Here is a 264,143-nt window from a genome sequence, read left to right as displayed (position 1 = left end):
GCTGTTTCCTGAACATCCAGCCTACTAAGTTCCCCTGTGTAGCTTTGACTACGTAAGTGCCTGTGTTTTTGCTAGGTCTTGTAGTTATTTCTGTGCTTGCAGCTAGCATGATGGGTGACTTTACAGCTTCCTCTTTTAACACAAATGGTAGAGTGTGTAATACAGGTCATCGTATATGGGAAGGAAGAGTCAGGAAGATGGGATTAATGTAGCATTTTAACAAAACTGGCTGCAAAGTTGTTTACGTGAGAGATCACGTTTTAATATATGATTTTTCAGTAACATCTAATGAATCTATAGCAGTGGTATAAACAAATACTTCTGCTTGGTATTGAGACTAGAAGGAGAATTTGGTGAGCCAAAGGCAAGGGCATAAGGGTCTATGGTGTGAACACATTGCTGTTTACTGAGGAGGTAGCATGCAATGTGCTGGCACAACTGAAAGTGAAGAAGACGATGGGACCTGATGGGTACATCCCAGAATACTGAAGGATCAAAAGGAGGTGCTGACTGTACTCCTCACAGCTCTGCTAAAGTAACCATTTGAAAGAGGAGAGGTTCCAAGAGATTGGAGAAGGGTACAGGATACAAGTGGGAACAAGAAGGAGACGGGAAAACTATATATAGAAACATAGAAACATAGAAATGACGGCAGAAGAAGACCAAATGGCCCATCCAGTCTGCCCAGCAAGCTTCCCTCATTTCTTCTCCCATACTTATCTGTTTCTCTTAGCTCTTGGTTCTAATTCCCTTCCACCCCCCGCCATTAATGTAGAGAGCGGTGGAGGAGCTGCATCCAAGTGAAATATCTAGCTTGATTAGTTAGAGGTAGTAGGAGTAGTAACCGCCGCAATAAGCAAGCTACACCCATGCTTATTTGTTTTTACCCAGATTATGTTATACAGCCCTTATTGGTTGTTTATCTTCTCCCCTGCCGTTGAAGCAGGGAGCTATGCTGGATATGCGTGAGGTATCAGTTTTTTTCTTCTCCCCTGCCGTTGAAGCAGAGAGCTATGCTGGATATGCATCGAAAGTGAAGTATCAGGCACATTTGGTTTGGGGTAGTAACCGCCGTGACAAGCCAGCTACTCCCCGCTTTGTGAGTGTGAATCCTTTTTTCTTCTCCCCTGCCGTTGAAGTTATGCTGGATATGCGTGAAGTATCAGTTTTTCTTTTCCCCTGCCGTTGAAGCAGAGAGCTATGCTGGAAATTCGTGATGTATCAGTCTTTCTCCGATGCCGTTGAAGTAGAGAGCCATGCTGGATATGCGTCGAGAGTGAAGTATCAGGTACATTTGGTTTGGGGTAGTAACCGCCGTAACAAGCCAGCTACTCCCCGCTTTGTGAGTGCGAACCCTTTTTTCTTCTCCCCTGCCGTTTAAGCAGAGAGCTCTGCTGGATGTGTGAAGTAACAGTTTTTCTTTTCCCCTGCTGTTGAAGCAGAGAACTATGCTGGATATGCATTGAAAGTGAAGTATAAGAATGGAGTGATCAAGCTAGTTGAAAGGCATCAGGAATAGAGGAAGGTGGAGGTAGTAATTTGGATATTTGGTTTGGGGTAGTAACCGCCGTAACAAGCCAGCTACTCCCGTCTTTGTGAGTGCAAATCCTTTTTTCCACATTTCCTCTTGCTGTTGAATCTTAGAGTGATGTTGGAGTCACAGTAACCATGTGTATGTTTATTGACTAAGGGTATTGTCTCCAGGCAGTAGCCATCATTCTGGCGAGTCACCCACTCTTCATTGGCGGCCTCTTGACTTTATGGATCCACAGTGTTTATCCCACGCCCCTTTGAAGTCCTTCACAGTTCTGGTCTTCACCACTTCCTCCGGAAGGGCATTCCAGGCATCCACCACCCTCTCCGTGAAGAAATACTTCCTGACATTGGTTCTGAATCTTCCTCCCTGGAGCTTCAAATCGTGACCCCTGGTTCTGCTGATTTTTTTCTTATGGTAAAGGTTTGTCGTTGCCTTTGGATCATTAAAACCTTTCAAGTATCTGAAAGTCTGTATCATATCACCTCTGCTCCTCCTTTCCTCCAGGGTGTACATATTTAGATTCTTCAATCTCTCCTCGTACGTCATGCGATGAAGATCCTCCACCTTCCTGGTCGCCCTTCTCTGTACCGCTTCCATCTTGTCTTTGTCTTTTTGTAGATACGGTCTCCAGAACTGAACACAGTACTCCAGGTGAGGCCTCACCAAGGACCTGTACAAGGGAATAATCACTTCCCTTTTCTTACTCGATATTCCTCTCTCTATGCAGCCCAGCATTCTTCTGGCTTTTGCTATCGCCTTGTCGCATTGTTTCGCAGACTTCATATCATTAGACACTATCACCCCAAGGTCCCTCTCCTGCTCCGTGCACGTCAGCCTTTCCCCCCCCATCGAATACAGTTCATTCGGATTTCCGCTCCCCATATGCATGACTTTGCACTTCTTGGCATTGAATCTCAGCTGCCATATCTTCGACCACTCTTCCAGTTTCCTTAGATCCCGTCTCATTCTCTCCACTCCTTCCGGCGTGTCCACTCTGTTGCAGATCTTAGTGTCATCCGCAAAAAGACAAACCTTACCTTCTATCCCGTCCGCAATGTCGCTCACAAAGATATTGAACAGGACCGGTCCCAACACCGATCCTTGCGGTACACCACTTAAAACCGCTCTCTCTTCAGAGAAGGTTCCGTTTACCATCACACATTGTCTTCTGTCCGTCAACCAATTTGCAATCCAGGTCACCACCTTGTCACTCACTCCCAAGCTTCTCGTTTTATTCACCAGTCTCCTGTGCGGAACCGTATCAAAAGCTTTGCTGAAATCCAAGTATATGACATTGAGCGCTCTTCCTTGGTCCAATTCCTTGGTTACCCAGTCAAAAAAGTCAATCAGATTTGTCTGACAGGATCTTCCCCTGGTGAATCCATGTTGCCTCTGGTCCATCAATTCTCCGGACTGTAGATAGTTCACTATTCTCTCTTTCAGCAGAGACTCCATTACTTTTCCCACCACCGAAGTGAGGCTAACCGGCCTGTAGTTGCCAGCCTCCTCCCTGTTCCCACTCTTGTGAAGCGGGACCACCACCGCTCTTCTCCAGTCTCTCGGCACCACTCCCGTTTCTAGGGATCTATTGAACAGGTCACACAGCGGACCCGCCAGAACATCTCTGAGCTCCCTCAATATCCTTGGATGAATCCCATCAGGCCCCATGGCTTTGTCCACTTTCAGGTTCTTTAGCTCTTCCCACACATTTTCTACTGTAAAAGGATTTTCATCTATTCCACTTCCCTCCAGTTTCTTGTTGTGTAGAGATGGTCCTTCTCCAGGGTCTTCTTTACTGAACACAGAGCTGAAGTATTCGTTTAATATTTCTGCCATTTCTTCGTTTGTCTCCACACATTGATCATTACCACCTTTCAATTTCACTATACCACTTTGGACCTTTCTCTTTTCGCTGATGTATCTGAAAAATGTTTTGTCACCATTTTTTATCTCCTTGGCAATCCTCTCTTCTGCTTGATTTTTTGCCAACTTGATTGTTTTCTTCGTCTCCCTCAGTTGATACAAATATTCTTCTTTGTGCTCCTCCCTTTGGGATCCTTTATATTTCTTGAATGCTGTTCTTTTAGCTTTAATTTTGTCAGCCACCTCCTTTGAGAACCAGATAGGTTTCAATTTTCTTTTGCTTTTCTTTATGTTTCTAACATATAGAGCAGTTGCCTTGGTGATTGCTCCTTTTAGATTGGTCCACTGCTGATCCACATCTCTCTCGCCAACGGTGGGTAATGTAGTAAAAGTTCTAGAAGAACTACTCTAAGACAGAATAGTGCAGCACCATGAAGTAGTGTCACAGGGTCATGGGCAATATGGTTTCAGAAGGGGAGAATCTTGCCAAAAAAACTGATTGACATCTTTGAGGAATTGACCAGAGTAGTAGGTCGGGGATGCAGAAGATGTGGCTATCTGCAATTCCAAGAATGGCACTGGAGTACCTGCCCTGAATGGCAGTTATGACCCTTGCAGCCTATAATTCCAGGAAGGCTGCGGGGTAACCTGCACAGAGAGGTGGTTATCACCCTGACATCATTAGGCTTCAGAGAAGACAATGGGAAAACCTTGATGGAGTGATCTTGATTAAGACTGAAAATTAAATGAGAATGTGGAGGCTGGATGTTTTGGACAAGGACTTTTGCTTGTTTTGGTGGCTGGGTGGATTATTAGAAAACTTAGTAATAAGACATGAATGGGACTTGGCAGCTGGATTTAGTTTTGGTCTTGCAAGAATCACAGAGGAAGAAGACAAGGCCTGAAATCGCCTACCAGTGGAGGCACTAGGTGTCAGATCTCTAAAGATTCTGGGCACGTTTGGGACTGATATGGAGGGCAATGGTAGAAAAGGGGTTGAAAATTGAGGTAAAAGAGGGGGCAGGGTGGAGTTTGTGGAAATGTATCTGCTTATCTGCCCAACATGAAGACTCACAAGCTTGGAAGATTGGATGGGCCAGTTTGATTCTTCTCTGCCATTATTTCCTTTTACTGTATCTGGATTTCAGTAAAGCCTTTGATACTGTTCTGTACAGAAGACAGTGAAGCAAGCTAGCCAGTGGGAGAATTGCAACAAAAATCATAAACTGGATGAGAAATTGCTAGAGAATTGGCACTCAGAGCTCGGTAGTCAGTGGGGTCCACTCTAGCAGAGGAGAAGTGACCAGCGGGGTCCACAAGCATTAGTGCTCTGTCCATTTCCTCTTCAGCATCTTTATAAGTGACATTGGGAAAGGATTAGAAAGCAAAGTGAGTTAGAAACATCTGCAACAGAGTAGACATGCCGGGTGGGTGGGGGTGTGGGTGGTAAATAAGATGGAAGCTGATTTTTAAAAATAGGGGGGGAAATGATCTAAAGGTATAGCCACTGCACTTTAATTTAAAAAAAAATTGTGAAATTATGCATTTGGAGGTACAAAAAAGCAAGAGCAAGTACCTTATTGGGAAGAGCTAGCAGTCAGCAAACAGGAAAGAGACCTGGGGGGTGGTTATCAATTCTGCTGATGTCAATATAGCTTTTGTAACGCCCCCTTGACCGCTTACATTGCAGAGCATTCCTGGGTCCAGGACCGATCTGGCGGGAGCCCCCCTAGGGCAGACTCCATCGGTCCTCATGTTCTTAGCTCCTGGTGCCTCCATCTGGGGAAGAAGGTGTTAGTGGGTGGGATTTCCCTCCCTTCACCCCAGGAAAACAAATGGGACTGTGAACAAGACTGGCAGTATGTACAAATATATACAGGATTTATTAGACTATACAAGTATACACATTTCTGCATGACTATGTACATTGCTAATAGGATGTCAAGTCTAATAGTCTCAGTCTACACAACCTTATACATTTCTACAAGGTAACAAGAACATTTAATATTTGGCAATTTGGGGTTGTTGGCCCCCACAATATACCACCCTATAGAGTAGAAGGGACCTCTTGTGTTCCCGCTTACTCAAGATTAGTTATTATCCTCGCTCCTTTATCCCAAGTCTCACCCATGTGAAAAGATGCAACTGGGCTGGTGGGCAATGTTGGCCTGGGGGTATCTGCTGTTTGTAAACCGTTTCCTCAGCTGAAAGGTCCATGCCAATGCTGGGGTCCATGCCCTCCTGGGGGACCTGACTCCACCTCCTGGGGGACCTAACTCTGCCTCCCAGTCTGCCGCTGGGGTCCACACCCTCCTGTGAGACCTGATTCCACCTCCTGGGGGACCTGACCCTGCCTCCCAGTCTACTGCTGGGATCCACACCCTCCTGGGGGATCCTACTCTGACTCCTGGTTTGCTGCTGGGGTCCATGCCCTCCCGGGAGACCTGATTCTGCCTCTGGATATGCCACTGGAGTCCTCTTTCTCAAGGGGGAACCACTTGATCTCCAGATCTATCGCTGGGGTCCCCTCACTCAAGGGGGGATCACTCTACTTCCCAGCCTGCTGCTGTCCTTCAATTCTCCTTCCTCAGTAGGAAGGATTTCCCTGGCTTGGGTTTACAGCTCCACTAGGCTCATGGCTGTTTTAGTATTCAGTGGTTCTTGCCCTTTGCAGTCTCAGCTTTCAGTGATTTAGCATAAAAAGAGGCATCACCAGTAGAAAGAGGGAAGTGAAATTACTTCTGCAACAGATTTCTGATGAAACCCCACTATGAGAACTGTGTTATGTTCTCGAGTCTACATTCACAAGCTTTGATGAGATGGACGTAATTCAAAGGATGACCATCAAAATAGTGCATGGTTTGCACTATAAGCCATAGACAGAGAGACTGAGGGTGCTAAAGATGCATGTTCCTGGGTGTGGGCCGACAATGCACGCCCATGTGTCAGTTTGAAAGTTACCGTCATATTGTACACATACTCTCTCTCTCTCTCCTGCATGCTTAATCACACACATACACACACACTCTCTCCCACATGCTCACACACTCACACTCTCTCCTACATGCTCATTCACACACACACACACATGCTGTCTCTTTCACACATGATGACCCACACTTCCTCTCACCCATGCTCAATCACACATTAACATAAGAACATAAGATATGCCATACTAGGTCAGACCAAGGGTCCATCAAATCCAGCATCCTGTTTCCAGTAGTGGCCAATTCAAGTCACAAGTACCTGGCAAGTACCTAAACATTAAATAGATCTCAACCTACTATTCTTTATTGATTAATAGTAGTTTATAGATTTTTCCTCTAGGAACTTATCCAAACCTTTTTTTAAACCCAGTTACACTAACTGCTGTAACCACATCCTCTAGCAATGAATTCCAGAGCTTAACTATGCGCTCAGTGAAAAATAATTTTCTTCGATTTGTTTTAAATGAGTAACTTGCTAACTTCATGGAGTGCCCCCTGATCCTTCTATTGTCTGAGACAGTAAATAACTAATTTACATTGACCTGTTCAAGTCCTTTCATGATTTGAAGACATCTGTCATACCCCCCCTCAGTCGTCTCTTCTCCAAGCTGAACAGCCCTAACCTCTTTAGCCTTTCCTCATAGGGCAGCCTTTCCATGCCCTTTATCATTTTGGTTGCCCTTCTTTGAGATGCAGCAACCAGAACTGCCCACAGTATTCAAGGTGAGGACTCACCATGGAGGTGATATGGCCCTGTATAGGTCCCTGATGAGACCTCACATGGAATACTATGTACAATCCTGGAGACTGCACCTTCAAAAGGATATAAACAGGATGGAGTAAGGTCAGAGGGAGGCTACTAAAATGGTCAGTGGTCTTTGTTCTAAAGCATATGGGGATAGACTTAAAGATCTAAACATGTACACCCTAGAGGAAAGGCGAGATAGGGGAGATATGATAGAGACATTTAAAATCTCAAAGATTTCCATGCACAGGAGATGAGCCTCTTTCAACGGAAAGGAGGCTCTAGAATAAGAGGTCATGGGATGAAGGTGAAAGTGGGTAGACTCAGGAGTAATCTTAGGACATATTTCTTTCTAGAGAGGGTGGTGGATGCATGGAACGACCTCCCAGTGGAGGTGGTGGAATCAAAAACAGTATCTGAATTCAAGAAAGCATGGGATAAATGCAGGGGATCTCTGAGGGATTGATGGGTATTATAAAGCTAAATTAACTGGGTGGATGGGCAAACTGGATGTGCGTCCGCGGTACTGAAACGACAGTGAGTAGATCGGGGGTGAAGACTTGATATATTAGAAGCCAAAGTAGAAGATATGGAGAATCGTGCATGCTGTAACTATTTTCGTTTTGTAGGGCTTCCTGAGACTCTATTAGATAACAAGCTGCGCGAATTCCTGAAGAAAAATGGTTGCCAGCAATGCTTCAACTTCCAGACTGAGCGTGCGCACAGAATCAGCCCCAGAACAGAAAACCAGGGCAGGCCGTGAGTGTTAATCGCACGCTTTTTGAACTTCAGGCATAAAACTGCTGTGCTGCAGGCGATGCGCAAGGGAATTCAGCTGATCACGGGAGAACGGAAGATTCTAACCTTTGAGGATTACTCTGTTAAACTGATAGGTCTGCACAGAGCTTTCTCCCTGATTTGCAGCATCTTTTTGCGAAAAAGGTTTGCTTCTCCCGGCAAAACTGAGGGTAACACTACTGCATACCCTACACCAGAAGAGGCACTTCGATTTTTGCAATAGTTGGGAGAGGAGTGATTCTCTCTGAATGACTTCCATCAAGCATGTGGCAGATACCCAAGGGATTTGTTTAGTAGCTACTGTTTGATGTCTGGAATGAGGAGTAGGCTTCAGTTGATTGTTTTCTTTCAATATCAGATTTGCTGCAATCTTCCCAGTGGCCCTCAGTGTATTTCCAGAAACAAGGTTGGATGTGGAGCCAATATATTTGCTGATAAGATTGCACCCTACAATTTAATCTGTTCCACTTGAGACGCTGCTCCTTAGTTTTTTTTTATCTGCTGTTTTCTTGGCAGCAGTGTATGGATTAATGTTTAGTCCTGGAATGAGCCAGACACTATTTTTTTAACTTTTTTTTTTACTAAGGGCAGTTTAGAGCTGAGGACCCTGATTTATATATTGACATTCTGAGTTTATTCTGTTTCCTTTAAGGAGAGTCTTTGACTTGTTTGGTAGAATCACAATTGCAGATTGCAAATTTTAATTGGAAGAAGGATCCAACAGAAGAAAATAGGATAATGCATAAACGTTGGCAAGTTAAATGTAAGTCATTGATGAGAAAGGCTAAGAGAGAATTTGAAAAGAAGTTGGCTGTAGAGGCAAAAACTCACAGTAAAAACTTTAAAAAATATATCCGAAGCAGAAAGCCTGTGAGGGAGTCAGTTGGATCGTTAGATGATCGAGCGGTTAAAGGGACAATTAGAGAAGATAAGGGCATCGCGGAAAGATTAAATTATTTTTTTGCTTCGGGGTTTACTGAAGAGAATGTTGGGGAGATTCCCATTTCAGAGAAGGTTTTCAGGGTAATGATTCAGATGGACTGAACCAAATCACGGTGAACCTAGAAGATGTGGTAGGCCTGATCGAAAACTGAAGAGTAGTAAATCACCTGAACCGGATGGTATACACCCCAAGGTTCTGCAGGAAATAAAAAATGAAATTTCAGACCTATTAGTAAAAATTTGTAACCTATCATTAAAATCATCCATTGTACTTGAAGACTGGAGGGTGGCTAATGTAACTCCAATATTTAAAAAGGGCTCCAGGGGCGATCCGGGAAACTACAGACCAGTTAGCCTGACTTCAGTGCCAGGAAAAATAGTGGAAAGTGTTCTAAATATCCAAATCACAGAACATATAGAAAGACATGGTTTAATGGAACAATGTCAGCCTGGCTTTACCCAAGGCAAGTCTTGCCTCACAAATCTGCTTCACTTTTTTGAAGGAGTTAATAAACATGTAGATAAAGGTGAACCCTTAGGTGTAGTGTATTTGGATTTTCAGAAGGCGTTTGATAAAGTTCCTCATGAGAGGCTTCTAGGAAAAGTAAAAAGTCATGGGATAGGTGGCGATGTCCTTTCATGGATTACAAACTGCCTAAAATACAGGAAACAGAATAGGATTAAATGGACAATTATTTCAGTGGAAGGGAGTGGGCAGTAGAGTGCCTCAGGGATCTGTATTGGGACCCGTACGTTTCAATTTATTTATAAATGATCTGGAAAGAGATATGACAAGTGAGGTAATCAAATTTGCAGATGATACAAAATTGTTCAGAGTAGTTAAATCATAAGCGGATTGTGATACATTTCAGGAAGACCTTCAGAGACTGGAAAATTGAGCATCCAAATGGCAGATGAAATTTAATGTGGATAAGTGCAAGGTGATGCACATAGGGAAAAATAACCCATGCTATAGTTACACAATGTTAGGTACCATATTAGGAGCTACCACCCAAGAAAGAGATCTAGGCATCATAGTGGATAACACATTGAAATCATCGGTTCAGTGTGCTGCGACAATCAAAAAAACAAACAGAATATTGGGAATTATTAGAAAGGGAATGGTGAATAAAATGGAAAATGTCATAATGCCTCTGTATCGCTCCATGGTGAGACCGTACCTTGAATACTGTGTACAATTCTGGTCACCGCATCTCAAAAAAGATATAGTTGCGATGGAGAATGTACAGAGAAGGGCAACCAAAATGATAAAGGGAATGGAACAGCTCCCCTACGAGGAAAGACTAAAGAGGTTAGGACTTTTCATTTGGAGAAGATAGAGGTGTTTAAAATCACTAGAGGTCTAGAACGGGTTAATGTGAATCAGTTATTTACTCTTTCAGATAATAGAAAGACTAGGAGCACTCCATGAAGTTAGCATGTGGCACATTTAAAACTGTTACGGGTGGGGTATGGGGGTCCCTTAGCATCATACACGTGATCTGTTTCAAAGAAGGGCTGGGTGCAGAGGGAGTGGGATAATGGATGAGAGGGGGAAGGGGGAATGGTGGTTGGGCAGATGAATGAGTGGCTGGAAAGACTCCGGATTGTGACTAAAATTAGTAAGGGAGAAATATTCACAGTAACTTATCACACTTTTGTTTTATACATCATAACAGAGATGAAGATTTTTGATCAAGATTCGAAGGGTCACCCAAGGCTGCGGGAGGAGTGCCCCTTTACTAATGGCACTAAAACTGACTATTTCATTCTATGTAGTAAGCAGTATTGTCGAATAAACAAGGTACAAGAAAGATTTCCTGGAATGTGTCAGGACTAGGTCCCCATTTAAACGACAAAAGGTGCTGAAATTTTTAAAAAGATACCAAGCGGATATAGCAACACTTCAGGAAATGCATCGTAACGGCATAGAGCATAGTAAGTTACCTGGATGGTGGGTGGGAGAGGCCTACTGGGCCTCTTCTGGTACACACAAAGCTGGATAAAAACATTTCATTTCAGACTACATCCATTGTTAAAGACCCAGGATGTAGATATATTATTCTCAAAGGTTCTTTGATGGGAAAACATTTAACTTTGTGTAATGTCTATGCTCCAAACACTTACGACCATCAATTTCTTATGAGCTTACTAGACAAGTTATGTACTACACAGCCTAGTCCCGTCCTCCTTGGGAGAGATTTCAATATGGGGCCTAATCCGATGCCAGATAAATCTCACCCCAAACCAAATGAATGCTCAGTCAGCCAAAAAGGTATACCATTTTTTATGTAAGTGTAACCCCATTTGGTTGGAGGACCTCTTTGGGATTGCAAGAGGGGTGGCGGTTCCCTTCTGCCACCCCGGAATTTGATCAGGATTCCCAAGGGGAAAAGACTTACTTGGTAGTGACAAAGTCCACTGTCCGCACAAGAAGTTGTTATCCAATAGCAACAGGCAAACAAAAGGATTTTGGTATTTCTTACAGGACTCTGTCCACTTGAAATCCACTCTTTCCTTTTCTTTTCCAACTCAAACCTTCAGCCTTTACCCTTCAAGGCCTAGTATGCCATGCCCAGTTCACTGTGCTACTGGAGCTTGCCCAGAAATAGGCTTTTCCCTTTCCCTTGAGGGATTTCCTATCCTGACCACCCACTTTCTCTTAACTGTAGCCAGGAAACTCCAGTGTTCCTTGCAGTATCTGACCTGGAGGCCTCAGGAGCCCTTCTTTCTTGCAGACCCCTGAGAACAACCTCCTTCTGTGCCTGAGGGGAACCGTATACAGACTCTTACTCTATCCTCCCCATGTGGAGGGGTTGAATATTCTACCTTATCTCACTATTCTCAAACCCCCCCCCCCAACTGTCCCTTCCTTAGCCAGGAAGGAACATTGTAAAACCCCAGCCCCTGCAGCTTGCATGAGCTCAGTACTACAGCTCATGCAGTTTGCACGAGTTCTACCAGCATGATCTCATCCCCCCTCAACACCCATTCTTAACAGGGATGTTTGCAGAAGGCAAGGCTTCTGCACTTAACACAGAACTCCCTACCCTTTGAGTGAACCCTGGGCAGCAGGAACCTTCCAGAAAGCTTTAGAACCTAGTGAAAAACATTAATAACCCCGGGTAGGGGTACATAAGCAAATGGATCTTTTAGATGCATGGTGTGTCCTCCATCCCACAGAACGTAATTACATGTATGTCTCACGGGCACATGCTTCCCAATCCTGTATGGATTATCTTTTAATATCTGCCACTCTTTTTTTCCAAAGTAACCAATACTGTGATTGGACCATTAGAGGTCTCTGATCATGCTCTCATTTGGGTAGATCTTTGTTGGTTGGGGATCCAAAAGGGGATCAGACAATGGCAGTTTCTGGCATACCTAGCTCGGGAGGTTGGTTTCCAAATTTTTTTAGTACAAAGATGGCTCGAATTTCAAGAGAATAATAAGAATCATAAAGCAGAGCCAGCACTGTTTTGGGAGATGGTGAAGGTAGTCCTACGGGGAGGGGAATACTTGCCTAGTTAAGACATAGGCGTAAGGTTGTGGACTCAAAAATCTTAAGGCTGGAATATCAAGTGCGTAAAGATAGGTTATATTTGGCAAGATGGCATACGGAGGAGTCAAAGACAAATTATATCTTTGTTGATAGCCCTCAATTCGCTGCTTTATCAAAGAGTGCAGAAGTCTATGTTTTATTATAACTACCAATTATATCAATATGGTAACAAGACAGGGAAGTTACTCGCCTCCTTGGTTAAACGTAAGCCTAGGGGATAAATATATTGCTGCAGTACGAGACAAGAGGAATAAGATTTTTAACTCTACTGAAGAGTTGCAAGATGTGTTTCTCGATATTTTCAGCAGCTATATTTGCGGCAGGTAGATGACGCTGAAGCCAGAGAGAGGTTTTTTTTTTTTTTGTTTAGAAACTTGCGCAACTTAAAGATTCACAGCTTACCATGCTGAATGCACCAATTAGCGTACAAGAGATCCAATTGGGAATTCGAAGGCACCCTACTATAAGGCCCTGAGACCAGATGGATTTGGCAGGGAATTTTACAAAATATTGATAGATAAGGTAACATTACAATTATATGCTATGTTTGAATATGTTATTGAGACTCAGAGTTTTCCTTACCAAACTAATAAAGCTCTTATCTCTATATTGCCTAAAAAGGTAAAGACCCACTCTTACCAGAATCGTACCGGCCTATATCCCTGCTAAACTTTGATCTTAAGCTTTTGGCAAAGATTTTTGTGGATCACCTAGCACTTTTTATGCCAGATTTAATAGCAGAACATCAGGTTGGATTTTTCCAGGAAAGGCATTCCGTTATGAATGTTAGGAAAGTTCTAACTTCTTTATATTGGAGTAAGGGTCATGGCATTCCCTCAATGCTAATTAGTTTTGATGCTGAAAAGGCCTTTGACTGGGTGGTGTGGGATTACCTTTTTCATGTACTTGAGCGATTTGGCTTTACAGGCTTGTGGCTGAAAGTAGTTCGGCTCTTATACACACAATCTAAGGCACAGATCTTGGTGAATAGCCTTCCCACAAAAGAGTTTACTCTACAGAGGGGCACATGGCAGGGTTGCCCCCTTTCACCACTTCTCTTTATTTTATCTCTGGAACCTTTGCTAAGAACAAATCACCAGAATATTAATATTGAAGGGATTAAGATGGGTACTAGAGTATTTAAAGTAGTGGCCTTTGGAGATGACCATCTTGTTGATATGGGTCAGTCTCACATATTATTACCAGCATTGATGGAGGAGTTCTCCCTTTTTGGGTCTTTCAATGAATTTAATTTAAATTTGCACAAGTTGGAAGCAATGTGTCAAAAGCTTCTATTAAATCATACTGGGGAGAACAGTTTCTGTTGCTTTGGGCGGGAGACTATTTTGGATAACCTTCAGATGTTCAAGGCCTTTGCTCAAATACCACAGTTGTCAGAGGATATGAATCTTAGGAAACTGCAATACAAATTCTTAAGTAGGGCTTACTTAACACCTGCATGGCTTCATAGGGTGGGGTGCCTTGACTCAGCTTTGCATTAAGTGTCAACAGAACAGGGGCATGCTGGGTCATTACTTTTGGCTCTGACCCATTATTCAATGTTCTGGGACAAAATCTGCAAATATTTTTCATCTCTCCTGGGTCAAAGTTTGATCTTCACATCAGACGGCATCCTTTTTGATGTGGCTACATCTCTTTCAGAAAGAGGGAAGGGGCCTGCTCTTTTGCCAAGAAAAGCCTGCCTGATAGGGAAGAAGTCAATTCTTGCCATTTGGAGTGATCAATCTCCGCCCTCTTTTTGGTATTGGACAATAAAATGCATAGTTTAATGCAAATGGAAAATCAAACTACATTCAGATCGTATAAGAGTAAACTTAAATTTATTGCAACATGGGACCCATATATCAAACAACTTTCTCCCAGTGCTAGAAGCGAGGTTATAAACTATCCTTGAAACATAATATTATGATATGACCCTTTTACTTAGGACCATTGTCTTCTCTCTGAGTAAGCTTTGCATTAACATAAGGGAGGGGGTGGTGGGGTGAACTAGGTAAGAACCTGATCACAGTGGAGTCTGAGAGATTGTTATTATTGTACTGAAGTTGTGTGTCTTATTCTCAAATGTAATTCTCTGTTCTGTACTTGTACCATTGAAAGTCATGATGATGTGGACCAAGAGGTGGGAGGGTGAAAGCCATATCAAAAGTATTATCTTATACAACTGTTTTTGACTGTAGCTTGATGTGTATCAGTGTTCAATGTATATCAAGCATCTTTCTATTTTACTTTTTGATAATAAACAGTTTTAAATATAAAAATTTGGGGGAGAAGTGAAATAGTGCAGTATATTCCTTAGTTTGTGTGTGTGTTTATAATAATAACCAAGCCTAAAGTAGGTAATTCTAGTCTCTCTTTCCCTCCCTCCCACCCCTAGATCATCCTTTGATTTATTGGCAAGAGACATTTTCAGATTAAAACTCAGTTAGGCTTTTATCTAAAAACAGGATTGCCCTATCCTTTATCAATAGTAATTATCCCCTCAGACATCACTACGAGATTAATAGGGAATACATCAATAAATTTAAAGAACTCTAAATTACACATTTCTACTTCTTTAGCAATCTAAACTTAACTAAGAACTCAACACAATTAAGATGAAGGCAGCAGTCCAGCACAAGAAGGAGCCTTCCTGTCTTTTGCATTGAGTGCCACGTGTATGATTTTTTTTGCCCGTTGGTGAGAAGTTGAATGTGTGCACCGGTGCAAAGAGTTTTTGTCTGTCAGAGAACGAGTCTGATTTCTGGAGACTAGAGTGGCAGACCTGGAGGAGATGAGGCACACAGAGAGGTTTATAGATGAGATCTTCAGGGACATAGTAGCCAAATCCCAACTCCAATCTAGCAGCCCTGGTGCTGCCTTGGAGGAGGAAAGCCCCCTGGTTGGAGACCATCATTCTGATGTAGCAGGAAGTGATCCTATAGCAAGAACCTGCTCTCCAGGTGACGCATTGCCCTCTTGCACTGAGGACAAATTTCCCAGGTCTACTGCCCAGGAGTAAAGGGTTAGGTTGGCCATCATAGTTAGTGATTTAATTTTTAGGAATGTAGACAGCTGGGTGGCTGGTGGACATGAGGATCGCATAGTAACTTGCCTGCCTGATGCAAAGATGGCAGACCTCACATGTCACCTAGATAGGATTTTAGACAGTGCTGGGGAGGAGCCGGCTGTTGTGGTATATGTGGGCACCAACAACATAGGTGTGGGAGGTAGGGTCTGGAAGCCAAATTTAGACTTTTAAGTAGCTGAAATCCAGAACCTCCAGGTTAGCATTCTCTGAAATGCTCCCTGTTCCACGCACAGGTCACCAGAGGCAGGCAGAGCTCTGAAGTCTCAATGCACGAATGAGACAATGGTGCAAGGAAGAGGGATTCAGTTTTGAAAGGAACTAGCCAACCTTTTGGGGAAGGTGGAGTCTTTTCCAAAAGGACAGACTCTGCCTTAACCAGGGTGGAAACAGTCTGCTGGCACTAACATTTACAAAGGACATAGAGCAGCTTTTAAACTAGAACAAAGGGGAAAGCTGACAGTCACTCAGCAGTGAATGGTTTGGAGGAATGTATCTTCGAAGGATACTAATGAAGCAATAGCGTTAGGATATTCCAACAGAGAGGTTCCAATAAAAGCAAAAGTAGTCCATGTGCCTATATGTAAAGAATCACCTGAACTAAAGAATTCCAAAATATCCCTGTCAACTGATAAGCAGGTTGTTAATACCAACAAAAAACATGCTTTGAAATGTCTGTATGCCAATGCCAGAAGTCTAAGAAGTACAATGGGAGAGTTAGCGTATAGCAGTGAATGATGAGATAGACATAATTGGCATCTCAGAGACCTGGTGGAAGGAGGATAACCAATGGGACAGTGCTATACTGGGGTACAAATTATACCGCAATGATAGGGAGCAGGGGCGGTTCTATAATGAGGCAGGGTGAGGCAGTTGCTTCAGGTGGCAAGATTTTAAGGCAGCAAAATTACCCCCTGAAACCTTCCTGCCACAGCTGCCTCATCCTTCATTCAGGCAAACAGGCCCAGTGCCACTGGGTGTGCAAACCGTGCAATTGCACAGGGCGGCATACCCGGTGAGGTAGCATTGGGAACACTAAGAGGCCCATGCTGCCACACCGGTGGACCCGATCCCACTGGCGGCAGAAGAAGAGGAGGCCTGTGTTGCTGCTGATGGACCTGATCCCACCAGTGGTGGAAGAAGGAGGCCGCTGGTGCCACCAGTGGACCCGATCCCACTGGCGGCAGAAGTAGGAGGCCTCAGCAGAGGAAGCTCCTCCTCTGGTTTTGGCCCTGCGATATTGAAAACTCATGATGCTAGAACTTTCTGTATTCTCAAAAGATGAAAATACAGAAAGTGCTAGCACAAGTATTGAATTACTGTGGTGCTAGCACAGGAAGAGGAGCTGCAGAACAGCTTTTCTCCTCAAAGGAACAGGCTGGCGGCAGCAGCGAAAGAGGAATGACCCATGGACCCTGACTGCCTGGTCTGTATTTGTGTGTGTGTGAATGGGAGGCTGCCTGGAATGAATAGGTGTGTGAATGGGAGATTGCCTGTGATGGGTGTGTGTGTGTGTATGGGAGGCTGCCTGGGATGGGTGTGCATGTGTGTGTCTGTCTGTCTGTGTATTGGAGTCTGCCTGGGATGGATGGGTGTGTATGGGAATGAGAGGCTGTCTGTGATGGGTGTGTGTGTGTGAATTGGAGCCTGCCTGGGATGGGTGTGTGAATGGGATCCTGTCTGGGTTGCGTATGTGTATGTGTGAATGGGAACCTACCTGGGATGGGGAATGAGTATGTGTGTGCACATGAATGCATAGGAGCCTTCCTGGGATGAGCATGGGGTGTATGTGTGAGAATGGGAGCCTGCCTGGGATTTGGATGGATGTGAATGGGAGTCTGCCTGGGGTGTGTGCGTGTAAATGAGTGCTTGTCTGGGTGTGTGTGTGTGTGAGAGAGAGAGAAAGAAGGGGAGCTGCCTGGGTTTTGTGTGTGTGAGAGAGAGAGAGAGAAAGAAGAAAGAAAATGGGGGTGCAGGTGGATTCCAACCTGCCAGCAGCTGAAATGAAGATGAGGGCCTGAAGCTGTTGGTAGATCCCAACCAAAGGAAGAGTTGGAGAATCCTGCGGATTTGTCTGAGAGGGAGCCTATGTGTGTTTGAGTTCTATGTGTGTATTTATATAAGAAAGAGAGGAGAAAGTTTGTGCATCCCTCATCCACTAATCCACGATAATCTCAGGGTGACTGGAAATCAAAGTTCCCAGGTATGGAGCGTGTGAATTTTTAAATCCTTTTTAGTTTTATTTTTCAGTATTATTTGCTGTGTCTGCTGTTTTGAAATATTTTATTGGTGTTTGGGACATTTAAAAAAAACTTGTATATGAGTTTTGAATTAATTGATCTTTTATTCATCAGATTTTATTGAAATATTATATTAGTTTGTATTTAGTATTATGATTACGTATTTATTTTATTTCTTGATTTTATTGTTTGATGTTTGAGGAATGATGATGGTTCTGTGTTTTCATTGTTGCACTGCATAAAGAGTTTGGCTTTTTGTGGTTTCCAGTTCAGTTTTTGTCTGCATGTTTGTATTTCTACTTTACAGTTGCTCTATTCCGTATTTGGTGAGGGTCTGTTTATGTTCTGCTTGTGTGACTGAGGCTTTAGGTATTATTTCAGCATGTAGTTTATATGTAGAGATTTACAACAACCTGGCTTTAATCTGTTTTCCTAATAGGAGGTGTATTGGGGTTTCGGACCTGATGTAATATTTGCAGTATGGCTTTTTCATAGGTTGAGTGCTGGCAGTTATTATATGGAAGGCTTACTATATTGGAATTGTAGTTCAGTTTATTCCTGGCTTTCTGTGGGCCAAGTCCAAACCCAGTGCACTTTAACCACAGGCCTAATACCATATGGGATCCAGGAAACCGCCTTGATTACTATGAGAAAGGTTGTTTATTAAGTCTATTAAAGCAGTGATTTTCAACCAGTGTGCCGCGGTACACTAGTGTGCCGCGACACATGGTCGGGTGTGCCGCGGGGAAAGTTCCCCAAACTATAGTGCCCCCTGTGTTTTGTTCCCCTACGATGCGCAGTCACGCTTCCTACAGTGTAGGAGCTGTGTACAATAACACATGCGCGAGCTTTGAATGCTCGCGCGACTTAATGACATCACCGAGCTGGTACTTGTACTCTGGCCTCATGACCATAGTATTTCTCATTGTACCCCTTTATATTGCAGTATATGCTTGGCAGAGGTCCTTTAAGTGTGGCAGATAATGTAATACTCTTCTATTTTAGTGTGTGGCTGCGCACACTATCTCAGCAGTGATGGAGAAGTATTTGAGAATGGAAAAGGCAAATGCCGAACAGGACCCTGGACACAATTCTGACCTAGATGAAGGCCCTAGTATGAGAGGTCGACAAAAGAAAAAAGACAAGACGGTGAGCTCAAGGCAATACAGTGAAAGCTATCTTTCATTTGGATTTACTTTCACTGGGGATGCGACAGCACCAACACCACTGTGCTTGGTGTGTGGTGAGAAGCTATCCAATAGCGCCATGGTGCCAAGCAAGCTTAAACGCCATCTCCAAACGAAACACTCTTCCGTTCAAAACAAGCCGATGGAGTATTTTGTACGCTTACGTACAAACAATGAGAAAGAAGCAACTTTTTTGAGAAAAAGCACACAGGTAAATGAGAGAGCCCTCAAAGCTAGCTACCTTGTTGCTGAACTCATAGCTAAATCAAAAAAGTCTCACACTGTGGCAGAAACATTAATACTACCAGCTTGTAAAGCTATTGTAAATGAGATGCTTGGCCCTGACGCAGCCAAAGAGATAGCTAAAGTGCCTCTCTCTGATAACACAATTTCCAGACGGATTGATGACATGTCTGCTGACATTGAAACAGTTGTTTTGGAAAAGGTGCGCATCAGTAAGAAATTTGCCTTGCAACTTGATGAGTCGACGGATATCAGTGGACATTGTCAGCTGTTGGCCAATGTGCGTTTTGTGGATGGAGAAGCCATTAGAGAAAACTTCCTATTTTGCAAGGCACTGCCAGAAAAATCAACAGGAGAGGTAATATTCCAGGTCACATCGGAATATCTTGATAAAAGTGGGCTTACATGGGAAAACTGCACAGGTGTCTGCACTGATGGAGCCGCAGCCATGGTCGGGCGCATCAAAGGCTTTGTAAGTAGGGTTAAAGAAAGAAACCCAGATGTTCTTGTTACCCACTGTTTCTTGCACCGTGAGGCCCTCGTTGCAAAGACCTTACCAGCAGATCTAGTTCCTGTGTTGGATGATGTTGTGCGCATAGTGAACTTTGTGAAGATGCGACCTTTGCGATGTCGCTTATTTGCGTCTTTGTGTACAGAAATGGAAGCGGAACATAAAATCTTATTGCTCCACACGGAGGTCCGGTGGCTGTCACGCGGCAAAGTGCTGGCCCGTGTGTATGAGTTGCGAGAGGAACTTAAAATATTTCTGACAAACGAGAGGTCCGATTTTTCAAAGCTGCTTGCAAGTGATGAGTGGTGTACAAAGCTGGCATACCTGGCTGATATATTTCAATATCTGAATGAACTGAACACACGGATGCAAGGCCGAAATGAAAACCTGCTTACAAGCACTGATAAAATGAACGGATTCCGTTTAAAGGTGCAGCTCTGGCAACAACATGTTCAGGGTGGCAACCTTCAGATGTTCCCGCTCACCGAGAAACTGCATGATGGCAACACTGCTGCAATGTGCGAGGTGATTGGCAGACATTTGAAAACTCTTGAGGAGAAATTGTCGTTTTATTTCTCTTCAGCCTTCACAGAATGCCTTGACTGGGTTAGGGACCCATACAGTTCATTATCCGTTGCTGGAAAGGACATGACTTTAAAGGAGCAAGAGGAACTCATTGAACTGAAGCAAGATCGCGGTTTAAAGCTAAAGTTTGCTGATCTTCCTTTAGACAGTTTTTGGTTATCTGTTGCCAAGGAGTTCCCCATTCTGGCCAACAAAGCTATTTTGACATTGCTCCCATTTTCAACCACATATCTATGTGAGCTGGGCTTCTCAAGCTTGACTGCCATAAAAACTAAAAACAGGGAGAGACTGAGAACTGTTGAGGAAGAGCTTCGTGTGTGTCTTTCCACCATTCCTGCCAGGATATCCCTTTTGTGTTCATCGAAACAGGCCCAGGTTTCACACTGAATGAGTATAGATACATTTAGAATCTATATTTTTAAACATATGTATAATATGTACTGTTTTAGTGTCATTTTGTGCTATTTTGGTTGGTGGTGTGCCCTGGGATTTTTTAAGTGTAAAAAGTGTGCCGCGGCTCAAAAAAGGTTGAAAATCACTGTATTAAAGTATTATTATTGAAAGTGTGATTTTATACAGTGTATCCCTATATAATATTGCAAGTGATATTTTACTTCAGAACATTGTACTTCGAATGTCTATTTTCCATATGAAATCTGCCTTTTTAGGTTGGGGAAGTTAATACATTTAAAAATGGAAAAGAATACATAAGTTTTAATTTCATGGGGAGGGAAGGGGGAATGAAAGGCTGTAAAGTTTGGAGAATAAAATGGAAAATGTCATAATGCCTCTGTATCGCTTCATGGTGAGACCGCATCTTGAGTACTGTATACAATTCTGGTCACCGCATCTCAAAAAAGATATAGTTGCAATGGAGAAGGTACAGAGAAGGGCGACCAAAATGATAAACGGGATGGAACAGCTCCCCTATGAGGAAAGGCTGAAGAGGTTAGGGCTGTTCAGCTTGGAGAAGAGACGGCTGAGGGGGGATATGATAGAGGTCTTTAAAATCATGAGAGGTCTAGAACGAGTAAATGTGAATCGGTTATTTACTCTTTCACATAATAGAAAGACTAGGGGGCACTCCATGAAGATAGCAAGTAGCACAATTAAAACTAATCGGAGAAAGTTCTTTTTCACCCAATGCACAATTAGACTCTGGAATTTGTTGCCAGGAGAGTGCAGTTTGTGTAGCTGGGTTTAAAAAAGGATTGGATAAGTTCTTGGAGGAGAAATGCATTAGTGTTTGGGTACTTGTCAGGTACTTGTGCCTTGGACACAGGATGCTGGGCTTAATGGACCCTCGGTCTGACCCAGTATGGCATGTTCTTATATTTCTCACTTTGCTGCTTTACCACTGTCTTCAACATCTGTTCTGAGCATACTTACACTTTGACATGGTGCTGGCTGGTACCACCTGTGCTGGGAGATGATTGAAGGTATTCACCACCTTCTCAGCAAAAGAAAATTTCCTCATGTTTGCTCTGAGCCTCTCTCCCTTTTCATTTGCGGGATCTGTCGCTGCTTTAACCAATGGCAGGGATGGGTGGTGGTGGTGGTGGTGGTGGAGGTGGACGTGCATAAAAGTGGAAGCTGTAGGTGATGGGGGCTGCATGTGATGACTCTGACTTGTTACAGTCCCCTCCTGCTTTCTCTTGATGTGTCTGAGATCAGGTTTCCAAAGTGGAGAAAGTAATGGAGACTCTGAAGGAGCATGCTGCGGCCGTGCTGGATCCAGCCCCGGTGCACTCGCTCTCAGGTCAGGAGAGCATCCATGTCTGGAGAAGGATTTACCACCAGAGTGTGGAGCTGCAGCAGGTAGAGCCACTAAGAACATGCATGTGACCCGGCCTTGTCCTCGGGAAGCCCCTTTCATCATTACACCCACATCACATCTGACCCCTCTTCTCCTTGCGTCCACAGGATGTCTGGCACATTACCCCTCACGAACAATCCCTTAAAGATGCTCTCGGGAAGGGGGGGGGGGGGGAATCTGAAGAGGGGACAGGCCCCCAGGAAAGGGGCTTGAAGCTCTATTTGTTTTAATTCTGAGCTGGCAGATGCAAGAGAAGACTGCACAGAGGCAGATCCAGCTGTGACTTTCCCAGAAATATCCAACATTTTGCTAATGTTATGGGTTGCTAAAGCAACTAACCCACACACATTCATATACACAGTCATGCCCATGCACCCACCCATATACCTACTCTCTCATAAATCCCCACAATCACACACATACACACACACCCATCTAAATACACAATCACATATCCATACATACACAGTCATGCCCATGCACCCACCATATACCTACTCTCTCATAAATCCCCACAATCACACGTACACACACACACCCATCTAAATACACAATCACATATCCATACATAGTCATGCCCATTCACCCACCCATATACCTACTCTCTCATAAATCCCCATTCTCACACACATACACACTCACCCATCTAAATACACAATCACATATCCATACATACACAATCATGCCCATTCACCCACCCATATACCTACTCCCACATAAATCCCTACAATCACAAACACACACACACACACCTATCTAAATACACAATCACGTATCCATACATAGTCATGCCCATTCACCCACCCATATACCTACTCTCTCATAAATCCCCATTCTCACACACATACACACACACCCATCTAAATACACAATCACATATCCATACATACACAGTCATGCCCATGCACCCACCATATACCTACTCTCTCATAAATCCCCACAATCACACGTACACACACACCCATCTAAATACACAATCACATATCCATACATAGTCATGCCCATTCACCCACCCATATACCTACTCTCTCATAAATCCCCATTCTCACACACATACACACTCACCCATCTAAATACACAATCGCATATCCATACATACAGTCATGCCCATTCACCCACCATATACCTCTCTCATAAATCTCCATTCTCACACACATACACACTCACCCATCTAAATACACAATCGCATATCCATACATACACAGTCATGCCCATTCACCCACCATATACCTACTCTCTCATAAATCTCCATTCTCACACACATACACACTCACCCATCTAAATACACAATCGCATATCCATACATACAGTCATGCCCATTCACCCACCATATACCTACTCTCTCATAAATCTCCATTCTCACACACATACACACTCACCCATCCAAATACTCAATCGCATATCCATATGTACACAGTCATACCCATGCACCCACCCATATACTTACACACACATATATCCCCATAACTGCAAATATATACACCCTATACTCTCTCACACACACACACACACACACACACACACACAGATGATATACACAATCGCAAATCCATAGTTACATAGTCAGATAACTTTATTGCCATGACAATTTTTTCATCTTGCTAAAGTAATATATCTATAAAGTGATTGCAATTATAGACACAATTTGCAAAATAGTAGAAATAACAAGTACACCCCCTCCCCTCAAATGTAGACAGATACACTGACATACAGCATTAGCACAACAGAACTTTGTACTATGTTACATGATAAGTGCTAACATCTCCCTCTCCCTCTGACTGTCTCTCATTCTCTGCCTCCATTGGTCAGGGTCAGCCCCTCGGTGACAGCGCAGTTACTCTGCAGCAGAGTCAGATGGACGCAGACACCGGGGGTGTCAGGAAGCAGCCCTCATCCCCAAGGAAGAAGCAGGAGGCAGGGTACGGGTCTGGACTGTTAATGCGTCTCCCAGAAACGTTTTGGTAAAACACTGAACCCACCTGGACCTCTGTGGCCCTGCAGTGGTATATTCTCAGGGGGCGGAAAGTGGGGGGGGGGGGGGGGAGGAGGGTTCATTTTAGAACAGGCTGCCTAAAGTAGACGGCAAAACCACAACTCCAGATTCATCAAGAATGTGGCAGAAACCTGCCTCCACAGTGCCTGGCCCTTTAGAACTACATCACCCATCAACACTTGGGCTATAGTGATATCACTTTGCCTCTCCTTTTCATTCCTCTGCTTGCGGCGCCCTCCGCTGCCTTGGCAAGCTAATTGCACCTTCTCACTGCAATAAAGGAATATTTTGTACCCGCAGATGTCAGTCAGAGTTTTCAATTTATGTGCATAAATCTGCTCTGAGAATTTGCAGGCGTGTGTGTGTGACCCGTGCTGACATGCACGAGCAGAGTTCCACCTTTCTGCGTGCAGACTTTAGAAAACGGAAAGTTCTGTTCCCCCAGCACTCTGCTTTGTAACCACTTTTGTGTACACTTTTATGTGTACAAACGCCCCCTGCCCCCCCCCCCCCCCCACTAGACATGTTCAGATGACCATTTGCAGGCCTAAAACTGGGGATTTGGTGTTCCAAAATAAAATTTGCGCTGTGAAACTTGATCAAAAGACACAGTTTGGCAAATGACACATTTTCTCCCTGTTGCATCCACAATACCAAGTTGAAATATGCAAACAGGGGTTTCTGATCCATTGCTGCTCACCCTCCTGGGAACCCCCTCACTTCCTTCCTGCAGTTCGGGTTCCCTTGAACCCTCGTAGACCCTCTGTCTCTTTACTCCAAAGGTCTGAATCACCTCTCCTCTCACTTTTTACTCTCTTCTCCTCTTCCCACAGCTTGGCGCCGGGTCGGTGCCCGGATGTACCTGCTGGGTTGGCAACGCTTCTGGTTGCGAAAGTCTTTGGAACTCAGACCCGAGGACAGACCCCCAGTGAGGGATTTACTCCCTCCACGCCACAGCTGGATCCCTCAGGAACAGCTGCTTCTGCGCAATGCCGGGGGCACCACTGCAGGGACAGACTGCGTGGGGCCCTCTCTGCACCCGCTGCAGGAAACTCAGGGGCCCGAAGGCAAAGCTCTCCCAGCTCCATATTCTTTCCTTCTCTTAGCAGCGTCTAGGACAGAGCTTTCCAAACTGTGTGTCGGGACACGTTAGTGTGTCGCCTGCAGTGTGCAGGTATGTTGCGCAAGCCCGGTCAACTCTGATGCGAGTTTGGGCTTTTTTTTTTTCTAGAGATTCACTTTTTTTTTTTCAGTTTATGGGTTGCTTATTATTGGGTGATTTTTGCTGTCAATCGCGTTTTTTGGGGGGGCTTGGTGGGTGGAATGAGCCCAGCCATCCTTGCATTGGCTGCTGCTGCCGATGAGGCCTGGCCATGAGGAGTACTGACTGCAAGCAGCAGTGTCTGGTGATCATGGAAGGGAGTGAAGCACTTAACTGGCAACAATCAAAAAGACGAGGTACATGAGTGTGGGGGCCAGACATGTGCTGGGGAGAGAGAGATGAGTGAGTGAGGGGCAAACGTGCTGGGGGGACAGACATGTGCTTGAGGGGGAGAGATATGAGTGTGTGGGGGCCAGACATGTGCTGGGGGGAGGAGAGAGATGAGTGTGTGGGGGACAGACAATTTGTTTTATTATTGTTTCTCATAAATTATAACAATAACATGAATCTTGGAATATATATTTTTAATATAAATTTAAGGTTTTCATGAGAGAGGTTGTGTCGTGAAACATTTTATTTATGTATATATTTAAGGAAACATACATAAATTGTCGAAATATGTTTCGTTCGTTTAACCTTTAACCTCTGGTTTACTAGTAGACTGAATTACCGTGTCGTGAAATTATGTTTGTCTAAAAAATGTGTCACCAACATGAAAAGTTTGGAAAGCTCTGGTCTAGGACTATACCACACGGGCCACGCTTAGAGAGAGGGCCATAGCAAAACGATTCAGTCCACTCACTGCTCTTTCCAGCTCCAATATGTCCTTCTGCGGGAGAAGCGTAAATCTTAGTGAAGGGTCCGTTGGCCTTTTTACACCTCACTAGGAAGTCGTTGCACTATCCTCCGGTTTATTCTTGGCATGGGGCTTGGGCTTTGATGGAAGAGTTTGGATTTTGTAAACGCCTGAATAAACTTTCACAAGATCTGGTAATGCGTCTTTCCCTCCTCAGCTGGAACCAGTTCTGGGTTCCCGGCTCCATGAGCTTACACTGGCAGCTGCCCCGGGGAGGTTTCCCTCTATTTTAATAGACCCTCCCTCCCACTTTTCCTAGCATGGCCATTGCCAGCAACGATGCTGAAGCCAGGAGCCACGCCCCAGCAGTCCTTCCGGGAACCTTGCAGTCGTGGGCCCTGAATCCAGCCACCGAAAGTGGCCCGTACCAATAGCTGGGACTCCCTCCCCCCCCGACCCTCTGCAGCACCCTCCAACCCCAGCCGAGCTAGGCTGCAGAACCGCCAATCTGGGAAGCCAATCACTTGGATTTTGGAGCCGAGATTGTGGGCAGCGTGGGGTTCCTACGCGGGCCCTTTGCACTGATTTTCAGAGTGGGAGGGGGAGGTTAGTGCCTTGTGGAACCTCCTGCTCGCAGGGAGGGCGGATCTCAGGCAGGCGAGGCAGGCGGGAGTCTCTTACAGAGAGCAGGGCAGCGTCCGTTCCCACGAGGGACTGCAGAAATGCAGGAAAACTTGTTTCACTCATGCCTGGTGCTTTGGATGTGGGGTCCATATTTCTCAAAGCCTTTTCTCCATATGCAGAGAACAGGAGAAACCGCTTGATAAAGTGTGTGCGGGTGGATGTGTGGGTGTGTATTGGGGGGAGGGGTGTCCCCAGGTGTAAAGAACTCAGCAGGCATCCAGAGATTTTTAGGATCTGTGTTTTTCTGTTTCTGGAAAAGGTACAGCTACCAGAGCACCCTGCAGCTGCTGGGATTAGATGAGGAGACCCATGACAGCACTAAGGACCCGGTTACGATGCAGGGGGCCTACCTGTCCTTCCTCTACCTGCGTCACCTGAGAATCCGGGAGCTTCAGGTAAAGCAACCCCTCTCGCAGAGCATGGATTATACAGAAAAGAGCCTATAAGCACTCTGGAGCAGGGACGGTCTCTTATATCTGTTTATACAGCGTAATGACTATAAGCGTAGCATTATCAGGAGTGACTCGTGTGATTAGCGCAGTGATTTCAGAGCCAGGAAGACATCACAGCGGGATGAGAAAAATCTTTCTCCTACTGACTTTCTGTGATATTAGATAAGTCTTTGTATCCCCATAGACCTCAGTTCTAATCCTCTGTTTGCCACTGTCTGCATGTAACCTTAGGAGAGCCAGTTTTGTTTCTCTGTGCCTCAGTTCTAATCCTGGCTTTGAAGTATTCATTCATACCATGCTGGGGACACTGGGTCAGTGCTGGCTCAGAGGGGAGAGTGCCCCCTAACACCATTCTGGGACGCTGGGTCAGTACTGGGTCAGAGGGGAGTGAGTCCCCTAACACCATGCTGGGGCACTGGGTCAGAGGGGAGAGTGTCCCCTAACACCATGCTGGGACACTGGGTCAGTACTGGGTCAGAGGGGAGCGAGTCCCCTAACACCATGCTGGGACACTGGGTCAGTGCTGGGTCAGAGGGGAGAATGCCCCCTAACACCATGCTGGGGACACTGGGTCAGTGCTGGCTCAGAGGGGAGAGTGTCCCCTAACACCATGCTGGGACACTGGGTCAGTGCTGGGTCAGAGGGGAGAATGCCCCCTAACACCATGCTGGGACACTGGGTCAGTGCTGGGTCAGAGGGGAGAATGCCCCCTAACACCATGCTGGGGACACTGGGTCAGTGCTGGCTCAGAGGGGAGAGTGCCCCCTAACACCATGCTGGGACCCTGGGTTAGTACTGGGTCAGAGGGGAGAGTGTCCCCTAACACCATGCTGGGACACTGGGTCAGAGGGGAGAGTGTCCCCTAACACCATGCTGGGACACTGGGTCAGTACTGGGTCAGAGGGGAGCGAGTCCCCTAACACCATGCTGGGACACTGGGTCAGTGCTGGGTCAGAGGGGAGAATGCCCCCTAACACCATGCTGGGGACACTGGGTCAGTGCTGGCTCAGAGGGGAGAGTGTCCCCTAACACCATGCTGGGACACTGGGTCAGTGCTGGGTCAGAGGGGAGAATGCCCCCTAACACCATGCTGGGACACTGGGTCAGTGCTGGGTCAGAGGGGAGAATGCCCCCTAACACCATGCTGGGGACACTGGGTCAGTGCTGGCTCAGAGGGGAGAGTGCCCCCTAACACCATGCTGGGACCCTGGGTTAGTACTGGCTCAGGGGGAGAGTGCCCCCTAACACCATGCTGGGACCCTGGGTCAGTGCTGGGTCAGAGGGGAGAGTGTCCCCTAACACCATGCTGGGACACTGGGTCAGTGCTGAGTCAGAGGGGAGCGAGTCCCCTAACACCATGCTGGGACACTGGGTCAGTACTGAGTCAGAGGGGAGCGAGTCCCCTAACACCATGCTGGGACACTGGGTCAGTGCTGGGTCAGAGGGGAGCGAGTCCCCTAACACCATGCTGGGACACTGGGTCAGAGGGGAGAGTGTCCCCTAACACCATGCTGGGACACTGGGTCAGAGGGGAGAGTGCCCCCTAACACCATGCTGGGACACTGGGTCAGAGGGGAGAGTGCCCCCTAACACCATGCTGGGACACTGGGTCAGAGGGGAGAGTGCCCCCTAACACCATGCTGGGACACTGGGTCAGAGGGGAGAGTGCCCCCTAACACCATGCTGGGACACTGGGTCAGAGGGGAGAGTGCCCCCTAACACCATGCTGGGACACTGGGTCAGAGGGGAGAGTGCCCCCTAACACCATGCTGGGACACTGGGTCAGAGGGGAGAGTGCCCCCTAACACCATGCTGGGACACTGGGTCAGAGGGGAGAGTGCCCCCTAACACCATGCTGGGACACTGGGTCAGAGGGGAGCGAGTCCCCTAACACCATGCTGGGACACTGGGTCAGAGGGGAGAGTGTCCCCCAACACCTTGCTGGGACACTGGGTCAGAGGGGAGAGTGCCCCCTAACACCATGCTGGGACACTGGGTCAGAGGGGAGAGTGCCCCCTAACACCATGCTGGGACACTGGGTCAGAGGGGAGCGAGTCCCCTAACACCATGCTGGGACACTGGGTCAGAGGGGAGAGTGCCCCCTAACACCATGCTGGGACACTGGGTCAGAGGGGAGCGAGTCCCCTAACACCATGCTGGGACACTGGGTCAGAGGGGAGAGTGCCTCCTAACACCATGCTGGGACACTGGGTCAGAGGGGAGAGTGCCCCCTAACACCATGCTGGGACACTGGGTCAGTGCTGGGTCAGAGGGGAGAGTGTCCCCTAACACCATGCTGGGACACTGGGTCAGAGGGGAGAGTGCCCCCTAACACCATGCTGGGACACTGGGTCAGAGGGGAGAGTGCCCCCTAACACCATGCTGGGACACTGGGTCAGTACTGGGTCAGAGGGGAGAGTGTCCCCCAACACCATGCAGGAATACTCGGTCAGTCCTGGCTTGTTTTTTTTAAGATTCCTAATCTATGGTCTGCTAAATTGTTTTTGTTTCAGCGCTTTTGCCTGGGTATCCTAAACTATTTCCGATCCATTGAGCGAAGCTTAACCATCAGCACTTGTAACCTTCGACTGAGTGCTGGGAAGCTGGTGTCTACCCTTGGGGACCACTCCTGCTGGGTGGATGCTGCCCGAGGAGGCTCCGGCGTTCCCGGAGGACTCGGATCTCATCACTATGTGCATTACACACCCGCCGACTTCCAGGTACAGCCTGTCCTAGAAACGGATCAGCTACTACCCTGCCTGTTTCTAGCCCGTTAATAGTTTGTTTAATTTAGTATTTAGCAGTAACGAGGTGGATGATAATTCTTTTCACCGTCAGGTCTGTTATGTGCCCAGCGACCCGATAGCAGGATTATGATCCTTGATCTCCTCTGCAGGTGCAGAGCATGCAGTTTATGGAGTTCTCAGAGGTCGATAATCATGACGACTTTTACAGTGTGGACGGTGATGGCTGCATGCACACGCAGGACCAGCGGGGAGCTTACATCGTGTACAGCGCGGCCATGAGCGACCTGAAGGAGCTGGAAAAGCAGCTGCTGCTGGTGGCCAGTCAGTACATGGAGAGGGAGACAAGTAAGCCGATCAAGCGCCAGGACGCACCCATCTGCTCGGCCCCTACCAATATCCTTCACTGCAGACCCTGTGGCATTTTACTGAGCCAAGAATATGTTTTGGGACCAAAATTCCCCACAGATTTTCCATTTGAATGAGAAAAATCCAAGTTAGCCTGAGATTTATCTTTCTACTTTTGCTGCCAGCTTTGCTAAATATTTCCAGTAAGACTGATATCACCAGGCATTGTTAAAGCTGCCTCGCTGTTGGTGGCATTAGAGTGATGTCACCAGGCATTGTTAAAGCTGCCTCGCTGTTGGTGGCATTAGAGTGATGTCACCAGGCATTGTTAAAGCTGCCTCGCTGTTGGTTGCATTAGAGTGATGTCACCAGCTATGCAGACAGCTTAGGCATCTTCAATATTTCACCTTGTATAAAAGGCAACCGACCCAGCATTCCAGAATGTGTAAGAAATAAAATATTTGTTATTTTTAGGGAAACCAATTGGAAAACTAGCACTGCAACTGAATGCATGCAGCAAAACCAAGACTGAATCAACCTGTTTGGCAAAACATAATATAACAAAATGATAAAATAAAACCAAACATCTGGTGAATATACATAAATAAGATAAAAAATAAAATGAGGAAAACAATACAAAAGAATAAAATATAACAAAAAAAGCAGGAAACCAGACCAGGTATAAACAAAATTTGGGAAGTGATGTACAGCAAGTTCAGGTATTACACAGATATGGAAAAGCTTGCACAGACAGGTAAGATTTAAGTGCTTTCCTCTTCCTTATGTGTATTGTTCTAGGCCTCCGATTGAGCAAGTGGGAGTCTGGGAAAGAGGCCCAGGCAGGCTGGGCTCTTGCCACTGTGGATCGGTTTGCTGTGCTGCTGGACATGTGGTGCTGGGAAACTACTCTGCTGAGAGAGAAGCAGCAGGTACAGGGAGTGGGTCCTGGGAGGAGGACAGCGTAAGAGCTGAGGTGATACTGTGTCACCCTGCACCAGTGGTCCCCAGACCTGTCCTGGAGGGCCACCAGCCAGTCGGGTTTTTGGGATATCCACAATGAATATGCATGAGAGAAAATTTGCATGTTATGGAGGCAGTGCATGCAAAACTTCTCTCATGCATATTCATTGAGGATATCCCAAAAACCCGACTGGCTGGTGGCCCTCCAGGACAGGTTTGGGGACCACTGCAGGCCTGCACCAATGGGCTGCGCACAAGCAGCAGGTACAGGGAGTGTGTCCTGGGAGGAGGACAGTGTAAGAACTGAAGTGATACTGTGTCACCCTGCACCAATGGGCTGTGCACAAGCAGCAGGTACAGGGAGTGTGTCCTCAGAGGAGGACAGCGTAAGAGCTGAGGTGCAACATTAAATTTCATCTGCCATTTGGATGCCCAATCTTCCAGTCTCACAAGGTCCTCCTGCAATTTATTACAATCTGCTTGTGATTTAACTACTCTGAATAATTTTGTATCATCTGCAAATTTGATTACTTCACTCATCGTATTCCATTCCAGATCATTTATAAATGTATTGAAAAGCACCGGTCCAAGTACAGATCCCTGGGGCACTCCACTGTTTACCTTTTTCCACTGAGGAAGGGTTATAAAATAAGAGGCCAAAAAAGCACAATCAGTTTGCTAGACAAAGCCAAATGGTCTGTAGACCAAGAGGACAGCCAGTGTATTGTAGAGCAGGAATGATAAAAATGGATAATAGCCATATGCATGAAAGATATTGTGATGCCAAGTGGTGAGGACTAGCCGGAGAACGGACCCCAGGCTGGCCTCTGGCAAAAATCTTTATAAGCTTCTCAAGATCCCCGCCTATGTCTCCCCGATGTCCCACACGCAGGGCTTTTAAAATGAGCCCTGAAGTGAGAGAAGCGGATGGTGAGATAGTGGCTGTCTCTGAGACGGCGGCGGGGCCCACTCTTTCCAGCCGAGTTATGGCTGACGACCACAGCGGCAGGAGCAGCCTTGACAGAAAAGCTGAGTGCGACATCAGAGCAAATCGCGGAAGTTAAAAATTCAGTTACTAGGTTAGGTCCGCGGATTGAGCGAGGGGAGGGCCCAAGCTCTCGGCGGTGAAAGACGATGCGGTGGCGCCAACAAGGAAGGCTCTGACGCTGGAAATACAAATAAAAAAGCCGAGGAGATAAAAAGAAGGGTTTAGAAAAGGATTGTGGGCTTACCTGAATCCGGAGAGGATCTCAGTCTCGCCAGATTTTTGGAAAAATGGATCCCTGAAGTGCTGACCTTGATGGAATTACAAGAAAGCCTGGTGATGGAGAGGGCACCCTGGCCAGGAAGTCGAAGAGAAGGTCGGGCCTCGTCGTAGCAAAAGCCTGAAACTTCGCGCATAAGTAAATCATTGTGCGATACGTATTGTATGTGTCGCAAACTGAAATACCAGGAGAAGAGTGTGCAAAGTTTTTCAAGATTATTCCTTCCAAGTATCAGGAAAGTGCAAGGAATTTACACTATGTGCAGAGCTCGTGGTGGAGAAACCAGTCAGATTCGCTGTGCGGCACCGGATCAGGTTGCGTATCTGGCACGATGGATCCATGCACATTTTTGAGCAGCTGGAAGAGGCCCGAAAACTTGGTTCACTTAAGAAAAGCTCGTTCTTGGTAGGAAGGATGCTGTGCCTGGAATTTCTCCCACTATCTATCTGTTTAAGGTCTTGGAAGGTTAACACGGGTGTGATGGGTTTGTTCAAACTGCTTATACATTATCCAAGCTTTATGCCGCAAGTTTGAGCGGGAAATGTTTTGATAAAAAGAACTGCATGCGGAGAAATTCTGTGTAGCAACTACTGTTGCTTGGTTGTTGGTCGGAGCGAATGCGTTTTCATCCAGGTAACGATGTGTACCTGGTGCTTTTGTGCAATCAGCACTCAAGTCAGCAGGGGTTATACAAGCGTTTGCACCGGACGCGTTCGCCTTGATGAGTTAATGCGGGATGTGAGCAGAACTCAGCTGCGTACCACATTGCATGGAGCTCTCTGAAGGACACGAGTGTTCCCTGGGAACTTTGTGTCTGAGGCATGTCGCATTTTTGATAGATGAAGGGATATGATATGGGCCTGTGGAGGTCCTAGCAGCTTTTAACCTGAAGGTGTCTGAAGCTCACAGTTGCAGTGACTCAGTTCCGCCAGATGGGGGCTGAGCTATAACTTTATTGCAACTGAACCTATGCTAAATGATGGTGGAGGGAAGGAAGGGGGACAGTGCTTAATTACATCACACAACCTCTTACTCTCCAGAGGAGAGTTTTTGGATGTACGGTATGTAATAGGAGTGGGGTTGGGAAGGGAGGAGGGAGGGAGTAAAAAGGAGGGTTGTGTGAGGAACAGGGAACATGGGAAGAGAGGGAAGTGGGTGTGAAGGGAGCACGGGGCAGATAGATAAAAAGTGGAGATAAAATTTTGGGCGAACTCTAGTGGGGGCTGGCATCTAAGCTGGGGAGCATGAGGTCACATGGAACTTGGTATTATATATAGATATATGAGATGCCTACCACTGATATAAGGTGCATGCAACTAGGATACTCACATGGAATGAACGTCTGTGGAATAGGGTCCGTGGTTATAAGGTACAAATAGCTTTTTTTAACAGGAAACTAAACTAATGAAAGAGGAACATGACAAACTATGCAAGCAATGGGTGGGTCAGGTATTTTCTGCCTCCTGTGAGCAACGTACAGTGGGGGTTGCAATTTTGATTAGCCGCTCTCTTCCATTTCAGATGAAGAAAATAGTTAGGGATCCCATGAGATGTTTTCTTATTGTTGAAGGCTTATTATTTGGGTCACCTATAGTGTTGGGAAATGAATATGCTCCAAACACATACATACTCAATTTTTTTTGTAAATTTTATTAATCTCCTTGCACAATATTCTCAAGTACCTATTGTACTGGGAAGAGATTTCAATGTCACATATGATCCAGTTATGGATAGATTCCCCATGAATACTTTGGTACCTATTCTCAAACGAAGGGACTACCTTATTTGTGAAGATCTCTGAATCTGGTACATGTGTGGTGTAGTCTTCATCCAATGGAAGGAGACAATATGCATATCTCAAGGGCTCATGATTCTTGTGGTAGACTGGACTATATTTTTCTGTCTGTCTCTAGTTTTTTCGCAAGTCAGGGGATGCAGAGGTGAGTCCCATAGAAATCTCCGATCAAGCGCCGGCCTGGGTGGATTTGGAAGGGTTCAGACTGCAGGCCACCTTTCACTCTTGGAGATTTCCTAGGTATTTATAAAAGGATTTACAGTTCCATGAATATTTAAAAAGGGAATGGAAAGATTTTGATTCATTTAATCAACATCAGGCAGAACCTATGCTGTATTGAGAAACAGCATGAACTGTATTAAGAGGGGACATCACTGCATATGAGGCACATAAAAACCAAACTATGGCTTGGGAAATTTTGAGGCTTGAACATCAATTGCACAAGGACAAACTCCTATTGGATAGGAACCCCACAGTGGAAACTAAGACACAAAACTTTGCCACACAAGTTAAACTGAATACACTTATACACCAGCGAACTAAAAATATGGCCTTTTCTTCTATAAACATTATTTTTTTCATTATGGTATAAACCTGGTCATATGATGGGGAATTTAGTGAAGAGCAGAAGGGGGATGCAATATATTAGGCAATGAGAAATGCCGAGGGGAGGCTAATACATTCAACTAAAGAGATTAGTGATATCTTTTATAAATATTACAAAGGCCTGTATCTGGCTGAGAGTAGTGATGCTACTACCATTCATAAATATCTGGAAGCGTCTTCTCTACCAAATTGACCATCGGAGCAATTGCATGTTTTAAATAATCCTGTAACTGCTCAGGAAGTCTGGATAGCTATTCATCAGTCTAAGGGGGTCATTTATCAAAATGCGATAAGGCATTTTCGCCTGCGTTAAGGGCTTATCGCATGCAAAAAGCCCCATTAATGCATGCGAAAATGTGTTTAATGCATGCGATCGCACCATATTGTATGGTGCGATGCAAATTCAGAAAATAGGAGGAGTTAGGGGTGGAGAGTGGGCTGGGTTAGCCTATCTGTGAAGAGCTATTGCACAGCTGTAACACCAATTTTAACTACACCTCTTTGAATTGTGTTAGGCTGTGTGGTAAGGTTTCATTGCCCTTTGTGATGTCTCCTGTAAGGCCTATTTCAGGTGAATTTAAGGGTCCAGAGCCCTGGGAGGGAGGGAGGGAGAGAGAGAGAGAGAGAGCAAGCAAGCCTGGCCATAATGTCATGGCCCATAGGTAGGTATTTGTATCCCTATGGTAGGCCCACCTAGTAACTCGAGGTGGGGATTAGGTAAGAGTGTAGGGGGTTAGGGGCCACTTTGACATTCTACGTGACACCTACGAACAGAACAGTGGTCTCTTGTGAAGATTTGATGGCCTGGAGTGAGTTTCCTCACTCCGAAGGCCATCAAATCTACACTCTTACCTAATCCCCACCTCGAGTTACTAGGTGGGCCTACCATAGGGATACAAATACCTACCTATGGGCCATGACATTATGGCCACTCTCTCTCTCTCTCTCTCTCAGACCATTAACAATGGTCCCCCAGTGGTTGAATGCAGGAAATACAACAGGTCAGCACTTATCACAGAATCTGAAAAGGGTATCACAAATTGCTATATTAGCATAAAACACACCCCTTTTGCTATCGCATGCGGTACTTACCGCATTTTGATAAATCCAGGCCTAAGCTCTTTAAATCACCAGGGCCAGATGGGCGGCCAGGAGAGTTGTATAAAATTTTGATAGATAAAGTAAGTGACCCATTGGGAGAGAGTTTTTTGGGCCCTCCCAGATGTTGAAGAAACGCCTTAAACCTGGTAGGGATTCCACGACCCCTGGGGCATATCACCCAATATCTCTGCTCAATTATGAATTATGAAACTTTTAACAAAAGGAATGGCAGAGTGCCTGGTGCCATTTTTGGATGGGTTGGTAATCGCTGAACAAGTGGGATTTGTTAAAGGTAACGTCTCAGTAATATGAATATGAGGAAGGTTTTGATGACCATCAACTGTGTAGTGCGGCAAAAATTACATTCGTTACTTATCAGTTTCGATGCTGAGAAAGCATTTGTTCAGGTGGATTGGAACTTTTTGTTTGACTCTTTGCAAAAGTGTGGGTTTAGTGGGCCGTTTTATTGTTATTATTTGTTCTTTATAAGAATCAAAGGGCTAGAACAATGATGAATGGAGACATGTCTCAGGAGTTTATTTTACATTGGGGAACAAGACAGAGATGTCCATTGTCCCCGCTATTTATTTGTGCTCTCCTTGGACCCTTTATTGAGAAAAATAATAGCGAACACACATATACATGGAGTATTAGAGGGTCAACAGTCCTTTTACATTGTCTGCATTTGCAGATGATCTTTTGTTATATGTGACAGAGCCAGAGATTTCTGTGAAAGAATTATAAGGGAATTTCAACATTATTTGAAGTTAGTGGAGTTTAAACTGAATTTGGACAAGTCTAAATCTCTCAAAATAGGGGATTGGCAGTCAGGTGCTTGGGTGGGGGATTTTCCTCTTAAATGGGAAGATAGACAAAAAAAATATTTAGGAGTTATACTGTCCTAGGAGTTGAGATCATTGCACCAACTTCATGTACGGTATTTGGATGCTACTAAATGTGTATTATGAGCTTGGGTACCATTAAATCTTTCTTTTATGAGCAAGGTATATTTATTTAAGATGGTGGTATTACCCAAATGGCTATAGGTACTTATTATTCTCCCTTTGTATCTTGCCAAGGAAGTTCAGGTCTGTTTGTGGAGAGGGAAGAACCCCGCATTTCGATGTAGCAACTTATGAAACCATGGGGCAAAGGAGGTTTAGCACTATCTAATTTGAGATTATACAATATAGCGGTAAATTTACATCATATAGGGGATTGGTTGTTGAGGACTAATTATTACACTGATGTTGAATCAAGCCTAGTATCTCCATTGTCTCTAGCATTTACACGCCACATCACTAACAGTGGCCAATCATTGTCTAATTACCCCTCTTCAGAAGTCATGGCAGTGGCTCAGCCGAAGATTGCAACTACATTTCAAGGTTTCCCCTTTCCTACCTCTGATGGGTAACACTGATTTTTTTTTTTTTTTTTTACCAGGATTGCAATCTGAGAGCCTAAATGAGGAGGAGAAGCCAGGGCTTACAAATAATAGGGCAGCTATTGAACGACAATGAGGAATTTCTCAAATTTAAGGAACTACAGGAAGCATTTGGATTTCAGCGACAGGATTATTTCGCTTTTCTTCGGGCAGGTCTTTATATAAGATCCTTAGACCAGGTGGAATTAATTAAGGAGAACTGAGAAATGCTGCAAGAATGATTTGACATTGAGAATCCGGGCAATCGCTCTTCCTTCTATAAATCTCTACTTCGTGTTGAGGGGCCATGGGATTTTATTCTATTGTAGTCTAGATGGGTAACAGATTTACAAATGCAGGCTCCTACAAAAGTACTTACTGCAAATTTCGCTTTTGTTGTTAAGATTTCAAGTAATGTACAATTTTGCGAAAACACAATTTAATTTTTGAACAGGGCGTTTTTTTCCCCGCGTCAAGCTTTTTTTGGCACAAATTACAGAGTCGGAGTTATGCATAAAGTGCTCTGCCACTGTTGGGACTCTGGGTCATTCCAAGATTCAGGTATTCTGGAAGAAAGTGTTCTTTTATATGGAAGGGGTTAGTTCCTTAATGTTGGTATTTGATGTATTATCTGCTTTATTATTATATTTCTACAATATGCTGCCTGTCCTTTTTTACACATTCCACCTAGTTTTGTCTTATAAAATCCTGCATCAGTGTTTTCATAACATATGTATAAGTGTTTGGGTTTTTTTAACGGACACAGAATCAATATTTTTTTAAACTGTTGGGCTCCAGGGAGGGAGAGTGTCAGCAGTTAACTCATGCTTTTGGGCCTGTTGGCAGCTGCAGATTTTTCAGCCCTGCATGAGCTGGATCAGGAGGGGCTGCTTGTGGCAGAGCATTATTTTTTTTTGTATGTACGGGCTGCATCAGAGCAAGGGGCAAGACGGTGCCTTGATAATTTACCTAGAGGTGCGACACCCAGGGCAGATGGTCCTCTCTTCTCCCCTACCTTCCCCTCACCTCAACAATTCCCAAGCCTTCTAGGTGGTAGGGTGTTACGATGCCCTTAGGCAGTGTTACCTGTGGCCATGGCCATAGTCTATCTACGGTTCTGGGAGCCAAATGTCCCTACAAGCCCTGGAGTCTGTTTGGCAGCCCTACTGTGATACACTCATGGAAACATGTCTTTGATCTGTCCTCTCAGCTTCTTGACAGTTATTATGAAGCTTACCAGCATTCCTTGGATCCGGAAGAGAGATTTGGCTTGGCACAAGCAATAACCAACATCATGCACCGCCGGCCTCGGTTTGACTTTGGCAGACGCTATTTTGTGAGTGCTTACCAGGATGAATGCCGCTGTCTCCAGCTCCACCGGCAGCTCGTCAGAGATGTGCTAAACAAACAGGTACGAAGCACGCATACCCACGCAAACATGGTGGTATGCAGTAGTCGTCCCATAGGACGGAAATGCGATACAGTCCCTGTCAGAGCTGCCATGTCACCCATGTCATGGGGGCAGATTTTGGACATACATCCCAATGCATTGTGCTTTAAAATAAATATATCTTTGAGTTGTAATTACTTACTGCTTATGGCCCATCACAGCATAAATCTATAGATAGAAATGAGAGAAAGCAACTGTCTGTGTGCACAGCAAGGAAAGGCCCTGGGGTGCCTGTGCAGACTACAAGGTGGAATCCAGGGCCCATGTGTATAATAGGAGTGGACACTGGAGAAGGGAGATTTTTCCAGTCTGAAGGCCTCCATCATTGGACCTGAAGTGCCAAGGACAGAGCAGCATCCTGTCAACCAGGATCCTGCTGTATCTGCCCTAGCCTGTCCAAATACCAGACACAATCCTGGCAATGTGACAGGAAGAGGGACCTTAGCAATCATGGATATGGGGTTCTTAACCATGTTTTAGTTTTAATGCCAGCAGTATGCATCATTTTCACAGATCGATGCTCAGCGGGAGTATGTTTTGATTGTTACTGAGCAGGATAATATTCACAGATTGATGCTCAGTGGGAGTATGTTTTGATTGATGGTCAGTGGGAGTATGTTTAGATTATTACTGAGCAGGATAATGTTCACACATCAATGGTCAGCGGGAGTATGTTTACATTGTTACTGAGCGGGATAATATTCACAGATCAATGCTCTGCAGGAATATGCTTAGACTGTAACTCAGCGGGAGTATGCTTAGATTGTAACTCAGCGGGATAATGTTCACAGATCGATGCTCAGCGGGAGTATGCTTAGATTGTTACTCAGCGGGATAATGTTCACAGATCGATGCTCAGCGGGAGAATGCTTAGATTATTACTCAGCGGGATAATGTTCACAGATCGATGCTCAGCGGGAGTATGCTTAGATTGTTACTCAGCGGGATAATGTTCACAGATTGATGCTCAGCGAGAGTATGTTGAGATTGTTACTCAGCGGGATAATGTTCACAGATCGATGCTCAGCGAGAGTATGTTGAGATTGTTACTCAGCGGGATAATGTTCACAGACCGATGCTCAGCGGGACTATGCTTAGAGTGTTACTCAGTGGGATAATGTTCACAGACCGATGCTCAGCGGGAGTATGTTTAGATTGGTGTTCAGCGGGAGTATGTTTAGATTGATGCTCAGCGGGATAATGTTCACAGACCGATGCTCAGTGGGAGTATGCTTAGATTGTTACTCAATGGGATAATGTTCACAGACCGATGCTCAGCGGGAGTATGTTTAGATTGGTGTTCAGCGGGAGTATGTTTAGATTGGTGTTCAGCGGGAGTATGTTTAGATTGATGCTCAGCGGGATAATGTTCACAGACCGATGCTCAGTGGGAGTATGCTTAGATTGTTACTCAGCGGGATAATGTTCACAGATCGATGCTCAGTGGGAGTATGTTTAGATTGTTACTCAGCGGGAGTATGTTTAGATTGATGCTCAGTGGGAATATATTTAGATTGTTACTGAGTGGGATAATGTTCACAGATCGATGCTCAGCGGGAGTATGTCCAGAAGGTTTGGCGAGAAGGACAGAAAGGCGGTGTTGCAGAATTCGGTCTTCCACTGAATGTAATTTCTAAGCAACTTATCTCCGTTAACAACAGCTGGTAAGTACATTCATCTACAAATCCCCCCCGCCACGGAGAGTTTGATCCTGAGTGACTTGGAAGCCTCAGATATTTTAGATGGATGCAGCAGAAGCCCTGATGTCGGTATAAACCATGATGGTGATCTCTTAAAGCTTCCACAAAAGATGTGATGCCATCTATACTTATCCCAGGAGACCCTGCCTGCATTTCTACCCCCTCGGTTGTCTGTTATTTTTTTCAGTGTTTGCTTATTTTCCTGTTTAGTCTTGTTTGGCTCCAGACTTCTCAGTTCTTATTGCTCTGTTTTTTTATAAGTAAGCAGCATCCTCCTCAAGTCCCTGTCTCCTCCTTAGTCACTGGGGACTCACGTTCCAGATTGCCGAAGGAAGGAGCAGTGACTTCACCTTGGAAAGATATGCATGGATACTGGCATCCATAGGATGGTTTTCTGAGCTTTTTTTTTTTTTTTTTGTTGTCGTTTGATGTTCCACTTTTTCTTACGATTAGGCACAAGATGGATTACAAGAAGAAATGTTGCAAAACAGACAGTCGTCAATATTCAAGGGGGTTTGTCCAGCTGAGTTTGCACTGAGCCGGCATATCCAAGGTGGCTAAGTTTGAGCTGGGTAAGATAAGTTATAGTGGAGAGCACATCTAAAGGGATCCGGGTGAACTTTCAAGCCACTCGGGTATGTTCAGCGGCACTTGTTTCCTGCCAAATATCGGCTAAAATTACCTGAGTAACTTGAAAATTCACCTGTCGATGCATAAGTGTTGACCTCGTGCCATAATGTCCTAGACCACCCCTTTTTTATGTGTGTATAGGTGCAAGCGAAAGTGAAAATACATGCATATTTTGTACTTTTGTAAAATACGGAATATGCAAGTAGATGCGCCTTATGCACGCATTTGCTAATTTTCATATGCATAACTGTTGGAAAATTCATCCCATTGTGTACTATGAGGTCTATATTTGGTGGGAAGTTACTCGGGTAATTTTAGCCGGATATTCGGCAGGAAACAAGTGCCGCTGAACATACCCGATTAGCTTGAAAGTTCACCCGGATCCCTTTAGATGTGCTCTCCACTACGACCTGTCTTACCCAGCTCAAACTTATCCACACCTTGGGTGTGCCGGCTCAGTGCAAACTCAGCTGGACAAAGCCCCTTGAATATTGACGACTGTCTGTTTTGCAACATTTCTTCTTGTAATCCATCTTGTGCCTAATCGTAAGAAAAAGTGGAACATCAAAGGAGTTACGTGCGTAAATGAAACATACTATCATTTTTCAAAAGCCATTCGCCAGTGTTAAGTGCACTTATGCGGGTAAATCCTATGGGCAATTCAATGGCTTATATTCTAGCAATTTTCAAAAGTTCACTTACATGGATAAAGTGCATTTATGTGTCAAAACCAGTTTTAAACGTGTAAATTGCGAGTAAGCCCCTGTGCTGTGGTGCGACCGACCCAACCCCGGGGCTGGCTGTGGTCCACTCTGCTGGCAGGTGAGTGCATCCAGGCACGGGCTAGGCTGAAGCTGGAGACCGGAGCCTTGGGATAAACTGAAGGCTAAAGCTGAGGTGAGGACTCGGAACAGGAACAGACGAACCAGGAGCTAGGTCATCTCTGATGAGAACCAGCAACCCATGCTGGTCTCTGGGGTAGCCCTCCGGCCACTCCGTAAGCCCTTTTGGACTAACCACTTAGGAATGGCTTGAGCATAGGACTGATGAAGGCTGAGGGCCCAGGCCACTGATGACAAAACAAGACGAAGACTCAGGACTTGGAACAGGATGAAGGCTCTGAACAGTTGGGACAGGCAGATGGTTGGAACAAGAACTCTGGAGACCAGGAACAGAATTCAGGAACTCGGAACTCAGACCCAGGAATTCAGACTCAGGAACTCAGACTCTAAAACCAAGGAGTCGGACTCAGAAGACTTGATCCAGCTGAGGACTCGGACTGAAGACTGAAGAACTCCCGAGACAAAGACAGGAACACCAGAGCTGGACCTCAGGCAATGTAGACGGGAACCAGGAGACCAGGAACACGGAGGACCACAAAAAACAGGAGACCTCGAAAAACCCGGAAACCACAGGAAACCCTTGTGAAGTCCTGGCGCAACAGGAGAAGTGGCCTTTTAAAGGCTCGAAGCAATGACGTCGTCAGGAGGGGCTGTGGAGCTTTTCCAGCCTCGGTCCCTTTAAATCTTGAGCAGGGGCACGCACACGCGCCTAGGGAGAACAGGAGCAGCAGCTGTGTTCAGCAACGTTCCAGGCCGCGAAGACCAAAGGCAGTGGCGGCGTCTCTCTGCCGCGTGGCTCACAGGCGGCAGCGGTGGTCAGGCGGTGTCAGGTGAGTGAAGTCACGCAGGAAGGCCCATACGTTGGCCCACGCACAGGGCCACAGCCATTTTATAACATATGCACTCGTGTGTGCAAATCCCATTTCTACCATGTAAGTCAGGGGATTTTAAAGGAGGCATGCACCAGCACCATTGCAGGTAGCTCATCCCCACTTTGCTTAGTTAAGGGGTAGGTCCTCTAAATGCCCTAGTTTAATAGCCTTCACTCCCCCCAGTAAGACGCGACCCCCGATTAAAACCCTGCAGATCTTATTTATTTATTTATTTATTTATTTATTTATTTATTATTTTTGTTATACCGAATTTCATGACAAGAATCACATCAACCCAGTTTACAATTAACAATGTGTGTAAAGCAGAGGGTAACATAGTAATCAATATTCCAAAAACAAACTTCAAAAAAATCTTCCTATTCTTTATTTTATAACTTACACAGCAGGGGACCTTGGCGGGTCCAGGCACGTAAGAATTTATACGCATGTCTCTAGTTCACACCCCGAAACACCTATGCCCCAGACCACGCCTACATCCCTTTTTGAAGACTTTGGAGATGTGCGCACCACAAGAAATACGCACGTGTCCGGGCACCTTTTAAAATCCATTTGGCGTGCGCAAGCCCAGTTTATTTGCGTAATCCCCAATTAATGCGCATGCCAGGCTTTTAAAATTTACCTTTTAAGTGTGTAAGTCGGGACTTACATAAGTAAGTCCTACTTAACTCACATGTAAAATATACACACATACGTTTCCCACCAGTTAAAAAATATGTGTGTTCAATGCATTGATATATGTCATTTCAGTGCTTTGCATATATTCACATGTAAGCATACACATGCGCGTATGTTGCAGGGTAGAGATACGCGTATTTTATAAAACACGTGTATAGAAGTATCACACCAAGAGATAGGATTAGATATAATCCTGATACAACTGAGTAAAAAGAAAATTTGTAAGAGATTTTCTGAGTTTACTATCATCTTTCTCCAAAAGCACACTGAGAGGAAGTGAATTCCAGACAAAACAGTTGTCTCTAATGGATTCTAGCCTAATTTATTTGTGTGATGGGATAATAAGTAATTCTTGATGGGCTGAACATAGCGTGAGATTAGGGCAGAAGGACTTAAGCTTTCATAAGCAAAGAAATGTCATGATAACCCACAGCCAGGGGCATCCCTAGCTAGGGGCACACGGGATTCATGCTCTGAATCTACTGGCCAGTACCCTGAATCTCAAAACAGCTGTTTTGTTTACTACTCCAGCCCCTCACCTCCCAGCAGCCTACAGGAAGGGAGAGGCTAGTAAAGAGAGCAGAGCAATTGTTTTCTTCTTAGCAGTGTCTGCTCCAGACTCACCCCCTCCTTCACCTGTCTCCACAGGAGGGAAAGGGTGAAACTGTATCAGAGCCTGCAGGCAACATTATCATCATCATTGTTTATTTATTACATGCTCTTCCAACCAGTGAGCTCAGCCAGTTACAAAACAATAAGGCCAAGGAGGTCAAATTTAACAACTTGTATATATTAGGACCATTTTACAAAAGTGGAAGAGAATGCAAAAAGCCCAACATTAGTTAAAAAGCAAAACACACACACTTCCCAGACAGACTCATTTACATGCACTTACACATCTTAGGCAGGTTCCCATTCACACACTCACACACACAACCCAGACAGACTCCCATTCACACACACACACACACAATCAGGCAGGCTCCCATTTACTCACACACACACACACAGACACACCCAACCCAGGCAGGCTCCCATTCACACACACACACACACACACACACACACACATACACACACAACCCAGGCAGGCTCCCATTCACACACTCACATACACAACCCAGGCAGGCTCCCATTCTCATACATACATACACACACACATACATCCCAAGCAGGATCCCATTCACCACATGCACACACATGCACACACACGCACACACGCGCGCACACACACACACATGATCCAGGCAGAATCCTAACAAATTAAGAGAAATAGGAGGGGAAGAACTGGACAATGGCCATGACCAAGTCCAGATCTCAATCCAGTCGAGAATCTGTGGCACTGTCTGAAAATTGCAGTCCATGAGCATCATCCAACCAACCTGAATAACTTGGAGCAAATCTGCCAGGAAGAATGGGAAAAAAAATCACTTCCAAACAGTGTGCAAAGCTGGTAGACACTTACCCCGACAGACTTAAAGCTGTTATTGCAGCAAAAGGTGGTTCTACAAAGTTGAAGGGGTTGAATACTTATGCAAGCAGCATTTTTTTTCAGTTTTTAATTTTATTTTACAAAAAAATGCAGAGAAATAATGAATTGTGACATGGAAAATTTAATTTAAGAGCATACTGGTTGCAATAAACATACTCTCTGGAACAATCTCTGTAAGTGTCATTTGTAATCCACACAAATCAGCTGACTTTTTAGGGGGTCGAATACTTTTGCCAGCCTCTGTAATTTCTAGCATCCAAACAGGAGCTCAATGTGCAATGTACAGGATGTCTGGGCAGCATATTACTGTGTGAGAACTTTGAAAGGAAGGTCAAGCTAAAGGGGGTCACGATACAAGGCTGAGAAGTCTCCTCAGAAAGTCAGGTGAATGCTTGCTTTGTCCATGTCATGTCTTTCAGAAGCAAGTTTATTTCTCTGTGCTTGTTTTGAAAGCCCTGCCTTAAAGAATATTTACCTGCTGGAGTTTCACCCTTCGCTTGGCTTCGCATCGCTGATCCCCAGGGCTCTGGAGCACACTTTCCAGGAGTTCCACCACATCTGCCGGCCCCAGACAGCCAGCCAGGCTGCCGGCCTGGAGAAGGAGGTCCTTCAGCTGGTGCTGGATGAGTGGCTGACCATGAAGCTGCCCCAGACCAACTACGGGCCACAGCTTCAAAGAGACGTAGGTTTGGTCACTCATATCTCTGATGCTTGATCATTTCCAGACCTGCAATCACTGGCCGATTGCAGGTCTGGAAATTACTTTTTAGGGGGTCGAATACTTTTGCCAGCCTGTTTGGACCTGGCGTCCAGCCCTTATGTCTGAGCGGTGATGATGAAGGCCTGGGTGCAAGACTCCTGACCAGGCGGTTCTGGAGGGAATGTGCTTAATGTTGCCGCGTGCATCCATATGTTTTCCCCAAAAAAGCTGATCCGGTCCTGGGTTTTATCCCATTGCCTCTGCGGACTTGTCGTTCTGTCTTCCCTACGTAAAGCAGCATTGAGATAAAACCAGGACCGGATCAGCATGTCAGGGGGAAAAAAATGGAGGCAGCAGGCAGACCTAGATGGGCTTGGGCTCCTGGGGATGGCTGGTGAGGGGGAGGGGAAGGAAATGAGAGTCACTGTAGAGGCGACTTCTGAGGACACTTGGTGTTTTTATATTCAAAATATAAAATAATGCGATAAATAAGTACCACGAGGCTCAGTTTTCTTCCTGGTGTAATGCCAGAGGCTTCAGTTCATCCCTGACTTTCCCAAAGTAACAAGACTTGCTTTTAGATATGTTAGTGATAGAAGGAAGTGCAAAAGTGGCATTGTGGGACTTAAAAGATGAAGGGGACGGATATGTAGAGGCTGATGAGGATAAAGCAAAATTGCTTAACAAATATTTCTGTTCGGTGTTCATTCACTGTGGAAGTGCCTGGAGCAGGGCCACATAAAGCAAACACAAATAAGATTGGCAGTGAGGTAAATCTCAATCGATTTTCATAATAGTGTGTTTATGAGCAGCTAACTAAACTTAAAGTAGATAAAGCAATGGGGCCGGATGGAATGCATCCGAGGGTACTAAGGGAACTTAGAGATGTCCTGAAAGCTCCACTGGTGACCTTTTCAATGCTTCCTTAGAGTCTGGGGTAGTCCCAGAGGACTGGAAAAGGACAGATGTGGTTCCTATTCATAACAGTGGAAGTAAGGAGGAGGCTGGGAACTACAGGCCAGTTAGTCTGATCTCTGTGGTGGGCAAACTAATGGAGTCACTGCTGAAACAGAGGATGATGCAGTTTCTGGAATCCAATGGATTGCAAGATTCGAGGCAACATGGTTTTAACAGAGATAATTCTTGTCAGATGAATCTGATCACTTTCTTTGATTGTGTGTCCGGAGAATTGGATTGGGGAGAATGCTAGATGTAATGTACTTGGATTTCAGTAAGGTCTTTGATTCATTTCTACATAGGAAACTTATGAATGAACTGAATGACCATGGTATAGGACCTAGAGTGACTGACTTTATTAGAAATTGGTTGAGTGAGAGGCAGCAAAGGATAATGGTAGATAGAGTTCACTCCAAGGATAGGGGCATGACTAGCGGCATGCTGCAGGGATCTTTTCAACATTTTCATAAGCAGTATTGTGGAAGGACTATTGGGAAAAATGTGTCCTTTTGCAGATAATACCAAAATCTGCAACAGGATATACAGCTAGGTTGGTGTGGAAAACATGAGGAGGAATGCAAGTAAAACTTAAGGAATGATATAGAATCTGGCAGTTAAGATTTAAGAAATAAGAACATAAGATTTGCCATACTGGATCAGATCAAAGGTCCAGCCTGCCCAGCATCCTGTTTTCAACAGAGGCCAAACCAGGTCACAAGTACCTGGCAGGATCCTAAGGGGTAAATAGATTACAAGCTGCTTATCCCAATAATAAGCAGTGGATTTCTGCAACTCTACTTTAATAATGGTTAATAAACGTTTCCTCCAGGAACTTGTCCAAACCATTTTTTTAATGCAGCTACACTAAATAGCTTTCACCACATCCTCTGGCAACGAATTCCAGAGCTCAATTATGATTTGAGTAAAAAAATATTTTCTCATATTAGTTTTAAATGTATTATCCAGTAACTTAATTGTGTGTCCCCTGGTCTTTGTACTTTTTGAAAGAGTAAACAACTGATTAACATTTACCCATTCCACTCCACTCATCATTTTATAGACCTCTATCATATCTCCCCTCAGCCGTCTCTTCTCCAAGCTGAAGAGTCCTAAGCTCTTTAGCCTTTCTTAAAGGGGATGGAACGATCCCCCTATGATCATTTTGGTTGCCCTTCTCTGTACCTTTTCTAATTCTGCTATATCTTTCTTGAGATGTGGTGACCATGGTGACCAGAACTGCACAAAATACTCAAGATGAGGTTACACCAATGAGCGATACAGAAGCATTATGATATTCTCTGTTTTATTCTCCATTCCTTTCCTAATAATTCCTAGCATTCTATTTGCTTTCTTGGCTGCTGCTGCACGCTGAACAGAAGATTTCAACTTATTATCCATGATAACACCTAGATCCTTTTCCTGGGTGGTGACTCCCAATGTAGAACCTTGCATTGTGTAGCTATAATTTATTAATTTGGGTTTCTCTTCCCTAAGTGTATCACTTTTCAATTATCCACATTAAATATCAACTGCCATTTGGATGCCCAGCCTCCCAGTTTTGCAAGGTCCTCTTGCAATTTCTCACAATCCTGCTGTGATGTAACAACTTTGAATAATTTTGTATCATCAACAAATTTGATCACCTCTTGTTGTTCCCTTCTCTAGGTCATTTAAAAATATGTTAAAAAGCAGTGATCCCAGAACAGATCCCTGGGGCACTCACTATTCACCTTTCTCCACTGGGAAAATTTACCATTTAGCCCTATGCTCTGTTTTCAATCTTTTAACCAGTTCACAATCCAGAATAGGACACTGCCCCCATCCCATGACTTTTTAATTTTGTGAAGAATCTCTCATGAGGTATTTTGTTCAACACTTTCTAAAAATCCAGATACACTATATCAACTGGCTCATCTTTATCCACATGTTTATTCACCCCTTCAAAAAAATGTAGCAGATTGGTGAGGCAAGATTTCCTCTGGCTAAATCCATATTGGCTTTGTCCCATTAAACAATGACTATCTATATGTTCAATAATTTTTTTTTTTTTATAATAATTTCAACCTTTTTTCACAGCACTGACATCAGATTCACAAGTCTGTAGTTAGTTACCTGCTTCACTCCTAGAACCTCTTTAAAAACTAGGGTTACATCTGTTGTGTGTGCCGGCTGCGGCAGGCCTGTGGCCAGTAGGGATGTGAATCGTTTTCCATATCGTCTTAACGATAGAAATCGTGTGGCAGGGCAAGAAAATTGTCTTAGGCACGATTTTTTAGTTAAAAAATCGTTAAAAATCGTTTTTTCCGATTAGTGCGCACTAACTCGAGTTAGTGCGCACTAACTGGGAGTTAGTGCGCACTAACTGAAAATGATACAATTTGACACTTTTCAGGTCAGTTAAGGTCAGTTTAGGAATGAATATGTATTCCTATTGGCTGCCCTCTTATTTATTCATGTTACCAAGTTTCCTACTGACAGTATATGGGGGATGGGAAATGGAAACAGTTGGTAGCTTGACAAAACAAGTAATGTGATCAGTCAATGTGACTAGAACTTGTGCCCTAACCCTGATACCAGGGGTATTGTGATCTTCCTGCACACAGTGCCCTATCCCTATTAATACCAGGAGTGTTGTGATCTTCCTGCACACAGTGCCCTATCCCTAATACCAGGGGTGTTGTGATCTTCCTGCACACAGTGCCCTATTCCTGATACTGGGGGTGTTGTGATCTTCCTGCACACAGTGCCCTATTCCTGATACCGGGGGTGTTGTGATCTTCTTGCACACATCCCGGTATCAGGGATAGGGCACTGCATGCAGGAAGATCACAACACTCCTGGTATTAATAGGGATAGGGCACTGCATGCAGGAAGATCACAACACTCCTGGTATTAATAGGGATAGGGCACTGCATGCAGGAAGATCACAACACCCCTGGTATCAGGGATAGGGCACTGTGTGCAGGAAGATCACAATACCCCGGAGGAGTGAGGGTCAGGCAGCTCCCCCCTGTCTGTGAAGCCAGCCTCTCACTAGTAATGCAGGGAGGGAGCTGTCTCAGACTTCACCATCCTCCCCCCCCCTCACCCACACACCATTCACTAGCTGGGACATGGGGGAAGTCAGGAGTGAGGGTCAGGCAGCTCCCCCCTGTCTGTGAAGCCAGCCTCTCACTAGTAATGCAGGGAGGGAGCTGTCTCAGACTGGTATCAGGGTTAGGGCACTGTGTGCAGGAAGATCACAACACTCCTGGTATTAATAGGGATAGGGCACTGTAAGAGATGACTGTAGTAGATTGAATAAAGATCTGATGTTTCTGCTCTCCTCACACCAAACAAAAACAACACACAAGCAGAGAAGCCCTTCTTACAAAGCTGAGCTAGTGAGTTAAGTAGGAGGAAAAGTAAACATACTTGTGCCAGTGTGGCTACTTAAAAAATACACTTACCAACAATCAATTACATATATTTGAACTGTGTACAGTTCCAGCCAGGACCACCTTTCTAAAATGCACAGTGATTGGCAAATTCAACATGCACTAGCATTTCAGGTGCCTGCTAACAAAAATAATAAACAAACAAGTTCTAGTCACGTGAGTGCTGATCATTACATTACTTTTTTTGTCAAGTTTCCAACTGTTTCCATTTCACATCCCCCCAACCATTACCTCAGTATTAGCCTTGGTAACATCAATAGATAAGAGCACAGCCAGCCAATAGGAATACATACATACATATTCATTCCTAAGTGACCTTTACTGACCTGGGAAGTGTGAACACTTTGTTTCATTTTCTGTTGGTGTTCGTTAGTTTCCAGTTCCATTTCCCATCCCCCCAACCATCACCTCAGTGGTAACCTTGGTAACATCAATAGATAAGAGGGCAGCCAGCCAATAGGAACACATATTCATTCCTAACTGACCTTCAGTGACCTGGAAAGTGTTTATTTGTATCATTTTCAGTTAGTGCGCACTAAATCGAGTTAGTGCGCACTAACGGGGAGTTAGTGCGCACTAACTCGAGTTAGTGCGCACTAACACGATTTAACGATTTTTAACGATAAATCGTTAGAATTTCTATTGTATCGTGTTCTATAACGATTTAAGACGATATAAACATTATCGGACGATAATTTTAATCGTTGAAAAACGATTCACATCCCTAGTGGCCAGGCCCTCTTACCTTCTTTTGCCTACTCCAGCGTCTGGCTCCACTTCCCTTGCGGCTGTGGGCTGCCTTCTCCATCCTCGGGCCGTCCCCGGCGCTCCTGTCTCCATGGCAGACTCCTGTGCTCCGCAGCGGGCCTCTCTGCGGGGCCTGCAGAGAGACGCCGCCATCCCGCGCCGTGCTCCTCCCTAGGCGTGCGCGCATCTCTGTTTCTTTTAAAGGGGCCGTGGCGGGAATCCAACCTGTGGCCCTGGATGATGATGTCACTGGGCTCCGGTATATAAGGCTGGGATCAGCTCCTGTTAGTCACCTTTGCAACAGGTCTCCACACTGGATGTGTACTTCGTTGCCTCCTTGGTGATTTCCTTGTGTTCCTGGTTCCTGTTCCTTCCTTGTTCCTGATCCTAGTTTCGTCTTCTCCTGTTTCCTGTGCTTCGTTCTTCTCAGCTATTCTTACGGACTGCTCTTCTCCTGGACCTGACCACTGCTTTGCCTGACTACGCCATTGATCTTCTCCTGGACCTGACCACTGCTTTGCCTGACTACGCCATTGATCTTCTCCTAGACCCGACCACTGCTTTGCCTGACTATGCCACTGATCTTCTCCTAGTCCAGACCTCTGCTTCGCCTGACCACTCTACTGATCATCTCCTAATCCTGACCTCTGCTTCACCTGACCACGCTACTGATCATTTCCTAGTCCTGACCTCTGCTTTGTCTGACCATGCTATTGTTCATCTCCTGGACCTGACTTCTGCCTTGCCTTGCCACTGCTCCTTGATTGCCGCCTGCCCTGTCTTCAGCCTGTTCCACGACGCCTCTACAGTCTTAGTCCTGGGCTTGGCCTTTCAGGCTTCGACCTGCTTTTGCTTGGGCGCCCCCTGTCTGACTCTTGTTCCTTTTGGCACCAGGGTCTCCAGGACTCCGCCTCATCCAGTACAGACTTTCCTGTTCTACCATTGCTGGTCCATGGCTGACCTCCACATCATCTTCTTGAAGACCTCGGACGGAGGCCCACCTAACTCCAGCCGGCCCCGGCACCCAAGGGCTCAACCCGAGGGCTGGTATTGGCGAAGCTCCAGCCGGCCTCCATCAGTCGGCCAGCTCCACCTGCCGACGGTGGGGACCCATAGGGCCTCCCCTACGGGTAGCGTCAACCTCTCCTCGGTCCAAGGCTCCACCTCCTGCGCAACACATCAGCAATCTTCAGATACTGTACCTGATTTTAATGATAGTTTACAGATGACTAATAGTAGGTCTGCAACTTAATTTTTCAATTCTTTCAGTTTGCTGGAATGTATACCAACAGGTCCAAGTGATCTATTACTCTTTAGTTTGTCAGTTTGCCCTAGTACATCTTCCAGGTTCACTGAGATTTGTTCCATTCCTCTGAATCATCACCATTAAATATCACTTCTGGTGAGCGGGGGGGGGGGGAGGTTGTCACTGGATGCACTGCAACTGAGCAGATGAAGGTGCGAACTGCTTCTTGGATTCCAAACAATTTATCTTTAATTTCTTGGATTTCTCTCACTTAACCCAGAGCCAAAAATGGGCAAGGACCATCCTAAACAATCTTTGTCTGCTATATGGGAGATCTTTGTGGAAAATTGCAATGATCACCTAAAAAGTCTAGCTCAGGGAGATCTGGTGCAGTAGGTGAACAGGCCTCAGATGATTCCTGTCAACCCCCCCAGAATCAACTAAAACTCTTCATCTGATGTTTGAAAAATTCCCAGAAAAACCTACTGTGAGTATCCACACTAAGCTGCAAATGGCTGTGGATAAGGTGGCTCTTAGTTGAATCTGTACAGGAGAATTCAACTCACATAGAGGAGACAGTTGCACATGTTGAGGACCTGGAGATCTCCCTTGCAGGAAAGTGGCAAGAAGTGGATGCGTTGGAGCAGAATGAGAAGCTGGATAATATTGAGAACCGTGGTAAGCAAAATAATCTGTGGCTGGTGGGTTTCTGGAGGCGGGTGAGGGGGCTCACCTGAAGGCATTTTTTTGCTGGATGGATCCCAGAGGCCCTTGGCCTAGCAGACATAGATGGGACATTCAGATCGAGCTTGCCCTTCGGGCACTCGCCCCCTCCAGGTCCGAGTGGATGACAGAGTACTGTGATCCTTCAGCTACATTGATACCCTGCCAGAGTGCTGGGAGAGGTGAAATTCCCGGAGCACTGAGTTTCTTTTTATCCAGTCTTTTCTCAGCGGCATTGCAAAAAAAAAAAAAAATAGCGGGCTCATTTTGCCACGATTAAGAAATCTCTCAGGTAGCACAGCAACAGTATGCCTTGATCTACCAGGCTAAACTAAAGGTGGCTCTCAATAATAAGTCGAGGCTTTTTGAGTCTCCGGTGGACGTGCAGCGATTCCTTGATCAGCTTAGCGAAGCCCAACCTCGCAAGGACAACGCTGGTAGCAGTGGCAGCGATCATTCTCTGGGACAAAAGGAACATGCAAAACTGCACTGTCAGGGCCTCCATGGTAGTGACAGCAATTGAGGTTGCCTCGGTGTTATTCCAGCATTTATCTTTATGCCCAGTCTAGTAGACTGACTGGTGTCTGGGGGCCAACGGGAGCTCTATTGAAACACGTTTTCTTGGATTACTCGTGGCTTATCCAGGATTTTGTTTTATTTGTATTTTTGCTTTGTTTTTTTCTTGCAAGTTTCATTGAATCTTGTTTGGGGGTGGTGAGGGTGGTTGGGGATTTGCATTATAGAGAACCCCTGGTGGTTCTTGCAAAACTTAAATTGAATTTACCAGTAGGACAATTTTTCAGGATCCGGAGAATCTGCTCCAACATCGAATTTAAGAAGCAAACACCGATTCTCATGTCTATGTTTTTGGAACGAGGTTATCCATACTCGGCAGTTAGAAAGGCTTATGAGAGAGCTTTATTGTAATGTTAATGAGACCTTGTGCTGTGGCATGGTTGACACAGCCTAGAAGTGAACCTACTATGCCCACGCCAAGAGCTGGCAGATACACCCTATGCCAGGACTAAGCTGGACCTTCACCTGTATCACCCCCATTCCCCACAGGTTGAGACCTTGAGTTCCAGGGGCTAGCAGGGCTTAGATGAGTTGCCTGTGTGTGGTCAGAGAAGGAATGTCTAAAGGCAAGCTGAGATCAGGGCAGACGGTGAGCAGAGGGTTACCAAGTTCAGGCTGAGGGTCTGGGCAGGTGGAAAGCAAGGCGTACTCGGGGTTTGTGGTAGAGGACAGTACTAGACAGCGGGCAAAAGAGTAGTCCAGGTCAGTAGCAGAGGACAATACCAGGCAGCCATGAATAGGACTGGAACAGGCAGGAAGTAGTGACGAGTCAGGCTGGGACAAGGTAGGCAGGAAAAGACAGACTGGGTAAGGCAGGCTAGGGTAAGACAAGATGGAAAAATTTAGAAACTGAAATATTTGTATGGTATATCTGATGTCTCAATATATTGAAAGGACCACACACTTTGGAAACTTCCTAAATGTATCTAAAAAGTGGAACGTCTCATATATATAGGTGCTATTTTTTATGCCGTTTGGAAAACCAGACCGCATTCACTTATTTAAAGGGATGCCATGTATGCACCACCAAAGTGATTTATCACCTTTAAATATAATCATAGGGTTCCACTTTTTTTTTAAATTTATAATGCCATCATCACTTTAATACTCTAAATTAGAGAAACAGGAAAAAACGCTCTTATCTCAAAAGTGGGCATAATAGGTTCACTTCTAGGCTGTGTCAACCATGCCACAGCACAAGGGCTCATTAACATTACAATAAAGCTCTCTCATAAGCCTTTCTAACTGCGGAGTATGGATAACCTCGTTCCAAAAACATAGACATGAGAATCGGTGTTTTGAGATTCACAGTCTCATTTGTGTCTGTGGAAGCACTGCAACTTTTGAGATAAGAGCGTTTTTTCCTGTTTCGAGCATTAAAGTGATGATAGCATTATAAATTTTAAAAAAAAGTGGAACCCTATGATTATATTTAAAGGTGATAAATACACCTATATATATGAGATGTTTCACTTTTTAGATACAGTTAGAAAGTTTCCAAAGTGTGTGGTCCTTTTAATATGGTAAGACAAGATGGAGCAAGGCAGGCTGGATGGGGCAGGCTGGAACAAGATAGGTTGGACGAGGCAGGCTGGAATGAGACGGGCTGGACGACGCAGCCTGGAACGAAGTTTCCGCATGTAGTAAAAAGCACTGCTCAAGGCAGAAGAACCTGCTGCTGAGATAAAGCTAGGGAGCATGGCTGGGGGTTATATACCTAGTCGTGTGATGCCATCTGTGAGTGCTGGCAGCCCTGAGGGGCTGGCAATGGCTGTAACAGCCCCCAGGGTCAAGCATGGGAGCTCTCATGACTTGCACAGGTTGGGCAGGATCCTATGCAGCATTGCACATCTTGCTTTTCTTGAGGCCACCAATAATGGTGGAGAATTAGTTTCAGTGTTCTTGTGACACCAGGATGTCCTGCTAGGCAGGAGTTGTGGGCCCATTTGAGTACCTTTTCCCTCAAATGTTTTGGAACTACTGTCTTCCAAGGTGGAACTGGTACTGTGGCAGCGACCACAATTCTTGCTTGATCTATGATGTGGTGAGGAGGTTCCAAGGAGTCTTCAGTTTCAAAAGACCACAAAAGGGCATCAGCCTGTTGGTTTCAAAGTTCAAAGTCAAAGTGATTAAAGAACAAGTGCCATCTGGCCTTTGAGAGAGATTCCAATTTCTTGTGGTCCATATAGATCATGACTGGGTGTCTAGTTCCCTCCAAAAGATGGCACCACTTCTGTAGTGCTAACTTCACCACCAAAATCTCCCTGTCCCCAGTTGTGTAGCTCTTCTCTGCTGGAGTGACTGTCTTGGTGAAGTACGAACATGGCATGTGTATTCCTTGATCACTGTGTTGAGAAAGGACAGCCCTGACCCCCAATGGCCGAGGCATCTACCTCCACATTGAACGGTTTGGATGGATCGGGGTGGCAGAATCAGGGGTCTCTTAAGAACTCCTTCTTAAGGCAGTTGAAAGCCTGCACAACCTCATCAGTCCAATGTCTTGACTTATGTGTCAAGTTCTGCAAAGACGAGAGAGCGAGAGAAGACAAGGATGTCATCCAGGTAAACCACTACTTGGGAATACAGGAGATCTCCTTAATTTTGTGTTGGAAAATGATGAGGGTGTTGCAAAGGCCGAATGGCATGATCAGATATTCATAATAGCCATCCCTAGTGTTGAAGGCCGTTTTCCATTCATCATCTTCTCAGATACTTATAAAGTTATATGCCCTACGGAGATCCAGCTTTGAGAAAATATATGCTCCTTGGAGGCAGTCTAATAACTCGGGAATGAGAGGCAGTGAATGACAGTTCTTCCGAGTAATTGCATTCAGACCCCAGTAATCTATGCAAGGTCTCAACGAGACATCCTTCTTCCCTCTGAAGAAGAAGCCTTCTCCCGCGGCAGGCCAAACATTACATTTATATTCTGACTGAGCCTCACTGCTATTATATAAATTAAAATGCACTGAAGACAGATTGGTATATGGTTTGAAATATACGGACAAAACTTTGATGGTAACCAATTAGATCCAGAGACATTGGCATGTATTAGCTCTATATAAGATTTTCCAAGAACCACCACTCATAGCTTTTACCAGGGGTTTGAATATACATGATAGGGTTGTGCATGCTTCTATGCCACTTCATTCAGAATCACAAAATTCAGAGACAGCAATTCCTTCTTCTTGTCAACAATTTGACTTCTCTGCAATGATAACAGGAACAACTTAGATTGAGCCAACCTCAAAATATAAAATTTCTCAGAAATACTCCACTATCTGTAATTCAAACTTTGTAACATATGCGATCATTTGTCCATGTCCTAAAACTTATATGAAGGTGCATTAGAAGACTAGTATGGATCAGACTTTTTGAAAATTGTAGTTGTGTCAAGACTGGAAAATTGAGTGCCTCTGTATTACAACATTGCATTGACAACTGACATAGTTTTGAAAATTGAATAACTTTTATGGACTTGAATGTGTTCCTCAAAATACAGATGGGGGTGATAGAGAATCACTTCAGAACTTTTGTGAAGAACAATGGATTTTTAAACTGAAGACGGTGTTACCTAATGGTCTTAATAAAGAACTTGACTGGCGTTCGCTTATATAAGGATCCATAATTTTTTGACGGTCTGGGAAACTAAGTATGGGGGAGACCTGTATGGCACAACAGATGCTACCATAAGCCATGCTGGGCAGACTGGATGTATCATTTGGTTCTTTTCTACTGTCATTTCTGTTTCTATGTTTGTTTGTTTGTTTTGTTGTTAGCTGATTCTACTATCACAGCCTGACAGACATCCCGGCCTGTTGGAGGCCTGTGTCATGCATTCTGTTATACTTACTCAGGCAAGTATGACACTATAAATGCTTAAGTCCACGTTGCTTGGTCATACTTTCTGCTCCCTCGACTTTTAGCAACTAAGGATCCTCTATGCTTATCCCATGCCCTCTTAAACTTTGTGTTACTGTTTTAGTCATCACCTCCCACCCTGGGAGAGCATTCCATTCTTCTACCACCCTTCCTTTGAAAAAATAGTTCCTATCTTGTCTCCTCAGTCTTCTACTTTGGAGCCTCATAACATGACCCCTTATTCTAGAACTTTCTTTCCCTTGAAACAGATTTTCTTCTTGTGTTTTATTAATACTTTTTGGGTATTTGAATGTCTCTATTGTATCTCCCTTCTCTCTCTCCCCTAGGGTACACATTTAGATTTCTAACTCTCATTTCATAGGGCTTCTGATGCAGAATCCTGTGCTATTTTGGCAGCCATTTTGAATAAGTTTAAAGAGTTTGAGTTAAGGAAGCTGTATTGACCCCTGAGGAAGGTGGTTTTACCACCGAAACATGGGCCTATGTCGGGAGGTTTGAAGTCGGTGTTTTGAAGTAAAGTTTTTTGGGCCAGTTTTTGAGCGGCAGCAGAGGTGACAAAAAAGATAAGTAAAGGGTTTCTGTAAATGATATTTAAGAATTTTGAGCTTCATGTGCACTGTTATAAATTAACATATATACAATTGGACTGGTATATGATATGAAATAAAGTGCTAAGTCTGAATATGCTTGCAGCCCATTGCAAGGCAAGAAGCGTCAGATTATTTTCATAGCACATTAAGACCTTGATACCAGATTTGTCAAAAAAAATCATTTTTGGGAGTTTCTCTTGGTGTGTTTTTTGATCCATAGGATTGATAGAGGTGTCTGCTTTTATTTTTTGATTACAAATATCCAGCCATGTTATTTTATCACATTTGATGGAGGGGTATTAGTTATTTCATCCCGGGGACATTGGGACACTAACGCACAGCCTGAAGTTCCCGAGATGCTTGCTAATGGGTCCCAAGGCCTAAAAATCCACCACCCCACAACATTACAAAATCCCCCAGAGGTCTTGTGAGACCTCCGCTCACCTCCTGCTTTCTGTCGAAGTGGCCCATAAGTAAAAAAAATGTAAAAAAACCCAAACAAAAACAATTTAGAGTCACACAACAACACTCCACCCCCCTTCCTAAACCCCTCCCCTTTGTTTATACTTGCCCCCGCACCAACCAAGGACCTCCCTGTAACTAATGCCTCCCCCCCCAGTAGCAGCTCCACCTCTGTTTCTCCCGGCCACCAAAACATACCCCGTAATGCCTTGTGTCTAGTGGTGCCTTCCTTCCCCTCAATAAGCAATATACCCCCCAAAGCGAAACCCTCCTAAAATCCTCTCAGCAGCCAGAACTGGGGGTCTGCCTTGGTTAAAGGGCATCAGTATGTGCCTTGCCTCTTTGCTGCATGTAGAAGTAAAGCCCGCCTTTCTTTCTCGCCTTCCCCTCTGCAGCTATTTGCAGATGTGCTGATAGAAGACCCACTGCTGGTTAAGGAGTTGGCCCTGTCTGTGGTGGAGTCCGTGGCAGAGGAAGGGGACAAGCGGGGCAGAGAGAAGCAAGCTTTAGCGCTGGATACCTTCTCCCGGATGCTGGAGGTTATCACCCTGCGCCATCGTCTCGTGGAGGCTGCGCTGGAGTCTGCACTCTTAGCCAGGTGGGTGGACTGCATCGTGCCCAGCGAGCATATGGCTGTCACCTGCTCCCATGTGGCCTGCATTTCACGTGGCTATAGTGGAGAACAGACCTCTTGAGAGTTATTTAGGGTTGGAATAGGATGGTAAGTGAGACACATTTCCCCCCTGGATCATGGCGGTGACTGGAAGGAACCTTGTGAGCCATCAATGTATTTTATTATAAATGTAACCCCATGCTGCACCGAGGAGGCTGTAAGGAGTGAGGGGATAGAGGGAGGAACCTTTTGGGATGGAGAGAGGCTGTGAAGAGTGAGAGGATGGAGGGAAGAGAGAGAGGCTGTGAGGTATGAGGGGGTGAAGGATGCTCAGATCACCCAGGACCATTTTCATTTTCAGCATCTGGAATGTACCACAGGTGTGTAAGGTGTGGGGATAATTGATAGACCTCTGCAAGGGTTGCGCGCTTCTGATTGGCATATACCCGCGTAAGTAGCGGGAGTACGCGTGTACAAAGAGGTGGGATTTGGAAATACACACACATTTACGTATTTTACAAATGAGTATATGCATCCCTTATCAAACCTGCGCCCGTGTTTTTAAACCTGCTAATCAAGTCACAGACATTAAATCTGGCTTCTCTTTTGTCTGCAGTTTTTGGGTGGGGGCTCTGGAGCAAGTGAGGGAGGGTGTGGAAGAACTGGTGAAGGTCTGAGTCAATTGGTGGAGGTCTCTGTGAACTGTGCCTGGAAGTAGGAACACAAATATTTTCATCAGCAAGAGACATGCATTCTGTACTTCAGCCAGCTTTATAAAATACCTGCCTCTGTGTTAAAATGATTGCACAAATTATTTCCCATGCAAAATATATGCTTATAATTTTATAACATGGGCATATAAACTGCAGATCCCTGCATTAGAAAAGAGTACGTATTGAAGAGTGTGCATACTTTTGGGGCAGTGATACGCAGTATATTAATGCTGCGGCTCCAGCTGCACAGATTATAAAACAGGCATAACTTTGGGAGCCCCTGCTCATGCGCGTGTGTGCGGAGTCATGCTATAAAACACAGGCGTAACTTTGGGAGCCTCTGCTCATGCGTGTGTGTGCGGAGTCATGCTATAAAACACAGGCGTAACTTTGGGAGCCTCTGCTCATGCGTGTGTGTGCGGAGTCATGCTATAAAACACAGGCGTAACTTTGGGAGCCTCTGCTCATGCGTGTGTGTGCGGAGTCATGCTATAAAACACAGGCGTAACTTTGGGAGCCCCTTCTCATGCGTGAGTGTGCGGAGTCATGCTATAAAATACAGGCGTAACTTTGGGAGCCTCTGCTCATGCACGTGTGTGCGGAGTCATGCTATAAAACACAGGCGTAACTTTGGGAGCCTCTGCTCATGCACGTGTGTGCGGAGTCATGCTATAAAACACAGGCATAACTTTGGGAGCCTCTGCTCATGCACGTGTGTGCGGAGTCATGCTATAAAACACAGGCGTAACTTTGGGAGCCTCTGCTCATGCGTGTGTGTGCGGAGTCATGCTATAAAACACAGGCGTAACTTTGGGAGCCTCTGCTCATGCGTGTGTGTGCGGAGTCATGCTATAAAACACAGGCGTAACTTTGGGAGCCCCTACTCATGCGTGAGTGTGCGGAGTCATGCTATAAAACACAGGCGTAACTTTGGGAGCCTCTGCTCATGCGTGTGTGTGCGGAGTCATGCTATAAAACACAGGCGTAACTTTGGGAGCCTCTGCTCATGCACGTGTTTGCGGAGTCATGCTATAAAACACAGGCGTAACTTTGGGAGCCCCTACTCATGTGTGTGTGTGTGCGGAGTCATGCTATAAAACACAGGCGTAACTTTGGGAGCCTCTGCTCATGCGTGAGTGTGCGGAGTCATGCTATAAAACACAGGCGTAACTTTGGGAGCCCCTACTCATGCGTGAGTGTGCGGAGTCATGCTATAAAACACAGGCGTAACTTTGGGAGCCTCTGCTCATGCACGTGTGTGTGGAGTCATGCTATAAAACACAGGCATAACTTTGGGAGCCTCTGCTCATGCACGTGTGTGCGGAGTCATGCTATAAAACACAGGCGTAACTTTGGGAGCCCCTACTCATGTGTGAGTGTGTGGAGTCATGCTATAAAAAACAGGCGTAACTTTGGGAGCCTCTGCTCATGCACGTGTGTGTGGAGTCATGCTATAAAACACAGGCGTAACTTTGGGAGCCTCTGCTCATGCACGTGTGTGCGGAGTCATGCTATAAAACACAGGCGTAACTTTGGGAGCCTCTGCTCATGCACGTGTGTGTGGAGTCATGCTATAAAACACAGGCGTAACTTTGGGAGCCTCTGCTCATGCACGTGTGTGTGGAGTCATGCTATAAAACACAGGCGTAACTTTGGGAGCCCCTACTCATGCGTGAGTGTGCGGAGTCATGCTATAAAACACAGGCGTAACTTTGGGAGCCTCTGCTCATGCGTGTGTGTGCGGAGTCATGCTATAAAACACAGGCGTAACTTTGGGAGCCTCTGCTCATGCGTGTGTGTGCGGAGTCATGCTATAAAACACAGGCGTAACTTTGGGAGCCCCTACTCATGCGTGAGTGTGCGGAGTCATGCTATAAAACACAGGCGTAACTTTGGGAGCCTCTGCTCATGCGCGTGTGTGCGGAGTCATGCTATAAAACACAGGCGTAACTTTGGGAGCCCCTACTCATGCGTGAGTGTGCGGAGTCATGCTATAAAACACAGGCATAACTTTGGGAGCCTCTGCTCATGCACGTGTGTGCGGAGTCATGCTATAAAACACAGGCGTAACTTTGGGAGCCCCTGCTCATGCACGTGTGTGCGGAGTCATGCTATAAAACACAGGCGTAACTTTGGGAGCCTCTGCTCATGCACGTGTGTGCGGAGTCATGCTATAAAACACAGGCGTAACTTTGGGAGCCCCTGCTCATGCGTGTGTGTGCGGAGTCATGCTATAAAACACAGGCGTAACTTTGGGAGCCCCTACTCATGTGTGTGTGTGCGGAGTCATGCTATAAAACACAGGCGTAACTTTGGGAGCCTCTGCTCATGCACGTGTGTGCGGAGTCATGCTATAAAACACAGGCGTAACTTTGGGAGCCCCTGCTCATGCGTGTGTGTGCGGAGTCATGCTATAAAACACAGGCGTAACTTTGGGAGCCCCTGCTCATGCGTGTGTGTGCGGAGTCATGCTATAAAACACAGGCGTAACTTTGGGAGCCCCTGCTCATGTGTGTGTGTGCGGAGTCATGCTATAAAACACAGGCGTAACTTTGGGAGCCTCTGCTCATGCGCGTGTGTGCGGAGTCATGCTATAAAACACAGGCGTAACTTTGGGAGCCTCTGCTCATGCGCGTGTGTGCGGAGTCATGCTATAAAACACAGGCGTAACTTTGGGAGCCCCTGCTCATGCGTGTGTGTGCGGAGTCATGCTATAAAACACAGGCGTAACTTTGGGAGCCCCTGCTCATGCGTGTGTGTGCGGAGTCATGCTATAAAACACAGGCGTAACTTTGGGAGCCCCTGCTCATGCGTGTGTGTGCGGAGTCATGCTATAAAACACAGGCGTAACTTTGGGAGCCCCTGCTCATGCGTGTGTGTGCGGAGTCATGCTATAAAACACAGGCGTAACTTTGGGAGCCCCTGCTCATGCGTGTGTGTGCGGAGTCATGCTATAAAACACAGGCGTAACTTTGGGAGCCCCTGCTCATGCGTGTGTGTGCGGAGTCATGCTATAAAACACAGGCGTAACTTTGGGAGCCCCTTCTCATGCGTGAGTGTGCGGAGTCATGCTATAAAACACAGGCATAACTTTGGGAGCCTCTGCTCATGCGTGTGTGTGCGGAGTCATGCTATAAAACACAGGCGTAACTTTGGGAGCCCCTGCTCATGCACGTGTGTGCGGAGTCATGCTATAAAACACAGGCGTAACTTTGGGAGCCTCTGCTCATGCACGTGTGTGTGGAGTCATGCTATAAAACACAGGCGTAACTTTGGGAGCCCCTGCTCATGTGTGTGTGTGCAGAGTTATGCGCACGAATGAAAATTACCCTCTGAGTAGTGGAGTTAAGCTTCACACTGCTTCCCAAGACTGTGAATGTTCCTCTGTACTTTAACCTTCCAGGTGATGCACTAACTTCCTTGCTCTGCTTTCAGGCTGTACAAGGTCTTTGCTGCAGAGATGGGGTTCGACGAGTTCCACCTGTACCTCAGGCCGGTACAGTTTGAGTTTGCTCCTGGCAAGGTGCAGGAATATCAGCTCCCACCCACCTTCATTACCGCCCTCCTGGAGGATGACAGCAGCGTGGACAGGTGAAGACGGAGATGTGCTGGAGTGTCCTAGGATGATAAGGCTGGGATTCCGAGTCCCAGAGAAATTTCGAATTCTCTGTTCTAAGTCAGGCTGATCTTCTCTTCTTTTATGACGCGGTTGGTCTGTAATGTGTACAGAACAGAAAATCTGACTGGAGTATTGGAAGTAGAGGTGACGTGAATGCGGTAGGAATGAGGGGTGTGAGTGAAGTATGACTGTATTACAGAATGAAAGCTCATTCCTTGTCCTTTGTTATACAGGGGGCCTGGCATAATTTAGGCCCCTTTGACAGCCTGAGCAGGAAATCCAGTGGGTGTTCGTTCTCTTTCTCCCCTTACGTGATAGTGTGGGGATGCCAGCAGTGCTTCCAGGCGACAATCATTCTGGAAAGAGTGAGACCTTGGTGCTGTCTGTTTTGTAGCTAACCTATGATTTATAGATGAGACTGGCTCAGGTTGCTGGTTAGAAATCTTTTGGGTTTTTTTAGCACACAAAGTTATTGCACAGTGAATATGAATTGATACGGACTTCTCGATTATCTGCCGAAGTCACAGTTCCTGAAAGGATCGACCTGAGCTCTGCAATTCCTTGTTTCAGTGGAGGGCCACAGTGAAATTTCTAGAAAACACGAAAAGGGAACTAGGATGTTATGACGTAGGCTCTAGAATTTTATGTGGAAGGTACTAGAACAGCTTCACACTTGAGGCAATGGAGACAAAAATAAAAGAATTCAGGAAAGCTTGGGAGATGCACAGAGGAATCCCTAGATAGCAGAATACAAGTGTAAAGTCTGAGATAGGGCAGGCTCTGCAGTATTGCATCAAGAACAGGCAAACCAGATTTATTTATTTAATCTTTTTTTGTTTTTATAATTAAGGTTTTTTTTTATTAGCCAAGACTGTAGAACAATTGTATAACAACTTGCATCAGTTTCAGCATTTACTTACAACCTTGGTTATATTTCTCCATTATCCCCCCTCTTCCCCCTTAGCTCATGACCAGCTCTTTGCTGCTAGTATTAGTAGACATGAAACTGAAGTTATTCAGGTCTCTTTCAATCAGTTTTGTTGGTTCTGCGCTTTCTCCTTGCGAGCCGCGGTTAAACAACACATGGACCAGGCTCTTCGCAAGACAGTCCTTGGCGCTGGCTCCCTCGCTTTCCACCAGTGAACCGTCACTTCACATCTAGCTGGCCAGCTTTTTTTTTTTTGTTTGTTTCCAAGGGATCTGCTTTCCAGGAAGCGTGATTACAAAAGGTCCCATGGGATTTGTACTGATAGGATATCACCGAACGTTCCTTTAAACTCTTCCCACGCCACCAAATCTGATAAAACGTACCCTCTTGGTCGCACTGTCTCCAGCCTGCCACCGGGTAAATAGGGTACATAATATGAAGTTTGTGTGGCGTGAGATACCATCTATATAAAAAAAAAGATTATTCGTCTCTAATGTTGTTGCAGATAGAACTTGTAGATACCGCCAAAAAGCTTTTCTCCCACATCTTTTCATTCATGGCCTCCCCACCCAGCCTTTCTCCTACTCACTCATATGTTTAGCTTTCTCCCAGCTCTGAATATTCAACATTATACGTAGATTCGAAAGCAAACCTTTATGTAATCTTTGCTTAAAACATTTCTTTAAGCTTGGAGAAATCACATACTCCTTGGCTCCGTTATAGGCTCTCCAAATAAGCAATTATGCAATTGCATATATCGAAGAAACTCATGCTCTTTCAACTCCCCGAATCCCTCCGCATTAAGTTGCTGGCCCACAGCACCATATTCCCAGCCAGTTCCATCTTTTAAAGTAGGAATTTGAATCACTGGGTCCTTTCCTTTCCAGCAGCATTAAAGGGGAATAAGTGCTATGCCTTGAGAAATGTGCCTTATATTTTACCCCTAATTTTAATGTTAACACTGTTACCCACCCCCTCCACATACTGCCCCCACAGCCTCCCGTACAAAACTCCCTGTAACCTCCCCCCCCCCCCCCCCCCATCAATATAAACCCATTGTTTCAACCTACTCTTGGGAAACCAGTGGTATGTAGTGCTCTTTGATTTTTGACAGCCGCTGTTTTAGAGATCCATTGCCCCCTTAAGATCGCCTTGAAGCCATCCCAAAGAGTCTGCACTGACACCTCACCAGTGTCATTTAAATGGAAATATTCTTGAGTAGCTTCTCTCACCTATTTACAAAATCTTGAATCCTGTAATAATGAATCATTCAGTTTCCAGTATTTTTGCTGTGCCTCTCTCTGAAGCATTATAAGTTCACACTCTATAGGTGTGTGTGTAGACCAGGTTATAGGTCCTGTGTCTGCCTTCTTGCATGCTGCCGTCACTATTTTATTTTAAAAGAAAAAAAAAATCAATGCGTGAATAAGATTTATGAATCGCGAGACAAAAAGTAAAATCCTCACGAGAAAGATGCTGTATCCACCATATATCATATAATCCCAGGAATTAACCAGAATTTTCAATTTGCTTCCAAAGCAGTAGGTAAGGGATGATTATCCACAGCTACATTACTGGTCAAATTAAAATCTCCACCTTCCACCACATATCCTCCCAAAAAGTCCCATAATTGCTCCCCTAGTTTCATGTAAAATGCCCCCTGCCCTTTGTTGGGAGCAAATACATTTATCAATGTGACTACCACCATGCCCAGTCGCACCTTCAAGGCCAAAAATTCCTCTCTTTGTCTTTCTTAATATCTATTTCTTCAAATCGTACTGCCCGTGAAAACATAATCCCCACCCCTCCGTGTTTGGTCTTACTATATCTGATGTATAATATATGGACAGAAAAGGTTTGCCCCTGAGAAAATGTTCATCTCTTTTCCAAAAATGTGACTCCTGAATGAAAAAAAAATCAAGTCTCTCGTAGCACCGGCTTCCTCTATCAATAGTTGCCTCTTTGAAGGCAAGTTGAGTCCTTTCACATTAAGGAAAACAATGTTAATGTCAGATGTTCCACCAATCAAGAGACATTCTCTTATCCTACCTCCTATTTCTCCCCTATTCCCCCCTCTGGTCATATATTCTTCTCCTCCCCCCTCCCCCCTCCTCCCTCCTCCCCTCTCCCTTAACCCCTCATATACTATATGTGCACCTCCATGTGCACCACCTCAGAGGAACAATATCATCCTGTGATGGGCCGCCACCACCACCTCTTATCATTAATATGTGAAAAATACCATTTAACCTGTAACCCTGTACAGTTATAACCTGCAGCAGCTAACAGAGAAACCATGAAAAACATCCTCCTACCAATAAGGGCTATGAAATGCTCAAGATGCCTTAACTGACCCTCCAACTTATAGTATTTTATACCACAGCAGGGTTGTAACCATGAAAATATCAGGGCTTTGTAGCACTCATCACTCCCTCTTTTCAAGAAGCCAGATCCCTGAAAGGTACATCACTGTCTGACTTCCTTCTTAGTCTCTTTCCACCCTTGCCTGTTCTTTGCCATCCAAAGGTTTCCTGCCATGACATTGGTTTCACCTCGGATGTTTGATCCTTCACAGCAATGCCAGCCTTCAACAAAACGGCCACCGCCTCCATTGAACGTGCTTGCAAGGTACGGCCACTTATCGTGAAGGAAGTTCCGAATGGGTAAAACCAACGATATTGAATACTCTCTGCTCGAAGTGTGCTCGTGACTGGCATCACGTTTTTCTGGCGTTGCAGAGTGATAGCCGAAATATCATTGTTGAGTTGTATCAGATTATTTTTCCAACGAATAGCTCCCATCTTTCTGGCTCTTTGCATTATCTGATCTTTGATTGCATCATGGTGCGGGAAAGCGATTATATCTTTAAGCTGATTGCGTGGGGATTTCCCCAAGGCCCTAGGTGCTAGGGATGTGAATCGTTTTAGGACGATTAAAATTATCGTCCGATAATTTTAATATCGTCTTAAAACGTTATGGAACACAATACAATAGAGATTCTAACGATTTATCGTTATAAATCGTTAGAATCGTGAGCCGGCACCCTAAAACCCCCTAAAACCCACCCCCGACCCTTTAAATTAAATCCCCCACCCTCCCGAACCCCCCCCAAATGAGTTAAATAACCTGCGGGTCCAGCGGCGGTCCGGAACGGGCTCCTGCTCCTCAATCTTGTTGTCTTCAGCCGGCGCCATTTTCCAAAATGGCGGCGAAAAATGGCGGCGGCCATAGACGAACACGATTGGACGGCAGGAGGTCCTTCCGGACCCCCGCTGGACTTTTGGCAAGTCTCGTGGGGGTCAGGAGGCCCCCCACAAGCTGGCCAAAAGTTCCTGGAGGTCCAGCGGGGGTCAGGGAGCGATTTCCCGCCGCGAATCGTTTTCGTACGGAAAATGGCGCCGGCAGGAGATCGACTGCAGGAGGTCGTTCAGCGAGGGTTCCGGCGCCTCGCTGAACGACCTCCTGCAGTCGATCTCCTGCCGGCGCCATTTTCCGTACGAAAACGATTCGCGGCGGGAAATCGCTCCCTGACCCCCGCTGGACCTCCAGGAACTTTTGGCCAGCTTGTGGGGGGCCTCCTGACCCCCACGAGACTTGCCAAAAGTCCAGCGGGGGTCCGGAAGGACCTCCTGCCGTCCAATCGTGTTCGTCTATGGCCGCCGCCATTTTTCGCCGCCATTTTGGAAAATGGCGCCGGCTGAAGACAACAAGATTGAGGAGCAGGAGCCCGTTCCGGACCGCCGCTGGACCCGCAGGTTATTTAAGTCATTTGGGGGGGGTTCGGGAGGGTGGGGGATTTAATTTAAAGGGTCGGGGGTGGGTTTTAGGGGGTTTTAATGTGCCGGTTTTGCGATTTTTCGATTTTTCACGATTTTTCACGATATTTTACCCCCCCAAACGGCAACAATACGATTCCCTCCCCCTCCCAGCCGAAATCGATCGTTAAGACGATCGAGGACACGATTCACATCCCTACTAGGTGCCCTGTCTATCACCACCTCCGGAGGTTCTGAATCTGGGGAGTCACTGACCAGGACTATTCTACAGATTTCTTTCCCGATCTGACTGCAGTCTCCATAATCATCCCCTTCAGGTACCCCTCGAAATAGTAGGTTTCCTCTCCTAGAGCGATTCTCTAGGTCCTCAAACTTGTAAAATAGGTCTCGCTGTCCATGATTTAACTGCTCTAGATCTCTTCTTTGCTGCTGTGCATCCTCAGCATGCTCCTCCATTTTCTGTTCAACATTGAGCACATGCTACAGCAAATCATCCACTTCCTGTCCTTTTTCCCTCACGATCGTCTGGATCTCCTATCTCACAGCCACAATGTCTTTATTTTAAATCACTAAACCAAGCCATGAAGTCGGTTCATGTCAGCCTGCCTTTCTCTGATTCAGCTGCGCCGTTGTGCTCACTAGGACCCTGACCTGCCGCATGCTCGTCCCCTCCAGCTGGGTCTTCCTCGTTCATAAGCGCTGCTGTTCCTGTGAAGGAGAACGCCCGGAGATCCACTGCTTTTTTTTGCGATGTGCCATTGCTCTGGATCTTTGGTGGCCACAAATCGCAACTCCAACAGGGCTATTATTTAAGGTATCGCTTCTTTTCAGGAGCGCCGCACAGAGCAATTGGTTTAGGCGGCCATCACTGATGGTGATGTCGCTTCCTGCTCCCTATTTATTCAATTTTATAATTTGTCTTACTTAAACTCAGTACAGAGTACAATAGAAAATACAGTTATGGAGGCTAATAGTCAATCCCTATCTGGCTGAGCAAGTGGGCCGGATAAACTTATCCTGTTAACTTGGCAGAGATATTCAGTAGCACTGAGTGTATTCAGTTATCTTACAATTTGCTGGAGAAGTTTGTCTATAGAGCAGTCAAACAGCTGTTCTAGACTTATCAGGCTAACTAAGCTGGATAAGACTGAATATTGGCATTGATCTGGCTAAGTTAACCGGATGAGTAGCTCTGCCCTGGATGTCCCTGTCCTGCCTCTCACTTAGCCGGCTGTTTACCCAGATAAATAGTTAGCCAGCTAAGTGGCAGCCACTGGCTGTTCTAGCACCTTCCAAATATTGGAACAGTACCACTTGACTGGTTAAGTCCAAACTTAAATGGTTAAGTGGCACTGAATATTGACCTCATTATCATAAACATACAACAAAAATAAAACAGAAAAAGCCTAAAATGTCTATCATGTCACAGAGAAAACCCAGCAGCATTTTAATAGAAAACTCACACAGCATATCCCTGACCAAAATCCTGAAACACCCTTTTTATAATGGATGACACACTCCCTCTGCTGGACCTTGTTCCACAACCTTCTTAAAGGAGACAGCTCCATATACACATTTCCCACTCTTCCACACTGACACAGTACAAACCCGCTGTGTAAATTTTCCACAATAAATGCCATCCAGGGGACATTCAGCAATGCAACACCTTTCTATACCCTCAGCCGAAAAAGATAGTTTCCAGTCTCCTATAGTGTAGCCATCAGTCCTTCTCAAAGTTGTCCCTTCTAAACAGAGTCACCCGGAATCTCTCCAGAGTCCCATGGCAAAAAGGCCAGATGGTGGTCCTCACAATACTCTTCCCCACCCAAAAAGGTTTGGTCCCTCAAACCGTTAGTGGATAACCCCTTTAATCATACTACGTCGGTAGCACAATAATGAATAACTCAAACATGTACAACAAGTAGTTCCCCTAAGATAATCATAGTCATATACCATCATTTTCTCATTAACTAATTACAACTTTCTTCTCCAAGCAGCTCCGATTCTCCTATAGAGGATAAAAAAGATGGTTCCACTATCTTTTCCCATCCACAGCCAACAGGATGCAGAACTCAGGACCTACAAGACAAAAAATAGATAAAAACCCTTACCCTTAACCAATATCTGTGTGAAAACAATTCTGCATTGTTATTCATCTGTGCTAAATGAACGACTTCTCCTTTAGGTTGTCCATCATGTCACATACTCTTCACACATCTCCCCAATCTGCATTCCTAGTTGGGCTGCGTTACCAGACAATTTGAGGTGGCCAAATTCCCATCTTCCCCAAGTTCCTGTTCTTTTAGGGAATGATACACAAATTAACCACTCACAATATCTCCAAGTAGAGTCTTCTGTTAAGTATTTTCATGTTAATTATAACCACTTAACCCATATTAGGGATGTGAATCGTTTTCCATATCGTCTTAACGATAGAAATCGTGTGGCAGGGCAAGAAAATCGTCTTAGGCACGATTTTTTAGTTAAAAAATCGTTAAAAATCGTTTTTTACGATTAGTGCGCACTAACTCGAGTTAGTGCGCACTAACTGGGAGTTAGTGCGCACTAACTGAAAATGATACAATTTGACACTTTTCAGGTCAGTTAAGGTCAGTTTAGGAATGAATATGTATTCCTATTGGCTGCCCTCTTATTTATTCATGTTACCAAGTTTCCTACTGACAGTATATGGGGGATGGGAAATGGAAACAGTTGGTAGCTTGACAAAACAAGTAATGTGATCAGTCAATGTGACTAGAACTTGTGCCCTAACCCTGATACCAGGGGTATTGTGATCTTCCTGCACACAGTGCCCTATCCCTATTAATACCAGGAGTGTTGTGATCTTCCTGCACACAGTACCCTATCCCTAATACCAGGGGTGTTGTGATCTTCCTGCACACAGTGCCCTATTCCTGATACTGGGGGTGTTGTGATCTTCCTGCACACAGTGCCCTATTCCTGATACCGGGGGTGTTGTGATCTTCTTGCACACATCCCGATATCAGGGATAGGGCACTGCATGCAGGAAGATCACAACACTCCTGGTATTAATAGGGATAGGGCACTGCATGCAGGAAGATCACAACACTCCTGGTATTAATAGGGATAGGGCACTGCATGCAGGAAGATCACAACACTCCTGGTATTAATAGGGATAGGGCACTGCATGCAGGAAGATCACAACACCCCTGGTATCAGGGATAGGGCACTGTGTGCAGGAAGATCACAATACCCCGGAGGAGTGAGGGTCAGGCAGCTCCCCCCTGTCTGTGAAGCCAGCCTCTCACTAGTAATGCAGGGAGGGAGCTGTCTCAGACTTCACCATCCACCCCCCCCCCTCACCCACACACCATTCACTAGCTGGGACATGGGGGAAGTCAGGAGTGAGGGACAGGCAGCTCCCCCCTGTCTGTGAAGCCAGCCTCTCACTAGTAATGCAGGGAGGGAGCTGTCTCAGACTTCACCATCCTCCCCCCCCCCTCACCCACACACCATTCACTAGCTGGGACATGGGGGAAGTCAGGAGTGAGGGTCAGGCAGCTCCCCCCTGTCTGTGAAGCCAGCCTCTCACTAGTAATGCAGGGAGGGAGCTGTCTCAGACTTCACCATCCTCCCCCCCCCCCCCTCACCCACACACCATTCACTAGCTGGGACATGGGGGAAGTCAGGAGTGAGGGTCAGGCAGCTCCCCCCTGTCTGTGAAGCCAGCCTCTCACTAGTAATGCAGGGAGGGAGCTGTCTCAGACTTCACCATCCTCCCCCCCCCCCCCCTCACCCACACACCATTCACTAGCTGGGACATGGGGGAAGTCAGGAGTGAGGGTCAGGCAGCTCCCCCCTGTCTGTGAAGCCAGCCTCTCACTAGTAATGCAGGGAGGGAGCTGTCTCAGACTTCACCATCCTCCCCCCCCCCCCCTCACCCACACACCATTCACTAGCTGGGACATGGGGGAAGTCAGGAGTGAGGGTCAGGCAGCTCCCCCCTGTCTGTGAAGCCAGCCTCTCACTAGTAATGCAGAGAGGGAGCTGTCTCAGACTTCACCATCCTCCCCCCCCCTCACCCACACACCATTCACTAGCTGGGACATGGGGGAAGTCAGGAGTGAGGGTCAGGCAGCTCCCCCCTGTCTGCGAAGCCAGCCTCTCACTAGTAATGCAGGGAGGGAGCTGTCTCAGACTTCACCATCCTCCCCCCCCCCCCCTCACCCACACACCATTCACTAGCTGGGACATGGGGGAAGTCAGGAGTGAGGGTCAGGCAGCTCCCCCCTGTCTGTGAAGCCAGCCTCTCACTAGTAATGCAGGGAGGGAGCTGTCTCAGACTTCACCATCCTCCCCCCCCCTCACCCACACACCATTCACTAGCTGGGACATGGGGGAAGTCAGGAGTGAGGGTCAGGCAGCTCCCCCCTGTCTGTGAAGCCAGCCTCTCACTAGTAATGCAGGGAGGGAGCTGTCTCAGACTGGTATCAGGGTTAGGGCACTGTGTGCAGGAAGATCACAACACTCCTGGTATTAATAGGGATAGGGCACTGTAAGAGATGACTGTAGTAGATTGAATAAAGATCTGATGTTTCTGCTCTCCTCACACCAAACAAAAACAACACACAAGCAGAGAAGCCCTTCTTACAAAGCTGAGCTAGTGAGTTAAGTAGGAGGAAAAGTAAACATACTGGTGCCAGTGTGGCTACTTAAAAAATACACTTACCAACAATCAATTACATATATTTGAACTGTGTACAGTTCCAGCCAGGACCACCTTTCTAAAATGCACAGTGATTGGCAAATTCAACATGCACTAGCATTTCAGGTGCCTGCTAACAAAAATAATAAACAAACAAGTTCTAGTCACGTGAGTGCTGATCATTACATTACTTTTTTTGTCAAGCTTCCAACTGTTTCCATTTCACATCCCCCCAACCATATTGGTAACATCAATAGATAAGAGCACAGCCAGCCAATAGGAATACATACATACATATTCATTCCTAAGTGACCTTTACTGACCTGGGAAGTGTGAACACTTTGTTTCATTTTCTGTTGGTGTTCGTTAGTTTCCAGTTCCATTTCCCATCCCCCCAACCATCACCTCAGTGGTAACCTTGGTAATATCAATAGATAAGAGGGCAGCCAGCCAATAGGAACACATATTCATTCCTAACTGACCTTCAGTGACCTGGAAAGTGTTTATTTGTATCATTTTCAGTTAGTGCGCACTAAATCGAGTTAGTGCGCACTAACGGGGAGTTAGTGCGCACTAACGGGGAGTTAGTGCGCACTAACTCGAGTTAGTGCGCACTAACACGATTTAACGATTTTTAACGATAAATCGTTAGAATTTCTATTGTATCGTGTTCTATAACGATTTAAGACGATATAAACATTATCGGACGATAATATTAATCGTTGAAAAACGATTCACATCCCTAACCCATATACTTCCACAGTAGGAAAGGAATGATAAACTCATGGCAACTCTTCTACTCTTGTGAGTCATTGTCTCTGAAGGCTGTTTAAAGAAGCAGAAAGTCTCTGGAAACTAAGTCAGTTCAGATCCAAGGCCTGCAGCAGACTCATTCCTAAAGAAACCTCAAAAAGGTTTGAGCAAACCTGGAAAGGAAACATAAACCAAAGTTCTCAGGATCTTCAAACATGAGAAAAATATTAGGCAGGATTGGCTTTCATCAGGCAGACCATTTACTTTTCCACCAGCAGATTCACAGATACTTGCAATAATAGTCAGGATATGGCTTCTTGACTCAGGGATGGCTTTTGGGGTGTACGAGCTGTGTAGCCGCACAAGGAGCCATGCCCGGCCAAACCCCAGCAGTAAAACCTTTCAGAAAGATTTTAAACCCTTTCTTTTGCAGCAGGTTACACTACTTTGATATTGCTACTGGTTAACGATCTCCTTATATGCAGGTCAAATGTTGTTTTTGTTTTGTATTGTGGTGATGATGGTGTCCCTGGTGGCAGGTCTGCAGCGGTGACTTCGGGCTCGGGGCTAATTATCAAGGACTGCTTCCACAAAGTCCTTTATAGCAGATCCCTTCCTGAAGTTTCTCCCGTGAGACAGGAGTAGGAGGATAACCATAAGGCAAGGAGGCTATGGGTCAGCATCACTTGTAAGGGAAGGCTCTCTTACCACTAGGCCCCTGAGACCAAACTTCCCTCATTCTCCACTAGAGTAAGGGTCACCTCCCTGGCAGCCCTTTAACATAACATATTACATTCAGGCAGAAGCTTCTTATGTATTGAAGTTTATTAATTAAACCAAACTCCACAGAAAGGAAAAACACTCAACATAAACAGTATTACCAGACCGGCATTACCAAGCAATAACTGGGAGCTTGTGGGTTTTGACTCCCTTTAAGCCCGGCTTCACTAATCCCCCAAAACATTAAGCTTCTCACTCTGAGTTTCTAGTATACGTTCCCCTGCACAACATGTGGGCAAAGTAGGTTTTTCCCCCAGTACATTCTACTTCCCCCAAGCATAACATAGTACTGAAACCTCCCCCACTGCAGGAACGTCTCCTTAGGCCAGCTGCCAGGTCCTAATTACCTCTTGTCCTCCAGCTGCCTTCATTAAAGTAAAACAACTCTTTTCCCTGCTACAAGCTCCCCGGGCTTGTGCAGTCCTAAAACCATTTTATATTCTTCCTTTTTAACTTATATTTCGTTCCAAACCGCACAATAAGCATTCCCCACATTTGCATAAGCCTTCCTACCTCAGCTTCTTCAACGCCACCGGAGCTAATCCCTCTAATTAACCCTCAAGGCACTGCTGAAGACCCTTATGCATACCCACTGTTACACAGCCCTTAAAAGTGAAGGAATCCTGTTAGAGCTGACTTAGCTTTTAGTGGGAAAAGGTCTGCCTGGGCACCATCCCCCTGCCTCAGGCTTTGGATCTTACTTGCCTTCCCTCCAGCTCTCCTCCCTCTTCTCTTTGGAGGGCTACTCTCTTTATGTCAGATAGAGTGCCCCTCCCTAGGAAGAAACCGCCCTTGTGTTTCCCTGCCCCCAACCCTTCCTGAGGCTGACTACCAGGGCATCTGGGAAATGTAGTTTCCTTCCTGCAAAGTAACAGTCCCTTTGAGGAAAACACCTCAAAGTTTTACAGCACAGAAGCTCCGCTCTGGCTCAACTCATCACAGTATATAATATTGTTTTATTAATTTAATGATTTTATGTATTGTTTTTATTTTGTTATATTTTTTTTACACTTATTTTTTATGAATGTTTTATTGTACATCGCTTCGGCCATTATTGTGTTGAGCGATTAATAATCTTATTAAATGAAAAAAGAATGAAAATTAGTGCAACTGGGTTTAAAAAAAGTTTTGGACAAGTTCCTGAAGGAAAAATCCATAAACCATTATTAACCAGTTAGACTTGGGGAAAGCCACTGCGTTAGCAACAAGGGATCTATTTACTATTTGGGATCCTGCTAGGTGGTTGTGACTTGGTTTGACCACTGCTGGAAATAGGATATTGGGCTTGATGGATCCTTGGTCTGATCCAGTATGGCAGTTCTTGTGTTGTTAACGTGCTGTAATCCAGAGTCCCAGGCTTCCACCCTGATATAATGATCTTGGGTTATTTTGTAGGTACATTCCTTCCACATTCCCACTGGGCATTCAGGAAGTCGATGAGAATCACATTGGGAAGTTTAGTTTCCATTCGAGAGAAGGTGTGCTTCAGGTAAGCATTTTGTCCCCAGGACAGGGAGAAATTCCATATGTGCAACATACAATTTGCCATTCAAATACTTTGTAATGGCATGTTATTATTCTTATTTCTCGCATACACTGCTCGTATACACCGCTAATACTGATTAACAGGCTGTTCTTAGTCCTCCGGTCAGTGCCAGGCACCAGTGTGCGAAAGCTGAGGAAGCCACGCAGATCCGCATTTCCAAGAGTTTAGTGGGGACTCACGACATGTAACATCGTGACCTACGTTCAGGGAGGGTTCACGCAGATCCACATTTCCAAGAGTTTAGTGGGGACTCACGACATGTAACATCGTGACCTACGTTCAGGGAGGGTTATTTATAAAGGGACTTCTGGGGGCAATACAATGTGTAACACACAAACAGATTCCCCGCCCGATATCATGGTCACATGTAAGCTTATCGGACTTAGTGAAGGTGTTCCTGGATGGGGGGTAGAGGGGGTGATGAGATTTGGACTGATGTGCACACTTTTTTGGATTTTCAAAAGCGCGTGTGTGCATTTTCAGGGTAAATTGGTGGATACATTTTAGGAGGTGGAACTTGTGCCGGGTAGTTTTAGAGGAATCATTTTTAAAGTGGATATAAGCGCATCCGTCTGCTTGCACGCAAGTTTTTGCTGACTTTCTTGTGCAGAGTTACCCGTTAAGTCCCATGGTTATGTACATAGACTTTCTAAATTGTATGCCCCGAAGCTACATAGACGAAGAAGGTCAGCTGCCTGGCAGCGTAGGCTTGGAGAACGTCTGTTTTCAAGATAGACGCATTGATGAAATTTTCAAAACATTTGGCTTTTAAACTTCCTGATAGACACACGTGCAAGCCTGCACCGGGTATGAAAGCGTTTCGGCAGGTACAGGTTTTACTTGCTCTCTTTGACTCTCTTGATGCTAAAAGATGATTCTGAATTTCTTGTTAATTCCCACACTCCCTCTTCATGACCATTTGAGAGTTCTACCATGCTGAGTGTGACCAAGATCCATCCAGCCCCGCATCCTGTCTCCAACACTGGCCAGCCTGGATCACAAATACCTGGCAGATCTCAAAAACAGATCTAGTTCTTATTACTCCCTCCCAGAGATAAGCGCTGGCTTTCCCAAAACTCCCTGGTCAATATTGTGTTATGGACTTTTCCTCCAGGAACTTGTCCAAACCTCTTTTAAACCCTGCTATGCTAACTGCCTTCATCACATCCCCAGGCAACAGATTCCACAGCTTGAAAGTGCACCGAGTGAAAAAGTGCTTCCTATGATTTGTTCTGAATCTGCTGGTTGTTAGTTTCATGGTGTGTCTCCTTGTTTTATTGTTATTCGAAAGGGTAAATAACTGTTCCCTATTTACCTGTTCCACCCCACTCCTGATTTTTATAAACTCCTGTCCCCTCTCAGGCGTCTCTTTTCCAAGCTGAAGAGCCCGAGCCTGCGTAGCCTCTCATCACAGGAGATGTTCCTTCCCCTTTACCATTTTTGTCCCCCTCCTATGCACCTTTCCTAGTTCCGCTGTGGCTTTCTAGAGATGGGGCGACCAGAACTGCACACAGTATTCTAAGTGAGGTCGCACCAGGGCTCGATTCAGAGGCTATAAATTATTTTCCATTTTATTCTTCATTCTATTTGCTTTTTTGACCTCTGTCACGCACTGAGCTGAGGATTTGATCGCATTGTCCACAAAGACTCCAAGGTCCGTTCCCTGGGTGGTGACTCCCAATGCAGAACCCAGCAGTGTGTATTTGTAGTTGGGATTATTTTTCCCTCCGTGCCTCACTTTGCACTTTTCCACATTAAATTTCAATTGCCCGGTTTCCTAGTCTCACAAGATCCTTCTGCAGTTCCTTTCAATCCGCTGCTGTTTTTAATACATTTGAATAATTGCCATATTTGATCACCTCACTTAGAAAATATCCACTGCTATTACTAGCAACAGTAACATGGAATAGACTTAGATTTTGGGTACTTGCCAGGTTCTTATGGCCTGGATTGGCCACTGTTGGAAACAGGATGCCGGGCTTGATGGACCCTTGGTCTGACCCAGTATGGCATGTTCTTATGTTCTTATTTATCAATGAGTCGAACAGCACAGGTCCCAGTACCGTTCCCTGTGGTGCTCCACTAATGACCTTTCTCCAGTTGGAAAGCTGACAGTTTAGTCCTACCCTCTCTTTATGGCCTGCTAACCAGTTCCCAGTCCCCAGTCCACAACAGGGCCCTGCCTCCTACCCCCATGACTCTGTAATCTCCTGAGCAGCCTCTCATGGAGGGACTTTACGAATGCCATCCAAACACTGGACTTTTGCTTCCTGTACAGTAAGCCTCTGCACGATTTATTGGAGATGTGACTTGTTTACCGTTTTAAACAAATCATGCCAAAAAATATTTGCATCTGACACTTTGGTACAAGTGGAACCTTCAGCAGCCAATCATCCAACACAGGGATTGCTCCTGCCATTTTGTAATTATTATAATAATAGGTAATAATAAAGGAGGCTTTTCATGCTAGCCGAATAAAGAATCCTGGCTTCCATCCCGCTGAGTTTTCCTGAACGCATGGAAAGGAGTTTTCCCAACAGGGGTACCATCAGTGAAAGTGACGAGCGTCCCACAGCTGCATCTTTCTGCTCCCAAGCAAGTCCTCAGCAGTGTTTGACTTTGATGGAGAAGTCGCAATGGAAGGAATCTTAAATTTAGAATAAACCAAGCAGAAGGAGCAGTTGTGGGGTGCTTGCGCTTTTATTGATGGCAGCTCTGACGCAGATCATCAATGGGGATACAGTTGATGGAATAAATGGGTTTGTTCGGGGTCGTTGACGAGACCCTCGGGTATCAGGTGTGTGGGAAAGTTATTCCATTCTTTCTTTATTTTGCATTTCTAATCTGCTTTTCCCTGGGAAGCTCAAAGACAAAACCTCCAGCCTGCCGACCCGCTTAGGCACCTGGTGCAGGCTTACACCTCTGACCATCCGGAAGTTTAAAATTGATTTATTTACAATGATTTACATTCTGCCAAATTACCAGGACACCTGTTCATGGTGGACAAATGTTTAGAAAATTTCACCTATGCGTGAATATCGAAAGCATGCGTGCTCCACACCTTCCAGTTGAGTTTTATTGGACATTCGAGAGAACTGGGAATGAACCTGCTGTGTGCAGGAGCTCTGGCATTTTTCTAAATTTGCAGTTATAAAATCTTGAAAAAATGATGTAGGACCTCACTGGACTCTTACCAGAGCACTGCATCACTGGTAGACAACACATGTCGAGGCAGCAATAGGTAGGCTGACTGGACCATAGGAGCTGGCTAGAATGGTTCACTCCTGAAAAGAAACTGACTCCCCTAGAATTTTCTAGAATGAAAAAGGCAGCAGTGGTGAGAAAGGAGAGAGATGGCATTAGACACTGGAGAGGGAACATTTTTTTTCCCTTCTCCTGTGAAGGTGTTGGCAGGACAAGCCTCACTAGTGTGGGATTTGTTGTGTGCCTGTGGAGTAAAGCTGCTGACTCAGAGCTTAGGGTTCTAGTGAGCTGTTTTTCCCCCAGGTGTCTAGACCTGGGGTTGCCCAGCTAGTGTGACCCTGTGCCAGCCTGGAGAAATGTTATCTCCATCCACCACAGCCACAGAGAGTGTGCCCATGCAGTACAACTATTATGGTTAAGCGGTGTTTGGGTGGATTCTTGATACTGAGGCAGATGACCACCATGCCCATGGGGAGGAGCCCCGTGAGGCACCGCAGTACTGGGCTAAACGCAGACGCACATACACAGAGTTAGTTCTTTTATTAAACAGCTTGAAGTGTATCACCAGAGGTGGCAGTAGTGAGGTAATCTGGAAGTAGCAGTCTCAGGACCCTCGGCAGAAGGGACCCTTCTCACCCCATTGGTATAGGGGAATTCCGGTGTAGGTTTCCCAGTAAGGTAGTACTGTGGATGAGATAGACTGATAGTTAGATTACTCATTAGATGGTTGCTGTTGATATGCGATTCCATCAGTTTGAAGAAGTTGGTAGCGGCACCGAGGAAGGGAGAGCAGGCCCTCGAGGAGCGAGTACCTGTAAGGCACCTGAAATAAAGCAGAGGGCCCCCGAGGAGCGGGTACCCAAGTTAGCAATACCCCGAAGGGTAGAGAGAGAGATTCCAGCGGCAGCAAGGAAGCGGCAGAGTAGCTTAGACTGGCCGAGACCAATCCTTTGCTAACTCAACGAGCTAGCAACATAGTACAGGCTATATACCCGGATGGCGTGACGTCAGTAGAGGGGAATGCCCCCGAGGTTTGCACCAATGCTGGAATAAAGACGTGGGTGGCGTGCATGCGCGCACCCTAGTAGGCCCTTGGGATAAGCGTGGTGGGAGGCAGCACCATAGCCGTTCTGGGGACACCGGAGAGGTAGATGTGGCGGCAGCCATTTTCCCAAGGGAAGCGGGAGGAGCCGTGAACAAGGTGAGGCAAACGGGGCGAAGCCGTCTAGCACCGGACGCAACAACAACCAAGGAGGGGCTGGAAATCAGTGCGACAGGGGCGTATCCCAAGAATTAAGGAACCCATAAAGAACCTGAGTAAAAGCAAAAAGCCAAAGGGACTCGTGAATGTGCAGCCTGAGAGCATGGATTCAACCCCCAGAAAATGCATCATGCGTGTTGCCAAAATGGACTTTTAGGTAAAGATTTAGTTGTGTCCGTCGGTGCTAGACGGCTTCGCCCCGTTTGCCTCACCTTGTTCACGGCTCCTCCCTCTTCCCTTGGGAAAATGGCTTCCGCCGCATCTACGAGCCGACGTCTCCGGTGTCCCCAGAACGGCTATGGTGCTGCCTCCCGCCGTGCTTAACCCAAGGGCCTACTAGAGTGCATACAGAGTGATCATTTATAAACGGCATCTGTCCCATTGCCTAAGGGCTCTGAAGTCAAGCATTCCCCCCTCTTTGGAACAGGGGATGTAGTGAGTGTGTCAGGGCTCAGCAAACCCCAGAGGTGTACTCCTTCTCGACCCCCCCCCCCCCCCCCACACACACACACATACACACACACAGTGAGGATGCAGGGGGAGGGTTACTGTTATTTCAGGACATTTGGTGCCTCTGATTAAAAGTTTGGAGTGGCAACACTTTCAGCAGTTCTCCCCTCATTTCAGTGATTGCTGATGGATGGGACTGTTTGGGTTACTTCATGGCTCAGTTTGCATGACGCGTGTTCTTGAACCAGTGGCGCCACTTTCAGTGACTCTGTGAATCGTTCCCTACTCTTATTTCCCTGCAGGTTCTGTCCAGGCCTGGACTGTCAAACCTGCAAGTGGCGCTGGCCTGCCAGGTCACCCAGAGGAACGCTCTGCTTGTTGCGGTTCAGCAGGCCGCCTACTGCTCCAAGACACGGCTTCCTGCCACAGTCGTAGATGCCAAGGTCAGCCTTCCGTCCGGACCATTTGCATCCGAGTTAAAATCCATTATTTCAACACGAGCATGCACTGATTGTCAGTTGGTGGATATGAATCTGTCCTTATGTTGTTGTGTTTTGTTTTGTTTTTTCTCAAAGCTCTTTTGAAAAGCACTTTTAATGACTTTCTTGGCTTCTAAAATTCTCCAGCTTAAGCCTGAAAGCAGAGCAGGTGCTGGGGGCCAGGCATCACCCCGCTGCCCTGCCAGTGCCCCTGACCCTTGCTCTGGAAGGGCCCCTTCTAGGGATCCGACACCATTCAGTCCTAGGCGCTTCTGTTCAGACTGTAAATAAGGGCATCATTCACTGTCAGTTATCAGGTTTGCTTCCTTACGGCCCTGGATATCTGTCCACTTGATTCTGGGCTAAAACCAGCACAAGACACAAAATAGCTTCCCGACAGTGACAGATTTTGGTCAGTGCTCATGTGAACTGGATGGGATCCTGAGAGCAAAAGGCGACAGCTCTGTATCGCCCCTCTCCTGGCAGTCTGCATTGTGGGAACAAGGGGAGGAGGAATAGCCTAGTGGTTAGAGCAGTTGGCTACAAACCAGGAGACCAGGGTTCAAGTCCCGCTGTCGCTCCTTGTGACCTTGGGCAAGTCACTTTACCCTCCATTGCCTCAGGTACAAACTTAGATTGTAAGGCCTCTGGGGATAGGGAAATACCTACAGTACCTGAATGTAAACCGATGTGATATCTCAGATCAAATGTCAGTATATAAAAATAATAAATAAAATAAGTACAGAGAGCCTTGGGTAGTGTATTAAGACAGAGTGGTGAGACCGTATGGTGGCAGATCCAGCAGTGTTGTATTGTCTTATGCTGCTTTCGGAGCAGTAAGGCTTAAAGATGTGACAAGTGCTCTTCTTGGTGTTTCAGGAACGAAGGCAAAGTCTAAGGCGTCAGAGCAGTACATTGAGAGGCAAGAATTCTAGATCTGGGAAGGAGACAGAAAACCAAACTGCAGCCTCTTACCCTGCTGGGCATCCATTGCAAGCACACTGGAGCAAGAAGAGGTGACAAACGTGACACATGTAATCCCCTTTTCCACGGGGGGGGGGGGGGGGGGGTGTGAGTTACACTGCCGCAGCCTCGAGAACAGCAAAGGTCCAGCAAGGATCGTCAAGTGGGGAGCAGACTGTCTCTGGGAGGTGCAAGGGGAAGGATTACCGTACATCAAAGTCCAAGATCCACACCATTAGTTAGTTCCAAGAAGAAACTGGATTTTATTTGTAAATCCAAATCCACGTGAGAAGACAGCAGGACACACAATGGCAGAATCTTGTATGGAATAACTCAGAAAAGTTCTTTCACTGCAGCTTCCCCAAACAAAGAGTGTCCGTTTTGTTGACAGGGTGCCCTCCCTCTGGTGGGCTACCAAAACCCTTCTCTTCAGCTTACAATCTCTCCTGCTCTTTGCTTCAGAAATTTTTGGAGGCCTCGCAAGCCCCGACTCCTCTCAGGACCCACAAGAAAACACCCAACAGATGCCACAGGGGCATCTTAAATTCCCTGTACGTACCCGGATCAGTCCAGACTGTGGGTTATGCCTCCCTTCCAGCAGATGGAGACAGAGAAAAACTCAAAGGGTGCCTTCTCTTAACCTGTCGTGCCCACTGCATCCCTTCAGTATTTCTCTGTCTCCAGCAGATGTAGGTGGGGCAAACCCTGCAGTTTTGCCCTGAATTAAGGGCAATTAAAAAAAAAAAAAAAAGAGGGAGTGTAGGTTTTTTATTTTTACTCTCCTACAGCGAATCAAGCATCGGAAAAAAAAAATCAAGAAATCCTCCCGGGGGGTAGGTAGGTTCAAGTGAGCCATCCCCCCTGGTAAAAGGTTCAGGAGCTGGGGTTAGTTACCCCACGGGGCTCCTAGCAGTAAGACGCAGGAGAAGATAACCAATGGTCCAGTCCCGCTTCTCTCCGTACGACCGAATCTCATTAAAAAAAAAAAAAACGAGCCAGCCGGCTTTCCTTCTATTCTTAAGCAGCTGCACTGCGGTTAAGGTTGGGTTCCCTGTGGACGTCTCGTCGAGTTTTCTTGGGCTCCCTGTCTCTCTCTCCCTGCCGCATCGCTTTGACCCCCCCCCCCCCCCCCCCCCAGTGATTTCCATGCCGCGGCCATCTTCTTGTGTTGCCTGCGGGGAGTCTTCATCCAGACTCTCCCGCGCGGGCCTCTGTGTGCAGTGAGTCTCCGGGGGAGAAGGCAGTTCTTTTCAGGCTGCCGGAAGCCTTTCTAAGCCCCGAAGTGCAGTAAAAAGAGCAGCATCTCTGGAACGGTGGCCATTTTGAAAACATTTGCTGCTGCTGAAGCAAGGGCATTGGGGGCAGGGGAACTGCCTCCCAACCTTTCCCGGTCGATGCCAACCCTGGGGATCCTTCTGATACAGACCAGGAGGCTTTGAAGGATGACCCCGATCCCCTGGTGGAAGGGGCCATTGCTAATGATTTCTCCTTAGACTTTGTGCTGCTTATGCATAAAGCTTTTTTGGCTACCCAGACTCAGCAAAGCAGTGCTTCATGTGTAAGTCATCCCACTCAGCCTCCCAATAAACTTGCCAAACGTCTGGAGGCTCAGGCGTCCCTGCGGGTCGCCAAATTGTGTAGCTCGTCTGCGGCAGGCGCACCTGCCCTTTCGGATGAAACAGATGGTGGGGCTGCGGACGCACTGACTTCACTCTTGCCCTCTCCCGGTATGGGAGCAGAGGAGGACCTGGTAAAGCAATCACCTCTGGATGGTGACGAACCTAAGGTGGTCCACCTGTTCCACAGGGAAGAGCTAGAGCCTCTTATTCCCTCTGTCTTGTCTGAACTTGGGGTTGATCTCCCCCAGGATACACTTCCACAGGATTCCATGGATCTGGTTCTAGCAGGGCTGCGGGCCCCAGCCAAAGCTTTTCCTTTTCATCCCATGCTCCAGCAGCTGATGACCCGGGAGTGGGACGTCCCTGATGCCGGATTGAGAGTGGGAAGGGCTATGGATAAACTTTATCCCTTGCTCGACAATTCTCTAGAGCTCTTGAAGTCCCCTAAGGTGGACGCTTCAGTGTCGGCTGTCACGAAGCGAACTACTATTCCTGTCACAGGAGCGGCAGCCCTCAAAGATCTTCAGGACAGAAAACTTGAGGTTCTTCTCAAATGAATTTTCAAAGTCTCGGCCCTGGGAATCTGAGCAGCAGTGTGCAGTAGCTGCAGGCGAGCCTCCGCTGGGTCCAGCAATTATTAACTTCCAGGGAACTCCCGCCAGGAGAGTCAGAGCAGGCCGAATGCTTGGAAGCAGTGGTGGCATATGGGGCGGATGCTCTGTATGATCTCCTTCGAACTTCCTCCCGCACCATGTCTTCCGCAGTCTCTGCGAGACAGCTCCTTTGGTGACGTAACTGGTCTGCAGACATCTCGTCCAAGGCTCAGTTAGGTGTGTTGCCGTTCAAAGGACAGTTTCTCTTCGGTGAGGTCTTGGAGCAGTTGATAAAATCCCTGGGTGAGAACAGAGTCCACAAGCTCCTGGAGGACAGATCGAAACCTTCCAGAGATTTTCCTTCAGCTCGCTCCCAGTTTTGAGGACAGCGGAGGTTTCGGCAGAGCAGACCACAGCCTGCAGTGCAGAAACAGCCATTGGGCAGACATCAATTCTGGAATTCTTCCTTTCGAGGGTGAAGAACCACTCATGAAGCAGGTTCAATGACGTCCCTTGTCTCCAAGTCTTCTCAATGAGATCAAGCCGGCCCAACCCTCGGTTCCTCGAGTGGGGGGAAGTTTATCCCGGTTCCACGAGGCATGGGTCAGAATAACCTCCTTTCAGTGGGTCCTAAGTGTTGTGTTCGTGCCTATTCTCACCCACGCTTCACCCTCTCTACCTTTGTGGCGACTCCCTTCGGCTTAGACGGACAGATGCAGCCGCAGCTTCTCTCCGCCTTTTGGTCCCGGTATCCCCGGACTGGCCTGATGACACGGATCCGCCATGTTTCTGATGACGTAAGGGCGCGTGCGCGCTCCAGACTTTGTACCAGCAAGGGCGCGAACTTCGGGGGCGTCCCCCTATAGTGACGTCATCCATTTTCAATTTAAAAAGTCTTTGTTTGCTAACTACAAACGAGTTAGCAAGGAACTCCAACGGGACTTGCTTCGGCAGTCCACGCTACTTGCAACAATGATCCGAGTCATCAAGGGGAAATCTTTCTCCACTGCTCGGCCTTTTCAAACTTACCAGGAGTACCCGCTCCTCGGGGGCTCCACTCTCTCTCTTCTTGATTTCAGATTGTTGGACGGGATCCGGTACTCGCTCCTCGAGGGCCTACGTTCCCGAAGACTCAGAAGACTCCTATTGTCTGGAGGCGATCGCAGATGTGAACACAGTGAGTCCTATTACAGACAGGAACCAGTACTCGCTCCACGAGGGCCCTTGTTCCTAATCTCTAAGACTGCCTTCAGTCTAAGACGTTATCGCAGGTACGGAGATCGTGAGTTACCATTGCAGACTGCAGATAGGAACCGGTACTCGCTCCATGAGGGCCTATGTTCCTAATACCTTTCTCAGAAGATATCACATACCTATATCTTATGGATTACTATTACAGATTAACAGATAGGAACCAGTACTCACTCCATGAGGGCCTATGTTCCTAAATCTCTCCTAGCCTCTCTTCTATTCCAGAAGCCATCCCATACACAGTTATTGGTAGTTCTATTTCAGACTGCCTATAGGAACCAGTACTCGCCTGCGGCTCCTGTTCCTGAATACTAAAGACTCTTTGTTGCATAAGAAGACATTACAGATATCTACAATTGTGAGTGTATCATCTACCACTGGTTATGTCCAGCATACCCTGTCTACTCACTACCTATAGTCTCTCCTTACAGCTCAGCAACTCAGAGATCATAGTTCCAGTATCAGAGGGACTTCAGCCCTGCCGGGCACATCAACTCACTACTGCCACCTTTGGTGGTTCTACTTCCAGTCTAATAAAGAACTATCTGTGTTTGTCTCAATACTCCAGCCTAGCCGGTGGTCCCTCTCAGGATCTTCACTTGAGGGCACTGTCATCCGCCATCGGCCCAGGGATTCACTATTTCTACTAAGTGTTACTCCTTACACTAATAGAGAGCGGTATTATCATCTGCCACTCTGTGGGAGCCAACCCACATCACACCATTACTCCTCTTTCTGCGGAAGCTGATCCATATCAGATAGCTATCTCCCCATGGGATCATACAGGTTGCTGGCTCATCTTTCTACAGGAACAAAGCATAACAGTTGCTACTCCTTCCCTCAGGGGGAGCAGAGCACTAACAGATTGCTAAACTCCACCTACTACAGGAGCCAAGCCTATCAGATTGCTATCTCCTCCCCTTGGGAGGAGCTGATCGATTCCAGATCGCTCATTCCGCCCTACTGGTGGGGTGAGCGCTAGCAGATTGCTAACTCCTTGGCAGATTCCGTAACAGATTGCTAACTCCTCCTTCAACGCGAGTATCAAGCAGCCAGATTATAATAGATTGCTAACTCCGCCCCCCTGGTGGGGTGATCGCCAACAGATTGCTAACTCCATGAATCCGGCTGTATAGTATTGAGAAGATTTGGAGAATTCAAACTTCAGTGATTCTGGCAAAAAAGGACTGGAGAAGATTTGGAGAGATTAACTTCTTTGAATTCGGCCTTCAAGAAAAGAATTTGGAGAAGCCTAAAATTCAGTGACTTCAGCGTTCAAGAGAAGCATTAGAAAAGCAGTAATCCTGGGGATTCAGCTAAAGGTATTTGAAGTTGTGGCCCATGGACCCGGCTCATCTTTCTGCCTTGCAGGCTATTCCAGGCTTAGCTCAACACCTTTCAGAACAGCAAGAAACCCTGGAGAAACTTACTGCAGCTTTTCACCAGCTTCATACACAGAAGACTCAAAGCACAGCTTCTATACAAGAAGTCCAGTTACCAGAGGTAACTTTAAAGTCAGCTGTACCACTGGCGGTGCCTGTTCGATTCTCCGGAGAACTCCAGAAGACTCGAGGCTTCTTGAACCAGTGCAGCTTACAATTCTTCATTGAATTTAAAACTCTAGCAGCGGAGCTTCGCTGGGACCCTAGATGTCTAAAGACACTCTTTTGCAGAGGCCTGGACACCGGTATAAAGGACGAGCTGGCTGCTCGTCAGACACCTGACTCGCTGGAAGAATTAATATCCTTAGCCACTTGGATTGATTGGCGGCTCCGAGACAAGGTAAAGGAACTCTGGCCTAAGGTGTTACCTGGGTTGAAGCAAACCAGTGCTCCTGCACTACAAGGGGGTACAGCACCTCCTGCTGTAGAGAAAAAGGAACCAAAGGAACCTGGTTATGGACACTTGACTTCTAAAGAGAGAAGATATAGGAGGAAGAACGGCCTGTGTATGTACGGCAGTCAGCCAGGTCATGATATTTCTGCGTGCCCTATTCGTACGGGAAACGGACAAGCCTGAGTCCCACGGGAGGACTGTTCTTGGGCTATACAGCAATATCTCCTCCACTCTCTCGTCCAGCCTTAGTGAACCCTGAGCCAGTGACGGTTCAAATCTCTGCCCTGAAGGACTCAGGGGCAGGAGACAACTCTAATCTCAGATGTTTTGTGGAATACCCGAGGAGTCCATTTGGTAAATTTGAAGATCAACCATTGTATCACAATTTGAAGTGAGCCTTGGATGATTCTTTTCACCACCACTTCTTTTGAGGATCTTACCAACATCACCAGCAGTTTTTCTATTACCTGCTGTTTTACATAGCGGTTGCTATGTGCGCCATAGCTAGGTGGCGCTCTACATCCTTAATTTCTTCCTGGATTACAAAATTGAGATATTCACCACGTTCTATCCACTTGGAAGTCGTGCTGAAGAACTTCAGCACTGTTGATTCCAGAGAGGAAGAGGATATCTCTCATTACCAGCCTGATTCTAGGTATGCATTTCCAGTTCTGCACACTGCCGTTCAGCCTGGATACAGCCCCTCACACGTTCACCAAGGTTATGGTGGTTGTGGCAGCAGCCCTGAGGAAGCAAGGACTTCTAATTCAACTCTACTTGGACAACTGGCTCATTCGAGCAAAGTCAAGAGACCTCTGCATACAAGCCGTCAACACATTGGTCACTCTTCTGGAGTTGCTAGGATGGGTTGTCAATTAAACCAAAAGCAACCTCATCACGTTGCAGACAATGGACTTCTTGGGGGCACGGTTTGATACCAGAGTCAGAAAAGTATTTCTTCTGCTGGACCAAGTAACCAAACTGATGGAGCAAGTTTGTCGCTTATTATCACTGCCACTCCTCAAGGCCTGGGACTATCTACAAGCCCTTGGCTCCATGGTGTCCACCTTGGAATTGGTCCCCTGGGCTTTTGCTCATATGAGACCTTTACAACGAGCGTTACTTTACTGTTGCGACCCTAGGTCAGAGGAGTTCCAGTTCCCTCTGCCGCTCACCAATCCTGCAAGGTCCAGTCTTGGGTGGTGGCTTTGCCCACACAACCTGACTCGCAGAGTAGACCTCGAAGTCCCGATCTGGATCATGGTGACCACAGATGCCAGCCTCTCCGGCTGGGGAGCAGTCTGTCAGTCCCGCTCAGTCCAGGGCAGCTGGTCCAAGGAAGAGTCCAGTTGGTCAATCAATCATCTGGAAACCAAGGCGGTTCGGTTGGCGTTGTGGCACTTCCTCCCGTTGTTGCACTTCCTCCCGTTGTTGCACAATTGAGCGGTCAGAGTCCTCTCCGACAATGCGATGACAGTGGCCTAAATCAACTGACAAGGCGGCACCAAAAGTCAAGCCGTGGCCGACAAGGCAGAGCAGCTCATGATTTGGGCGGAAAACCCCTCGCCCTGCTGGCGGCATCTCACATCGCCGGCTCCGACAACATTCAGGCAAATTTTCTGAGTCGGAAGCAAATAGATCCAGGGGAATGGAACCTTAATTTGGTACTTCAAGTCTTGTGTGATCTACCTTTTGAACCTCTTAAAAAGGCAAGGTTGAAGGATCTCACTTTGAAAACGGTGTTCTTGGACGCCATATGCTCAGCTCGCAGAATCTCGGAAGCACTTTCTTGTAGGGAACCTTTTTTGAGAATTTCTGAGTCGGGAGTGTTGCATCGCATGGTTCCTTCTTTTTTACCAAAAGTGGTTTCAAGTTCTCATTTAAGTCAGTCAGTAAAACTCCCAGCCTTTTCCAGTTTGTCCTCTGATGAGCCGCACGCGAAGGAGCTGTGGCATCTGGATGTTCGATGAGCTCTTTTCCGTTATTTGGAGATCACTAATCCTTTCAGATATTCAGATCATCTGTTTGTCTTGTGGAGTGAGCCTAAGAAGGGTCAGAAAGCTTCTAAACCAACGATTGCACGATGATTGAAAGAGGCTATTGCATCCGCTTACATTTGCAAAGGAAAACCCATCCCCGAGGGATTAAAAGTCCATTCCATTCGTATTTCGTGGACCCAGTCCTGGCGGGGCTAAGGGCTCCCACCAAAGCTTTTCCTCTCCATCCCATGCTCTAGCAGCTAATGACCCAGGAGTGGGATGTTCCAGATGCTGGCTTGAGAGTAGGGCGGGCTATGGATAAGCTGTATCCCTTGGCGGAAGAGTTGCTGGAGCTGTTGAGGTACCCTAAGGTAGATGCATCAGTTTCGGCTGTCACCAAGCAGACCACAATCCCTGTCGCTGGAGCAGCGGCACTCAAGGAACTTCAAGATAGGAAGCTGGAAGTACTCCTCAAGCGTATCTTCGAGGTGTTCGCTCTGGGTATACGAGCAGCGGTATGTAGTAGCTACATGCTCTGGGCGAGTCTCCGCTGGGTCCAGCAATTGTTAACGCCCAGAGACCTCCCTCTGGGTGAATCTGAGCAGGCAGAGTGTTTGGAAGCGGTGGTAGCATATGGGGCTGATGCGCAATATGACCTTCTTCGTACTTCCTCTCGCACTGTGTCATCTGCAGTTTCGGCAAGGCGGCTCCTTTGGCTGCATAAGTGGTCAGCAGATATATCATCTAAGGCTCAGTTGGGTGCGTTGCCTTTCAAGGGAAAATTTCTCTTCGGTGACGACTTGGAGCAGTTAATTAAATCCTTGGGTGAGAACAGAGTCCATAAACTCCCAGAAGACAGGCCAAAACCTTCCAGAGGTTTTCCTTCCACCCAATCACGTTTCCATGGTCAGCAAAGATTTCATCAGGGCAGACTACAGCCCATAGGACAAAGGTAGCCATCGACTAGGCCACAATCCTGGTCTTCTTCCTTTCGAGGGCACAGACCCACTCGTGACGGAGGCGCCACTCCGGCAGTTGGCTCCAAGACTTCCCAATGAGATATGGCTGGCCAATACCTCAATTCCTCGAGTGGGGGGATGGTTATCCCACTTCTACGAGGAATGGGCCAGAATAACCTCCGATCAGTGGGTTCTAAGCATCATAGAACACGGCTACGCTTTGGAATTTGCTCGGCCTCTCCAAGATTTTTTATGGTATCCCCTTGCGGATCACACGCAAAGGCCCAGATCGTCCGGCAGACCCTGGTCCGTCTGCTGTCCCTCGGCGCCATAAAACCTGTCCCCCAGATCGAATGGAAGATGGGTCGGTACGCCATCTATTTTGTGGTCCCAAAAAAGAAGGGTTCCTTCCGCCCTATTCTAGACCTGAAAAAGGTAAACAAGGCTCTCAAGATGCCGCACTTCTGAATGAAAAATCTATGCTCTGTTATTGCGGTGGTGCGCAAAGGCGAGTTCTTGGCATTCCTGGATTTGGTGGAAGCCTCCTTGCACATACCTATCTGAGAAGACCATCATAAATTTCTTCTCTTCATGATCCTGGACAGGCATTTCCAGTTTTGCACTCTACCGTTTGGTCTGGCCACGGCTCCTTGCACATTCACCAAAGTGATGGTTATGGTGGCAGCAGCTCTGCGGAGACAAGGTCTTCTCATTCATCCCTACTTGGATGACTGGCTCATCAGGGTGATGTTGAGGGACCTCTGCCTGGAAGTAATCAGGAAGGTGGTCAGTCTCCTGGAGTCGCTTGGTTGGGTGGTCAATCAATCCAAAAGCAACCTTATCCCATCTCAGTCGATGGACTTCCTGGGAGCCCGGTTCGATACCAAAGTAGGCAAGGTATTTCTTCTGCCGGACCAAATTGACGGAGTAGGTTTGACGTTTGTTGTCACTCCCTTGCCCCAAAGCCTGGGACTATCTACAGGTCCTCGGATCCATGGCATCCACCTTGGAGTTGGTCCCATGGGCTTTTGCTCATATGAGACTGTTGCAATGAGCATTGCTTTCCCATTGGGATCCCAAATCGGAGGAGTTCCGGTTCCCTCTACCGCTCACCAATCTCGCAAGATCCAGTCTTGAATGGTGGCTTTGCCCACACAATCTGATGTGCGGCATAGATCTCGAAGTCCCGAATTGGACAGTAGTGACCACGGATGCCAGTCTCTCTGGCTGGGTGGCAGTCTGTCAGTCCCACTCAGTCCAAGGCCAATGGTCAGAGGAGGAATCGAGCTGATCGATCAATCGCCTGGAGACCAAGGCAGTTTGGTTAGCTCTGAAGCACTTCCTCCCCTTGTTATGAAATCAGGCAGTCCGGGTTCTGTCCGACAATGCGACGATGGTAGCTTACATCAACCATCAAGGCCACACCAAGAGCCAAGCCGTAGCCGAAGAAGCAGAGCAGCTCATAGTTTGGGTGGAAAAACATCTTGCTCTTCTTGCAGCGCCTCACATCGCCAGGACAGACAACATCCAGGAGGATTTCCTGAGTTGGAAGAGCATAGATCCAGGGGAGTAGGAACTTTCCGACAAAGCGATGGGTCTCATTTCTCACCGGTGAGGGTCCCCCCCACATGGAACTGATGGCGACGCGAGACAATGCCTAGGCTCCTCGTTTCTTCAGCCGCAGAAGGGATCACGGAGCAGAGGGAGTCGATGAGCTGGTGCTTCCTTGGCCAACCACGGTACTCCTGTATGCATTTCCTCCATGGCCTCTGGAGGGCAAGGTTATCTGCAGAATAGAGGTTCATCCAGGGAGCATGATCTTAGTCGCTCCGTAATGGCCCTGATGGCCGTGGTTTGTGTATCTGGTCAATTTGGTGGTGGACGGGCCCCTGAGGCTCGGCCGTCTTCCAAACCTGCTACGTCAAGGTCCTATATTTTTCAACCAGGCAGATCGCTTTTGTCTAGCGGCTTGGCTTTTGAGAGGAGATGGTTAAGGAAGAAAGGATATTCAGAAGAGGTAATTACTACCCTACTACAAGCCAGGAAAGCATCTAACTCTCTGTCATATGTTAGGGTCTGGAGAATCTTCGAAATCTGGTGTAGAGATCAAGGCATCTTTCCCAGACAGTCTTCCGTGGCTCAGATTTTGGCATTTTTGCAAAGCAGCTTATCTAAAAGCTTGTCCTTTAATTCCCTCCGCATGCAGGTGGCGGCATTGGGTTCTCTTATCGGCAGTTCGGTAGCGTCCCATCCGGATTTGGTGCGTTTCCTCAAAGGGGTGAGGCATTTGAATCCGCCCATCCGTCTGGTATGTCCATCCTGGAGCCTTAATTTGGTGCTTAGAGTATTGTGTGATCCGCCTTTTGAGCCCCTAAAACAGGCCACGTTAAAGGACCTCACGTTGAAAACGGTATTTTTGGTGGGTATCTGTTCAGCACACAGGATCACGAAGCTGCAGTCTCTCTCTTGTAGGGAACCTTTTTTGAGAATTTCTGATTCGGGAATCTCTCTTTGTACTGTGCCTTCCTTTTTGCCAAAGGTTGTCTCTGCTTTTCATTTAAGCCAATCAGTTGAACTCCCGGCTTTTCCAACTTTATCATCCAATGCCCCGCACGTGAGAGAGCTTCGTCGGTTAGATGTCCGGCGGTCTCTGTTGCATTACTTGGAGATCACAAATCCTTTCAGACTTTCAGATAATTTGTTTGTCCTGTGGAGTGGTCCCAAGAAGGGTAAAAAAGCTTCTAAACCAATGATTGCGCGCTTACATTTGTAAAGGGCGGCCGTTCCCGAGGGTTTGAAAGCCCATTCAATTCGTTCACAGGCGGCTTCTTGGGCTGAATGTCAGCTAGTTTCGCCACAGGAAATCTGTAGAGCAGCTACATGGAAAACACTTCATACATTTGCACATCACTACCGCTTGGACGTTCAGGCTCCAGATGTCTCTAATTTTGGCAGTGGAGTGGACTGTCAGTGTCCCACCCTGTATAGGGAAGCTTTGGTACATCCCACAGTCTGGACTGATCCGTGTACTTTAAGGGAAAAGAAAATTGGTTCTTACCTGCTAATTTTCGTTCCTGTAGTACCACGGATCAGTCTAGACGCCCAGCCAAGATACAGGTTCTTTGAAGAGTCCGCGCTCAAATTCCATTTCTATTTCAGACAGCTAAAGAAGAAGAAGGTTACAGGTTGCTTTCCTGTTATATGTTCTACTGTTCTTAAATGTTAACTTTTGCTTGATTCGTTGTTTTTACGTCTTGGATAATCTTTATGCTGAGGGGATGCAAGTGGCACACCAGGTTAAGAGAGGGCGCCCTTCAAGTTTTTCTCTGTCTCCATCAGCTGGAAGGGAGGCATAACCCACAGTCTGGACTGATCCGTGGTACTACAGGAACGAAAATTAGCAGGTAAGAACCAATTTTCTTTAGTCTCTCACCCCTCATATATTCATCCCCAGTGGCAGGAAATTGCCTCCTAAGTCGCCTCCTCCTTTCCAGCACCAGTTCTTTTCGTCCCTCTTCCACCCCTGTACAGCAGGAGACCTCCCTGACCTCTCACTGAACTGAAGAGCAGGAACCCTCCAGCACCTTCTAGAAGAGCTACACACAGAAAGCTAAGGTGCTGAGGCCACTCACTGGCATGTAAATGCTCCATCCAGTTGTAGGGTGGCGGAGAAATGTTCCTTAGCTTGTATCTGTAGGCCAAAAGAAGAATAAGTGTCTGGCAGAATGGCTAAATGGTGCTATGAAGGAGGATCATTAAAGCCAAAACAATGTCTTTTAGAGAACGGGAAGCAAGGCCTAATGAGCAAAATGGAAAGGCATAAGTACTACCAAATTAGATATAAAACATTGATAGAGAAGGCCAAGGGACTTGCCAGATGCAAAAGCTAATAATAAAAACATTTCCAAGTATGTAAAAAACAAGAAACCTGTAAGGGAGTCAGTTTGGCTATCTGATAACAAGAACAGGGTGGTAAATGGGGAGCTCAGGGAAGATAGGACCGTAGCAGAAAAATAAATGAATTCTTTGCTTCAATCTTTACTGAGGAGGTTATTGGGGAGATACCCACTCCTGATCCATTCTGTGTAGATGATGTTTCAGAGGACCTGAATTTATGTTCATTCTGTTTATTGACATTTTCCAATAACAAGAACAATAGCTTCTACATGAACAGCCATAAAGAACAAGAACTAATCAGCTTTCAAAATGATAACACACATGCTAACATACATGTTGACAGCATCCCCCTTCCCCCAGCCCACTTTGGAGTTGTACTGTAGCGGCTAAAGCCTCTGTAATCTGAGAGGTACCGTTTACTTGATCCCCATTATTAAACCTATCTCAGTCCTGAAAGCCTCCAGTTGCCAAAGAGAACCTAGCCAAGAGCCGCCTCTCCCCCTCACAGATCCTGGATTTCTTGGGGGCGCGCTTCGATACCCGCATGGGCAAGGTCTCTCTCACAGAGGAGCGAATTCCGAAGCTCCAAGCACAAGTGTAGCATCTACCACGTGTTTTCTCAAAGACTAGCTCTGTGGTATAGTTTACAACATTACCAATTTCCAACTCTCTGGCTTCCTTGTCCCCCAGACAGCCACCTCCTCCCAACCCCTTCATCTTCTCCCAACCAGTGCCTTTCCCTCTCACCACCTTCCAAGTGCTCTCTCATGCCTTCCTGTCAGCATCTCATGTGTTCCTATCCTCTTCTTTTTACCTCTCACTTCTTGTCAACTCTCCACACCTTTATTGCCCTGTACTCTCCCTCACCTCTCCCATCTCCTGCTTTCACTCATCCATCTCATGCAACCCACCTGATTCTTACCCCTATTGCCCATTCCCACAATCTCCATCTGTCACCTTTCTCCTACTTTCCAGCTTTCCACCTGTCATGCTCATCCCCTTCTCAGTCCATCTCTCATTCTCATAATAACACGAGAAATTGCCATACTGGGTCAGACCAAGGGTCCATCAAGCCCAGCATCCTGTTTCCAACAGAGGCCAATCCAGGCCATAAGAACCTGGCAAATTCCCAAAAACTACATCTATTCCAAGCTACTGTTGCTAGTAATAACAGTGGCTAATTTCTAAGTCAACTTAATTATAGCAGGTAATGGACTTCTCCTCCAAGAACTTATCCAATCCTTTTTTAAACCCAGCTACACTAACTGCACTAACCACATCCTCTGGCAACAAATTCCAGAGCTTAATTGTGATTTGAGTGAAAAAGAACTTTCTCTGATTAGTGTTAAATGTGCTACTTGCTAACTTCATTGAGTGCCCCCTAGTCCTTCTATTATCCAAAAGTGTAAATAACCATTTCACATTTACCCATTCAAATCCTTTCATGATTTTGTATGATTTCAATATGCAGTCTAACCAGTGAGTGAAACAGAGGCATTATGACATCCTCCATTTTATTTGCCATTCCCTTCCTAATAATTCTTAACATTCTGTTTATTTTCTTGACTGCTGCAGCACACTGAGCCGACTATTTCAATGTAATATCACCTATGATGCCTAGATCTCTTTCCTGGGTGGTAATCTTAAAATGGACCCTAACATTGTATAGCTACAATATGGGTCATTTTTTCCTATGTGCATCAGCTTGCACTTGTCCACATTATATTTCATCTTCCCAATCTTCCAGTCTCGCAATGTTCTCCTGCAATTTATTATAATCTGCTTGTGATTTAACTACTTTGAAAAATGTTGTGTCATCTGCAAATTTGAATACCTCACTCATCATACCCCTTTCCAGATCATTTATAAATATATTAAAAAGCACCGGTCTAAGTACAGAACCCTGAGGCAGACCACTGTTTGCCTTTTTCCACTGTGAAAACTGACCATTTAATCCTACTCTCTGTTTCCTGTATTTTAACTAGTTTGTAATCCACGGAAGGACATCGCCTCCTATCCCATGAAATTTTAGTTTTCTTAGAAGCCTCTCATGAGGGACTTTGTCAGATGCCTTCTGAAAATCCAAATACACTACATCTACTGGTTGACTTTTATCCACATGTTTATTAACCTCTTCAATAAAATGTAGCAGATTTGTGAGACAAGACTTCCCTTGGGTAAATCCATATTGGCTGTGTCCCATTAAATCATGTCTGTCTATATGTTCTGTGATTTTATTCTTTATAATAGTTTCTACAATTTTTCCCAGCACTGAAATCAGGCCGACCAGTTTATAGTCGCCCAAATCTCCTCTGGAGTCCTTTTGAAATATTGGGGTTATATTGGCTACCTTCCATTCTTTAGGTACAATGGATGATTTTAATGATAGCTTACAAATTACTTGTAATAGGTCTGAAATTTCATTTTTTAGTTCTATCAGAATCTTGGGATGTATACCATCCGATCTAGGTGATTTGCTACTCTTCAGTTTGTCAATCCTGCCTACTACATCTTCTAGGTTCACCGTGATTTGGGACAGTTCATCTGAATTGTCACCTTTAAAAACTGTCTCTGGAACCGGTATCTCCCCAACATCCTCCTCAGTAAACACCAAAGAAAAGAATTAATTTAGTCTTTCCGCGATGGCCTTATCTTCCCTAAGTGCCCCTTCAATCCCTGTCATCTAATGGTCCTACTGACTCTCTCGCAGGATTCCTGCTTTGGATATATTTTTAAAAGTTTTTATTATGAGTTTTTGCCTCTACAGCCACATTCTTTTCAAATTTTCTTTTAGCCTGTCTTATAAATCTTTTACATCCTGTTTTCTTCAGGTGGATCCTTCTTCCAATTTTTGAAGGAAAATCTTTTGATTAAAATAGTTTTTTCATCTCTCCTTATAACCATACCAGCAATCGTTTGGCCTTCCTTCCACTTTTTTAATGTATGGAATACATCTGGACTGCACTTCTAAGATGGTATTTGTTAACAATGTTCATGCTTGAATACTCTTAACCTTTGTAGTTACACCTTTTTTTTCTATTTTTCTCATTTTATCAAAATTTCCCTTTTGAAAGTTTAGTGCTAGAGCCTTGGATTTACTTACTGTCCCCCCTTCCAGTCATTAATTCAAATTTGATCATGTTATGACACTATTGCCAAACGGCCTTTACCTACCTTTTGGCTTGCTTTTTATAAGAAACTCGCAAACTCTAAGCTTTTTTCTACCTTTTGGTTAGCTTTTTATAACAAACACACAAACTCTAAGCCTTTACCTACCCTTTGGCTTGCTTTTTTTTTTTTTTTTTTTTAACAAACACACACACACATTAAAAAGAATATACCCCAATAGTTTACCTCTCCCCAAAACTTTTTAAGCTCTAAAATTTCCCAAAGCAATATTTTCCGATTCTCTTCAACCACCAGCAAGATGATTCTCTCCTCTCAGTGCTTCCACTTTATTGTGGGTTACTTGTCCATGGGCTAATGCTATTTTAAAATTTTACCAACCTATTAGAGCCCTGTGTTCCTCCCAGCATGGATTGTTGGAAGTTCCATCACCCAGTGTTGCATGTTTACACATCACTTGGGAATGCGCCTTTTCAGTGGCCGGTCCTGCACTCTGGAATTCTTTCCCTATGGAAATTATGCAGTGTGACTGTAAAAAATTTTTAGAAAGCTTGTCAATACCTTCCTGTTTAAATATGCTTATTTTTAAGGTTTTATTATTTTATTTATCTATTCCTGTTTGTTTTTATTATTTCTCATTTAAATTTTCTTTTAATGTGTATTTAGTTCTTCTCTTCTCTAGATTTATGATTTGTATAATTGTTTATCAATAAACTTTTTAGTTATGTTTTATTATGTTCATATCTGTATTAGGTTTTGTAATTATGTATCCTTTTTATGATTGTTTTCTTGTCTATCGCTTAGACCTACTTTTTAGTGTTAAGCGATTCTGAAATCCTAATAAATGTAAATGAAGCTCTTCTCCTGCAATATATATCTTGTGCTACTAAGGCAAGTTAGTACAAAATAATCCCTTCGATGATTTACATTTCAGTTAGTTAACCTGAGTGATTCACTGCTATTCTCTTTAACAAATATTGGCACCTACTCAAATCAATCACACTACTCTAACACCTTTTCAAGGTGAGTAACTGAACTTTTTCAACCATTTTACTTAGGTATACACAACTCTAGGCTATTACCTACCCTTTGGCTTGCTTTTATTAAGAAGCACACAAACCTTAAGCTTTTTCCTACTTTTTGGCTTGCTTTTTTTTTTCTTTTTTAATAAACACACACACACACACACACTCACAATATACCACAATAGTTAAATTCTTATCAAAAATGTTTGTTTTAAAATTTCCCAAAGGAATACTTATCAGTCCTCTTCAGCCACCACTGAGATGATCCTTTCCTCTCAGTGATCTCCCCAGCTTCCCCATTCTTCCTTCTTTCACCCAGTCCCTTGTTTCCCCTTTCCACCTTAACTGCTTACCCCATCCCCAGCATACCCTACACTAGAACTGAATGATAACTCCCCCTGTAGTGAACTCTCCACTAAAATTGAATAACTCCCCCGACAGTGTATCCTGCACTAAAACTGAATGCTAACTCCCCCTACAGTAAACACTCCATTAACAGTGAATGATAACGCTCACTGCAATGTACCCTGCACTAACACTGAATGATGACTCCTACTGTGGTGTATTCTGCATCTACACTGGATGTTGATTCCTCTGTATTGCTCTTACATTACCATCTTTCCTTGCAATCAAGAGCTTTATGGCTTTAATCCTCAAGTTGCCATGCAGTACCAAGGGTAGTAGCCTTATGGGTAGAGTAGTGGGCTAGGAACCAGGAGGTCCATATTCAAAAGCCATTTAGATGAATAATGTAATAATTACACAACAGTCACAAAAGGTATCGCTTGTACACATCCACAAGTGCTCTTCACCAACCAACAGAATTATTGTATGAGCCAGGACCGCATCAGCAAGCCTTCGACGACATCTTAGTGTTAAGCTAAGCTGTCCGGTCTTCTCTATCATTTGCGGTCCGGCAAGGAATATATAATTGGCACTATCCAGTGTTCACAAATTATTCAAGTCTTTTGTCTATGCCCGTATTACTTATATTACTGCTTGATGCTTATAAATCTCCAGATATAAATTTGAAATTGGCTCGACAGCGGCCGTGTTTCGCAACTCAACGTTGCTTCATCAGGAGCCAATGTAATGTAAAGTCTATAAACAAAGAAAAGAGGCATATCAATATATTTATCATTTTCCAAAACAATTTAAGATTTCCTGGCGTGTAGCCAGATGGACTCAGAACAAGTGGGTATAGTGTGCTCGTGCTAGCAGTTGGAGACGGATCTGACGTCAGCACGGGTACATATACCCCCACAGGAAGTGAAGCAACTCAGTAATTTCCGTCTCCAAAGCAGTTTGGAGTGCCTGCACGCTCGCCGAGCGTGTTTCCCAAATCTACTTTCTATTTTCTACTTTCCAAATTTCTCTCTTATGGTCTGGCCATTGAGAGGGCTAGACTGAAGAAAAGAGGTTACTCGGAGCCGGTGATAGATACGCTCCTCCGAGCCCGCAAGTTTTCCACATCCCTTACTTACATAAGGATCTGGAGAGTATTTGAAGCCTGGTGCGACACTCATGGCACCAATCCACATGCGACCACAATCCCTATTGTTCTGGATTTCCTGCAGGATGGGCTTCAGAAGGGTCTCTCCCTAAGCTCCATCAAGGTCCAGGTGGCTGCGCTGTCTTGCTACGGTCCCAGGAGGGATGGCAAGACCATTGCCACGCACCCAGATGTTTCCCGCTTCCTGAAAGGAGTCAAGCACATTCGTCCGCCACTGAAGTGGCCAGTGCCCCTGTGGAACCTCAACATAGTTTTGGATTTCCTCTCGGGATCCACCTTCAGACCCCTTCGGGGCCTGTCTCTTCATTCCCTAACTTTGAAGATGGTGTTCTTGCTGGCAGTATGTTCCGCACGCCGCATCTCAGAGCTACAAGCACTGTCCTGCCATGATCCCTTTCTGCGAATCACTCCTGAGGCTATCCATCTTCGCATGGTTCCCTCCTTTTTATCTAAAGTGGTCTCACAATTTCACCTCAACCAAACCATATCTTTGCCAACCATGGCGGGTTTGAAGAAATCTGAAGAAGGGCGTTTGTTACGCCATCTCGACATCGGCAGATTGCTGCCCAGATACCTGGAAATGACAGAAGCAGTACGAAAGACGGACCATCTGTTCGTCCTTCACAGCGGGAAGAAGCAAGAGGAAGCGGCCTCTCGGCCTACCATAGCCCATTGGATCAAAGAAGTTATCAGAGCGGCCTACGTAGAGGCCGGAAAGTCACCACCTTTACAGGGCAAGGCTCATTCTACCAGAGCGCAAGCAGCACCTTGGGCAGAATCGAGGATGCTGTCGCCCGCAGAAATATGTAAGGCGGCGACATGGTCCTCCCTCCATACCTTTTCCAGATTTTACCGTCTGGATGTCCAGGCCAGGGAGGACACAGCATTTGCGAGGGTGGTCCTACGCGGTCCTCAGGCAGCCTCCCACCCAGTCTGGGAGTAAAGCTTTTGTACATCCCAATTGTTCTGAGTCCATCTGGCTACACGCCAGGAAATGTTGAGATTACTTACCTGATAATCTCCTTTTCCTTAGTGTAGACAGATGGACTCAGCATCCCGCCCGGCTGCTGGTATACATGGGTTTCACCGATTCATGGTAAGCCATGTCATTTTCTTACATAAGAGCGTCCACTCTACCAGGTGTCGATGCCTTCCGGTTGGAAGCGCTGGCGGTCTCCAGCTACTATCCATCGGTCAGGGGAATCCTGTTTCCCTATTTCATTGATCGTCAGTACACATATATCCATAACAGCTTTTGCAAGGAAGATTACTGAGTTGCTTCACTTCCTGTGGGGGTATATGTACCCGTGCTGACGTCAGATCCGTCTCCAACTGCTAGCATGAGCACACCATACCCACTTGTTCTGAGTCCATCTGTCTACACTAAGGAAAAGGAGATTATCAGGTAAGTAATCTCAACAGTACTTAGCTTTTCGATTGGTGTCGCAACCTTATTGAAAGGAACGCTGAGACTCCATCAATCGCTAACAGTGTCGGGCTAGAGACTGCATCAAACTAGTCAGGAAAATTAAATAGCCCGCTCTTTTAGGGCGTGATGACGTCATCAGACATCGCATCTCCTTGGTTACTAGACGCCATGATTGCAGCGGCAAAACTACTCAATGAAGGAATAGTCAGAGAACAGATGGACTTTACAAAAAAAACATTCAATTCAAGCATGTTATTCAAACCAGCTGGGTGAACGGTGTCTAAGGTAGGTATCCATTGTTGTTCAGCTTGTAATAGTGATCGAATGAAATCACTACCTCGCCATGGAGGAATCAGCTGCTGTAGGACACACACCTTTAGGTCATCAAAGGCGTGGTTATGTTGTAAACAATGTGTCACCAAAGGTGCTGTAACCCGTCCTGTATTGATACAGGACCTATGTTCAATCAGACGTGTTTTCAAAGATCTCTTCATCTTGCCCACATATCATAAATTACATGGACATTGAATGATATAAATGACTCCAGTAGATAGACAATATGTTTGCATCCTTAACATAACATTCTTTTGCAAACGTGAGAAATGCAATAATTCTGTTGGATGGTGAAGAGCACTTGTGGATGTGTTCAAGTGATACCTTTTGTGACTGTTGTGTTTTGGTATATAGGTTCGCACCGAAGCTCTTTGTGTGTTAGATTAATGTAATAATTATCCATCTAAATGGCTTACCCAAATAGATTCAGCCTTTATCCTGCTAAATTCTAGCCAGCTAATAAGTTAGGGGGCTAGACTTTAGCTGGATAAGTTAGGGGCGGTAACTGGGAGGAGCTGAGATAGCCGGCTAAGTCTGGTCAAGTCAAGAGCTGTCCTAAATGTAGCCAGATATAGTTACACGGATAACTAATTAAGATATCTGGCTACATTCAGTAGTGTTCTACACTGTTGAATATGCCTCCAAAGTTAGCTGGATAAGTTTATCCAGCTAACTTTGCTATCCGACTGGCGTTTGAATATAGACATCCTGGTGACCAGGACCAAAATCCTTTTCCTCCCACTGATATAACTTGATAACTTCACCAAACCATTTTCTGTCTGGTTGCCTCCGGAGATTGCCAGCTTTTCGGGGCTGGGAGTGGGACCCATCACACCTGCGTGCAGTTTATTGTAACGCACCCTAGTACTGAGTGTTCTTATAAATGCAGAAAGTGTAATGAATATTGTGTTCCAGAACACATCGAGGAGGGATTTATTCCTCGGGATTCATGGACAGTATCCCCTGGCACTCAACTATCTCCATCTGTTTTTTCAGGCCTCCAGAAGCTTTTGTTTCAATTCAGCTGGAGAAAGTGGGGCCCAGGGACGCCATGCTGAGCACATTCATTCAGAGAAAGGAAAATGCAGGCATCAAGATAATAAAGGCTGTAAGTGTCTCAGAATGAGGTGGGGAGGGGGTCATGGAAGAGAAAAAACACTTGTGCAGTCCTCAGACATCAGGACTCTGCCCTAACTATATCTCTCAATTTACACAGATTTATACCCTTCCTGCTTCAGTACCTCAGACTGTGCTAATCCCAGGCTTTACCCCTCCCTCCCTAACAGCTAAGGATCCTCTGTGCTTATCCCAGGGTTTACCCCTCACTCACCCACAGCTAAGGATCCTCTGTGCTTATCCCAAGCTTTACCCCTCGCTCCCCCCACAGCTAAAGATCCTCTGTTCTTATTCAAGGCTTTACCCCTCACTCCCTCACAGCTAAGGATCCTCTGTGCTTATCCCAGTCTTTACCCCCCACTCCCCCATAGCTAAGGATCCTCTATGCTTCTCCCAGGCTTTACCCTGCACTCCCCCACAGCTAAGGATCCTCTGTGCTTATCGCAGGCCTTACCACTCCCCCACAGCTAAGGATCCTCTGTGCTTATCCCAAGCTTTACCCCTCACTCCCCCACAGCTAAGGATCCTCTGTGCTTATTCCAGGCTTTACCCCCCACTCCCCCACAGCTAAGGATCATCTGTGCTCATCCCAGGCTTTACCCTCGCTCCCCCCACAGCTAAGGATCCTCTGTGCTTACCCCAGGCTTTACCCCTCTCTTCCTCACAGCTAAGGATCCTCTGTGCTTATTAGGGATTTGCATTTGTGGGATTGCAAAATGCATGGCGATCCTCCACGAATAAAACATATCATATTAGTTTCATTATTTTGGTTCCCAGTGATTTCTTAGCAGCCATTTGAAATAAGAGAAGGCCATGTGGGAGTATCCATAGCAAAAACCAGCCCTTTCCTGTGAGTCATAAGTGACCTCACAGCCCTGTCATAGAGTGGGTCAGACAGGTTGGTAAGGAGATGAGAATGCAACCTATTAGAGCTAAGCATTTTTCTAATGCAGCCATTTGCTGCTCTCACTCAGTGCTCTGTGACGCTGTTCCTGATGATGCTGTACTATTTATACCTTAAGCACGCAGCGTGCCACACTCTTTCTTTGTGGGCGTTGTCCGGGTAGGTGGCTTTACTCAGAGCTAGTCTGAGTGTCTCAAATCTGTATTCAATTGCTAGCTACTTTGATATAATTTTCCATTGAAAAAGATACTTGTTCATTTTTGCTGCTGTGCCAACCAGGCTTTTTTTGTCCACACTTTTTTTTTTTTTAATGAACTCAGATGGTCTCTCTGTCTCTCCCACTGAGACTAGCTGCCAGCAGTGGCATTTTGCTGCTTATTTTACCCCCCCCCCTTCCCCCAGGGTAGGTTGCAGGCAGGGTTTGGGTGGTGTGGTTGATGTGGGTGGGAGATAATGAGAGTGGTATTTTCAAACAAGAAGCAGCATCACTAGGAATTGTGCTTGCTCAGGCTTCCAGACAAGTCTTTTCTCTGCTGTTTCATTTTTTTTGCGTACACAGAGCAGTCTCAGTTGTAGTGTACATCAAGGCACTGCACTGTGCATCTGTGGGCAGTTTTCCAGACTCACATATATTGGGGCAGAGGTGTTTATTCACTAATAAAGAAATAATTCTTTTAATTGAAATCCCTAGTAGGTAGTGACATTAAATCCATGATGTCAGGGAAAGGTAGACGTGGTCGAGTGACTGGGACTTGCAGAGGAGGCATTTCAGCAGGCAGTGCCAGTCCCCCATTAAAGTTAAAAAGGGAGCTGTTCCAATCTAAAATCTCAGGAGGGGCAGGCAGTTCCATCTAGAAAAAGATGAAATTTAAAGATGATGTACTGCCACCACCTGTTTCTGACCCTGTAGTTTTGGAGGTGAGGGAAGGGGGGGAGGCTGAGTCATGCAAGACAAAATGGCGAGACCCAAAAGCAGCAGTGAGACAGCAGATTCAACTTAGAGTTGAAAATGTAGCGCAGGCACTGTTTGCTTCTGATTCCAATGAAGAATCATCTTGTGTGGAATTCTCATCATCAGAAATGGAAGAAGTAATAGCTGAAGAAGGTTTAGGAGGATTAGTTAGTTCTGTCTTAGCCTCCACTTCAGTGCTGCAGGGGAGAGATGAAACTGATGAGGAGGAGGAGGAAGAGCAGTCAGCGCAGGCACAGAGTGTGACTGATGCCCCTGGCATTGCTTCTCAGGGTGCACCCACTACTTCAACTCCAGTGCCAGCATCCACCCTGAAGTCTATAGAGAAGGGATCACGAAAGAAATCTGCAATCTGGAACCACTTTAATGTGACGGAGGACCCACATTTTGCTCAGTGTAATTACTGTGCCAGGGCTATTAGCAGAGGCAAGCAAATGGGACATCTAACTAATTTTGGCATGATGCATCATATGCAGAAGCAACATCCAACACCAGCCTGTAGTCGCATTCAAGCGCTGCTAGCTAAGGCAGAGAGGAGTGTGCATTTCACCTGTGATATCTGGACCGCCATGAATGCTGCACTCTTACCTCTCCCTGACTGCATACTGGTGGGACCTGGCTGAGGCAGGGGCAGGCAGCAGCTCTATTAGTGAACAAGTATCAGGGTGGAGGTGGGCTTTACTGCACACCCACCTGACGGACGAGGCCATACCTCAGCCAATATTCTAGCATGCATCAGACAGATGCTGGCGGGCTGGCAGCTACACCAGCAAGACAGGAATCTTCAGGCTGGGTTCTTTGTCACAGACAATGGTACAAACATGGTAAAGGTGATATGCGACGGGCGCTTTCAGAACATCCGATGTTTTGCACACACTCTGCACCTGGTAATGAAGTCAGCTCTGGGGTTGGAGTCCAATCACCAAGAGAATGAATACCTGCAGGAACTTAGCAGCGCACTTCCATAGAAGTGTGAAGGTGGGGCAGGTTCTCCAACAAAAGCAGACTAATTTGGAGATGCTCACAAGCGTCTCATTCAAGACATTGGCACCCGGTGGAATTCTACCTATATGATGCTGCAGAGGTTAGTGGAGCAGCAGACACCCCTTCATGACCTTTCTCTGGAAATGGAGATAGGTGTGCATAGTCCCCTAGGGCATCATGATTGGTTAGTCATGAGTCAGCTGGTAAAAATCCTGCAGCCCTTCAAGGATGCCACGGAGGAGCTGAATTCCAGAAGTGCCACCTTGGCTGACATCATCTCTATAGTTAATTTTCTGGAGGAAAATTTGGAGGGCTTTAAACAGGAAGAGGGAATGACAGCAGAGGGTACTGCATTGTCTGGACTTTTTATTTATTTATTTATTTAAAAACATTTCTATACCGTCGCTAAGTTATATACCATCGCAACGGTTTACAAATAGGCACATAGACTAAGGTAAGTAAATGTAGGATATCTTACATTCTAACAGGTGCCAATAAAGTTCGGTTACAATTTCATAAATAAAATCATTATTTGAGTAATGTTGGTCAAGTCCAGGTATATTATTGAGTTACTATCGCTTTGAAATATTACTTCTTAAATGTAGGATTGAGTAAATTCATTCTCATCTGCATTACCTTGTACTTTCATTCTCTACCCTCTACACTCTTTAGTGAAGGCTTTTTTAAAGAGCCATGTTTTTAGATTTTCTTAAAAGTTTTGAGATTATTCTGTAATCTGAGTTCGGGGGGCATCGTGTTCCATAGTATGGGCCCAGCCAATGATAAAGCCCTTTCTCTCACTTGGGTTAATTTTGCTGACTTTACTGAAGGGATTGTTAGTAGTGCTTTGTTTGCTGAGCGGAGGTTTCTTTGTGGAACGTGTACTCGTAAGGCTGTGTTTAGCCAGTCTGCTTCTTTATCATATATTAGTTTGTGTATGGTGCATAAGGCTTTGTATTTTATCCTGTATTCGATGGGTAACCAATGTAAGTCTGCTAGAGTTTCGGTTATATGGTCCCTCCTCGTTTTTCCCGTTAGTATTCTGGCTGCAGTATTTTGAAGTATCTGGAGTGGTCTTATCGATGTGCTTGCGAGTCCTAGTAAGAGTGCGTTGCAGTAGTCAGTGCTAGAAAAGATGTTTGCAATACTGTTCTGAAGTGGGCAGGTGTGAGTAATGGTTTCAATCTTCTGAGGACCATAAGTTTTGCGTAGCCTTCTCTTACTTTTATAGATATGTGTTGCTTCAGGTTGATTTCTGGGTCCATTATTACTCCCAGATTCCTTACTTTTTCGGCTAGCTCAATTAAGACCTTTAACAAAAGACCACACATACATGCTCACCACAGTCTGTGATCCCCGTGTGAAAGGGAAACTCACCCTACAGTCCGATTGTCTCACATTTGTGAAGGACCTGCTGTTAGTAAAATTCCGTGAACAGGAGCGCCATAGGCAGAGTCAGATTAGGCATGAAGCAAAGGAGGAAACAGTGGGCACTTCAGAGAGTAGTGCTAGCCCAAGAAGGAGCAGTACTCTGTCAGCGACAGCTAGTACTTCCTGCTCCACTTCAGTACGCCAAAGCCATGTTGCCCATAAACAATCATCTGTTCTGGAAAGGGCTAGAGCAAAAGCAGCTGGCAAGAAGGACTCTCAGCCCACCCAAGCAAAGGAGACACCAGCACAAATGTCAGTGACACGGTATCTCACAGAGCCCATAGAGGACATGCAGACAGATCCCTGGCATATTGGGCACAGAAGTCCACTGTCTGGCCACACCTAGCCAAAGTGGCTCAGCGATATCTGTCATGTCCATCAACCAGTATGCCCAGTGAACGTGTATTTTCAATGACAGGGAATATCATGAACCCTCACCGCTCAAGGCTGGCACCAGAGTTGATGGAAATGCTAGTGTTTTTGAAAATAAACATGCCTTTGCTTGGATTTCCAAATTTTCCCTGTGAATGGCAAGATGAATAAAAGCAATTTAAAGCCTTGCAGCAGCTCCAACTGCCTCATATGCTCTAGATAATATCAGTACATGTACCTGACCTCAACCGCTGTGCCTGTCTGTCCACTGTCCAGCCGTTACGTCACTACAAGGGCCTGACCTCAACCGCTGTGCCTGTCTCCAGTGTCCACTGTCCAGCTCTTACATCACTAGAAGGGCCTGACCTCAAACACTGTGCCTGTCTGCAGTGTCCACTGTCCAGCCCTTACGTCACTACAAGGGCCTGACCTCAAATGCTGTGCCTATCTGCAGTGCTCACTATCCAGCCCTTAAGACACTACAAGGGCCTGACCTCAAATGCTGTGCCTGTCTGTCCACTGTCCAGCCCTTACGTCACTACAAGGGCCTGACCTCAAACACTGTGCCTGTCTGAGTTTAAAATATTTCTAATTTCAGTTTCATGTATTTGTGCATCACTTCTTTACTGAATATTTTTTTTCTGTTTTGCAACATTTGGAAAGTAAGAACATAAAAAGCTGACTTAAGATGTTTGGGGCTTGCATATTTCATATGCTCAATAGTTTTCATGCACTTCATAATATGGGCCATTGCCCCTAAATCTTTCTTAGGTGCCAACATTAATGTTTCTAGTACTATAGAAAACAGATGGTAGTTGCACTCTAGTTCATCCTCTCTGTTCCCATAGTTTACAGAGGCACTGTGTAGAGTACAAAGTCAACATAGGTTGATATTGTAGATTTGGACTTGAGTAGCAGTTTTCTTATTTCTGAGAGCTCTTAAAGTTCCTTTGTCATCAGCTGAAGTGCATAAGCAGTTAATAGCTTCTGGGTATTCACTAGACGCCAACGGAAACACCCCACTCTAGGGGCCAACCCATTCTAGGGAGCCCTTTCCTGCGCAAAAGAAAGGGAACTCTCCCCGGGTGTAGCCAGCCTATCTCTTAACACCTGCTGACCCATTTTGAACCGCTGTTCACATGGAAACCTCCTCCTTGTCGACTTGCCACGCTTTGAAGGCTCGTGCTCCACTCTAGGGGCCAACAACCCATTCTAGGGAGCCCTTTCCTGCGCAAAGGAAAGGGAATTCTCCCCAGGTGTCGCCAGCCTATCTCTTAACACCTGCTGACCCATGTTGAACTGCTGTTCGCATGGAAACCTCCTCCGCCTCAGCCTTCAAAATTCTCTTTTGTATATCTGCTACGTCCACCAGATTTTAAAAGACCAGAGAGAGCTCACTAGATGCCAAAGGAACCATGCTTTGAAGGCTTGTGCTCCACTCTAGGGGTGAACCCATTCTAGGGAGCCCTTTCCTGCACAAAGGAAAGGGAACTCTCCCTGGGGCCAGCCTGTCTTGCCCCTATCAAAACCACAGGGACCTGACTACCTCAGCTCTGCCAGCCTGTCTTGCCCCTCTCAAAACCACAGGGACCAGATTACCTCCACTCTGCCAGCCTGTCTTTCCCCTATCAACTTTCTGCCACTCTGCCTTGCTGCCATACACCAGATGACTCACTCTACTCCTTGTGGGGATCTTGCCACTATCATGGTTCCTCAGTGTGTTCGTGCTAGTCTTTCTGCTGCTTTGTCCCTTTATCGGCGCCTTGTGGTTTTTTCTGACACTCTGCTTGCTATGTTCCCCCTACATTGTGCTGTGGGATGTTGATGCCACTTGTCTTGCCACTTTGCCTGTCGTGTTGCCTTCAAGGGTTCATGCAACTGTTATCGGTGCTCTCTTTTGAAGCTGTGGTGTGTTTTTGACACTCTTGCTGCTGCTTTGTGCCTCTGTTAAAGCACTCTTGCCACTCCTGGTACCCCTTTGCCCCTTTACAGTGCCTTAGGCTATTCATGCCACTTTGGTGCCATTTTGCCACAGTCTAAGTACCTTGGAGCTCTTTTCTCGTTCTGAAGATTTCCCCCAGAAGTTTCATCAGAATTGATAAGAAAACCCCAATTCTTATAACCTAAAGCAATAACGTCTTGCCGGAAGGCTAAGAAAGCTTTCTGTTTCTGTTGTGTTGATGCAGCTAGGTCTGGAAAAACTTTCATTTCTTTACCCAGGTAATTGATCGGAAACTTTATGAAATATTTTTTCATAACATTGTTGACATCATTAATTGATGAAAACATTGCCATCAATGTTCCTCTTTCAATTACCTGTGCCTGGGAATTTTCTAAAAAATTTGTGAGGTCACCCTGGAACATTTGATCTTCTATAGGCGGAATTACATTTATTTATTTATTTCAGGTTTTTTATTTTATTTCTAGGTTTAGGTAGGAAAAAGCAGTTTATAATTACAGGAGAGTCTTCTAATACAAACCCCAACGCCTCACTTAAAAATTTTTTTAAGGAAATTATTGGTGTTTCCCCAATCACTCTGGGGAAATTAAGAAATCTTAAGTTGAGGCGTTTTGAGTTGTTTTCGAGACTTTCCAATCGCTTAATAATAGATTCTCTGTCTTTTATCACTGCTGTTTGAAAGTCCAAATTTTTCTTTTCATTCTTTTCCAATGATTTTATCTTTTCAGTTGTTTCTTTCATTTGTTTTTGAACTAGAAGGAGATCTCGTTGGTTTCCGACATTCATTGCATCAACTTTATTTTCCAACCTCTGAATGTTATTTAAGGTACCAGCCATCATATCCCAGAGCATGTCCAAAGTAACCACCTCTGGGCGGGTCATAGGGATAGGAGTTGTCTCCTTGGTCAGTTGTTCCCGTTCGATTTTTGGTGATATGGACAATTCCAAACCACCTATCGCTCCCATAACACATTCAGCCTCTGCAGAAGATTCTGCAGAGGCTTCTCCTATAGTCCCATTCCCGTTCCGTTGGGCAGGTGGCAGTCCAAGATTTGGACTGAGGGAGGCCTTCTCTGCAGGCACTGCCAGTCCTCCCTGACTGGCAGGCACACCAGGATCCTCGATGCCTATCCGGCAAGACGTTATTGCTTTAGGTTATAAGTTTATTTTAAGATTCCCATGTAAATGTCTTATTACAAAGCAAGACGAAACTTTTGTTTTCCTACTACCCGACCATCTAAAAAACTTTTTGGATCAGCGTAAACTAGTAACATCATCCCCATTGTCATAGCAAAGTAAAAGGAAAGTAAATCCAGTATATATATTGCCCTTTTGTTCTAATTAATATAGTTTAAAGTGATCCCTATGAGTCATTTCTCCCACATCTCTCTCAAGTTTGATTTGTTAAAGATGGCATAAGGTTAAGTAATTATATTTCAGTTATATATGATTTGTATTTCTATGTTCAACTGCTCCTTAGCCATTTTTTGGTATAGATTTGTATTGTTCAATACTAATGATTAGAATTTTTATTGAATGTAACATTCTCAAAATGATAAATAAAAAAAAAAAAGAAAACCCCAATTCTGCAGCCAAAAATAGGCTGCAAATATTTCCCCCATTGGCTGTAATGGGGAAACGAAAAACGAATAAAACTAATCAACAAATTGTTTTTTCCCCCTATGAAACTAATGCAATGAATTTGTGTCCCAGCGAAACGAAAAACGAATCAAAATGAATTTTTTCCCTCTGCACATCCCTAGTGCTTATCCCAGGCTTTACCCCCCACTCCCGCACAGCTAAGGATCCTCTGTGCTTATCCCAGTCTTTACCCCCCACTCCCTCACAGCTAAGGATCCTCTGTGCTTATCCCAGGCTTTTCCCCTCACTCCCCCACAGCTAAGGATCCTCTGTGCTTATCCCAGGCTTTACCCCTCACTCCCTCACAGCTAAGGATCCTCTGTGCTTATCCCAGTCTTTACCCCCCACTCCCGCACAGCTAAGGATGCTCTGTGCTTATCCCAGGCTTTACCCCTCACTCCCTCACAGCTAAGGATCCTCTGTGCTTATCCCAGGCTTTACCCCTCACTCCTCCACAGCTAAGGATCCTCTGTGCTTATCCCAGGCTTTTCCCCTCACTCCCCCACAGCTAAGGATCCTCTGTGCTTATTCCAGGCTTTCCCTGTACGTACCCTGATCAGTCCAGACTGCTGGGTTTTGCCTCCCTTCCAGCAGATGGAGACAGAGAAAAACTTGAAAAGCACCCCCTCTTAGATTGGTGTTGTATCTGCGACCCTTCAATATTTCTCTGTATTTCTCTGTCTCTAGCAGATTAAGGTGGCAGAACCTGCGGTCCTGATCTAAGCAAAAAAAAAAAAGGGAAGTCTTTCAGTGAGGGACTTTTTTGTTTCTCTACCTAAGGTTTGATTATGCAAGTTTTCAACAGAAAAAAAAAAGAAGGCAAGAGTCTTGGACTGAGGTGCTTCCCAGGGGGTAGGTAGGTCTTTGTGGGACCATCCCCCCCGGTTGTAGACTGAGCTAGCGGCTGGTGGCCCAGTAGTTTGTGGGCCCGGATTGAAGCAGCCTGGCCTGGGTGAGTACCTGTGGGCCGGTCCCCTCCCCCTTCCTCACAGAGATGTTTTTATTCCTCTGTTTAAAAAAAATCAAACCAAACCGAAGGCTGAGCTGGTTTAACCTTATTCCAGCATGTTGAACTGTCGCTCCAGGGGGGGGTCCAGATATTTTTAGCGCTGATGCTGCATGCGACACGATGCTCTATCTACGGGGAGCTGGCAGCGTGGCTCTCCAGTGATGGCGTTTGTGCTAGGTGCTTTCCCGGCGGAGAGGGCCCATCGATGTCGGCAGGGAAGACTGAGGCTGCATCCCGGGGGCGGGAGATCAGCTGCTGACTCGGGGGAGATGGCCAGACCGTTCCTGCTAAGTGCAGGAATGGCGGCCATTTTGGATTCGCTGCATGCCGCTGAAATGCACTCAATTGGGGAGGGGAGATCCCACCTCTGCTTTCGCCCCCTGATTTGAGCCTCGAAGGGCCTCAGGACTCCTCCCAGGACCTGGAAGAGAATTTGCTGACCCCCTGCAGGGGGGCTCAGACGCCTCAGGCCCTTTTCATTATCGTGCCCTTCTATAAACCGTTGTGATGGTTATCTAACTTAATGACGGTATAGAAAAGTTTTTAAATTAAATTAAATTTTCACAGCTGATTTTGTGCTGTTGATGCACAAGGCTTATATGGCTAGCTTTTTGCAACAAGCTGTTTCCACAGATTCAAGGCCACACCTTCAGGGCACTGAGCCCCTGCCTCAGAAGATTCCTAGGCTAGTAGAACCACAGGAGGCTACCAGAATTCGTGTGCTCCGGGACACCAGGGGGTCCCGGATCCGCTAGACATCATTATCCCGGGCTTGTTGGAAGGTCCAGCCCCGGACCTAGAGGATGACCCTCTCTGGTATGTTCCGGTGGATGGTGGAGATCCACGGGTGCTTCGCCTATTCCAGAGGGAGGAGTTGGATCCCCTGATTCCTTGTGTCCTAGTGGAGCTGGGGATGCTTTTCCCCATGAAGTTCCGGGTAATGAGAACGTAGAGCTTTTCCTTTTCATCCGTTGCTTCTACAGCTGATGTACGGGAGTGGGATACTCCAGAAGCTGGCCTCTGTGTGGGCCGAGCAATGGACAAACTCTATCCATTGCCTGAGGAGTCCCCGGAGCTTCTCAAAGTTCCAAAGGTGGATGCTTTGGTGTCTGCGGTCACTAAGCGCACGACCATCCCGGTGGCAGGAGCAGCGGCACTGAAAAATCTACAAAATCAAAAGCTCAAAGTCCATCTTAAGAGAATTTTCGAGGTGTCCATGCTGGGTGTCAGAGTGGCTGTCTGTAGCAGTCTGATGCAGCGTGCGAGCCTGAGATGGGTTCAGCAACTCCTCAGTGCTAGGGATCTCTCTCCTGAAGAGAGAGGATGTGGTTAGTGCAGTTAGTGTGGCTGGGTTTAAAAAAGGTTTGGATAAGTTCTTGGAGGAGAAGTCCATTAACTGCTATTGATCAAATTGACTTAGGGAATGGCCTCTGCTATTACTGGCATCAGTAGCATGGGATGATCTTGGTGTTTAGGTACTTGCCAGATACTTGTGACTTGGATTGGCCTCTGTTGGAAACAGGATGCTGGGCCAGATGGACCCTTGGACTGACCCAGCATGGCAACTTCTTATGTTATTATGGGCAAATAACTGTAGAGGCCAATATTGATAAACCCCTGAAATGGCTGTCTTATCTCGCTAAAGTTAGGGGAATAAGTTATCCGAGTTACTCAGCCGGATAAATGTTGCTGTCCGAGCAACGATGGAAGCTGCCGGGATCTGGGTACAACTGTTCTTTGGGGCCGGATCAGCCTTTCCTCAGGTACTGGGTAGATGGGAAGGGGATGTAATTGATTTTACATTGAGAACATTTATCCTGACCAGGGAGAGGACAGGGGAAGGTAGAGGTCGTGAGACTTTAATTTTCAAAATAATACGTGGGGGGATTTGGGCGCGTGGGGGTTGCTTGGCTGGCAGGGCAGATTTAGTACATATTAGCTGGGGCTCGGAGAATTGGACTACAGGCCAGTGCAGGATATTTTTTTACCGCTGATATTCTGTGAAATAGAGCCAAGCTCAAAGTTATTCGGCCATGTGTGACCATATAAATTAACATATACTGCGGAAAATCAGTTTAGCCTGATAAATTTACCAGCCCTCAACGCTCCTATGATACCTCTTTTTTTTTTTTTTTTCTGGCTTAATTTTAATCAGATAAGTTCCCCAGATCTTCAAAGTTAGCATTTAGCCAGATAACTCAAAAGCTTTCCGGCTAAATGTCTTTTAATATTTATTACTTTATCCCCCTGTCTCAGTCCTAAATCCAGCTGTCACTGACTCTCTGTATCTGATTCTGGGGGAGTCACTTTATCTCTCTAAACCTCAGCTCTAATCCCAGCTCTGTCACTGACTCTCTGTGTGTGACCTTGGGTGAGTCACTTTATCTCCCTGTGCCTCAGCTCTAGTCCCAGCTCTGTCACTGACTCTCTGTGTGTGACCCTGGGGGAGTCATTTTATCTCCCTGTTCCTCAGCTCTACTCCCAGCTCTGTCACAGACTCTGTGTGTATCCTAGGAGAGTCACTTTATCTCCCTGTGCCTCAGTTCTAATCCCAGCTCTGTCACTGAATCTCTGTGTGACCCTGGGTGAGTCACTTTATCTCCCTGTGCCTCAGCTCTAGTCCCAGCTCTGTCACTGACTCTCTGTGTGTGACCCTGGGTGAGTCACTTTATCTCCCTGTGCCTCAGCTCTAGTCCCAGCTCTGTCACTGACTCTCTGTGTGTGACCTTGGGTGAGTCACTTTATCTCCCTGTGCCTCAGCTCTAGTCCCAGCTCTGTCACTGACTCTCTGTGTGTGACCCTGGGTGAGTCACTTTATCTCCCTGTGCCTCAGCTCTAGTCCCAGCTCTGTCACTGACTCTCTGTGTGTGACCTTGGGTGAGTCACTTTATCTCCCTGTGCCTCAGCTCTAGTCCCAGCTCTGTCACTGACTCTCTGTGTGTGTCCCTAGGAGAGTCACTTTACCTCCCTGTGCCTCAGTTCTAATCCCAGCTCTGTCACTGAATCTCTGTGTGACCCTGGGTGAGTCTCTTTTCCCCCCTTGCCTCTGCTCTAATCCAAGCTCTGTCACTGACTCTGTTTGTGACTTTGGGTGAATCACTTTATCTCCCTGTGCCTCAGCTCTAATCCCAGGTCTGTCAATGACTCTCTGTTTGTGACCCTGGGGGAGTCATTTTATCTCCCTGTTCCTCAGCTCTACTCCCAGCTCTGTCACAGACTCTGTGTGTATCCTAGGAGAGTCACTTTATCTCCCTGTGCCTCAGTTCTAATCCCAGCTCTGTCACTGAATCTCTGTGTGACCCTAGGTGAGTCTCTTTTTCCCCCTTGCCTCTGCTCTAATCCCAGCTCTGTCACTGACTCTCTGTGTGACCGTGGGTGAGTCACTTTATCTCCCTGTGCCTCAGCTCTAATCCCAGCTCTGTCACTGACTATCTGTGCAATGCTGGGTGAGTCACTTCACTATGCCTGAGTTCTAATCCCAGCTTGGTCACTGACTCCAAGCGACCTTTGACCAGTCTCCTCATGCCACAGTTTCTCTTTGCTGTTATTGGAAGCTGTCATGCAGGAAATTGATTTTCAGCTCCAGGGCTGGCTGCGCACCTTTGGATAAGGGAAATTCGGATGGGGTTGGTATGAAAGAGGCATTCATAAATACAGTTTTTTCTTTACATCTGCCAGCAGTTTTTATTGCCAGAATATCTGGATTTCCGTCAGTGCTGGGGAAGTACGCCCTGTGTTAGAAATCACTGAGGACAATTTATCTTCTGCTTTTATCACAGGAAGAAGTTGAGGATAAGAAAAGGGAACTGGCTACGGAGTACTGTCACACGTGAGTTTGCTTTTCTATACGTTTGTGCTTGCAAGGAGGCCTCCATCTTTAATTCCAACCTCGTGAAATCTTTGTTTAGCACACCTCAGCCGTTTCTCTTTGTGCGCCATGGAAGGGTCTTGTGTCAATTCTTAGAACATCTCTTTATATCGTGTTCCCAGGATGGGAATCCGCGCCTGGCTACTAGAATGGATCATCATGCCTCTCGGCGCCACCTTGGGCATCTCCCACAAAACACTGGGTTTAGAAAGCTGCGGGGAGTGTACTGAGAAAAAATCTTCCACAGTGTGGGAGATCATTCTGCAAATAAATACTGTTATCACTTATCAGGGAGGGTTTCGCCTTCCAGGTCTTCCAAGATCCTGAATTGCTGGGACGTTTCTAGTGAAAAAGCAACAGGGTGGTGGTCAGACAATATTGGCATATTGGCCAACTCCACTTTCCCTGTATGTACCCGGATCAGTCCAGACTCCTGGGTTTTGCCCCCCACCTCTAGCAGATGGAGACAGAGAAGTTTTCAAAACAAAACTCCGCCTTATATAGGATGAGGCCTCCTATAGTCCGGCAGTATTTCTCTGTCTCCAGCAGATGGTGGAGGTGCAAGGCCTACAGTCTGTGCTAATTGCTTATTGGAGTTAGAGTAGTGAATTCTGTGAGTTTTAGAGTTTTCGGTGTCTAACACTTTTTTACTTTGATTTAAAAAAAAAAAAAAAAAAGGAGCAGTTTCTGTCCTGAGTCTCCCAGGGGGTTTGTAAGGTCCTGAAGGGACCATCCCCCACTGGTTGTTGAGGCAGCTGCATTACAGGGTCGAGGGCCCTCTTGTTTCAAGCTAGCAGCCCTGGGTGCGACACCAGGGAGCCCGGTTCACTCCACCCCGCCGGATCAGGACCGTAGACCACTGCCGGGCAAGTCTTTAAAAAAAAAACAAAAAAAACCAGTTTTGATTTTCTTTCATTTTCTGTCAGTGTCACCGGCGCTGTGGCTCTCTCTTCCCTCCTTGACTCGGCGCGTGGGCGGACTGTGATTATTTTTTACAGAATTGAATTTTAGCTTTCTCAGGCCCGCTGCCCAATGCTGCCCTTAACTGCGTGCCGCAAATGTGGCTCGGCCCGCGCGCGTCTTTCTCGGGAGGGGCTGTGCTCGGCCTGTCTTCCCGGGAGGGAGGGATCCTCCAGGGCTGCGAAAATGGTTAAAGGCAAGGCTGCCCGAGCTCCTTCAGTGTTAGCTGCACCGAGATCAGCTGAGGCAGATCTGTTCCCGCTGAGCGCAGGAATGGAGGCCATTTTGGAGTCTTTTAGATCAGCGACTCATGCAGCTATGGGGGAGGGGATTCTCCCGCCTCCTCTCTCTCCTCAGCCAGGGTTTCCTGGAGGGAGCGAACCTTTACAGCCTCTCTCAGCTGCAAGGAAGGATAGCCCTGAGGGGGCTTCTGACTCCTCCTCCTCTTCCTCCTTCTCCTCAGACTTTATTTTATTTCTCCTTAAGCCTTTTAAAGCCAGGAGGGAAGGGAAGCTGCAGGCTGGGGGTAAAACTTCCTCTAGTGGTCTTAAGTCTCTTTCTTGAAAGCGGTCTAAGTCTAAGGGAATCTCTGGGTCCTCCAAAGCTAAGCGCCCTTTGCGTACAGGGGCTCATCAGACCGATACTGATTCCACGGGTCAGGATACGGACCCAGGGGACCAGGACCCTCAGGGCAAGCCTCCGATGGGGATGGATACAGACCCTGATCAACATCTACAGGATCCAAGATGAGGCTCTCACATTGTGGAAGGAGATGACCCTAAGGTGGTCCATCTGTTTAGGAGGGAGGAGTTGGCTCCGCTTATCCCTGCCATGGAGAAGGTACAGAGAAGGGCAAGCAACATGATAAAGGGAATGGAACAGCTCCCCTATGAGGAAAGACTAAAGAGGTTAGGACTGTTCAGTCTGGAGAAGAGACGGCTGAGGGGGGATATGATAGAGGTCTTTAAAATCATGAGAGGTCTAGAACGGGTAGATGTGAATCGGTTATTTACTTTTTTGGATAATAGAAAGACTAGGGGGCACTCCATGAAGTTAGCATGTGGCACATTTAAAACTAATCGGAGAAAGTTCTTTTTTACTCAACGCACAATAAAGCTCTGGAATTTGTTGCCAGAGGATGTGGTTAGTGCAGTTAATGTAGCTGTGTTTAAAAAAAGGATTGGATAAGTTCTTGGAGAAGTCCATTTCCTGCTATTAATTAAGCTGACTTAGAAAATAGCCACTGCTATTACTAGCATCAGTAGCATGGGATAGACTTAGTTTTTGGGTACTTGCCAGGTTCTTAAGGCCTGGATTGGCCACTGTTGGAAACAGGATGCTGTGTTTGGACCCTTGGTTTGACCCAGTATAGGCATGTTCTTATGTTCTTACTCGGAGAGCTAGACATAGATGGGCCGCCAGAGGAGTCCAGGCTAGGGGCCATGGACCCAGTGTTGTTGGGTCTGAGGGGCCCGGCTACTTCCTTTCCTTTTCATTTTTCTGCCATGGACTTGCTATATAGAGAATGGGATACCCCAGATCTGGGATTGAAAGTTAGCAAGGCTATGGATAAGCTATATCCTCTTCCGGAAGAAGCAATTGACATACTGCGGGCGCCCAAGGTAGACGTGGCGGTGTCCGCAGTCACCAAAACGACCACAATTCTGGTTACAGATGCTACAGCCCCGAAGGACCTGCAGGATAGAAAGTTGGAGCTGCAGCTCAAGAAAATTTTTGAAGTCTCAGCACTGAGAATGCAGGCAGCTATGTGCAGCAATTTTGCCTTACGAGCGGGCCTTCGCTGGGTTCAGCAGTTACAGGCTAATGCTGATCTTTCTGATGCAGAAGCACAGCAAGCAGGACATCTAGAAGCTTCGATTGCTTATAGTGCGGATGCACTTTATGATCTGTTACGGACTTTGGCCAGATCCATGGTGTCGGCAGTCTCGGCTCGTCGGCTCCTGTGGTTAAGAAACTGGTCGGCAGATATTTCCTCCAAGGCTCAGCTGGGGTCATTGCCTTTCAAGGGTAAATTGCTTTTTGGCAAGGACCTCGAGGATATGATTCAATTCCTGGGGGAGAACAAGGTTCACCGACTGCCAGAGGATAGGCCCAAGTCGAGGGGCTCCTTTTCTTCACGGTCTCGATTCAGAGGGAATCGGAGATTTCATCTGTCCAGGGCTCCAGCTACTTCCTTTCGGCAAGCATCCGGTCGCCAACAGTCCTGGTCTCAGCCCTTTTGTGGCCGATGCTTTGGCAGAACCGGGGCTATCCAGTCCGCATCTGGGGCCAAGTCTTCCCAATGAAGGGACGCCGACCCATTCCTCGGTCCAACTGTCAGGGGCAGATTGTCCCTGTTTTACAAGGAATGGGTCAAGATGACATCAGACCAGCGGGTCCTTACTGTGATAAATAGAGGTTATGCTTTAGATTTTGCACACCGCCTTCCGGAGCGGTTTCTGGTCTCCCCATGTGGTTACGAAGAGAAACGACAAGGCAGTACAAGATACCTTGCAATGCCTTCTGCAACTCGGCGCCATGACCCCAGTTCCTCAGGCGGAGCAGCAAAAAGGGCATTATTCCATTTACTTCATAGTCCCCAAAAAAGAGGAGTCCTTCCGACCCATTCTGGATTTGAAGCGTGTAAACTGCTGCCTCAAGGTGCCACATTTTCGCATGGAGACGTTACGGTCAGTCATTGCCTCAGTATGAAAAGAAGAGTTTCGGGCGTCACTGGACCTAATGGAAGCGTATCTTCACATAGGCATTCGGGTTGACCACCAGAAGTTTCTGAGGTTCTCAGTGATGGGTCGCCATTTTCAGTTTCGAGCTTTGCCCTTCGGTCTTGCTACCGCGCCCAGAATGTTTACCAAGGTAATGGCTGTGGTGGCAGCTCATCTGCGCAGAGAGGGGTTCCTGGTGCATCCATACCTGGATGACTGGCTAATTCGGGCAAAGTCAGAGTTGCTTGGCCAGTTGGCAATTCACACAGTGCTTCCACTCCTGCAATCACTGGGTTGGATGATCAACTTAGCCAAGAGCCGACTGGTACCCACTCAGTCTTTGGAGTTTTTGGGAGCTCTATTCGACACTCAACAGGGGAGAGTATTCCTTACCTCAGACCGAATTGTCAAGCTACAAGGACATGTGTGGGACTTATTGGCCAACCGTCTCCCCAGAGTGCGGAATTATTTGCGGGGCTCCATGACTTCCATCCTGGAGCTGGTGCCCTGGGCCTTTGCTCATATGTGTCCTTTACAGTCAGAGTTGCTTTTGCGTTGGAATCCAGTCTCCGAACAGTTTCATTTACCTCTCCCCCTTCAGATACGGCACGCTCCAGTCTCGATTGGTGGCTTATCTTGGATAACTTATCCTGAGGAGTTCCCCTGGAGGTGCTCGAATGGACAGTGGTGACTACAGACACCAGCCTTTCCGGTTGGGGAGCAGTTTGCCTGAGGAAGTCGGTGTAGGGACAATGGTCCCAGGAAGAATCTTAGTGGTCGATCAATCATCTGGAAACCAGGGCAGTGTGGTTAACGTTGCAAGAGTTCCGCCCTCTCCTCCAGGGGAAGTCAGAATTCTTTCCAACAATGCAACCACAGTGGCTTATATCAATTGCCAAGGGGGAACCAAGAGCCAGCCAGTGACCATGGAAGCCCGGCAGCTGATCAGCTGGGCGGAGAAGTGTTTAGTAAGTATTGCAGCGTCTCACATAGCAGGAGTCAACAACGTTCAGGTGGACTTTCTCAGTCAGCACCGCCTCGATCCCGGGAAATGGGAGCTCACAGAGGAAGCTTTCCAGCTCATATGCAATAGAGATGTGCAATCGTTTATCACGAATTAGGCAATTTCAACGGGTCGGGGGCCCCAAACCCCAAAACGGATTTTCCCCGAACTTTGGGGAAAATCCGTTTTTCGGGTTTGTATGGGGAGAGGGGTACATTTTATTTTTTTTTAATTAAAAACCACTCCAAGCATTACAATTAACTATAATACAACCCCCCCCCACCATACCGATCCCTCCCCAAGACTTACTAACATCCCTGGTGGTCCAGCGGGGTCCCGCAAGCGATTTGTCCCTCCGTGCCCAGCGTGCCTGCCTTGCTCAAAATGGCGCCGATAGCCTCTGACCTATTATGTCACAGGGGCTATCGGTGCCATTGGTCAGCCCCTGTCACATGGCCATTGGCGCCATCTCGTGCTCCTACCATGTGACAGGGGCTGACCAATGGCACCGGTAGCCCCTGTGACATAGTATGGGCAAAGGCTATTTGCGCCTTTTTGGTTACTGGCAGCCGATGGCCCGAGGGCAGGAGATCGCTCTGGGACCCCCGCTGGACCACCAAGGATATTGGTAAGTCTTGGGGAGGGATCGGGATGTTGGGGGAGGGGGTTGTATTTAATGTTTTATAGTAAATTTTAATGCTTGGGGTGGGGGGTTTTTAGCTTCGTTTTCCCGCATCGTTTTTTGAGCCAGTTTTGTTTTTCCCTCTTAGTTTTTTGTTTGTTTGTCAAAAAAACTAACCAAGAAAAACCGAACTTTACCCCGAAGCATCCGACTCAAAAAACGACCTGGTAGTAAAAAATGAAGCTCATCTCTAATATGCAACACGTGGGGCATACCCCGCATGGATCTCATGGCAAGGTTTCAGAACGCCAAGGCTCCGCGCTTCTTTGGTCGCCGCAGAGAAACAGGAGCAGAAGGGGTAGATGCCCTGGTGCTGCCCTGGCTGGCCGACCGTACTGCTGTATGTCTTCCCTCTTTGGCCGCTGATAGGCAAAGTGCTCAGGAGAGTGGAGATACACCCAGCAGAAGTCATCCTCATAGCTCCAGAGTGGCCAAGACTGCCTTGATTTGCAGACCTGGTCAATCTGGCAGTGGCGGGTCCCCTGCAGTTGCCACTGCTCTTGGACCTTCTTCATCAAGGGCCCATGTGTTTGGAAGAGGTCGATCGCTTTTGTCTAGTGGTATGGCTTTTGAGAGGCATCACCTGAGGAGCAAAGGGTATTCAAACGCTGTGGTGGCAACACTTCTCCAGTTGCGCAAGACATCCACCAACCTTGCATATGTGCGCGTGTGGAGAATCTTTGAATCTTGGTGCGTAGACCTGGGCGATTGTTCCTACTCGGTCTTCGGTGTCGGATATTTTAGGTTTCTTACAATCCGAACTTGCCAAGGGCTTATCGTGTAGTTCCCTAAGGGTTCAGGTGGCAGCTCTTGGTTGTTTGCGCGGTTCCATTCAAGGCGTGGCGTTGGCTGCTCACTCCAATGTGGCTCATTTCTTAAAGGGGGCAAAGCATTTACGTCCCCAAATCAGGCACCCTTGTCCTTTTTGGAATCTGAACTTGGTTCTCTCAGCTCTGTGTATGGCGCCCTTTGAGCCTCTGAAAACGGCTACAATAAAGGATCTCACGTTAAAGGTGATTTTCCTTATTGCTATCTCATCTGCTCGCTGCTAGAACTACATATTTCCCTTGCCCCCATCAAACCTCATAATACTCAAGGAGCTGAGTAAAGTCATGCCTTGATCTTCTTTCTGAAGGCAAGATAGTATACTGTGACTCAGTTTGAATCTCGAGTGGCTTCCTGTTCTAAATTTGTGGGGCCCCTACCAGAAAGACTCATGATCTACAGCACACCAAACACATTTCACACTTCAAGGTATTTTCAGGAGGTCACCCTATAGTGTAGTGAGCAACTCGGCATATACCAGTCTAACTTTCATGCCAGATATCATGGACCTAGGCTTCGTAAAACCTGAAATGTAAATGGTGGCTGTCCAGACCCTGTGAAGTCTCCATAAAACTAGAAATCTGATTAAACCCAACTTTTTCGGTGAACTTTGCTATATATGGTATGTTGGATATTGGGAAATAATTCCTGCACAAAGATGGATCTATTGATGCCTTTTTAAATAGGTGTCACAGTTGATCTTTTCAGACATTCAGGTAGGTATCCTTCCCTTAATAGTACAGTAAAACCACAAATTATAAATTTGTGGAGGGAGGAGGAATAGCCTAATGGTTAGAGCAGTAGACTATGAACCAGGAGACCAGGGTTCAAGTCCTGTGACCTTGTGACCTTGGGCAAGTCACTTTACCCTCCATTGCCTCAGGTACAAACTTAGATTGTAAGCCCTCTGGGGATAGGAAAATACCTACAGTACCTGAATGTAAACCAGTGTGATATCTCAAATGAGATTGAATGTCAGTATATATAAAAAATAAAATTTTTAATCCCAAACACATCACACAGCTCAAAGAGAGAAAAAGAAAAATAGATCTCCAATTTCATCTCCCACAATCTCACCCATGCAATGAATAGACCTGCCACCCTATAAAACCAAGGGTAGGGGAACCTCCCCTCTTAGCAGCAGGTAGAACTTTTAAGGAATTCCGTGGACATGTTTACTTCCTCCAGTCCCTTTGAGGAAGGGGATGAGGGTTGTAATCATATGTTTATATAATACTGCATGATGTATTTCAATAGTGGTATATAAGTAATTAATAAAATGTTTCTTCTAACTGAGGAGAAATGCTTCTAAACAATTGTGTTAGTATGATGTATAAAAAACGAAAATTTCATACTTTGCTTCATCTGTGGATAACCACGTTCCATGTGTTGCTCATACCTTGTGTCTTCTGAGGATGACCATCTTCCATGTGTTGCTCATACCTGGTGTTTTCTGAGGATGACCATCTTCATGCATTGCATTGCTTATACCTTGTATCTTCTGAGGATGACCATTGTCAATGCATTGTTCATACCTTGTGTCTTCTGAGGATGACCATCTTTCATGTGTTGCTCATACCTGGTGTTTTCTGAGGATGGCCACTTTCCATGAGTTGCTCATATCTTGTGTCTTCTGTGGTAGAATACCTTCCATGTGCTATTTTTATCTTTAGGGTTAATAGGCGGGTATCTCAGTATTCTCTCCGCGGACAGATCATTGCATGCTGCACCAATCTAAGAGCAATGCTGGAAGACTTTCCTACCATCAGGGACACATACTTCATGCTAGGACAACCCAATGAGAGGAAAGGGGACAAAGACGTCAGTGAAGGGCTGCAGGCAGACCCCAGGTCAGTGTCAAGAAATTAGTCCCTTGCTAATTGTTTTTCCTGTGATAAAAGCTTACATTCATGTAGGCAAGGGCTTGAACACCAGTCCGCAAGGGTGGCAAACAAGTCTGGTTTCCAGGAGTTTCACAGTTAATATTCATGACATATATTTATATTTGTTGGATCCTAAAACAGGAGATTTTTCATAATTTGGAGAAATCCTGAAAGCCAAACCTGTTTGTGGTGCATGAGGACTGGAGTTCATCTAGAACAGGCCTTCCAGCAGTCTAGAACACTCTGTGCTGCTCTATCTCTTCATGTCCATTACCACCTCTGGTGACCAGGAAATTACCCAGCAATCAGCTCAAGTTTGCATTGCTGACTTCAACTGAGACCCTTCCCAGCCATCTTGTCCACCCCCCAGCTCTCCATTATCCCCATTTCCCCCACCTCTCTGTTCTCCATTGAATCCCTCTCCCCACCACTTCCCATCCCTTTATAATTCCCCTCCCCAACTCAAAACTCTCCATCATGCTCTCCCCCCATCTCCCAGCTTTATCCTTTCTGTATCCCCTCCCATCTCCCAGTACTCCATCTACTCACCCTTTCTGACTACCATCCAGCCCTCTATCCCCATTTTCCTACCCCTCTCTCCTCCCACCTCTCAGCGCTCCATCGTCTCGCCTCTCTCTCTCCCATCTCTTCACCATGCCTCGATCACTTCCTCCCACATTCCAGCCCTTCTCTTCTCCCTACACCTCTAATGTCTACAGCAGGGGGACTGTAAAGCCACTGCCACCACAGCAGCTGCTTCCTCCTCTTCTCACAGTGCACACTTCCGTTTTTAAACCGACAGCACAGGGCAGTAAGTGCTGCTGAGGGGGATAAGAAGTGCAGAGGATTCACAGTCCCCTATGGTGCCAGACTCCTCGCCTTGGATGTACTGCTGCCGCGGGGACCGGGACGGGGAGGGAATGGCACCCAGCCCAGTAGTCTTCCAGTCAACCTAGTACCAAATAGTTCTGGCTTAAAATCAAATACAATTTCCATTTTTTATAGCTTCAAATTATGCCGTCTTCTCTTTCCCAGACTGAGTTCTAGAGGCCTAATTATTAAAATATGTTATAAACATGCTTTAACACGTATTTATAAAGTGCTTTGTCCCTCTCCTCGTGGGAGTGGAATATTCAAAAGGGCATTAATACGATAACACTCATTCCTTTATCCCATTGGGCATTGAATGTATGTGCATTACTGGCCAAGGGAACACATGCATGTTATAGAAGATTGTAATGTACATGCATTACTGGTCATGGGAGCATGTGTATGTTGCAGAAGATGGTAATATACATGCAAACTGGCCATGGGAACACATGCATGCTACAGAAGGCGGTAATATATGTGCATTACTGGCCACGGGGACACATGCATGCTACAGACATTTGTAATATACGTGTATTACTGGCCACGGGAGCATGTTTCTGTTACAGAAGGTGGTAATATACGTGCATTACTGGCCACTGGAACACGTGAATGTTACAGAAGGTGGTAATATATATGCATTACTGGCTACGGGAACACATATATTACAGAAGGTAGCCATGGGAGTACATGTATATTACAGAAGGTGGTAATATACGTGCATTTCTGGCCATAGGAAAACATGTATGTTACAAATTCTGGTAATATGTGCATTACTGGCCATGGGAACACATGCATGATACAGAAGGTAGTAATATATGTGCATTACTGGCCACAGGAGCACATGTATGTTACAGAAGGTGGTAATATACATGCATTACTGGCCACAGAAACACATGTATGTTACAGAAGGTGGTAATATACGTGCATTACTGGCTACGGGAACACATGTATATTACAGAAGGTAGCCACGGGAGTACATGTATATTACAGAAGGTGGTAATATACGTACATTTCTGGCCATAGGAAAACATGCATGATACAGAAGGTGGTAATATACATGTATTACTGGCTACAGAAACACATGTATGTTACAGAAGGTGGTAATATATGTGCAATACTGGCCATGGGAACACATGTATGTTATAAAAGTTGGTAATATACGTGCATTACTAGCCACGGGAACACATGTATGTTACAGAAGGTGGTAATATACATGCATTACTGGCCACGGGAACACATGTATATTACAGAAGGTGGTAATATACGTGCATAACTGGCCACGGAAACACATGTATGTAACAGAATGTGGAAATATACATGCATTACTGGCCATGGAAACACATGTATGTTACAGAAGGTGGTAATATACATGCATTACTGGTCATGGGAACACATGTATGTTACAAGCAGGTGGTAATGTATGTGCATTACTGGCCATGTGAACACATGTTCCTGGCTCCCCTGTTTTCCAGCTTTATTGTGGAAGTAGCCGCAAAGTTGAAGGCCCTCTTCTAATCCATCCCTGCAAAGATACCCTGCACCCCTCATGGAGCTGGTTCCCCACCAAGTTTCAGTGAGGCTTTAAACCCTGAAGTTCACCATGGCCCCTGAGCTTCCAGGGGGCTCCGAGCGCCCAGGTCCCTGTCCTGTGCAGAATGCTGAGGGTCCAGAGGGCATGAGTGGTCACCATTTGCTTCTGTCCTGCCGGCACCCAAACCTCAAAGTAATCCGAGGCTCCTCTTTACCCCACCCCAGAGGAGGCACCTCTGCAGCCAGGACGGATCCCCTCAGTCCCCAAGCATGCCGTCAGGGGTGGGAGAAGCAAAGAAGGTGGGAATGAAGGGGGGGGGGGGATGTGATAACATCCCCCACTTTTTAGGGATTAAGTTTTTTTGTTTTTTTTAAGTCCTGGATTGTGCTCCATTAATCCCCAGCTGATGGGGAATCCCAGAGTCATGGAGGGAGTTCAGGAACGGAATTATTTTGACCACTTCAAGAAAAAGCTCACAAGTTGAGGAAAGCTCACAAGGTGAGGAAAGAGCCACCATGAAAGGATGAAGAGCTCATCAGATCCCCACGCATCAGAGCGTTCCCAGCGGCAGAAAGCTAAGGAGACAATTCCTGGGGCAAGCTGCATAACTCACCATGTAAAGTTACTTAGCAGAAGTCACCCGCTGGCTAGATCCGCGGCTAGCGCAGAGTACATTCACATCTCGTATTTCTCTTCATGGCATGCAGAACTTTCCAGAAGCGCCCGCGCAGCCTGCTGTCTGCAGATGGACGACACTTCCTCAACCCGTGGTTCATCCCTTACCCGTCAGAGGTGCTGATCATGTTCAAGACGCTGCCAGAAAAGGTCAGTGAGAGTGGCCCTCACCCAGCTCTCTTTACACACTGGCTTCTTGTCCTTCTCCCTCCCATCGAAATCCAAAGAGATAGCCATGATAGAGCCAGGTCTCAGTAGCTCCACAAGGATTCACTAGGAACCTTTTCCAAGGTTGCTAGCAAGCAGCATCCTGGCGCTTATCCCTTTAATAGTTAAAAACTCCAGGACAAACCTGGAGGGCTGACAAGAACCCTGCAGGTGGGTGGCATGTTTTTACTTTACATGTATGAGAGCGAGGCCTTATGGGGTTCTGATGAGGATCCACTCTTCACCTGTCTGTGCTGTATTCATATTTTAAATCTATCACTATGACACCTAACATGGGAGTCCTGATGAGGATCTGCTCTTCAGCTGTCCATGTTGCATTTATGCTTTAAGCGTGTCAGTGTAATGTCTGCATGGAGCTTTGATAAAGATCTGCTCTTCAGCTGTCCATGCTGTATTCATAATTTACTTGCATCAGTGTGACACCTGCATGGAGCTCTGATGAAGATCCACTCTTCAGCTGTCTGTGCTGTGTTCATGCTTTTTGTGTGTCTGTGTGTCTTGCATGAGGCTTTGATAAAGATCTGCTCTTCAGCTGTCCATGCTGTATTCATAATTTACTTGCATCAGTGTAACATCTGCATGAAGCTCTGATGAAGATCCACTCTTCAGCTGTCTGTGCTGTGTTCATGCTTTTTGTGTGTCAGTGTGATACTTGCATGAGGCTTTGATGAAGATCTGCTCTTCAGCTGTTCATGTTGTATTCATATTTTACTTATATAAGTGTGACACCTGCATGGGGTTTTGATGAAGATCCGCTCTTCGGCTGTCTGTGCTGTGTTCATGCTTTACGTGTGTCAGTGTGATGCCTGCATGAGGTTCTAAAGAAATCTGAAAAATCTGGTCCTTGCTGGGAATTGTGCAGTTCCCATGGATTTGCAGGAGACCAGGGGCCCAACTTGAGACTTGGGCAAGCGGTGGCAAGCTGATGCATGCATTTGTAACTCCTTACATCCTCCTTCACTGGCCAGTCCTCCTTCCTACGCTGATCGGGCCTGTCCTGGGAGGAGGAGCAGCAGCAATGGCTGTGATGAAATACTGAGCTACTATCCATGCAGCAATAGGCAACCCTTAGGAGGTAAAAATAAGTTTAAAAAGAAACCATTATTGCAAAGTTTATGTCGTGGGCTACCTCCCTACATGGGTGATTCTGTGCAGACAGGTAAATCCATCAGCTTTGGGGTTCTTATGTCAGAGCTGGCAAGGGACCCAGTTCAAGGAGGGGGGTATTTTAGACTTGGTTTTTGAACTTATATCCCAATGCTGTCCCTGTTTCTGTCATTTGGAGTCAGCACTGCAGGTACCAGGATGCATCAGAATGGGGGATGTCTGAAATCCAGGACTGGCCTAAATTCTCTCTCCTTGAACTGGCACCTCACTTCTTCTTCACTAGGTAGTGTCACCAAATGGACGCACATTGCTTAATCTATTGACGTCTATGCATAAATTGAGTGAGGGGTAAAACACAGAATATGACGATAGTTAAGACACATCCTGTCTGCCTGGTTTCACTCCTCCCAGATGCTGGCCCTTTCGTATGTATTGTAATACCCAGTGCCCTGCGTGTCTCCTGCCTGCAGGACATGTTTAAGGCTCTGTACCGGACCCTGCAGATCGTGGCGGCTCTCCGTGACATCGTGGCCTACCTCTTCAGCTTTGCCCAGCTGGGAAACTCCTCGAGCAGTCTGGGATCCCTGGGAGCGAAGTCTCTGACGGCAGACTGGGGAGGGATGGAAGGCATAGGTAACGTACAAGCACTGTTCCAGTGGAATTTGTAGTGAGCCGGAAGCTTTCAGCCAGGGTATTGATAAAGGGATGAAGGGAACTAGCATATGAACCCTTGTTTGCTAAGTCCGATAATAGGATGGGAAACTTGAAAAGGCTGTTCATGTGCCTTTTATACGCTCACCATTCCAGCAGGTGAGGTCCCGCCACATCAGAGCTCAGACTCTATGGCAGGATAAATTTGATTTAGAGGTGAGAAAGGCTGTTGTGTTATACATGACCATATGGGGGTAATTTAGTAACAGCCTGCATAAAATTCAAATCTGTTACCAATTTTCAAAGGGAAAATACGCGTGAACTCTTCCCTTTTAAAATTGTTCCGCTGCAAAACTACCTGCACACTTTTCCACCCACTAATTTTAACGGGGGAAAATGCACTCATACTTTTGGAAATGTAAAAGCGCGTGCGAAAGTGCAAAGGCTTCACCCATGCTGTTCCCCGCCCCTCCAAGGGAACACTTCGGCTCACTGCAGGTAAACTTAGGTGGATAGAGGACGCACGGGTGTCCTGCCTAGAAGCAGTGATAGAGACATACAATATTTTTTAACTAAAATAAAAAATAATAAGTGTGCCTGCATACTGGGCAGGCAGTTGTTTAAAAAGCCATAAGAAAGTCGGGGAAAAAACACACAGAACTTACACCAGTTTTCAAAGCAAACTTACGTGTGTTTTACCCACGTACAATGACGCCTGCTAAAATGTTCACTGAAATTTTTGGGAAACTTTACGTGCCTGCTTTTGAAGATCCATTTGGGACACAAAAATCCTATAGCAGAAGTAAATTTTTCAGATGTTGTACTATAGATGGGGGGAAACAATTCAGTTTTATCCAAGTCTATTCTTTACACATCGCAGAGAATTGCAGACAGATGGTACAGGCTCTAAGTCTCCAGCTGGTCTGCCTAAGGACTGCAGCCCCACAGTTATTACATGGAATAAATATCACTCTGTCCAAATATTTTCTTTCTTTTTTTTTTTTTTTATAAAGAATCCCTTACAAAATATTTTGCTTTACACTTCATTTAATAGAGTAAGCCATCATGCCTACATGTAAACCGTTGCGATGGTATATAACTTAGCGACGGCATAGAAAAGACTTTAAATAATAAATAAATAAATAAAATATCTGACCTCTGTCCTTGGAAGACTGTATAAGGAAAGCAGGAAATGGGGTGGGTTGGCTTCTAAGTGGACACGCAGCAACTTCTAAAAATGCACCCAGCCAGATGAAGGAATGGAGAGTAGATATGCAGATAGATTGTTATTAAAAATAAATAAACGGAGTCGATATTCAGAAGGCTTTGACTGAGTAACGTTTGAGTTATCCAGACAAACCTGAGTTTTAAATTTCCCATCCCTCTAAGTAACAAAATTTTAACTGGCTAAGTCATTACCTAAAATTTAGCTACATAGAAAGAGATAGGGCCAGGAGCGTTCCAGAGGCAGATCTTAAATTTAATCTTCTAGCGCCAATATTCATCACTAACTGGTTAAATGTATCTATCCTAAAGGTATATTCAGTGGAGTGGCTAAGTTCCACCGAATATCCAGCTGAAGGTACCCTGGTAACTTTCCTGCTTCCTAGTTTCATAGTTTATGCAGCTAGAAAGTGCAAGACTGTAAAAACCTGAAAGGTCTCCAGTGAACTCCAATAAAAAGAAAGTTTTTTTTTATAAAAAGTGCAGGGATGCAACCACTGACTATTTCCCTGTACCTCAGTCCTAATCCCAGCTCTGTCACTGACTCTGTGTGAAACCCTGGGTGACTCAATATTTCCCTGTACCTCAGCCCTAATCCCACAGCCCTAATCCCAGCTCTGCCACTGACTCTTTGTGTGAAACCCTGGGTGAGTCACTATTTCCCTGTACTTCATAAGAACATAAGAAAATGCCATACTGGGTCAGTCCAAGGGTCCATCAAGCCCAGCATCCTGTTTCCAACAGTGGCCAATTCAGGCCATAAGAACCTGGCAAATACCCAAAAACTAAGTCTATTCCATGTTACCATTGTTAGTAATAGCAGTGGCTATTTTCTAAGTCAACTCAATTAATAGCAGGTAATGGACTTCTCCTCCAAGAACTTATCCAATCCTTTTTTAAACACAGCTATACTAACTGCACTAACCACATCCTCTGGCAACAAATTCCAGAGTTTAATTGTGCGTTGAGTGAAAAAGAACTTTCTCCGATTAGTTTTAAATGTGCCACATGCTAACTTCATGGAGTGTCCCCTAGTCTTTCTATTATCCAAAAGAGTAAATAACCAATTCACATCTACCCGTTCTAGACCTCTCATGATTTTAAACACCTCTATCATATCCCCCCTCAGCCGCCTCTTCTCCGAGCTGAAAAGTCCTAACCTCTTTAGTCTTTCCTCATAGGCAGCTGTTCCATTCCCCTTATCATTTTGGTAGTCCTTCTTTGTACCTTCTCCATCACAATTATATCTTTTTTGAGATTCGGCAACCAGAATTGTACACAGTATTCAAGGTGCGGTCTCACCATGAAGCGATACAGAGGCATTATGACATTTTCCGTTTTATTCACCATTCCTTTTCTATTAATTCCCAACATTCTATTTGCTTTTTTGACTGCCGCAGCACACTGAACCAACGATTTCAATATGTTATCCATTATGACGCCTAGATCTCTTTCTTGGGTTGTAATTATAGCGTGAGTTATTTTTCCCTATATGCATCACCTTGCATTTATCCACATTAAATTTCATCTGCCATTTTGATGCCCAATTTTCCAGTCTCACGAGGTCTTCCTGAAATTTATCACAATCTGCTTGTGATTTAACCACTCTGAACAATTTTGTATCATCTGCAAATTTGATTCTCACTTGTCGTATTTCTTTCCAGATCATTTATAAATATATTGAAAAGTAAAGGTCCCAATACAGATCCCTGAGGCACTCCACTGCCCACTCCCTTCCACTGAGAAAATTGCCCATTTAATCCTACTCTCTGTTTCCTGTCTTTTAGCCAGTTTGTAATCCATGAAAGGACATCGCCCCCTATCCCATGAATTTTTACTTTTCCTAGAAGCCTCTCATGAGGAACTTTGTCAAATGCCTTCTGAAAATCCAATTACACTACATCTACCGGTTCACCTTTATCCACATGTTTATTAACTCCTTCAAAAAAGTGAAGCAGATTTGTGAGGCAAGACTTGCCTTGGGTAAAGCCATGCTGACTTTGATCCATTAAACCATGTCTTTCTATATGTTCTGTGATTTTGATATTTAGAACACTTTCCACTATTTTTCCTGGCACTGAAGTCAGGCTAACCGGTCTGTAGTTTCTCAGATCGCCCCTGGCGCCCTTTTTAAATATTGGGGGTACATTAGCTATCCTCCAGTCTTCAGGTACAATGGATGATTTTAATGATAGGTTACAAATTTTTACTAATATGTCTGAAATTTTATTTTCTAGTTCCTTCAGAACTCTGGGGTGTATACTATCCGGTCCAGGTGATTTACTACTCTTCAGTTTGTCAATCAGGTCTACCACATCTTCTAGGTTCACCGTGATTTGGTTCAGTCCATCTGAATCATTATCCATGAAAACCTTCTCCGGTACTGGTACCTCCCCAACATCCTCTTCAGTAAACACCGAAGCAAAGAAATCATTTAATCTTTCCGCGATGGCCTTATCTTCTCTAAGTGCCCCTTTAACTCCTCAATCATCTAACGGTCCAACTGACTCCCTCACAGGCTTTCTGCTTCAGATATATTGTAAAAAGTTTTTACTGTGAGTTTTTGCCTATACAGCCAACTTCTTTTCAAATTCTCTCTTAGTTTGTCTTATCAATGTCTTACATTTAACTTGCCAACGTTTATGTATTATCCTATTTTCTTCTGTTGGATCCTTCTTCCAATTTTTGAATGAAGATCTTTTGGCTAAAATAGCTTCTTTCACCTCCCCTTTTAACCATGCCGGTAATAGTGTTGCCTTCTTTCCACCTTTCTTAATGTGTGGAATACATCTGGACTGTGCTTCTAGGATGGTATTTTTTAACAATGACCATGCTTCTTGCACACTTTTTACCTTTGTAGCTGCTCCTTTCAGTTTTTTTCTAACAATTTTTCTCATTTTATCAAAGTTTCCCTTTTGAAAGTTTAGCACGAGAGCCGTGGATTTGCTTACTGTCCCCCTTCCAGTTATTAATTCAAATTTGATCATATTATGATCACTATTGCCAAGCAGCCCCACCACAGTTACCTCTCTCACCAAATCCTGTGCTCCACTGAGAATTAGATCTAAAATTGCACCCTCTCTCGTCGGTTCCTGAACCAATTGCTCCATAATGCTATCATTTATTCCATCCAGGAACTTTATCTCTCTAGCGTGTCCCGATGATACATTTACCCAATCAATATTGGGGTAATTGAAGTCTCCCATTATTACCGCACTACCAATTTGGTTAGCTTCCCTAATTTCTCTTAGCATTTCACTGTCAGTCTCACCATCTTGACCAGGTGGATGGTAGTATACTCCTATCACTATAGTCTTCCCCGACACACATGGGATTTCTACCCATAAAGATTCAATTGTGCATTTAGTCTCATGCAGGATGTTTATCCTGTTGGACTCTATGCCATCCTGGACATAAAGCGCCACACCGCCTCCCGAGTGCTCCTCTCTGTCATTGCGATATAATTTGTACCCCGGTATAGCAGTGTCCCATTGGTTGTCCTCCTTCCACTATGTCTCTGAGATGCCATTAAGTCTATGTCATCATTCACTGCTATATCTTCTAATTCTCCCATCTTACTTCTTAGACTTCTGGCATTAGCATACAAACATTTCAAAGTTTGGTTTTTGTTTGTATTTTCATTCTGCTTTTTAATTGATAGGGATAAGTTAGAATTTTTTAGCTCAGGTGAGTTTTTAGTTACAGGCACTTGGACTACTTGCCTTATTATTGGAACCTCACTGTCGGGATTCCCTAATTCTAATGCATAAGATGGAGCCAGGCGCATGGATGGCATCCTTAGGTGAATGTGCCGGGTGCTGAGCCACACCTTCTCTCCTCGTCAGAATTGGGGTGCTGGTCTTCAATGGTGATCCGCAAATTTCTTGGCCAAATGGGCCACCTCTCGAAGCATCTGCTGGGTGTGGATCCAAAGTCCCTTTAGTTTTACCACCATCATTTGGGCTGCAGGTGATGGGATGGACAATGGAAGAGGTACGGGAGAAATAGGGTGTTTCCCATAAATGATTTGGAAAGGCGAAGTCCCGGTGGCGGTACAGGGGTGCAAGTTATGGGAAAACTCAGCCCAGGGAAGAAGGCAAGCCCAGTCGTCCTGGCGGGCATTGACGTACAATCTCAGAAATTGTTTCAGGGTACGATTGATTCGTTCAGCCTGGCCATTGGCTTGTGGGTGATAAGCGGTTGTGAGGTCCAGGAAGATACTAAATTTCTTGCAGAGGTTTTGCCAGCATCTAGCGGTGAACTGGGAGCCTCGGTCGGAAGTGATATGATGTGGCAAACCATGGAGACGGAAGATATGTTGTATAAATAATTGAGCAACAGCACAGAGCATGGGCGGAGTAAACAGCTCACACATATGGAGAAAATACAGCAAAAATGTGTGTGTACAACTAGACATTGTCAAAACCTGTAAAGCTTTCCACACTTTTTGTTTATAATGCATCATGTATTCCTTTTTTATTCCCCTCATGTACCCAATTTTGTTTTTTTGTGTTTCGTTTTCTTCAGATACCAGTTACCTATTTTTAAGGCAACTAAGTTCAGCTTCACTGTTCTATGGGTTCTCCGGATAGCCCCGCTTCGTTTCTTTGATATTTTCTCTATGTTTTTTTATATATTCTTTTTTTATTTTTTCTCACTTCTATTCAGACTTTTCCGTTTTGCACTCTTATCTGTATTTTGCTCTTAGGTTATATTTCCCGACATTGTGATGTTCCTGTGTCTAAATATTTACATTGTCCGATTCAGGAGACAGCTTTAACAAGATTGCTCCCCATATGAACCTTACTATCTAAACCCAGTTGTCAGTTATTCCAAAGTATTGTTACTCTTTATGGTTCTTGTTCTTGATCGTGTTTTTGGGACCATCCGCGTGTGCTTTATTTTCTCGTTGAAATTGTTCTTTGACCCGTATCCTTTTTAGGTCTATTACCTGTCCTGTACCACGCTTGAGTTCTCCTGCGGCACCCTGGGTTACAGGCTTACAGTTGGTAAACTCCATTTCATGCTGCTCGTTACACTTCAGGTACTCTTTGATCCTTTGGTCGTTTCCCATATACCTTGTTTCTTTGGCAAGTTGTCCTGACCTTTCTCTCTCTACCTCCCTCATTTTTCTGCTTTTCAGCATCGTTCTCCATGCTAGGCTTTTTACACAATCTTCAAGTAAGTGTTTTTGATTGGTGGTTTCAATGGTCCTCTGTTATGCCTTAGCCTTGTTGATCTTTTCTAAATTAAATTTCTCACATAAAACTTCTCACAAGAAATTTTAACACCTTTTTCATCCCAGTCCTTAGATCTATTTACCTGCTTTGTTGGTTACTTTTTTCTTTGTGTTTTTGTGTGTTTTTTCTTTTTGGTCTTTTTGTTATTTTCCTTTGTTCACTGCCCTGGTTACCTTCCCTTTTAGCCTTTTATACATAATTTCACCTATGTGCTCACCGACCTGTGCAATACCTTAATGATGTGTTTTGTTTTTATAGATTTATGGAAGGTATGGTCCCCCTGACGTGAAACATGGTCTTGTCAGGGTCCTTGCTTGTACATTAGATTTGAACTATTTGTCTAGAATTATGCACAACTGATGTGCGCATACTTATAAATAAAGGTCTTTTTGTCAATGGTTATTGTCCAGTATATTGCTCGCCACACATTATTTTTGCTGTATAAATAATTGAGCCAGTTGGGAGGCAGATGGAAGACCTTGCCTTAAATAGGAAAAGGAAAGGTGGAGCAGAAAAGAATGGGCCTTGGCAATTTCCTGCCACGGTCCCTTTAAACTTAGAACAAGAGATGCGTGCGCGGGCCTAGAGAGGCCCAGAGGGGGAGGGGCCAGCGCTGAGGATGGCCGCATGTCAGAGAAGGCCCAGGCAGAGAGGCCTACCGGCCTGCCAGGGGAGAGGCCTGCGGAGGAGCGCCCCGGGAGCAAGCTGGCCGCCGTAGCCAGCATGCCCGGCCCCGAAGGTGCCGCACAGGAGAGGTGAGTGGAGAAGGCTGGTCGCGGGGAGCCACAGCCGGCAGACATAACACCTCTTTGGCATATGTGAGGATATGGAAAGCTTTTGAGGTCTCGTGTGCGGAACAGGGAGTGGATCCTATGCGGGCCTCCGTGGCTCATATTTTGGATTTTTTGCAGAAAGGCTTGGTGAAGGGTTTGTCTTTTAACTCCCTCAGAGTTCAGGTGATAGCATTGGGCTGCCTACGAGGCAAGGTATAGGGAGTGTCTCTAGTGGCACATACAGATGTAATACGTTTTTCTCCGGGGAGGGGGGGACGGGACGGACTTTTGTGTCCTTCCTGGAACCTTAACTTAGTCCTTAAGAGCTTATGTGCCGCACCATTTGAACCTCTTAAGAGGGCCACTATGAAGGATCTCACTTTGAAGGTGGTTTTCCTGGTGGCCATTTGTTCTGTCCGAAGGATTTCAGAATTGCAGGCATTGTCTTGTAGAGAACCCTTTTTGAAGATTTCGGATTCAGGGTTTCCTTGAGGACAGTTCCTTCCTTTTTGCCAATAGTGGTTTCGTTGTTTCATTTCAATCAGTCAGTGGAACTGCCATCTTTTTCAAGTTTGGATGCTATAGTGCCTCATGCTAGAGAGTTGAGACGCTTGGATGTCAAGTGCGCTTTGTTGAGTTACCTTGAGGTCACTAACAGTTTTAACCTCAGGAGATTTATAAGGTGGCTACTTGGAAGAGTTTGCACATGTTTGCAAGGTATTATCATTTGGATGTCCAGGCCCCAGAGTCAAGGGGCTTTGGAGAAAGTGTATTTCATCGGGACTCTCACAGTCCCACCCCATATAGGGAAGCTTTAGTACATCTCAGGAGTCTAGACTGGTCTGGGTATATACATGGAAAGGAAAATTGGTCCTTACCTGCTAATTTTCATTCCTGTAGTACCACAGATCAGTCCAGAGTCCCACCTAGTGGATGTCTTGGGTTTGGAGAGTCCGCTTGATCTGTTATAGTGATCAATCTGAAGAATGGCACAGGTTTTGTTTGTAGTCATGCTTGTTTTTTTATTGAGGTCAAGGTTATCTGTTCTGAGTTTTCAACTTCCCACTGCTCATTCAGCGGAATATAAATTTGTTGTAGTGATTACTGTTGTTTCTATCTTGGCTTGGGTACTGAGGGACTGCAGTTAACACTTCGGGTTATGTTACAGTGTCAGTAAAATTTTCTCTGTCTCCATCTGCTGGAAGGGAGGCAAAACTCAGGAGTCTTGACTAATCTGTGGTACTACAGGAACAAAAATTAGCAGGTAAGAACCAATTTTCCTATAGGACACTGTGAGATCCATATTCAGTCACTATCTGGATAGCAAAGTTAGCGGCTAACTTTACCCAATTAAGTTTAGGACAAATCTTTGGCCTGATCAGACTTAACAGGATAACTTAGTGGGCTCCTCCCTGATACACCCTCGGAACGCTCCTAAGTTATCCATCTAAATTTTAGCTGGATGATAATATAGCCAGCTAACTGCCCAAATATTCATTTAGCTGGGTAACTTCCAAGTTATCTGTGTAAATGCTTCTGAATATGTGAAACCAGGGCATAAATTATATCAATGTAATAGGGCAAATTGAATTGGTGGCGGGGTTGCGCTATATGCAAAAGATGGTATAGAGTCAAACATGATTAAAATCCTGCAGGAAACAAAATGCAGAGTGGAATCCTTATGGGTCAGAAATTCCATGTGATGAGTTAGAGTATAGCAGTGGGTGCACATTACCAGCCACCTGGCCAAAATGAAGAAACAAACACTGAAATGCTAGCTGAAATTAAAAAATGTAAGTGAATGTGGCAACACTATAAGAATGGAGATTTCAGTTACCCTGGTATTCATTGAGTTAGTGACTCATCTGGATGTGTTAGAGAGGTTAAGTTTCTAGATGCCATAAATGAATGCTTCATGGAACAGCTGGTCCTAGAACCGATGAGAGGGGAAGCTACTTTAGATTTAGTCCTCTGTGGAACACATGACTTGGTACGAGACGTTACTGTGTTGAATCCATCAAGCAATAGCGATCATAATGCTATCATTTGACATATTTGACGTAACCACTGGAGGGAGGATATTAAGTTTATTTTATTTATTTATTTTAAAATTTGCCTGTAGTATGTAACTTTATAAAGGGAGAGTATGGTAGGCATGAGGAAATTAGAAATAAACTCTCTTCAAGCTCACACACACACACACACACACACATACACACAAACACTCACACACTCACTCTCAGTGCTCTCCTTCTTCATAAGAGCATAAGAGAACATAAGAACATGTCATACTGGGTCAGACCAAGAGTTCATCAAGCCCAGCATCCTGTCTCCAACAGTGGCCAATCCAGGCCATAAGAACAAGGCAAGTACCTAAACAATGGAGGTAATTTTCAAAGGAGTTACATGCATAAATGTGGCATACTATCGTAGCAATTTTCATAAGCCATTTACTCACACAAAGTGCACTTACAGAAGTAAACCCTATGGACAATTCAATGGCATATATTGTAGCAATTTTCAAAAGTCCACTTATTTGAGTAAAGTGCATTTATTCGAATAAAACCCAGTTTTATGCATGCAAATGCTTTTTAAAATCAGGCCCAATAAGTCCATCCCATGTTACTATTGCTAGTAATAGCAGTGGCTATTTTCTAAGTCAACTTAATTAATAGCAGGTAATTGACTTCTCCTCCAATAACTTATCCAATCCTTTTTTAAACCCAGCTAAACTAACTGCACTAACCATATACCCTGGCAATAAATTCCAGAGTTTAATTGTGCGTTGAGTGAAAAAGAACTTTCTCCGATTAGTTTTAAATGTGCCACATGCTAACTTCATGGAGTGCCCCCTAGTCCATCTATTATCCGAAAGAGTAAATAACCAATTCACATTTACCCATTCTAGACTTCTCATGATTTTAAACACCTCTATCATATCCACCCTCAGCCATCTCTTCTCCAAGCTGAACAGTCCTAACCTCTTTAGTCTTTCCTCATAGGGGAGCTGTTCCATTCCCCTTATCATTTGGTCTCCCTTCTCTGTACCGTCTGCATCGCAACTATATCTTTTTTGAGATGTGGCGACCAGAATTGTACACAGTATTCAAGATGTGGTCTCACCATGGAGCGATACAGAGGCATTATGACATTTTACGTTTTATTTACCATTCCCTTTCTAATAATTCCCAATATTCTGTTTGCTTTTTTGACTGCTGCAGCACACTGAACCAACAGTTTCTCAAAGTATTATCCACTATGACGCCTAGATCTCTTTCTTGGGTGGTAGCTCCTAATATGGAACCTAACATTGTGTAACTATAGTATGGGTTATTTTTCCCTATATGCATCACCTTGCACTTATACACATTAAATTTCATCTGCCATTTGGATGCCCAATTTTTCAGTCTCACAATATTTCACAATCTGCTTGTGATTTAACTACTCTGAATAATTTTGTATCATCTGCAAATTTGATTACCTCACTCGTCATATTCCTTTCCAGATCATTTATAAATATACTGAAAAGCACAGGTCCCAATACAGATCCTTGAGGCACTCCACTGCCCGCTCCCCTCCACTGAGAAAATTGTCCATTTAATCCTACTCTCTGTTTCCTGTCTTTTAGTCAGTTTGCAATCCACGAAAGGACATCACCACCTATCCCATGACTTTTTACTTTTCCTAGAAGCCTCTCACGAGGAACTTTGTCAAATGTCTTCTGAAAATCCAAGTATACTATATCTACCAGTTCACCTTTATTCACATGTTTATTAACTCCTTCAAAAAAGTGAAGCAGATTTGTGAGGCAAGACTTGCCTTGGGTAAAGCCATGCTGACTTTGTTCCATTAAGCCATATCTTTCTATATGTTCTGTGATTTTGATATTTAGAACACTTTCCACTATTTTTCCTGGCACTGATGTCAGACTCACTGGTCTGTAGTTTCCCGGATCACCCCTGGAGCCCTTTTTAAATATTGGGGTTACATTAGCCATCCTCCAGTCTTCAGATACAATGGATGATTTTAATGATAGGTTACAAATTTTTGCTAATCGATCTGAAATTTCATTTTTGAGTTCCTTCAGAACTCTGGGGCACCTAAATCACCTGGACCAGGTGATTTACTACTCTTCAGTTTGTCAATCAGGCCTACCACATCTTCTAGGTTCACCGTGATTTGGTTCAGTCCATCTGAATCATTACCCATGAAAACCTTCTTCGGTACTGGTACCTCCCCAACATTCTCTTCAGTAAACACTGAAGCAAAGAAATTGTTTAATCTTTCCACAATGGCCTTAACTTCTTTATGTGCCCCTTTAACCCCTCACTCATCTAACGGTCCAACTGACTCCCTCACAGGCTTTCTGCTTCAGATATATTTTAGAAAGTTTTTACTGTGAGTTTTTGCCTCTACGGCCAACTTCTTTTCAAATTCTCTCTTAGCCTGTCTTATCAATGTCTTACATTTAACTTGCCAACGCTTATCCTTTATCCTATTTTCTTCTTCCAGGCACTCATGCTTATTCACATGCCCATTCACACTCACTTATCTCCCTCTTTCACACACACACACTCACTCGTGCTCACTCATTCACTCTCACCCTCCCCTTCCTAACCCAGCAGTGACTGATAGAACTTCTTCCTTCTTCCCGCCTGTTCGAGCCCGGGTGATTTTCTCTTCTGGGGTCTGCACAGACCACTTCAACAGCAACACGGGACCTAGAGTTTTCAGGTGTTTGCCCAGAGACCCTGCAATTCATCCAGAATTCCTGGAGTCTCCAAGTCAAATCTGGAGAGTTCCCAGGTGTGTGTGTGTGAGACAGTCACTTTTATCTCCTTTGTGCCTGAGTTCTAATCCCACCTCTGTCATTGAATCTCAGTATGACCCTGGGTGAGTCACTTTATCTCCCTATACCCGAGTTCTAATCCCAGCTCTAGTTGGACAGTAGTATTGAGATTCTTCTCACCCCCCTCGAGCCCCTAGGAGACAGTTCCTGCAGTCCCAGCACCAGATCATACACCCCCCCACCTCCCCCCGAGGTAGCTGCATGAATGTTTCCAATTTTGGTAAACTTTAAAACACTTTGGGGTCCTGCTTAAGTGAAAGGTGTCAGGTAAATAATTTAAACTAACGATTCTCATGCCAGTGCTGTCTCGGATCCCAGAACCAGTCCTCTCCTGAGTCGGTGTTACAAGCCTCGTGCCACCACGTTGGCTGAAGTGTCAGCAGGGCTCAGGAGAAAGGGTGGAGTCAGAGGTCAGGTAGGGTCTTTGAGAATGAAGGGACCGGATATGCCTTTTGCTCACTGCCTGCCCTCATGTTCTGTGTTTCCTGGCTCGTTCCTTCCATTTCAGGAGCAGAGCTTCTTGAGATTCAGGGGCTGATTGATGGTCTCCCAAACCCGCAGGATCCCAAGAGAGTAGCTGAGCTGTTACTCCTCCGCAGAGAGGTGATGATCCTGCAGTTCGATGTGGCAGTCAGACATTTGATTCGGTAAGAGAGAGACTGAAACAGGGGAACAGGAACATCTTGCTCCAGTTCCAGTGCTGAAAGGGGGAATCCCAGTCAAACCAGGTACCCAGTCCCACTGCTGAGAGAGAGAATCCCAGTCACACCCAGTCCCACTGCTGAGAGAGAGAATCCCAGTCACACCCAATACCCGGTCCCACTGCTGAGAGAGAGGGAATCCCAGTCACACCCAATACCCGGTCCCACTGCTGAGAGAGAGGGAATCCCAGTCACACCCAATACCCAGTCCCACTGCTGAGAGAGAGGGAATCCCAGTCACACCCAGTACCCAATCCCACTTCTGAGAGAGAGAGTCCCAGTCACACCCAGTACCCAGTCCCACTGCTGAGAGAGAGAATCCCAGTCACACCCAGTCCCACTGCTGAGAGAGAGAATCCCAGTCACACCCAATACCCGGTCCCACTGCTGAGAGAGAGAGAACCCCAGTCACACACAGTACCCAGTCCCATTGCTGAGAGAGAGAATCCCAGTCACACCCAGTACTCAGTCCCACTCAGAGGGGGAATTCCAGTCACATCCAATACCCAGTCCCACTGCTGAGAGGAAGAATCCCAGTCACACCCAGTACCCAGTCCCACTGCTGAGAGGGAGAGTCCCAGTCACACCCAGTACCCAGTCCCACTGCTGAGAGGGAGAGTCCCAGTCACACCCAGTACCCAGTCCCACTGCTGAGAGGGAGAGTCCCAGTCACACCCAGTACCCAGTCCCACTGCTGAGAGGGAGAATCCCAGTCACACCCAGTACCCAGTCCCACTGCTGAGAGGGAGGGAATCCCAGTCACATCCAGTACCCAGTCCCACTGCTGAGAGGGAGAATCCCAGTCACACCCAGTACCCAGTCCCACTGCTGAGAGGGAGAATCCCAGTCACACCCAGTACCCAGTCCCACTGCTGAGAGGGAGAATCCCAGTCACACCCAGTACCCGGTCCCACTGCTGAGAGAGAGGGAATCCCAGTCACACCCAGTACCCAGTCCCACTGCTGAGATGGAGAGTCCCAGTCGCCCCCAGTACCCAGTCCCACTGCTGAAGGGGGGGGGAATCCCAGTCACACCCTGCCCCACTCCCACTGCTGAGAGGGAGAGTCCCAGTCACACCCAGTATCCAGTCCCACTGCTGAGAGGGAGAGTCCCAGTTGCCCCCAGTACCCAGTCCCACTGCTGAGAGGGAGAATCCCAATCACACCCAGTACAAAGTCCCACTGCTGAGAGGGAGAGTCCCAGTCACATCATGTCCCAGTCTGTCCTGCCGCTCATGGAAGGGAGAGTCCCCCCATTTTACATGGCCTCTTTTATCTGTACCCAGTCCTTCAACAGTGTACCTGTACCCAGGAGAATACAGGTACTAAATTCAATTTTACTTGGTTACTATGGCTTAATCTTCCAAAAGTATCCAAATAGACCTTCAGCTTAATCCAACCAGGGACAGCATGGCGGTCTGAGCCTTTCCCCTGGTTAGTTTCACATGTTCCTGGAATGTTATCTTCTTCTAGGAATGCATTCCTGTCAGCGGGCAACGTCACGGGCTATCAGAGGACTACAGATAGCATGTCCCACGGGCTGCCCCCTCTGAGCAACGCCACGGCCAGGAGCGCCCTCTCACCTCTGCTTCCTCTCCCACAGCTGCTGGACCCACAGAGCCACAGGGTGAGTGCAGGCCATGCGCCTCGAGGCTGTTGCGCAAGGCAGGCAGGAAAGGGCTGAAGCAGAGGATGGGGGCAGAGAGAGCCCACAAGCCTCGCACGGTTTTACCCCTTCCCAGTGCTCACATTCTTGCTGTCCCCCATGAGCCTCTGTGCCTCCCCCAGGCTTTCTGGGATAGTGACACACTTCTCCCACTCCCCCTCCCCCTATCCACCACTAGCGCCATGCATCCACCGGGCCTTTTCTAATGTTACTCCCCAGTGTATTCGCTCTGAGCCTTGTGCCATGACCAACTACTCTACAGCCAAGGTTTGCTCCTTCCATATTATTTATACCTTTTAATATCTGTCACATTCCCCCCTCAACCCCTCTATTCTCTAGGACGTACATGTTTAGGTCTTTAAGAGGGGCAATTTTGAATCTGTGTGCATGGGGACGAAGCCTGCGAGTACTTTTTCCCAGCAGGTTTTGTTCCAGACGTACACACAGACTTCCATTTTGAAAATCACTGTGGGAACATAAACCTGCATGGCACCTGCCAGTCCTCCGGGAAGAGCGGGCCATTCCCTGTCATTCCTGCAGTTCCTTTTTCCATACCGGCATTTGTAATGTCCTTTTCTCTCTGCTCCTGCATTTCATTTCAGACCTTCATGCTGTTTCCTTGGAGGAGCTCCCTCACGGATGGAGGACTCTTCCCACTGGCTGTCAGCTGTCTTCACACCATAGATCACGACATGCAGGTACCGGCCAACGACCCCGCGCTCAGTCCCTGGCGTAGTGCCGTACAGGCGGAGATATCCTGTTATACCAGGAGTCTCTGGGAAGTCACATGCATGGCCAAGCGATTACGAATAATCCTATTACAAATAGCAAAACAGGTTAGGGTGTTGCACACTGTACAATCTTTTCCTGGGGGGGGAGGGCCTAGCAGATAATCGGGAATACCAAGGAAAAAGGCCTTTGTTAATAGATCTCTTCTTTTGCCTGGGCTGGATAACCCAGCAATTTCAGGTCAGTATTCCCTTACTGCCTTTCATAGACTTCCAGGGCTGCGAGAGACCTCAAGAATCCTCTCTACTTGTGTCATCCCAGGTAAATGTTTGCCAGCCTATGATTAAAATACCTCCATCACCTCTTTGCATAAATTGTCCCAGTGCTGTTAGGAAGTTCTTCTGAATGTCAAAGCTAGAGTTCCCCTGCTTCGTTCTTTTTTTTTTTTTTTTTTATATAGTGGTAGATACAATTCTAAACGAAACATAGAATAAACATAACATCTTCAAATATTTATTTATTTATTAGTTGTTTTATATACCATCATTTCCAGAAGAAGATCACACAATGGTTTACAATATCAACATTCATATTCTTGGTCAACAATCACACTGTGTCAACATTCACATTCTTGGTCAACACCACAGCAAATACATATTCTAGTTCATGTTCATACATTTTCTAGGTCGACCCAACCGTATATATAAATTCTAATTCTACTAACAATACACTTGCTCCACTAACTATCTCTATTATTATTATTGATGTTGAAGTTATCAGCATATTGGTATTTTACATTAAATCGTATACATCGTATACGATTTAATCGTATACATTTCAGTCCACGTTTGAAACTCTTTCTTTCTGCTATCAGATGTAATGACTCTGGCAGGGAGTTCCACAATTTGGGGCCTGCTATGGAAAACATTTGGTCTCTTATTTGAGTTAGGTGTGTGTTCCTAGTGGATGGCACTGTTAGAAGTCCTTTGTTTCGTGATCTTATGGTTCTCTGTGGTGAGTAAAAATGAACTGTAACTCCTAATAGGCATGTATTGTTTGTGACGGAGAAAAAATAAAAAAAAAAGCAAGGTAAGAGCCCTTAAATTGCGGCTCTCCCTTCCGGCGATCCTTTTCTGCTGCGCCTCACCTGCCCTCCAGCCAGCCTAGTCGGCGCCGCCCCGTCCTGGGACCAAGCCCCGCCGACCTCCGATCGCAGCCCTGAGCCCCGAACCAGCCGACCACGTGGGACCCTAAGCCAGCCTACTCCCCGCTGCCACCAATCAGCAGGCAGAAAACAGAAAGCAGCTCAAAGCAGGAACTGACGGAGAAAAAATAAAAAAAAAAGCAAGGTAAGAGCCCTTAAATTGCGGCTCTCCCTTCCGGCGATCCTTTTCTGCTGCGCCTCACCTGCCCTCCAGCCAGCCTAGTCGGCGCCGCCCCGTCCTGGGACCAAGCCCCGCCGACCTCCGATCGCAGCCCTGAGCCCCGAACCAGCCGACCACGTGGGACCCTGCGAAGCAGGGCGAAGTGAACGACGCAGCCTATCAGAAGGCAGCTAGAAGGCCTTTAAATCACTGCATCTCACGTCGGCCGGAAACGCACTCACACGTAGAGAGGAAGTGCCCTCAGACTTAAATAGACACGCCGTCCTCCGGCGTCTCGCGCCGGGCGTCGCGCGTCCGAAGGAGCGCGATCTAAGGGGCCTGCCCCTTAGAGCGCCCCTTGAAGCGTCCCAGAGCCAAGTGAAAATGCACACCAGTACCTTCCAGAGCTCTGTCAAAATCCTTCTAGGTCAGGACGCCGCCCCCAGATACAATCGGACTCCCCACAGCCTTGTCATTAGAATGCCAAGTACATCTTTTACAAAGCCCAAGCAATCACCTTTACCCTAATTTCGCACTCTTCACTGCATTCTCCAGCACGCTTCTAATTCGCCTTCCAGCAGACACTCTCCTACCGTCACCCAGCAATCCATTCATCCTATCCCCGCCCATCAGCCTCTGATCCTATCGTCATCCAGCAACCTCTCATCCAATCGTCATCCAGCAACCTCCCATCCAATCGTCATCCAGCAACCTCTCATCCAATCGTCATCCAGCAACCTCTCATCCAATCGTCATCCAGCAACCTCTCATCCAATCGTCATCCAGCAACCTCTCATCCAATCGTCATCCAGCAACCTCTCATCCAATCGTCATCCAGCAACCTCTCATCCAATCGTCATCCAGCAACCTCTCATCCAATCGTCATCCAGCAACCTCTCATCCAATCGTCATCCAGCAACCTCTCATCCAATCGTCATCCAGCAACCTCTCATCCAATCGTCATCCAGCAGCCACTCTTCCATTCTTCATCAAACAGACCAAAATGCACACGGGCCTCCCAATTCCAATCCTCCAACACAGAACCTTTCTCACAGCAAAACACTCCTTGATTTCACGCCCACCCACCTACAAATCTCTTATCCCCATCATGATTTCACCGTTTACCCAAACTTTAGGCCTAGCTCTTTTTTCTTTGATACTATTCAATGCACAATCTCTCTCCAAGAAAACCCTAATTCTCAATGACATTCTCTTGGACAAAAATCCTGACTTCTGCGCCATAACTGAAACGTGGCTTAAACACACGGACACCGCACTACTTAACCAACTTCCAACTCAAAGCTACGATATCTTCTCTATCCCTAGAAAGAAGAAAAGGGGTGGAGGTATCCTTCTAGCAGCCAAAAAAGAGCTAAAAATCACTCAATTCACAATTAACTCCCCGTCAAAAATAGAATCAGGCCTATTCAAATCTGACAGTCTGCAAATCCTTCTAATCTACGCTCCTCCAGGCCTTCTGGAATCCGATGCATCACCCATTCTAGAATTAACAACAACATACTTAAATCTGGAACACCCCGCTATAATATTGGGAGATTTTAACTTACATGTCGACGACCCCATTCTCTCAACCAATTGTGAATCCTTCTTAACTGCCATGTCGGCCATAGGGTTCAAGCAGATTATAAACAAACCTACCCACAGAGCAGGTCACACCCTGGACCTAATATTTGTAAACTCTAGCATCTCTCACCCAACTCCACCCAAATGCCAACCCGTTCCCTGGTCTGACCATACTTTAATATCTTCCGCCTTTTTGCTGGAACAAATAAGCAAAAAACCTGTCCCACAACCTGAATTCATATACAGGAAATCTTGCACATCCGAGGAATTACACAATCATCTTGGCCCAGAACTCACACTCATAGACATCTCTTCACCCAATTCAGCCCTCCAATCTTGGTCTATGATAACAGAAACAGCAGCCAACAATCTCTGTCCTCTATCAACAAAAAAACTTGAACACAACTCCTCCAAAAGACAACCTTGGTTTAAAGAAGAACTTCAAAAACTGAAACACTCCCTCCGACAGAAGGAAAGCAAATGGCGGAAAACACCAACACAGACATCCCTCTCTGCTTACAAACTCGCACTCCACCAATACAAAAGCGCTACATTAAAAACAAAAAGGGACTTCTTTGCACAGAAGATCCACCATATTATCTTTGACTCCAAAGCCCTCTTTGCCTATGTATCTAATTTAACCCAAACTATGACTCCTGACATCCCTGACAACCTAGCTCAAGAAAAAGCAGAGGAGTTGGCCCTCTTCTTTAGCAACAAAATCTCCAACCTAATAACTCAGCTGAGAACCAACACTTCAACGCCATCCAACACATACCTCCACTACAACGAAGACATTTCTCTACAATCATTTGAACCCATCACTACTTCTGAGATTCTCTCTTTATTGAAGAAAATGAAACCTTCATCTCACCCTTTAGACCACATCCCATCCAAACTTCTCCTGCTAATACCAGAAACAATCTCCAATGCTCTGACAGTCATTATTAACTGTTCCCTAGCACAAGGAATCTACCCGGACGACCTGAAAATTGCATCCATCAAACCGCTCCTAAAAAAAACCCAACTTAAATCCTAATGATCCTAACAATTTCCGTCCTATATCCAATCTCCCTTTCATAGCTAAGGTAATGGAAAAATTAGTTAACTCCAGACTCTCAGACTACCTCGAAGAACACAACATTCTGTTCCCATCTCAATATGGCTTCAGAAAGCTCTAAGTACTGAATCACTGCTAATTTCCTTGACCGGACTACCTCATCATGGGCCTGGATAAAGGTCACACTTATTTACTGATCCTACTGGACCTATCAGCTGCCTTTGATACGGTTAACCACTCCACCCTACTAATTCAATTAGCAAACATCGGAATAACCGGAACAGCACTATCATGGTTCAAATCGTTCTTAGGGAACAGAAAATACAAAGTCAAAATCCACAACAAAGAATCCCAACACTACTCTTCATCCACGGGAGTTCCACAGGGCTCCTCCCTTTCACCAACGCTATTTAATGTATACCTGCTCCCTCTTTGCCAACTGCTAACTAACTTAAACCTTAAACACTTTCTGTATGCAGACGACGTCCAGATAGTCATACCCGTTAAAGAATCCTACACCAAAACTCTAGAATTCTGGGAAACTTGTCTTCAAAAAATTGATGGTCTCCTCTCAAACCTCAATCTAATACTAAACTCTTCAAAAAGTGAACTCCTCCTAATCTCTTCTGAAAACAGTAACTTTGACACAAATCCTCCACCCAATTTACAAACGCCACAAGTAAGAAACTTAGGAGCCATCGTGGATAACAGGTTAAACCTAAAAGCATTCATAAATCAAACTACTAAGGACTGTTTCTATAAACTCCAAGTCCTAAAAAGAATAAGACCACTCTTCCATTTTCATGACTACAGAACTATTCTACAATCTATAATATTTTCTAAACTAGATTACTGCAACTCTTTGCTTTTAGGTCTTCCAGCATCTCACACTAAACCCCTTCAGATGGTCCAAAACACGGCTGCGAGAATATTAACAAACACACGGAGAAGAGACCACATATCACCAATCCTCAAAGACCTGCACTGGCTGCCAATTCACTACAGAATCATATATAAGTCCATAACCACTATTTTCAAAGCTATACATCAACAATCTCAGCTCAACCTTCAAATTCCTCTCAAAAAATTCACGTCCAAAAGACCAATCAGAGAGTCCTATAGAGAAACCCTACAAATACCACACTCCAAAACCATGAAGCACATAACCGCCAGAGACAGAGCATTCTCCACTGCAGGACCAACTCTGTGGAACTCTATCCCACCAGATTTGCGACAGGAACCATGCCTTCCTACTTTTAGGAAAAGACTTAAAACGTGGCTATTCATGAAAGCTTTTCCTGAACTAAACTGAACTTATTACATTATCAACCAGTCGCCCAGACTTTGCCTTAATCATGGTAATTAACATCCCTACCTCATAAGGGCAATTCATCAATGCTATAAGCACATTGACTGGCATATATATTCTTTTAATTTAAACCCCTGCATTCTTTTCTCAGATCCAAGTTATTTTATTCCCTTGTTTTATTGTAACTGCATTCCTTAGCCTTCTCTTGATCTATGTTTTTTACTACTATTATTATTATTATTATTTATTACTAAATGTTATTTTTTGATTTTGTTCCTATCCACTTGTTAATTGTGAACCGACATGATGCGATATTTATCGCGAATGCCGGTATAGAAAAACTTAAAATAAATAAATAAATAAATATTGAAAATTAGAGTTAATACTTTATAATGAATTCTGGATTGTACAGGAAGCCAGTGTCGTGCTATCGGCGAGGGGGTGATGTGATCAAATTTCCTTGTTCCTAGTAATAGTCTAGCAGAGGCATTTTGGAGTAACTGTAGTGGTTTTAGTAGACCAAAGGGTAGGCCTAGTAAAAGGGAGTTGCAGTAGTCTAAGTTTGAAAATATTGGCATTTGTAAGACAGTACGGATGTGCTGTATTGTTAGCAGAGGTTTCAGCCGGTGTAATATTCTCAGTTTGGAGTATCCTGTTTTGATTAATTTGCTTACATGCTTTTTCAAAGTGAAGTTCTTATCGATCTGAATTCCTAGGTCTCGTACTTGATCTGAGGGAGTAATATTAATTCCTAGGTCTAGGGTTGGCAGTTTGATTATCGTGTTATCTCTCCTTAACCACACAATTTCAGTTTTTTGGGGTTTAGGGTTAGTTTCAGTTGATATTATACTGTGGGAAAAAACTCTCAAACTCTCCCATGACCATTTTAACTTGAACTACACAAAGTGCTGCATGTGTCACATCCCATAAACACAAGACATCCAGGAACTCCACCACATTCATTCCAAATGATATGAAATTAAACAAAATGCAAGTAAGAAACTCTTAAGTAGAATTACGTTCTTTAGAAAAACCTATAGATCGATATCTCTCTTGCAGAGATTTTGGTAAGGGATCCTAAAAATTTGCCCAAGCCTGATAATAGTCTTTAAGCAGTGAGCGTTGCATGTGAGACGAGGCCTTTGCCCATCACTAATACAGTCCCTGTATTTTTCCATCATTGGGCTTTGGGAGAGGGATTTTGCAATTTTGATTCTCCTCTTGCCAAAACCCCACTGTTTTGGGGATAGGCTTCTGGGGGTATATCATCCCTTGGAGCATGCCCAACTCTTTAGAAGGTTAGGTGTGGCTGTAGGAGCCAGAAGGAAGGAGCTGGAAATACCCTCAGGATTTCAAGACAGTCTTAAATGGGAAGACAGCTGAAAAGTGGTATTGCGCTTATGGATCCTTGGACCAAGGGGGAATTAACGCTACCCATGGGAAGGAGCCCCACAGCTCCCCACCATTGGGGAGCTGTGGGGCTCCTTCCCACATTCCCCTTAGGTTGAGCCCTCGGGTGCCAGGGCCGGCTGGACTTACGTGGGGTCTCTGATGAAGATGGAGGCAGACGGTGTATCTCATGGTCGGATTCCAGGCAGGGGTCGAGGCAGACGGCGTATCTCAGAGTCAGATTCCAGGCAGGGGTCCAGGCCAAGGTCAGAGCCGAGGAGATCCAAGAAAACAAGGAAGGAGACGAGGAACTCAGGAACTCAGTAGCAACCTGCAGCTCACAAGAAATGAGGAGACCTGTTGCCAAGGCATCTGAAGCAGGCAGGGACTGTCTTTAAATAGACCCTGGAAAATGTCATCGCTGAAGCCCGCGGAGCTTTCCCACTATGGGCCCTTTAAATCTGGTAGAAAGGTGCGCACGCGCACACACCTAGAGGGACAAAGACGAGGCAGCATGTTGGCGGCGTTCAAGCCGTGAGGAGGCAGGGTCAGTGTCGGCTGGCGGCGCAGATCCATGTGAAAGGGGGAAATTGCATCGGCAGCAGCTCCCTGCCGCCATCAGGGAGCCTGGACTTGCTTCCGCCAAAGGGGTAAGTGATGCCAGTCGCAGAGCTCCACGACCGGTGAGCTTAACAGTACCCCCTCCTCTAAGCCCCCTCCTAAGTGTTTCGGGATGAGAAGCTTGGAATTACTTGATTAGGTTTTTATCCAAGATATTGGAGGCTGGCTCCCAGGTATTCTTCTCTGGGGCCATATCCTTCCCAGGTGAGGAGGTTCTCCCATCTACAGCCATTTCTTCTTACATCCAGGACTTCCTGTACCTGATTCATGGTATCAGACTCCGATGCAATTTCCTGTGACCGGGGTGACTTTTGAGAGGGCCATGAGAAGATCAGCAGTTTGAGGAGGGAGATGTGGAAGATGTTATGAATACCTAAGGAATTAGGTAAGCGTAGCTGGTAGGTTATGGGCCCCATCTGTTTGATAATGGGGAAAGGGCCAATGTATCTGAGTGCCAGATGCATAGATGGTAGCCTAAGGCAGATGTGGCGCCTACTGAGCCAAACTTTGTCTCCAGGTTTGAATTGAGGTGCTGGTCTTCGATGGGCATCCGCCAATCTCTTGGACTGAGTGGCTGCCTTTTGTAACAACTCAGAAGTTCAAATCCAAAGCTTTTGAAGTTCCATAGCTGTTAATTGAGCCACTGGAGATGGAACATTGAAAGGAATTGGTAGTGGAGGTAAAGGCTGCTTCCCGTACAAATCTGAAAGAGTGAAGAACCCGTAAAGGTGGAGAAATGGGAATTATGAGAGAACTCCGCCCAGGGTAATAGATCGGCCCAGTTATCTTGCTGGTTATTGGCATATGACCAGAGAAAGGTCTTTAAGGAATGGTTGGTTAATTTGGCCTGACCATTGGCCTGCAGATGATAAGCAGTAGTAAAATCCAATGTTATATTGAACTTTTTACACAATGAAAGCCAATAGTGGGCTGTGAACTGGGAGCCTCTGTTGGAGACCACATGCTGAGGCAACCCATGAAAATGGAATACATGCTAAAAGAAGAGTCGGGCAAGCTTAGGAGCTGAAGGGAAGGCCCAGTAATGGGATGAAATGGGCCATTTTAGAGAAGCAATCAATCATGACCCAAATAACAGAGTTGCCATTAGAAAGAGGGAGGTCCACCACAAAATCGGTGGACAGGTGGGTCTAGGGTTCTCTGGGGGCTGGCAATAGCTGTAACAGCCCCCAGGGTCATCCCACCAATGGTTTCTGCTGTGCACAGGTGGAACAAGAGTCCACATAGGCTCGTACATCATGTTGCATTTGGGGCCACCAATAGTAGCGTTGAAGGAGGGCGAGAGCCCGAGCCTGGCCAGGAGGACCTGCCTCATGGGAGTCGTGGGACCATTCCAAAACTTTTTCACAGAGCCTGCGGGGAACAACTGTCTTCCCTGGAGGAACAGTCTGGAAGACGTACAGAAGGATTCATGCTGGATCTATGATGTGCTGTGGTTGTTCAGGAAGAGCCTCTGGCAGAAAGGAGCATGATAGGGTATCAGCCCGAGCATTCTTGTCCGTTGGAAGGTACCTCAAATCAAAATTGAAGCAGGTGAAGAAGAGGGACCAGCGGGCCTGTCAGGCATTCAAACATTGGGCATGTTGCAGGTGTTTGAGATTTTATGATCTGTGTAGATCGTGAACCAATGTTATGTGCCCTCCAGCCACCGGTGCCATTCCTCGAGAGCTAGCTTGATAGTGAGGAGTTCTCTGTCACCTATCCCGTAGTTACGTTCAACAGCAGAGAACTTCCAGGAAAAGAAAGAACACAGATGCAGGGTACCCTTAGGAGAGTACTGACTCAATACAGACCTAACTCCTACCGAGGATGTGTCCACTTTTAGGATGAAGGGGCGATTAGGGTCTGGATGGTGCAAGCAGGGTTCCTGTAGGAAATCTTCTTTCAGGTCCTGAAAAGCTGCCATGGCCTCGGGGGTCCAGTTCTTGACAATGGCTCCCTGGCGTGTGAGGGCTGTAAGGGGAGCCACGATCAGGGAATAGGGATGCAATGCCGGTAATAATTTGTGAACCCCAAAAACCTTTGGAGAGCCCACAGTCTGGTTGGTTGAGGCCAGTCACAGATGCTCTTTAGTTTGCTTGGATCCATGGAAAATACGCGGCTGGAAACTATATACCCTAGAAAGGGAAGGCTCTCCTTTTTGAACAGGCATTTGCCCAGCTTGGCATATAGGTGATGCTCTCAGAGGTGTTGCAGAACTCGGTGGACATCACGGTGATGAGATGGAAGGTCCTTGGAGAATATGAGGATGTCATCCAGATACAGCATGACTCTGTTATAGAGCAGATCATGGAAGATCTCATTCATTTTTTTGAAGAGCACTGGGGCATTACACAACCTGAAGGGCATAACAAGGTATTCGTAGTGCCCATCTCTTGTGTGTCATTGGGTCAAATGTGAACCAGATTGTAGGCCCCTTGTAAATCCAGTTTGGTGAAGATCTTGGCTCCCTGCAGGCGGTTGAATAATTCTGCGATCAGTGGTAATGGATAACGATCCTTTTTGGTGATCGTGTTAAGGTCATGGTAGTCAATACAGGGCCGTAGGGTGTCATCATTTCGTCACAAAGAAGAATCCCGCACCTGCTGGAGTGGTGGATGGTCGGATGAACACCTTCTCATGGTTCTCCCAGATATAGTCGGACATAGCTTTGGTTTCTGGACTGGATAGCAGGGTTTTGGTCTGCTATCTCCACATGTAATGCTCCGATGCTCACAGTGACTGGGACCTTGGTTAAGGTAACCCTCCCAGGCAACAGATCCCCTTGGATGGAGGTTATGATGAGTGGCAACTCCTTAGGACAGTTGGAATATCTAGGTGGTCCATAAGGGACTTCATAAGAAAATTCCCACCTGACCCCGAGTTCACAAGGGTCAAGACTGGGAAGCTTTGCTTGTCCAGAAAAAGGGTTGCAGAGAGAATTAGCAAGGGGGCTGGAGTGGAGAAGCCTAGAGACATGCCCCCATCACTCCCTAGGCTGGGAAGTTTCCCAGGCGGACAGAGCACTCCGAGAGTCAATGACCTGCCTCGCCGCAGTACAGGCAAAGGCCGGCCCGACGTCTTCGTAGGAGCTCTTCAGGAGGGTGATGGCCAGTATGGGTGACTGCCCGAGGTTGGGGATGATGCGGTAACGATTAAGGGAAGTTGGTGATGAACGACCCCCTGTTGTTCTCCCCCATAGAGAGCTACAGTGATGCATGGTGTGTGTGGAAAGAAGGTCACCCACCTGGAGACTTGCAAATGTGGTAAAGTCAATGACTAATGTACTTTTACTCTTAAGGGATGGTCTCCCACCATCCCAAGAGTTAAGAAAAGGTGTGGTAAAGGTGAATTGATTGATGAGTAACTGGTTTTCCCCCAGATGATCAATAATCAGATATTGTAAAATGTATACTTTGAAATGTAAATGTATGTCTTTTGCATAATGTTTCCTAGTTCTATGCTGGCCATAGAAATTGCCCTTGGGTTAGTGCACCTGTAAGTGATTGGGTCATAGTAATACCCATTGCAAATGTTAAATGTTAATTCTAGCTTGACATGCTAGAATAACTCCCTATGCAGTAATGGGATTAGCGTGTCCAAAATGCGCGTTCAAACCGATGCACATTTAATAGTGCTCATCATAGGTAAATGCCATGTAGATGAGGCTATTAGCTATTACACACGATGCAAAAAATTGCCGTGTGCCCAACACACTTTTTAACATGGAAAATTTTACGCCTGCCCTGGAGCAGGTGTAAAGTCTTGCCGCAAGTCAAGGGGACTACTTAAAAACAAAAATACTGCTTTTCTGTGGCTCCTCCTACTTAGTATCATCGCGATCTGGCTGTAGCGAGTGCTTCAAAATGGAAAAATAAGCTGTTAATAACTCCACATAGACAAATGTTTTGCAGCCCTTAGAGAGCAGAGAATTAAATTGCGAAAATCCAAGCAGCATCATCATCCCTTGCTTCAGTTTAAGCCCATCACTTCCTGTCCTTTCTGTGGAGGAATGGAGAACAACTGATTACCATCCTCACAGCACCCACTTCCTTTCATATGAAGTCACCCCTCGGTCTTCTGTTTTCAAGGCTAAATAAACACAGTTCCTTCCAGCTACCTACACGGGTCACATTATCTCAGACCCTAACCGTGTTCTTTGCTCTCCTCTGAGCTTTCTCCAAAATCTTCCTGAAGCATGGGGGCCCAGAGCTAGACAAGGGCCTCCAGCAATGGCTTTACCCATGTTGAGCAGAGTGGGTAGGGCCTTCATGCAATGCTCCCCTTCCCACCTCCCAGTATGCTGTTAGTGTTTCTTTATAACAATGCTTCATTGCTGATATATATTTAGTCTGCCTGTCGTCTGCTACAACCTCCACATTCTCTCCTGCAGTACTACTGGCTAACCGTCACTCCCCGAGTTAATGTTTGGGGTTGGCTGAACAGATGGTGCTGCAGTTCTGCAGTCACCGTGGGTGCCTGCGTGCTTTGCGAGGTCTGTGTGGCTGAGGGGTCCATAAGCCTTATAGCAGTGTCTTGCCCCCCCACCTCTAGCTGTGCCTGTGCGGACTCAATGACCAAGAGCGAAGCATAGCTCACGGGGAGCTGGTTGGGGTGCAGTTGCTAATGGAAGATGTCCTGCAGGGAGGCCATGAGCTCATCTCCTTTCAGCTGGAAGACTGGGGCAGTCAGGATGCTTCATACCCCAAGAGCAAACAGGTATTTTCCTGGGAAATCAGTTAATCTGTTAGGATCTTGCAAGGTCTCAAGCTAAAGCTTGTAGCAAGTGGTGCGCATGAGCTTTACCCATGACCTATTTACTCTTCTTTTAATGCTAAATTCACACAATATATTTATATTACATCAGTTCCTACCTTAAATCATTGGACAGGAACTAATCATGATATGCTTCAGGCCATGACTGTGATTGACAGCTGTCCGAGCCTAAGCAGATTTTAGATACTGCCATGTAGTCTTCTTAAAAATCGTGTAGCTGATTTTGTAAGTTATTATTGGGTAACACCAAAAACTGCATAATAATAAACTATAAAGGGCTTGTGTATGTCAGAAGGCACAATGCATAATTTATTTGATACAGGAAGACGAGGAGCTTTTGAAAGCATGCAGCATATTTCACTTTAGACTGTGAAATATGTCCCATATTCTTTGAACACTGCCCTGTTCCCTCTCCTGATCCCAGCCCAAGCTTGCAGAAGGAGGTGAGCTGAGCATGGAGCGAGTGCAGCCAGGAAGGAAGCCTTCCACCGATGTATCAGGACTGCATGATCCCGTAACTGCCTATGCTTTGCTGAGGTCATTCCTCATCATCTGGAAACAGCTGGAGGTATTTAAGGAGGCCTGGGGCCGAATCAGGCTTCATACTGAGGATATCAACACCCTCCCTCTCTATAAACAATTTGCTGAACTATACAGGTGAGTTTTAGCCAATGCAAAAATCTTAAAGGGTTGATTAGCTCCAGTTTCAAACTTGTGAGCAGTAGCACCAGTTGTCAGAGATTGACCATTTGTTGCAGCTTTCATAAAAATTAATAATTCAACTAACCTTTAAACGATATCCTGCATTGGTTCACTTCATGATTGCATCAGGGGCTTGAGCAGATTAATGCCTGGAGCAGATTAATGCCTGGTTAAAGCAGAAAGAAGGCAGGAGCTGCTTGTAGGCTTGCAGGTACAAAATAGCCCATGGGCCTGCAAGATCCCTGAAGGGTTTCAAAATTTCCCCAAATAAGGTAGCCTGCTACATAACATGTGTAAGGGAGGGGGGTTGCAAAACTGTCCCTTACTAGCAGGCCTCAGACCCTAGTGTGGGAGCAGAGTAGAGTGGGAGTGGTAGAGGTGGTTGGCACTCCCCTGTCGGTGGCCGCTCTTGTGCACTCGTGGTACAGGATTCTTCATGCTCTCTTTCAGAGAGTGGGAGAGATCCTTTTGGGGTGAGGGACTGCCTGCCTCCTTTCTTGGGAAGGTGTCTAGTGCCCAATATCAGGGTGCCCAGGCCTTCAGGAATAGTGAGACACTTCCCTTGGGAGGGGTCCAAGAGTGCATTCCTAGGATTTCCTGAGGTCCCTAGGAGGAAGGGGGATTAAATTCATAATCCTGTTCTGTCTGAGAGAGAATTTTTCAGAGTTTGAGAGGGGATTTCTCTTTGTGTGGAGTCAGAGGGAAAACTGCCTGACAAGGGAAGGTCCTTAGAGTTTACAGCCTGAGGAAAGCATCAGCAGAGGTTCCCCTTGTCTAGGGAGGGGCATCCAGCTCTAATCCACTGGATCTCAGATTTTGCAGATGTTACCAGGGGAAGTGCCCAGGGAGGGGTTTTTTCCTTACCAAGAGTAAGTCAGAATTGTTGCTGGCTGAGACTGTTTTCTTGGAACATTATTTTTCTGTACTGAATGTGCCTACAAGAAATGTACCTGCTGTGGCTTTCACATGCAATCGAGTTTACCACTAAAGGATTTACAGTGGTAGGGTGTTTTTCCCCTGCTGGTCCATTGCAAAGGTCCTCCAGAAAAAAATTCCTAAGGGATTTTAAAGAGTTGCCCTTTCTACCCTGCACAGGAAGGACCTGGGAGCATGGGAACTGCAATGGCCCATGACCACCTATTTGAGCCCCTTTCGCCAAGGAAGAGTTAGGGCAGAGACTACACATGTAATACACGGTATTATCTTGGTACTACATGGCCATATGCAGAGCTGCTGTATGACCCTTAATGTTCAAGGAATTTTAATATGAAAAATCCCTAAATGTTTGCTCTGCACAGAGGTGACTCTGGCTGTATGGGCATGTCCTGACACAGCAATGTTGACTTTCTCATTTCTCAGCATTCTTAGATATTCCACATCAACCCTTCCTTCTACGACTTATGCTTTTACAGCAATGTATGATGACAGGAGCAGTGACGATATGGTGTGCACAGGTGCTCGTGTGTTTTCCACACTAAGCACATCTTGTACTATGTCTCTCTAGGGTTGAGATCCTGCACCCTGCCATGAAAGCCTTGGCAAGGCATATGGGTCAAGAAGATCAGTTTGAGGGACTTATGATGAGGGCTGATTCCGAGCTTCCACCCCAAGGAGCCTCAGAAGTAGAGATCAGACGTCGCCAGGTGAGCAGCATCTCCCAGGAGTCTTGGAGGTAGAGCTTAGTCATCATCAGGCAAACAACGTCCTCAGGCTTCTCAGAGGTGGAGCTTAGACATTGCTAGGTGAAGAGCACTGGAGGGAGCATTTGAACTTTCAGCCCCTTTCCTTGATGAGGGTTTTTTGGGTTTTTTTTAATTTGAAAATTTGTATTTTTGAAACTTCCACAAAAGATTACACATCATAATAGCAATCTTCGCTGAACTCCAGTACACATTACACCGCTACAAAAAATATTCCTAAAGCCAGGTACATGTGACTTGGATTAGCCTCTGTTGGAAACAGGATGCTGGGCTTCATGGACCCTTGGTCTGACCCAGTATGGCATGTTCTTTTTTTTTAAATTATCTATTCATTTTCATATCATTACAAACATCCAAAATAGTTGTAACATGAAATTTTACATTCCAGCACAAACCATTCTTCTGTAACATTGTTAAGAAGCAATGAGGACCCTTGGAATTTCATTAGAGTAGTTTAAACAATAAGTAATTTCTAAATTTAATAAGGAATTTTACAGATTTCTCTTTATATTATACCTCAATCTGGTTAGATGTTGCCTACCTCAATCTTACATTTATCTAAGAAAGCTCTTAAATGTACGGGTTCATAATAAACATACTTATTGTTCTTATACATAAATGTACACTTACATGGATATTTAATAACTGCCTGGATCCCCAATGCTTTAGCTTTTGACAACATCTCAACAAATTCTTTCCTTCTAGTTTGAGTTTCCTTTGTGAGATCAGGGTAGATCCATATTTTTTGACCAAAAAATGTTTTGTCACGGTTCTGAAGAAAAGTTTTAAAAATCATCTCTCTATCTCTTTCTTTCACAAAGGATACTAATAATGTCCCTCTGAATTCAATTTGTTCCTCAGAGGGAGCTTCCAGAAAGGCAGTTAATTCTGTTTCTAAATTAACTTCTAATGACCTGGGTTCATTTCTAACTCCTATATTAGGTAGAAAATAGATTTTTGAGATATCTGGTATTTTATCTTGTGTTATTAATAAGACATTCATCAGATATTTTTTAAATTGTTCTTTAGGCGAGATCAATTTCGCACTTGGAAAATTTAACATCCTCAAGTTTAAATATCTCATCTTGTTTCAATCTTTTCATAATTTCTTTTCATTTGCTCATCTGATTTAAACAGATTAATTTGAACTTCTTTTATAGATGATAATTGTACAGAGATCTCATTAATCTTAGTTTCATGAGTATTTACCACAGGTTCAATTACATTCATTTTACATTGAGATACATTTATAGATTTAGTTAATGATGTTATTGAATTTTCTAAAGTCATTAGGGCTTTCCATATAGAATCCAGAGTGATCACTTCTGGTTGTACAATTTTCTGAATATTGAGGTTCAGCAACATCTCTCCTTCCTGGGATACTTCTGAAATCTTTAAGATTTCAGTAGCCAGGTTTCCTTCACCTTGCTCTGATGTTATATTTACCCCTGTTAGTCCACCTTCCAATTCCTCCTCTGAGATAATGGGTCTACATGCTAATAGCAGTTTCCCATGATCTGAATTTGAGAGGGGTCCCGGGGTAGGATGCAGAGGGGTTTGAGGTGCTCCGGGGCTTAAGGAAGTTTGAATGTCCAGGAGGGTTAGGTTTTGCTCTAAACTTAAACCCTCAGCGGACTTAGCACCCGGTGTTGATACTGCAACTGGTGTGAAAAAACCCTCTATTGCTTGCTGCATGAGGGTAGGTTGCGGTGGTACAGAGGAATCGATACGCAAACGCCCCTTACGTTTTGTGTGTGGCATTATGAGGTAGACAAAAAATATAAAGGGTTCCTACCACACCTGTTTCCTTTCTACGATTTCCTTGGTCCTCTGGGAGGGTCGGGAGAGTTCAAAAGCAAATTATTAAAGTATTATTTGTATTCCATCTCCAGCCATCGGAAGCAAGTCGGAAATAAGTTGGGCGCCCCTTTGACGGCGCGCGGCTTAGACGTCGCACCGGTGGACGCTACGCGCCGCGGTTGCGGCACTTTTATATCGGTAGAGTGGTCGCGGCAAAATGACGTCAGATGGGTGGAGGAGGGTTTCGCAGGGCCGGGAACCTCACCCCACTTCAGGCAGGTCTTTTACTCCTCTCCTTCCTCACTTTAATGCCGCGGCTGCGGCACTTTTATATCGGTAGAGTGGTCGCGGCAAAATGACGTCAGATGGGTGGAGGAGGGTTTCGCAGGGCCGGGAACCTCACCCCACTTCAGGCAGGTCTTTTACTCCTCTCCTTCCTCACTTTAATGCCGCGGCTGCGGCACTTTTATATCGGTAGAGTGGTCGCGGCAAAATGACGTCAGATGGGTGGAGGAGGGTTTCGCAGGGCCGGGAACCTCACCCCACTTCAGGCAGGTCTTTTACTCCTCTCCTTCCTCACTTTAATGCCGCGGCTGCGGCACTTTTATATCGGTAGAGTGGTCGCGGCAAAATGACGTCAGATGGGTGGAGGAGGGTTTCGCAGGGCCGGGAACCTCACCCCACTTCAGGCAGGTCTTTTACTCCTCTCCTTCCTCCATGGCATGTTCTTATGCTCTTAGTGTTGGTTACATATATAAAGAATCCTTTCCCCCCTTTCCTCCAATGCACTCCAGTATGTTAAGGAATTATACAAAATATATATCAGGAGAATGTCAACAGTAATAAGACAGCTAAATCTCTAGGGATGCTTATCCCGCCATGCAGGGAAAGGTTCCCATATCTTCAGATACTTTTTTTTAAATCATTTTTCAAGCCACTGTTAATTTCCCCATATAAAATACAGGCCAAATACGCTTCCCCAAATTGAGTACATATGGCATGGTTGCTTTCCTCCAAGAGGCTGCAACCTCACATCTAGCACAACTATAATTTGTAACAAAAGTTTAACTTTATCCGTAGGGATATCAGAGGTATAAAGAGATAAATGGATTTTAGGGTCCATTGCTATCAAGCTATATCAACTTTATAATCTCCCCCCAAATACAACTGAACAGTAGCACGTGACGACCTCATATAGAAAAAGATACTGATGTGTGACCATAAAGGTGTCAACAAGAGCTGTCCACTGTAGAATAAAATGTATGCAGATTTCCAGGAAGCTAGTGTTTTTAGAATCTTTGCTAGTGTGTCTTTAAGTAAATGTGCTTGTTAATTCAAAGGGCTGGTATCTACAGGAGTTTTGTTACCACCTACCCACCCCTAGGGTTTTTTTTTCTCTTAAATAGTTCTTCCTGTACATATTCAGATCATTCCAGATCAGTGGGTTGTGTATCCCTACCAGCAGATGGAGTCAGAGAACAAAACCTTTCGACACCGCTACATAAGAGAGAGTGCCACCTGCAGTCCCTCTGAATGTCTCTGACTCCAGCAGATGGTAGAGAGGCAAAACTGCAGTCTAGGATTTAGATAAGAAAAAAAAAAGTGTAGTTAGTTTAGATTAGCTGAGCTGAGATTTTGCTCCCCTAGGGGTTAGTTCTTCCAATTACTTTGGTTAAGTGAATAATCTAACACATAAGTATCAATCTAACAACCTGTATATTAGTCGCTATTGGCAGAATGTCATTTATTCAGTGTAACATTTGTGGTTCTCATGTCCCAAGGCCTACCATTTGAAGACTTGAGGGCTTTCCAATTTGTGTGCATCTGTCTACAATGAAAAAGCAGGTAATTAATTTCAAAGAGGAACTGTTCAGGTTCCCCTTTCTTGAAGCATCCAGAATATTTTCCCCAGCTTCCACAGAAGATTCAGAAACTCAAGAATAAATGGTTTACAGTGGGATCTAGTAGAACAAGACATGTGACTATATGACACTCAATTTCCCCAACTGGGCAGCATCCTGAAAACTCACCCCCACTCCCACAGAGAAGTCAGACATCAAGGATTCAGAAACCCAAGAATAAATGGATTACTGTAGGCTCCAGCAGAATAAGACCTGTGATGAAGAGATACTCAGTCTCACCTCGTTTACCCTTTCATTTTACCTTTTAAGCATTGGATAACAAAGACATTCCAGCAATAGAAAATGAAGCAATGTCTGAAATGGATGTAGTTATCCAGAAACCCTTAAACATTATTAAATGTCATAAGAAGAAGCTTTTTTCTTGGGAGACTCGGTCATCAGATGAACCAATTTGGGAAACCATTTTGGTGAGGACAAAACAGTTAAATGCCTTCCAGGATTCTTAGCCAGGAGAAATACCAACCAGAGAATCGATGCAATTATAGAAGAAAGTAAATGCGCCGATATCAATGTTATCATCCATCTCAAGACCAATGACCTTGCTAGAAATTGTATCCTTGAAGTACAGGAAGCTTTCCAAAATCTAGGGAAGAGGATTATTCACATGGCAAAGACTATTGCCTTTTCAGAAGTATTACCTGTTCAAGAAAAGGGAAAGGAAAGGTTATGCCATATAGAGAATTTCAATGCCTGGCTCAAAACCTGGTGTAAAGAATGTGGATTTGGATACATGGGAGGCTGGGCCCATGTATGGAGCAATAAAAGGTTGTATGGTAAGGATGGCCTACATTTCACTGTGGCAGGAAAGAGGATGCTAAGTGAAAAATTCAGATGATACATTATCAGGCATATAAACTAGGAAGCAGGGGTGGCAGGAGGTGGCCAATGAAATTGCTATGTCATCCCCAAATAAGTAGGAAGAAAAAGTAACAAAATCAATCAATTCAAAAAAACAGAAAAGATAACTAGGAAGAGCAGCTGAAAAGCTCTGACTACAATTGCTCGTAGTCTGACCAATAAAATCCCAGACTTATTTATTTATTTATTTAAATTCTTTTAATATACCGATACTCAAGACAAGGTCTTATCGTACCGGTTTACAATAAACTAGGGGGAACCAGTTAACAAAGAAAGCAAAAAGTTACATTATAACAGGGAAAGTGGAACTAGGCTGTTAGAAGAGGATAGGTTAAACAATTTCTAATTGGAGAGAAGGGCATATAAGCAGGAGAAAGTGCTTACAAGGTAGGAATTATATACAAATTTACATTGTGTCTACGATTAGGCAAATTTTATCAAAGTGCAATAAGGCGAAAAACAGTTCCTTTGAGTTGCGGAAAGGGACGCAACCGTGGGGTATGTGACTGTGTGGGTGACCCTGAGGCTTCTTCAAGGGTATGCTTGGGCGAACAGCCATGTTTTTAATTTTTTTCTGAAAGTGATATGTCAATGTTCCTAGCGGAGATCTGGCGGGAGAGAGTTCCAGTGATGCGGCCCAGCAGTTGATAGTGCTCGTTTTTGAATAGTGTTGTGCAGAACGGATTTTTTGGGGGGAACCTGGATGGAGTCTCTGTATGCAGATCTGGTGGGTCTTGCAGAGGAGTGTGGTTTGAGGGGTATGGTAAGTTGGAGCAAGGATTCCTGAAATAAGGTTTTGTGGATAATAGTGTCTTGAAGAGAATTCTGTAGCGAATGGGTAGCCAGTGAAGTATTTTTAGAATCGGGGTGATGTGGTCCATGCGGCGGGAGTTTGAGAGGATCCTGGCTGCAGCGTTTTGCAGCATTTGAAGAGGTTTGGTAGAAGAGGCCGGGAGACCAAGCAACAGCGCATTACAATAATCAATCTTTGAGAATAGTATGGCTTGAAGGACCGAACGGTAGTCGTGGAAGTGTAGGAGAGGTCTTAACTGTTTTAATACCTGTAGTTTGTAAAAGCCTTCTTTAGTGATGTTGTTGATGAATTTTTTAAAGTTCATTCTAGAGTCTAGGAAGGCCCCAAGGTCTCTCACTTGATTTACTAGAGGTGTGTTAGTATTGATGGCTAGCGGGTTATTGTTGTTAGGGGAAATGACTAGCAGTTCGGTACTTGGACGTACAGACTTGCAGGCCCTAAAGCTGAAGGCGGACTTGGACATTGCTGTTACAAAGACATGGTTCACTGAGTCTCATGATTGGGATGTGGCCATCCCAGGCTATAACTTGTTAAAGAAGAACAGAGAGGACAGAAAGGGGGGGAGAGTAGCTAATTATATCAAAACAATATCCAAGCAACTGAATTGCAAGGGACATGGAGTGGAGAAGAAGCATTATGTTCTGTCCTAAAAAAAGAGATGGTGCTTCCATTTTTACTGGTGTGATCTACAGGCCTCCAACTCAAACAGAAGAACTGGACAGAGAACTTATTGAAGACATCCAAAAGGTGAGAAAGAAGGGAAAGTGTTACTAGGAGATTTTAATCTGCCAGATATGAATTGGAGCATCCCTTCTGCGGAATATACAAAAAGTAGAGAGATAGTGGATGCCCTTCAAGGGATTCTGCTCAAACAAATGGTAATGGAGCCCACAAGAGAAGGTGTGATACTCGATCCAGTGCTCACTCATGGAGATAATGTCTCTGATGTTCACGTAGGAGCTCATCTGAGCACCAGTGATCATCAGACTGTATGGTTCAATATTGCAAATGGGATTCATAGAAGTCACACAAAGACCCAAGTTTTGAATTTCACAAATATGGACTTTGTCAAAATGGGGACATACTTGGAGAAAGACCTGGAAGATTGGGAGAAAATGGGAGAGGTAGAATAACAGTGGAGCAAATTAAAAAGAGCTATTACAAACACAACAAATCTATATATTAGAGAAGTAAACAAGAGTAAGAGGAAAAAGAAACTGATCTGGTTCTGAAAGGAGGAGGCTGAATCAATAAAGGCAAAAAGTACAGCATTCAACAAGTATAAAGGATCCCAAAAAAAGGAACACAAGGAAGAATATCTGTTAAAACCGAGGGAGATAAAGAAAGAAATCAGGAAAGCAAAAGGTCAGACAGAAGAAAGGATTTTCAAAGAGGTAAAGCGAAGTTACAAAATATTTTTTACATATATCAGAGAAAGAAGGGAGGCCAGAAGTGGTATAGTGAAATTGAAAGGTCAAAAGGATCACTGTGTGGGAAGAGATGAAATAATGGCAGAAATATTAAACAAATACTTCATTTCGAAGTTCACTAAAGAAGACCCTGGAGAAGGACTGTTGCTGGTTGATAAGACCAAAGATGGGGATGGGGTAGACGAAACTCCATTTACAGAAAAGAATGTGTGGAAAGAGCTAGTTGAACTGAAAGTGGACAAGGCCATGGGGCCGGATTAGGTTCATCCCAAAATACTGAGGAAGCTCAGAGTTGTGCTGGGGGGTCCACTGAGTGACCTGTTCAATAGATCTCTGGAAACGAGAGTAGTGCTGCAGGATTGGAGAAGAGTGGTGATGGTCCTGCTTCACAAGAGTGGTAACAGAGAAAAGGCTGGAAACTACAGGCCAGTTAGCCTCACCATGGTGACGGGAAAATTAATGGAGACTTTGTTGAAGGAAAGGATAGTGAACTATCTACCATTGGTTGAGTTGCTGGCAGCATGGATTCATCAGGAGAAAGTCCTGCCAGACAAATCTGATCAAGGAAGAGGACTCATTGTAATCTACTTGGATTTCATTAAAGCTTTTGATAAGGTCCCACTTAGGAGGCTTGTGAATAAAATGAAAAGCTTGGGAGTGAGTGCCAAGGTGGTGGCATGGATTACAAATAGAAGACAGCATGTAATGTTAAATGGAACCTGCTCTGAAGAGAGAAAGGTGTTAAGTGGAGTGCCACAGGGATTGGTGTTGGACCAGTTCTGTTCAATATCTTTGTGAGCGACCTGGTGGAAGGGATAGCAGATACATTTTGTCTATTTGCAGATAATACTAAGATCTGCAACAGAGAGGACACATCTGAAGGAGTAGAGAGAATGAAAAATGAATTAAGAAAACCTGAAGAATGGTCGAAGATTTGGCGGTTAGGATTCAATGCCAAGACTTTCAGAGTCACGCAACTGGGATGCGGTAATCCAAAAGAACTGTAGGTGATGGGAGTGAAAGACTGATGTGCACAGATCAAGAAAGGGGCCTTGGGGTGATAGTGTCTGGCAATCTGACAAGGTGATAGCTAAAGCCAGAAGAATGCTGGGTTCATAGAGAGAAGAATACCAGTAAGAAAAAGGAGGTGATCCCCTTGTACAGGTTCTTGGTGAGGCCTCACCTGGAGTCCTACGTTCAGTTCTTGAAACTATATCTCATAAAGGATAGAGACAGGATGGAGGCGGTCCAGAGAAGGGTGACCAAAATTGTGTGGTGTCTCCATTGAATGACTTATGAAGAGGCTGAAGGACCTAAATATGTATATCCTGGAAGAAAGGAGGTGTATGAGAGATATGATACAGACCTTCAGATACCTGAAAGGTTTTAATGATGCACAAACATCTAACCATTTCCATTGGAAAAGAAATGAATTGAATCTCCAGAGCTACAATTCAGAGCCAACATCAGGAAATATTTCTTCATGGAGAGGGTGGTGGATGACTGGAATGCCCTTCCAGAGAAATGGTGAAGAAAAAACAGTCAAAGAATTCAAAGGAGCTTGGGATAAACACTCTGGGTCCCTAAAGGCTAGAGGAAGGAAATAAAGAAAAGTGTGCATGGGAATAACCCGCTCAGTGCTATGGTTACTACCCTTAGCAGAAGCACAGGGATTACTGCCCTCAACCAATAAGCATTGAAACTTTTGATGAATATCACTCTATGCTTTGACAGTGGGGAAGATAAAAGGGTAATTGGATTCAGACAGCAACCAACATGGGCTCCGACTTTTGCATTCTGGGATACTGATATGCAGATGTAAGGTGAAAAGCACAGGACTGCTTCTATCAGCCAAGTCCAAAAGAAAAGTCAAGCAGCATTGTCTAAATTTTCAAGAAAGCTCCTCACCCAGTAAAATGTTGCTAGCAGTAATTTTTGATGGGTTTTGACAGCTGCTTGGTCTTTGAATTTAAATATTACTACCGTTATCATAAGGCTTGGGGGTAATTGTACGGACTACCCTTAAGAGGAACTTGGGGGTAACCTGCATGGCGTGACAGATCATTACTTAATACTTCCTCCCCCGCTAGGGCTTTGAATGCCACCTCTCCAGCATTCCCGACCCCAGCTGACTCGGGAAGAGGATGATCAAACCGGGGAGATCTTCCACATGGCAATGCATAGCACTGCCAATTCACTGGGCCATTCGCCCCCTTACTTTATTTCAATTAACCCCATGAAACTGGGTACCGAGTTATTGGGCATAATTCTGTTAAATAAGCACTTTAAAAAAAAATTTTTGATTTCTAATTCACGAGGAAATACCATTGCTGTTAAAAATCTCCACTTTCTGATGGTAAGTTACATTCATTGTTGCACAGACAGTTTCAGAGTGATTAAAACCTCACCTGTATTTTTTTGTTTTGTTTGTTTTCAAGGGCTTAGCATGAGTACAGTCAGTGAAGAGTAGGACTGGTCTCATCTCGTCCCTTCTATAACCTATCCCTGACAGATGATTCTCTGGTACATTCTTACAGATCTTGGAGACAGAGATTCACTGATCACTTTTTCCATTCTAGCTGCAGAAGATTCTGGAAAGTCTGGAGAGCCATATGATCCATGAGGTGCAGAAGAAGATCGCCAAGGAGATGACGCTGGTTATATCCGAAAGGGCGAAGCAGGGCCGAGGGCTGCCCATAGGTAAGAGATCAGAGTCTTTGGCTGGGGCCTGGGCCTGCGCTCTACAGGGAGGGTTCCAGCGTGGAGCTGCCCACCTGTGCTGTCTGGGCCTTCTGGCACCACTTGCAGGCAACGATTTTAAAGTATTATCCACTATGATGCCTAGATCTTTTTCCTGGGTGGTAGCTCCTAATATGGAACCTAACATCGTGTAACTACAGCAAGGGTTATTTTTCCCTATGCAGGACCCAGGAAGGCAGCAGTCCTTTCATGACACATGTAGAGCCTCCTCAGATAATGCCAATCAGGGGGCCGGAAGAGGAATGTCCTCGCAAAGAGATCAGACTGGTCCACTCTTCCTTAGAAGCCATCAGGGGGAGGCTATCCCGCTTTTACAAGGAGAGGACCAAGATCGCATCAGATTAAAGGGTCCTAGAAGTGATAAGAGATGGCCTACACTTTAGAATTTTCTCATCCGATCAGAGAAACTTTCTTGGCGTCCCATTGCACATTCCATGTCAAAATGAGAGGTGGTTCAAGATATGTTGCAGCGATATCTAGAAGCAATTGTCCCTGTACCGTTGCAGGAACAAGGTTGAGGGATGTACTTGATTTACTTTGTGGTTCCCAAGAAAGAGGGCTTTTTTTTCCCTACTCTGACTCTTCAGAAGGTCAATGCGACACTGTGGGTTCCGTATTTTCATATGGAGACATTGTGGACAGTGAGAGCAGTGGTCTGCAAAGGTGTTTCTGGCATTGTTGGATCTAACGAAGCCTATCTGCACATCCCCCTATACATTCAGAGCATCAGCAGTTTCTGCAGTTCATGGGGCTAGGACAACATTTTCAGTTTTGATCCCTTCCATTCAGGTTAGCAATGGCGCTGCAGACATTCACAAAGGTGATGGTGGTGATGACCTCAGCACTGAGAAGGGAAGGGATTCTAGTTCACTCTTATTTGACGACTGGCTCATCTATGCGAAATTGGAGGTGGAATGTCGTCGGTCGGTTCAGCAGATGTTGGAAATGTTAGAGACTCTCTGATGTGTAATCAACCTAGCCAAGAGTCACTTAGTACTGTCCCAGTTAGAGTATCTGCAAGCATGATTCGATATCTGCATTGGCAAGGTGTTCCTTACAGTGGAGAGGTTGATGAAGTTGCAGTCTTAGGTGCTTCACCTGCTGCAGCTCTCAGTACCCAGGGTCTGGGTTCTATGGTGTCTATGTTGGATTTAGTTCTGTGGGTGTTTGCTCACATTTGGCCTCTGCAGAGGATGCTTTTGTCCCGTTGGATTCCGCTGTCAGAGGAGTTTAATCTTTCTTTACTACTTCGGGGGGGACGGGGGACGGACAAGATCCAGTCTCTCCTGGTGGCTGTCTCATCCCAACTTGGAGAGTGGGGAGGATCTGGAGACTGGGTGATAGTGACCGCGGATGCCAGCCTCAAAGGTTGGAGAGCTGTTAAGAGCAGATGGCTCAAGGTCTGTGGTCAGCCATGGAAGCTTCTTGGTCTATACATCATTTAGAAATGAGGGCTGTTTGCAGAGCCTTGCTTTCTTCCCTTCTGATGATCCAAGGCAAGACAGTGAGAGTTTTATCAGATAATGTGACAACAGTAGTGTATATCAATTGTCCAGGCTCTGGAGGCCCAAGAGCTGTTTCTCTATGCAAAACAGCATCTGGCAGGAATAGTGGTGTCCCATGTGGCTGGAGCAGACAATGTGCAGGCAGCCTTTCTCAGCAGACAACAGTTGGACCGGGAGAATGGGAGTTGTCTGCAGAGGCCTTCGATCTCATTCGAGAATCCCCAGCTGGATCTGATGTCGCTGTGAGCCAATGCCAAGACAGCTTGATTCTTCAGCTGCAGGAGAGAGGTCACAGCGGAGGAGATCAATGCGCTTGTCCATCCCTGGCCAGTAGAGATTCTTCTATATGTGTTTCCCCCGAGGCCCCTCGTAAATCAAGTTTTACGCCATATAGAACATCACCCAAAAAGAGTGGTTCTGGTAGCACCAGAATGGCCACGCCATCCGTTGTTCGCAGATCTGGTTCATCTCGCAATAGACAGACTCCTTATATTGACTCATCTGCAGGGGTTGCTTTGGCAAGGGCCCATCTTTTTGGATCAAGCAGATCACTTTTATCTTGTAATTTGTCTTTTGAGAGGAGGAGGTTAAGGTTGAAAGGGTACTCAGAACCAGTTATTGCTACTTTGCTGCAGGCCAGGAGACCTTCCACTTCTCTGGCATTTGTTTGGGTGTGGAGAGTGTTTGAAGCTTGGTGTTTAGAGGAAGCCATTGCGGGTTGACATTCCGCAGATCTTGGCCTTTTTACAGCAGGGACAGGCAAAGGGACTGGCCTATAATTTTCTCCGGTGGTAACCTTGGGTTGCTTAGAGGTAAGGTACAGGGGCGGCCATTGGCCTCTCATCTGGACATTGTGTGTTTCCTCAAAGGGGCGAAGCATTTACAGCCTCCGGTTCGTAGAATGTGTCCATCGTGGAGCCTTTAAATGGTTCTGCAGATGTTATATGGACCCTCTTTTGAGCTTTTGTGGTGGGCATCTTTGAAAGATCTTACCCTGAAATCTGTTTTCCTGGTGCCAGGCAGATTTCAGAGATTCAGACTCTGTAGAGATCCTTTCCTGCAGGGTGGGGTGTTGTTGCGTATGGTGCCTTCAATTTTCCGGATTTGTCGTCGTTAGAAGTGGCTCATGTGAGGGAGCTTCACGTATTGATTGTGCATTGGACTTTGTTGTGGTATCTCAAGGTCACTTACAGTTTTTGGCATTCTGTTTGTATTGTTTGTATTGTTCAGTGGCACAAAGAAGGGTAATAAAGCATCTAAAGCTATGATTGCTAGATGGTTGAAGGAAACTATTTTTCAGCCTATTTCTGTAAAGGTTGGGTGGTGCCAGAGGGGTTGCATGTACATTCTACCACGGCACAAGCTGCCTCCTAGGTGGAGTGTCTGTGTCACTGCAGGAAATATGTAGGGCAGTTACATGGTCTTCATTTCATACCTTTACCAAACATTACCAATTGAATGTTTAGACACTGGAGGAGGCTATGTTTGGGGAGAGTGTGTTATAAGCGGGTCTTTCGCACAGTGTAGAGGAACTTGGGTACATCCCACTTGTCTGAATTGATATAGGGTATGAACAGGAAAGGAAAGGAAAATTGGTTCTTACTGCTGTTTGTTCTTGAAATACCACAGATCAGTCTAGAAGCCCATCCCCTTGATTTCGAAAGACCGTTATTGCTGTGATAAGTTGATGATGCAGAACTTTCTCTGTGTATATATATTAAACATATAGGACTGAAGGGGTTCGGTTCCTTTGTGTGTTGTGGGGGGCTCCAGTTCAGGGGGGTTCCAACCCTGGGTTCTCTGTTCACCCTATGTGAGGAAGTTTGATTTGGGTTTGAGATTTTGTTGTTCTTTGGCTTGGGTACAGGTCGTTACTGAGGGATTGCAGGTGGCACTCTGTTATGTAATAGTACCTCAAAAGTTGTTTGTTCTCTGCCTCCATCTGCTGGTAGGGATGCAAACCCCACTTGATTAGACTGATCTGTGGTATTCTAGGAATGAAAATTAGCAGGTATGAACCGATTTTCCTATAAACGTTATGCTGAATATGCCCAAATAAAGTTATCCAGCTACAGTAACTTTAGCCAGATAACTTTAAAGCTAATTGGCTATCTTTGAAAATTCTCAGATTTAAATTTATCCATGTACCTGGATAACTTTAAGCTTATGTAGCTCTAACCCTTTTCTTTGGAAGGGCAAATTCTCCAAGGATACAAAAAAGAATTTATAACCGGGCCGTCTTCACACTTCTCATTCCCCTTTCCAGTATCCCCAAGGTGTGGGTCCTTTCTGTGGGGGTGAGGGCTAACCTTTTTGGCCCAGGCAGTAGTATTCACCCATGTGTGTGTGTTGCCATAGTTCTTTGCGACAGGAACACTTACAAACAAGGCAGGACTCAATGGATGGGTGTTCAACTTAAAGTTTACCGTAATTTCTTGTAAAAGAATCAACAGATGCAAAACATAAAATGACCCAATACATCCAGTGTTCCCATAGGAACACGAAACAGGAACAGAGACAGCAGAAATCAGGAACCAGGGTCAGGAAAACGCAGAGACAACGCTCTTCTCCAATGGAAGCGACCTATTGCCGAGGCACTGGACTACTGGAGCTGTGGCCTTATATTGTCCCCTAGTAGAGATGTCATCAGCGGATGCCACATGTTCCCGCCACTGGCCCCTTAAAGGGAATAGGAACTCTCGTGAGCGCACCTAGGGAGGGCTCGAGGGCTTGCAGCGATGGAGGCAGCATTTAGAGTAGCAGATGTGGCAGGGCTGCAGGACGCGGCAGTCAGCCGCTCTCTCTATGGGATTGATCCCGGCATCGGAGCCAAGTTGGAGCAGCTCAGGGGCACAGGTAGGGGCAGCAGTTTGTGGGCTTGTCCTGTGAACCACTGAGTGCAACACATCTTAATGCTTGCATTGTGTCAACCGGCTTCTTTCTGACGATTGTATGCTTGCAACATGTTGAGGTGAGCTTGGAAGTACTTTTTAATCAAGCGAGTGGCATCCAAACAATTAGGACAGTTTCTTCATCTTTAGGCCACAGTTTCTTGGTCTCTGATCACACCGCTTGGTACTTGATGATCTTCTCTCTCTCCATTCAGAGTACAGAACAGTTGCTCAATACTGCTATCAGCAATGCTGTTTTTGTCATTTTGCCATTATGTCTTGCTTTTTATAATTGAAGTTTTTATTGTAAGAGACTATGATCAGTGAACAATAGCTTTTATTGGTTGGTCTGGGAATTGATAATTATACTCTGATTTACATAAAGAATGTACATAAGAAACTATAAACATAAGTAAGAGATTAGCAAAGGGAGCTGTGGATAGAGCTGGGGACAGAGCTCGGTTAGGCCCATCACCCCATCTCCTCCGCCCCTGTACCCTGCTATGAACTGTAGAATAGTGGGGTATATACATTTTTTAAATTAAATTACATTTTTCTTTTTCACTTCCATAGGAGCTTATACCTGCTCTTGGTCATGTTTAGAGTGTATAATAGTAATAGACTATAGTCCAACCATCAAAGATGAATAGCCAATGAAAGGAGGAAGGGCATCAAAGATTCGACAATGTCCATTAAATTCAAAAACAAAATTTTTATTCTATATAGGCAAGCAGAAGAGTTCAAATTGTCAGCATCAAGCCAAATTATTTATATCAGTGAATCAACGGCGCCCCCCCCCCCCCAACATGGGCCGGGTTTCGAAAAGACTGCGTCGAGAGGGAGCCCATGACTGATAAGGAACTCAACTCAAAATTAAGAGGTACCTTCTAAGCATTGAATCCCCAAAAAAGCCAAAAAGGGTTCAAAAGAGATCACTTTGAAAAGTTTTCACGAATCAAGTAGTTACCCATAAGTTTTGTTAAAAAATCCTTTTGAACCCTTTGGCTTTTTTGGGGATTCAATGCTTAGAAGGTTCCTCATAACTTTGAGTTGAGTTCCTTATCACTCATGGGCTCCCTCCTGATGCAGTCTTTTCGAAACACGGCCCGTGTCAGGGGGCCGTTGATTCGCTGATATAAACGATTTGCCTTGATGCTGACAATTTGAACTCTTCTGCTTGCCTATATACAATAAAAATTATATTTTTGAAGTTTATGGACACTGTCAAATCTTTGATGTACCTTCTTCTCTCATTGGCTATTCACATTTAGAGTTAGACAAATAACTTATTCAGCTGACTTTAAATGTTGGAGTTAGCCAAATAAATTATTCGGACAACTCAACTCCGCCTCGGAATGCCACTATAGTGTGAAAGGCCAATCCAGCCTCTATGAAATCATACGAGGTATGACAAGTTGGAAAGACTCTCTTGAGTGCCGCCCACTGCCTCTGCCTTCCTGTTTATCAGACCGATTCAGTAAAAACGCGGGAGAGCGGACGAACGCCCGCTCTCCCAGCACGCGCACCGGCCACTCGCTGGTGCGCGCAATACAGTATGCAAATGAGGTGGTGCGGTAGAATCTGGCAAAAGGAGGCGCTAGGGACACTAGCGGCTGTCAGTGGGTTTGACAGCCGACGCTCAATTTTGCTGGCGTCTGTTCTCAAGCTCGCTGACAGCCACGGGCTCAGAAACCGGACGCCGGCAAAATTGAGCGTCAGGTTTTCGGCCCGACAGCCGCGGGCCGAATTCAAATTTTTTTTTTTTTTAAACTTTTTTTACTCTTCGGGACCTCCGACTTAATATCGCCATGATATTAAGTCGGAGGGTGCACAGAAAAGCAGTTTTTACTGCTTTTCTGTGCACTTTCCCGGTGCCGGAAGAAATTAGCGCCTACCTTTGGGTCGGCGCTAATTTCTGAAAGTAAAATGTGCGGCTTGGCTGCACATTTTACTTTCTGTATCCCGCACGCATACCTAATAGGGCCATCAACATGCATTTGCATGTTGAGGGCGCTATTAGGTGCTGCGGGTTGGATGCGCGTTTTCCTCCCCTTACTGAATAAGGGGTAAGGGAAAACGCTCGTCCAAGAGCAGGCTAACAGTGTGCTCCGTCGGAGCACACTATACTGTATCGGCCTGTATGGCAGGTTCTCCTCGGTGGGCCACAGTGTGGAAAGAAACCTTGGGAGTAGAGAGAGAGAGAGAGAGTTTTTTGTGGCAAAAACCAAATGGCAAATTTTGCTGCTCTGAGGTAGGCTCCCTCTGTAACTAAACTGGTTACTCGCTTTGAGCTCCAATTCAGAAAGGTGAGGAATATCTAAAATCCATATCTAGGCCTTACCTCTCTGCTTCGACAGTGGGGGGGGGGGGGAGGGGAGGAGAATTGGATTCAGATAATAGCCAATACTGGGTCCTGACTTTTATGGTCCGGGGTACTGATATACAGACATCAGGGAAAAAGTGCAGGACTGCTTCTATGGCCAAGTTCAAAAGCAAAGCACGTTCAAACAGCAGCACTGTATGAGTTAGGAAGGCTGTCATCCTGTAAAATTGTTGCTAGCAGTAATTTTGTTATGGGTTTGACAGTTGCTTGTTTTTGATATTACTACCCTTAATATAAGGCTTGAGGGTAACCTGCGTGGAGCGGCAGTTACAACCAAAGGAAACTTGCTGGGAAGACTGGATGGACCATTTGGTCTTTTTCTGCCATCATTACTAGGTTACTATGTTTCTATGACTTTTCTTGAGAATTTTCCTAAAATGCTCAGGTATGCCTGCTGGGTTCTGTCTGGTTTGCGCCCATTTTTTGTAATTATCTCAGGCAGAAATTCTATACCTGTTCCCTCTGCAGAGCTCTGGAAGGCCCCTGGATGAAAGAGGGCTTCTCGGTCGCCAGGCCACAGATCCTGGAGAAGTTTGTGCAGCAACTCCTGGAGGAGTCTCGGGAACAAGATTCAGAGGTAGGCATCCCCTGTACCTGAACTGCTTACCCACCTTGAGCTCCAATTCAGAAAGGCGAAGAATTCAATCTAAAATCCATATCCAGGCCTTACCACCAAAACTGCCCACTAACCAGTGCCTTCCGTGTGTCCTGGCTGGCAGAGGTGCAGGGTGTTAGCAATCACGTTCAGGAACTTTAATGCATTATTCTGTTGGAGGAAGGCAGAGTGCCCCCCACCACTTTGTCTCTGGACTGGTTTTGGCACCTGGTTGGGGAGGATGGCTGGTAGGTAGGCCCAGTTGCATTGGAGTTCACCACTTCCTGACTGGTATCCAAGTAAACATTTTCTAAAATTTATCACCATGCAGGCAGACCCAAAATGCTGATGTTCGACAGGCATCCCATTCTATGACTTAATCTGCCTTGTGTGAAGTCTCATGGATGCTATAAGAATGTTATACTACACAGGCCCGGCGCCACCAGCTGTGCAAACCGTGCAATTGCACAGGGTGGCACACCTGGTGGGCCAGCATTGGGAGCAGTGAGAGTCCTGTGCTGCCACCTGTGAACCCAGTCCCACCAGCAGCAAAAGCAGGAAGCCACAGCAGAGGAAGCCTGTCCTTCAGCTCCTCCTCCAGTGCTGGCCCCGTAGTATTAAAGACTTGTGGTGCTAGAACTTCCTGTAGTCTCGTGAGATGAGAATACAGGAAGTGCTAGCACCACGAGTGCTGACTTACCATAGTGCTAGCACAGGAAGAGGAGCTGCAGAACAGCTTTTCTTCACAAAGGAACAAGCTGGCAGCAGTAGCGGAGGAGGAATGGCCCATGGACACAGACTGCCCGGTCTGTATATGTGTGTGTGTGTGTGTGTGTGTGTGAATGGGAGGCTGCCTAGAATAAGTGGGTGTGTAAATGAGAGATTGCCTGTGATATGTGTGTGTGTGTTTATGGGAGGCTACCTGGGATGGGTGTGTGTGTGTATATATATCCCAGACAAGCTCCCATTTACACACACACACTCCAGGCAGACTCCTATTCCCTGTATGTACCCAGATCAGTCCAGACTGTGGGTTATGCCTCCCTTCCAGCAGATGGAGACAGAGAAAAACTCAAAGGGCGCCCTCTTTTAACCTGGCGTGCCCACTGCATCCCTTCAGTATTTCTCTGTCTCCAGCAGATGGAGGTGGTGCAAACAATCAAGAAATCCTCCCGGGAGGGTAGGTAGGTTCGAGTGAGCCACCCCCCCTGGTAAAAGGTTCAGGAGCCGGGGTTGGTTACCCCGTGGGGCTTCTACAAGAAGAAGATTACCGGTGGTCCGGTCCATCTTCCCTAACTCATTCAAACAAAAAAACCCCCAAAAAACCAAGCAGCTTGCCGGATTTCTTTCTATTCTTAGCAGCTGCACAGTGGTTAAGGTCGGGTTCTGTCTGGGCATCTCACCGAGTTTTCTCGGGCTCCCTGCCTCGCTCTACCTGCCACGTCATTTCGACCCCACCGGTGATTTCCATGCCGCGGTCATCTTCTTGTGTGGCCTGCAGGGAGTCTGCATCCAAACTCTCCCGCTCGGGCTTCTGTGTGCAGTGTCTCCCTGGGGGAAAAGGCAGCTCTTTTCAGGCTACCGGGAGCCTTTCTAAGCCCTAAAGTGCAGTAAAAAGAGCAGCACCTCGGGAAGCCCGGGCCAACCCATTCCCTCTCAGCAAGGGAATGGCGGCCATTTTGAAAACATTTGCTGCAGCTGAAGCAAGGGCTATGGGGGCAGGGGAGCTGCCTCCCGACCTTTCCCCAGTTGATGCCAGCCCTGGGGATCCTTCTGATACAGACCAGGAGGCTTTGGAGGATGACCCCAATCCCCTGGTGGGGGAAGGGGCCGTTGCTAATGATTTTTGCTTAGACTTTCTGCTGCTTATGCACAAAGCCTTTTTGGCTACTCAGAATCAGCAAAGCGGTGCTTCGCATGTGAGTCATCCCACCCAGCCTCCTAATAAACTTGCCAAACGTCTGGAGGCTCAGGCATCACTGCCTGTCGCCAAATTGCGTAGCTTAACCGCAGAAGGCGCATCTGCCCCTTCGGCTGGAATGGATGGTGGAGCTGCGGACGCGCTGACTTCACCCTTGTCCCCTCCCGGTACAGGAGCAGAGGAGGACCTGGTAAAGCAATCCCCTCTGGATGGTGACGACCCTAAAGTAGTCCACCTGTTCCACAGGGAAGAGCTAGAGCCTCTTATTCCCTCTGTCTTGTCTGAACTTGGGGTTGATCTCCCCCAGGATACCCTTCCACAGGATTCCGTGGATCCGGTTCTAGTGGGGCTGCGGGCCCAGCCAAAGCTTTTCCTTTTCATCCCATGCTCCAGCAGCTGATGACCCAGCAGTGAGATGTCCCTGATGCCAGTTTGAGAGTGGGAAGGGCTATGGATAAACTTTATCCCTTGCTCGATGATTCTCTAGAGCTCTTGAAATCCCCTAAGGTGGACACTTCAGTGTCGGCAGTCATGAAGCGAACCACTATCCCCGTCACAGGAGCGGCGGCCCTCAAAGATCTTCAAGATAGCAAACTTGAGGTTTTTCTCAAACAAATCTTCGAAGTCTCAGCCCTGGGAATCCGAGTGGTGGTGTGCAGTAGCTACATGCTGCAGGCGAGGCTCCGCTGTGTCCAGCAATTATTAACGTCCAAGGAATTCCTGCCGGGAGAGTCAGAGCAGGCCGAATGCTTGGAAGCAGCGGGGCATATGGGGTGGATGCTCTGTATGTTCTCCTTCAAACTTCCTCCTGCACCATGTCTTCCACAGTCTCCGCGAGATGGCTCCTTTGGCTGTGTAACTGGTCAGCGGACGTCTCGTCCAAGGCTCAGTTGGGTGCGTTGCTGTTCAAGGGAAAGTTTCTCTTCAGTGAGGACTTGGAGCAGTTGATAAAATCTCTGGGTGAGAACAGAGTCCACAAGCTCCTGGAGGACAGGCGGAAACCTTCCAGAGGTTTTCCTTCAGCCCGCTCCCGGTTTCGAGGTCAGCGGAGTTTCGGCAGAGCAGACCACAGCCTGCGGCGCAGAGACAGCCATTGGACAGGCAGCAATTCTGAAATTCTTCTTTTCAAGGGCGCAGAACCACTCATGAAGCAGGTTCAGCAACGTCCCTTATCTCCAAGTCTTCGCAATGAGGTTAGGCCGGCTCCTTCCTCAGTTCCTCGAGTGGGGGGACGTTTATCCCGGTTCCACGAGGCATGGGTCAGAATAACTTCCTATTAGTGGGTTCTAAGCATCATAGAACATGGCTACGCTTTGGAATTTGCTCGACCATTCCAAGACTTCTTTATAGTCTGTCCCTGCGGTTCTCGGACCAAGGCTCAGATCGTTTGGCAGACCCTCAATCGGCTGCTTGCTCTCGGGGCAATAAAATGGGTCCCCCAAGAGGACTGGAAAATGGGACACTACTCCATCTATTTCGTGGTCCCAAAAAAGGAGGGATCCTTCCGGCCTATTCTAGACCTAAAAAAGGTAAACAAGGCTCTCAAAATACCACATTTCCGTATGGAAACTCTACATTCAGTGATCGCTGCGGTTCGCAAGGGCGCATTTCTGGCATCCTTGGATTTGATGGAAGCATACTTGCATATACTCATCCGCGAGGATCATCAGAAGTTTCTTCGATTCATGATTCTAGGTATGCATTTCCAGTTCTGCGCACTGCTGTTTGGCCTGGCTACTGCCCCTCGCATGTTCACCAAGGTGTTATGGTGGTTGTGGCAGCAGCCCTGAGGAAGCAAAGACTTCTAATTCATCCCTACTTGGATGACTGGCTCATCCGAGGAAAGTCAAGAGACCTCTGCATATAATCGGTCAGCACAGTGGTCACCCTTCTGGAGTCGCTAGGATGGGTTGTCAATCAAGCCAAAAGCAACCTCATCCCATTGCAGACAATGGACTTCTTGAGGGCACGGTTCGATTCTGGGGTCGGAAAGGTATTTCTTCCGCCGGACCGAGTAACCAAACTGATGGAGCAAGTTCGTCACTTGTTATCTGGGACTATCTACAAGTCCTTGGTTCCATGGCGTCCACCTTCGAATTGGTCCCCTGGGCTTTTGCTCATATGAGACCGTTACAACAAGCGTTACTTTCCCGTTGGGACCCCAGGTCGGAGGAGTTCCAGTTCCTTCTGCCACTCACCGATCCCGCAAGCTCCAGTCTTGGGTGGTGGCTTTGCCCACACAACCTGACTCGCGGAGTAGACCTCGAAGTCCCGAATTGGATCGTGGTGACCATAGATGCCAGCCTCTCCGGCTGGGGAGCAGTCTGTCAGTCCCACTCAGTCCAGGGCATCTGGTCCAAGGAAGAGTCCAGCTGGTCAATCAATCACCTGGAAACCAACGCGATTTGGTTGGCATTGCGGCACTTCCTCCTGTTGTTGCACAATCGAGCAGTCAGAGTCCTGTCCGACAATGCGACAATGGTGGCCTACATCAACCGGCAAGGTGGCACCAAAAGTCAAGCCATGGCCGATGAGGCGGAGCAGCTCATGATTTGGGCAGAAAAACACCTTGCCCTGCTGGCAGCATCTCACATCACCAGCTCAGAGAACATTCAGGCGGATTTTCTGAGTCGGAAGCGAATAGATCCAGGTGAATGGGAACTGTCGGACCAAGCAATGGATCTCATCTCGCAAAGGTGGGGGAATCCCCACATGGACTTGATGGTGACAAAAGACAATGCCAAGGCTTCTCAATTCTTCTGCCGCAGAAGAGATCATGGAGCAGAAGGGGTCAATGCATTGGTAATCCCATGGCCTGCTTCAGTTCTCCTATATGTATTTCTACCCTAGCCTCTGGTGGGCAAGGTTCTACGCTGGATAGTTCACCCAGGCAGTGTAATCCTAGTTGCTCCAGAGTGGCCCCGACATCCGTGGTTTGCGGATCTAGTAAATCTGGTGATAAATGGGTCCCTGAGGCTCGGTCATCTTCCCAATCTGCTTCGTCAAGGCCCTATATTTTTCGACCAGGCAGATCGCTTTTGTCTAGCGGCTTGGCTTTTGAAAGGAGGAGGTTAAGGAAGAAAGAGTATTCAGAAGAAATTATTTCTACTCTGTTCCAAGCCCGAAAAACCTCTACCTCTCTCTCCTATATCAGGGTGTGGCGAGTTTTTGAGATGTGGTGTCGTGACCAAGATATAATCCCCAGACAGGCTTCAGTGGCTCACATTTTGGCATTTTTGCTGGCCGACTTAGCGAAAGGTTTGTCCTTTAATTTCCTCCGGGTACAAGTAGCGGCCTTAGGCTCCCTGGTAGGTTGCTCCTTAGCATCACATCCGGATATTGTTCGATTCCTCAGAGGAGTGAGACATCTGAATCCTCCCGTCCCTGCTGGAACCTTAATTTGGTACTTCGAGTGTTGTGTGATCCACCTTTTGAACCTCTTAAAAAGGCAACGTTGAAGGATCTCACTTTGAAAACGGTGTTCTTGGTCGCCATATGCTCAGCCCGCAGAATCTCGGAACTGCAAGCACTTTCTTGTAGGGAACCTTTTTTGAGAATTTCTGAGTCGGGAGTGTCGCTTCGCACGGTTCCTTCCTTTTTACCAAAGGTGGTTTCAAGTTTTCATTTAAGTCAGTCAGTAGAACTCCAGCCTTTTCCATTTTGTTCTCTGATGAACCGCACGTGAGGGAGCTGCGGCGTCTGGATGTTTGATGGGCTCTTTTATGTTATTTAGAGATCACTAATCCTTTCAGATATTCAGATCATCTGTTTGTCTTGTTAAGCATACTTAAGGGTCAGAAAGCTTCTAAGCCAACGATTGCATGATGGTTGAAAGAGGCTATTGCATCCGCTTACATTTGCAAAGGAAAACCCACCCCTGAGGGATTAAAAGCCCATTCTGTTCGTTCACAGGCAGCTTCGTGGGCCGAATACCAGTTGGTGTCGCCACAAGAAATATGTAGAGCGGCTGGAAGACACTCCATGCATTGGCTCATCACTACTGCTTGGATGTTTAGGCCCCAGATATTAGTAATTTTGGCAGTGGAGTTCTTCGCGCGGGACTCTCATCGTCCCACCCTGTCTAGGGAAGCTTTGGTACATCCCACAGTCTGGACTGATCCGGGTACGTACAGGGAAAAGAAAATTGGTTCTTACCTGCTAATTTTCGTTCCTGTAGTACCACGGACCAGTCCAGTCGCCCACCCAGGGAAGGCTTTCTAGACGAGTCCACGCTGATATTCACTTTTATTGCAGAAAGCAATAAAAGAAGAAGAAGGCTACAAGTTGCCTTCTTGTTTACAGACAATTAATTTACAAAAGTTAAGTTTATTACAGTTATTGCTTGATTCGTTGTTATGGTTAATATTATTCCTGTTCTGCTTGGATATTCTTAATACTGAAGGGATGCAGTGGGCACGCCAGGTTAAGAGAGGGAGCCTTTTGAGTTTTTCTCTGTCTCCATCTGCTGGAAGGGAGGCATAACCCAGAGTCTGGACTGATCCATGGTACTTTAGGAGCAAAAATTAGCAGGTAAGAACCAATTTTCTTTTCATATCCACCCAAATCCCAGGCAGGCTTCTTATATATATAAGAAAGAGAGGAGAAGGTTTATGCATCCCACACCCAATTCTCCATGACAATCCCAGGGTGACTGGAAATCAAAAGTTCCCAGGTATGGAGACAGTGAATTTTTAAAATCCTTTTTAGTTTTATTTTTCAGGTGTTATTTGCTGTGTCTTCTGTTTTGAAATATTTTATTGGTGTTTGGGATATTTTAAAAAACTTGTATATGAATTTTTAATTATTTGATCTTTTATTCATCAGCTTTTTTGAAATAATATATTAGTATGTATTTAGTATTATGATTATGTATTTATTTTATTTCTTGATTTTATTGTTTGATGTTTGAAGAATGGTGATGGTTCTGTTTCTTCATTGTTGCACTGCATAGAGAGTCTGGCTTCTTGTGATTTCCAGTTCAGTTTTTGTCTGCGTGTTTGTATTTCTAATTTATGGTTGCTCTCTTCTGTATTTGGTGAGGGTTTGTTTATGTTCTGCATGTGTGACTGAGGTGAGGCATTTTTAAAATAGGAAGTGTATTTGTGTATTCTGGCTTTCAGAGGGTCAAGCCCACACCCAACACACATCACAATAGGCCTAATACCATATGGGCTCCAGGTGTCTTTTTTGCAGGGATTTCTGGTTGGCATCACAGCAATGCATGTAACTATAATGTAAGCAATATTTTCACCTCAGAATACTGTAATTTGATATTTTTCATGTAAAATATAAACGCATAACTCTGAAATGTGTGTGTGGAATGAGGCTGGGTGCATTGTGCAAGGCTATATAAGGTTCGTCTAGAGTACCTAATACCCTTGCACCAGCCATTGGTGGGGGAGGGGGGGGGTCAGTTTTTAAAATCTGTATCCCTGAAGGGAGCTGGGCTTTTTTTTGGTGGGCCTGGGACAGAGAATGAATGAACGGGGGGGGGGGGGGGGGGGAGCAGCACAGTAATTGTTTGCACAGGGCAGCAAAAAACCTAGCGCTGGCCCTGACTACACAGTGTGGGTAAGGGATGTTCTTTCAGCTCAGACCATCTTTGTGTTATAAGAGGTGTATTCTGGTGCACCTGCAGAACGAAGCAGTGCACAGGCAGCATTCTGAAGTCTTAGAATATTTCTGGTTTTTACCTGGGGAAAGCTCGCCCTGCTGCTCCCAGGGAGGTTGTCCATCAGTGGCACGCAGTACGGGAATTGCCAGGTAAAACCGACTTCGATCCCATGCCCTGGCCCGGGCGTGGCCCGGCCCACCTGCAAGCGATTCTCCTTCCCTGAAGGCGTTATGTCCTGTGCTCTGTCCACGCCAGGTTGTTTTCGGCAGAGACCACCTGCAGAGGTGCCTGACGTCCCTGGGCTGCGACATCATGGCGAGGGAGCGCAGCAGCTTTGAGACCTATTCCCTGTTTTACGAGAACGTCCTGCAGCAGGAGCACCGGCTGCTCTACCAGAAGGAGCGGGTGAGGACAGGCGCTGGAAAATCCTGCGGCTCCAGAACTCGGGGACAGGCCAAGGCCCGCCAGGACCCTCGATTCTAGCTCTGCTGCGGGGACCCTGGTCCTCACTATTCAGCCGCAAATAGAGAAAATCACTCCAATAAAGAGGCATCTCTCAGGAGCTGGTTTGCTGGCCTTTACTGAAAAACCTCTCGCAAGGCAAAGAATCGCCCCCCAAGCGCTTTGCTTTCATGCTGCATTGAGTGTAGTTTTCACCCTGAACCCCAGGGCCTATTCTCTAGGGAGCCTGTTTTTAATCACTGTAAGCTCTCAGGGGCAGGAGCCTCCTTTTCCTATTGTAGCTGTCTTCTGTTAACAGATAACTATTGGCCAGGCTCAGGGTCTATGTTAGCCAGGTTCCAGAGGGAGCCGTTCTCTGTGGCCCCTGGCCGAGGACTGACAGTGGTGATGACTGGGCTAGGGGTGTGTGGGGCAGGGAGGATGAGAGGGAATAAAATATTGGGGGGAGGATGAAGCCCCCAGGAAGCCACAAATGAAGGCTCATGGACCCAGCTGGCACCGTTTCCAAATGGGCTGCAAACTCAAAAGAGCGGGAGGAAACTGCTGGCACCCCCATCCCTTATCTCCCCCACCCCAAAAAAAAAAAAGCCACAGTGAAAATGAGGAGCGTGATGAAAGGTTTTATGTTTGCCCTGGTGGCCTTACAGCTTGTTCTCTCTTTCCAGGAGACGCAGGCCGCTGCAGGAGACCAGACGCAGGCTGCGGGGAGCAGCAGTCAGGTTCGTTCCTGGACTGCGAGCCCCTATCCCAGACAGTGCACAGCGCCTCTAAACATCCTTCAGAGAAAGACACAGGATGGCAGATAATTAAGAGGCAGCGAGCCCAGTGCACAACAGCCAACCTTAACCTGGCGCTGTGCCCCCAGCCACTTCCCCCACCCTGCCCACTCCCCCCACAGGCTCCAGCTGGGGTCAATCACTGCATGGAAAAGCCGGCCGAAACATGAGGTCAAAACCACGGCCACCTTCGTTCTCCTCCGGTGGTCATTCCCCTCCTGCCTAGCCCCTATATTGTATTGCATGGCTAATGTGGCAGTGAGCGGGTGTATCTGAGCCAGGGTTGATAACTGTGGACAGGGGACTGAGTTTGATTGCGGCGGGGGTGCACCATGCCAGGCAGTACTAACCATGGCCCGGGCTGCAGAACTACAGTACACTGCATGGCGTCAGCTGGGTTTAGCCGTGCGTACTGGTGGTCAAGCTTGAATTACAGTAGGGACATCGGATAGTGACGGAGGTGACGGCAAACTTGCTGGTCCCATGGCTGCCTGTTTTAATTATGATGCTTACTAATAAAAGCTGCCACCAAATGTTACTCCACCTATACCCATGCCTCTGATAAGCCAGCAAAGCCCATCTCAGCTGCTCATTTTCCCATCCTATTGCAATATTACTGACCCTACCTGATCTCCAGGTTCATCCCCCATTTCCCACGTCTAAGGGTTCTCTGTGCATATCCCAGGCTTTACCCCTCACTCCCACACAGCTAAGGATCCTCTGTGCTTATCCCAGGCTTTACCCCTCACTCCCACACAGCTAAGGATCCTCTGTGCTTATCCCAGGCTTTACCCCTCACTCCCCCACAGCTAAGGATCCTCTGTGCTTATCCCAGGCTTTACCCCTCACTCCCCCACAGCTAAGGATCCTCTGTGCTTATCCCAGGCTTTGCTTCTCTCTCCCCCACGGCTAAGGACCCTCTGTGTTTATCCCAGGCTTTACCCCTCACTCCCCCACAGCTAAGGATCCTCTGTGCTTATCCCAGGCTTTACCCCTCACTCCCACACAGCTAAGGATCCTCTGTGCTTATCCCAGGCTTTACCCCTCACTCCCCCACAGCTAAGGATCCTCTGTGCTTATCCCAGGCTTTACCCCTCACTCCCCCACAGCTAAGGATCCTCTGTGCTTATCCCAGGCTTTGCTTCTCTCTCCCCCACGGCTAAGGATTCTCTGTGCTTATCCCAGGCTTTATCCCTCACTCCCCCACAGCTAAGGATTCTCTGTACTTATCCCAGGCTTTGCTTCTCTCTCCCCCACGGCTAAGGACCCTCTGTGTTTATCCCAGGCTTTGCTTCTCTCTCCCCCACGGCTAAGGATTCTCTGTGCTTATCCCAGGCTTTATCCCTCACTCCCCCACAGCTAAGGATTCTCTGTACTTATCCCAGGCTTTGCTTCTCTCTCCCCCATGGCTAAGGATCCTCTGTGTTTATCCCAGGCTTTACCCCTCGCTCCGCTACAGCTAAGGATCCTCTGTGCTTATCCCAGGCTTTACCCCTCACTCCCCCATAGTAACATAGTGAATGACAGTGCATATCTCTGCCCAAACCTGGTGCACCAGCTGCGTCTTTCACTGAGCCCAGTACAGGCTACTGAGAACCAGGGCAATCAGGCTTCAGATCCTGCTTAACACTCTTTGTGTTTATCCTCCCACTGGGCTACAGACTGCAGACCTGAGCCATGATATGATGATGGAAATAACAGCCTTGCGCACTAGGCTTTCCGAGTTAGAGGAAGAACAGCTCGCCGTTAAGGAAAACGTGAAGAAGGATGTGCAGGCAGAGTATGAAGCACTTGTCAGGACATTGTTTGGGACCTGCGTGGATCTAAAAGTAAGTTTTGTAATAGAGTCCCCGGGAGTGTTTCCTCCTGCTTACATCCACACAGGGTTCATGGGTTAGGGATCGGGCACACACCGTCTCCTCTGACATTCTGCGGTGTAGATGTACCTGGGTGCATGCAGTGAATCACATATAGGTTGTACGTTATCTTTGGGGTGTATGCACCCTTTTCTCTTCTCTCCCCTTGTCTCTGTTTCTGGATATCTGTTTTAATATACTGTAATAACGGAGGATGACATTCAAAGGGTTTGTTCTGCTGAATATCTGGATATAGTCACCCAGGTAAATTCCCCAGTCATCGGCCATCTGACCACATGGATTGTTGAGGAGAAAGTACTGAACATTTACTCTTGCCCTCCTCCATACCCCCCCCCCCCCCCCCAGCCTCCAGTTTGAGGAAATGCATCCTAGCTAGGAGTACAACTCATGACCATCTAGCAAGGAGTAAACCTCCCACGAGCCAAATGGTAGCGTGTTCCCTACTGTGTACCCCTCAGAGTGGTGGGCATGAGGGCTTCTGCAGGACAATAATCAAAACACAAGCTGGGTGGCGTTTTCCTTTGCTTATTGGTGCAAACCCCGTGGGTAAACATACTCAAAGAATTTGCACCAGTGTGGGCACTTTTGATTATTACCCCTGCCCAAAACTTTCTCTACTTGTATGACCCATCTCAGGTCACTGCTCCCAGGAGTTCAGCACGAGAAATGCTCTTGAGGCTGAAATAAGCGACGACTATAGCTTGAGAGACACCAAACCAATTTGTCTGAAAGTCGAGCAAGGGCAGGCACGGGGATTTATAGCTCTGGAAATGTTCTTTAACCCTGGCTGCTTGGCCTTGCAGCACCGTCTGGATGAGTATCAGCTGAACATGCACAGGCAGGTGTGCGAGCTCATCAGCGATGTGAGGAAGGAGGGGTTGGAGAGCATCGCCGAGCGGAAGAAAGCGCAGGGGTCTGGCAGAGGAGACGGCTCACAGGAAAAAGTAAGTTGGTTCGCTCATGGAGCATTATTATTATTATTATTATTATAACTTAAATATGAGGGCAGGCCTGTCTGGTCTGCCCAGTTTCACTCCTGGTGCGGCGCCATCGGCTTTCCCCCTCACTTTCTCGCAGCCAGGGATCTGCTTGTGCTCATCCCCGGCTTTCTTGAATCTTGTTGCTGTTTTTGCCTCCTCTAGAAGGTCATCCTATGTACCCATCTCCCTTCCTGTGAATAAATACCTTCCTCCTCCGAGCTCTTGCTCTAGAGCATTCTTTCTGATCAGAAAGGTTAGTTTCTTAGGTATTATTGATTCCTTTGAGGTATTTAAATATCTTTCCCTGTACGTACCCGGATCAGTCCAGACAGTGGATTGAGCCTCCTGTCCAGCCCAGGAGACAGAGAAAAACTGAAAAGGGTATCCTGTATCAGGACAGAGCCCCCCCCTGCGTCCCTTCAGTACTATTTCTCTGTCTCCAGTAGATCCAGACAGCTGAACCTGCAGCTCCCTTTCTTTAGCTGTTTCTTCTTTCTGTGGGGTTCTTTCTCCTCACTTTTTCTTCAGGATCAAGCAAGTATTGCCAACCTAATTCCCTTAAAAAAAAAAAAAAAAAAGTTAAAAAAATTTTAGGGCTCAAAACCTGTGTTTTCTCAGGGAGACAGCTCTGTCCCCTGGCTCTTATAAGGTCCTAGGGGGGCTTGCCCCTTGAAAATTCAGGACAGGAGGCTCAACCCACTGTCTGGACTGATCCGTGGTACGACAGGAATGAAAATTAGCAGGTAAGAACCAATTTTCCTTTATCTTATCCCCTTGTCTTGCCTCTCCTAAATGGTACACATAAGTTCTTAAACCTCATCTCATATGGCTTTTGGTGTCTCACTTAGTGCTTTTTTGGACAAATATTTCAATTTCGATCAAGAACAGTTGGTTGAATGCCCCAAACATGTTCTCTGTTATGTTTTATTAAATTAGTAGCCGGTGATCAAGCTTCAGTGGGGCGGGTGAGCGAGAAGTGTAACTTACCTGTGTAAATCAGCCGCCGATATTCTCACGTCAAGCTACCTGAGAAACTCTGGGACAAAGTTTTGTCCGACCAGACTGTACTGGGTGACTTTAACTGAGTAACACTCAGTATCTGTGCTACCTGCCTAAACTTATTCCTCGCCCTCACAATGCCCTCCACCCTCCCTCTTTTTGCCTGGCTAATTCTGCGCAGAAAAGACTTCCCTGATTGCAGCAAGGGAATTGTTCAATTAAAAGTTCTGTTCAGAAAACTGGACTCCCAGCGGCAGTTCTAGGAATCCAAATAGTGGCAGAATTCAAGCACACACGAGACAGACACATAAGGACATAGTAAGTGTCACCAGAAAAAGGCCCAAGTGGTCCATCCAGTCTGCCCAGTAAGTTTTTTTTGTTTTTTTTAAAGAGTAGTAACTGGGGCTTAAGAACATAAGAACATGCCATACTGGGTCAGACCAAGGGTCCATCAAGCCCAGCATCCTGTTTCCAACAGTGGCTAATCCAGGTCACAAGAACCTGGCAAATTCACAAATACTAACGGGCCGATTCAGTAAAGTCTGCGGGAGAGCGGAGCCAATCAGCTGGCAGAGGAGGAGGAGTTTACCGAGTATAAAAGAGACTCCCTAACCCAGCAGTTTCGGTCTCCCTCTGGGGACCGAAGGAGAAGGACTATGCTACCCGCTGCTCTTCAAGACTGGAACTTTGGTGCTCCTGCTTAGATGGAAGATGGATGGCTGGCGTGACTTCCAGGAAGGTGAGCTGGGAGTTAAAGACTGTTTTACTATCTGGATGTGCCTACTTAAGGATATTGGTTGAGAGACTGCCAGCTGGTGGTTGTATCTGAAGGGACAAGGAAAATATCCCGAGAGATACTGTGGGAGGTGGTAGTTAGGCCCATTGGGCTAGACTTTTGAACTTTGGACTTGATGTTTGGTTATGAACTTTTGAAGCCAGTCTCTGCAGGGTGAGTTGCTGGCTCACTGGGGAGGGCATCTGCTTTCCAGCCAGACCAGGAGGGTTCAAACCCCACCTGGGGACTTGTGAAGATAAATGACAAAGAACTTTTATTTGAGTTTTCAAGGGACCAGGAAAGCTCTCTCAGGGGCTGGACCTTGGAAATGACGCAGTTGGGAGTGCACGGACCAGAGGAACTGTGACACTCCCCTATGAAGAAAAGCTAAAGAGGTTAGGGCTGTTCAGCTTGGAGAAGAGAAGGCTGAGGGGGGGGATATGACAGAGGTCAAAAGATCACGAAAGGACTTGAACAGATAAATGTGAATTGGTTATTTACTCTTTCAGATAATAAAAGGACTAGGGAGCACTCCATGAAGTTAACATGTAGCACATTTAAAAAAAAAAAATCAAAGAAAATTTGTTTTCACTCAGCACATAATTAAGCTCTGGAATTCATTGCCAGAGAATGTGGTCACAGCAGTTAGTGTAATTGGGTTTAAAAAAAGTTTGGATAAGTTCCTAGAGCAGAAGTCCATGGATTACAATTAATCAATAAGGATTAGTAGCTTGGGATCTATTCATTTAGGGGTAGATTTTAATACATGCGCGTGTGCGTCCATGTGTGCTCTCTTCCCGGCCACGTGCACATGCATGCCAGATTTTGTAATCCGTGCATGCAAGGGGGGTGGGAATTATGCAATTTTCACGCGGCGACGCATCACAACCTTTCCCATTTCCCATTTCCCTCCCCCTTACCCTAACCTCCCTTCCCCTCTCTCCCCACCCCCTAAACCCTTTCCCTTACCTTTTTTTGGTTATTTTGTTGCTTACTTCTCCAATGGAGCAGTAGCAACTTGCGCATGCCCGGATTCTCTTCCCCAGTATAGCGACAAATGGCTGCTGTACCGGCCACCTCAAATCCCTCGCCTCCCCGCCCCCGCCCATCCCTTTCCTTTCCTTCGGCCCGGCACTTTGGCACATACGGGAGTTACGCATGCAGTCTGGCCCCTTCTAAAATGCGTGCAGCATGCACAAGGCCCAGCTGTGTCCATAACCCCCGTTTTCCCTGTGCGCAGGGGATTAAAAATCAGGGTGTTAATGTTTGGGTACTTGCCAGTTACTTGTGACTTGGCTTGGCCATGGTTGGAAAAAGGATGCTAGGTTTGTTGGCCCCTTGGTCTGACCCAGTATGGCATATCTTATATTCTTAAATTCTTATGGCTATCTCTAGACATGACTTCAAAAACAGGATGGAGCTTCAGTTTATTGATCTGGTATCAAAATATGTGCTTGTAAGCCAACAAACAGCTAAAGCAACCACAGTATAATCCTATACCAGTCTTTTGTGTATGGAGAGATTTTTTATTATATGCAATTAAAATTTTAATCTAGAATCCAAAAATGCTTAGAAAAATCTCTTCAAAAGTAGTTCAAAAAAATCACTAACTGCGACACCCAAGGAAACACTTAAATGGCAGTTTTCATAATGGGACAATGGTCTAGTGAAAAGCAAAAAAATCACTTAAAAGCTTAAACTAGGTACATACTCTCCTTGGTCATACAAAACACAAGTTCTAACCGCTGAGGACGAAGCCCAAGCCAACACTGACAGTGTTTCGACGACGATAGCTCTTCTTCAGGGGCATGTTGGAGATTAAGATGAAACCTGTGTTTATCATTCAAATATGGCCGCAGGTATCACGAGCAAAGGCCATGTTTGAATGATATGCACAAGGGCTGGTGCAAGAGTATTTGGCACCCTAGGCGAACCTTTGGTGCAACCCTCTCCCCCCAGCTTATGTCCAGCACTTCCTCCTATCGGCTGCAGTAGCTCCAGCACAGCATTCCCTTCTTTGGAAGTACTGGTTCTGACACAGCGCTCCATTGGGCCTCATGCTGGCAGAATTTTGCCACTCCCAAAATATTGGCACTCTAGGCAACCACCTAGTTTGCCTAATGGACACACCAGCCCTGTATACATATGTAATTTCCAGGCATGAGGTGGTGAGGTTCAATCAACATGTAAGTTGAAATTGAGTCAAGCATGATAAATAAAAGTCCTGTAGGAATCAAAATGCAGTGAAGAATTCTTATGGCTAGAAAGTTCATGTGTGATGGATAAGAAACAGACTATGAAATATTATCTGTCCCCTCTTATCATTCCTCACCCTGGGTCCTCTACAACCACAGTAATAACCATCAACTTGCCCCTTCCTGTGTCCTCCACACTCCGATAGAAATAGCCATCACCCTGTCCCCTCCTATCATTCCTCACCCCATGTCCTCCACACCCTCACAATAGTAACCATTACCCTGCCCCTCCTATCATTCCTCACCCTGTGTCCTCTACAACGACGGTAATAACCATCATCCTGTCCCTCTTATTTCATAACCCATGTCTTTATGTGTGTGTGTCTTGTTGTGTGAGATTGGGTAAGTTCTAGTTACTGGTGCCCCGTACACTCACTTCTAACCTCTCCTTGCTAGCAAGAGCAGCTGCAGGCTATGCGGGAGGAGAACATCCAGCTGGAAGAGCTGCTGTGCAAGGTGAAAGCGCTGGGACGTTGGAAGGAGAGTGTCAAACAAGGCCAGCTCCGAGCCCAGCTGCGGAAGATGGAGGAGGTGAGCAGGTCCTTTTTATCCATGGGCCATTGCTTTACTATTATGTTTCACCTTTCCCTTAGATAATGGAATGGAAAATATCAATCAGCTAAACATAGATGGGGGTTCTCCTGCTAGGTCAGTAATGGGCACTGCTCCTGCAGCTCAGTTCTAGGGTTCCTGCTGTGCAACCAGAAGGCTGTAGGCTTATATTACAGGGACTCCAGCTGCAAAGGTTCTGTAATGAGACTGAAGTCCTCTCTCCACCCTAAATCTTCAAGGGGCTCTGCTCAAACAAATGGTATTGGAACAAGGGAGGCTGTGATACTCAATCTTGTGCTCAGTTATGGGGATAATGTCTCTAATATTCGGGCAGGAGCCCACCTGAGCGCCAATGATCATCAGACAGTATGGTTCAATATCATGAATAGGATACACAGAAGCCATATGAAGAGTTTTGAATTTCACAAATTCAGACTTTGTCAAAATGGGGGACGTACCTGGAGGAAGAACTGGAAGATTGGGAGAAAATGGGCAAGGTGAAACAGAGGACCAAATTAAAAGGAGCTATTGGAAAGGCAACAAATCTATACATTAGAAAAGTAAACGAGTAAGAGGAAAAAGAAAACGATCTGGTTCTCTAAGGAAGTGGCTGGAAAATAAAGGCAAAAAGAACAGCATTCGAGAAATATAAAGGATCCCAAAAAGAGGAACACAGGGAAGAATACCTGGTGAAACTGAGGGAGCGGAGAAAGAAATCAGGAAAGCAAAAGGTCAAGCAGAAGAAAGGATTGCCAAAGAGGTAAAGTGAGGAGACAAAACATTTTTCAGATATATCGGAAAAAGGAGGAAGGCCTGACGTGGTATAGTGAAATTGAAAGTTGACAACGAGCAATGTGTGGACTGAGATGGAGAAATGGCAGAAATATTAAACGAATACTTCAGTACGGTGTTCACTAAAGAAGACCCTGGAGAAGGACCATCGCTGGTTGACAAGACCATAGATGTGGGAGGAGTAGATGGAACTCCTTTTACAGAAAAGAATGTATGGGAAGAGCTAGGAAACTGAAATTTGACAAAGCCGAGGGGACCGGATGAGGTTCATCCCAGGATACTGAAGGAGCTCAGAGATGTGCTGCCAGGGCTGCTGAAGGACCTGTTCAATAGATCTCTGGAAATTGGAATGGTGCTGTGGGATTGGGGAAGAGTGGTGGTAATCCTGCTTCACAAGACTGGGAGCAGAGAGGAGGCTGGAAACTACAGGCCAGTTAGAATCACCTTGGTGGTGGGAAAATTAATGCAGGTGCTTCTGAAGGAAAGGATAATGAACTATTTACAATCGGGTGGGTTGCTGGAGCCGAGGCAGCATGGATTTACCAGGGGAAGGACTTGTCAGACAAATCTGATTGACTTTTTTTGATTAGGTGGCTAGAGAATTAGATCAAGGAAAAGTGCTCCACGTGATCATTTTTGGATTTCAGCAAAGCAAACCTGAGGGATGGCCCATGAAGATGCCTAACACCTCAGGGAGCATCCGTGATCTGGAACCTAAAACTACTATAAAACAAAAAAAAATCTCTCTTCCTTTTTTTTTTCTTGTTATAACTAATAGCCTGCAAGTGCAGCTCTACCATCTGCTGGAATCAGAGAAATACTGAGATCCTGCAGGTGGCACTCTCAGTTAAGTAGCAGTGCCTCAAAGTTTTTTTCTCTGACTCCATCTGCTGGAAAGGATGAATAACCCACTGGTCTGGACTAATCTGTGGTATTACAGGAACTAAAATTAGCAGGTAAGAACCAATTTTCCTATCTGGTCCCACATAGGAGGCTTGTGAATAAAATAAGAAGCTTCTGAGTGAGTACCAAGGAGGTGGCATGGCTTACAAACTGGTTGACTGATAGGAGATAGCGTGTGATGGTAAATGGAATGTATTCTAAAGAGAGATCAGTGTTAAGCGGAGTGCCACGGATATCAGTATTGGGCCTGGTTCTGTTCAATATCTTTGTGAGTGATATTGTGGAAGGGATAGAAGGTAAAGTTTGTCTGTCAGCGGATGATACTAAGATTTGCAACAGAATGGACACACCTGAAAGAGTAGAAAGAATGAAAAGTGATTTAAGAAAGCTTAAAGAGCAGTTGAAGGTATGGCAGCTGGGATTCAATGCCAAGAAGTGCAGTCATGCATCTGGGATGTGGTGATCCAAAAGAGTTGAATGTGATAAGGGGTGAAATAGTGATGTGCACGGACCAAGAGAGGGATTTTGATGGTGTCTAGCGATCTGAAGGTGATAAGGCGATAGCTAAAGCCAGAAGAATGCTGGGCTGCATAGAAAAAGGAATAACCAGTAAGAAAAAGGAGATGATAATTCCCTTGGTGAGGCTTCACTTGGAGTACTGTATTTAGTTCTGGAGCTCATATCTCAAAATAAAGACAGGATAGAGGCGGTCCAGAGAAGAGCGACTAAAATTGTGTGGAGTCTGTATTGGAAGAGGCTGAAAGATCTGCTTATGTATACCCTGGAAGAGAGGAGATGTAGGGGAGATAGGATGCATACCTTCAGATACCTGAAAGGTTTTAATGATGCACAAACTTTGAACCTTTTCTGTTAGAAAGGAAACAATGGAACTAGGGGTCATGAAATGAAATTCCAGGGGGGACGACTCAGAACCAATGTCAGGAAATATTTCTTCATGGAGAGGGTGGCGGATGCTTGTAATGCCCTTTCGGAAGAGGAGGTGAATACAAAAACAGTCAAAGAATTCAAAGGGGCATGGGATAAACACTGTGGATCCCTCAAAGCTAGAGGACAGAAATGAAGAAAAGCATGCTGGGGGGTAACTTGATGGTGCGGCAATTACTACCCTTAGCAGAAGGCAAGGGATTACTACCATTAACCAATAAGCCTTGATGTTTTTAATGCAACTGTAACATTGCTCTCCACTTTGACAGCAGGGGAAAAGGGGAATTGGATTCAGACAACCAACAAGGGCCCCATTTTACTACCCTTACCAGTAACATGGGGGTAACCTGCAGGGAGTGGCAGTTACTACCATAAGAAGCTTGCTAGGTAGACTGGATGGACCTTTTAGCCCTTTTCTGATCTGATGGTTTCGAGGATGACCATGGCGTTCGATGGCATTCCTGGTCCCTGACACAGTCCAGACTACAACACTCAAGGTCGGTGCCGCCACTCCGCCACATCAAGGCCCATTGCATTCAATGACACTTGGGTTGGTGCCATTCCTCCAGCTCGGTGGTGTCTTTGTCGCATGACGGTGCCCACTGATGTCTATGGTACAGAAGGGCTCCCGCCCCAGCCAAGGCAATCAAGAGTGTGTACAGCACTCGATAGTGCTCAATGGTTCTTATGGCATCGAGGGTAGTCAAGCATCTCAATGGCATTGAGGGCACCCCAGCACCTCGATGGAAATAAGGGTGACCATGGTGCTCAATGGCTATCCTATTCCCCGACATGGTCCTGACATCAAAACGTGAGATCATCAGTGTGCTGGCACGGGGTGTGCATGGGCAACCGTTACTGGACAAGACACCGAGAGTGCAGCAGCAACGCTACTCGCCCAGGCTCCTACTCACCCTCTCTCACAAGAAGACTACACTGTCAGTACCAACATAGGAGGCTACAGTCATCCTAGGCTCCTGCCCATGGAGACTAGTTCCCTAGAATGTGGGGAGAATGAGCCCCCCTTCCCCCCAAGAGGAACTGCATGATCCTCGATCCCTTCACTGTCCGCACCTCCGTCGATGCTGATCGATCAGTGAAACAACATGGAACTCCTGCCCAGGCTCAGCAGCCTACACAGATCAGTCTTGACAGCACCCAACAAAGACACAGAAACAGACAAAGCAAGGAGAGGACACAGAAACTAAACTGCAAATGCAGTATTTAGTTATTAAGGAATAAAATTAGACTCTGCCATGCTGCACAGTGACTAAGGCCCGCCATGCGGTTGGCAGAAAGTTGAAAAGAAAAGAAAATAAATTTAAAAAAACAAAACTACGCTAAGAAAAAGAAAAACAGCTGCAGCTCCAGAAAAAAATCACAACAAAGTGTGGGGAGACAGCAAAGTTGAATACTGTAACCACACGGCTCCGTGGAAAAAAAAAAAAAAGAGTCTGAGGAACTCTGCCTAGGGGGCAGGGTGATGGCTACAGCTGCACATGCTCAGAAGGGCTTGTTTGAATGTTCTAGATTCTTTGAGATGAAAGTTCTGTGCTGGGCTCCATCCAATGATGCCAACCACGTGTGAGGACTACCATCCTGCTTGTCCTCAGAGAATGCTCAACTCCTGGATCTCATCGGCTGCAGATCTTCAAACCAGTTCCAGGATGGGGGAGAGACCCTGTTGAGCCGGGCGTCTGTGGATGATTCCAGCCTCTCGCTTCCTCCTCTGCCTGACAAGGCCCTGTACGTTGGGGTGAGGGTGTCGGCAGCTACTCCCATTAAGGAGATGGTTGCTGGCGTTGCTGGAGTCCTCTGCCTGATGGGGTCTTTACGATGTGGAATCCTTAAGGGGAGCATGCACATTGCTGGCTCATGGGGCATCGCTGATACCGGTAGTTAAGGAAGAGCAAGAACAGTGAAAAACATCTGTAAAGCCCCCCCCCCCCCCCCCCACACACACACACACACTCCTTTAGAAGGGCGATACCGGCTCCAGCACAGCTCTCCGGTATAGGAAGATCCTAAGTCAAGTCGGCAGCAAAATCAGTGACTGTAAAAGACTTGGAAGCCTCATTGGCTACAGCTGAAGATTTGCCAACAAGTTCACTTCTGCAGTTTTGTACTTTTTCATCTCAAGTTTCCTCTAATCCTCAAGAACAAGAGGAGGACCTAGGACATCGTATTCTCAGCTAGGATCTCTCTCTACACAAGGTTCTTCCCTACAGGATTTTAGGATAGAGTTTAAGGAGAACATTTGTTTGAATCGGAACTTGAGCATGATCAAGGCTGAGGTTGAGTTCACCTTATGAAACATTGGAAAAATGTTTCTTGGAAAATTAAAAAGTGGCTTTGCAGCAAGTTCCACCTACATCTTGAGTGTATTTTATACCTACAGTTAAGAGAGTTTTGACAATTGGTGAGGGAGAAGTTGAGCCTTTGGAATCGGTGGACAGTTTAGATGTCACAGGACTATTAGAGTCTTTGCTAGGAGGAGGTGGTGAGGAGGATGCGATAGTGGGCTTTGCTCTTGATATGGATCCTGATTTAGTTTTGAAATTATATTCTCAGAATAGGGCCTTGTTATTTTTTGGCCAACCCAGCCCAGGAAACGAGGTAAAAACTCCTGATGCTTAAGAACAAGGTTTGAAGGGTTGGTGCCTCAAATGTCCATAGTTTGGTGGAATACCAAGATGATAGATATACGTTTTATAAGCACACACATTTACAGAATGTTCTGTTAGGCAAAGATCTGAGTGGTTAATTTACGTTCTGCAGTCACTTGATTATATATATATATATATATATATATATATATATATATATATATATATAAAACTGTTGGTATAGAATTAATAATATCCATGGGGTTTTCCCTTTAGAAACCATACTGTGGTTCAGTTGTTAGTTGATTCCTTTATTAAGAACACCGATTGGATTCCCTTCTTGAGGACTTGGGTCAGCTATTGTCGGAGCTTATTGTTGTCAACTTGTTATTTTTTTGTATTATGATGCGACAAATGTGACTTTTCCTATAATAGCATTAATGATATTGTAAAAAAAAAAATTATTAATGAAAAATTAAAAAAAAAAAAAAAATATATATATATGAAGTTTAACGATCCAGTTTTGTTGGGTACAATTGCTAAGGGCTTAGAGTGTTAGAGTAGGCGCCACTCTGATTCCACTCTGAAGGTTATGTTCAAACTCTGCCAATAAAAATCTCAATTGGAATCATAGAACAAACGCAGAAAAAATTCCAAGATTACTTTTGGAACTGCAAATTACCGAGAGTCTCTAAGAAAAAGCTTATTTTATCTTGGACTTTAGTTCCCACCTTTTCATTGGTAGTTCAAGGTGAGTTACGTGCAGGTGCAGTAGGTATATTTCCCTGCCCCAGCGAGCTTACAGTCTGTTTGTACCTGGGGCCCAGTGTCAGAAGGATTTGAACCTTGGCGTCTCTCATTCTCAGCCTGCTAGGCTATGCCTACACACCAGTACTATGATTACTCCTCTACTCTGAGTATTATGTTTGGACATAATACGGGGTGCATTGGGAGTGTTGAAGATAATTAATTACTTTAATTGTTAATTGAGAAATGAGGGTCAGCAAGCAAGTTGTGGGCGAGAGCCCTTCTGTTGGAATAACTTACTGCATTTGTGAAGAGCATTCGCACGTTAATTGAGAGCCCTATATAATGGGGCAAAGGGTGCAGAAGCTTAAATGTGAGTGATGTATGCTTAAACTCTGGCACCCGTATGGGAAGAGACTTTCCTCCCCTGGCTCTAATATGGGGAATCACTCTTTCCTCCTGGGAGGGGCCGACATCTTTTTAGAGCCTGCTTAGAGAAAGGGTTAATGATGACCTGCCAAGCCTTTCCATGGGTGGCAGACCACGGCTTGGGTGAGTCGTGTCCTACACACCCGCCGGGGGCAGCCCAGACTCCCACCAGAGCCAGGGTTATCGGATGTCTCCCCGCTGGTCGCACGCTTGGCAGCTAGGACTGATGAGCCCTGGCTGGGAGAGAGACCTCGGGGTGACAGTGACGCAGTGTGGCAGAATGGTAACCAGGGCCGGAGGGAGGCACTGCTAGCAAGGAAAAGGAGGTGGTGATGCCCCTTCTACAAGTCACTGGTGAGGCCTCACCTGGAGCACTGTGTTCAGTTCTGGAGGCCGTGTCTCAAAAACGATCCCGGCACCAGTGAGGAAAGGATTGGGTTAAAAATAGAAGAGATGCACATTTTCTATTCCCCCCCCAAAACTGTAAAACCAATAGATTACAATTTAAAAAAAAAAGCTATGGGCAAAATGAAGCAGCAATCGAGCTAGGAAGCAGGCGAGTTAGTATTTTGAGGAATCCACCTAGTACTGCCGCCTGAAAGAAAATCCTTAAACTGGTGAGTGTACCTGCCGGACCCTGGACACGCAGGCTGACTTGGCCATTCTTTGCAAGCAGCCGGAGAGGGGAAGGGCTTATGTAGTCGCGTGCCGTGAAGCTGCGCATCTCCCGTTGATTTTTTTTTGTATTGACAGGAGGTGATTGGGAACAAAAAGGCAGGCCTGAAGGAGAAGATGCTGGCCGAGCGGGAGACGCTTCTGCTGCAGGAGCAGCTGGAGGTGGTCAGGGCAGCACTAGCAGAATCCCAGGCCGAGAAGAGAAGGATACAGAAGCAGCTGGAGAAACAGGTATTGCCTGGGCAGAGCAGGTAGTGTAAGTGTTTTTAATATGGGTTTGCTAACTCATTTTCGAACAGGCCACCCGTGGTGTCCCACTTCCTGTGTCTTGGCCAGGCACAGAGCTGTAATTCAGGAGGTGAGCAGGCTGTTAATCCTGTACTGCTAGGGTTGCCAGCTCCAGGGGCTGCTCGAGGCAGTCGGAAGCCTGAGGCCAGGGATGAGATAGCGCCCCCCCCCCCCCCTCCCGAGACACAGCACCCTTTCAGTTTTTCAAAAGCTGTGGAAGGGGGAAAGCAGAAATCAGAGTTCCCAGAGGAGTGGCAGATTGGCAGATAGTGTGTCAGTGATAATATTTCTAGGAAGCTGGCAACCCTGCCACACTCCCAGGAACCCTAAAACCTGTCTCCCACCTTTTCCCCAGCATTCTCCCCTGCAGAAGTGGGAGATGGGTGAATGGTGGAGGCAGGGGCAGATTGCAGGAAAATATCGGGCCGGGGAATTTTTTCAAAACAAGCCCATGGGGTAACTCATGCACTCATGCACTTTCCCTGCAGCACGTGTGTCAACAGCTCCCAAAAGCACGCCAAGTTAACTCTGGAACCCGACAGAATTGAGCCAAAATAAAGTTCATCTTTCCCAAAATAACCAAGAAGTTAAGCACATCCTAGACCTGGGGTGAGCAGAGCTGCACCTCCATTTCATCCATACAAATTGGCTGGGCCCCCTACACACCTGCTTAAATCTCTTGTAGAGTATATCTTGGATTCCCGGTCTGGTTCTTGAACCAATTGCAAGTAATGACACTGCCAACCAGTGACACACACACACACACACACACACACACAATCAGATTTTTAGATTGCAGAAAAACTTTATTGGTACATTCGTACTAACACAAAGACACATACTCTCTCTCAGGCACAACAACCCACCCACACACATATCAAAACTGCAATAACTGCCAGCACTCAAACACTAACAACCCTACTTATGAAAAGGCAACACTGCGATTATTACACCAGGCCCTAAAAAGCCATTACACCTACTATTAGGAAAACAGAAAAATCCAAACTGCTACAGATCCCTACACAGAACCTACAGACTAGCAGAATACGTCAACTCAGTCACACACACAAAATACAAACAGACCCTCACAAAAATGCAGAATAAATAAACCATAAAGTATTCATACAAATGTGCAGACAAAAACTAAACTGTTAACCAGAACAGGCCAGACTACTATGCAGTACAACAATGGAAAAACAGAAATATTACAATTCCTCAGAAAACATCAAAATCAGTAAATATAGATCATCAATAGAAAACCATACTAATAAAAAGATTTCAAAACAGCTGACAAACAGAACATCTAATAATTGAAAACTCATATAAAATTTCCAAAGACCAATAAAATATTTCAAACACCAACCAATACTTAAAATGGATAAAACATCCCCGGTTGTACTACCTGGAATCTTTTGATTTCCAGATGCCCTGAGATTGTCATGGATTATCAGGGGAGAGATGAGGGGTTGTTCCTCACAATCTATCTCTCTCATATGTATACACATTCTGAATAATAGAACATGCTCTCACAGACTCACACAGACATGCTATCTCAGATATGCTCTCACACACACATACAGACAGACATGCTCTTTCACCCACGCATTCTCTCACACACACAGACAAGCTCTCATACACACACACACACAAACACACACACACATGCACTCTGATTCACTTCCTCGCCCTTCCCCAGTATAAGTACAGCGGCAGAGGGATTTTTCATTTTTCTTGAGGCCACAGGAGCTGATGCTGCTCTGTTTTCTGTGTATGTGTGTTGGGGAGGGGGGGGGGGGAGGCGGCGCTGTTGCTTTTCCTCCGGTGCTTAATGCCTCTTCCTCCGATGGCCCGGGGGATGTGCTTGCGTGGAGGTGGAGGCCGAGGTGGGAGCACTGTTGCTGCTAATTCTCGGACGTCGCGCAAACTTGGGGGCCAATGCTGCCTCTTCCTGCGATGGCTGGGGGATGCTCTCTTCTTTTTCCTGCCTGGCCTCTTCTTCTTCCCGCCCAAGCAGGTAGGAAGAAGGAGAAGTCATGTCATCTCCACCCCCAGACCGTGGTGCCGCGAACACAGCATTGCAGCGTTCGTGGCAACTGCAGGCAGACCCATTCCATTTTGGCCACGTTTCACATGCTGGAACCGGGTCCTGAAGGGGGAGGGAATTCCCCTCCTCCTCTTTCCCCGCAGCCCGTGGCCCCCAGGGGAGGCTATCACTCCACTAAATCTTCTGGCCTGACAGAGGAGGGCATCGAAGGGGCCTCAGAATCTTCATCAGATTCATTTTCATCTGACTTTGTATTATTTCTGCATAGAGCCTTTAGGGCCAGGAGAGCAGCTCATAAGCGCTCTGGGTGGCGTGTGTTGCAGGAGCCCAGTGCCCCAGATAGCCATAGGAGCAATGGTGGCTCGGGTGACTAGCGCTGGATCTGAAAGCCCAGAGAGGGCTCCGGACTTGTCCATGGGAAGATTCATCCTCCCAGGATTCAGACCAGGACGCCCCGGATCCTAGTGGGGCTTCTCAGGAGAAACAGCCTAACGGCGGCCAGGATCTGAGTATTGATTCTGGAGGACCACAAATCGTGAACGGAGATTACCCTAAGGTGGTCCGCCTTTTTTGAAGAGATGAGTTGGCTCCCTTAATTCCGGCCATTCTGGAGGAGCTAGGTATTGAAACTCCGCCAGAGGATTTTTGGATGGGTTCAGTAGATCTGGTCATGTTGGGCTTGCGTGGTCCGACTAAATTGTTTCCATTTCATCTCTCTGTTACGGACTTGCTGTTCCGAGAACGGGATACTCCTGACCTGGGCTTGAAGGACAGTAAGGCTATGGACAAGTTATATTCCTTGCCAGAGGAAGCGTTGGACCTGCTCAGAGTTCCCAAGGTAGATGCAGCCATTTCAACTGTTACAAAAAAGACCACGATCTCTGTTATGGGAGCAACGGCTTTCAAGGATTTCCAGGACCGAAAGTTGGAGGTGGAGCTCAAAAAGATTTTTGAAGTGTCAGCACTGGGAGTCAGAGCTGCAATGTGTAGTAGCTTTTCCTTGAGAGCAGGCCTGTGCTGGGTTCAGAACCTACAAAATAGCACTGCCCTGACAGAGCAGGAAGTGATGCAAGCGGGATGCCTCGAGGCGGCCGTCACTTACAGTATGGATGCTCTCTATGACCTTTTGCATACTTCGGCCAAGTCTATGGTCTCAGCGGTTTCGGCCCAAAGACTTCTCTGGCTGAGAAACTGGTCTGCAGATGTGTCCTCCAAGGCTCAATTGGGCTCGTTGCCTTTCAAGGGAAAACGGCTCTTTGGTAAAGATCTGATGGACATGATTCAATCTTTGGGTGAGAATAAGGTACACCGGCTACCTGAGGATTGGCCAGAGTCGAGGGGCACAGTTTCGGCTCGCTCTTGCTTCCGGGGGAATTGGAGGTTCCATTTATCCCAGTCATTTGGGTCTTCCTTTTGTCAGCAATCAGGAAGGCAACAGTCCTGGTCCCAGTCCTTTCGGGGCCGGCGCTTCAGCAGACCAGGGGCACAGCAGCCCTCCGGTGGACTCAAGCCCTCCCAATGATGTGAGGCCGGTCCATTCCTCGGTTCCAATGCTGGGAGGCAGGCTGTCTCAATTTTATGAGGAATGGGCCACTCTGAGGTCCAATCAATGGGTCCTCAAGGTGATAAAACAGGGTGTTGCTTTAGATTTTGCACGGCGCCTTTCGGATCGGTTTCTTGTCTCCCCGTGCTTGTACGTCGAAAAGCACCAAGCTGTAAAGGACACATTGCAGCATCTTCTCAATCTCGGGGCAATTGTTCTGGTTCTGCTAGTGGCGCAGCGCAGGGGCCGTTACTCCATTTACTTTGTGGTGCCCAAGAAAGCGGGAACCTTCCAGCCCATTCTCGATTTAGAAACATAGAAACATAGAAATGACGGCAGAAGAAGACCAAACGGCCCATCCAGTCTGCCCAGCAAGCTTCACACATTTTTTTCTCTCATACTTATCATTTTCTCTTAACTTTTGGTTCTATTTCCCTTCCACCCCCACCATTAATGTAGAGAGCAGTGATGGAGCTGCATCCAAGTGAAATACCTAGCTTGATTAGTTAGGGGTAGTAGGGGTAGTAACTGCTGCAATAAGCAAGCTACACCCATGTTTATTCCCTTTACCCAGACTATGTCATACAGCCCCTATTGGTTGTTTTTCTTCTCTCCTGCCGTTGAAGCGGAGAGCCATGCTGGTTATGCATTGAAAGTGAAGTATCAGGCCCTTTTGGTTTAGGGTAGTAACCGCCGTAACAAGCCAGCTACTCCCTGCTTTGTGAGTGCGAATCCTTTTTTTTTTTTTTTTTCTTCTCCCCTGCAGTTGAAGCTATTCTGGATATGCGTGAAGCCTCAGCTTTTCTTATTCCCCTGCTGTTGAAGCAGAGAGCTATGCTGGAAATGCTTGATGTATCAGCCTCTCCCATGCCATGAAGCAGAGAGCCATGCTGGATATGCATCGAAAGCGAAGTATCAGGCACATTTGGTTTGGGGTAGTAACCGCCGTAATAAGCCAGCTACTCCCCGCTTTGTGAGTGCGAACCCTCTTTTCTTCTCCCCTGCCGTTGAAGCAGAGAACTATGCTGTATATGCTTGGAAAGTGAAGTATTAGGCTTATTTGGTTTGGGGTAGTAACCGCCGTAACAAGCCAGCTACTCCCCTCTTTGTGATAGCAAATCCTTTTTTCCACATTTCCTCTTGCCGTTGAAGCTTAGAGCGATGTTGGAGTCACAGTAAGCATCTGTATGTTTATTTAATAAGGGTATTGTCTCCGGGCAGTAGCCATCTTTCTGGTGAGCCACCCACTCTACATTGGCGGTCTCTTGACTTTATGGATCCACAGTGTTTATCCCACGCCCCTTTGAAGTCCCTCACAGTTCTGGTCTTCACCACTTCCTCCGGAAGGGCATTCCAGGCATCCACCACCCTCTCCGTGAAGAAATACTTCCTGACATTGGTTCTGAATCTTCCTCCCTGGAGCTTCAAATCGTGACCCCTGGTTCTGCTGATTTTCTTCCTACGGAAAAGGTTTGTCGTTGTCTTTGGATCATTAAAACCTTTCAAGTATCTGAAAGTCTGTATCATATCACCTCTGTTCCTCCTCTCCTCCAGGGTGTACATATTTAGATTCTTCAATCTCTCCTCGTACGTCATCTGATGAAGATCCTCCACCTTCCTGGTCGCCCTTCTCTGTACCGCTTCCATCTTGTCTTTGTCTTTTTGAAGATACGGTCTCCAGTTCAGTTTAAAACGAGTAAACAAACGCCTCCGTATTCTGTGGTTTCGCATGGAAACTTTGAGATCGGTCATTGCATCGGTGCGAAAGGGAGAGTTCTTGGCGTCTCTGGATCTCACGTAAGCATACCAGCACATTGGCATCCGGTCAGACCACCAAAAATTCCTGAGGTTCGCCATCCTGCGACGACATTTCCAGTTTCGTGCCCTGCCGTTCGGCCTCGCCACGGTGCCCAGGACCTTTACCAAGATAATGGTCGTGGTAGCGGCACAGCTGCGGAAGTAATCCGTATCTAGATGATTGGTTGATTCGGGCAAAGTCGGAAATGTTGTACCAAGCGGCGATCCGTCAGGTTGTTCAGCTATTGGAGTCGCTTGGATGGGTAATAAATTTTGCCAAGAGTCACCTGATTCCTTCTCAGTCCTTGGAATTTCTAGGGGCCCGGTTCGAAACACAGCTCGGCCAGGTTTTTCTGATGGAGGAGCGCATTGCCAAACTGCAGGAGCAGGTTCGGAATTTATTGGACAAGCATCCTCCCAAAGTCCAGGATTATTTGTGGGTCCTTGGATCGATGGTGTTCACCCTCGAGTTGGTCCCCTGGGCCTTTGCTCATATGAGGCCTCTGCAGTCAGCATTGCTTTCTTGCTGGAGTCTGGTGTCAGAGCAATTTCATCTTCCGCTGCCTCTTACAGACTCTGCTTGTTCCAATCTAGACTGGTGGCTCAATTCGGTCCATTTGAGCCGCGGAGTGTTCTTGGAGGTTCCAGAATAGATGGTGGTCACTACGGACGCCAGCCTCTCTGGTTGGGGGAGCAGTGTGTCAGGACAAGTCTGTACAAAGTCAGTGGTCAAAGGAGGAATCTCAGTGGTCAATCAATTGTTTAGAGACCAGAGCGGTCAGATTAGCTCTGCAGGTCCTGCAGTCGAGACTGCAAGGGAGGTCAGTCAGAATTTTGTCCGATAATGCGACCACAATAGCCTACATCAATCAACAAGGAGGAACCAGGAGTCCTCCAGTGGCGAGCGAAGCACAGCAGTTGATGCTCTGGGTGGAACAACATTTAGTCAGCCTGGCAGCCCCTCATATCGCGGGGGTCGGCAATGTTCAGGCCGACTTTCTCAGTCGCAACAGACTCGATCCCGGGGAGTGGGAACTCTCTCCAGAGGCATTTGATCTGATCTGCAAAAGGTGGTCCAGACCTAGTATGGATCTCATGGCGACGTTCTGCAATGCCAAGGCTCCACGTTTCTTCAGTCATCGCCACAAGACAGGAGCAGAGGGGGTGGACGCCCTAGTTCTAGCTTAGCCGCACAACGTGCTTCTATATGTGTTTCCGCCATGGCCTCTAATCTGCAAAGTGCTGCAGCGCATAGAGTCCCATCCGTCGGAGGTGATTTTGGTAGCTCTGGAGTGGCTGCGGCATCCATGGTTTGTGGACTTGGTCAATCTTGTGGTGGACGGACCTCTCAGGCTGAGAGACTTCTTGAACCTTCTTCGGCAGGGGCCCTTTTGTTTAGAAGAGGCAGATCACTTTTGTCTAACAGCATGGCTTTTGAAAGGCAGCATTTAAAGAGCAAGGGTTACTCGGACGCAGTGGTGGCTACCCTCTTGCTGTCTAGGAAGCCCTCTGCTTCCCTGGCCTATGTCAGGATTTGGGGGATTTTTGAATCGTGGTGCCTGGATCAAGGGGTGGCTCCTACGGCTGCCTCGGTTGCACATATTTTGGCCTTCTTGCAGGCGGGGTTTGTGAAGGGCCTTTCATGCAGTTCCTTGCGGGTAAAGGTGGCGGCTCTCAGTTGTTTCCACGGTAAGGTTGGGGGAGCTCCATTGGCTGTGCATCCGAATATCACTTGATTTCTCCGAGGCGCTAAGCATTTATGTCCGCCAGTCAAGTCCCCTTGTCCGTCATGGAGTTTGAACCTGGTGCTCAAGACTCTGTGTGGGGCGCCCTTTGAAGACTGTTTTTCTAGTGGCTATTTCCTCAGCTTGTCAGGTATCTGAGCTTCAAGCTTTATCCTGCAGGGAACCCTTCTTGAGGATTTCAGATTCTGGAATTTCTCTACGAATGGTTCCTTCCTTTCTCCCAAAAGTGATGTCCTCTTTTCATTTGAATCAATCAATGGAGCTTCCATCCTTTCCAGTCTTAGATCCTTCCAATCCCAAGTCAAAAGATCTGAGGAAGCTCGACATGCGTCACATCCTCTTGTGGTATTTGGAGGTTACTAATAGCTTCAGGATGTCAGATCATTTATTTGTGTTGTGCAGTGGACACTCCCGAGGGCACAAGGCATCCAGAGCTATGGTGGCCCGTTGGTTGAAAGAAACTATTGTTTCAGCTTATCTGCTTCAAGGCTGTACGCTCCCGATGGGGTTGCAAGCTCATTCTACCCGTTCGCAGGCAACTTCGTGGGTGGAATGTCGATTGGTGTCGCCGCAGGAGATTTGTAGGGCGGCTACATGGAAGTCATTGCATACTTTTGCAAAGCATTACTGGTTGGATGTCCAAGCCCCAGACTCTGGGGGTTTTGGTGATGCTGTGATCCGAGCGGGATTCTCAGGGTCCCACCCTAACTAGGAAAGCTCTGGTACATCCCAGGAGTCTGGACTGATCTGGGTACGTACAGGGAAAAGAAAATTGGTTCTTACCTGCTAATTTTCGTTCCTGTAGTACCACGGATCAGTCCAGAGTCTCGCCCGTTTAATTACAGTATTTGTTGTTTGGCGAGTCCGTTCGTCTACTTTAAAGGAATGATTTTTCTGCAGACTTACTTAGACTTTATTCTATGTTCATGGGTTCTGTTTGTCTTGAGATCTGTGAGCGGGTTATCTGCCGGTTTCTTCTCCGTAGTTATGGGGCTGTTAAAATTGTTCTGATGGTTTATTTAGTTCTTCTTTGATACATATAAATACTGACGGACTGTAGGCGGCACCTCAGGGTATAGGGCAGAGTCGGTCAAACTTCTCTGTCTCCATCTGCTGGTGGGGAGGCAAAACCCAGGAGTCTGGACTGATCAGTGGTACTACAGGAATGAAAATTAGCAGTTAAGAACCAATTTTCTTTTAATATTTATATGCAAACTACTATGGGATATTGGAGTAAAATTCTTTTCATACGCTGATGACTTACCATTCTACATCCCCCTAACTAAATCATTGGATACCACGACATCCATATAATAACAATCAAAGAAAAATGATCTCAACTTAAACTTGTATTAAATACCAAAAAACAGAAAACTTACCTATTTACCCAAGCTTTCCAGCTACAATAGTTTGTATAAATTCCTGATCTTCAACTAACCTTTTAACAATTGTCTGTATTTTAATTTGTGTATGTTTTTGACTATGTGTAAACCGCCTAGACGGATATATATTTATCCATTGAGCGGTATATAAAAACTTTTAAATAAATAAATAAATAAATAATCTGGCTAAACAGAAACCCACAAATACTAATACCTCCTGCTTTAGAAATGGAAACCTGCCGAATTAATCCATCAAAACAAGTAAGAAACCTAGGAGTACATCTGGATGAAAACCTAAGTATGAAAACTCATAAGTAATATGATTAAATCTGGCGTCAAACTAAGGATTCTGGGCTGATTGAAACCATTACTAACGACAACAAACTTCCACTGTTATCTGCAGCTGGCCCAAAACTCTGGAACTCCATGCCTGAAGAACTAAGAACAGCATCAGACAGGAAGAATGTCAAGCTGACAACTTGGCTCTTTAAAAATGCCTACAACTTAGCATAGCTTTAGCATTCAGATTACCCAATTGATAAATAAAATGCTCTGAAAAAATATCCCTCTGGAATTGTTTATATGTTACTAATAATCCTTTATTTTATATGTGAGTTTACCTTGTATGTTTTTTTTTTATCTAGGAATGTTTGTTTTTTTTTTTATTTTCTCTTTATTAACTTTTTAATATTACATCAAGAAAATTTTCTCGATATGCATATGTTTATACAAAGTATTCTTCAAAAATTATAAGTGATTAAACAATAACTAATCAATAAGTATACAATATTTAAGTCCACAATACTGATCCAAGATTAGCTATACCCTAATTATCAAATATTTCACATATTAAGGAGGAATTAGAAAAACTTAAGTAAACTAGCATCATTCAGGTGCTATATTTTAGCTATGAGATAGCATTTTCTCAGACATAATGAGGTTCAAGGCTGAATATCAGAAACTCCATCAGAGCCCTTTACAAGTTTATCACTCAAAAACTGGGTCAACTGTGAGGGTATATAAAACAAAAAGGATTTATCTTTAAATTTAACATAACATTTGCAAGGGAATTTAAGTAAAAAGGATGCCCCTATCCTTAAGACCTGTGGTCTCAACAACAAAAATTGCCTTCTTTTTTTCTGTGTGGTCTTTGTATCTAGGAATGTTTTAATGTAAACCGTTATGATCTTGTGAACTTCACGTGGAATGACGGTATATAAAATATTTAATTAATTAAATAAATGAATGAATGAGTGGATATTACACCAGGCCCTAAACACCAATACACCTCCTATTAGGAAAACAGAACAAGCCAGGCTGCTATAGATCCCCACAGAAGCTACACGCAGGGGAATACCTAAAGCCTCAGTCACACATGCAGAACACGGACACACCCTGAACAAATGCAGAATAGAGAGACCATAAAGTTTAAACAGAAACATGCAAACAAAAACTGAACTGGAAACCGCAAAAAGCCAAACACTATGCAGTGCAAAAATGGAAGAATGGACATTCCCTGTACGTACCCGGATCACACCAGACTCCTGGGTTTATGCATCCGTGCCAGCAGATGTTCACAAAACAGCTGATGAACAGAATAACAGCTATTAAAAACTCTTACAAAATTTTCCAAACATCAATAAAATATTTAAAATAGCAAATAGATCAAATAACACCCAATAATTAAAACTAAGAAAGATTTTTTAAATCCCCACTTTCCATACCTGGGAACTTTTGATTTTGGTCTAAATTAGTGTGTGGGGGGGCAAGAAGGGGGATTTTCCTCCTCTTATATCCACATGTTCATTCTCTCTCTCTTACACACACACACAGATGCTCTCACACATGCTTATTCACACACTCACAGATGCTCTCATGCTTTCACTCACAGATGCTTTCACACACACACACACACACACACACACACACACACACACACACACGTGCTCTCAGACATAGATGCTTTCAAATGCTCTTCCACATGCATGCATGCTTTTACATGCTCTTTCACAAAAATACATGCTCACATATTCTTTCACATAGGCCGATACAGTACAGTGCGCTCCAGCTGAGCGCACTGTTAACCTGCGATTGGACGCACGTTTTCGACGCGCTAGCTGTACCCCTTATTCTTTTTTTAACTTTCGGGGGGGGGGGGCGGTTTGGACGCATGTTTTGGACGCGCTATAAAGCTAGCGCGTCGAAAACGCGTGTTCAACCCCCCCGAACCTAATAGTGCCCGCAACATGCAAATGCAGTAAAAACTGCTTTTCTGTGCACCCTCCGACCAATTTCATGGCGATATTAAGTCAGAGGTCCCGAAAGTTAAAAAAAGAAAAAAAACAATTTTGAAATAGGCCCGCGGCTCGAGGGTTGAAAACCAGATGCTCAATTTTGCTGGCGTCTGGTTTCCGAACCCGTGGCTGTCAGCGGGCTCGAGAAACGACACCGGCAAAATTGAGCATCAGCCGTCAAACCCGCTGACAGCCGCCACTCCTGACCGAAAAGAGGCGCTAGGGACGCGCTAGTGTCCCTAGCATCTCTTTTTACCGCCGGTCGTAATTTAAATAAATTAAATTACTGTATCGTGCACACAGGAAAGTGTCCTGTGCTCGCGCTGGGAGAGCGGGCGCTCGCCCGCACTCCCTTGATTTTTTACTGTATCGGCCCGACACATACACAGATGCTGTCACACACAGATGCACTCAAATAATGCTTTTTCATACACATGCTCACATGTTCTTTCACACTCATGCTCTCAAACATGCTCTTTCAGAAACACACACATATGCTCTCTCACCCACATGCTCTCATGCATATACACTTGCTCTCTCACACATTCACTCTCCCTCTACCTCACTCACATTTTATCTTTCGGATATGGGCCAATGAGGTCAGCAGGCAGCTGGTGGCCTCCTTGTCTTCTGCTTCAGGTAGCCACTGGGCTGCCTCCATTTTTCGCCAGCGACAGGTTGGACTCCACTGGCAGCCTGTCGGCATACCTGGGAACTTTTGATTTGTAGTCGCCCTTAGATTGTTGTGGATTGGAGGGGGGGGGGGGGGGGAGGCACAGGGAGGATAGGGCACACACTAATACACACACACATAGGTGCTCATTCTCACATAGACACATGCTCTCATGCACATGCCAACTCATACTTTTCTCTTCCACACACAGAAACCCATTTAACTCACTCTTTAAGACTTCCACATACACATGCCCATTCACACACTTACTCTCTCATACAAACATGACCAAACACACACAATAACTTTCACACCTCTCTTGAGCGGCCTATAGGACTGCTCTACTTCCTCTACGCAGCCGCTTCCAGCTCAGTGTGCCTTGACACGCCCCCTGCTCCTTCTTTAGGCGAATGCTCACAGATGCGTTGCTCTGATCCTTCGCGTGCCCGACGTTCTCCTTGCTCCTTCTGGTGTGGCCCGAAGCTCTTGCTTCTTTCCGCCTGCGCGGGCACAGCTGACTTCCTCATCCGGGTCCACACAGGAGCTGTCAGCAGCAGCAACACTCGAACCCGGAGTTTTGACCTGGAGACCCGGCAATTCCTTTGAAATTCTGGAGTCTCCGGGTCAAATCCGGAGAGTTTCCACATTTGCCAGCAGCTGGCAGGTTGGGATCCACCGGCGGCCTGCTAGTGTTCCTTCCTTTTTCGTTGCTGGTGAGTTTGGCCCCGCCGGCAACCAACTTGGCCTTCTCCAATCTTTGGCTGCCACCAGCACGCTGGGGCCTCTTCTGATCTTTGCTGATGGCGGGTTGGACTCTGCTGGCGGCCTGTGGGGACTTTTTTCTTTTGTCCTCATGGGCATGTCATTTTCCTGCGCTGCAGCAAGGTTCTTCTTCTGGCCTGCAGGAGTTGGGAACCCCAAGGGCATATCAGTAAATTTGGTGACAAGGTGAGGCGGTCACTAGAGTGTTTTGGGGGCATTTTTTTGCTGCTCCAAAATGTTGCCACCTAAGGCGGCTGCCTCACCCTGCCTCATGATAGAACATTATAGCGGCCGGCATAGTTTTTTTTTTCTTTTACTTTTAAAAAAAATACAGAAAAGCAGTTTTTTCTGCTTTTCTGTACTTTTTTTTCAGTGCGCCCAGCTATTAACGCCTGCTCCACACACATTTATTTTTTTGCATTTGGAGTGAATGAGTAATAGCCTCATTCACATGCATTTGCATGTGATGAGTGCTAACTCATTCACTCCGCGTTGGACGCACGTTAAATAGGCGCTAATCCCCCTATTTCATTAGGGGGTGGATTAGCGCCTATTTAACCCACGTCTGACAGCGGGTTAAACAGTGCGCTGGGCTGAGCGCACTGTATTGCATCAGCCCCATTGTCTTTAAAATGAACATTTGTTGTCTTAACTTCTTGGGCATTTCTGACTTTAAAAAGGATTGCAAACAAAACTGTTAAATGTCCATTTATCCTTTGCTGAGCAAAGAAAACAACAATTTTGAATTTATAAATGCTTCTAAAAAATCACTTACAATTAGCAGCAACATTAACAACAAATCTGTTTCCTCGAAGACTCCCTTTTATAATTATATCAATTCCTTTCTTTTATTCCCCTTTAGCATAAGTACTAGACCTTAAGCAATCCTTTTCTAAAGAGCTAGCATTCAGTACTCATAAAGCCTCTTACATCTTCTTCCTTGGTCAAAGGATAGAATCCCATACAATTGAACTGCAGGATTGTGAGAAATTGCAAGAGAACTGTGCAAAACTGGGAGGCTGAGCATGCAGTTGGAAAATGAAATTTAATATGGACAAGTACAAAGTGATGCATTTAGGGAAGAGTAACCCAAATTATGGCTACACAATGCAAGGTTTCACATTAGGGGTCACCACTCAGGAAAAGGATCTAGGTGTCATCACTGAAAATATGTTGAAATATTCTGCTAAGGGTGCAGCAGTAGCAGCCAAGAAAGCAAATAGAATGCTGGGGATTATTAAGAAAGAAATGGAAAATAAAACAGAGAATATCCTAATGCCTCTGTATCACTCCATGGTACAACCTTATCTTGAGTATTGTGTGCAGTTCTGGTCACCACATCTCAAGAAAGATATAGCAGAATTAGAAAAGGTACCGAGAAGGGCAACCAAGATGATAAAGGGGATGGAACAATTTCCCTAAGAAGAAACGTTAAAGAGCTAAGGACTCTTCAGCTTGGAGAAGAGATGGCCGAGGGGAGTTATGATAGAGGTCTATAAAATCATGAGTGGAATGGAATGAGTAAATGTTAATCAGTTGTTTACTCTTCCGAAAAGCATCAGGAAGACTTTCCTGGCTCGCGCCCATTTCCGGGATATGAGATGGACTATGAGTTCTTCAGTAACCTTGCAGAAGCAGGGATCTGGTAGGCAGCAGTCCTTTTAGGGTTCACGAAGGACCCCCCCAGAGATGGTTCCAGTCAGGGTGCCGGAGGCAGTAAATCCTTGCAATGAAGCCAGATTGGTTCACTCTCGAGGAAGCAGTCGGGGGACGCCTGACACGATTTTACGAGAAGTGGACCAGGATCACCTCAGACCAATGGGTCCTAGAGATGATAAGAGAAAGCTACGCTTTAAAATTTTCTCACCCCATAAGGGAAGCCTTCATGGTGTCTTACTGCATGTTCCGCAGCAAGCGAAAGGTGGTTTTGGATGCTTTGTTTCACCTTTGCAGGTTGGGCGCAATCATTCCGGTACCGGCAATGAAGCAGGGTCAAGGGAGGTACTCAATTTACTTCATGGTTCCCAAGAAGGAGGGGACATTTTGGCCCATCCTCGACCTGCAGAAAGTCAATGTGGAACTGTGGGTTCCACGATTCTGTATCGAGTCATTGCAGACAGTGATAGCGGAGGTTTTTCAAGGAGAGTTTCTGGCCTCATTGGATTTAACAGAGGCCTGTCTACACATCCCTATACATGCAGAGCATCAAAATTTTTTTCGCTTCATAGTGTTGGGGCTGCACTTCCAGTTTTGGGCTCTTCCTTTCGGGTTAGCAACAGCTTTATGGACTTTAACAAAAGTGATGGATGTGGTGGTGGCTGCACTGTGAAAAGAAGGAGTTTTGGTTCACTGTTATCTGGACAACTGGCTTATCTGGGCAAAGTCAGAGGAAGAATGTTGCCAGTCAGTTCAAAGGATGCTGGAGATGTTACGTTCTCTAGGCTGGGTTGTGAAGCTAGCAAAGTGTCATTTGGCTCTGGTCCAATTGTTGGAGTATTTGGGGGTGAGATTAGACACTTGGTTGGGCAAAGTGCGTCTTCAGAGAGGATTCTGAAACAGCAGATGCAGGTGGTCCGGCTACTGTGAATTCCAGTGCCCAGGGCCTGGGATTACCTGCAAGTCCTGGGTTCTATGGCATCTACACTAGATTTGGTGCCATGGGCCTTTGCTCACATGCATCCGCTTCAGAGGCCACTTCTATCCTATTGGGATCCATTGTCCTAGGAGTTTCATCGTCCTTTACCGATGCAGGGGTCCTCCAGATCCAGTTTCTCGTGGTGGCTGTTGCGATCCAGTTTGGAGAAGGGATGGATCTGGAGGTTCTGGACTGGGTGGTGGTGACCATGGATGCCAGCCTCAGAGGTTGGGGTGCGGTCTGTCAAGGGTGGATGGCCCAAGGGCTGTGGTTGCCAGTGGAAGCATACTGGTCTATCAATCATTTAGAAATGAGGGCAGTTCGCAGAGCATTGATGGTGTTTCTTCCTCAGGTTCGGGGACAAATGGTGGCGTATATCAATCAGCAAGGTAGGGCAAAGAGCCAAAGTTCTTGGAGGAGAAGTCCATTACCTGCTATTAAGTTCACTTAGAGAATAGCCACTGCCAATAGCAATGGTAACATGGAATAGACTTAGTTTTTGGGTACTTGCCAGGTTCTTATGGCCTGGATTGGCCACTGTTGGAAACAGAATGCTGGGTTTGATGGACCCCTGGTCTGACCCAGTATGGCATTTTCTTATGTTCTTATTTTCAAGGAGTGTCTGGGTGTATCAGTATCTAGAGGGGATTGTGGCATCACATGTTGCAACAGTGGACAATGTATAGGCGGATTATCTCAGCAGGCAGCAGTTGGATCCTGGGGAATGAAAGTTGTTGGCGGAGGCCTTGGACCTCATCTGGGCCTGATGGGGTGATCCCCAACTGGATCTGATGGCATCACACAGCAAACCAAAGCGACAAGATTCTTAAGTCGCGAGAGAAAGGAGGGGCCGAAGGGATTGACACTCTGGTTCTTCCATGGCCAACTGGAATTCAGCTATATGTGTTTCCCCCATGGCCTCTCGTAGGTCGAGTGTTGTGGTGCATAGAGCGACATCCAGGCAGGGTGGTGTTGGTGGCACCTGAGTGGCCATGGTGTCCACGGTTTGCAGATCTGATTCATCTTACTGTGGACGGATCCATCAGGTTGGCTTATCTTCTCAGATAAGGACTTATCTTCTCCGATCGGGTGGATTGCATTTGTCTCATGGCTTGGCTTTTGAGGGTGACATTTAAGATCAAAAGGATATTCGGAGTCGGATATTGCTATGTTGCTTCAGGCACAGAGACCTTCTACCTCACTGGCTTATGTCAGGGTGTGGAGAGTAGTTGAGTCCTGGTATGTAGAAGAGGACCAAGATCCATTGTGGGTGGATTTTCTGCACTTCTTGGCCGTGTTGCAGCAGGGCTTGACTAAGGGTCTCATCTATAAATCACTTTGAGTACAGGTGGTGGCCTTGGTTGGGATGCCTTCAAGTGAAGCTGCAGGGAAAGCCTTTGGCGTCTTATCCAGATATCATAAGATTTCTCAAGGGAGTCCAGCATTTGCAACACCCAGTACGAAGGATGTGTCCTTCTTGGAACCTTAACTTAGTGTTGTGAGGTTTTTGTGGTCCTTCGTTTGAGCCTTTGCATAGGGTGAAACTGAAGGACCTCACTTTGAAAGCAGTCTTTCTAGTGATGATTTGTTCGGCCGGAAGGATTTCAGATCTTTAGGCTTTATCCTGTAGGGAACCGTTCCTGCGGATTTCAGACGATGATGTGTCTTTGCATATGGTATCCTCATTTTTGCGGAAGACTGTTTCTTTGTTCCACCTCAAGCAGATGGTAGAGCTTCCAGCTTTTCCAAATTTGTCTGAGGAGGGACAGCATGCAAGGGAACTGCACTTACTGGATGTTTGCCGGACGCTGTTACATTATCTTAAGGTCACTAACAGTTTCCGATAATCAGATCATCTGTTTGTTTTGTTCAGGGGTACAAAGAAAGGAAATAAGCCACTATTGCTCGTTGGTTAAAGGAGACTATTTTTTCGGATTATCTCTGTAAAGGTCGGACAGTACAACTAGAGCGCAAGCAACTTCTTAGGCGAAGGGTCAATTGGTGTCGACACAGGAAATTTGTCGAGCAGCCACATGGTCTTCCCTTCACACTTTCACCTGGCATTACCGGTTAGATGTGTAGGCGCCAGAGGTTGCAAGTTTCGGTGACTGTGTTCTGTGAGCGGGTCTTTCGGGTTCCCGCCCAATGTAGAGGAGCTTGGATACATCCCACTTGTCTGGACTCTGGGGTATGAACAAGAAAGGAAAATTGGTTCTTACCTGCTAATATTTGTTCCTGGAATACCACAGATCAGTCCAGAGACCCATCCCCTTGATTCCAAAACACTGTAATGTTGGAGTTAGATCTTTAGAGCAGAGCTTAATTTTGTATATAGTTGAAACCTTTGGACCGAAAGGGGGATTTTCTGTGTCCTGTTGGATGTGAGGTTTTCAGTTCAGGGGGAGTCCAGCCTGGGATTCTATGTTTTCCCTAGGAGGGGAAGGTGTTACTTGTGTTGATCTGTGGCTCTACATTGGCTTGGGTACAGGTCAATACTGAGGGACTGTAGATGTTACATAACTGAGAGTGCCAATGCCTGAAAAGATTTTTAGCGCTCTGCCTCCATCTGCATGTTGGGATGCAAAACTCATTTGTCTGGACTGATCTGTGGTATTCCAGAAACAACAATTAGCAGGTAAGAACCAATTTTCCTTCAATGAACACATTAGCTCCCTAATGCAGGGAAGTGCGTTAAAACCACTCAAGTCCTAATGCAAGATTGTTTTAATGCTGAAAATGTAACACTTGGCCAGAGGTGGAGTACAGGTAACTCATATTTCTGGGGCTAGTTTAGCCTATAGCGCTGTGCTCCAAGTATGGTCCTGGATTTGGATTGTGTGTGCACAACTTTTATGCTCCTAATGCATGTTTTGTGTGCATAATTTATTGAAGCACAAATTTTAGTCACACATCATGGTTTCTGCACTCAACAATGTACACAAACCATGTTTTGTGCACTCAGCATACTTTTCTGTGCACGGTTTTTGGGTGTGCATACTTTTTATAAACTCACAATGCATTAGCATACCGTTAGCTTACTGCATCAGGAATTAACATTTTTTTATGTGGGCTGAGTCTCGGAGCCCATATTTCTCTCAACGTCTTATTACATTGGGTTCTTAGGTGGCTAATCGTAGGCTAGGCCTGTTTTCAGCTGCAGCTGTCCCAGTGTCAGTGGCATGTGTCGTGAAATAGGCCCAGGCCCAAGCTTAGATTGGAAGCTCTTTGGGACAGGGACAATAGTGACCATAGAATTGCCTTATTGAGCCACATGTATACTATATAATAATAAAAATTACTGTTTTTATTAATAAATACTGCTGGGTTCTGTAGTGATTAATGTGAGCATTGTCTGCTGGGTGCAGGGTGGGGTAGATGAGTAGAGGGTTCCCCCATCCTCCCATCCTGTTCTCCCTATCCTAACAGAGTTGTATTTGTTTGCCTCAGACACAGCTGCTGAAGGAGGTTGAGCACCGGGTAGCCGAGGACAACAAGAGCCGTCAGCAGCTGGACTCCATGAAGGCCGCCAGTGTGGAGAAGCTTCTGGAAGACATTGGTGAGAAAGACCAGAGGCTGCAGTATCTGATGGAGGAAGTGGAGAAAGCCTCCAAAACCAGCCAACTTCAGCAGGCCAAAATAAATAAGGAGCTCCGACAGGCAAGTAACATAGGAAGTGACGGCATATAAAGATCAAAATGGCCCATCCAGTCTGCCCAGCCTTCTGCTGTAACTGCCGCTCCGTGCGGGTTACCGCATCGCCTTCTGCTTAGGATTGTAACTGCCGCTCCGTGCGGGTTAGCTCCTCGCCTTCTGCTTAGGATTGTAACTGCCGCTCCGTGCGGGTTACCGCATCGCCTTCTGCTTAGGATTGTTACTGCCGCTCCGTGCGGGTTAGCTCCTCGCCTTCTGCTTAGGATTGTAACTGCCGCTCCGTGCGGGTTAGCTCCTCGCCTTCTGCTTAGGATTGTAACTGCCGCTCCGTGCGGGTTAGCTCCTCGCCTTCTGCTTAGGGTTGTAACTGCCGCTGTGTGCGGGTTACCTCCTTGCCTTCTGCTTAGGGTTGTAACTGCTTCTACGTGCGGGTTACCTCCTCGCCTTCTGCTTAGGGTTGTAACTGCTTCTACGTGCGGGTTACCTCCTCTCCTTCTGCTTAGGGTTGTAACTGCCGCTGTGTGCGGGTTACCTCCTTGCCTTCTGCTTAGGGTTGTAACTACCTCTGCGTGCGGGTTACCTCCTTGCCTTCTGCTTAGGATTGTAACTGCTGCTCCGTGCGGGTTAGCTCCTCGCCTTCTGCTTAGGGTTGTAACTACCTCTGCGTGCGGGTTAGCTCCTCGCCTTCTGCTTAGGGTTGTAACTGCTTCTGCGTGCGGGTTACCTCCTTGCCTTCTGCTTAGGGTTGTAACTGCTTCTGCGTGCGGGTTACCTCCTTGCCTTCTGCTTAGGGTTGTAACTGCTTCTGCGTGCGGGTTACCTCCTTGCCTTCTGCTTAGGATTGTAACTGCCGCTCCGTGCGGGTTACCGCATCGCCTTCTGCTTAGGGTTGTAACTACCTCTGCGTGCGGGTTAGCTCCTCGCCTTCTGCTTAGGGTTGTAACTACCTCTGCGTGCGGGTTAGCTCCTCGCCTTCTGCTTAGGGTTGTAACTGCTTCTGCGTGCGGGTTACCTCCTTGCCTTCTGCTTAGGGTTGTAACTGCTTCTGCGTGTGGGTTACCTCCTTGCCTTCTGCTTAGGGTTGTAACTGCTTCTGCGTGCGGGTTACCTCCTTGCCTTCTGCTTAGGATTGTAACTGCCGCTTTGTGCGGATTACCTCCTGGCCTTCTGCTTAGGGTTATAACTACTGCTGTGTGCGGGTTACCTTCTCGCCTTCTGTTTAGGAGTATAACTGCCACTCTGTATAGCCAGATAAGTAGTGGTTTAAGAGTCATCTGGATAAGTAGCGTCATTTTCCATCCTTAATGGGATAATTTCACTTTTTTTGTTAGTGGATTTTAATGCTGGATTGGCTTCCCCAGATAGTGAAGTTTTCCATTTATCTACTATGCAAGTACATCGTCGCCCCCATCCCAACACCATACACTGGCCCACCACAACACAGGTACAACACGGACAGCAACAGTACAAGCTATACGCACACACACTCTCACTCTCACCCTGACTGTCACCACAGCACCAGCAGTAAGAGTGCCAATGCATAATTAAGCTCTGGAATTCATTGCCAGGGGATGTGGTGAAAGCTGTTAGAGTAGCTGAGTTTAAAAATGGTTTGAACAAGTTCCTGGAGGAAAAGTCCATTAACCATTATTAAGGTAGAGTTGCAGAAATCCCCTGCTTATTCCTAGGATATGCTCTCCCCTCCTCAACCCCTTCTTCCACCTCAGACTCACTCCACCTACCTATTCACCTGCTACCTCTCCAGGGAGCTGCCATTTAATGACCTCCTGATAAATCCCCCTCCTCCATTCTCACTGACTTTGACTCCCACTTTTCCTTCTTCCTTGACCCATTTGCCCCTTCCCTCGTTCTTGGCAACTTTAACCTCCATGCTAATGACCTCCGAGTCTTATGTCTGAAATCTCCTTGCCTTAACCTCCTCTTTCACCTCCAACTCTGCTTTACCGCTCTCCCCCTCCCCACCCCCCACCCCCGATTCCCCAGCATGGCCACTGCCTTGACCTAGCCCTGTCTTCTAACTGCTGTCTCTCAAATTTCTCCTCCTCAGTTCTCCTCTCAGACCATCACCTGATAACTTTCACACAAAGGCACCCTCCACCACAGCCTCGCCCAGGCATCACCAAAACCTTCGAGAATCTCTGGGTTTTCTGCCCTTTATCCTCTCTACTCCTGCCTCATCTCTCTTCTCCTCCATTATGCTGAGTTTCTTCTCATCACTATACTCTCCTCTGCTTCAGACTCTCTTGCCTCTCTCTCTATCCATCCTGTAAGGTGCACCGAACCCTGGCCATGGCTCACCCCCAAAATTTGCATCCTACTTTCCTGTGTTCACTGTGCAGGTTATCTCTGCTAAAGCATGCGCCCATACCAACTTTATACATTTCAGGTTCATGCTGACCTCCTTCCAGTCTGCTATTGCACTTTCCAAGCAAGACTACTACTGCATCCATCTGAAAGGGGCCATTATCAAACTAATCATTAAAAAAAGAACCTCGACCCCCCCCTAAATCTGAGCAACTATAGACCTATTTCGAACTTACCACTAATAGCCAAACTAATAGAAAAAAATAGTCCAAAAACAACTAACAGATCACCTGGAAAGTAATAACATACTATATCCTGCACAACATGGTTTCCGCAAACATTACAGTACGGAAACACTCTAGCACTGTCGGACAATATCGTAAGAGGCTTCGACAAAGGAACACACTACATTCTGGTTCTATTAGATCTCTCAGCAGCATTTGACACCGTGAATCATGAAATACTAATCAATAGACTAAAAGAAATAGGACTCAATAACAAAACAATAACCTGGTTTGAGGCATACTTAAGTAATAGATTTTTCCAACTACAAATCAAAAACTCCATATCAGAAAAAGTTAAGCTACAAACAGGAGTTCCACAGGGATCAGCCCTGTCTGTAACACTCTTTAACATTTACCTCCTCCCAGTATGCCACCTACTCGCAGGACTCTGAATCATGCACTAAATATATGCAGACGACATACAACTACTGTTACCCATCATAAACACAATTGAAGAAACAATGAAACTGGCCAATATGTATCTTGAAATAATCAAACAGCTACTAAACCAAATGGAACTAGTGATAAACATTGATAAAACAGAATTCTTACACCTGGAACGAAAAAATATATACCCTATCCAATCTACTATAGCAATAAAAAAAAAAAAAATCAAACTGTAGATTTAGCAATAAAAGTACGGAATCTAGGGGTAATAATTGACCCAGAACTAAACATGAAACAACACATTTCATAGAAATTAAAGGAAGGTTACGCCAAATCAATGGTCCTCAGAAAACTGAAACCCCTACTAACCCTGGCTAATTTCCGCACAATATTACAAGCAATGATATTCGCAAGCACAGACTACTGTAACTCCCTGCTACTTGGATTACCTCAAGCTATCATTAGACCACTCCAAATACTGCAAAATTCCGCTGCTAGAATATTGACAGGAAAAAAGAAAAGAGACCACATTACAGGAAAACTTGCTGAACTACACTGGCTACCTATTGATCAAAGAATAAAATTCAAAGCATTGTGTATAATTCATAAACTAATCCATGATGAAAAGGCAGACTGGCTTAACACAGCACTTCGCGTCCATGTACCACACAGAAATCTGAGATCAGCTAATAAGGCACTACTGACAGTTCCATCTGTTAAATCAGCATGCCTCACTCAAGTAAGGGAGAGAGCCCTGTCGCTGGCAGGATTTGTACTGTGGAACTCTATGCCACTTGAAATAAGACTGCAGAGAAATCTGAAACTATTTAAAGCAAGTCTAAAAACCTGGCTTTTTAAATAGGCTTTTTATAAAGAGAAGGAGGAAAACAAATGAAAGCTAAGTAAGCACCAAGTAATCAGTTGTTTTTTTTACTATCTCCAAATGAATACTAGAGTACTAACAGTTGATTTGAACCGTATAGCAGTTTTCCAACCAACAGATAAGCTTTAATTAATACATAGTTCTCTTGTTACGTACGGGGTGTTTTAGTGTGCCCTTGGGCCTCAGCCCAACCCCAGACGGATCCAGGGCCAAACCGAGGGTTGACGGCGTGTCCCAGCATGGCAGAACACGGTCTTACCCTCTGCCAGGCCTGCAAACTCCCAAGGCCAACAACAGGATGAAGTTGGAATGTGAATGGTCCTCCAACCATTCCGAGCCCTTTCGGACCTGCCGCTTGGAACGGCATGGAGCAGCAGGCCTGGCCTGAGGATGAGGGCAGATGGGCCTTGACATGAAGACGTGACACTATGACGAAGGTGAAGACATGACACCAGGGCTCTTGAAGACATGACACCAGGACTATAGAGGACATAACACCAGGGCTGATGCGAAGATATCACGGACCGGGTGGTCAATGCAACGGCATCAGGGACAAGACACTGAAGTGCAGACATGATGAGGAACTTGAAATCCAAACAAGACAAGACGCTGGGCAAGAGGACAATGGCACTGTCTCTCAGGGCACCCTACTCAGCCCACCTTCACGGGTGGACCCAATGAGCTGGTCAAGGACCACCCTGTCCCACTGCGTGCCCTACACAGCCCGAGGAGGCTGGTCACAGACCATGCTGAGAACAGGACGAGCGCAGGGAAGAATCCAGCCAAGGCAGAACTTTGACGACGGAGCCATAAGTCGCATGGGGCTCTACAAAGGCTGGCAGGACCAGACGGCTCAGGAGCACAGGACACCAGTTCACCTGTAGGCCACTCCAACCCAGGAAAGACATCATCCGAGGGAGCCAGGCCGAACAGGACCAGAAGGCTCAGGAGCGCTGATGTGAACACCAAGGAGGGCAGGACACCAAGAGGCGAAACACCAGGAGACGAAACACCAGGACACCTGGATGAGGACCTCAGGCACAAAGACATGGCATGATGAGGAACAGACGAGACGAGGAACTCCATGGAGAAGATAGAAGACCTGATGGAGCTCTGGCAGGCAGGAGCCTCCAGAGTGAAGTAACTCCGATGCAAGGCCAAGATGTACTGTGAAGACAGCCCTTTTATAGGGCTAGGCAGGAAATCAGTCCATAGGTGGGGTCAGCCACACTTCCTGTGGCTGGCCCTTTAAATTCTGTGAAGAGGTGCGTGCCGGCGCCTAGAGGGAAGGAAGCAGGAGCTAGTGCAGGACCACGGACAGCGGCCTGCACCGACGTCTTCCACGCAGAAGGCAGGGCTGGCCTGAGAAGCAGGCCTCGATGATGGCAGCGGCTCCAGCCACTTCAGGAAGCCCTGGGGGCGGCTCCTGCCGTTAATCAAGCCCGAGGATGTGGCCTCCGCGCCGTGAAGAGGAGATGACATCGGCAGCGGCTTCCAGCCGCAAAGAGGATGCTGAAAATCCACGGCTCCGGCCGTGGTGAAGACGGATATCAGGGGCAGCCTCCGGGCCGCATGAGCAACTCAAAACCTCGGCTTCGGCGGCGCTGAAGGGTGAAGCATGGGGGGAGGTAAGAGAGTGCCTGCTCACGGGGGGACCCACGGGCAGGGTTCCATAACATCCCTCACCTCCCTTTCATTCTGTGCCCAGACCATGGCTGGCTACTTCCAAGGCAAAGTTTGCAAAATTACTCTCAAGTTCTCAACCGGGTCTCCTCTAATCTTCCTTCCCTTCTCCCTCCCTACTTCATTCCTTTCCCCTTCCTCTGGCCCTTGCCACCCTGTCCTCCTTTTCTGAAATTACAGTGGAAGAAACTGCCCATCTTCTCTCCTCCTCCACACTTGCTACATGTTCCCCTGACCTTATTCCCACCCACCTCCTTGGCTCTGTTTCCCCTGCAGACATCCCTTCTATCTGTCCCATCCTAAATCTATCACTTCCTACTGCCTTCAAACATGCTGTGATCCTTCCTCACCTTAAAATAACCTTCACTGAACCCTACCTGCCCTGTTAACTATCATCCAATCTCCCTCCTTCCGTTCACATCTAGACGACTCAAACGTGCTGTTCACCTTGACTTTTTCTTTCATCTTGAGCCATTCTCGATCCACTCCAGTGTGGCTTTCACCCTCTGTTTCATAGAAACAGCCCTTGCCAACATCTCCCAAAGGCCTTTCCTGATCCTTGGCCAATCTGCAGCTTTTGATAGTGTTGACCTCCACCTACTCCTTGATACTGTCCTCACTTGGATGTCAGGACTATTTCGTGCCTTGGTTCTCTTCTTATCTCTCCCATCACACTTTTAACATGTCCTCTGGTGGATTCCTTGTTACCACCATCTCACTATCAATTGATGCTGCCTTCTATTCTCTCTCTATCTTGATGCTCTGATCTCCTCCTATGACTTTCAATATTGTCTTTATGCTGATGACTCCCAGATCTACCTCCGTACATCAGAAATTTCATCAGGAATCCAGTCCCAAATCCCAAATATTTGATAGTGCTGCCTGGATACCAACTTAAGCTCCACATAGCCAAGACAGAGCTCCTTATTTTCCCCCAAACCCATGACCCCATCTTCCTCCTTTCTCTATTTCTGTGGATAATTCTATCATCCTCTCAGTCCCATCAGCTTGTACCTTTGGGATCATCTTCGACTCCTCTCTCTCCTTCTCTACACATATCCAAAACACTGATAAAATACATTATTTCTTTCTGTATAACATCATCAGAATCCATCTGTTCCTTTCTTAACACACTGCCAGAACCCTAATCCACTCTCTCATCTCCTCCCACTTAGACTCTGCAACCTGCTCCTCACAGGTCTCTCAGCAAGCCATCTCTCTCCACTGCACTCTGTCCTAAATTCAGCTGTGCAACTTATCTTTCGCTGAAGTCGCTACACCCATATAACCCCTCTTCTCAAATCTGTGCATTGCCTCCCTATCCATTCCCATATATACAGTTCAAGCTCCTCTTATTTAATTATTACTGAAATTTACTGATCACATTCCATTAGAATGCTAATGCGGTTTTCTAATAAACTATAGGCAAATTAAAACATAACAATTTGATAAATAAATAAAATAGCTAAAATAAAATACTAACAATATCACATCAGAATACAATAAAAAATTCTGCACAAAATACCCACCCACTAATTTCATCATCAGCCAAAAGCCTGCGTAAATAAGCAGAACATCAATTATTTGTAGACATGAGAAAAGTCACCCAGAGATCTTAACTCTAATGGGAGATCATTCCATAATTTAGTGGCAGTCACAGTAAAGATCCTAGATCTGGCCCTTTCTAATCTTAATCTCCCGGAGCCCTGGGGATGGAACAGCTTCCCTACAAGGAAAGGCTAAAGAGGTTAGGGTTGTTCAGCTTGAAGAAGAGACGGCTGAGGGGGGATATGATAGAAGTCTATATAATCATGAGAGGTCTAGAATGGGTAAATGTGAATCAGGTATTTACTCTTTCAGATAATAGAAGGACTAGGGGGCACTCCATGAAGTTAGCATGTAACACATTTAAGACTATCAAATAATATGTGACGTAAACCCTTCTAATTGGAGAGTTGAGGATTATGGTGTCTACGCAATATCTTAATCTAAATACCACAAATGCCTCCAGAAAAAGAACGCACAATCGCCATGTTAAATGTTGGAAGAAGACACAAATAATTTTGTGTTTTGTAGACATTGAGCCCTTAAGAAAGAACATTGTTTGAAACATGGTCCCATGTCTTTGAAACAAACGGCGTTAATCTCTGAAGCTAAGTTGGAACTTAAATTTTCACATATTGTTTATTATTAACGATATAGCAGCATTGTAAAAAAACAACTACAAAATATCTTCACTACTATTGACCAATGATTATATATAAGGCTGAGTAAAAAAGTTATCTTACTCCACGATGAAGCCTATTATGAAGGTCAATCTAAGCGTCCAATAATTATATGCTTATATTAGGAGGCATTTGTGGTATTTAGATTAAGATATTGCGTAGGCACATTTAAGACTAATCAGAGAAAATTATTTTTCACTCAGCGCACAATTAAGCTCTGGAATTTGTTGCCAGAGGATGTGGTTAGTACAGTTAGTGTAGCTGGGTTTATAAATGGTTTGGATAAGTTCTTGGAGGAGAAGTCCATTAACTGCTATTAATCAAGTTGACTTAGGGAATTTCCACTGCTATTACTGGCATCAGTATCATGGGATCTACTTCGTGTTTGGGTACTTGCCAGGTACTTATAGCCTGGATTGACCACTATTGGAAACAGGATGCTGGGCTTGATGGACCCTCAGTCTGACCCAGTATGGCATGTTCTTATGACAGTAAGGAAATCCATTTGGGGGGGAGGGGGGCATGCAAGATGGCATAAAATGAACAAAAGCAAAGCAGGTCTTCAACAAGGTAATTTGGTGCTTTGTCATGTAAGGCCTTATAAACCAAAACTAGCATTTTTAACTAGATATGGAATGGGGAAGCCAATGTAACTCCCTAAGATGTCTGATTTGATTCCTGCACAGCTTAAGTCCTCCAATCAGCCTAGCTGCCATATTTTGGATAAGCCAAAGATGACTCAATTTTTTTGAAAAACCCAGAAAAAACATGTTATAATAATCAGTCATAGATATCACTTAAAAAAAGATCTCAGCTGTTGACTGACTCAGAGAAAGCAATAGGCAATCTTTCCAATAGAGTTAATGAGAATCTGCATGAGTAGATCTCAGTCAAGCCAGGCTCCTAGGTCTCGAATTTTCTTCCTGGATAATAATTTTTGAGAATTCAGATGGATTGGAAGATCAATCTAAGCCTAGTCTGGCCTACCCACAACATTTATTAGCATTAAGTTTTAAGCCACTCTCTTGACACCAAGCCACTATTTTAGAAAGACAGTCATTAATAATAGGTAGATCCAGCTGCCCCCAGGATGAATAGAAAATCAAACTTGTATATCATCCGCAAGGACCTTAACAACTTACATAGAGGAACCACAAAGATATTAATTAGGGAAGGTGAAAGAATGAATCCTGCGGAACTGCACAAGGAAGAACCCAGGGCGTAGAAATCAACTGGGCTCTGTCCTTGAATTATGTCGTAAACCATTTGAATATCATTTGTCCAGTTCCTAACATCCTCATCCGACATGTAGCAGAAGAATGTGAACATGATCTACCATGTCAAAGGAAGAAGAGAGGCCCAGCAGGACCATAATCAAATAATCCAACAATCCAGAATTCTGTGTAGTAATCCAGAGTTCTATGCAATAATCCAGAATTTTGTGCAAGCAATCGAGAAAGAAAGTCAATGGGGTTTCCATGCTAAAAAAAACAAAACCTTCGGAAACCCTGATTGAAAATTATCCAGAAAACTATTAGAGGATTAAAAAATCCTCTAACTGAACCAAAGGAAAATTAGTTTCTTACCTGATAATTTTCGTTCCTGTAGTACCAAGGATCAGTCCAGGACACCTGGGTTGTGACCCCGCACCAGTAGATGGAGACAGATTAAAACTTGTGGGCGGAGCTACATATGCTCCTGTGCCAGTCACAGCCCCTCAGTCATACGTAATGTCAAAGTAGACAAAAAATAGAACAACCAAACTAAATAACTAACCTTAACAGGGAGCCATTCAAGGACCCCAAACCGGAACAGAACCCCAAAACGAGGGAACGAAGCAATAACCGGAATAGTTAACAAAGAAATGAGCGGACTCTCCGTTTCTTCAGAACAGTACGGGCGGGATCCTGGACTGATCCTTGGTACTACAGGAACGAAAATTATCAGGTAAGAAACTAATTTTCCTTTCCCTGTACGTACCAGGATCAGTCCAGGACACCTGGGATGTACCAGAGCTAAATTACCGAGGGTTGGGAAGCAGAGAGTCCCGCTCGGAGTACCCTCTCTCCAAAACCCCCAGAATTCGCAGCCTGAACATCCAACCGATAGTGTCTAATGAAGGTATGTAAGGACTTCCAGGTAGCTGCCCTACAAATTTCTTGAGGCGAAACCTGAGAAGATTCCGCCCAAGACGCAGCATGAGCTCTTGTCGAATGAGCCCTGAGACCGTTTGGGATAGGCTTCCCTCGTAACACGTACGCTGAGCCGATGGCCTCTTTAAGCCACCGTGCGATTGTCGTCCTGGAAGCCGGGCCTCCTTTCTTTGGGCCCGAGAATAGAACAAAGAGATGATCCGACACCCGGAAAGGGTTAGTGACTTCTAGATAACAGAGGAGAACCCTCCGCACATCCAACTTCCGCAATTCTTTCCATTGCGGGTCGGAATATTCAGCACCTGCGAAAGCGGGAAGCTCAATAGACTGGTTCAAATGAAACGGTGACACCACTTTTGGCAAAAAAGACGGAACCGTCCGCAGAGAAATTCCCGTATCTGAAATCCGCAGGAATGGCTCCCGACAAGACAAAGCCTGTAATTCCGAGACTCTCCGAGCCGAGGTAATCGCAACCAGGAAAACGGTCTTTAAAGTAAGATCCTTAAGAGTAGACCGTTTTAAGGGTTCGAACGGAGCCGTAGACAAAGAAGAAAGGACCCAATTAAGATTCCAGGAGGAACATGGATGATGTAGTGGTGGACGAAGATGTTTAGCCCCCCGAAGAAAACGAGAGACATCGGGATGCAGGGCCAGAGAGGAACCGCGAACCTTACCCCGCAAACAACCAATCGCCGCCACCTGTACACGAAGGGTACTACAAGAAAGCCCTTTGGCTAGACCGGCCTGAAGAAAAGCCAGAATATCAGAGACGGAAGCGGAAATGGGATCTAGCCCTCGGCTGATACACCACTCCTCAAAAACTACCCAGACACGTACATAAGCCAAGGACGTAGACTGCTTTCTGGACCGCAGTAACATGGCTACCACCGCATCTGAATAGCCTTTTTTCTTTAGACGTTGCCTCTCAAAAGCCATGCCGCGAGACAGAAGTGATCCGCATCCTCCAAACAAACGGGGCCCTGACGAAGGAGCCCCGGAAACCCCTGTAGCCGAAGGGGAGCATCCACCAACAGCTGGACGAGATCCGCAAACCAAGGGCGCCGTGGCCACTCCGGCGCTACCATGATCACGTTGGACGGGTGCAACTCTATGCGCCTTAAGATCTTGCCTATCATTGGCCACGGAGGGAATACGTACAACAACACGTTGGTTGGCCAAGGAAGAACCAGCGCATCGACGCCCTCGGCTCCTCGCTCCTGACGTCGACTGTAAAACCGAGGAGCCTTCGCGTTGTGCCACGTGGCCATCAGGTCCATGTGGGGCAGCCCCCACCGATCGCAAATGAGATGAAAGGCATCTTCCGTCAGCTCCCATTCTCCGGGGTCGAGGTGGTGTCGACTGAGAAAGTCCGCCTGAACATTGTCGACCCCGGCTATGTGAGACGCTGCTATGGAGTTGAGATGGCGCTCTGCCCAACTCATCAGAAGCTTTGCCTCTTCCGCCACAAGTGGACTTCTTGTCCCCCCTTGGCGATTGATGTATGATACTGTTGTTGCATTGTCTGACAACACACGGACCGCCTTCCCTTGGACCAACGGGAGGAAGGCTTGCAGAGCCAGGCGCACCGCTCTGGTTTCCAGACGGTTGATGGACCACTGCGACTGGACGGAGGACCATCGGCCCTGTACCGACTTGTCTAGGCAGACCGCTCCCCAACCGGAGAGACTGGCATCCGTCGTCACCACTGTCCAGTCGGGGACCAACAGAGACACTCCGCAAGAGAGATGGCCCGGATCGAGCCACCAGTGAAGACTCTCCCGCGCCTGAGTCGTGAGTGGAAGTGGTAGGTGGAACTCTTCTGATACCGGCTTCCAACGGGAGAGCAACGCAAATTGTAATGGTCGCAGATGAGCAAAAGCCCAAGGAACCAACGCCAGTGTGGACGCCATAGATCCCAGAACCGTCAGATAATCGCGAACCAGCGGCAGCTGAAGACTTAATAATCGACGCACTTGACACTGAAGCTTGCGTGCACGATCCGCGGACAGAAAAACCTTGCCCTGCTTCGTGTCGAAAAGAGCTCCCAGGTATTCCAAGGACTGGGTAGGAACAAGCTGACTCTTGTTGAGATTGACAACCCAACCTAAGGTCTGCAACAACTGGAGGACTCTGGCTACCGCCTGACGGCAACAGGTTTCGGACTTGGCTCGAATCAGCCAATCGTCCAAGTAGGGGTGCACCAGGAACCCCTCTCGTCGAAGGTGAGCCGCCACCACTACCATCACTTTTGTAAATGTTCGCGGAGCCGTGGCGAGGCCGAAGGGAAGAGCCCGAAATTGGTAGTGTCTGCCCAAGATGCAAAATCTGAGAAATCTCTGGAAAGACGGCTGAATTCCGACGTGGAGGTACGCCTCCGTGAGGTCTAAGGAGGTCATGAATTCGCCTGGACGAACCGAGGCAATCACTGACCGAATCGTTTCCATCTTGAAGTGTGGAATACGCAGACACTTGTTTACTCCTTTGAGGTCCAAAATCGGTCGGGCCGTGCCATCCTTCTTTGGCACGATGAAGTATATGGAATAACGACCCGTGCCTTGTTGATTGGGAGGAACGGGGACGATTGCTCCTAAATCTTCCAGGCGCCGGAGGGTGGTTAGCACTGCCGTCGTCTTTTTTGGGCACTTGCAGGGCGACATCAGGAACTTGTCTGCTGGAGTCCGTACAAAATCTAACGCGTAACAGTGTCTTATGATGTTGAGAACCCACTGATCGGAAGTTATTTTGGCCCATTCCTCGAAAAACAAGGTCAGCCTCGCCCCTACGTTTGGAACGGAGGCCAGCGGCTGCCGTAAGGAATGGACCCGCCGTATCTCATTGAGAGGCTTTGGGCCCCATGCTGGACGGGGTGCCTCCCTGTCTGCCGTAACGTTTCCCCCGAAAGGACTGTGGCCATGAAGAAGCCCGGGAAGAAGTCGAGCGATAAGACTGACCCGAGGACCTCTGTGGACGAGATTTCTTGTTGCCTCGGAACCGGGATCTGGCCGAATAAGAGGACCGGGCTCTGGACCTGTCTTCTGGGAGTTTAAAAGCCCTGTTCTCACCAAGAGAAAGCATCAGATCATCCAACTCTTTACCGAACAATAACTTTCCCTTGAAAGGCAGAGCTCCAAGGTGAGCTTTGGAGGATCCATCCGCCGCCCAATTGCGAAGCCAAAGCAAGCGGCGCGCCGAGACAGCAGAAACCATGGATCTAGCGGAAGTACGTAGTAGATCATAAAGAGCATCTGCACCATAAGCAATGGCAGCCTCTAGGCGATCCGCCTGTGTGGCCTCTTCAGGGGAAAGACCTGCATTCGCCTGTAGAACTTGGGCCCAGCGCAAACTAGCCCGCATGGCATAGTTGCTACAGATAGCAGCTCGGACTCCCAATGCTGAGACCTCGAAGATCTTCTTGAGCTGCACCTCCAGCTTCCTGTCCTGTATGTCTCTAAGGGCCGTGGCCCCAGTGACCGGAATCGTGGAACGTTTCGTTACCCGCTGACACCGCAGAATCCACCTTTGGAAGCCGAAGAAGTTCCAGTGCGTCCTCCGGCAGGGGGTAGAGCTTATCCATAGCTTTGGTTACCTTCAGTCCCAGCTCAGGAGTGTCCCACTCCCGAAACAAAATGTCCGATGCCGAGAAATGGAATGGGAAGGCTACCGCTGGACCAGTGAGTCCCAGCAGGACTGGATCCATAGTTGCTCCGGGGCGAGAAACTGTCGGTGGGGCTTCAACCCCTAACTCGTTGAGAATAGCCGGTATAAGCGGGGACAGCTCGTCCCTTCGGAAAAGACGTACCACCTTCGGGTCGTCCCCATCACCGGCTTGCGAAGGTTTGCCCGGCCCCGACTGGGCAGAATTGTCCCCCGTCGCACCATCGACCCCCGTCAGGGGCTCATCAGGCGGAACCACCTCATCTTGTGAGGTGGAGTCGGTATCTGTATCCTGCGGGACACCTCTTGGTGTCCGTTTTCTTGTCGCAGGGTCATCCCGGGATTTTTTCTTCTTTGGAGTGTCCCCTTTGGAGTGGCTTTTTTTTTTTTTTTTTTTAAATCAAACCTGCCGCTGTCCAGGGTCCTGGGGCTCCTGCTCCTGTTGGGGGTGAGTGAACCGGGCTCCCCGGTGTCACCCCGACGCTGCTGCTTTGGCAGTTCGGGTCCTCGACCCTCAGCAGCGGCCTCAACCAGGGGGGGATGGTCCTCTCAGAACCTTCCCACCCCCCTGGGAGGCAGGACGGACAGCTTCTGTTAAACTACTCTAACCAGAATTAGAATTAAAAATTTACCTTAAAAAACAAACTGAGCAGAAAATTAGTAAAAGAACTAAAATAACCCTGACTAAAATAAGAATCAGTTCTCAGGGCACCCAGAGGCTGTGACTACACCTGCACCACCTACTGGAGACAGAGTAAGACTGAGGGGCTGTGACTGGCACAGGAGCATATGTAGCTCCGCCCACAAGTTTTAATCTGTCTCCATCTACTGGTGCGGGGTCACAACCCAGGTGTCCTGGACTGATCCTGGTACGTACAGGGAACACAACTTCTCAAGAGCCTCACTCACCTCCAAGAGCCTTATTACCTCTCCTCTCTTATCTCTCTTTGTGCCCTTCCTCGTGAACTCCGTTCACTGTGCAAGTCACTCTCGTCTATGCCCTTCTCCTCCACCACCAATACAGGACTCTTTGCTTTCCGCCTGGCTGCATCGTGTGCCTGGAATAAACTTCCTGAGTTGGCGCGTCATGCTCCCCTCTCTGGTCTTATTCCAATCCAATCTAATAACCCACCTTTTTGAGGCTGCTTTTAAATCTTAACTCTGATTATCCTGCTCACAGCTTCATTGATTTTAACCAGTCTCTTTTGCCCTGTACCTTGTATTGATTAGATTGTAAGTTCTAAGAGCAGGGACTTGTAGAGCTTTTGTGCTTTTTACACAGCACTGCGTACTTCGTGTAGGCCTTATAGAAGTGATGGGTAGTAGAAAAATCCCTTCACCCCTCCTAGTGCCCACTCCATAGGTTCTGCTTCTCATCAGTGACTGGGCTGACCCTGTTCCTAAGTGCTGATTACATGCTGTGTCTCGTGCCGGGAGGACCCCGGATGACACGGTCCTGATTAGCTTAGCCCAGAGCAGCAGCAACCAGTCTGCTGAACCTTAACCAGCTGTGCAGGGCACTTCTCTTGATTCAAGATCGCAGCCACCGCCAAACATCTCCAGTCATGAAACCAGAACTCTCACCCCCCTAGAGAATCATCAACCGGTTCCCAGAGGAGAATCATTGTATGGTTCCCAGCATGGAGAGTTAAATGCACCAGCCGAAGTCCCAGGAGGGCATAGACAGGGGCCACATGTTCGCATGGTCGGGACGCTGCCGCGCCCTGCTAATTGACTCTCTGCGAGGTCTGCCACTGTTCTTTCACACAGCTCTGCTGTTTGTACAGACGGTGAGGACTGCTGTGATATTTATAGCTGGAAAATTACAGGCTGGGCAGGGAGAGCGGTCAGTGAGTGAGACCTGAGGAATGCTGGTCTGTCGCTGGATCATGCTGCAGTGCTGTGGTCAGAGTAGAGTGATTTAAAGTCATGGCGCCAGTCAGTCTCTTCAGAAGATCAGCTTACCTCATTCCTGCCTGTCACTGCCTCTCTTCCCACCCCACCCCATTCCTCACTCTCTTACCTTATCATTTTGATTTCTTATAATTTTTATACTCTTTTAAATAATAAAATGTGTCTGATTCTTATGTCCATTGGAGCCAGAAGGGCATGAGCATGCTGAGTTGACGATGTGCCCCCACCTCTGGAGAAGAACGAGGGGAGGGAGGGTGTGTGTGTAGAAGCAGTGCTGAGAGGGGAGTTTCAGACTCCCAAGCTGCAGGCTGCACTTTCTTCTCTGGTCAGTGTCTCACATACACACACACACATCATCCTGAGCTACAGGTTCCACTCTCTCCTCAGGCCAGTGTCACACACACACACACACTACCTGAGCTACAGGCTTCACTCCTCAGGTCAGCATCTCATACTCACACCCCACCCTGAACTGCTGGCTCCACTCTCTCCTCAGATTAGCACCATGTACACAGCACCTTAAGCTGCACACTCCACTCTCTCTCCTCAGATCACTGCTGTGCACACATCACCCAGAGTTGCTGGCTCCATTCCTCACACTCAAACCACTCTGAGTTTCAGGATTTCATCAGTTCACAGTTGCACACACCACCTTGAGCTTCAGGCTCTGCTACCTTGTCAGGTCAGAATTGCACACAATCACCTCACTTGGCAGCAGATTCTGCAATCTCCTTTGGTAAGTGTCACACACACGCCACTCTGAGTTGCAGGATCTCATCAGGTCAATGTTGCCCTCACAATGTCTTGAACTGCAGGCTGTGTTATCTCCTCAGGTCAAAACTACACACACACCACATTTTATTGCAGCTTTTGTGGTCTCCTGAGGTCAATGTCACATAATCCACCCTGAGCTGCAGGGTCAGTGTCTCTCCCACACACACACCACACTAGGCTGCAGGCTCTGTCGTCTCCTTAGGTCAGTGTCATACACACATACACACACCACTCTGAGCTGCAGGCTCCATGTTCTCCTCACAGAAAGCACTGCACACATACACACCACCCTCAGCTGCAGGCCCTATTCTTTCCTCAGGTCAGTGTCTCTCTCACACACACCACACTCAGTTGCAGGCTCTACTCTCTCCTCGGGTCAAGACTACACACACACACACACACACACACACACCCCACCCTGAGCTACAGATTCCACTATCTCCTGTCTCTCCAATAGCAGGCTCAGGCCCAGGCATTTTGCTACATGAACCCCCTTTCCCTTTCTATATCAGATACTTCTATCCAGTATGGGCTAAGAGTTGTCCTTTCAGCTCCACCTCTTTTCTCCCCAGAAGTGACCAGAAAAAGGCAGGATTGAGATAATGGAGATAGGGTAACACGATAACTTAAACAAAGACCACTTGGCCCATCCAACCTGCCCAGTTATTCCTTTCCACACTGCCAGGATATATCCATTTGCCAGCCATGTTGTCTGAAAGCATGTGCGAGGGGGCCACTAGACCCCCCAGGGAGTTTTGACTAGTGATTTTCTGGGGGGTTTTTTAGGTGGCCTTGTGACCCCCTTAAAAGATGGTGGCCCTGGGAATGGCGTCATGGTCAGGAATGCTCAACGTGCCCGGCTGCGGCAATGCACGGAAAGCGAGCACAGGATTTGTTAAACTTCAGTATTTATTTATGTAAAAAGACTTGTGTTCCGCATATTCCACAGTTCACAGCGGATTCCATAAAAACACACATAGAAATCATGAAAGGTAACAATAAACCATGAAAGATAAGGTAAAACAGACAAAGAAATACATAAAAGGTAATGGAAAGAAGCCATGAGCAGTTTACTAAATCCTGCCCTGGTTTTTTTTCTACGGTTCAAATATCGCACTTTGGTAAATAGGCCCTCTGCCTGACCATGCAACCGCAGAGGTCCCCATCGACCTGCTGCACAGTGCCTGGCCACCGCTAACCTGCTGGCATTCACGATTTCTGGGGCGTTGTACCCTGCTGGTAGTAAGCCGACTACCCCATGGTCTGCAGGGTCACTAGGTCGTGCTTCTTTTATCTGTGCCTTGCTTTCTCCCTATCATCTCTCTCTGTGCCTCTGCTCTCAAAAGGGTTGTTTGTAATTCTGCAACATCTCATCCCTGTTCCTACCACCGAGCTCTATATCTGCCCCAAACATGCTTCAGTTCTCTCACGAGACTGGGGTTTGTTTTTTTGTTTTTTAAGTTTTTATTTTTTACTACCTCTGCTAATAGGTTATTCCAGGCATCCACCACCCTCTCAATAAAGAATTTCTTTCTCATATTCCCTGTGTCTTCATTAACCTTGCAGTCTTGTAAAACTCATTGCTCATCCCTGGTTATCTAGAAGAAGGACTGGACCTCCTCTTTGGGTTCCTGCCAGGTACCTGTGACCTGGACTGGCCACTGTTGGAGACAGGATGCTGGGCTCGCCGGACCTTTGGTCTGACCCAGCATGACAATGCTTATGTTCTTATGTTATTGTCTGCCCTCTCCCAACAAGACGACCAGGGAACCAGCTGTCTTACCACCTCTTCTCAGTGATGGGATTTCCTCCCATTTTCAGATAAAAGCCCAACTGACACAGGAGCGCTCTTTAAAACTGGACGCCTTCCAGAGGGTGGATGAGCTGCAGACCCAGGTCTATGATTTTGAAGCGGCATCACAAAGAAACTCCTCTGCAGGTAAGAAACCTTCAGCACAGCCACCAAAGGTCACATACAGCATCCTTTTCAGGCATATCTTCCCTTGGAACGTAAAAGGTATTGCAGCACACAGAGAATGCAACCGAAGATATGGTCAGAATGCAGGGGCATGAAGGTCCCAGGGACGTAGAGATTGTAGGGGCTTTGAGATTGCAGCATCTTGGAACTCACAGGTCCTGGGCAGTGGGGGAGCATGGACCCTGCCATGGCACACAGAGCTCAGGGGCATGGAATACCAAGAGTGTGGAGGTCCTACAGTCATGGTGCCTGCAGAAGTGTGGAGACCGGAGGTCCCAGGGCACAGCAGTGCCCTACAAGAGGTCTCTGGAAATGGAAGTGCAGTGCATAGCTCTCAGCTATATACAGATGTTTGCTTTCTAAAAAAAAAAAAATTAAATAAAATAAGACACCCCCCCCCTCCCCCAACACACACACACGCATGTGCAGGTTGTTAGGTTGTCTGACCTCATATCTAGTGAGATTCAGTGCTGAGAAACACCAGCTGAGCAGCAGGCTGAAAACCATCTCTGAGAAGTTCCAGCATCACCTATTAACTGCTTCCTTCCGCAGGTACAAGGAAGAAACTGACTTCTCTGCTGTCATCATGCAGTCCCAGAAGCGCCAGAACTCCCTCAGCAGGTAACTTGGTTTGCTACAGTCATTCCCATGCCTCCGCCACACCTGGACAGCTCTGCAGGCTCCACCGTTCAGAACAGGAAGAGGCAACTCTGGTCCTTCAGCGCCACTAGCCAGTCGGGCTTTTAGGCTGCCCAGCATGAATATGCAGGAGAATGCATGGGCTTGCAATGGAGGCACGTGCAACTACTGCATCTCATCCATATTCAGCTCGGATTCCTTGAAACCCGTCCGGCTTGCAGCATTCATGGACTGCAGTTGCCTAGCCCTGGTTTAGAAGAATCTAACAAGCGGTGCCGTAAGATTTTTTGTGGTGCCCTGTGTGCCAGCTGTGCTGCTCACCGAACCTCAGTGAAGAGCGTATCGGGGGTCTGAACAAGGCTCGCCCACAAAGCAGCTGAAGCCCTTGCGGCGGTATATAGTGCACAGAGGAGGAGTTTCCCAGGGGCGCGTTTAGGTCAAGAGAGGAAGAGGAAGGGCGTGAATCTTTTTTTCAAAATCATGCATGCACTTTTCCAGCAAACTCTTCTCGGCATGGATAGCACGCACCTGTCGTGTCCACCGCGATTTCCAAAAATTCGGCGTCCCTTTGTGCTCTTCCTTAAAAAAAAAAAAAAAAAAAATGGGTGCAAAGAGCTCAGGGCATGTGGATAGTTCAGGAGCGGCCACCAAAGGGGTAGGGCTGAGGTTAATGAGAGCTGAGCGACATTCGCTGCTAAAACCCATTAATGCTACAGTGTGCAGCCTGAGAGGCGGAGGTGGTGACGATGAGGTCCACATTCAGAGAGCCAGCAAAGAGGGAAGCTCACCTCAGATAAAGTCCAAGTTACTGGGGATAACCTTAGGACTGCTCTCCAGCACAACTAGACTGAGGGCCGCTGCTAGCTTTTTGCTGCCCTGTGTGAACAGCTATTGTGCTGCCCCCCCCCCCCCCAAGTCATACTGTCCCAGGTCCAGCTCCCTCCAGCAATCTGTATTTTTAAAAACTGACACCCCCCCCCCCCCCCCCAAAAGCCCATGGATAGGGAAGGGTATTACATACCCTAGGGAAACCTTATAGCCTTGCATATAAGCACACAACCACACTCCCACACCCTTTACAGATACACACAATTAAATTATGCAATTATGCATTTATAAAAGAAAATTATTCGTTACTTGCTAATTTTCGTGCCTGTAGTACCACGGATCAGTCCAGACCCTGGGTTATCTCCCCCTTCCAGCAGATGGAGTCAGAGCAAAAAAACTGAGAGGACGCCCATATATAAGTAGGCTCCCTCTTTGCGGTCCCTCAGTATGAAGTATATCCAAGCAAGGAGGAAAGAAAGTATTAGATGGAGCAAGGTATCAAAACAAACAATAATTGGTAACCTGGGATGAGAACAAGACATCCCGAAAGAGCAACTTGCAAAAAGAACAATCAGCAACTTCCAAACAGTACTGAATCATAGGAACTGCGTAGTTGAGCTGGTAGCTTTAGGGCGGGCGTCTGGACTGATCCGTGGTACTACAGGAATGAAAATTAGCAGGTAAGGAATAATTTTCTTTTCCCTGTATGTACCCGGATCAATCTAGACCCTGGGATGTACCAAAGCTTCCCTACGTAGGGTGGGCCCCAGCTAGCCCAGCTCGCAGTACCTGAGCCCCAAAAGACACAAAGACTGGTGCTTGGAGATTTAGCCGGTAATGACGAGCAAAAGTGTGGAAAGACATCCAAGTAGCTGCCCGACAAATTTCTTGCGGAGACACAGAACGACTTTCTGCCCAAGATGCCGCTTGAGCACGGAGTGAATGAGCTCTAATACCCTCTGGAGGGAAAGAACCCACTCCAATGTAAGCCAAAGAAATAGCTTCTTTTAACCACCGCACAATGGAGGTTTTTGTCGCCAGGTGGCCCTTCTTGGGCCCATGCCATAAGACAAACAGATGGTCTGAAAGGCGGAAATCATTTGTCGCCTCCAGATATCGAATGAGGACACGTTTGACATCGAGCCGCCTAAGCTCCCTGGAATCCTCGTCAGAGAAGGAGGGCAGCTCCATCGACTGATTGAAGTGAAAAGTCGAGACGACCTTAGGGAGAAATGACGGTACTGTGGCCAGTGAGACTCCCGAGTCCGTGAAACGAAAATAAGGCTCTCAGCACAACAGGGCTTGAATTTCCGAAATCTTCCGAGCCGAGGAAATGGACACAAAAAACACCGTCTTAAGCATGAGATCCTTCAGAGACGCCCTCTTGAAAGGCTCGAAAGGCGGTCCGGCAAGGATCCAAAGAACCAAATTTAAATCCCATGAAGGTGCAAGCGCCTGTGTTGGTGGCTTAACGTGCTTCACACCCCTGAGAAAATGGACTATGTCCAGATGGGACAAGAGTAAAGTACCTGGGAGACTAGGAAGGAGAGCTCCCAGGGCAGCCACTTGGACCATCAGAGAATTGTACGCCAAACCTTTATCCAGACCTTGTTGCAAAAAGGAGAGAATCTGTGGAACAAATGACTGAAGGGGAAGAACCGGTACTGCCTCACACCAAGCTTCGAATGGTGTGAGGCTTGGTGTGAGGCACACACCAAGTGAGGTACTACCTCACTTGGTGTGAGGTAGTACTCGGAGAAGATCAGCCTGTTGGGCCTCCTCTGGCGGTAGATCTTGAGCCCCCAGGAGCTGCTGTACCCATCTGAGACCTGCTCTCTGCATGAACGAGCTACAGACTGCTGCTTGGACACCCAAAGCGGACACTTCAAAGATCCTTTTTAGATAGACTTCCAGATTTCTATCCTGACCGTCACGTAGGGCGGCACCCCCAGTTACCGGGATGGTGGTCCTCTTCGTGACCACTGTCACGGAAGAATCAACCTTTGGAAGCTTGTGGAGTTCCAGGAAGTCCTCCGGGAGCAGGTAAAGTTTATTCATCGACCTGCCGACCCGGAGGGAAGCCTCCGGAGTGTCCCACTCTCGGGAGAGTAATTCCAATATCGTGAGATGAGATGGGAATGCCTTGGCTGGAGGCCGAAGACCTGCTAGAATGGGGTCTCCACGCTTATTCCCCGTCTGTGGACCCGGAGTCTCCGGAACAGGGTCCATGTCCAATTCCTGCACCACATGCGGGATGATGGGCTACAGCTCGTCCCGCTGAAAAAGGCACAACACGCGTGGATCATCGCCCTTCAATTGCGCCTGGGATCCCAGATCATCCAGATCTGGGTCCCCGACAGGGTCCGGAGCGGGATTTATGTTCGGGGTGACCGAAGACGATACCACCTGAACACGGGAGGGACCCTGAGGGCATGCTGGTCCCAGAAAGCCTCCTGATCCCTGATTGTTGACCGGACCAGTGGTGCCCTGCGGCACTGGCAAGGGTGGCACAGGCAACAGGTCCCCCAGTCTGGGCACCTTAGGCGGTGTAGGAACGGAAGCTAGGTCTGGTGGCTGGCTCTGCCTAGCCAAGTAAGCATTGTGCATCAGCAGGATGAATTCAGCTGAGAATTGCTCCGCACATTACTCTATAATAGGGGCTGATGAGTAAAGATGGCCGGCGCCATCTTTAAAGATGGCGCCGGCCATCCAGTGCTCCTACCATGTGACAGGGGCCGGCCAATGGCACGGACACCCTGTTACATGGTAAGGGCAAAGGGGCATCAGCGCCATTTTTTTTTAGCGCAGCTGATGCCTGGGAACGGGAAATCGCTCCCCGAGGCCCCCCTGGACCACCAGGTAATTTTAAAAGGTTTTGGGGGGGTCGGGAGGGTGGGGAGGCTAAGGGGGGTCGATTTAAAGGGTTGGGTGGGGTTTTTTTTAGCGGCGCGGGCCTCCCTAAAAAAAAAATTAGCGATGTGAATTGGAATCGGAAACGATTCCAATTCACATATCTTATCGAACAGATTTCCCCCACCACCCCAGCCGAACCTGATCGTTAAGACGATCTGGCACACGATTCACATCTCTACCCAAGAGTCCAGATGATTCCCAAACCATGCTTTCAGAAAGAACCAGTTGCGCAATCCAGTACTAAATACGGAGGTTAGGCAATGCCATTCTCCCCTAGCATTTGGGCAGCCATAGCTGACTAATCCTTGTTCTAGCTAGGCACCCACACCATATAAATTTAATAATAGAACTGCGCAGTTCAGTAAAAATCTGCGCTGGGACTGTAAGCAAAGTCTGTCTGCCTAAAGACACTGCCAGCTGTCCTCCCACCTTACATGCAATCCTAAATCAGGAAAGGACAATGTGTATTCTCCTCAGAAATAGACTTTTATTTATCAGATTTGGCAGGACATAGCATTTAGAAAATAACAACAAATCCTGTCTCTATCATCCTGGCCACTAAGCACCAGTTTTTCCTAAAGAAAGTGCCATAAACCTTAGCCTGCTTAATATATTAATACTTGTGGCTATCTTACTTACCCCTGGTCTCAGCTTCAGGCGATATCCCTCAGTTTTACCTCTGAAGCAGATGCTTTCTGGAGATCTGGAGAAGGTGGGCAGGGGCGAGGCTTACTTCCTGGGCTTGGTACTGGCAGAGCGGGCAAGTGGTCCTGGAAGACTTGCTTCTGGCTCTGGTACTTGGCTGCCTGGGCTTGCTCTTGCCCCTCACCGTCTCAGACTCCGTGTCATTCTCCGCACCTGAGCAGGCACCTCGTCTCTCCAGTCTCCAGGCCACACCCAGGCTTCTCCCTTCGATAGATAGCAGGGAGTGCTGGTCTGCTACTGACCAGCCTACCACCTGCAGGGATGCTCAGGATTCGCTCTCCGGTTGTCTCCCTGGCTTGTGCTCTCTCTCTCTTTCTCCCTTCCTTTTTCAGGAGGTCCTTCGCTTCAGCCTTTCTCCTCCTTTTGATTTCAGGGTCGCTCTCCCTCTTTCCTCCTTTGCGCCCCCCCCCCCCCCCCCCCGTCTTGTACTTCCCATCTGATGAATATGCATAATTTCACGCATAACCTTGTGGTGGGTGGAGGGTCTTTTGCCGCATTGCAGGTCTCCTTCCTCCCCTCCCCATTACTTCGGGGGTGGGGGGGTGGGGGGGTCTTGCCATGTTGCAGGTCTTGTTCCCTCTCCCTATTTCTTTGGGGGGGAGAAGCGCCACGTCTGTATGCCAAGCTTTCTGCCGGTGTCAGCATTTCCTCCGTCTCCGACTGCCCCCCCCCCCCCCCCCACAAGGGTGAGGGTCTTTCTGACCTTTGCTTGCCTTGGCTCATCCATGGGTTTAAGCTGGTGTCTCTGTCTGCTTTTTTTTTTTTTTTTGCAAAGACTTTTACAAACAGGCAGATCTGATAAGGTATCCTTCAGTGTATCAGGGCAAAGGTTCTTCATTTTCCACGGAGACAGTGCAGTTTTAAAGTTCACCCGGGTAAAAGTCTTTCTTTTGCTTGCTGTGACGGCGTCTGGGCCTGTCACTGCACTGGCCTGTAAGTTTTTTGACTGTTATGATCCATAATTGGTGAAATTATGTTGGTGAAATTGGTAAAATTGGTAAAACATGAGAAGTCCCTACAGAACAAGGTAAGGAACGTGCTGAAGCTTATATAACAGCTTAGGCAAAAGATTAATTTTTAGCAAACTAATTCCTCCCACCCAGGAAACAGTAGGATGATACCACTCCAGCATATCCTGCTTAATTTTACTAATTAACTTAGTGTAATTTGTAGCATACAAGTCCTTAAATGAATGAGGTTAAACAGTCACCTAGTGTTGGTCCCTTTTGTATCAAGTCAGGAAGGACCTGCTCCAGCCTCATCTGTAATAATTTAGCCAATAATTAAATGTCAGAATTTAATACAAATATCAGCCGGTAAGCCTCACATCCAACGCATCTTTCCCTTGTTTATCAACCATAGTAATTGTAGCATCTGCCATTTCCCCTAGTGATCCACTCCTCGAACCTGCTGCCTTAAAAAGCAGGAGGAGAAATGGAGAAATCTGAGATAAATGTTTTGTAAAAATCAATAGCATAGCCATCAGGGCCCGGGCACTTATTTTCTGGGAGGCCTTAATTGTGAGATTGAATTTCTCATAATGATATAAAGGCAGACAATAAGTCCATGTGACTCTGCCCTAACTTAGGCAGATTTAAACAAAGAAAATTACCTAGGGCATCAGATGCCTTACAGATCTCAGTAAAAAGGCGGGCAAAAGCATCTTCTATTTCTCCAGGGTAGGCTCTGGGGGATTTTTATAGTCCCTTTAAACCTCTCACAAAAAGATGGGGATAAGCCAAAGGGAAGCTCCCCAAAATTGCCCCCCCCCCCCGCCCCGCTATGCTGGCAAAGAGGAGAAAAAAAACTTAGTGACAGGCAAAGCCGGGTCACAGTCTTAGATGTCTGACAACTGAAGCGCCACAGCCCCACCTTACTTCCCACATCTTACCTGCTGCTGGGATAAAAGCAGATCCCCCCCCGTTTCATCCAATCATGTTTCCATGATACAGAAAAGTTCAGTGTTTCCATCCAAGCTTAAGGGATTGTAAGAGAATACTTTCATGGGGCAATCTGAAACCGGCTCCGTCTCTACCCCTTTCCATTAAAATGTTCCTAGGAGAGACTGAATTCAGGCCCCCATTTACAGTCAGCGTGGGTTCTAGCTCTGGGGGCGCGCTGGGTGCACAGACCCCTTAACTGCGTCCAGGGAATGGTAATTTGTCGATTTTAAAAGATAATTACTTTCATTGCCCTGGTGCTGCCAGTCCCTCGCTTACCTCACAAGGACCATATCATGTTGGGAGTTTCGGTGCAGGAAAGTTTACTGTTCACATTAGCATTCGCTGCCTCTTATAAACTGTTTGCTGGAACCCCTAATGTAAGGAGAGCAGTTTTATGATGATCTGTCTGGTTTCTGTGCCCCGTTGGAGCACTTTACCTCGAGCCTGGTCAGAGCTGAATGGGATGTACATTATTATACCGCAGGCACTACATGGGGAGCTCATCAGGCAGTGCACGCAGAGTCTGGACTGTCCAGGAGCTACCAACAGTACTCCTTAACACCCGAACCACAAGGCACCAAGGGCAGAGGCAGAGAAGGAAGGATGCAGAGGCCGAAGACAGTGAGTAGCTCTGAGGGGGAGGGGCAGTTATTGTCTTTAGTTAAAGGGGGGGGGGGGCCCCCGATGTTAGGCCTGGCTCGTAACTGGGCGCACTGCAACAGAGTTACCCTCCTCATCCAGTCAAGTCTCCCACACACTAGGCCGAAGCTATCCCGCTTTTCCCAGCAAGCACCTCCTTCTCAGATCCCGACCCATGCTTGCTCTCACTCCCTTCACTGTGCGGTTCTGATGGAGCAATGGGGAGTGTGCTGGTCCTCTGCAGTACCATGTTGTTCCCCAGGTACTGAAACGGTCCAGCAGAGCCATGGTTGTACATTGACCACATCTGTAGTGGGGCACTTATATTTTATAGTCACTAATTGATTTATATGTTTGTGCTGGACACTGTGGAGCTGAGGTTTCAAAGGTACTCCTGTCCTCTCGGCCCCTGCCCTTTTTCCTTTGTCTGTATAGTGTCACTGATGCAGAGGAAGGAGTTGCCAGCCCTTCCTCCCAAAATCTAGAGCCAGACAGAGATGCACAGGGGTAGGAGGTCAAGGGGAACTGATTGGTTATTTCTTAGTTGATCGCAGTCTGGGATCGTGGTGTCCAGACCCGTTACTTGTCTTCTCGCAGGACAAAAGTCGGCTCTGTGGGGCTGCCTGGTGACCTGTCTCCAGGATGAAGGCCTCAGGCCAATCCTGCTTTTTTGAACTTTCACCCCACTGCATTGTGGTACCTGCAGTCCCTGCTTTTTCCATAGGGAATCAGCTACCGGTGGAGGGGCAGGGAGAAGAAGCCAGACTTGACCTAAAGTTTCTCTCTAAAAACTGGGTCCCGTGGCAGCTATGACTTTGTTCATTATTGTGATTTATTAATTAAAAAACAAAAAAAAGAAACCAGTCTTCAGAATCCCAAATCACAATCTCAAGTGCACATGAGAAACTAAATCACAACCAGCCCCCCTGGGACTGGAAATCTCCCTGTCCCCATCTCTGCTTGCCCCTTCTCTGATCATTCCCCTCATCATATAAATCCCAGTGGGAGGTTACGATGGCTTCGTTCCGGCCCCTGCTCTCCAGCATTGCTGTGGGGGGGGGGGGTGAGGAGGGGCAGTTTGAAAGTGCTCATGGTAAAGGGAGCCTCTGTTCACAGGTGCCTGGCAGGTGCAGAAACAAAACAGAGGCTGGGAGCCACACTCCACATCTGGAATCTGCCTGCCGCTCCATCCTCACACAGCTGCAGGAGCTCAGGAGCAAGCAGCAATGATGCGGGAATGCCGACTTCACCAGAAGCTGGAGCATGGAGGCAAAAGCCCGGGATAGGAGGCAGTGGCCTATTCTGGACTGGGGGACTGGTTAAAAGGCTGGAAATAGAGGGTAGGACTAAATGGTCCGTTTTCCAAATGGAAGAAGGTCATAAGTGGAATACAAATGGGATTGGTACTGGGACCTGTGCTGCTTAATGTATTCATAAATGATCTGGAAAAGGGAATGACGAGTGAGGTGATCAAATTCGCAGATGACACAAAATTATTCAAAGTTGTTAAAACGGCAGCAAGGAACTGCAGAGGGACCTTGTGAGACTGGGAGACTGGGCAACTGAATTGCAGGTGAAATTTAATGTGGAAAAGTGCAAAAGTGATGCAGATAGGGAAAACTAGTCCCAACTACAGTTACACAGTGCTGGGTTCTGTATTAGGAGTCACTACCAAGGGAATGGACCTTGGTGTCACTGTGGTCAATGCGTTGAAATCCTCAGCTCACTGCATGGCGGTGGCCAAAAAAATGCAAATAGAATGTTAGGAATGATGTGAAAAGAAATAGAAAATGAAACAGAAAATATCATACTGTCTCTATATCGAACCATGGTGCGAATGCACCTCGAGTATTGTGTGCAGTTCTGGTCACTGCATCTCAAGAAAGCCACAGCGAAACTAGAAAAGGTGCAGAGGAGGGGGACAAAAATGCTAAAAGGAAAGAACATCTCTCCAGTGATGAGAGGCTACGCAGGCCAGGGCTCTTCAGCTTGAAAAGAGACGGCTGAGAGGGAAGATGAGAGAAGTTTATAAAATCATGAGTGGGGTGGAACGGGTAAATATAGGAGGGTTATTTACCCTTTCAAGAAATACTAACACTCCATGAAGCTAACAACCAGCAGATTTAAGACAATTCATATATAGTACTTTTTCACTCGGCGCACTATCAAGCTGTGGAATCTGTTGCCTGACTAGCAGAGTGGGGTTTAAAAAAAGGTTTGGACACGTTTCTGGAGGAAAACAGTGATGGCGAACTCCAGTCCTCAAGTTCCACAAACAGGCCAGGTTTTCAGAATATCCACAATGATTATGCATGAGATAGATTTGCATACAATGGAGGCAGTGCATGCAAATCTCTCTCATGCATATTCACTGTAGATATCCTGAAAACCTGGCCTGTTTGTAGCACTTAAGGACTGGATTTCACCATCATCTCCCTATATCATTAGCTAGCAGTGGTCCCCAAACCTGTCCTGGAGGGCCACCAGCCAGTCGGGTTTTTGGGATATCCACAATTAATATGCATGAGAGAAAATGTGCATGTTATGGAGGCAATGCATGCAAATTTTCTCTCATGCATATTCATTGAGGATATCCCAAAAACCCGACTGGCTGGTGGCCCTCCAGGACAGGTTTGGGGACCACTGAGCTAGAGAGTCTAAAGAAAGCCATTGTTATCCCTGGAAGTAACAGGAATTAGGATCCACTTTATGAGATCTGCCAGGTACTTGAGACCTTGACCTGCTGCTGTGAGAGAGAGAGCGAGGACACTGGGCTCGATGGACTTTGGTCTGACCCACTATGGCAGTTCTTAGGCTCTTATGAGGGAAGGGGGATGGGTGGAGGTTATGTTTGGAAAGTGCTTATTTCTTTATTTACATGTATTTTCTGCCTTTCAGGCACTTCAGAGCGAGTTACATTCAGGTACTGAAGGACCGTTTCAAACCTTGTAGCCTAGTCTAACGGGATTCTGAGCCATCCATATCCATCTCACTGCTACGCAGCTCTTCTATAGTGCTATTCCATGTATGCAGCGCTGTTACATATATACACATGAAAGAGAGCATCCCTGCTCAGCAGAGCTTACAGTCTGATCAAAAGCAAACAGACAGGGCAAAAGGGACTTTGGGAATTTCATTTACTAAAAAAAAAAAAAAAAAAAGGGTTAAAACCAATGAGGCTATGACCGAGCTAAGCAAGGGTTACGATTTAGAAGCAGCCTGAACAAGGTGGGATTTTGGACTCCATTTGAATTGCCCTTCCCTATCATCCTGAGGCTGGTTCTTACTAACAGGAGGTGGCTACCGGATAGGGTTAAATACAAGGACAAATTATCAGGACAGCACAGGCTGCTCCAGGCCTCCTGTGTAAGCAGCCTCACTGGGGTAACAGCCAGCTACTGCCAGTGCTTACTAAAGCTAATCAAAGCATTTTCTAAGTAACCATTTGCTTTTTAGAGACTTCATCTAAACAAGTAAGCAGCTTATTTCCCAGTGGGCTTTTTCTACATACTTTTGTCCATTCTTTTGGCAGTGTCCTGACTGAAATTCAGCATTTCCCCTGCTTTCCTGCACATACAGAGGTGACAGGGGAAGGGGCATTTGTCCCTGGAGCAGAAACCTTTTGGGGACACTGTGCAGTGTGCGGGCAGAATTCTGTGCGATGGTGCATCTCTTTGCGCACCTTAGGAAGAGCAGCGGGGAAGGATCAGGGAGTCGTGGAGGATGCAGCACAGGTCAGACAGACAATTACAAGGACCGGAAATCACTGGAAGGGAACAGATGATAAACCAGGTGATGCCACTGTACGAATGCTTGATGTGTCCATGCCTTGAGTACTGTGGGCGGTCCCAGTCGCAAAAGGTACAGAGAAGGGCCAGCAGTGATCAGAGAAATGGAATTATCTCCACACCAGAAGAGAGTCAAAAACTTTAACTTTCCAGCTTGAGAGAGAGAGAGAGAGAGAGACAAGGGAGGGGTGATAGGACAGAGATGTGTAAAATCATGAAGGGCATGGGAAGAGGTAAGCAAAGCAGCTCATATCTTCCGGTCTCATGGTACAAGACCTGGGGATAGGCATCAAACAACCAAAAGGATTTCTCTTTATCAGCCTCCATCGGCCAGGATCTTGTCCAAAGCTTTTTTTTTTTTAAAAACCCAGCTGCACTGCTTGCCTCGACCACATCCTTTGGTAATAAATTCCAGAGCTTAATTTTGCATTGGTTGAAAAAACAAAAGCCTCTTTCCTAAATCTGTGTTAAATCTGCTACCAGTTCAGTTTCATGGAGGGTTCCCTAGTCTTGCTACTATGGGACGGAGTAAATAACTGTTGCACGCCATTCCCAGCATTCTGTTTGCTTTTTTGACTGCCACAGCACACTGAGCTGACAATTTTAAAGTATTATCCACTATGATGCCCAGATCTCTTTCCTGGGTGGTAGCACCTAATATGGAACCTAACATTGTGTAACTATAGCATGGGCTATTTTTCCCTATATGCAACATCTTGCACTTGTCCACATTAAATTTCCTCTGCCATTTGGATGCCCAATCTTCCAGTCTCACAAGGTCTTCCTGCAATTTATCACAATCTGCTTGTGATTTAACTACTCTGAACAATTTTGTATCATTCTATTTTCCCCAACCACAAAAATAAATAAAATATACCGATAGACAAGCAAGGCTGGGAGACTTTACTTTTAGGGAGGATAATTTTATAAGAACCCATATAAAAAAAAACCAAAAACTTACACCTAGCCAAAATCCAGACGTTACACCAACTTTTAAAGGAAATCATCTAAAATAGGCACTGAAATTCACTGGCACAGAGTTACACCTGTTCTATGCAGCTCAGGTAAGTTAATATTGCCACAGGATTTCTGAACTCTTGCTGCAGGGAAATTGGGGGGGGGGGCGGTGGCTGTGGCTGTGGCTACAGCCTCAGAGGAATCATAGGCTTGACAGTCTGGTTCTCGCTTTCAGATTCTTCCTTCAAACAAAGCATTGGGAGGCTGCTATTACGAGACCATGCCGGGCTGCGATTGTGAATAAAGATTTTATGCAAACTCTGCCATGAGATGGCGCAGGAAGATCAATCCATGCGTTGGTGTTTTCATTTCCCTTTCTGGTGGTCGCTTCACGGACGCTTCTTAGACGCAGCTTGCATTTGCAAGCTATTTACATACAGTATCGAGCGGTAGGTGAGCTGGACTGTGCGTGTGGCAACCGTGGGTGCGCCCGGCACTAACGCAGCTCTGCCTACCGCTCCTTACTGTATCGGCCTGTAAGTCAGGCCCCATTGAACCGAACATAGAAACCAACTGAGCTTTGTCATTCTCTTCTTTTTTTTTTTTTTTCTTCTTTTTGGTGACTATTAAGGAAATGTCAGAAACAGAGCCTACGGATGCAAAAAGTGTGTACATAACAGCCCCCCCCCAATGATAACTCTGAGATTCTAGGAGGGGAGGGAATGGGAAAATTAGAGGGGACTAGAAGGGACATCTGCTTCTTAGCATCACTGTGCGACTACAGCCTTTTCCCCCAGTGTGCGCCCTTTAAACGCTCCATTCACCCTCTGCTCAGGATTCGGAAAAATCTCTGCCACAAATGTTTTCGGGTCTTCAGATGATTAACAATAATTGTATCCTAAATTGAAAGAAAAAAAACCTGCAGCAATGGAAATGGAGAGACTGCAGCAGCAAAAGCAAGAAGAAAAAAGCCCCTAGTGTCATGCAGAGGGTGAGAGTGAAAGTGGCCTCTAAGCAGTCCTCAGAGGTGCGTTACTGCTCTTTAGTGGCTGGGGGAATGGCACTAGCAGCTGTCCACGAAGGGGGGGGGGGTTACTGCTCTTTAGTGGCTGGGGAATGGCACTAGCAGCTGTCCACGAAGGGGGGGGTTACTGCTCTTTAGTGGCTGGGGAATGGCACTAGCAGCTGTAGTAGCAGCCAGGCTGGTCCTCAATCACTCACAGACACAGAAGGAGAATGGCACAGCCTGAAGGGCCAGAAGCCACAGCCATCTCTAGCTCCCCTAACGTGGTAGTTGGTTTTCGGTGCTTACCCAGAAGCATTAGAAACTCCATCGATTAAATTAGCACAATGGGCCCGAATGAGAGAGAGCAATTTCAAATGCTGGCCCACACTTCTGGAACTCCCTGCCAGACTGTAGCAGGGTAATTGATTGCACGACTCTGTTTAGAAAAACTTTAAAAGCACACCTGTCCAAACAAGATTACAGCTTGGAATCGTCAGCATAGAACTGTGCACTTTGAGGCTTTTGTGTTCTTGTGCTTGATCCTTTGGTCTATACCGAGTGACTACAAGTCACGTTTCTATATGCCTATGTTCTTGCTATCTTGTCCATTGTATTGTTTACATTTTTGTGGTTTTTTATGAATCTCTCCTTGGAATCTGCATTGAAATAATTCTCTCGAATAAGTGCGGACAAGAAGTTTTAATAAATTCAATTTCAAGTACATACAACGGACTAGCCCCTATCACAGTTGGGAAATGAACTCTGTCCTGAAAACCCTTTGCTCCTCTTTCTGCACCTGCTCACTGCAGGCTTGAAAGCAAGTATAGCCACACATGGAGTCCCAGGCTTCACCAATGCCAACCGTGTGCTGCCACCCAGAAGCAGGAGCCAGCAGGAAAAGCACAGGCCTGGATTATTACTTTGATCCCCCACCGACAAACTGGGAGGCCCAATGCAATTAAAATGGGCTGAAAGCATCGCAATAGTACCACCTCAGGTTCAAAGGTCAGCAAACTTCCATGACAACAGCAGCCCCCAAAACCACTTCTTCTTCTGGCTACACTTTAAAAAAAAATAAAAGGCTGATCCAGTCCAGGTTTTTACCTTCAGTGCCTCTAAAACAAGGATGGCCCACTCTAGTGCTCAAGAACCACCAACCGCTCCGGTTTTCAGGATATCCACACTGAATACAGATGTGAAAGATTTGCATGCACTGCTACTGGTAAGGTGGGTGAGGCCACTTCGGTTGGTGCCAGCCCATGGAAGTGGGTTTCAGGTAGAGACCATAGGAAGCTAATAATAGTTTTCTATTTAGATTGCACCTTTCAAAGCAGACTAAGCTCAGGTACTGTGGGTATTTGTCCAGGCCCACAGGGCTCACACTCTTAAGTTTATACCAGAGGCAATGGGGGGGGGGGGGGGGTAAAAGTGACTTGCCCAACATCACAAGGAGCAGCAGCAGGAGCTGAACGGTTGCGGTACAGTTTTGTAGCACCTCTGCTAATTTTAAAAGGACAACACCAACCTTCTGAACGGGGAAAGGTAGAGGATGGGGAAGCTGCTGCTGCTGCTGCAGGCAGTTGTCAATAGTGAGTACAAAAGACTGAACTATTCTCTTCTGACATTGAAGGGGTAGTGTGCTGGGTAAGCTGCAGGGACGACGTGAGTCTTTCTAGAAAGCCGGCCTTTCCTTTTCTTAATTTGCCATATCCCGTTAAACCAAAGGCCTATCCAGCTTTCCAGCAGTGGTCAACCCAGGTCATACAGAGCGGGCAGGATCCCAAAATGTAAATACAGCCCATGCTGTTTTAATGCAGGGGTAAGGAGTGGATTTCTGCAATTCCACCTTTAATAAATGATTTATTGACTTTTCCTCCAGAAACTTGTCCAAACCGTTTTATAAAACACAGCTCCACAAACAGCTTATACCACACCCTCCAGCAGCAAATGCAGAGCTTAATTAATACCTTGAGTAAAACAATATTCTTAGTTTTAAAATGTACAACTTAGACACTTCGTTGGGTGAGGCCAAGGCTTTGTACTTTTTGAAAAGTTAAACAGATTTCTGCTCACCCATTCCACCCTGCTCATTTTATAGACCTCTGGCATATCTCCCCTCAGCCATCACAAGTGTCTTGCACTTTAGCCACTTTGAATAATTTTGTGACATCAGCAACCATAACAACATATAGTAACAGTGATGACGGTAGAAAAAGACCAAATGATCCATACAAAGTGTGCCCAGTAAGCTTCCCTCGACAGTAAATGCCACTCCATGCATGCTATGCACGGGTTTGTCTTCAGAGTAGTAACTTCCATTCCATGCAGTTAGCCCAAGCTCTGTGATAACCCATAACCATTTCACCTAGGACCACATGTTTCTGAGTCATGAGCTTTCTTGAAACTTCAGACAGTGCTGGTTGACGTGCATTCCTTACGGACTTTGGAGTAGAAGCTTTTTTTCCCTTATGCCTAAGTATCAGTACCCTAGACCACAGTAGTCGTGGCCTTCTTGGTTATTGTCTGAATCCAATTCCCCCTTTGTCTCCTGGCACAGATGAGCAATAGTACAGTTGAATTAAAAGCATCAAGGCTTATAAGGTAAGGGTAGTAAGCTCCGTGACTTCGACGAAGGGTAGCAGCCACCGTACCAGCAAGTTACCTCCCTGCACACTTTCTTCATCTGCTTTAGTAGTAGGCGGTAAAGCAGGCCCGTGCTTTTTCCCTTAGCTTTGCGTATCGGCCTCCTAGACAATGGAAGGTCAGGGGCCCGCTTGTTTTTTCAAGCCAATTCCCCTTCCCCCCCCCCCCCCCCATCAAAGGGAGAGCCATATTACAGTTGCATTAAAAGCATCAAAACTGATTTGTTAAGGGTGGTAATCTCAAGGCTTTCTGGTAAGGGTAATAACCACCTCCCTGCATGCATTTCTTCATTTCCATCCTCCAGCGTTTGAGAGCTACTTGTTTAGCCCATGCCCCTTTGACTTTTTTTTTTTTTTTTGGTCTTCACTACCACCTCCAGCAGGGCATTCTAGGCATCCACCATCCTCTCCCTCAAGAACTATTTCCTCACATTGGATCAGAGTTATCTTCCCCTGGGGTTTCATTTTATATACCCCACTTCTATTGTTTTCTTTCCACTTGAAAAACTGAAAATTTTGTACATGATTAAGGCTGTTAGGTAGCTGAAGGTCTGTATCCTATCACCCCTGCACCTCCTCTCTTCCCAGGTACACATATGCAGATCCTTCAGCCTTTGCTAAGAGGTCTTCTGCTTCAAACCCCACACCATTTTTATCACCTTTCTGTGGATGGCTTCACTCCTATCTCTATCCTTTTTTGAGGACCTCCAGCCCTGAACACAGTAGACCAGCTGAGGCCTCACAAACGACCTGTGCAAGGACATTAATTATTTCTTCCCTTTTCTTACTGGTTATTACTATCTCTCTCTGTGCAGCCCAGCATTCTTCTGGCTTTAGCTATCACCTTGTCACATTGCGTTGCCATCTTCAGCTCACCAGCCACCATTACTCCAAGATCCCACTCTTGCTCTGTGTACATAAAGCTTGGTGAATTACCACCCCACATGAATGACTCAGCCCTGCTTGGCATTGAATGTCAGTTGCCAAAGCTGCGACCACTATTCAAGCTTTCTTAAATTACTTTTCATTCTCTCTATTGCTTCAGGCATTTCCACTCTGTTAAAGATCCTATTATTCTCCTCTAATAGACCAAGTTTGCCTTCTTTTCCTTTCCACACTGTTTTCACAAAGATATTAAAACAGAACCAGTCCCACCACTGGTCCATGTGCAACTCCACTTACCACTGTTCTCGCGTTAGAGTTGGTTCCATTTATCATTCCATGCCTTTGCCTATCCATCAACCAGTTTGTAATCCACACCACCACCTTGGCACTCCCAAGCTTCTCATTTTATGTATTAGCCTTCTCTGCTGGACAGTATCGAAAGCATTACTGAAATCCAAGTAGATCACATTGAGTGCTCTTCTTTGGTCCAATGTTCTAGTCATTGCATTAAAAAAAAAAAAAATCCAACCCAATCATCAAAAGGACCTTCTCCTGCTGTATCCATGCTGCTTCATGTCCAGCAACCCATTGGATTGTAGATAGTTCACTATCCTTTCTTTCAGCAGTCTCCATTAAATTTTCCCACTACAGAGATGAATCTAACCGGGCTGTAGTTCATAGCCTCCTCTCTGCTCCCATTCTTGTGACGCTGGACCACCACCGCTCTCCTCCAATCCCTGGCACTGGTCCCGTTTCCAGCGATCTACGGACCAGGTCCTTCAGCAGACCTGGCAGCCGCATCTCTGTGTGCCCTCATTATGCTGATATGTATCTCAGCGGGGCCTATAAGCCTTCTTCACTTTCAATGAGCCTAGCTTTTCCCATACATTCTCTTCTGTAAATGGAGTTTCTTCTATCCCATCACCATTTATGGTCTTGTGAACTAGCAAAGGTCCATCTCCAGGGTCTTCTTTAGTGCACCCAGAACTGATGTATTTGTTTAATATTTCCACCATTTCTTTGTTTCTCTCCACCCATTGGTCCCTGTCACCTTTCAATTTCACTATACCATTTCTGGCCTCCCTCCTTTCTCCAATCATCATCTGAAAAATGTCTTCTCACCTCATTTTAGCTCTTTAGCAATCCTTGCATCTGCTTGACCTTTTGCTTTCCTTATTTTTTTCTTCATGTTAACATGCATGCCTCTGTTCCCTTTTTGGGGATTCTTTATACTTCTTGAATACTGCTCTTTTTTTCAGCCATCTCCTTAACAAAGCAGATAAGTGAAAGTAAGGAAAACGTAACATTTTTCTAACAGCTAGGGGGCCGAGCACACTTTATAACCCGCAGTTGGACGCAAGTTGAATAGGCACTAATGAATCCCCTAATGCAATAAGGGGATTAGCACCTATTCAACACGCGTCCGACATGGAGTGAGTCTCATAGGGCTAATCACATGAGCACATTTAGCGAAAAAACTGCTTTTCTGTACTGCCCCCTACTTAATATCGTTGCCATATTAAGTAGGAGGAAAAACAAAATTAAATAAAGTTAAAACTAGAAAAAAACACAAAACAGTGGTAGTTGGGTGCAGGAAACAGACGCTCGAATGACCAACATCCGTTTCCTGAACCTCCTGGCTGTGTGGTGTGTAGGAAAAGAGATGCCAATAAACTCGGGATCGGTTTTTCTAACTGCAGACGGCCAATGCCGATCAGGTTCTTGTTAACAATGTTAGCAAGAAGGTGCTAGGGTCGCTTGCACGCCCCTAGCGCCTTCTTGCTAACATGACTCCCCTAATTTAAATATTGCATGGCGCCCCCTTTGGGGGCATGTTAAGAAAGCAGGCACTGATTGTTCAGTGCCCGCTTTCTATGCAAATTTATTGCATCGGCCCCTAGATGTGTTGGCTTTGTAATAACTCATTTTAAGCTAGCAAACTGTTTTACCTCAGTCATTTTCACCCAGTTCTTCCTCCATTTTGACAATCCATATTTGCAAAGTTCAAAACTCTGGTCTGTATGGGACTTCCCTGTCTCTTATTTGCGATATCAAATGATACTGATGAGCACTGGTGCTCAGCTAAGTCCCTACCCACACAGAGATAGAGTAATAATATCTAATGCTCACTAATGGTATCACACCATCCCTCATCTGTTCCAATAGCCTTTGTTTCAGTGGAGGCCCCTAAAGGTCATCCACTATCTATCTACTTTTTGTAGATTCTGAAGAAGAGATAGAGTTGCTTACCTGTCCCAGGTGTTCGCCAATGACAGCAGCATGTCAGTCCTCACCCATGGATGACATAAGATGGGGCCCAGATGCAGAAAATGTAAGTCAAAGTTACTTGAACTTTGACCAGGCACACTGAGCATGCCCAGCATGTCCAATATACCATGCATCCATGTGGGGTCCCTCTCCAGACTTATAACATAGAATAATTAAAATAAATAATAGGAAAAACTCACCACTGCAGGGAGGTGGCCAGGTTTCATGAAGACTAACATGCTGCTGTCCTCGGAAAACACCTGTTACAGGTAAGCAACTCTGCTTTCACAGAGGAAAAGCAGAATGGCAGTCCTCACACAAGGCTGAAGCCCTAGTTACGGGCTGCTCTCCAACACAAAAGGGGACCTACCGACACCTAACCAGGTGCCAATAGGTACACCACCACCGGTACTGTTGATAACAGAGGGGGGAAACAACCTGACACCACTCAATGAACAATAGCTGTGAGAGTTGGGGGTCTACACCTTAAACAGGTTCTGAAGGACAGACTGACCAAACCTACTGTTACATCAGCCATCCCTATATAGACAGTAATGAGATGTTAATGTGTGGGGAGAACTCCATGACACAGTCATGCAGATGTGCTCCACAGGAACTGTTCACAAGTGGTGACCACTGCTGCCATGGCTCTGATAGAATGAGCCTTGACATGATCTGCAGTTGCACCTGGGCATAACAGAAGCTGATGCAATCTGCTAGCCAATTGCATAGCATCTGTTTGGTGATGGCAACACCCAACCTAGTAGCAGCAAAAGAAATAAGAAGTTGAGTGGACTGTCTACATACAGGCTTCTGCCCGCTCCAGATAGAAAGCTAAAGCCTTCGTGCAGTCCACACTCTGCAGTGCTCATTTGCCTTGGTGAAAATGGGGCCTGGGAAAGAATGTTGGCAGGACGATGGAGTGGTTAAGATGAAAGTCCATCACCATCTTAGGCAAGAATTTACAGTATGGAGGCAAGACCACCCTCTCCTAATAAAAGTTGGTGTAAGATGGATAAATCATTAAGGCCTTGACCTCGCTGCTTTGTGCGCTGAAGCATTCACCACCACCAATATGACTTTCCAGGTCAGGCATTGCATGTCAGAGGTGCACAGCACCTCAAAAAGGAATTTATCAGCTGAGCTAATACCATATTGAGGCCCCAAAACACATTAGGAGGCCTTAGGGGAGGCTTCAAATAAAGCAGGCCCCACATGAAATGTACAACTGTAGGCTATACACAGATAGGCATACCCTCTCCACTTTGGTGGTATGCGCCAATTACACTAAGATAAACCTTAACTGAGGTGGTTTTTAAGCCAGCTTCTGACAGGGGTAGAAGGTAGTCAAGCAATGTTTGGGTGGGGCAGAACAGGGCCTTCTGCTCATGCTACACGGAAAACCTCCTCCACTTCAGGCTATAGGACTTTCTAGTGGAAGGCTTTCTAGAAGCCAACAGGAGCCAAGACATTGGCCTGAAAAATCAAGAGGCTCAGGCTTAACCTCTAAATATCCAGGCTGTGAGCGACAGAGCCTACCTTGATCTTGTGTGATGAGATCTGGGAAGGTTCCAGACTGATCAGTCTCCAGCTACACATCTCCTATAGAAGTTAAGTTCTATCTTAGTAGTTACCCCCCAAGGAAAGAGATCTAGGCATTATAGTGGATAATACATTGAAAATCGGTGGCCAACTGTGCTGTGGCAATCAAAAAAGCAAACAGAATGCTAGGAATTAAGAAGGGAATAGTGAGACCACACCTTGAATACTGTGTGCAGTTTTGGTCACTGCATCTCAAAAAAGATATAACGGCACTGGAGAAAGTGCAAAGAAGGGCAACCAAAATAAGGGGCATGGAACAGCTTCCCTATGAGAAAGGCTAAAGAAGTTAGGGCTGTTCAGTTTGGAGAAGGGACAACTGAGAGGGGATATGATAGAAGTCTACAAAATCATGAAAGGACTTGAACAAGTTAATGTGAATCGGTTATTTACACTCTCAAGATAATAGGACCAGGGGGCACTCGAAGTTAGCAAGTAGCTCATTTAAAACAAATCAAAGAAAGTTCTCTCATACTCAGCACACAGTTAAGCACTGGAATTAATTGCCAGAGGATGTGGTTACAGCAGATAGTGTAACTGGGTTTAAAAAAGGTTTGGATAAGTTCCTAGAAGATAAATGCATAAACTGCTATGATGGTAATAATAAGCAATAGTAACTTGTGATCTAATGTTTGGGTACTTGCCAGATATTTGTGACTTGGATTGGCCACTTTTGGAAGCAGGATACTGGGCTTGATGGACCCTTGGTCTGACCCCATATGGCATCTATTATGTTCTAAGTGGAAACCAGACCTGCCTCGGCCAAGAAGGGGCTATAAGAATCATAGTCCCTCTGTCCTCACAAAGCTTCAAGAAAGTCTTCACCATAAAGGGAATTAGAGGATAGGTGTACAGAAGGCCCTTGACCAAATGAGGGGCCAAGTTGTCCGAAGCTGGTTTGCTAGCTGACCTGTATAGGGAGCAGAAACGAGGCACCTTCCTGTTGCAGGGGGATGAGCACTGATCTAGATCTGGGCTCCCCCAGAGGCCTTGGCTAGCAGGGCTTCTATGAAGTCCAATTGAGGTGACTGGCTGAGATAGAACTTTGGAGTTACTAAGGTTTGTTCTCAACTACCCAAACTCCCGAATGGTCAATCGCATGGTCCTGGTGTGCCCTGCCTGAGATGTGCTCTTAACCAGCAAATCATGCAGATACGGGAAAATATGCACTACTAGCCTGCGGTGGTGTGCTGCCAGCACAGCCAGGCATTTTGTGAAGACATGTGGGGCTGACGCAAGCCCGAATGGCAACACCTGGTACAGCAGTGTTTGTTTGCTACCATGAATCAGATACATTGTGTGACCAGGGAAGATCTTGATATGAGTATATGTGTCCTTTAGGTTGAGGGAGCATAGCCAGTCCCCCTTTTTTTGTTTTGTTTAGAAAAAAAAGAGGTAGCCAGGGAAATCACCTTGAACTTTTCTTTTGGTAGAAACTTGTTCAAAGTCCTTAGGTCTAGGATAGGACAGAGTCCCCCTGTTCTCTTTAGAATCAGAAGTACCTAGAGTAGAATCCCATCCTTTTTGCCCTGGTGGTACACGTTCAACCGCTCTAGCAGTTAAGAGGTAGGAGAGCTCCACTCGTATCTGCTGATGTGTTAGTGGCCCCCCAAAAGGGGCACTAGGGCATTTGGCAGGACACCCAAGAGAATCAATTGGTAGCCTTGGCGCACATTGGACAGAACACACAGGTTAGAGATTATACTGGACCACTCGTTTACAAAGAACCGCAGCCCACCAGGGACCGGAGGTTCCCTCACCGCCGGTACAGGCAACTGGCAACTGGCCTCCATTCCCTGCAACCCAATCAAAGCCCCATCCCCAGCATTGACAGAGGCTGCTGCTGGGGGTTAGGGGCTCTCTGCTGCCTAGGATGGCCATGGAAACCCTGATACTGTTGACAGGAGCAAGAAGGCGCATGATAGTTCTTCCTTTGGCGAAAGAAAAAGTTCCTGGGCCCCCATCTCGCTGACCTCCTGGAAGAGGACGATGGGGCTAGAGTACTGGTGGAGAGTTGATGGAGGGTTTTCATGGTGGTCCTGAAGCAATTCTCTCCAGTATACGGGCTGTCAGCAAGTCCCTCCTGTACCTCTGGTCAGAGATCAGAGGCCCGCAGCCATGCCATTCTGTGGACACCAGTTCCCGCTGCTGTCTTGAAAACATTGTAGGTTGCAAAGCCCTCACGTTTTCTGAACTCCAGGCCCTTATGCACCAGCAGCGAGGGTGCCTGCCTGCTGTTGAAGCAAGTGCTTGGCCACATCCTGCACCTGGTTCCAGATGTAGAGCTGGATAAGCAGCACTGTGGGCAATGAGCATGCCATCTTGAAAAAGTTTCCTCCCGACAACATCTATCACTCTATGGTCCTTCCTTGAGGGCATGGAGGAATGAGTCCGATAGCACTTGGCTCTTTTGAGGGTGCATTTGACCACCACTGACTGGTAGGGCAGCTGATGCTTATCAAATCCAACAGCCTTCTGGATGAGAAGGCAAACAGGGTTTAACGGGAGGCACTGGTTCCCATATGCTATGTAGCAACTCTAAGGTCTCGTGTACTAGGACTGCCACAATCTCTGTAGGAGCTCCATGAACTAGAAGATCAAGTATTTTATGCCTAGCATCCTCCATCAATAACTGAAAAGGGATGGCTTCCGCCATCACATTCACAAAACTTGTAAAGGTTAGGTCCACAGGCAAAGACTTCCTCCACTCCTATAGAGAAGGGACTGAAGGGAGACCCTTGCAAAAGGACTCCAAAACATCATGCCCCTCCCCAAAGGATCATAGGGTTCCTCATCCTCACTGATAGGGGGTGGGTCCCTAGGTACTCTGCCTTCATCCAGATGTGCAGGCAATGATATAACTGGATGAGGTGGGGGGGGGGGGGGGAGGCAGATCTCTGCATCTCTGCCGGTAGCTGTGGAGCTTCCTCCTCAGTAGAACCAGCCATGCCAACCATATTGGTAGGGATATCAACTGGGTTGGTAATGCACCACTGAGCACAGTGAGCTTCTCCAGAAGAAGTACAAGGTCAGGCAGCACCAAGTCTGGTGCCATCTGTGGCCCAGGCCCAAAGCCCTGCACTACCCAGGCCACCCTTAGTTGGACACTACACTGCAGCTCCTCTCACCCATTGTTACGTAACAGCAACTGGAAGGAAGAAGGGGTGGGTAGATTCTCTGACCATAGAGGTGGATTGGTGACTGGCCTTAGGACTGGTGGAGATAATTACAGCCCCCCACACTGATGAAGGACTGGCATCCTCACCACAGGGTCGCTTCAGTGACATAAGAACATGCCATACTGGGTCAGACCAAGGGTCCATCAAGCCCAGCATCCTGTTTCCAACAGTGGCCAATCCAGGCCATAAGAACCTGGCAATCACCCCAAAACTAAGTCTATTCCATGTTACCATTGCTAGTAATAGCAGTGGCTATTTTCTAAGTCAACTCAATTAATAGCAGGTAATGGACTTCTCCTCCGAGCACTTATCCAATCCTTTTTTAAACACAGCTATACTAACTGCACTAACAACATCCTCTGGCAACAAATTTCAGAGTTTAATTGTGCGTTGAGTGAAAAAGAACTTTCTCTGATTAGTTTTAAATGTGCCACACGCTAACTTCATGGAGTGCCCCCTAGTCTATTATCCGAAAGAGTAAATAACCGATTCACATCTACCCGTTCTAGACCTCTCATGATTTTAAACACCTCTATCATATCCCCCCTCAGCCGTCTCTTCTCCAAGCTGAAAAGTCCTAACCTCTTTAGTCTTTCCTCACAGGGGAGCTGTTCCATTCTCCTTATTTTATTTTATTTATTTAGAGAATTTTTATACCGACAACCGTTTGCACATCGTATCGGTTTACATATAACTTATAACTAGTTGGGAATGCCCTTACATAGAACAGGAACAAAATGTACAGAAACTTACAATAACAAGATAAACTGTGTAACTGAGAAACTATTTACAGAATTCGATGGTATATAGACCATAATTTGGTTAGAGAAACAGTCCATAGTGTGTTTGAGTAACAGGGAAGGCATAAGCATATTACAAGCGTAATAGTGTTACAGGAAAAGCAGTCCAAGGTATGATTGAGTAGCTGGGGATCGAACAAACTCTTAAAAGAGTAGTGTTTCAGGGAAAGTTATAGCAGGGGGGGAGGGGGGGACAGCATAAGAAGTCTAAATGATTGTTGACACAAGGTGAGGAGGCAGGGAGTTATAAGAGGAGGTTCAGAACGGTGGTACTAACTGCAATAATTCAGAGCAGAGGTACTAACTGCAGCTCTGTGGGTTGTCAGACTGGTGGAAATCGCATGAAGGGTAGGCCTGTAGGAACAGCCAGGTTTTTAGCTTTTTTTTTTTTTAATTTGGGAGTGGAAGACTCGGTGCGTAGATCTGGGGGCATGGAGTTCCATAGGGTGGGGCCGGCCAGTGAGAACGCTCTATTCATAGTGGTAATAAGTTTGGTGGTTTTGATAGAGGGGGTGCGGAGAGTTCCTTGGAGAGCAGGACGAGTTGGTCTGGTGGAGTTGCGAGGAAGTAGAGGGGGGTTTATCCAGTCGGTATTCTCATTGTTGATGCTTTTATGTATAAGGGAAAGGGCTTTGAATAGGATGCGGGATTGTATAGGCAACCAGTGGACTTTTTGTATCATTTTGGTAGCCCTTCTCTGTACCTTCTCCATCGCAATTATATGTTTTTTGAGATTCAGTGTTCAGAACTGTACACAGTATTCAAGGTGAGGTCTCACCATGGAGCGATACAGAGACATTATGACATTTTCTGTTTTATTCACCATTCCCTTTCTAATAATTCCCAACATTCTGTTTGCTTTTCTGACTGCCACACAGGGCTGGAGGAACCACTAGACGAGCTAGGCCTGTGCCTAGGGCACCGAGACTTAGGGGGCGCCGCGGCAGGCAGCAGAATTTTGAAAGGACAAAAAGTGCCCTTTCAAAATTCTGCCAGCCTCCGACTCGCCTAGGTGGAGACCAAGCGCTGAGACTTAAAGGGCGCCGTGGCAGGCAGGCAGCCAACTCCTGACTCGCCCTGCCTCCCCCCCCCGAGTGCCACCCTCCCGACACCCCCCTAGTGGTCCAGCGGAGGTCCCGGGAGCGATATGCCGCTCCGGGGCCTCGGCTGCCACTAAGCAAAATGGTGCCGGTGGCCTTCAGCCCCTATCATGTGACAGGGGTTACCGGTGCCATTGGTTGGCCCCTGTCACATGGTAGGGGCTGAAGGCCACCGGCGCCATTTTGCTTAGTGGCAGCCGAGGCCCCGGGAGCGTCAGATCGCTCCCGGGACCTCCGCTGGACCACTCGGGGGGGGGGAGGCAGGGCGAGTCAGGAGCTGGCTTCCTGCCGCAGCGCCCCCTAAGTCTCAGCGCCGATCTTCTTTCTGTGAGTTTGTGTGTATGTGAGAAAGGAATCTGCCAGTTTAAAAAAATGAAATATGATAATACATATAAACTGAACTGTTGAAAAGTTGGATGAAAGATGAAATTACTTAATTTTAAGCATCCCTCTTCTGGAAAATAAAATTTAACTTAAAGTGGGTAGAGACAAATACTAAAGCAAAAAAAATTAAAGTATTCAAAATGTTCATCTCAGCAAAATCACAAATTTAAGATACTGATGCCAGGTGGGGTTTGGTTGGGGTTTTTTTAAGCATAATTTAAGCATAAAGACTAGAATAGAATCTGAAACGGTTTTGCCTTTTTTTTTTTTTTTTTTTTTAAGCCTTTAGAAAATGTATATTTTTAAATGACTAAGACTGGAATCTTCCCATTTAAAAGGGAAGCCGACTAAGGATGTCTTTCTGTTCCATATCTCCCACATGAATAATCATACGACTGATAGTTTGAAGGAAGACACTTGCTTTATTGCCTGAAAGCGTAAAACAAGAGAAGCTGTACGGTGTGGGTGGCTGTCCCTTGGGAGGACAGAACCTGAAGGAAGGGTGTTAATTCGCCTTTTGATAGGAATGTGGTTTTCTTATTTAACGGTTGGGAGCATCACTTTCACTTTTAATAAAAGTGAAAAATGCCGCATCTCTGAAAGCAAGGTGCTTCTGTGAGAGTGTAATGTGTATGTGAGACAGGGAGGGTGCTTCTGTATGTGTGTGGTGTATACGTGAGTCAGGGAGGGTGCTTCTGCATCAATGTGTGTGTGCGAGAGAGGGCATGTGTGTGATTGAGCCTGTTTGTAAGTGAGACAGAACACTTGTGTGATTGAGAGCTTGTGTGTAAGTGAAATAGAGCATGTGTGTGATTGAAAGCCTGTGTATAAGTAAGAGAGAGCGAGAGCATTGTGTGATTGAGAGAGACTGGCCAGAGCGGTGACGTGTGTATGTGTGAGAAAGACTGATCAGGGAGATGACTGGGTGTGTGTGTGAGTGAGTGAGTGTGAGTGTGAGAGAGAGAGAGACTTGTTGGGGAGATGATTGGTGTGTGAGAGACAGAAACTGGTCCTGAGGGTGTGACTGGTGTGTGTGTGAGAGAGAGAAGAGACTGGTTGTGGTCCCTAAGGAAGAGGACTGTGAGGACAGCTTCAGCAGCTACTGCTGCTTCTGGTATGGCCTGCAAGGGAAAGGAGTAGGAGAACTGCTGGAGAGGGTAAGTAAAGGTGGCTTTTTAAGTTCATTTTTCTTGATTGACTACCATTTTAATTATTGGGTAGTATGTGATGTGTCTGCTGTTTGAAATATTTTATTGGTGTTTGGTAAAGCTTTCAAAATTTGCATGAGTCTTTAATTATTGGATATTCTATTCATCAGCTGTTTTGAAATTATTTTATTTGTATGATTTTATAATTATGATTAATGATTTATATATCTTTATTTTATTGATGTTTCACGAGGAATGGTGAAATTTTTGTTTCCATTGTTACACTGTATAGAGTCTGGCATGATGCGTTTTACAGTTCAGTTTTTGTCTGCACATTTCTATTTATACTTTATGTGGCTTTATTCTGTATTTGGTAAGGGTTTGTGTTCTGCATGCAAAGACTGAGATGAAGCATTCTTTTAGCATGTGGTTTCTCTGTAGGGATCTGTAGTAGCTTGGCCTGTTCTGTTTTCCTGATAGGTGGTGTATTGATATTTTAGATTCTGATGTAATATTTTTGGTATTCCTTTTCATAGG

At 46.2% G+C, this 264,143-nt stretch overlaps 1 protein-coding gene across 1 annotated transcript; it reads left to right on the top strand.

The window, feature by feature from the left end:
• The first annotated feature begins 21,972 nt into the window (after positions 1-21,972).
• LOC115088588 lies at positions 21,973-245,362 on the top strand. Its single transcript, XM_029596845.1, has 38 exons — positions 21,973-22,106; positions 23,914-24,023; positions 26,999-27,134; positions 29,705-29,911; positions 30,088-30,283; positions 31,082-31,212; positions 38,644-38,844; positions 40,426-40,547; positions 45,569-45,797; positions 58,831-59,033; positions 63,197-63,352; positions 75,700-75,793; positions 81,068-81,208; positions 82,124-82,260; positions 102,764-102,875; positions 115,934-115,983; positions 123,889-124,065; positions 127,207-127,324; positions 128,980-129,142; positions 141,755-141,893; positions 143,420-143,573; positions 144,215-144,310; positions 156,220-156,384; positions 156,866-157,098; positions 158,648-158,786; positions 168,247-168,367; positions 175,675-175,685; positions 183,592-183,741; positions 184,464-184,517; positions 186,236-186,403; positions 187,255-187,395; positions 191,857-191,991; positions 199,188-199,340; positions 217,720-217,929; positions 236,027-236,144; positions 236,736-236,804; positions 243,696-243,832; positions 244,967-245,362. Exons 1-38 carry the CDS (start codon positions 21,984-21,986, stop codon positions 245,078-245,080), a joined length of 5,313 nt encoding a protein of 1,770 aa, XP_029452705.1. The 5' UTR covers positions 21,973-21,983; the 3' UTR covers positions 245,081-245,362.
• Positions 245,363-264,143: the final 18,781 nt, after the last annotated feature.

The sequence above is a fragment of the Rhinatrema bivittatum genome, chromosome 3 (genome assembly GCF_901001135.1).
Source record: "Rhinatrema bivittatum chromosome 3, aRhiBiv1.1, whole genome shotgun sequence".
Lineage (NCBI taxonomy): Eukaryota > Metazoa > Chordata > Amphibia > Gymnophiona > Rhinatrematidae > Rhinatrema > Rhinatrema bivittatum.
The sequence above is the reverse complement of the archived record's forward strand: the minus strand, read 5'-3'. Positions and strand labels throughout refer to the sequence as shown.

What these genes read in the sequence shown, in the direction of transcription:
- LOC115088588 (XM_029596845.1), top strand. Translation starts at nt 21,984, where the DNA reads ATGGAGACTCTGAAGGAGCATGCTGCGGCCGTGCTGGATCCAGCCCCG. An exon ending in GAGTCTGCACTCTTAGCCAG is followed by an intron (nt 59,034 to 63,196) that starts GTGGGTGGACTG and finishes CTCTGCTTTCAG; the next exon opens with GCTGTACAAGGTCTTTGCTG. An exon ending in GGGAGGGATGGAAGGCATAG is followed by an intron (nt 129,143 to 141,754) that starts GTAACGTACAAG and finishes CTTCCATTTCAG; the next exon opens with GAGCAGAGCTTCTTGAGATT.